The 217,364-nt window shown below is 38.0% G+C and overlaps 1 protein-coding gene across 6 annotated transcripts, besides 8 other annotated features; it reads left to right on the top strand.

The window, feature by feature from the left end:
- Positions 4,703 to 5,902: an enhancer, noted in NCBI's record as "BRD4-independent group 4 enhancer chr5:130970824-130972023 (GRCh37/hg19 assembly coordinates)". NCBI's record gives its function as "activates an origin of replication core promoter dependent on BRD2, P300/CBP, MED14 and CDK7 cofactors, and independent of BRD4, by STARR-seq in HCT116 cells {active_cell/tissue: HCT116}" and the evidence as "EXISTENCE:reporter gene assay evidence [ECO:0000049][PMID:35650434]".
- Positions 5,235 to 5,434: an enhancer, noted in NCBI's record as "active region_23058". NCBI's record gives its function as "activates an Ori minimal core promoter by ATAC-STARR-seq in GM12878 lymphoblastoid cells {active_cell/tissue: GM12878}" and the evidence as "EXISTENCE:reporter gene assay evidence [ECO:0000049][PMID:35858748]".
- Positions 5,445 to 5,694: an enhancer, noted in NCBI's record as "active region_23057". NCBI's record gives its function as "activates an Ori minimal core promoter by ATAC-STARR-seq in GM12878 lymphoblastoid cells {active_cell/tissue: GM12878}" and the evidence as "EXISTENCE:reporter gene assay evidence [ECO:0000049][PMID:35858748]".
- Positions 5,804 to 217,112, top strand: RAPGEF6 (Rap guanine nucleotide exchange factor 6). Of its 6 annotated transcripts, none has more exons than NM_001164386.2 (29): positions 5,804 to 6,071; positions 36,340 to 36,410; positions 37,706 to 37,762; positions 48,567 to 48,650; positions 78,986 to 79,055; positions 92,843 to 92,986; positions 119,512 to 119,643; positions 130,542 to 130,719; positions 132,826 to 132,962; positions 135,511 to 135,669; positions 136,255 to 136,407; positions 142,426 to 142,590; positions 145,373 to 145,480; positions 148,248 to 148,451; positions 151,379 to 151,487; positions 161,280 to 161,520; positions 168,289 to 168,446; positions 176,752 to 176,992; positions 178,945 to 179,328; positions 185,021 to 185,232; positions 187,856 to 187,979; positions 190,987 to 191,010; positions 194,330 to 194,550; positions 198,496 to 198,684; positions 201,318 to 201,452; positions 207,375 to 207,603; positions 209,684 to 210,174; positions 211,817 to 212,131; positions 213,742 to 217,112. In NM_001164386.2, the coding sequence occupies exons 1-29, from the start codon at positions 6,003 to 6,005 to the stop codon at positions 213,765 to 213,767; spliced, it is 4,830 nt and encodes a 1,609-aa protein (NP_001157858.1). In that variant the 5' UTR covers positions 5,804 to 6,002; the 3' UTR covers positions 213,768 to 217,112. The 6 variants fall into 6 exon arrangements, with proteins under 6 accessions (NP_001157858.1, NP_001157859.1, NP_057424.3 ...); NM_001164387.2 differs by lacking the exon at positions 211,817 to 212,131 and adding an exon at positions 171,218 to 171,232; NM_016340.6 differs by lacking the exon at positions 190,987 to 191,010.
- Positions 5,995 to 6,084: an enhancer, noted in NCBI's record as "active region_23056". NCBI's record gives its function as "activates an Ori minimal core promoter by ATAC-STARR-seq in GM12878 lymphoblastoid cells {active_cell/tissue: GM12878}" and the evidence as "EXISTENCE:reporter gene assay evidence [ECO:0000049][PMID:35858748]".
- Positions 5,995 to 6,614: a biological region, named in NCBI's record as "NANOG-H3K27ac-H3K4me1 hESC enhancer GRCh37_chr5:130970112-130970694".
- Positions 6,032 to 6,614: an enhancer, noted in NCBI's record as "NANOG-H3K27ac-H3K4me1 hESC enhancer chr5:130970112-130970694 (GRCh37/hg19 assembly coordinates)". NCBI's record gives its function as "activates a minimal SCP1, AML or CMV promoter by ChIP-STARR-seq in primed H9 embryonic stem cells {active_cell/tissue: H9 hESC(primed)}" and the evidence as "EXISTENCE:reporter gene assay evidence [ECO:0000049][PMID:30033119]".
- Positions 104,243 to 104,537: a silencer, noted in NCBI's record as "tiled region #5338; HepG2 Repressive non-DNase unmatched - State 15:Elon". NCBI's record gives its function as "represses a minimal TATA promoter and a strong SV40 promoter by Sharpr-MPRA in HepG2 cells {active_cell/tissue: HepG2}" and the evidence as "EXISTENCE:reporter gene assay evidence [ECO:0000049][PMID:27701403]".
- Positions 104,258 to 104,487: an enhancer, noted in NCBI's record as "active region_23055". NCBI's record gives its function as "activates an Ori minimal core promoter by ATAC-STARR-seq in GM12878 lymphoblastoid cells {active_cell/tissue: GM12878}" and the evidence as "EXISTENCE:reporter gene assay evidence [ECO:0000049][PMID:35858748]".
- Positions 217,113 to 217,364: the final 252 nt, after the last annotated feature.

Below are 217,364 nucleotides of genomic sequence, written 5' to 3'. Positions count from 1 at the left end.
AGCTACTCCAGTGGCTGAGGCAGGAGAGTTGCTTCTCTCCTGCCTCAGCCTCTAGAGGTTGCGGTGAGCTGAGATCCTGCCACTGCACTCCAGCCTGGGCAACAAGAGCAAAACTCTATCTCAAATAAAAAAGAACATTGTATTCAATACAAATTACTATACTTTACAAAAAATTGGCTGATTAGTTTGGGTTTTAATCCTCTTTGTTCACTGATTTGCAAGTGACTGAGCAAGTCTATTGTTTTCATCTGTATTGTAGGGAAATCAGCTTTGTGCCTGCTCTATAGCAGTGATTCATCAGTGAGTAGGCTTATTGGTAAGCTGTCTTGCTCAGGCTAGGTTGATCTGGGCAGAGTTAGTCCTGGGGGCGGGACTAGACCAGGGGCTTTTTGAGGTACCTGTTTTCATATAATACTACATATTATCACTCTTACATTTAACCAAAGAGAGTAAGTGAACTGTTTCAAAGCAGAGAAGTCTCAAGTATTTGGGAAACAGCTGTCAGCTATTTTAGAGGTTTAAAATTGGTAACGTTTATGAGAAGATTTTTGCTAGTGAGAAAAGGAGATACAGAGACTTTAATGTGATTATCTGAAGTCACAGTCTTTCCTGTGTGTTCATCTTGTCTCTCAGACCAGAATGTTTTCTCAACTACTATGTGGTGACAGCTGTATTGTAAAGATATCCGGGATTTCTTCATTTGTCTTTGCCAATATGCAAGGTGGGGTAGGGTGGCAAGTAGGACCAAACCTAAACTGAAGGTGCAAGGTGGGGCTGGAAAATTGTAGCTGTGAGTGGGAACTGCTTAGGCAGATAGAAATGGGGGGGCACAGGGGAGTGTAGTGCTCCCTGTTTTTGTTCCATCCTGCAGACTGGGTTTGCCCTGTTTGCTCTAAATTTAAGATTAGTTGAGACTTCCCCTCCCCGCCCCCCCCCCAAAAATACAAGCAGTCCAAAACAGAATATGTTCCCACCCATTATTTATCGGGAGAACTTTAGTGTCCTTTTGGTCTTAAAGCATGTGCTCAGTTACCCTCTCTCTTCCAATAGTCAGGTGACTAGTTCTTCTTATCTTTCTTTTAACACTAACTTTGTTTCTGGTGAACCTGAATCTAGACTGATCCCTTCATCAGATTGCAGACACCTCTGTCTGGGTTAACGCAGTCTTCTTAGACATCCCACAAATACACCTGTATTTACTCTATGGAGAGTATTAAGTTAAAGAGGCTTGAGCTTCCTTCCTTTTCAAGTGGCTGTCTTAATAACGACAGTCCTTACATTTACCTCAGTGCACAAATTCAAATTAATGATAAAGGCAGTATTGCTTTCCTACATTGTCTCAAGGGGAAGGACGAAACTCTTGATAAATGTGTTAAGTACAGGGAAGGTATTTCCGTAAGAATCTTGTGATATCATTCTTGGGCATATTTGGTCTAGCACTCACAAGTCAATGTCCTTCTTTAGTGTGGTACAATGGCTGGGGTTAAAGATGGATCAGACTAGTTTAGAACCACAGTTATTATAGTTTAAAGTGGTTCTCAAACTTGGTTGCATATTGGAAGCACCTGGGGTAGCTTTTGAAAAATATGAGCTCCTATACTCCCACCACCAGAGATTCTGATTCAATGATAACAACTGACCTTCTGGATTTGAGTCAGTAAAAGCTCTTATTTGTCCATAGTAGTGACTCAATCTCTAGCATACTCCAAATCTCAGTTCCTTACTTCATTTCAGGTACTGTTAAAACCTGAGCTTTTTACCCCATTTTTGTTGGTTTGCAGTTATTCTGGAAAGATGGACATATGATTATGTCTGTTTATTGAGCATTCAGTTTTGTAATGCAACAGCTATGTAACCAGAGATGATCTTTGTCACTGGAGAGCAATCAAGTACCTCTGTTTAAAAAAAATTTTTTTTTCACTCTTGAGCAGCTTCATGATATTCAAGTACCTCTCTTAATAGCAAAATGCCCTCATAATAAGTTAGTCCTTAATTGCACTTGGTCATTCAGCAAATATTTATTCAACACCTATGATGTGCTAGGGATAGGTTTGGATACTAGGGATATGCCAATAATACATTATTTCTGTTTTCATAGAGTTTACATATTTTCCTTTTGGTGGAGGGGATAGACCAAAAAAAATTAAATACATATACATGTTACTCATATGTAATGTGCTGTCAGGTAGTAGTAAGTATAACAAAAATAAATAGTTAAGCAAATTAAAAAGTCCTTATTTTCCCACAATTTAATAAATTACTTGCATTGTTTCTTTCAGATACAAGTTAATGCTGGTGAATCCTGTCCTGGAGGTTGCCTTTTGTCTGAAAATAGCTATTAGAACTTTACTGTCTCTCCTCACTTTTCTCTGTATATAACAATATAATACAAGATAGTAAAGGACAAGATAGATTTTGAAAATGTATACTTAAATTTAGTTATGGATAGTCACCATGTATATTAATGTAATTTTTACTGTTGCTGCCTAATGAGAAAGCCTAATTATTTTTGCATACTTTCTCTTGTGAAATATATACAGAAAACAGAGTAAATATATACTCATATAACCATCACTAAGGCCAATAAGTAGATCATTTTCAGCATCCCAGAAGCCCCCTCCTCCATGTGCCCTATCCTGATCATAATTCTCTACCTTCTCACTTTTGTAACTACCAACCTGACTTCATTTCCTTGCTTTCTCTTTATTATTTTACCCTGTATTTGCATCCCTAAAAGACCTAATTTTGCTTGTGTTTAAACTCTGTCTGTGTAATTATACTCTGTATTTTGTTTTGCTTTTTCTCTCTCAACATTATGTTGGAGAATCATCACTATGTGCTATGGAGCTATGTGCCATTGTGGATGAATATTTTACAATTTATCCCTTCTAGTATTGATGGATATTTGGGTTATTTCCAGTTTTTGGCTTCTATGAATAAGGAACATTTTTGTCCATCTTTTCTATTAATAGGGCAGGGGTCCCCAGTCCCCAGTCCCCAGTCCCCAGGCCGGTACTGGTTCATGGCCTGTTAGGAAGCAGCCGCACAGCAGGAGGTAAGCAAGCATAACTGCCTGAGCTCCGCCTGTCAGATCAGCAGGGGCATTAGATTCTCTAGGAACAGGAACACTATCATGAACTGCACATGTGAGGGCTCTAGGCTGCATGCTCCTTATGAGAATCTAATAATGCCTGATGATGTGAGTTGGAACAGTTCCATACTGAAACCCTCCCCCTAACCCCTATAGAGAATTTGTCTTTCACAAAACCAGTCCCTGGTGCCATAAAACGTTGGGGACTGCTGCTATAGGGCATATATCAAAGAAAGGACTTGCTGTCATAAGGTGTGTTATGTTTCAACTTTATTACTTTTTTTTTTTTTTTTTGCCAAAAGTGACTTCCCAACTTGCACTTAACCAGCAGTTTGAGTTCCTCTTGCTCCACATCTTCACAAATACTTAAATGTGTTTCTGAATTGTTATAAGTGAAAAAAAACTGTATTAAAAAAATCTATTCAATTATTCAAAGTTGAATTTCTACTTTAGAGGAATCACTTCCCAGGCCGGGAGCGGGGGCTCACGCCTATAATCCCAGCACTTTGGGAGGCCAAATTGAGTGGATCACTTGAGGTCAGGAGTTCAAGACCAGCCTGGCCAATATGGTGAAACCCCATTTCTACTAAAAATACAAAAATTAGCCGGGCGTGGTGGCGGGCGCCTGTAATCCCAGCTACTCAGGAGGCTGAGACAGGAGAATCCCTTGAACTCCCGAGTAGTTCAAGGGACATTGCAGTGAGCCGAGGTCGCGCCATTGCTCTCCAGCCTGGGCAACAAGAGAAAAACTCCGTCTCAAAAAAAAAAAAAAAAAAAATCACTTCCTAGAGGCAAAATAATGGAAATAATAAGGAGTGCTCGGATTGTGCAGCATACTAAGTGCTTCATGTGAATTTTCTCATACTAAGTGCTTCATACTAAGTGCTTAAGTGCTTCACGTGAGTTTTCTCACGTAATCTTACTAAGTGCTTCATGTGACATACTAAGTGCTTCATGTGAATTTTCTCACTTAATCTTAAGAAAATTCTGAAACAATAGGTCCTTTACTATATTCCCATTTAACATAAGGAAAATGAAGGCAACATACTAAGTGCTTCATGTGAATTTTCTCGCGTAATCTTAAGAAAATTCTGAAGCAATAGGTCCTTTACTATATTCCCATTTAACATAAGGAAAATGAAGTTCAGAGATGTTAAATAACTTCAAGTCACTTAACTAGAAGAGGTCTAATATTAGAGACACAAATTCTAGGTCTGTTTGCCCCTAAAGTTCAAGTTCATGGTGATCATGCTTTATAGTTCTTTCTCCCTCTTTCAAAATATTGATGTGACTCTGAAAATTGATCCTTGAAGAATGGAAGGGTTAACTTTTGTTTGTGATCCTGGGCAGATCTTTGAGAGGTTATATTTGTACAAAAAATGAGGAAAACGGATCGTCTGCAACATCCTGTGATTTTTTCCACAATTACTTTATTTCTACAATGGCTATGCCACACTTCGCTGGTAAAGTTTTTGATCTATACCTGAAAAAGAGAAATGCTAATAGTATGTTGTAAACTCCCAGTTTGGGCAAGCCCCAGGACCAACAGAAAACAGTCCTTAAGTCATTGCCGGTCCCAGAAACGGTGTTGTAGCCTGAACTCTCATTGTTTTCAAATATAATTTTAACTCTTATTACGTCATTAAAATTACTGTGAAGCAGTCATTAATTGGAAAGCATGTCATAATCATAAATCACCTTGTTATTTAGTGAACTATGCTAACTGCTGTGAGAAATACCAAGGTGTACCTAGATGTAGTTACAGCCATCAAGGAGCTTAAAATTCAGTGGAAAGGTGGTGTCGCCAAAGTTAGTTACCTATGAACTTATGAGAAAGGGTAAGGAGTATCCTAGAACGATGGATTCTGGAATTGTCAGTGAGCTTATTGTTGAAACGGCCTCAGCAGCTCTCTGGCTGCTCCTAAGGGTGGTCTGTTTTTCTTACCAAGGGAGCAGTGAAACAAAACTGGCTTTATTCGGTCTGTTGGGAAGCAGACTAGAATGTAAAAAGTATTGCAAAAGTTGCCACTCGAGTCCCAACCCTAAACGCAGTTGCCTGAGGGAGGGCTGCCCCGGGCATTTAGTTACAAGAACGCAGTCTAAATCTAGTTTTTTGACTCAAAGGTAATCGTGAGCTGGCCGCGGCACCGGCTGCCTATCCTGGCCGTGAATGTTTGCTTTCTCTGCCCTGGTCTCAGGACGTCCGTTTCGAATAGATCAAGCACTTCTCTGTCGGCAGCTTTCACAAGAGATCTCGTTTTATTTAAAGAGATATGAGGTGTGCGTGGAATTCCTTCTTTGCCGAATGGCGGCTTCTACTTCCGCATATTCAAAGTCGGCAGTAGAAGTTGCAGAGGAGAGCGCAAAGCCGGACTTGGCCACACCCTGGGCTTCCGGATTTGGGCACAACAGTTCTCTCCAGTCAGAACGCCTCCCCACGGTTCTGCCCCAAAATGCTATTTTTGCTCAGGTCCTCAGCGCGTTTCCGGTGTCTCCAACGGATGGAGAAGACGGAACCACAACGCCAAGGCAGACCCCGTGACTGATTTAGGTGAGGTCTCGCGAGGTGTCTTTAAATCTCACGACGACAGCAGGAAACGACTTACTCGCACCGCCCCAATTTTAACGTCACAGTGGAGTTACTCCCTTGGGCGTTTCTTAGCGTGCGCGTGCGTGCTGCGCATGCGCACTTACTCTCCCCCGCCCCCGCGCAGACTTGTCTCCGGCCAGTCGCGCGTGGGTAGAGGCCTTAGGCGGGCGTTGCGAAGGGTTGTTTGCTAGAGTTCGGACCTTGTTACGGCGCGAAGTTCCCTCCTTGGGGCGGGGGAAAGGTACCGCACCCGCTACCTAGTGTGAATGAACTGTGGCGTGGGCTGCTAAGGGCAGGCTGCGGAGTACCCGGGCCGTGGCCATGAACTCACCCGTGGACCCTGGCGCTAGGCAGGCGTTGAGGAAGAAGCCACCCGAGCGGACTCCCGAGGTGAGGCTGGTTGACCTTTATGTGCGTCTCACAGTCCAGTAGACAGCATCCTCCTGTCTGTCCGAAATCCGCGGCGACTGCCCTCTTGCCAGAGTCTCGCACCTGCTACTGGGAATCTGTTCGCTTGAGTCTCTTCCCTGACCCAGGCCCTTGTCGCCAGCAGGGTGCCGACCGCCCTTCCTGCCTGTGATGCGGTCTTAACCCGCGTACCCGTCCTTGCCGGGGGCTTCTGAGTGTCGTTAAGAAAGCACCATTACTAAGTCGTATTTTCTGAGTTGGGTAATATGAGTTTCGCAGTTAGATGCCCATTCGTTTAAGTAGACTATGAAAAACGAGATGGAAATTGTAAGGGAAGTATCTCAGCCATGTAATTTAGAAATAGTTTTTCTTTAAAGGTCTCTGAAATATTGTACAGTTGCCTAAAAAAAAGATAAAGTTTTCAAAGTTAGTTTAAAAGTTTACATCCAGTCAAATGGTGAATTCTGTAGTAGATGATGCATGTTTAAAGAACACCACTGTAGGTACTTTTTCAGACTGTCACTGGGAAATTTTACAGTATTTTGTACTTGGATCCAAAATTTGCTGTGTCGAGTTAACAGTTATGGCATCAGCTTAAAAGATTTTTCATTCGACCTTCATGAAGGCTAGTTTTCAGGCATATAACTAAAACCTGTTAGCTTTGCTTATCCCGGTAGAATGCTAAGGTTTTGGGGAAGGTTTTCCTTGATTTGGAGGTTTCTATAACAAGTGGGACATATTTTCTAAACAAAACACTAAACAGTGTGAGTGGATTATTGGATTGTTTTGTTTAAAGTTGCAGTAAATGAAATGAAATGCTTTGGTTAATTCTTCACTTTGGAGTTTTTCAGATATGTAGTGTTTTGCATACTGAGTCTCAGTAACGTTGGGCTGACCTTTTGGGTCGTGACAATTATTCAGGTCACAACGGAAGCCATGATAGGTCAAATTATGTTATTGAAGATCCTGATGTTTGCATAGGAACAACACAAATTCTACCACTTTCCAGAGTTCTCTTTTTGAGATATACATTTATAATTCGATGAGTGTTTGTTTCCTTATGATGATTCTTGAAGTCAATGTGAGCTGATTTATGAATTTCAGTAGGCGAATTATCTTACAGCCTTTATAGCATTGGAAAGTATTATACAAGGCTTACGATGTGTATTGCAGGTTTCAATTTAATTTAATTTAATGTTATTTTATTTTTTATTTGAAACAGTCTCACTCTGTCACCCAGGCTGGAGTGCAATGGCGCGATATTGGCTCACTACAACCTTTACCTCCCGGGTTCAAGCGATTTTTCTGCCTCAGCCTCCGGAGTAGCTGGGATTACAGGCAGGCGCCACCACGCCCGGCTAATTTTTTGTATTTTTAGTAGAGACGGGGTTGCACCATATTGCCCAGGGTGGTCTCAAACTCATGACCTCAAGTGATCTGCCCGCGTTGGCCTCCCAAAGTGCTGGAATTACAGGTGTGAGCCAAGTTGCCCGGCTGCTTTTAATTTTCAACATTACTTGTGCTACTAAATTCACATTTTAATGGAAAAATCCTACTGCTCTTTAACAGCAGAATTATTTATTTTGAAATTGCCTATTTTATTTTTTTTGAGACAAAGTCTCCCTCTATAGCCCAGGCTGGAGTGCAGTGGCACGATCTCTGCTCACTGCAACCTCCGCCTCCTGGGTCCCGGTTCAAGTAGTTCTGCCTCACCCTCCCGAGTAGCTGAGATTACAGGCACACGCCACTATGCCCAGCTAATTTTTGTATTTTTAGTAGAGACGGGATTTCACCATGTTGGCCAGGCTTGTCTTGAACTCCTGACATCATGATCCGCTCGCCTCGGCCTCCCAAAGTGCTGGGATTATAGGTGTGAGCCCCGCGCCTGGCTGAAATTGCCTATTTTTGAGCCTTAGGAAATTTTCTAAACTGTTCATAAAGTTATGTTGGCCACTGTGTGCTGTGTTAAGTACTTTATTGTGCTTAATTGGAACAGAAGCATTGTTCAAGGGAATGCTAAACAGCTGCCCACAGTACACAGAATGTAGCCCTGACATCTAGCAGCATAAGAGGTTAACTGATGCATTGGTAGTGCTTTTGAATGAGTGTAGAATTTGTTTGGGGTAAAGAAGTATGAAGAAGGAAATCTGAATCCTAGTGATGATTTGTTTGTGATAAATAATTTGACAAAATTCTCCCAAGTTCATTTCTGTTTTCAGAAGGTCCTTTTACTGGACTCCCAAGGGTCTATTATGAATATATTAGCTCTATAGTTGCTTATTGGGAGTCTAGCAGCTGAAGGCACTAGTCTGTGCACTATGTTGTATCCATAAACAAAGCAGGTCTGCCCTAGTAAGACTTACATTCTGATAGCATGAAGAGTGGGGAAGGCAGATAATGAATATACTAAAAGGTAAGTTACATAATATGTAGCTTATAATTGCTAGAAAAGAAAAGAGCAGAGTAAGAGGGATTGAAAGCAAGGGGCAAGGGCTGGGTTGCAGTTTAAATAAGGTGGTTCGTTTAACTTGGTTGAGAAGATGATTTTTGATCAAAGACTTGATGCATGTGATGGCATTAACTATAGGGGTATATGGAGAAAGTGCTTTCCCAGCAAAGGGAGCAATCGTTGCAAAGGCCCTATGTTGAGAGCATGTTTTGATGCATTCCAGAAATAGCAAGCAGCTTTGTGTGACTGGAGAAGGGTGAACAGGTGTGAGAGTAGTAAGAGATGAAGGAGGAGTGGAGATAATGATGCATAGCATAGGGCACATCCTATTTGACTTTTCAGTGAGGGGGAGCACTGAAAGATTTTGAAGCAGAGGAGTGATATTGACCTACTTAACCTTTTTTTTTTTTTTTTTTTTTGAGACAGAGTCTTGCTCTGTCACCCAGGCTGGAGTGCAGTGGTGCAGTCTGGGCTCACTGCAATCTCTGCCACCTGAGATCAAGCGATTCTCCTGCCTCAGCCTCCTGAGTAGCTGGGACTACAGGTGTGTGCCAACACGCCCGGCTAATTTTTTGTGTTTTTAGTAGAGATGGGGTTTCACCGTGTTAGCCAGGATGGCCTCAATCTCTTGTCCTCGTGATCTGCCCGCCTTGGCCTCCCAAAGTGCTGGGATTACAGGCGTGAGCCACCACGCCTGGCCTACCTTTTTGTTTTTAAAGAGGGTCTCACTATATTGCCCAGTCTGGTCACTAATTTCTGGGCTCAACAGATTCTCCTGCTTCAACCTCCCAAGTAGCTGGAACTACAGGCATGTGCCACTACACCTGACTACCTTACTGGGTAGTCTCCTGGCTGCTGTGTTGAGAATAGACTGTAGGTGTTTAAGGGCAAAAGCAGGAGGTTAACGGCTGTTATTGCATAAAATCAGGTTAGAGATGATGGTCACTCTGACTAAAGTGATAGTGATAGTAATGGAAGTGGTGAGAAGTGGTTAAGTTTTAGAAATATTTTGTAGGGTTAGCCAACAGGATTTGCTAATAGATCAGATGTGGACCTTGAGGAAAAGAGAAGAATCAAGCATGACTTCAAGGTTTTTGGCCTAAATAACTGGAGTGTTGGAGTTATTGTCAGAGAGGTTTGAGCTGCCATCAGCGAGATGGGAAAAGCTGCAGGAGGAGTAGGTTTTAGGGGCAAGATCAGAAATTCAGTTTTGAACATGTCAAGTTTGAAATGTCTGTTAGAAATGAGTAAGAGGTTGCATATACAAATTTGTATTACTAAGAAGCCTGAGCTGGAGATAACAATTTTATAGTCATCAGTTTATAGATATTGAAAGTCATGAGACTGGGTAAAATTACCAAGTAGTGAGTGTACGTAGAGAATAGAAGAGGACCAAGGACAGTGAGTACCATGGGACATGAGATCAGTATAAGGTCGGGGAGAAGAGTAGAAATCAGCAAAGGAGAATGAGTGGAAGCAAACAGTGCAGTAGGAGAAAAACCGAGAGAGTGGTGGTGCCCTAGAAGCCAAATTAATAAGCTGTAAAATAGAAGGGGATAAAATTATTTGTTTGGCTTATTTTTCCTTGAATACCTACTGGGTGCAAAGCGTTGTGAAAAATATACAAAGGGATGAGAATTAGTATGTTGAAATCATTTGTTTGCATCGTGTAATTGATGAGTAAATAATGAGTAAAGAACTCCTTGTGTTTCTGGGACAAAATGAATGGTTCCTTTATTTTGAACCATCTGTCGTCCTTAGGTGAAACTATCAACTCAGGCATAATCCTAGTGAGCCAGACATCAAGTACAGACACATGTTGTAAAGTGTGCCATTTAGATATCTTTCTAACACAGTGTGTGTGTGAGAGATTTCTCCTACTTATAGATTCAGCTTCCACAGAACATTGTCTTTCCTGAGCTAGTTCTTTCTCAATTTGCAAAGATATTCTTATGGAAAATTTCAGACTTAAATACTCCATGGACAATTAAGTGCACTAAAACAACAAAAACTGTTAAGGTACAGACATACCTCCCAGATACTGCAGGTTTGGTTCCAGACTACTGCAGTAAAGCCAATATCCCAATAAAGTGAGTCACGTGAATTTTATTTCCTAGTGCACATAAAAGTTGTTTACACATATAGTAGTTTATTGTGTGTGATAGCCTTATGTCTAAAAAAAGATATATGCCTTAATTTAAAAATACTTTATTGCTAAAAAATACTAACCAGTCATCTGAGCCTTCAGCTAGTTGTCATCTTTTAGCTGGTGGAGGGTCTTGCCTTAGTGTTGATAGCTGCTGCTGACCAATCAGGGTGGTAGTTGCCGAAGATTGGGGTGGCTGTGACAGTTTCTTAAAATAAGACAATGAAGTTTGCCACATCAATTGACTTTCTTTCATGAAAGATTTCTCTTTAGCATGTGATGCTGTTTGATAGCATTTTACCTACAGTAACTTCTTTCAAAATTGGTGTCAGTCCTCCCAAATTCTGCTGCTGCTTTATCAACTAAGCTTAAGCTTATGTGGTATTCTAAATTCTTTGTTGTCATTTGAACAATATGTACATCATCTTCACCAGGAGCAGGTTGTCTCAAGAAACCACTTTTTTTACTAATGCATAAGAGGCAGCTTCTCATCTACTCAAGTTTTATCATGAGATTGCAGCAATTTAGTCACACCTTCAGGCTCCATCTTCATTTCTTTTTTTTTTCTTTCCTTTTTTTTTTTTTTCTTTTTCTTTGAGACAAGATCTCATTCTGTTGCCCAGGTTGGAGTGCAGTGGCGTAATCACAGCCCACTGCAGCCTCTACTTCCCAGGCTCAAGTGACCCCACCTCAGCCTCCTGAGTAGCTGGTACTACAGGTGCATGCCATCATGCGTGGCTGATTTTTTTTTTTTTTTTGTAGAGACGAGGCCTTGCTATGTTGCCCAGGTTGATCTTGAACTCCTGGGCCCAAGCAATCCTCCCACCTTAGCCTCCCAAAGTGCTGGGAGCCAGCCCAGGCTCTATTTCTAATTCTAGTTCTCTTGCTATTTCTACCACACATGCAGTTGCTTCCTTCACTGAAGTGTTGTACCCTTCAAAGTCATTCATAAAGGTTGGATTCAACCTCTTTCAAACTCCTGTTAGTGTTGATATTTTGACCTCCTCCCATGCTTCACAATTTTTTTTTTCTTTTAAGTGATAGTCTCAATACATTGCCTGGACTGGTCTTGAACTCCTAGGCTCAAGTGATCCTCCCACCTCAGCCTCCCAAAGTGTTGGGATTACAGGCGTGAGTCACCATGCCTGGCCCACAGATGGTTTTAATGGCATCTGGAATGATGAATCATTTCAAGACAGTTTTCAATTTTCTTTTCACAGATCTGTTAGGGAATCACTGTCTATGTCAGCTGTAGCTTTATGAAATGTGTTTCTTAAATAACAAGACTTGAAGGTTGAAACTTTTCCTTGATCCATGGGCCACAGAATGGATGTTGTATTAGCAGGCCTGAAAAAAATCACTAATCTCCTTGTGTACCTCCATCTGAGCTCTTGAGTGACAAGATGCATTGTCAGTGAGTAGTAGTATTTTGAAATGAATCTTTTTTTCTGAGCAGTGGGTCTCATCAGTGGACTTAAAATATTCATTAACCCATACTGTAAACAAACGTGCTGTCATTTAGGCTTTGTTGTTTATTTACTGAGCACAGGCAGAATAGATTTAACATAATTCTTAAGGGCCTTAGGGTTTTCAGAATGGTAAATGATCATTGGCTTCAACTTAAAGTCACCAGCTGCATTATCCTCTAACAGGAGTCAGCCTGTCCTTTGAAGCTTTGAAGCCAGGCATTGATTTCTCCTCTCTAGTTATGGAAGTCTTAGGTGGCATCTTCTTCTGATATAAGGCTGTTTTGTCTACATTAAAAATCTGATTTTTAGTGTAGCCACCTTCATTAATTATCTTAGCTAGATCTTCAGGATAACTTACTTTTTATGTTAGTGGAGGTGGCTTTTTTTCGTAAACTTCATGAACCAACTTCCACCAGCTTCAAACTTTTCTTCTGCAGCCATCTCATCTCTCAACCTTTTTAGAATTGAAAAGTTAGGGCCTTGCTGTGGATTAGGTTTTGGCTTAAGGGACTGTTGTGGCTGGTTTGATGGTTTATCTAGACCACTCAAACTTTCTCCATATCAGCAATAAGACTTTTTCACTTTTTTTTTTTAAATCATTTTTTTGTTCACTAAAGTAGCACTTTTAATTTTCTCCATGTGCCTTTTCTTTGCATTCACAACATGGCTAACTGTGTGGTGCAAGAGGCCTGGCTTTGGGCCGTTGTTAGCCTTCCTAAGTTTAATCATTTCTAGCTTTTGATTTAAAGTGAGAGATAGGTGACTCTTTTCACTTGAACACTTAGGGGCCATTGTAGGGTTATTAATTGGCCTAATTTCCGTATTGTTATGTCTCAGGGAATAGGGAGGCCCCAAGAGAGGGAGATAGAGAAGGTGGAACAGCCAGTGGAACAGTTGGAACACATACATCAGTTACGTTTGCCATCTTACATGGGCACAGTTTGTGGTGCCCCAAAACAATTACAGTAGTAACATGAAAGATTGCTGATCACAGGCCACCATAGCAAATATAATGAAAAAGTTTGAAATGTTGTGAGAATTACCAAAATGTGACACGGAGACATGAAGTGAGCATGTGCTGTTGAAAAAAATGGTGCTGTTGGACTTGCTTGATGCAGGGTTGTCATGAACCTTCAATTTGTATTTAAAAAAAAAGAAAACAACCCCACAATACCAGCCAAGCACAATAAAACAGAGTATGCCTGTACTTCTTTGCGTCATTATGCCAGAATTCCTTAAAGAAGCCACAGTCATAATTAGACCTTGAACTTGGCTGTTTCTCAGCTCAATCCACATTTAATACCATTCTTTATAACGTTCCTTTTTTTACTTCAGAATGAACTCCTTATATTTCCCTTAATGTTTATTTCCCTCTCAGTGCTTAATGCCATGATTTGCACATATTAAATGATGAATAAATATTTTACAAGCCAAAATTTGGAAATACATTTTGTAAAGTCATCATATGTTAAAAAGGTAGCACTTCGTATTCATTGGAACTGCTAACTTTTTGTTTCTTGGACAGTCTTACTCAGCAGCTTGGTTTCAGTTAGTTGTTATAGGCTAATGCCTCCTAGGATTATGTTTTCCAACTTATCCCCTAAATTTTATGTGCTTCAGCTTCATATATCAACCATCTTGTCCTCCAGGTTCTTCAACCACTTGTCCTAAATTGAGCCATCATTATTCCTCTTCCTTCATAATCTGTTGGCAGCTGGCCGAGTTGCTGTCTCTAGGAATTTGTATTATTTCTCTTCATTCCTCATAGATGCAACTTGCCACTAAACTTTGTCCCCTGAATCTTTTTATTTGCCCTTTTCTTACAAGTTTTACTACTCTAATTCAGTCTGTTTTATTGTTTCTACCCCCAAATTATTGCTTGAGTCATTGAGTCTTGCTGCTAGAGTGATCTTCCTCTCAGATCTGATTATGTTCTACTCTTGCTCAGAATTTTATTTCCTATATTTCCTAGGTATAGATTAACAATATGTTGTTCAAATCATTTTTGTGAATTAAAAGAGAAGCTGTTAATATTTATTTCAGAGTAACAGGTTAAAGAGGGACTGTCCCGCTTAAACTGAGATATGGTTACCTCACCCAGATGATAACATTAATTTGTACATTCATTTAAGAAATAATATATCTGATATATTAAAAACCAAGGTTGTAGAGAGGAGTTAGACATGGTCCCTATTCATCAATGACTTGGGAGACATAAGAAAACATAAATGTAATAAATGTTTTAGTTATTAGTGACAAAGGTATGAGTAGGGCTTTGGGATTGCAAGATGGGGAAGGGAACAAGCTTCATGGGGGAGCATTGAATTCCCAGTGTTAAATGTCATGAATTGATTTCTGGATGATCAAGAGAGGTCATTCCAAGCAGAGAGGCAGGAGCAAAAGTACTGATGATGGCAAGCCATGTATACTTGTAGAATAAGAAGCCAATCTGTAAGTCTAGAGCAGGCATTCCCGTTGGAAGTGATATCGCTCCCAAAGATGCAAAAATTGCCTTTTATGGGAGTGGGAAAAAAAATCACAGCTATTGGTATGGTTTGTGGCCCTCTAAAACTCAGCCCTAAACTGACAGTGTCTTATTCTTTAGTATTTAATTAGAGATGGGGCAGTGCTTACGAAAAATTGTCTGAAAGGTTCTTTGGGAGGGGATGAAAATGAAAAAAAGGTTGCAGAACACTGGGGCTAATGTCTAGGATGTTTGGGGATGATGGTACATGATGTGAGATGTTTAATGATGAAGCTGGACGTACTAGCAGGGTTTGGATAATTTCAGAAATTTGGACTCCATCTTATAAATAAAGGAGAAAGAACCGTTGCAGGGTTTAAAGCCTGGAAATAAGATCAGTTTTATAAAGACTACTATGTGAGCATTTTGGAGATGTAATTGAGTGGGGAGGAGCAGACTAGAGACAGGGAGGCTTATAGGTATACAGGTAGACTGGACATGTATTTTATCCAAACTGGGATATTTTCCATGTGAAAGGTAAGACTACTAGTGATTATACTAAGATAATATGGAAACCAAGAAGTATGGTTTTTTTTTTTTTTTTGAGACGGAGTCTCTGTCACCCAGGCTGGAGCGCAGTGGCGCTATCTCGGCTGACTGCAAGCTCCACCTCCCGGGTTCACACAATTCTCTTGTCTCAGCCTCCCGAGTAGCTGGGACTACTGCCGCTCGCCACCATGCCTGGCTAATTTTTTTGTATTTTTAGTAGAGACGGGGTTTCACCATGTTAGCCAGGATGGTCTCGATCTCCCGACCTCGTGATCCACCCACCTCGGCCTCCCAAAATGCTGGGATTACAGGTGTGAGCCACCGTGCCCAGCCACCAAGAAGTATGTTTTGTTGTTAGAAACAAATACAGTAGTTCAGGTGTGAGATAAGGTCCTGGACCCAGTGGTGGCAGCAGTTAAGTGGGATAGTGAGGTATTAAGGAGGTAGAATTGGCCCAACCTGGTCACTGGTTGGAAAGATAATTTCTCCTCCTCCCCCAGACTTTTTTGAAAAACTTTGAAATGAACTATAAAACATAAAGTCCATATGCCCTAAATATACATTGGCAGATGATTAATTTGTTTTGTTTGTTTGTTTGTTTTTTGAGACGGAGTTTCTCTCTTGTCTCCCAGGCTGGAGTGCAGTGGCACAATCTCAGCTCACCGCAACCTCTGCCTCCCGGGTTCAAGGGATTCTCCTGCCTCAGCATCCCAAGTAGCTGGGATTACAGATGCCTGCTACCACACCTGGCTGATTTTTGTATTTTTAGTAGAGACAGAGTTACACCATGTTGGCCAGGCTGGTCTCGAACTGCTGACCTCATGATCTGCCCGCCTCGGCCTCCCAAAGTGCTGGGATTACAGGTGTGAGCCACTGCACCCATGCCCGGCTACTTTTTGTATTTTTAGTAGAGACGGGGTTTCTCCTTGTTGGTCAGGCTGGTCTCGAACTCCCGACCTCAAGTGATCTGCCCGCCTCGACCTCCCAAAGTGCTGGGATTACAGGCGTGAGCAACTGCGCCCAGCCATTGCCAGATTAATTTTTACAAACATATTTTACTGTGTGTATCATGATACAGAATACAGATAAAGAATATTACCAGCACTCCAGAAATTTCCCCTTTTTCCTTCTCAGTCTCCCAAAGGAAACCACTCTTCTGGTTCTGTCATTGCAGATTTTTTTCTTTGTGCCTTTGAACTTAATTTGAGTGGAGTGTTTTTGTTTGTTTGTTTGTTTGTTTGTTTTGTTTTTAAAGACAAGGTCTTGCTGTGTTGCCCAGGTTGGCCTCCAGCCCCTGGGCTCAAGCAATTTTCCCAAGTAGCTGGGAGTACAGGTGTATACCACCATGCCCAGCTCATTGTAAGTATTCTTTCTGGCAGCCAAGAGGACTATGAAGCTACCTTGGTTCTTTGCATTTTGCCTTTGTATTGGACTTTTAACCTCCTCTCTTGGGGCTTTCCTTGCTAGTCATCTGATTATCTATCCTTTATATCCTGACACTAAAATCTCTTCTGTTTCTGTGCATTGCATAGGATGGGAACAGTATGGTAACGGTGTCACTGGCCTTTGAATTTTGCATTTGGACAAGCCTACTTCAAATCTGGACTCCAGTTCTGAGAATTTGACCATAGGCAAGTTATCTAACTTCTCTAGGATTGAATATCTTTTTGGGATTCTTGTGTGGACCAAATGAGATAATATATGTGAAATAATTAGCAAAGTATCTTGATAATAAACAGTAAATGATAGCCTACATATTAGCTGACTATTTTCTCTGTCTGGAAAACCATCCTCTGGCCTGGTACATTCTGATTCTTCACTGAAAGCTCTAGTGCTCATTTGCAGAATTGTGCATCCTTCCTTCCTCACTTTTCCACTCCTCTGTGTTCCTAGATACTTTGCGCCTTCTTCCACCGTAGTAATTACTGTGCTGTGTTATGATTACTTGCATATTTCTCTCTGATTGTAAGCTCCTTGAAGACAGTGAGTGTACCCTTATCTCCCAGTGTTCATTACACAGTACTTGGTACATAGTAGATATCTAAATATTTGTAGAGTAAGTGACTTTAAAAAGAAAATCAAGGCCGGGCGCAGTGGCTCACGCCTGTAATCCCAGCACTTTGGGAGGCCGAGGCGGGCAGATCCCCTGAGGTCAGGAGTTCGAAACCAGCCTGACCGACATGGAGAAACCTCCTCTGTACTAAAAATACAAAATTAGCCGGGCGTGGTGGTGCATGCCTGTAATCCCATCTACTTGGGAGGCCGAGGCAGAAGAGTCGCTTGAACCCTAGAGGCGGAGGTTGCGGTGAGCCAAGATTGTACCATTGTGCACTCCAGCCTGGGCAACAAGAGTGAAACTCTGTCTCACAAAAAAAAAAAAAAAAAAAAAGCAATGTGAAAAATACTGTTCCTTTACTATTCTAGTAGTGATTTCTACTGGTCTAATATTTAAAGTGTTCAGATAAAAAGGCTTGATGAAGTTTGGCAAAATGGCAAAATGTGCTATTACTATTCTCATTAAGAATAAAGTAGAGTTGCCATAAACAGTGTTTTACTTGGCAGTTCTTGAGAGACAATTCAGATGGAGGAAACTTAGTAATATCTTGAAAGAAAGATTCCTTTTCTGCATGGCTTCAAAACACATTTGCAGGGAACATCACAGAAAAATATAGATTAATGCCCATTTTAACTGTTTATGTTCTTTCACCAGATGATTCAAAACGTCTGGGCAAATTTTCATGCTCTGCTAGGTGTTAACGTAATTGCCTACTTAGAAGAAGTTTTTTTGTTTTGTTTTGTTTTGTTTTAGAACTAGGTATTTTTGGTTATTAAAAAGTTAAAGAAGGAGCTGGGAATTTAAAAAATGTAAAATTTAGTATAACCATTTATTAATCTGTTACAGAATTTAGAAAAATGGTCTTCAAATGTACACTTGCAGAGTTTTTTTCTGAATTGGCGAGAGAGCACCATTGTACTTGGAGTCATTTTTGGAGTGAGTCACTGTGCACATCCCTGGTTGGCAGAACAAAGATTCTGTTGTGCTTTCCCACAGCAGATGCACATTCAGAGGGTTCCTTGGAAAGAAAAAGAACTTATTTATACTTCTGGGGCCCCTTGACCTTCATTTGTAAATCCAGTTGGATAGAAGGGGAATGTTAGATCTGGATGAGACCTGGATTATCTGGATGAACATCTTTTCCAGGCCCATCATTTTACGTGTGTTGGAGATTCCCAACTCGATGAGCTTGACTATAGAATGAGCGATTTTATTAAAAACTTTAGATTGTGGAGGCATAAGCAACACATGTTTGAGGCATAAGCAACGCATGTTTGGCATTACATGCCAAAGGTGAGACACATTCTCCACTATTTTAATAAAATTGCTCATTCTGTTTTTATTTACAGCCAGACCTTAGTTTACCTAGGCTGGTCCAAGGTAAAGTCAAATGATAAACACAGTGTTATAGAGTTCACAGTCAGTCTGTCCCTTGCAAAGACCAAGATTTTTGTCGTGTAGTCAGGCTCATCATGCCTGCCTCCTTCTTCCCTTTGGAGAATTCTGAGGGAAATTCCTCAATCTCTCAGAATCAAAATCTTAAGTGTCTAAACTTCCAAATGACTGCAGCTTTTCTCAAGTTAAGAAGCCAAACTAAAATAGGTTACCATCCTCTTTTTTTTTTAGGAAAGAGTTTATGAGTGTCACAAGTGCCTGGTGTGGAGTTTGGATTATTTATAGGATTATTAAATGACTCTCTGAGGCACAGGTGAATACATAATTTTTTTGAGGGAGATTGCCTAATGAACATTTGTGCGGTAAATATTAAGTAAGCACTGTTTCATGTGCCAGGGATAAAAGATTAAAGATAGTTCTTCCATCTGGGGAGGAGATAGCAAAACACATGGACAATTAAAATATGGCCTAATTAAATACTGTGATAATTATAAATATCAGGTGCTCAGAAGTTTGTAGGAAGGCCTTTGGGGGAGAAGAGCAAAGGGTAGGCAGGTGCTGTTCAAGTTGTTTTAGAAAAGGGAACCCTGATGAGTTTAGGATACAGTTGGCCCTCCATATCTGTGAGTTTTGCATTTGTGGATTCAACCAACCGAGATTGGAAAATAAGTTAGGCCCATGATCGTTGTGCCTGTGCTGAACAGGTACAGACATTTTTCTTGCTAGTATTCCCTAAACAATACAGTATAGCAACTCTTTACATAGCATTTCCACTGTATTAGGTATTAATAAATAATCTAGAGTAATGATTTAAAGCATACAAGGGCCAGGTGTGGTGGCTCGTGCCTGTAATCCCAAAACATTGGGGGCTGAAGTGGATCCTCAAACTCCTGGCTGCTTGAGCCCAGGAGTTTGAGACCAGCCTGGGCAACATGGTGAAACCCTATCTCTACAAAAAAGTACAAAAATCAGCAGGGTGTGGTGGTGCATGCCAGCTACTCAGGAGGCTGAGATGAGAGGATCGCATGAGCCCAGGAGGTTGAGGCTGCAGTGAGCTGTGATCGTGCCACTGCACTTCAGCCTGGGCAACACAGTGAGACCCTGTCTGAAAAAAAAAGAAAAAGAAAATAAAGCCTACCAGAGGATGTCTGTAGGTTATATGCAAATACTACACCATTTTATATAAGGGACTCAAGTGTCTATGGGTTTTGATATCCACAAAGGCTCTTGGAATGAACCCAGTGGATACCAAGGAACAACTATATATAGAAATTTAAGTGTAGAAGGGAAGGTGTGTTTCTTGAAAGGGTAACAGCATATGCCAAGGCCACAGGATACGTATGGTATGTACATGCAAGTTGCCTAGGCAGCTGGAACACTGGGACAAGAATGAATGGTAAAGTAGATGAAGCTGGAGGAATTGTCAGGATCCAGATCATGAGGAATTGTGTTCTCCTTATTAAGGAATTTAGATTTGGCTTCCAGAAAGATCGCTTTGGCAGTATATGTGAAGAGTGGATTTTACCGTGGGCATGGTTTGTCATGCCTGTAATCTCAGCACTTTGAGAGGCCGAGGTGGGCAGATCACTTGAGGCCAGGAGTTCGAGGCCAACCTAGCCAACATGGCAAAATGCTGTCTCTACTAAAAATACAAAAAATTTGCTGGGCATGGTGATGCGTGCCTTTAGTCCCAGCTGCTTGGGAGGCTGAGGCGTGAGAATTGCTTGAACCTGGGAGGCGGAGGTTGCAGTCAGCTGAGATTCAGCCACTGCACTCCAGCCTGGGCAACAGAGTGAGACTGTGTCTCAAAAAAAAAAGAAAAGAAAAAAAAAAGAATGGATTTTAGAATCCAGTTATTTCAGTTATTCACTGGGAAATACTGAATTTCTAAATTGCCTCATTTGCAATAGTAAACGGAGATATTTCGAAAGTAGAATTGACAGATTTCTGGCCAGAGCCAATGAACCTGAGTACTGTTAACTAAATTAGGGAACCAGTAATGAATTTTGCACTTGAGTTGCTGATGGGTCAGCCAGGTTGAAAGTGTTCAGTGTCCAGTAGAACATATAGTATCTAAGTTTAGTGGAGAGCTTTGGGCTAGAAATACAAATATGGGAGTCATAGGCATATGTGATAGTTGAAGCTATGGATGTGGAAGGTATTCCTAACAGTAGAGAGTCTCTAGTGAATAAAAGGCAGCTGTTGGCAGTTCTGGTAACATAAACTTTATAAACATTTATAGGAATAAGAAAAAAATGAGAAACCTATGAAGGAGACTTAGATGGAGCAGATGGACCCAAAATAACAAAAAGTAAAAACTGAAAAAAAGCAGCCGCCGCAGAAAGCTAATAATGGAAATAAAATACTGAAGACTTGCATACTGTATGGTGGTTATTGGATGCCTGTTGCTGTTATGAAAACTTTATATACATTTAATCCTTCAAGAAACCCTGTGAAAGAAGGTATTATTATCCACATTTTACATACGGGGAAATTGAATCACAGAGAGATTAATTAGTCTAATGTCACACAGCTAGACCCAGTGTAGTCAGGATTCAAACCTAGGCAGTCTGATTTCATAGTCTGTGCTTATAATCGTTGCTTAATGTTTCTCATTAAGACGAGAATCCAGAAAGAACCATATTACAGAAGGGATAGGAGAGAGAATGACATGTCAGCAGTCAAATGCTGTAGAGAATTCGAAGAGAGATAAGGATTGAAAAGTACATGTGGAATTTAGAATTAACAAGTATTAGGTGACTTCATAATGCATGGTAGGATCAGAAAAGTGAAGTGAAAGGCTACACTTTGAACTTATAAACAATTGGATGCTCAATCTTTTGATACGTTGTAATTTCAGTGGTTAATTATTGAAGTCCTAAAGTTTAAGCATATCATTGAGACTTTCATTCTTAAAAATTAAAATTTTAGGGTGTAATTTTTTAAAATTATACTTTAAGTTCTCAGATACATGTGCAGAACGTGCAGGTTTGTTACATAGGTATACACATGCCATGGTGGTTTGCCGTACCCATCAACCTGTCATCTACATTAGGTATTATTTATCCTAATGCTATGCCCCCCCGCCCTCCAGCCCCGCCGCAACAGGCCCTGGTGTGTGATGTTCCCCTCCATGTGTCCATGTATCCTCATTGTTCAGCTGCCGCTTAAGAGTGAGAACATGCAGTGTTTGGTTTTCTGTTCCTGTGTTAGTTTGCTGAGAATGATTAGTAAATGCGTGAGCCACCATACCTGGCCATCTCACACCTCTGTTTCATTTTTCAATCCAGGGTCTAGTCAAGGTATGTTACGTTACATTTGGTTACCATAGTCTCCTTTAATCTAGAACAGTCCTGTTTTTTTTTTTTTTCCTTTCATGAACATTGCACTTTTGAAGAGCCTGGCCGGCTGCCTTATAGAATGTATCATGATCTGGATTCATCTGGTTGTTTTCTCATGATTAGATTAAGGTGAAATGATTTTGTTGAGAAACTGCATAGGTGGTGGTCTGTACTTCCCGTATTGTCCCATCACTGACACACATTGTCAGTTCTTTCCATTATTGGGCATACTAAATAGGATCATCTGCATCTCTTTTGTTTTAAAGGTACAATGCTATAATTTATAAGTGATCCAAAGTTATAGTTGGAGAATGTGTGAATGTCGTGTTCTCCAACAGTGGTTTTACCTTGTGATTTTAGCATTCATTGATAATCCTCACCTAAATTAACTATTACTTTGCTGTTACAAAGTGATAATTTTCTTTTTTTCTTTTTTTGAGACAGAGTCTCCCTTTGTCACTCAGGCTGCAGTGCAGTGGTGTGATCTTGGCTCACTGCAGCCTCTGCCTCCCAGGTTCAAGCGATTCTTGTGCCTCAGCTTCCTGAGTAGCTGAGTCTGCAGGCATGTGCCATCACACCCGGCTAATTTTTGTATTTTTTTTTAAAGTAGAGATGGGGTTTCCACTGTGTTGCCTGGGCTGGTCTGGAACTCCTGACCTCAAGTGATCCTCTCACCTTGACCTCCCAAAGTGCTGGGATTATAGTTGTGGACCACCATGCCTGGCCATAATTTTCTGATTCTATATTTCTTTTACATTTGTTAGTTGTTTTCTGTATAGAAGAGCTTTCCTCACCTTCCTTTCTCCTCTCTTTTTTAAATCACTATGAAGTAATGGATTATTTTTTGTGTTCAATATTGTCATCCTTTTTAATTATTAAAGTGCTCCAAATATAGCCAGTGGAAGCCCTTTCAAAGTCAGGTCCTATGTCCTTTTGATGTGACCCCATTAGTCTTTAAGTACTTTTTTGCTTTCTGGCATAAAAAGATGTTCCAGGTCCTGACTTTCTTTGCTCTAGTACTGAAGTCAGCCGTTTATCCAAAGAACTTCAGTCCCCTTTAGTGAGAAATGAATTTAGAAACCAAAGTCTGGGCTCCAGTTGTGGTAAATGTTTTATACCTCTTTACTGCCATTTTGCCGAATGTTGTTTATACCTCCATGAATGAGAAAATCAATAAGTTCTATGTTTAATATATGGTATTAACTTTGGCATATTGTTTAAATCTCCAAAATGCTTTAGTAGTCTGTGTATTTTAATCCTTATTTTGTAATTTTAGAATATATTTACCATGTGATAGCCTCTCTGCTGCACATTTAATAAACATTTAAAAATTTTGTATTTTTAGTAGAGACGGGGTTTCACTATGTTGTCCAGCCTTGTCTCGAACTCTTGACCTCAGGTGATCCACCCACTTCGGCCTCCCAAAGTACTGGAGATTACAGGCGTGAGCCACTGCTAACTGGGGGTGGTGGTGGGCGCCTGTAATCCCAGCTACTCAAGAGGCTGAGGCAGGAGAATCGCTTGAACCCGGGAGGTGGAGGTTGCAGTGGGCTGAGATCGTAACACTACACTCCAGCCTGGGCAACAAGAGTGAAACTCTGTCTCAAAAAAACAATCGTTTGTGTTCAGAGATATTTTATCTTTTCTGTGGTACAGATAATAAACGTTAAGCAGATTATCCAAGTTTACACAAGTAGTAACTAACAGAGCTGAAATAGGCATAATTTAAACACGGTTGTCTCCAGAGTCCAAATTGGGTTTTTTTTTGTGTGTGTGTGTGTGGTGCTGTTTTTTTAGAGACCAAGTATCTCCACATTGCCCAGATTGGCCTCCTACTTCTGGGCTCAAGTGATCCCTCCTGCCTCAGCCTCCTGAGTAGCTGGGACTGCAGGCATCTGCCACTGCATCCAGCTGTCTTCCACATTGTTAGACTGCCTTCCAAATGATTTGTAGAAGATTCCTCAGCATAACTTTTCATTATAGAACCATAGCTGCAGAATGTATGTATGATACAGTTGAATTTGTGCTGACCTTAGGATCTATCCTGGGACATTTTTCTTTGTTAAAATTCCTGGGATAGATTTATTTTCTAGGTTAAGAAGAGAATGAATAAAATATCTTGGTTAATGAAAGTTTTGGATAATGATGTTTTATTGAAAGTTTTGTGTGCCTGGGTGCGGTGACTCACACCTATAATCCCAGCACTTTGGAAGGCCAAGGTAGGAGGATCCTTTGAGCTTAGTTCAAGACCATCCTAGGCAACATAGACCTTGTCTCTACAAAGGAAAAAAAAAAAGCTGGGGGTGGTGGCACACTCGAGAGTCTCAGGAGGGAGGATCACTTGAGCCTGGGAGGTTGAGGCTGCAGTGAGTCGTGATTGTGCCACTGTACTCCAGCCTGGGCAACATAGCGAGAGCCTGTGTCAGAGAAAAAACGTTGTATGTGATGAATTAAGTGTATCATAGGTAAGAAATTCACTTGTTTTAAACTTTAAGAACCAGAAAAATGCAAAAATTTTTTAAGCATCCCAGTTTGAGTTTTCCAAGTTTTGGTTGATTTTCTAAACACCTGTAGAAGGACAGTGAGGAGAATTGGGAAATGGAGTTTCCGAGAGCAGCACAGTTGCTTGGCATAACATTGTAAACTAAGGAAGGGGAAAAAATTCCAACCTGCTTAATTAGAAATATATGTTTAAATTAGTAATTACTTGTTTATACAGTGCTCCAAATATGAGTTTATTTTCATTTAACAACTAAATTGAAAATCCACAGAATATACCTGCAATGAATGCTGTAAGTAAGAATTGTTTAAAGGGTATACAAGAGTTGTCTTGTTATACAATGGCAGCTGTCCACCCACCTCAGCTTATCCCACCTTCGCTATAAAAACTACTGGCTGAGAGGGTGTAGCTTATCTGTTTTAGGAAGTACCAAGTCATCACCACTTCCTCACCTTCTTCTTCTTTTTTTTTCGCCCCTAGGTAGAACCCATTATTTTATTCCCTAATCCTGAGCTGGTACTTGTTTTTCTAATACCCCTGGACAATTTCTGCAGTATTTTGTTGCAGTTACAGAACTAGTGCTGAATCAGATGTTACTGATCTGGGATGTCAGGATATGCCAGGTGGATAGTTTTCCCACCCTTCTCATGACTTCCCTCTTTTTTTTTTTAATTGAGACAGGGTTTTGCTCTGTTGCCCGGGCTGGAGTACAGTGGTGTGATCTCCGCTCACTGCAGCCTCCGTGCCCGGGTTCAAGCAATTCTCATGCCTCAGCCTCCCAAGTAGCTGGGACTACAGGTGTGCGCCACCATGCCCAGCTAATTTTTTTGTATTTTTAGTAGAGACGGGGTTTTGCCATGTTGGCCAGGCTGGTCGTGAACTCCTTACCTCAAGTAATCCGCCCACTCTGCCTCCCAAAGTGCTGGGATTATAGGTGTGAGCCACTGTACCCAGCCGACTTCCCTCTTGAAAGCTACATAGAGCAGCTTTCAAGTGCATTCAGCGTAAATGATTAGCACCTCCTTGAATCTAGCATTTAAATTTTTTACTGCCGAAGACTGTCTGTAAGACTTCCAGTCTGACTCTGTCAGGGTTCTTTCTTTTTTTATTTGTGACTTTATGCCTAATAGATAATATAGTACCTCAAGCTTATCTTGCAGATAATTGACACAAAAGCCCCAAGAAACCCTTTTCCAAGCTCAGCATTACAGACTCCACAACTCCATGCTGTCCTGTGTAAACAAAATGCCATAACCCCCACATCATATGAAAAAGAATTAATCAGCTCACCACTACAACCATTCTTTATTCTGTTTTGTGAATGCTTAGCATTCTTGTGACCCTCAAACTAGGTACACAAAGAAAGGGACTAGGATTTACTAGGCATCTTAATGCTTGTTGTCTTTCGCTATTAATAGGTCAGACAATCCAGAGTGACATAGATCCCACTTATAAACAGTGGTTCTCAAACTTTAGTGTGCAGAAGAATCACCTGTAGGACCTATTAAATCACAGACTGCTGGTCCCTACAACCCAGATATTCTGATTGACTAGATCTGGGGTGAGGCCTGATAATTTACATTTCTACAAAGTTCCTAAATGATGCTGATTGTGCTGGTTCAGGATCTCACAGGGTTATTACTTACATGCAACAGAACCCAATTTTGGCCAATCGAAAGAAATAATTTACTGAAAGGATTCTGGGTAGCTACAGAATTACTTGGAATACTGGAAAACCAGACTTGGGGCTAGGCTTGGGATACTAGAAAAACAGGCTTGGGTCTGTGACCCTTATCACAGATTTGGTAGATACTACTGCTACTAGCAGTGAATAGTGAGTGCCACAGTTTGCACTGTGGACCACCTGTACTGTCCATTGCGTATGTTGTAGACCCTTGATATGGTTTGGCTCTGTGTCCCCACCCAAATCTCACGTTGAATTGTAATCCCCAGTGATGGGGGAGGGACCTGTGGGAGGTGATTGGATTATGGGAGCAGATTTGCCCCCTTGCTGTTCTCGTGATGGTGAGAGTTCATTCTCTTGAGATCTTGAGTTGTTTAAAAGCATGTAGCACTTTTGTTCTACTTTGCTGTCTCTCTCCTGCTGGCTATGTCGAGATGTGCTTGCTTCCCTTTCACCTTCCACCATGATTTTAAGTTTCCTGAGGCCTTCCCAGGCATGCATCCTGTACAGCCTGCAGGACCATGAGCCAAACCTCTTTTCTTTATAAATTACCGCGGCTCCGGTAGTCTTTTTCTTTTTCTTTCTTTCTTTTTTTTTTTTTTTTTTTTTGAGACAGAGTCTTGCTCTGTCACCCAGGCTGAAATGAAGTGGCATGATCTTGGCTTGCTGCAACCTCCGCCCCTCAGGTTCAGGCGATTCTCCTGCCTCAGCCTCCCAAGTAGCTGGGATTACAGGCACCTGCCACCACGCTCAGCTAATCTTTGTATTTTTAGTAGAGATGGGGTTTCACCATGTTGACCAGGCTGATCTCCAACTCCTGACCTCAGGTGATCCACCCACCACAGTCTCCCAAAATGCTGGGATTACAGGTGTGAGCCACTGTGTCCAGCCGGGTAGTTCTTTATAGCAGTGTGAGAATGGACTAATACAACCCTGCTGCAGCCACTGGCTGCCCAAGCGGATTCTATGCAGTTCTTGCTTCTCGGTGTCACTAGCTTCTGATTTAAAGTCTGGGATGAATATGTCTAATTGGTAACACTTGAATAATTTGCCCCTGCCTTTGTTGTATGGGAGGTTGGAAAAATAAAAATTTGGTGTTTTCAGCTTTCATGGTGGGAGACAGAACTCCACTGAAACTTATAAGGTGGTCTGTTGTCAGAGAGGAGCTCATTCATGCTTGGCCACACTGTAGCTATTTTTGACCATATGTTTCAGGAGCTAACAAAATATGACCAGCTATTTTTGTAAGTAAAGTTTTATTGGAACAGTCACACCCATTCATTTACCTGTTGTCCATGGCTGTTTTCATATTATAAAAGCAGAGCTAAATAGTTGTGATAAAAAACCATCTGGGCCACAAATATTTACTATTTGGCCCTTTATTGAAAAAGTTTGTCAACCCCTGACAGGAATAATGCTGACATACATACATATATATATATATATGAAGAGAGAGAGAGAGTCACACACAGACAGACAGACACACGGAGTCTCGCTGTGTCGCCCAGGCTGGAGTGCAGTGGCGCAATCTCAGCTCACTGCAAGCCCTGCCTCCTGGGTTCACACTATTCTCCTGCCTCAGCCTCCCAAGAAGCTGGGACTGTAGGCGCCCGCCACCATGCCCGGCTAATTCTTTGTATGTTTAGTAGAGACGGGGTTTCACCGTGTTAGACAGGATGGTCTTGATCTCCTGACCTCATGATCTGCCTGCCTGGGCCTCCCAAAGTGCTGGGATTATAGGCGTGAGCCACCACACCTGGCCATAATGCTGATATTTTAGTTCAGGGTCATGCAGTCAACATTACAGATGTTGTGAAGGACTACATGTTCATTTGTCCAAATTGTCCCTTTAAAATAAGGAGATTACAAACAAATATTTGAAGCTCTTTGAGGAGGGGCTTTTCAGATTTAAAGTGATAAACCTTATTAGTCTCTCTTTAGGCAGAGAACTGAAGATACATGTATATCTCAAACTTGTGAGTGAAATTCTCTTTCAGACTTTAACATTGAAAAGTTAATTTCTAATTCTTTCTCATATATTCATGGCATTGTTAATGATGTGCCGAAGATGTCCTGTAACTTGAGAAAGGAGAAAATTATATGATATAAGTTTAGTTGAGAGTCTTAGAAAATTCTGGTTCCCTGTAACACTAGCCTACCCACATGGAGTAAGTCAAGTTATGGGAGTTCTGTTTGCCATAACCTAACTTTTGTGTATTACAATTTTCAGAACTTGTTTGCCACCAGAACAAGTTGTCTTGTCAAAAATTACAAGCACATTTCCACAGGATAGACATTTTGTGAGTGCCTGCCTGCCTACACCTAACTCAGTGGTTGGGGCCCAGGCAGCCGTGTTTGTAGTACAGACATTCCTTGACTTACAATGGGGTTATATCATAATACAACCATGGTAAGTTGAAAATCTTGTAAGTCAGAAATGCATTTAATATACCTTACCTACCAAAAATCATAGCTTAGCCTACCTTAAACATGCTCAGAACACTTACATTAGCCTACAGTTGGGCAAAATCATCTAACGCAAAGCCTATTTTATAATAAAGTGTTGTGTATCTGGTATGATTTATTGAATACTGTACAGAAAACGGTGAAAAACAGAATGATTGAATGGATATTCAAATTATCGTTTCCCAGGCTGTCATCACCAAAAAAAAAAAAAAAAAAAAAAAAATTAGCTGAGCATGGTGGTGCACGCCTGTAGTCCCAGCCACTTGGAAGGCCAACGTGGGAGGATTGCTTCAGTCCTGGAGATCGAGGCATCAGTGAGCTATGATTGCCGTCACTGCACTCAGCCTGGGTGACAGAGTGAGACCCCGTCTCTAAAAGCAAAACAAGACAGAAACATAATTCAGTGTCCACTGAATGCATATCGCTTTTGCATCATTGTAAAGTCAGGAAATCTTGTCGAACCATTGTAAGATGGGGACTGTCTCTATATGGCCACACTTACTCCGGCTATTGTTACATAATAAGGCATGAAAAAATGGGGGAAAGTGTATAATTTGGGAAGAAAGAAATAATACTGTATTCATAGGCAGGGCCATTGTATATGCAGAGAATCAAAAATAATCTACAAACTCTGAAAATTAAGTGAATTTATTAACAAGATGGTTGGACTCAAGTTTATTATATAGAATCAATTGATTTATGTAAACCAGCAATAAACCAAAAAGCCTCTAGTTTAAAAAATGACTCTTTTTGAGACAAGAATCTCACTCTGTCACGCAGATTGGAGTGCAGTGGCATGATCCCGGCTCACTGCAACCTCTACCTCCCAGGTTCAAGTGATTTTTGTGCCTGAGCCTCCTGAGTAGCTGGGATTGTAGGCATGCACCACCACACATAGCTAATTTTTGTATTTTTAGTAGAGACGGGGTTTCACCATATTAGCCAGGCTGGTCTCGAACTCCTGACCTGAGTTGATCTCCACTCACTTTGGCCTCCCAAAGTATTGGGATTACAGGTGTGAGCCACCACACCCAGCCAAACATGACATTATTTAAAAATACTAGAAAACTAAATATTTAAGAATAAATCCAACAAAAAGTATAGAAAATTTATTTACTGAATACTACAAAGTGTTCGTGTTAGTCTGGGTTCTGTTAGAAGCAGTTGTCACAACAATATTAGACATGCAAGGAATTTATTAGGGAAAATGCCTCTGAGCAAAAATGGAGAGAGTTGGTAGAGCATTCACACCAGAATGCTCATGTGACATTTGTGAAGGAGAGACGAAAGGAAGTTTGAGTGGAAGAGCCTTAGACTGCACTGTAACAGTGGTTTAGCAAGGTGGAAGGAGAATCCTTGAACCCATCAGAGTATTCCTGAGTCTCCCAGAACAGGCATTCCTTAGTATTTTTACCAGGCTCAGTTATTGATTGGGAGTATCGCATGGGAAGCTGGGCCCCAGTTCAAACATGTTGATAAATTACAGAGCCCCGTAATAGGGATTTTGTTCAAATACACTCCCTGTAGTTTGGAATCTGAGAGGCATATTTTCAAGGCCACCTGAGCTTACACTTTGCACCACACAAATCTACTTCTTCACATAGGTTTGAAGTTCAGGGAGCAGCTCCTCCATGGCTCTCAATGAGCTTCTTTTCCTGAGAAGAAACTTAGACAAGAGATGGTGGTGGGAAGAATTATAGCCCCTGTATGGTTGATCTCGGGGTTGCAACTGGTACTTATCCTCTCTCCTCCACTATGCATTTTGTTTTCTCCTCACATAATCAGCTCTGCAGGTCTCAGTGGCTTATATGTTGGTATGACTCAAGCCTTCTTTCCTGAAATGTCTGAACCCTTGGTAATCATTCTTCTCAGGCTAATGCTGGGATATATATCCGTTTACAGTTACAGTGAGGTAAAGGAATAACCAAGCGAGTCATGTGGATTCCACACATTCCTCTCTGTTCACATTACATAAAAGCAGCCCTGCGTCCACCTACTGCTCAGGATCAGTTATCCCTGCCAAAATGGCAACTCTTCTTACCTGCTGATTCTTGGGCCCTGGTGTTTAAAGTGCCCTGGTGGCAGCTGTAAACTTGTTCACTGAGACTCTTGTACTGTTGCCTGGCAAGAGTATAGGCCTTTGGAACCAGGACCTGCAAACATGCAGAGTCCATAGCTGTAGGAATGGGAAGTACAAAATCCCTTTGTGGCTCATTGGGAATAATGATAAATGGGTGACTCTTGCTTCTACTCATTTGTTTCTAGGCCCATCTGTTCTTCCTGCTGTATACACTGCTCCATATAGAGGTCTGTGGTTTGATGTATCTTCATATTAAAAGGTGTCATTCCATTATTTCACATTATTGCCTTTAAGCTGAAAGTTCAGCTATGCCTTTATAAGGTTATTACAGCGTTCTGTGAGGCCAGTTGCTTCTGGATTGTGTGGTATGTGATATGACTAGTGGTCCCAAGGTTGTGATCATACTCCTGTGTTTGCTTTGAATTGGGTCCACTGGTTGGACTCTGGTATGTGGGATTCTAGTCCTGTGGTTCAGGCATTCTGGAAGCCCCTGGATTATGATCCTGGCTGAACCTCTGAGGTAAGTAAGATAAACCCAAACCCAGAATATAGATATCTATCACTGTGAAATGAACTACTGGCCGTTCTGGGATGAGAGACACCATATATAGTCTACTTGTTATCAAATGACTGGTTGCTCTTCTTGAATAATAGGATCATATCAGGAACTCATACGGTTGGTCTCTGTTGCTGACAGGTTGGACATTCAGAAGTAGCAGTAGCTAGACAGACCTTGATAAGTGGAAGTTTATATTGTTGGACACATGTGTAGCCTCTATCTAGTGTCATTGTGGTCAGTCTAATCATCTATTAATTGTGCCAGTTCTGGGATATCCTTTTTTATCTTCATGGTTGTTCAGTGCCTCTTCCATGTTTAATGCCTTTTGGTGGGCATTAGTGTGGAATACAGAAAACTTTATACACTTTGTGCCCATTCCCATGTCTCCATCCTGTGTCTTTACCCTATCCCTCCTTGTCCCTGATCTTTTTGTCTTTTTCCTTCTAGACCCCTGACCAGACATCCATGCACTGGAATTTACATATATTTTCACCTTGGGCCACTGTCTTGTCTGTTTTGTGTTGCTATAACAGAATACTTGAGGCTGGGTCATTTATAAAGAAAGAGCTTTATTTGGCTCACAATTCTGGTGACTGGAAGATTCTAGATTGGCCACCTGCATCCAATGAGGGCCTCAGACTGCTTCTACTCATGGCAAAAAGTGAAAGGGGAGCAAGTGTGTGCAAGATCACATGGCAGGCTGGGCGCAGTGGCTCACGCCTGTAATCTCAGCACTTTGGGAAGCCAAGGCAGAATTGCTTGAGCCCAGGAGTTCGAGACCAGCCTGGGCAGCAAAGCAAGACCTTGTCTCTACAGAAAATAAAATAAATAAATAAATAAAACTAAATGGGCATGGTGTTGTGTGCATGTGCCTGTAGTCCCAGCTACTCAGGAATCTGAGGTGGGACGATTGCTTGAGCCCAGGAGGTTGGGGCTGCAGTGAGCCATGCTGATGCTGCGAAAAAAAAAAGAGATCACGTGGTAAGGGAGGAAGCAAGAGAGAGAAACCAAGGAAGCCAGACTTTTTTTAACAACCCTCTCTCGGGGGAACCAATTGGTTTCTGTGAGAGTGAGAACTCACTTACCCCCTCAGACAAGCATTGATCTATTTACAAGGGATCCACCCGCATGACCCAAACAGCTCTTGCTAGGTCCTACCTGCTAACACTGCTACATTGGGGATCAAATTTTAGCATGAGTTTTGGCAGGGACAAACCATATCCAAACCATAGCAGCTGCTATCCTTTGGCATGACCCATATCTACTGCTCACAACTCTACCCATTGAGGAGATTTTTCCTTTTCTCTTTCTTTTAAGGCTGTTCCTGAATGTGACTTCAACATAGCCTGTCAAAAAAAGAGTTAATAGAACAGATCTGAGACTGCTGTCCTTAGGAAGACCTATTTGTAAAGTAGTCTTTTTTGGCGGCTGGCATCTGGGAACTTGGATTTCAGGAATGTTCCCAGCATTTCATAACTGATAAGATTTAAAATATAGACATTCTTATCCAGGGTTAACAGACTTTTTCTATAAAGGGCCAAATAGTGAATGTTTTAGGTTTTGTGGCCCAGATGATTTTTCTTACAACTACTTAACTCTGCTTTTATAGCATGAAAAGAGCCATAGCCAATAGGTAAATGAATGGGCATGGCTATGTTTAGCAGTATCTCTTCTACCTACATGATGCCAGTAGCACCACTCCCTCAAAATTGTGACAGCCTAAAATAACTCCAGACGTTGCTAAATATCACCAAGATGGGAAGAATCAGTCTTAGTTCAGGACTACTACAATGATTTTTTCAGGTGGATCTTTACTTCACTTTAGATATTTCCGGATGTCCTATCTTATGAAAAACGTTTTATATATTTGTCTTTTTTGTTGTTGTTTTTAGTTGTTTTAGGTGAAGAGTAAGTCTAGTTTCTTTTATTTTATCTTGACCTAAAGCCAAAGTCACTTCGACATTGCAGGAGGTGTCCTGACGTGCCCCCAACCACTGTATCCCGAAAAACTTCACTGAAATGGCATATCTTTTGAGTCTTCATAGTGTTTATCTCCCATTTTCTGGAGCCGCATGTGTGTTACCAAGGACTCTAAGGGTACCAGTCACCTCTAGCCTATTCTTTTATTCATTCTGTCCAATCAGCATGATGTAATATATGTAAATAGATCAGGAGGTTTAGATGTCTGTCCCCCACCCAACCCCCACTGACTGTGTTATGACAGAGAGCGGAAGAGTTAAGAGTCCTAAGATAAAACTGTAAGTTAATATTGCCTTGCATGGATGCAGATTTTTTTCTGATCTTCTAATTGGAATGGAAAGTAAAGTAATGGAAAGTAACACCACATCAGTATTTGAGGCTTAATCAGCTTCAGCAGCAATATTATGGCTGAGACTGCAGGCTGTGATTAGGGCTAGAATTTGGTTCATTCTGTGGTAGTCTGCACAGTCATTTTTTAGGATCTGTCTGCTTTCTCCATAAATTAAATAGAATACAATAGAAACTATTACCTCTGCGTACTTCTGAGTCTTTACTGGTGGCACTAGTCTTTATTCTGTGCCCCTCTGGAAGAAATAGTCTTTTATTTACTGTCTTGTTCTGGGGAATGGGGCAGAGGTTTCCACTTGGCTTTTTCCATTGTGACGGCTTTTACCACACAGGTCATGGACCCATTATTTAGGGTATTCTAACTGCCAAGTATATAAATTCTAATTATAAACTGAGGGAGTGGGGAATGACCATTATTAGGTGGATCTGCAGACTCAGTGGACCCACTGTGAGCCACACTTTTGCCATGACTCTCTTTATTACCTACATTCAGCAGGTTCTGGCTGAGTGGTTGGTGCTTTTACCCCGTAGAGCCTCAATTGGGATCATTCTTTTAGTTCCATTCAATTGGTAGCTCTAAGCTGCTCTAGGAAGGCATAACTTACATATCTAGTACCTTGGTGTTATTCCATGTGGCCTTTCTGCCTCCCTAAGGCTAGCTGGAGCTTCCTCACAACATTAGTGGTCTCAGGGTGCTTGAATCTTTTATACAACCTCACTTCTATCGTATTCTTTTGGTCAGAACAAGTCACAGAGCCAACCCACATCTGTGGGGAGGGCACATAGATTCCAGGTTTTGATGGGTAACTGGCAAGACTGCATTGCAAAAGAGCATATGGGATAAGAAATACCTCTGTGGCCATCTTTGGAAATACAGTTTACCATATCAGTGCTTCATCTGCTATCTGCTAAAATTTGGTAGACCTTTCTTTTAACCTATTCAAATCTTTATTTTTATATACTTAAATATCTTTTTCACTGTTACTTTAGTAAGGATTTAGCAGAAATAAATGTGGTTGTTCAATTCACTGTGGTTAATTGACAGTTGTTATCTTTGGAATTAGAGATTATTGCCTTTTTTTTTTTTTTTTTTCCCTTGAGATGGAGTCTCAATCGCCTAGACTGGAGTGCAGTGGTGCGATCTCGGCTCACTGCAACTTCTTCCCAGGCTCAAGCCATCCCTCACACCTCAGCTTCCTAAGTAGCTGGGACTACAGATGTGTACCACAAGCCTGGCTAATTTTTTTAAATTATTTTTTGTAGAGGCAAGTTTCACCATGTTGCCCAGGCTGGTCTCTAACTCCTGGGCTCAAGTGATCCACCCACCTTGGCCTCATACAGTGCTGGGATTACAGGCGAGAGCCACTGTGCTCAGCTTGATGCTTTTCTTTTCTTTTCTTTTTCTTTTTTTTTTTTTTTTTTTTTTTTGAGATGGAGTCTCACTCTGTCACCCAGGCTAGAGTGCAGTGGCACAATCTCAGCTCACTGCAAGCTCCGCCTGCCGGGTTCACGCCATTCTCCTGCCTTAGCCTCCCGAGTAGCTGGGACTACAGGCACCTGCCACCATACCCGGCTAATTTTTTGTATTTTTAGTAGAGATGGAGTTTCACTGTGTTAGCCAGGTTGGTCTTGATCTCCTGACCTCATGTTCCGCCCGCCTCGACCTCCCAAAGTGTTGGGATTACAGGCGTGAGCCACCGTGACCAGCCTAGCTTGCTGCTTTTCTTAATGGCTCCGTGTTGTCTTATTAACCTACTAGAAAACAAGTTGTCTTTAGTTTCTCCCCCAGTACCCCCACTACTATCTGATAATTTTCTTGGCCAGTTGTATATCAGAGTGGGAAGGCAGTGTTTGGAAGTAGTTTGCCCTGGTATAAAGGCATTATTCCTCATAGGAAATAGGAAGTATGTTTTTTATAGCGAATTTAAGCTTGTCTGCTTTTTATTTTTTATTTATTTATTTTTTATTATACTTTAAGTTTTAGGGTACATATGCACAACGTGCAGGTTAGTTACATATGTATACATGTGCCATGTTGGTGTGCTGCACCCATCAGCTCGTAGCTTGTCTGCTTTTAATCTTAAATGACATCAGTGGTACAATACTATTTGCTGTTAGGGATCTATAGACTCTTTCCACTTTCTTCTGCTATGCCACTGCTCTTAGTTGAGGTTATACTATGTCATCTTGAGGTTTTTGTTGTTGTTGTTGTTTTAATGCCTAGTTATCTGGGTGAGGAATAGAGAAAGATGTTCTACCTCTTTCACAGAGTGAACAATAGGATTGTACCATTGGAAATCTTTTTTATTTAGTGGTAGATTATGTCATTTTGAGTCTCTTTAGAAAGAAATTCTTTAGAAAGTCATATTTTAAGAGGAATATTGATAAACTGGGTCATCTCTAGAGATGTCAGCCAGGATATTGGATATCAAATATTTGGAGGCCACTAAAGAAGGAAAGTTTACATCTGCTTAGAAGTGAAATAATGAATTAATATACTTTCATATAAAATAATGAATTTGGGGTTCTGGCATTGTTTGAATGAATAGAGGCCATTGGTCACGTTGAAGAGGAGTTCCTTTGAGAGCTGAGGGATCTCTTCTCTGCCTTTTCAAATCTTTTATGATTCAGAGGTTTTATGATTTTTCCATAGTTAACTGCTTTGCCATAAGTGGTTGTTTGCTTAAAATCAGAATTGTGGGGTGCCTTATATTTTAAACAGCATATTTGAAAAATAATCTAATTTTTTTCTTCTGTTCCACAGGACTTAAATACTATTTATTCTTATCTTCATGGAATGGAAATATTATCAAATCTCAGGGAACATCAGCTTAGGTAAGTGTCGTTCTGTATTTAAGAGCACACGCTGTATAGCCATTCATTCATTTATTCACCAAATATTTGTTAAGCACCTTTATATTCCTTATTGTTTTAAGCCCTTGGTATATGCATTATAGATTAGATCCCTGGTTTCCTGGAGTTTATATTTTGGTAGGGGTGATTTTGGAGTTGGGGAAAAACACTGACAATAAAAACTGAATTTGTTTTTCTTATTCAGTTTTTCTTAGCCATGGGACCTTAAGTCAGAACTAACCTTTAACTGTGGTTTTGTCTTCAATAAAATAGGGGTAATGATAGTATCTTTGTTGAAGTATTTCAAGGATTAAATGAAAATAAGTACCTAAAGCAAAACACAGTGTTGAGGTTGTGCTAGTTAGTAAAGACAAAACTCCTGTTATCTTTTTGTAGTTTGTGTTGATATTTATTATGCCAAATGCTTCAGCTGGGTATGGTATGTTGTATTATAGTGTTGTATTATACAAGTGAAAGGAGCAGGAATCTTGATTTGGCCTAAGCTCCTGTGGAGAAAACCCATAAACTTTCTGAACCTTGTTTTTTTCTTCTGAAAAATGGGCTGGCTATCTGTCCTGGTTATCATATATCATTATGATTATATTTATAAAAACACTTTCGAGTGCTATAAAACACTTAACTATATAATATTTTAATTAAACATGTGTTCCCACCACGAACAGCTTATCCAGTGACTTTTCCTGGGTTTTCATCAAGTTTCTGGTTATTGACCAGATTGATAAAATATAATTATTAGAGATTTATTATTTATTATATATTTTCTGTATAACATAATTCAGCTGTTAGTGTATGCCAAATAATTATATCAGGAAGAAAGAAAACTGAAAAATTAGCATTTTGTAATACTCAAAATATTTTTTATTGCAAACTGATTTATATATTCAGCAATTTTTTTGTATGTACATGCCTCTGCCAGTAACTGTTCTTCACACTGAGGATTCAGTAGTGAATCAGACAAATGTATATTTTTTGTAATGAAAACATTATTTGGTGTGAACTGACAGATTTTGACAGATTTTGTAATGTACATAAAGAGTATTAAGGTTGATGCCACTGAATATTACCTATATTATTGCATTATGTATATATATAAAATACACATATATTTCTAAACTCTCTGTAGTTTAGTGACAACATACTGGTAGATTTGGTCATTTTCTAACAATCAATTAGATTATAATAATTAGTTGAGGTCAAATTATAACAATTTTAAAAACAAAATGTAAGATAAAATCTTCAATTTTTTTTTTTAATAGATTAATGTCTGCAAGAGCACGCTATGAGAGATACAGTGGCAATCAGGTTCTCTTTTGGTAAGTATTTCCATAATTCACATAAACTAATGACTTTTATGTTTAAATTTTAACTCTTAGCATTGAAATTCATTTGATTCTGGGACAATTTATGTAGAGCACACTGAAAAATATTCATAGACCATGAAGTATATAACATACATAGAATCCACCAAAAGTGTACAAAGCAATGAATTTTAATAAATATATACTAAATGTGTAATGACTACTCAGATGAAAATAGAGATACCAGTTTTCCAGAAGGCTCTAATCAACTTTGAAAGGTAATGACAATTCTGACTTGTATCACTGTAGGTTAGTTTTGCCACTTATTGAACTTGGTATAGAGAGAATCTTTTGGTGATGCTTTTTTACTTAATAAATATCCAAATTTTTCTGTTTTTGTATGTGTTCTTTTTCACTGCTGTACAATATATAATTGTGTGCAAATAATGATTTGTTTGTCCCTTCCACTGTTAATAGTTGGGTTATTTCTAGTTTTCTTTTTGTTTGTTTGTTTGTTTGTTTTTGAGATGGAGTTTCGCACTTGTCGCCCAGGCTGGAGTGCAATGGCATAATCTTGGCTCACTGCAACTTCCGCCTCCCAGGTTCAAGTGATTCTGGTGCCTCAACCTCCCAAGTAGCTGGGTTTACGGGCATTAGCCGCCATGCCTGGCTACTTTTTGTATCTTTAGTAGAGATGAGGTTTTACCATGTTGGTCAGGCTGGTCTCAGACTTCTGACCTCAGGTGATCCACCTGCCTCGGCCTCCCAAAGCGCTGGAATTACAGGTGTGAGCCACCGTGCCTGGCCAATTTCTAATTTTTAGTATTATAAATAATACAGTTTCTATTAACATTCTGTTATTTTTGTGCCCTTATTGCTTACTCCTGTTGAGGATATTCCTAGGAATAAAATTATGGTCATGTGCCACATAACGTTGTTTCAGTCAGTGATGGACTATTGTGTCAAGTTGCCTGCAGTATTCAGTAGAGTAACATGCCGTGCAAGTATGTAAACTAGGAGCAATAGGCTATACCATATAACCTAGATGTATAGTAGGCTATACCATCTTCTAGGTTTGTGTTAAGTACACTCTATGATGTTAGCATGATGAAATCATCTAATGATGCATTTTTCAGAAAGTATCACCATCATTAAGCAAGGCATGACTGTAGTGGAAATGTGCATGTTCAAATTCAGGAGATTGTGACAGTTTTTTAAAATTAGTTGTACCAATTTTTTTTTTTTTTTTTTGAGACGGAGTCTCGCTCTGTCGCCCAGGCTGGAGTACACTGGCACAATCTCAGCTCACTGCAAGCTCCGCCTCCTGGGTTCGTGCCATTCTCCTGCCTCAGCCTCCTGAGTAGCTGGGACTACAGGTGCCCACCACCATGCCCAGCTAATTTTTTTTGTATTTTTAGTAGAGACGGGGTTTCACTGTGTTAGCCAGGATGGTCTCGATCTCCTGACCTCATGATCTGCCTGCCTCAGCCTCCCAAGGTGCTATGATTACAGGCGTGAGCCACTGCGCCCGGCCAATTGTGCCAATTTTAATAACCATTAGCTGTGTATAGTTAAGTTCCAGTTGCTCTACATGTTTGACAACCCTTAATGTTTGTGTTTTATTGTTTGCTTATTTTGAATTTTTGCTACTCTGCTGCTGATTACATTATGTTAGTTCATTGTGATTTTATTTTACATTTTCCTGTTACTAATGATGATGAATGACATTTATGTTTCTATCAGGTATTTGGATAGCTTCTTTTATTAATTGGGTTGTCTTTATCATTTCTGTTGATTTGTAAAAGTTATTTTTGAATTCTGAGTGGAAGTCCTTTGTTGGGTATGTCTAGTCTATTATCTATTTCCACTGTGCCACTTTTCCTTTTTTTTTTTTTTTTTTGAGACGGAGTCTCGCTCTTGTCACTGAGGCTGGAGTGCAATGGTGTGACCTTGGCTCACTGCAACCTCTGCCTCTCGGGTTCAAGGGATTCTCCTGCTTCAGCCTCCCGAGTAGCTGGGATTACAGGCGCCCGCCACCATGCCCAGCTTATTTTTTGTATTTTTAGTAGAGATGGGGTTTCACCATGTTGGTCAGGCTGGTCTTGAACTCGTGACCTCAGGTGATCCACCCGCCTCGGCCTCCCAAAGTGCTGGGATTACAGGCGTGAGCCACCGCTCCCAGCCTTCTTTTTTTTTTTTTTTGAAATGGAGTTTTCTTGCGTTGCCCAGGCCAGTCTTGAACTCCTAGGCTCAAGAGATCCTCCTGCTTCAGACTCCCGAGGATTACAGGCATACGCCACTACACCCAGCTCTTTTTGCTCTATTATTGGCATCTTTTGAGAAAGAGTAATTCCTTTCTCAACTTGTCCCCTTGTGATTAGGGCCTTTTGTGTCCTGTTTTAAAAAAAATCAAATCTTTCCTTTCTTCATGATTGCGAAGATTTTCTTTGTTTCTCCTCCAAAAGTTTGGTGTTTTCTGTCTCAAATATAGATCTACAATTCATCTTGGAATTGAGTTTTACTTTTGATGTGAGGTAGAATTCAAGATTCATTTTTCTTAATTTTAAAAATATTTATTAGTCATTTTAAATTTAATGAGAAACCCATCACGTTTCTTTTTTTCCTTCCTTCCTTCCTTCCTTCGCTCCCTCCTCCTCTCCTCTTCTCTCCTCTTCTCTCCCCTCCCTTCCCCTCCCCTCTCCTCTCCTCTCTTTTCCCTCCCTCCCTCCCTCCCTTCCTTCCTTCCTTCCTTCCTTCTCGTTAGTTCTTTTCGTCTCACCATGTCACCCAGGTTGGAGTGCAGTGGCGCGATCTCGGCTTACTACAACCTCCGCCTCCTGGGTTCATACGATTCTCCTGCCTCAGCCTCCGAAGTAGCTGAGACTACAGGCGCGTGCCACCACGTCTGGCTAATTTTTGTATTTTTAGTAGAGATGGGGTTTCACCACATTGGCCAGGCTGGTCTTGAACTCGTGACCTCAGGTGATCTGCCTGCCTCGGCCTCCCAAAGTGCTGGGATTACAGGCATGAGCCACTGCGCCCAGCCTCATTACATGTTAACACAATTAACATTTATGAGAAAGAACTATTTTCATAAAAGATTTAATTATAGTTTAGCAAATCTAATATCTTTCTGACATTAATCGGATTGTCATATCTGTTGCATTCAGTCTGTTGTGATATATTTTTTGAATGAAAGAAATCTTCATACAGAGAAGTTGTTAAAACAAAAAAAAATGCGGGAAAGTTCTTTTCAGATAAGTTGGGTATTCTTCTTTAAAACAGTACCAAAACTTGACAGGTTGCTTACAGATTAGTTTCAGTATGGGGTCTGAGACTTTATCCATGAACTTTTTACTGTGTTGCATTAGAAACAATTGGTCTATCTTGCACATTGAATAAATCATTTCTCTATGTTTGATTTTTGTAATGCCATGCGTTGGCCATTTGGAAAATATTCATGGTCCTGGTGTATGTAGTTTTTCTCATTTTGGCACTTTAAAAAAAAATTTATCAAAAATGGCATTGCTAATATCACCACCAGCCTCTTCTGAAAAGTTTAGGGAAGTGTCAAGCTCACAGTAATGGATACAAATTTTCTAAAATGTAAATTGTTGATTGAAGGCATGGATTTTATTATTGGCAAGATTCATTAGGTATCCCTATGGACATCCAGTTGATCCAGCACCATTTATTGAAAAACTATCTTTTTCTCTCTTGCGCTGCAGTGTCCACTTTGTGTTAAATTAAGTGACCCCGTGTGTGTAGGTGTGTGTGTGTGTATCTCTGTGTGGTCTCTTTATTTTGCTCAATTGTTTATTGCTCATTTGTTTATTGTTTATTTTGCTCATTTGTTTATTTTGCTCATGCCTGTGTTCATGCAAGTACTGCACTGTCAAGCTGTGTAGTTTGAGTTTTTTTGTTTGTTCGTTTTGTTGTTGTTGTTGTTTTTTGTTTTTGAGACAGAGTCTCACTCTGTCACCCAGGCTGGAGTGCAGTGGCAAAATCTCGGCTCACTGCAACCTCTGCATCCTGGGTTCAAGCGATTCTCATGCCTCAGCCTCCCGAGTAGCTGGGACCACAGGCGTGGACCACCATGCCCGGCTACTTTTTGTATTTTTAGTAGAGACAGGATTTAGTAAAGACGGGGTTTCACCACGTTGGCCAGGCTGGTCTCAAACTCCTGGCATCAAGTAATCCGCCCGTCTCTGCCTCCCAAAATGCTGAAATTACAGGCGTGAGCCCCCACGCTCGGCCTAAGCTGTGTGTTTTGATATCTGATAGCATGAGTTTGTATTCAGTAGAGTAACTCAGGCTTGTACTCAGGCTTGTTCTTCAAGATTGTCTTGGCTATCACTGTTGCTTTGCCTTTCTGTGTAAATTCTAGAATCAGCTTGTCAATTTCCACACACAGTTATACACAAGAAAGCCTTTGGGAGGCTGTGGGCTTTGGATTAGGATAGCATTAAATCCATAAATCAATTCAGAGAGAAATGACGTTGTTACAATGAATCTGTCAATCTGCAAACATGTATATTCTTCCATTTATTTAGTCTTCTTTAATTCTTCACAGCAGTGTTTTAGGAGGGTGTTTTTCCAACATAAACAGTTTGAGCAGTTTTTTCTGTAACACTTTTAAGATGTTTTATCATGTTCTTGCTTCTATTTATGTTGAAGACTCAGTAATCAGTGTTCTTGTTACTCCTTTGCAGTTAATATGTTTTTTCCTCTGACTGCTTCTGAGATTTTTCTTGCTTTTTGCTTTTCAGCAGTTTTGTCTAATGTTGCTAGGTATGGTTTTCTTTGGATTTATTCTGTTTAGGGTTTATAGATCTTCATGATACCCTGATTTGATATCTTTCATCGATTTTGGAAAATTCTTACAGAGTATTTTAAAAATTATTGCTTCTGTCCTGTTTTCTCTTTCCTCCTTCCTGCTTTATTTTGTCCCATATTTCCTTTACACTGTTTTCCATCTTCCCGTCCTTTTTTCTGTCTGTGTTTCAGTCTCCCATTTTCTACTGCCTTATTTTCTAATTTGTGAATTTCTGTCTTCTGCTGTTTCTAGTCTAAAATACCCACTCATGTGAATTTTTAAGTTTTAATTGTAGTTTTTCAATTCTAGATTTTCATTTCTGTTTCATAGATACCAGTTCTTTGGTTGAATCCATCATCTGTTTTCCTTTTTTCTTGAACGTAATAAATATAGCAGGTTTTTTTTCTGTTGGTTTTAGGTTATTTGGTCTCATTTCCAGCAATGTTGATACTTTTTTTAACTTTTTAATCGACACATTATAGTTGTGTATATTTATGGAGTACAAGTTGGTATTCCAATACAGTTATGTGTTATATAATATACAAATTAGGGTAGTTAGCATATCCATCACCTCATACATTTAATCATTTTTTGGTGGTGAAAACATTCAAAAGCCTCTCTTCTAGCTATTTTGTAATATACAGTACTTTACTGTTAACCATAATAATCCTACTGTGCAATGGAACACCAGAATTTATTTTTCTTATTTTGTTGTAACTTTGTACCCACTACCCAACCTCTCCTCATCTTTCTCTCCCACCTCCCCACTCCAGTCTCTGGTAACCACAGTTCTACTCCACTTCTATGGTATCAACTTTTTATTTTTTAGATTCCACGTATAAGTGATATTCTGCAGTATTTGCCTCTCTATGTCTGTCTTATTTCACTTAACATAATATCCTCCAGTTCCATCCATATTGCTGCAAATGACAGGATTTCATTCTTTTCATGGCTGAATGATACTCTATTGAGTATATATACCCCATTTTCTTTATCTGTTCATTCATTGTTGGACACTTGGGTTGAGTCTGTATTTTGGCTATTGTAAAATATGGGAGTGCAGATATTTCTGTAACATACTGATTTCATTTCCTTTGGATATGTATCCAGTAGTAGGATTGCAGGATTACCTAGAAGTTCCATTTTTTTTTTTTTTAGTAACCTCCATATTGTTTTCCATAATAACTACTAATTTACGTTCCCACCAACAGTGTATAAGTGTTCCCTTCTCCTGAAATCCTCGCCAACACTTGTTTTCGTCTTTTTGATGGTAGCCATTCTCACTGGAATGAAGTGGTGTCTTGTTGTGATTTGAGTTTGCATTTCCCTGATGATTAGTTTATTTGAATATTTTTTTATATACCTATTGGCTATTTTTATGTCTTTTCAGAAATGTCTGTTGAGCTATTTTGCCCATTTTTAATCAGTTTTTTTTTGCTATTAAGTTTTTTATATATTCTGGATATTAACCCATTGTCAGAGGTATAGTTTGCAATTCTCTCCTATTTCTGTAGGTTGTCTATTCATTTTGTCAGTTGTTTCCTTTGCTGCGCAAAAACTTTTTAGTTTGATGTAATCAGATTTATCTGTTTTTGTTTCTGTTGCCTGTGTTTTGAGGTCTTCGCTTTAAAAATCCTTGCCTAGCACAGTGTTGTATAGCATTTTCCCCTATTTTCTTCCAGTAGATTTCGTGGTTTCAGGTTTCACATTTAAGTCTTTAATCCATTTTGAGTTGATTTTTGTATATAGTGAGAGGTAGGAGTTTAGTCTTATTCTTCTGCAAGGAGATATACATTTTCTAAGTGTCTTTGGCACCTTTTTTGAAAATCAGTTGTCTGTTTAATTCTGGGATATCCATTCTGCTCTATTGGTCTGTTTTTATGTCAGTACCATGCTTTTTTGGTTGCAGTAGCTTTGTAGTATATTTTGAGGTCTATCGATCTGTCCATTGCTGAAAGTAGGGTATTTGCATTCCCTGCTATTACTCTATTATAGTCTGTCTCTCCCTTTATATCTAATGATATTTGCTTTACAAGCTTGGGCACTCCAGTGTTTGGGGTGTGTGTGTTAATATATACTGTAAATATATATATGAGACACAAATATATATTATATAATGATTATATAATATATATTATAAATAATGTAATTGTTATATCTTCCTGTTGAATTGATCCCTTTATCATTATATAATCACCTTTTCTGTCTCTTTTTACAGTTTTTGACTTAAAGTAAGCATGGCTACTCCTGTTTGCTTTGGCTTTCCATTTGCATGGATGTCTTTTTCTATCCTTTAACTTTTTTTTTTTTTTTTATATGATGGAGTCTCGCACTGCTCCCCAGGGTGGAGCACAGTGGTGCGACCTTGGCTCACTGCACCCTCTGCCTCCTGTGTTCAAGCGATTCTTGTGCTTCAGCCTCCCAAGTAGCTGGTATTACAGGCGCGTACCACCACACCCAGCTAATTTTTGTATTTTTTAGTAGAGACAGGGTTTCGCCATGTTGGCCAGGCTGGTCTTGAACTCCTGACCTCAAGTGATCTGCCTGTCTCAGCCTCCCAAAGTGCTAGGATTACAGGCATAAGCCACTGCACCCAACCTCTGTCCCTTAACTTTCAATCTATGTCTTTAACAGTGAGGTGAGTCTGTTATACGCAGCATACATTTGGGTTTTATTATCCATTCAGCCATTCTATATCTATTAATTGGAGGAGCTTACCCAGTTACATTCAAGGCTGTTATTTATAGGTAAGGATTTATTCCTGCCTTTGTGTTAATGGTTTTCTGGTTGTTTTATAGATTTTTTTTTCTGTAGCCTTCTTTCTCTCTTGTTCATCTCTGTGGTTTTGTGGCTCACTGTGGTGCTATACTTTGTTTCCTTTCTCTTTCTCCTTTGTGTATCTGCTGTACTTACTTTATGTTTACTATAGAGCTAGCATAAAGACTCTTGTTATAATGCACTATTTTAAGCTGATAGCAAATTAACTTTGGTCTCTGTATTACTCCATTCTCACGCTGTCATAAAGAACTACCTGAGACTGGGTAATTTGTGAAGAAAAGAGGTTTAATTTACTCACAGTTCCACAGGCTTCACAGGAAGCATGAGTGGGAGGTCTTAGGAAACTTACAATCACAGCAGAAGGTGAAGGGGAAACAAGCACTCCTTACCACGGTGAGCAGGAGACAGAGAGAGAATGCGATGGGGGGAAATGCCACACTTAAACCATCAGATCTTGTGGAACTCACTGTCATGAGAACAGCATGGGGGAAAATCTGTCCCCATGATCCAGTCGCCTCCCACCAGGTCCCTCCCCTGACACATGAGGATTACAATTCAACATGAGATTTGAGTGGGGACATAGAGCCAAACCATATTATTCCACCACTGGCCCCTCCCAAATCTCATGTCCTTCTCACATTTGAAAACCAATCATGCCTTCCCAGCAGTCCCCCAAAGTCTTAACTCAATCCAGCATTAACTTAAAAGTCCAAGTCCAAAGTCTCATCTGAGACATGGGAAGTCCCTTCCACCTATGAGCCTGTAAAATCAAAAACAAGTTACTTCCAAAATACAATGGAGATACAGGCATGGGGTAAATGCTCCTGTTCCAAATGGTAGAAATTGGCCAAAATAAAGGGGCTACAGGTCCCATGCTAGTCCGAAACCCAGCAGGGCAGTCATTAAATCTTAAAGCTTCCAAATAACCTCCGTTGACTCCATGTCTCACATCCAGGGCACCCTGAGGCAAGTGGTGGGCTCCCAAGGCCTTGAGCAGCTCTGCCCCTGTGGCTCTGCAGGGTACAGCCCCTGTGGCTACCTTCATGGGCTGGCGTTGAGTGCCTGTGGCTTTTCTAGGCTCCTAGTGCAAACTGTGGTTCTACCATTCTGGGGTCTGAAGGACAATGGCCCCCTTTTCGCAGCTCCACTAGATAGTGCCCCAGTGGGGACTCTGTGTGGGGGCTCCAACCCCACATTTTCCCTCTGCACTGCCCTAGTGGAGGTTCTCCATGAGGGCTCTGCCTCTACAGCACACTTCTTCCTGGACATCCAGGCATTTCCATACATCCTCTGAAATCTGGGCAGAGATTCCCAAACCTCAACTTTTGACCTCTGCGTACCCGCAGGCCCAACACCATGTGGAAGCCGCCAAGGCTTGAGGCTTGCAGCCTCTGATTCAATGGCTTGAGCTATACTGTTGGCCCCTTTTGGCCACACAGTTTTAAACTAGCAAATCTTGTGAGAGCTCACTATCATGAGAACAGCATGCGGTAAATCTGCCCCCAGATGGAGCTGGAGCAGCTGGGATGCAGGGTACCATGTCCTGAGGCTACACAGAGTAGCAGGGTCCTGGGCCCAGCCCATGAATCATTTTTGGTTGGCCTCTGGGCCTGTGATAGGAGAGGCTGCCTTGAAAGACTCTGAAATGCCCTGGAAACATTTTCCCCATTGTGTTGGCTATTAACATTTGGCTCCTTTTGTGCACATTTCTGCAGCGGGCTTGAATTTCTCCCCAGAGAATGGGGTTTTCTTTTCTACCACATTATCAGGCTGCAAATTTTCTAAACTTTTATGCTCTGCTTCCCTTTAAAATATAAGTTCCAGTTTCAGATAATCTCTTTGTTCATGCATATGAACGTACACTTTTAGAAACAATCAGATCACCTCTTGAATGCTTTGCTGCTTAGAAATTTCTTCTCCCAGATACCCTAAATCATGTCTCAAGTTCTAAGTTCCATAGATCTGTAGGGCAGGGGCAAAATGCCACCAGTCTAATTGCTAAAGCATAGCAAGAGTGACCTTTACTCCAGTTTCCAGTAAGTTCCTCATCTCCATCTGAGATCACCTCAGCCTGGACTTCATTGTTTATATCACTTATCAGTATTTTGGTCAAAAGCATTCAACAAGTCTCTAGGAAGTTCCAAACTTTTCCACATCTTTTCTGTCTTTTTCTGAGTCCTCCAAACCATTCCAGCCTCTGCCCGTTACCCAGTTCCAAAGTCACTTCTACATTTTCAGGTATCTTTGTAGCAGTGCCCCACTATTACTAATAATTTGTATTTCTATTATTGCACATATAATTATAGCAAAATTAGAAAACATAGGCAGTGAGAAAAACTTCATCTGAAACTTTGTTGTGAAGAATAAGAATGATTTCTCTGTGGTAAATTCCTTGGGATAACATTGTGGAGCTAAAGGTTATGACATCCTTGTGGCTTGTGCTGAAGATTCCTATATTGATTTGGAAAAAGGGTTTTGGTGATTTTGATTTGTAGTATTAGTAAGCAGTGAATAAATTTTTATCACAGCCCCTGTAAAATGGATACTATATGTGGATTTGGTTAGTATTTTAGAGTTGTTTTCATTTGCATTTTCTGTTTACTAGTGACTCTGTGTTCTGTGTAGCTGTTAAGAATTGTCTGTTTTAATCTTCTGTTCATTTACTACTTGAAATAGTAATGCATTTCTGTGAGTACTGATACCTATTACAGGTATTATCTTTAATTGTATCACATTTGAAAATTATTTTCTGTTCATCTTTTTGTTGTATTCAAGTTTTAACTTGTATGTGCTAATATACTTCAGAATTAAATGTTATTTTCTTCTACAAGTGTGATACAATTCTTCTGTTTTCTTTTTTTCTAGGAAACATGTTTCTTAATTGCTTTCTTAGCTTTAAAGCTTTAATTAAACTGAAATTTATTTCAAGGAACAGTATAAACAATGATTGTTGTTTTTTGCTAAAATGTATTTCCAAAATACTTTATTCACTTTAAGTATTGGTGTTTTATAGTATGTATCTTAAGATAGTGATTATACTTTTATTTCACATAAACGTGGTCTGTATAAAACCTTAGGCAACAGGCAAAATATTCCAAATTTCCAGGTAGTGTTACTTCATTTTTAATTATTTGTACTATTATCAGAATATATTTCTTATTGAATTCATATACATATGAACATGTGTGTTGTTTTGCTCATTTATTTACTTATTTATTTAAACAGTTCAGAAACGATTGCCAGATGTTGGTATATCCTACTTTCTGGATCTGTGCTTGTGAAAGGCTCCATGGTCTTGCCTCCTTGCAGGTACGTTTACATTTGCTATATGGCAGGCAAAGTTAATGTTAAACTATTTTGTATAGGATGTATATTTTCTTTCAGTAAGTGATACATCTTTTAAATGTCTTTGCTTGTTGGCACCATTGGAAATACTTGGCAGGAATCAGTTAATCTTTTGTTATTTCTGAGGGTATAATCTGTAAGCTTACACCATGACATGATATCTTCTTCCTGTCTGAAAATTAGTTTTATGGGGCTGGGCACGGTGGCTCACACCTGTAATCCCAGCACTTTGGGAGACTGATGCGGGCGGATCACCTGAGGTCGGGAGTTCGAGACTAGTCTGACCAATGTGGAGAAACCCCGTCTCTATTAAAATACAAAATTAGCTAGGTGTGGTGGCGCATACCTGTAATTCCAGCTACTCAGAAGGCTGAGGCAGGAGACTCGCTTGAACCTGGGAGGTGGAGGTTGCCGTGAGCTGAGACCACGCCATTACACTCCAGCCTGGGCAACAAGAGCGAAACTCCATCTCCAAAGAAAAAAAAATTAGTTTTATGTACGATTTGATCTGATTTATCTAATTGGTTTTTGATTCATTGCTGTTATTGGGTGTAGAGAGGTGATATAATAGTTAAGAAATTGGTTTTTGGAGTAAATCAACTAGATTAAAATTCTGATTCCATCACTAGTTATGTGACTTTGGACAAATTTTAGTTTTCTTGGCTGACAAATGGGAATAATAATGGTACCTACTTAAGTATTGTCATGAGGTGTTAGGAAACTACTACAAATGTTCTCAACAGAAGTCTATAAGGGTTCACACTCTGGAGCCAGACTTCATGAGTTCATATCTGCTCTACTGTTTCTTGGGCAGATTACTTAATTTCTTTGTGCCTTACTTTGCTCATTTGTAAAATGAGCATAATAATACAACCTCTTTCATAGCATAAGCTAGTTCTGAGAAATAAATGACTTACTCTACATAAAGCTCTTAGAACAGTGCCTGGCTGTTAGAAGTAATTGTTAATTATTTTAACTATTAGGTAAAAGAGAAGGGTGGTAGAAAGAAGGTCAGTTGTGGAATTCTGTTAGTAATTATTAAGATTTTAGGGCCTCAACGTATGCTTTAGTGACATAAAAATGTAATTTTTTGTGACTTTTTTCCCAAAATGTTGAGAAGAAATTTCTAGGCTTTTAAAGTAAGACTTCCAATTGTAGTTAATTTAGTGGCATAACTATTTAACATAAATATCAGGATATGGGACATCTCAATTTAAATATCATTTTAGAAGTCATGCCTTGACTCCTGAAACTTTACATCATTGGCCTTTGGTTAAATGAAATGTGCTAATTGACCAGTTGAATAACACATATAGTTGACTGTATTTATAAATATATAGTAGTTCTTGGCTTTTTTTGAGCTTTTTGGCCATTGTTCCTTTTCCCTGTATTTGTGAAACTCACATTAATGAATTTGTATTGTTAGTCCCTGAGAACTGAATATGCTGGATTGATATTGCCTATGGTTATATTTTAAGATTATTAGTATTTTTCTGTTGAACACTCCTGCTGTTCTGAATGGTCAAGATCTTTGTTATGAGGACTTTTAATAGCCCTTAATCAACTGCAATAATTCACTACTAGTTTGTGATCAAGACAATGAAGTTTATCTTTTTAAGTAAATAATCAGAATGTTTGAGATTTTAGAAAAATCATGGTATGCATTAATGTAATCATAAACTTCACAGGAAACATGATTATGGAAGTTTAATCTTTATTCTAAAGAATAATACTGATTAGGGAATTTATCTTTTGTGTGAAAGATTTATAATAGGCTATTGTAGGTTCATTTTTAGGATTTGTGAGTTACTATAACAAATAAACTACCTGGAATAATGCTTAGCATATATTAAGCATCAAGTAATTTTTGGCTTCTTCAGTCAGAATACAGAAACCATACCGTAATTGGAACAAGTGAAGTTTGATTTTTTTATTATTATGATTTTTTAAATTTGAGACAGAGTCGCTGTTGCCCAGGCTGGAGGGCAGTGGCATGATCTTGGCTCACTGCAACCTGCGCCTTCTGGGTTCAAGCAATTCTGCCTTAGCCTTCCGAATAGCTGGGATTACAGGTGTGTGCCACCACACCCAGCTAATTTTTGTATTTTTAGTAAAGACAGGGTTTCACCATGTTGGCTAGACTGGTCTCAGGCTCCTGACCTCAAGTGATCTGCCCGCCTTGGGCATTACAGTGCTGTGATTACAGACATGAGCCACTGTACCTGGCCTGAGCAGGTAAAGTTTAATTTTAAAATTAAACTAGTTCAAGGGATTAGCTACTAAGAAGGATAAAGCAGAATACCCTACAGCTGAGGGCGAGTTCCCAAAGACAAAACAAACTTGAAAGGGAGACAGACCCCTTCCTCACGACTAGAGTTGAGACTTGGTTGAAGAATGTTAGTTGCAGCCCAATAAATAGCAGAGACATTCACTGGGTTGCTCTGGGACAGAGCTGGTCCACAGTTGTCTGGTCAAGGCTGGCAGGAAGGGGAAGGGAACTGCTGACCAGGAGTGGCACTTAGGAGACCCCCCTTACCAGGATGCAGATGGCCCCTGAAGCTGGGGACAGGAAACAGAAGCCCTCCAATTGCAGAGGAAAGACTTTCTTACTGCAGTGTTACTCTAGCACCCTCTGCTGACAAAACTGTAACATTTTCAGCTAGCAAAGGAGAACATTTACACAATTCTCATCCTTATCACAAAGTATGGCAATAAAGGGTAGATTTGAAGCTGAGAGCCAGTATGTTTGGAGAGGCAGTAAATAACTGTCACAGTCCACTCCCCTGGCTGCTCAGCTTCCTTATGAATGCTTCTAAACACACTTGAAATTCCATTCAACAATCTGTGTCTACGTAACAAGACAAAACTATCCTTTATACAAATGGAGTTCTTACCCTCTCCCCCAAATAAGGAGACACACAACAACAATCATTGCTAGCTATATTTGTATGTAATCTGTCATAGTGCCTCTGAATATTCTGTTAACTAAAGACTACCTTATAAAGTTTACCTTCAATATCTTATACTATATATATAGTAAGCAAAGAGAAAATGCAAAAAGCTACTTACTACAGTCTTTGTTTCTATAATGGGACACAAGGCTATAGTTCATATCTCTGTCTTTCACTACCCATTCAGTATTTCTTGCCTTAACTAAAACTTCAGCTGTTCTGTGTCCTTTACTTTGTGATTGGAACAAAACTTTAATTTTGATGTGTCTTCAACTATCCTGCCTTTTTCTTAGTTGCTGTAGTTTTTCATTAACCTTTTTTTTTTTAAGACAGAGTCTCACTCTGTCACCCAGGTTGGAATGCAGTGATGTGATCCCAGTACACTGCAATCTCTGCCTCCCGGGTTCTGGCAATTCTCCTGTCTCAGTCTCCCAAGTAGCTGGGATTACAGGCATGCACCACCATGCCCGGCTAATTTTTATACTTTTTGTGGAGACAGGGTACCATGTTGGCCAGGCTGGTCTCAAACTCTTGACCTCAAGTGATCTGCCTCCCTTGGCCTCCCAGAGTGCTAGGATTACAGGTGTGAGCCACCTCGCCTGGCTGTTTTCCATTAATCTTTATTGTTTTTGTTGTTGTTGTTGTTGTTTTTTAAGACGGAGTCTCACTCTGTTGCCAAGGCTGGAGTGCGGTGGCTCAGTCTCGGCTCACCTCAACCTCTGCCTCCCAGGTTCAAGTGATCCCTCTGCTTCAGCATCCCAAGTAGCTAGGACTGTAGGTGTGCACCACCACACCTGGCTAATTTTTGTATTCTTAGTAGAGATGAGGTTTCACCATGTTGGCCAGGCTGGTCTCGACCTCTTGACCTCAAGTGATCCACCTGCGTTGGCCTCCCAAAGTGCTGGGATTACAGTGTGAGCCACCCTACAGTGTGAGCCACCGCACCTGGCCCCATTAATCTTTAATAGTGGGCATGGCAATACTAACAGGAGCATAAGAGAATGGCCTAAGTTCCAGATGTAGTCTTTCTTGCCTACATTTTGTGCAGTAACCCATTTTTCCTCTGCTAATTGGAATCAGTCACGTGGGCCAGTAGACTAACCTCTTTTGCTGCCTGTTGGTTTAATGACTAGGTAGAAGTCTCTAGTTCAGTGGAACCATTGTTGTGTTTACTGGTAGAAGCAATACTCTTTTGTACACTAAGCCTCCAAACCAGCAGAGCTTAGAGTTGTTGGGAGGGGAAGCAAAAATAGTGTGAATGAGTTTATGAGAGGAAAATAAATCTCAGGACCCCCAAATCACTAAGTCAAAGAGAAAAGTCAAGCTGGGAACAGCATCCAGCAAAACTGCCTCCCATTTTATTCCTAAATAAGATAGCTACAAAAATTTAAAAAAAAAAAAAAGCTACATTGCTCCCTCATGATTTGTCCATAAGGAAATACCTTGTGGACCTAAGATCTTTACTCTAAACAGACTGAGGGAGCAAACCCAGCAAGGCCTTTCCAGATTTTTCTTGGCCTATGTAGCATTCCTTCCTTCCAGGTAGGGGGCAGGACCCCTCTGGAATGAGGGTTTTCAAGGGAGAAAGGAGAGTAACATTTCTAGGTTTTATGGCTTCCTTTGGGGAAGAGGAGTTCTACTTTCTATGACTCACCTTGGGAAAGAGGTTTCTGTTACTCACTTTGAGGGAGAAAGAGGGGCAAGAGAAGGTCAGAGACTTTGCCTTTGAGTCGTTTCAATATCCTTTAAAGAACTCACCGTGCCAAAGCACCATATTTTGGAGTATTGTTTTCTGAGTTCCAACAACTCTCTAGTTTTAGCTCTTTTATTGAGAAATATAATATGGGGAAAAGTGCAGATAACATAAATCTACATGTTAGTGAGTTACTATACATTGAATGTTTGTCTAATCACTACCCATATCAAGAAATTGAACATTGTCATTACCTAGAAGCAGCTTCCATGCCTTTTCTTAAATCTACTCTCTTACTTTTCCTCAACACCAGTTTCCTGAATTTTAATCAGTCTTGTATCTCTGAAGAGTTTTGGCCTGTGGATATGTATACCTTAGTTGAGGGTTATTATAAGTAATGCAGCTGTGAACATTTTTGTATATTAGATGCACATGTGGATACATTTCTGTTGTATATACTTAACAAGGAATTGTTGGCTCACAGTGTTGTAGGACTTCCTTTTAGTTCAGCTAAGAGCCGGGTCTTGTTACACAGCCATGAAATACTAGGCTCACAGACACTTTGAAGGATGAGAATAATGGAATCTATTGGGCAAAAAGGAAAAAGGGGAAACAAGAATTCTCTGCAAAACCAATTTCTGCTAGTATGCTTCCCACCTGGCAGATTGAATCCCAGGTACCATGCAGGAAGAGGAGGGGCCAGGCTCTTCCTCACAGCAAAGGGCACAGACTTCTGTGGCTCCACCCCTGTGTGTGCTTCTCCCAGTGTGCAGGCCAGTTAGAATTTTTCTGGGAACCCCTTTACACTTGACTGTCTCAACAGGGTGTGCCTACATTAAGCTTTGTTAATTCCAAGTTGCATTCCAAATTGATGCACTAATTTACACACCCACCAGTGGTGTGTGAGAGTTCCCATTGTTCCACATTCTAACCAACACTTAGTAATACAAGTCTTTTTACTTTAAAGTTTTTGGCTGCTTAATTTCAGTCATTCTTTTCAATTTTATAGTTTTGATTTGCATTTTAATGACTGCCGATGAATACATTTTCATTAGAATGACTTTTTTTTTTTAAGATAGAGTCTTACTTTGTCACCCAGGCTGGAGTGCAGTGGCACAATTTTGGCCCACTGCAACCTCCACCTCCCAGGTTCAAGCAATTCTCCTGCCTAAGCCTCCCAAGTAGATGGGACCACAGGTGCGTGACACCACGCCCAACTAAATTTTGTATTTTTAGTAGAGACAGGGTTTCACCACTGCTGGCCTCAAGTAATCCACCTGCCTTGGCTTCCCAAAGTGCTGGGATTAGAGGCTTGAGCCTCCATACCCAGCCTAGAATGACCTTTTTTGTAAAGTGACTTCTCAGGTCTGTTCCTCATTTTCCTAATAAGTTGTCTTTTTGTTTTTGAGATGTAGAAATTTTTTATATATTCTGAATAAGAAACCTTGCTTGGTTATTTTTGTTGGAAATACTTTTCCCCACTCTGTCTTATTCATTGTCGTATTCATTCTGTTAGTAACGTCTTTGGATGAACATGAGCTCTTAATTCTAATGTAGAAAAATTTGTCTTTCCTGTTTCTGAGGTTGTGAACCCCAAAAATCTGAGACAGGTCTTAGTTCATTTAGAAAGTTTATTTTGCCAAGGCTGAGGACGTGTGCCTGTGACACAGCCTCAGGAGGTCCTCATGACATGTGCTCAAGGTGGTCAGAGCACAATTTTGTTTTATACGTTTTAGGGAGACATAAGACCTCAATCAACATATGTAAGATCAGCATTGGTTCAGTCTGGAAAGGCAGGACTACTTGAAACAGAGAGGGGGCTTCCAGGTCATAGGTAGATAAGAGACAAATGGTTGCTTTTTTTGTTTGTTTTTTGGGGACGGAGTTTCGCTCTTGCCGCCCAGGCTGGGGTGCAATGGCGCGATCTTGGCTCACTGCACCCTCCACCTCATGGGTTCAAGCTATTCTCCTGCCTCAGCCTCCCCAGTAGCTGGGATTACAGGTGCCCGCCACCACACCCAGCTAATTTTTATATTTTTAGTAGAGACGGGGTTTCACCATCTTGGCCAGGCTAGTCTCGAACTCGTGACCTCAGGTGATCCATCCACCTCGGCCTCCCAAAATGCTGGGATTACAGGTGTGAGCCACTGTGCCCAGCTGGTTGCATTTTTGTTTTTTTTTGAGTTTCTGATTAGCCCCTCCAAAGGAGGCAATCAGGTATGCATTTATCTCAGTGAGCAGAGGGGTGACTTTGAATAGAATGGGAGGCAGCTTTGCCCTAAGCAGTTTCCAGCTTGACTTTTCCCTTTAGCTTAGTGATTTGGGAGGCTCAAGATACTTTGCTTTCACAAGGCCATGGAGATATATATGTATGTATGTATGTATGTATGTATGTATGTATGTATGTATGTATAGTTTTTTTTTTTTCTTATTTTCTAGAACTTTTCTTGTTTTCCTTTCACAGTTAAATCTGTAGTCTACCTGGAATTGAGTTTTGGGTATGGTATAATGTTGCGTCGTTTTCCATAGGGATACCTAGATGTCCTTTTCTCACTCATTTAGTGCCACCTTTTATGTAAATCAAATATCCACATATGTGTGTGCCAGTTTTAATTTTCATGTTTTTGATGAATAATGATGTTGAACACTTTTCCTTATGCCCTTATGCTTATTGGCCATTGCTTTCTGTTTTTTCTTTAATAAAGTATCCCTTAAATTTTGTGTGCCTGTTGTTAAACTCCTGTTATTACTGTAACTGTCCAGTGGATTCTTCCTGCCCACCTGTACAGACAAAACCAATTCACTGAGACCATGGCATTGTAATAAAGAGTTTAATTGACACAAGGCTGGCCACGCCCTGTGGGAGATGGAGTTATTACTCAAATTCATCTCTCCCAAAATTTGGAGGTTAGGATTTTTTAAGGATAGTTTGGTGGGCCAGGGAATCTGGATTCTGGGTGAAGCCACAGGACTGGTTAGCAGGAGGTCTGTGGGTCCTGGTGGCCACTGATGAATCATCAGAAATGCTAAAAACCTGAAAAGACATCTCAATAGGCCAATCTCAAATTCTACAATAGCACTGTTACTTGCAGGAGTAATTGAGGGAGTTGCAAATCTTGTGACTTTTGGAATAATGACTGGTAATCATTTATGTCTACAGCTTAGCAGAATTCAGCTCCTCATCCTTGTAATCTGGTGGTCTTTCTTTCATTAGCTTTACAAAAGCAGTTTAGTTATCATTTAAACTATAAATGTTTCCTAAAGTTAGGGTGGCCGGGGCCAAGGAATGATTGAGGGCAGTTTAGAGGTTAAAGGAAAGCTGGGTATTGGTTAGATCAGATCTCTTTCACTGTCATAATTTTCTTATGGTTATAACTTTGCAGAGGCAGTTTCATTATTATTCTATAAGAATCTTTCTACATCCAGGATGCAAGCTGTCTGTTAACCATTTTATCCCATTAATTTGACTTGCATTTTTATTTATTTTTAAAACTTTATTGAAGTATAACTGACATACACTGAACAGCACGATTTATAGTATACAGTTTGATAAGCTTTGGCATATATAAACACATGTAAAACCACCAGTATTACAAAGATAATAAGCTCTATCACTAGAAAAAGTTTCCTCATGCCACTTTGTAAACTTTCCCTCTCATAGTTCCCTGCTCCCTTCCTTGGTCCCAGGCCATTACTCATTTTTCATCAATGTAGATTAGTTTACATGTTATAAAATTTTTGTGTAAGGTGAAACATACAGTATGTACTCTTTTCTCATTCAGCTTCTTGCACTCAGTAAAATTATTTTGAGGTTTATCCGTGTTATGTGTATCAATATTTCATTTCTTCTTAATGCAGTGTTCTCTCATGGATGTTAACAGGAAAACCAAACTCTGTAAAATATCTTAAAGAGATTTATTCTGAGCCAGTATGAATAACCATGGCCAGGGGAAAAGACAAATTCAGGAAGCCTTGAGTAAGTGGCCCTAAGGTGGTTGGGCTACAGTTTGGTTTTATATATTTCAGGGAGGCAGGAGTTAAGAGGCAAAGACACAAATCAGTATGTGGAAGGGATACAATTAGTTCAGCCCAAAAAGGCAGGATGTCTTGAAGCAGGGGGTTATAGATTATAGGTGGATCCAGAGAACCTTAATTGGTTAAAGGAGTAAGGCTCTGTCGAAAATTTGGAATCAGCAGAAAGGAATGTTTAAGTTAAGAATGCTATGTCCAAGTCAGTTACAATAAAATGACCTGTTCAGTGACATTGTTGGTCTGCAGGTGTGACTTAATCCTTGCCTTGCATGGCCTTAGGTCTTATTTATAATTTGGCATCTTATTGCCACAAAGGGTCTGTTTTGTCAGTCTTATGATCTCTGTTTTAAAAAACAATTAATACTCATAAGTTGTGTCTAAACTTCACAATGGAGGGGATATAACAAGGCATGTCTGACCTCCCTTCCCATCATGGCTGGGAACTCAGTTTTCAAGGTTTCTCTGGGGTGCCCCTGGCCAAGAGGGGGTCCATTTAGTCGATTGGGGTTTAGGATTTTATTGTTAGTTTATATGGATGTTCCACTATTTGTTTAGCATTCAACTGCTGATGGACATTTGAGTTGTTGACTGTTATTGACTATTTTGCAAAGAATGTTGTTATGGACATTTGTGTACAAGGTATATGGTCATATACTTTCATCTCTCTGCATAATATGTAGGAGTAGATGGCTAGATTTTGTACGTGTTTATGTGAATACATACTTTCATATATTTTGAAAAATACCTAGCAATAAGTTATATGGTCGATGCATGTTTAACCTTTAAGAAAGTGCCTTACTCTTCTCCAAAGCTGTATCATTTTATATTCTCACCGGCAGTCTATGAGAATTCATATCTTTTATGAAGTGTCTCTGAGCCTTTGACCCATTTTTGATAATAAAATTCTTATTTTGTGCTTCAAAAGTTCTGTATGTGCTTCAAAAGTTCTTGTATGCTATATGTAAGTCCTTTAACAGGGATATAATTTGCAAATATTTTCTCCCTATTTGTGCATTGTATTTTCCCTCTTAATTGTGTTTCAAAGAGCAGAAGTACTTAATTTTGATGTTAAGTTTATCATTTTTTTCCCTGAATGGACTATGTTTTGGGGGTCATATGTAAAATCTGCTATTAACCCAAGGTTGCAAATAATTTTCTTAATTTTTTTTTCTGGAAGTTTTACAGTTTTAGCTTTTACTATGATCTATTTAGGTGTGTGATCTATTTAAACCAATTTTTGTATATGATATGAGGTGTGGATCTAATTTTATCTTTTTGCCTGTGCATCCTCAATTGTTCCAGCACCATTTGTTGATGAAAATATTTTTTCTCTTCTGGATTGCCTTTGCACCTTTATTAGAATTTAATTGACAGTGTATTTGTGGGTATATTTCCCAACTTTTTGTTTCACTTATTTTTCTATCTTGATACCATACCACATTATCCTGATTACTGTAGCTTTATAATAAATCATGAAATCAGGTGGTATGTGTTACCTGCATCCATATAAGAGACCATCTGAGCAGGCTTAGTGTGAGCAACAAGGCTATTTATTCACTTGGATGCAGGTAGGCTGAGTCTGGGAAAGGAGTCAGTGAATGGTGGTGGGATTATCATTGGTTCTTATAGGTTTGGGATAGGTGGTGGAGTTAGGAGCAATTTTTTGCCGGCAGGGGATGGATATTACAAAGTACATTCTCAAGGGCTGGGAGGATGTTACAAAATACATTCACAAGGGTGAGGAGGATGTTACAAAGTAACATACTTTCACAAGGGCAGGGAGGGTGTATTGTCACAAGGGTTGGTGGGGAGGAATGTTACAAAGTACATTCACAAGGGCAGGGAGGAATGTTAACAAAGTACATTTGCAAGGATGGGGAATATCACCAAGTACATTATCACAAGGACTGGGGGAATGTCACCATGACTTGACCATGGTGTGCCCAGCTCAGAGGACCTTACATTCCTGTCTTTTTATGTTAATAATGAAGAAATAAAATGAAAAAGAGTAGTGAAAACTTGGGGTGAAAATTTTGGGGGCGGTATGGAGGGGTGATGGGTGAGGTTTCTCAGGGCTGCTTTGAGCTGGATTAGGGGCGGCACGGGAACCTAAGTGGGAGAGATTAGACTGAAGTAAGATGTTGGGGTAAGGGGTGATATTGTAGAGTTAAAAGCAGCATTTGTTGTGTAGAGTGATTAGTGATAGCCTGGATGCAGTTTCGTAGGAATTGAGAGATTAATCGGAAGACCCAAGGCCTGAGTAAGAAGAGAAGGAGGAAGATAGGTATTAGAGGACTAACAATTGGAAGAAGCCAGGATACTCAGTTAGAGAGTAGCCAGGTGGGTCCAGTGTAATTAGTTGCCTGATTAGTGAGTTTTTGAGCTCTGTCTTTGAGTTTTTTGATGTTATATACCAAGCCAGATTAATTTAAGTAAAAACAACACTTTTCATTAAGAAATATACAGAGTCCTCCTTTTTCAGCAGTGAGTAAATCAAGGCCTCGGCGGTTCTAGAGGACAGCTGCGGCTAAAGAGTCAACCTGAGCTTGGAGGACAGATAAAGTTTGTGATATGTCTGTAATGCTAGCAGAGAAGTCATTGGAGAGGCTGCGGAATGTTGTGACAGAGGTTGAGATGCCTGCTATTCCAGTTCCAAGTCTGGTAGTGGAGGCAGAAAGTCCTAGATCCACAAGTAAAGGGATTACTGGGATGACTCTTTTTGTCGTGTTGGTGTCATGAGGGAGACAGGCAGTTGTTCATTCCCATCTGCAAGCTGGATTTTGGGGGTAAGGAAGACTAGAGTACATGTGCCCTTCCAGTTGGCGGGTAGGCACATGTGGGTGGAAGAGGCACATAAAAAGAAGAGACCTTGTGTCAGTCAGAACTGGAAATGTAAAGTGAAAAGGTGAGAGGGTGTACTGCAAGAGGAGTCCTGCACCCCAAATCCTAGAGATCCAGCAAGGGCAGCAGCCATTAGAGGTTGTAATGGGAACTGATGTTGCAACTGCGTAGAGGGAGAGGTTCTGTTCTCATGGTGTATGAGAAAACACATAGTGTCTATGAATAACCTTTCACTGCTATTCACCGTGAGAGGTGACAACGTGCTGGCGGCCCTCTCTCGCTCTCACCGCCTCCTCGGCATCTGCTCTGGCCACGCTTGAGGAGCCCTTCAGCCCGCCGCTGCACTGTGGGAGCCCCTCTCAGGGCTGGCTGAGGCTGGAGCCAGCTTCCTCTGCTTGTAGGGAGTTGTGGAGGGAGAGGGGTGGGCAGGAACAGGGGCTGCGCTCAGCGCTCGTGCGGCCAGCACAAGTTCCGGGTGGGCGTGGGCTTGGTGGGCCCCACACTCGGAGTGACCGGCTGGTGCTGCCGGCCCTGGGCAGTAAGGGGCTTAACACCCGTGCCGGCAGCTGTGGAGGAGGCGCTGGTTCCCCCAGCACTGCCGGCCTGCCCATGCCACGCTCGAATTCTCACCAGGCCTCAGCTGCCTCTCCATGGGGCAGAGCTGGGGACCTGCAGCCCGCCATGCCCGAGCCCCCCCCCACAGTGGGCTCCCACGCGGCCCGAGCCTCCCCAATGGGTGCCACCCCCTGCTCTGCGGCGCCTGGTCCCATCGACCACCCAAGGGCTGAGGAGTGCAGGCGCGCAGCTTGGGACTGACGAGCAGCTCTGCCCGCAGCCCTGGTGCTGGGTCCACTAGGCAAAGCCAGCTGGGCTCCTGAGTCGGGTGGGGTCTTGGAGAACTTTTATGTCTAGCTACAGGATTGTAAATGTACCAATCAGCACTCTGTGTCTAGCTCAGGGATTGTATATGCGCCAATCAGCACTCTGTATCTAGCTAATCTAGTGGGGACGTGGAGAACTTTTATGTCTAGCTAAAGGATTGTAAATGCACCATTCAGCACTCTGTGTCTAGCTAAAGGTTTGTAAATGCACCAGTCAGTGCTCTGTGTCTAGCTAATCTAGTGGGGACTTGGAGAACTTTTGTTTCTAGCTAAAGGATTGTAAATGCACCAGTCAGCACCCTGTGTCTAGCTCAAGGTTTGTAAATGCACCAATCAGTGCTCTGTGTCTAGCTAATGTAGTGGGGACTTGGAGAACTTTGGTGTCTAGCTAGAGGATTGTAAATGCACCAGTCAGCACTCTGTCTAGCTCAGGGATTGTAAACGCACCAATCAGCACCCTGTCAAAACGGACCAATCAGCTCTCTGTAAAATGGACTAATCAGCTCTCTGTAAAATGGACCAATCAGCAGGATGTGGGTGGGGCCAGATAAGGGAATAAAAGCAGGCTGTGCCAGCCAGCAGGCAACCTGCTCCTGTCCCCTTCCACACTGTGGAAACTTTGTTCTTTTGCTTTTTGCAATAAATCTTGCTGCTGCTCACTCTTTGGGTCCATACTGCCTTTATGAGCTTTAACACTCACCGGGAAGGTCTGCAGCTTCACTCCTGAGGCCAGCAAGACCATGAACCCACCAGCAGGAATGAACAACTCCAGACGGGAGGAGCGAACAACTCCAGAGGTGCCGCCTTAAGAGCTGTAACACTCACCGCGAAGGCCTGCAGCTTCACTCCTGAAGCCAGCGAGACCACGAACCCGCCAGAAGAAAGAAACTCCAAACACGTCCGAACATCAGAAGGAACAAACTCTGGACACACCACCTTTAAGAACTGTAACACTCACTACGAGGGTCCGCGGCTTCATTCTTGAAGTTAGTGAGACCAAGAACCCACCAATTTCGGACACAATGGGGCTGGATATAAGCAAGCAAGAGGAGGTGCTGGGCAGAGAGTCAGATGAGCAGGGGGAGCAAAGCCAAGGATTGAGTGAGATGCAGAGTAGGTGTCTTCTTAAACAATAGTGACTGCTAATGTTTTTTAGTTTGTCAATAATGATAGAGGGCTTATCAGTAATGCGAAGTTGGAATGCTCCCATCTGTTTGTTAATGTGCGTGACTGGGTTCTGGAGATAAAGAATAAAGGAACATTTGGACGGTGGAAGTTTGCCTAAAGGGATTCCAGTAAGCTGTTGTTGGAAGATGCATAAAGGAGTGGCAACAGGGATAGTTGTTTGTGTGGTTAGGGGTCCAAATATGGGGGGATGGAATTGACATAAGGAGAAAGGTGCCATAAGTAGATGCGGAGTAGTGTGGCAGCTTGTTGGTGTGAAATGTCTGGGGAGTTCTCACCAAATCTGTCTAGAAAGTAAAGAAGTTCCTCAGGCAGGTAAAGATGGGGGCTATTAAAGGAGGTTTGGAGGTGCCGGGAGACAAGAGAGGTAGCCCAGTCAGCCTATAGAGTGGGGACATCTGTGTAAGAGCAGGAAGAAAGGGAAACACATAGCCAACAATTCTTTGCTAGAGAAGGATTGGAGGCAGTGAGGAGAGAGTGGGTGCAATTGATAGTATGCTGGAGGTAACTAGGGAGAGGTAGAGAGTGACTGGAGAATAGGGGCAGGGATAAGAGTGAGTAGAAAAGTTAAAAAAAAGGACTTCATCAGGATAGAAGAATTGGAGTGTACCTTGCCACTGAAGATCTTCTATCCACTCCAAGAGAGAGTTAAGGGTGGCGGTTTGAGGAAAAACCAGAAGATAATCAGTTACGATGGTTCGGAGGAAAAGTGTAAACCGGCAGTGTAAACAAGGGCAGGGCATTTACGAGTAGTTGAGAATGGTGAATAGGAGTATAACTAGACAGAAGATAGTAGGGATGACAAGTTTTTGGGGTGCAGTCCAAGTAGTGGGGGTGACTGCGTAAAGCCATGTTGCAAAAAGTAGGGTAAGGACGAATAGACCTAATAGGATGAAAGGATGTATTAGGCTCATAAGGGTTATTACTGTTCTTCAGAAATGCGAGTGAGTTTAAGGGAAGTAGGGGAGAGTACTTGTGACTTCCAAGAGGAAGAGGAGGGATCAGGCTGGCTGTCCAATGGACACAGCTTTATTCCAGAATGGTGAACCCAATGGGGAGGGTCCTGCAGGCGGACGGCAGTTAGGGTACTGTAGATGACTAAGTAGGGTCTGGTCCATCAAGATTATAGAGTTTGAGGGATCAGATTCTTAACAAGAACTGATCATCCAGCTAGGGTGTCTTCATATGGCTGGGAATCTGGAGTAGACAAGAGAAGATTAGCAGCCTGGCGAATTTCCTGTCTAGCCTGCTGGAGGACTGGAAGATAGTCGCCTAGAGGGCTGGTGTCTGGCACGAGATTGAGGCCCAACAAGAAGGTACATCCATATAAAAGTTCAAATGGACTATACCCTGTAGCTTCTTGAGGACAGGCTCTAATTCTAAGGAGGGCAAATGGTAAAAGTACAGTCCAGTCTTTTTTAATTTGGAGGCTGAGTTTGGTGAGGTGTTTTTAAAAGACCATTAGTTCTTTCTACCATTCCTGAAGATTTAGGATGGTAGGGGGAATGAAGGTTCCACTGGATGCCGAAGGCCTGGGAGACTGCTTGAGGGACCTGACTAATGAAGGCCGGTCCGTTATCGGACTGTATAGAGGTGGGAAGGTCAAACTGAGGAATTATGTCTGACAGGAAGAAATGACTGCGGTGGCCTTCTCAGACCCTGTGGGCCTCTACCCATCCAGTGAATGTATCTACCCAGACCAAAAGGTATCTTAGTTTTTTGAGTCGGGGCATATGGGTAAAGTCAATCTGCCAGTCTTGTGTGGGGGCAGATCCTCGAGCTTGATGTGTCGGAAAGGGAGGGGGCCTGAGATATCCCTGAGGGGTGGTAGAGTAGCAGATGGAACCCTGAGAAATAATTTCCTTGAGGATGGATTTCCATGATGGAAAAGAAATGAGAGGTTCTAAGAGATGGGCCATTGGCTTGTAACCCACATGAAAAAGGTCATGAAAGAATGATAAGATAGAATGAGCCTGTGAGGCAGGAAGGAGGAATTTTCCTTGATCCAAGAACCATTTGCCTTGAGTAGGAAGGGATTGATAAGTAATAGTTTCAGTGGGAGAATAGGTGGGAGTGATAAATGAGAAGGAAAAAAACTGGTCGTGAGGGACAGATGTGAGAATACTAGCTGCTACTTTTGCTGCATTGTCAGCATAAGCGTTGCCTCAAGCAGTGGGATCTGGTGACCTTTGATGCCCCTTGCGGTGAATGACTCCGGCTTCCTTGGGCAGTAGAGCAGCCTTAAGGAGGATTCTTATTAAGGAAGCGTTGATGATGGAGGACCCTTGTGTGGTGAGAAAACCTCTTTCTGCCCATATAACAGCATGGTGATGTAGGATGTGGAAAGCATACTTGGAATTAGTGTAGATATTGACATGTAGTCCCTTTGCAAGGGTGAGAGCCCGGGTTAAAGCAATAAGTTTGGCACGTTGAGAGGTAGTGGAAGCGGGCAGGGCAGGAAGCTTCAGTGACAGATGTGGAAGACACTACAGCATAGCCTGCCCTTGCCGATGACTAACGATTGGGCCTTGAAGAACTACCATCAGTAAACCAAGCGCAGTCTGGATTAGGAACAGGAAAGAGGGAAATATGGGGAAATGGGGAGAATGCCATATGGATTAGAGAGATACAGTCACGAGGTTCAGGTTTGGTGCTAGGTATAAGGTGAGAGGCCGGGTTGAAGTCTGTGCCAGGAATAATGGTAATTGTAGGAGTTTCAATGAATAGTGAGTACGGTTGAAGGAGTCGGGCAGAAAGTATATGCTTCAAGTGTGAGGAGAAAAATAGATTTTGAAAGTTATGAGAGTTGTAGAGAGTAAGTGGGGAATGGTTTGTGATCTTGAGGGCCTCTAGAAGTATTGAAGTGGTGGCTGCCACTGCACGTAGACATGAGGGCCAGCCTAGAACTGTGAGGTTAAGTTATTTGGATAGGAAGACTACAGGTCATGGGCCTGATTCCTGTGTAAGAGAACTCCGACCGCACAGCCTTGTTTTTCAGCCATATGTAAGAAGAAGGATTGGGATGAATTAGGGAGTGCTAATGTGGGAGCTGTTTCTAGGGCTGTCTTTAAGGAACAAAAAGAAGAATGGGGAAAGGACTTAGGGTCTGTGGGGTCAGTCAGGTTTCCCTTTGTGAGTTTATATAGTGGTTTAGTTAGGATGGCAAAACCTGGTATCCAAAGGCGAAAGTGTGCAACCACGCCTAGGAAGGAAAGGAGTTGTTGCTTTGTAGAAGGGGTTGGGGTTTCGGAGATTAGCTGGACACAGCAGGGAGAGCACTTGTGTTTTGATGAAGGACTATGCCAAGATCGGTAACGGATGGGGAAGAAATCTGGGCTTTAGAGGGGGATACGCGATACTTCTTTGAGAACAGATGTTGAAGGAGCAGGAGGATGTCCTGTTGGGAAGATTCGTAAGAGGGGCTGCAGAGGAGAAGGTCGTCCATATATTGAATAAGGTGAGAAACGGATGGAAAGAAAGTAGATCATGAGAAAGAGCTTGACTAAAGTAATGGGGGCTGTCTCTGAAGCCTTGGCAGTACAGTCCAGGTGGGTTGCTGAGATTGGTGGCTGTCAGGGTCAATCCATGTGAAAGTGAAAAGAGGTTGGAATGAGGGGTGCAAAGGAATAGTGAAGAAAGCATCTTTGAGGTCGAGGACAGAATAATGAGTTGTGGAGGGAGGTATGGAGGATAGGAGAGTGTATGGGTTTGGCACCACAGGCTGGATAGGTAAGACAATTTGGTTAATAAAGCGAAGATCCTGAACCAACCTGTAAGATTTGTCTGGTTTCTGGACAGGTAGGATAGGAGAATTGTAAGGAGAATTTGTGAGCTTTAAAAGGCCATGCTGTAACAGGTGAGTGATAACAGGCTTTAGTCCTCTTAAAGCCTGTTGTGGGATGGGGTACTGGCGTTGAGCGGGGTAAGGGTGATTAGGTTTTAATGGGATGGTAAGGGGTGCCTGATTGGTCGCCAAGGAGGGAGTAGAGGTATCCCATACTTTTGGATTAAGGTAGGGAGGGAGACACGAGAGGAGGATTCAAAGGAGGCCTTGAATCGGGTAAAAGGGCAGCAATGAGGTGTGGCTGTAGTCCAGGAATAGTCAGGGAAACAGATAATTTAGTTAAAATGTCTCGGCCTAATAAGGGAACTGGGCAGGTGGGGAGAACTAAAAAAGAGTGCATAAAAGAATGTTGTCCAAGTTGGCACCAGAGTTGGGGAGTTTTAAGGGGTCTTGAAGCCTGGCTGTCAATACCCACAACAGTTATGGAGGCAAGGAAAACAGGCCCTTGAAAAGAAGGTAATGTGGAGTGGGTAGCCCCCGTATTGATTAAACAGGGAATGGACTTACCCTCCACTGTAAGAGTTACCCGAAGCTCGGCATCCATGATGGTCCAGGGGTCTTCCAAGGCGATCGGGCAGTGTCAGTCTTCAGCCGCTAAGCCAAGATCTGGGAAGGAGTTGGCCAAGGAACATTGGGTTTGAGCTCCAGGAGCTTTAGGAGCAGCGGCGATGTGAATTGGACAATCTGACTTCCAGTGGGGTCCCGCACAGATAGGGCACAGCTTAGAAGGAATCCCGGGCTGCAGGCATTCTGAGGCCCAGTGGCCAGGCTTTTGGCATTTGAAGCAAGGTCCATGAGGAGGTTTTGATGGAGCCCATGGGAGCTGTGGCTTGGATGTTCTGAAGGTTTTGTATGCTGGAGACATGGTTGTGGGTTGTCTCACAGTGAAGGCAAGTAGCTGTAATTTAGAGATACGCTGCTGCTTGGTGGCTTCTTCTCTGTTATTGAACACCTTGAAGGTGAGATTGTTTAAATCCTGTTGTGGGGTTTAAGGGCCAGAATCCAACTTTTGGAATTTTTTCCTAATGTCAGGAGTGGATTGGGTGATAAAATGCATATTAAGGATAAGGTGGCCTTCTGGCCCCTCTGGGTCTAGGGCTGTAAAGTGTCTAAGGGTAGCTGCTAAGTGGGCCATGAACTGGGCTGGGTTTTCATCTTTACCGTGGGTAGTTTCCTTTAGCCTGTCATAATTAACAACTTTGTATGCTGCCTTTTTGAGCCACTTGACTAGGCAGGAGACTGTGTAATCTTGCCTAGCTATACCTGGGGAGTCCGTCTGGTATTGCCAATGGGAATCCTCTCGGGGAACTGCCCTGGTGCCCTCTTGGAAGCCTGGCTCATGAAGCCGGTGGGTATCTGCGTAGGACTGGGCTAGAAAGTAAACTCTTTCTTGTTCATCTGAGGAGAGGGTAGAGGTCAGGACGACCTCTCCATTTAAATGGAGTGACTCCATTTAAGTCACTCCAGGTTAGATTGTAGGACTGAGTTAGATATTGGAATTCCTGTATATGTTTAGTGGAGTCTGATGAGAAAGACCCTAAACGCTGGCTGATTTGGGAAAGGTCTGATAGAGAAAAGGGGACACGTACCCTGACTATGCCTTCAGCTCCAGCCACCTCTGTAAGAGGAAATTGTTGGGCAGGTAGGGGAGAGCTAATTGCTAAACGAAACTGTAAGCCAGACCAGGTGTGAGGAGGGGAGGTAATGGAAGGGTTATAGAGTGGGGGAGCAGAGGCTGCCGAAGAATTGGGACCTGATTCAGCCTGGCAAGGTGCGGCCAGGGGAGAAGGAGAGAGGTCAGAGTGGTCAGTGGAAAAGGAGGATTCAGAGGACTCTGAGCTTGGAGCAGAGACTGAAAGGAGCAGATGGGAGAGAAAGAAGGAAAGTCTGGGATGAGTCGCACTGGGAGCAGAGACTAGGGAGGGAGCGAAGTGTAAAAAATGCATGGATGTAAGGCACCTCAGACCATTTGCGCAATTTTTGACAAAAATTATCTAGGTTTTGTAAGAAGACAAATCGAAAGTGCCATTTCTCTGGCCACTTGGAACTATTGTCGAGTTTGTATTGGGGCCAAGTGGTATTACAGAAGAAAATAAGACATTTAGGTTTTAGGTCAGGTGTTAGTTGAAGGGGTTTTAGGTTTTTAAGAACACAGGCTAAGGGGGAAGAGGGAGGAATGGATGGCGGAAGGTTGCCCATAGTGGAGAAGGTAAATTTAAGGACGAAGGTAGAGACATGGAGAAATGGAGATGGGCAGCTACCAGGCTTCCAGTAGGCGTCCCTGACTGAGTCTTGGGCTGTAATGTGGGTGAGCAGCCAAAGCAGGCATGATCAGCCAAAGCAGGCATCTCCACAGTTGACCTGCCACCAAGGGAATGTGGGTGAATGATCAAGGCAGGCGTCCCTGTGGTGATCAGACACCAAGGGAAGATGTGTCTTCCCAAGTCAGTAACCGACGTCAGAGTTTTTAAATGCTCAGATAAAGTGTGTCTCCTTTTTGTCTCTACCTGGAAGGGAGAGAAACTGAAATTGAAAGGAGAGAGATTGAAGGGAGGCGAGAGAGGTTAGGTAGAGAGCGAAAAAACCGCTTACCCGAGTGTGAAGAACCGCTTACCGATTTGAAATTGGTGAGATGGTCCTTGGACTGGCTGGTCTGATGACCCAGGGTCATAGGTGGATCTCCTCACGGAGGGAGCGTGAGGACAGGGGACCGGTCTCCCGAAGGAGTTCCCCTGTCCTGGGTGTTCGGCACCAAATGTTACGCACGTCCATATAAGTGACCACCTGAGCAGGCTTAGTTTGAGCAACAAAGCTGTTTATTCACTTGGGTTCAAGTGGGCTGAGTCCAAGAAAGGAGTCAGTGAAAGGTGGTGGGATTATCATAGGTTCTTATAGGTTTGAGATAGGCGGTGGTGTTAGGAGCAATTTTTTGCAGGCAGGGGATGGATATTACAAAGTACATTCTCAAGGGCTGGGAGGATGTTACAAAGTAACATTCACAAGGGCGGGGAGGAATGTTACAAAGTACATTCACAAGGGTACATTATCACAGGCTGGGGGCGGTGGTGGCGGGAATGTCACGATGGCTTGACCATGGTGTGGCCAGCTCAGAGGACTTACCAGTATGGATCCTCCAACTTCGTAAAAATTGTTTTGGTTATTTGTTTTCATATGTTCTTTGCAGTTCCGTATGATTTCTAGCATCAGTTTGTTAATTAAAAACAAAAACACCTGCTGAGGTTTTGATTGGGAATGCACTGAATCTATAAACCAGTTTAGGGAGAAGTGAACATCTTAATAGTTGATTCTTTTAAACCATGAATGAGGTACATCACTCCATTTATTTAGGTCTTTAATTTCTCTCAATGATGTTTTGCAGTTTTCAGTGTAGAGATATTGTATATGCTGATCTTACATCTTGCAACCTTATTAAATCACTTATTCTAATTGCTGTTTTATATTTTTTTAGTATTTTTGTACGTAAGTGATCTTGTCATCTGTGAATAAACAGCTTCATTTCTTATTTTTGAATAAGAATTTTTGAATTCAGATCTTATTTTGATCTGAATGCCTTTTATTTCTTTTTCCTTGTTGTACTAGGGGAAAACTATAGTACATTGTTGTGACAGAGTGGAGCAAACATCCTTGTTGTCAATCTATTAATAAAAAGTAGTTGGGGGCGGGGCATGGTGGCTTACACCTGTAATCGCAGCATTTTGGGAGGCCAAGGCGGGTGGATCACCTGAAGTTGGGAGTTTGAGACCAACCTGGCCAACGTGGTGAAATCCTGGCTCTACTAAAAATACAAAAATTAACCCGGTGTGGTGGCATGTACCCAAGCCACCTACTTGGGAGGCTGAGGCACGAGAATTGCTTGAACCTGGGAGGCGGAGGTTGCAGTGAGTGGAGATTGCGCCACTGCATTCCAGCCTGGATGACAGAACCAGACTCCCTCTCAAAAAAAAAAAAAAAAAAAAGTAGTTGGGGATGAAGACGTGGGGAGTTGGAAGCGTTCATTCAGTTTTTCACCAACTGTAATCTTAGCTCTAAATTTTTCATAGATGACCTTTATCTGGTTGCCCCTCTGTAATCTCTACTTTCCACACCTTCTTCATCAGACAACCACTGTTTGGCTTTCTGGAGAGAGAGTATTTTACATATAGAGAGAGTATTTTACTTAAAATTTAATTTTCTGCTATTTTATGTAAATGGAATATGTTGTATAGTTTTTTAATCTAGTTTTTTTCATTTAGCATAATGTTTTTATAGCTCACCCATGTTTTAGCACATATCAATTCTAGCATGTCCATTTTTTAAATTGTTGATACTGCATTTTGTCTATCCATTCAGAAGATTTTAAAAATTGAAAATTTTAGTTTTAATTTGGGGCTGTCACAAAAATGCTTCTATCAAAATTTACATAAAAGTCTTTATATGGCCATGTGTTTTCACTTCTTTATTATAGATATGCAGGAGTAGAATTGCTGTGTTATGTAAGTACATGTTTAACTTCTTGGGAAAAGACCAAATTGTTTATAAAATGACTGTACCATTTTACATTCTGACCACCACTTGGTATTGACAGTCTTTTATATTATTTGCCATTCTGGTGTATATTTAACAGTGTCTTACTGTGATGTTAATTTGTAGTTCAGTAGTGATGAGTGATGTAGGGGGTCTTTTTATGTGCTTACTAGACATTCCTGTATCTTCTTTGGTGAAATGTCTATTCAGACATTTTCTCCATTTTTAAATTGTACTGTCTTATCAAATTGTAAGAATGTATCTATTTTGGATCCAAGTTCTATGTCATATATGTAGTTTTCATATAATTTCTCTCAGTCTCTGGCTTTTTTTTTTTTTTTTTTTTTTTTTTTTGAGACAGAGTCTTGCTCTGCTCCGCAGGTTGGAGTACAGTGGTGTGATCTCAGCTCACTGCAACCTCTGCCTCCCGGGGTCAAGCAATTCTCCTGCCTCAGCCTCCCAAGTAGCTGGGATTGCAAATGCCCACTACTACGCCTGGCTAATTTTTCTATTTTTAGTAGAGATGGGGGTTGCACCACGTTGGCCAGGCTGGCCTCAAACTCCTGACCTCAAGTGATCTGCCCACCTCAGCCTCCCAAAGTGCTGGGATTACAGGCGTGTGCCACCGTGCCCAGCCAGTCTGTGACTTCTTAATAGTGTCTTTTGAAGCATAAAACTTTAATATTGATGATATCTACTTTAAGGTTTATTTTTGAGAATAGAGCTTTTGGTGTCATAGCTAAGAAATCTTCAACCTCACGATTATTTCATCTTACAGTTTTTTCTAAAAGTTTTAAAATTTAGTTCTTACATTTTGGTCTGTGATCCATTGTGAGTTAATTTTTTGTTTTGTTTGTATATATATATTTTTGCATATGGATATTTGCATATTCATTTTACCTAGCATGGTTTATTGAAAAGGCTGTTTTTTTCCCCATTGAATTGCCTTGGTACCTTTGTTGAAAATCAGTTAACCATAAATATGTGTGTTTGTTTTCTGTACCATTTGTTCTGTCTCCTTTAACTATTTTTCTGTCTTGGTACCAATCCTGACTGTCTTGATTATTGTAGCTTTATTGTAACTTCAAATCCAGTAAGTCTTACAACTTTGTTCGTTTTTATAATGGCTTTGGCTATTTTAGGTTTTTGTATATTCATATACATTTAAGGATTTGCTTGTCAATTTATACCGTAAAGCCTGTTGGGGTTTTGATAGGAAATGATTTGAATCTATAGATTAATTTGGGGAGAATTGCAGTCTTAACTATATTGTGTTTCCAGCCTATGAACATGGCTTGCTTCTGCATATATTTATCTTTTATTTCTTTCAGCAATATTTTGTATTTTTCAGTGTATAAGTCTTACACTTTTGTTAAATCATTTCCAAATATTTTATTCTTCTTAATAGGATTATGAATGGAATTGTATCTTAATTTCATTTTCATATTATTCATTGCTAGTATATAGAAATACAGTTGGTTTTTGCATATTGATCTTATATCCTGTGACCTTGATATAATCTTTTATTAGATCTAGTAGTTTATATTTGTAGATTCCTTAGAATTTTCTACATGCAGGATCAGTCTACTATGTTAAACATAGTTTCATTTCTTTCTTTCCAGTCTGTATGCCTTTAATGTCTTTTCTTGCCTTATTGTACTGGTGAGAGTCTCCAGTATGGAGTAGATTGGAAGTGGTGAGAGTGGACCACCTTTGCTTGTTCCTGAAGCATATTGCAATCCCACAGATTAACCATCAAGAATATAACAAAAATCAGCCAGGTACAGTGTGGCTCATGCCTGTAATACCAGTGGTTTGAGAGGCCAAGGCCAGAGGATCACTTGAGGCCAGGAGTTTGAGATCTGCTTGTCAACATAGGGAGACCCCTGTCTCTACAAAAAAACGTGTGTGGTGGTGTACACTTGCAGTCTTTGCTACTCAAGAGGCTGAGGCGAGAGGATAGCTTGAGCCCAGGAGTTTTAGGCTGCAGTGAGCTATGATCATGCCACTTCACTCCAACTCAGCAACAGAATGAGACCCTATCTCTAAAAAAAAAAAATAACAAAAATAACATTTAAAAAATCAACAAAGGAATTAAAATGGGATACTAAACAAAAATATTTGACAGAAATGATAGTAGTACAGGAAGAACAGAGGAACAAAACAGATGAGACATTTAAAAAATAGGAAAATGGAAGACATAATCCAGACAAGTTAGTAATTTCATTACATGTGCATAGTCTAAATATTCCAATCAAAAGAGATTATCAGGTTCTGTGACAATTCAAAATCCTATTATCTGCTGTATACAGGAAACACACTTTAGCTGTAAAAGCACAAATAAGTTGAAAAGGATTGAGAGATATACCAGGCAAACTATATTCATGAGAGAACTAGAGCCTGAGTCAAAATAGATTTTAAGACAAGAAATATTACTAGAGACCAGAAGCAAAATTTCGTAGTGTTAAAAGGATTAATACATTAGGAATACATAGCAATTTTTATTGTATATTTAATAGCAGAGCTTCAAAATATATGAAGTAAAAACTGACAGAATTGAAAGGATTAGTAGGAGTTCAACTATTATAGTTTGTGATTTCAAAAGTCTTTCAATAATAGAACCACTAGACTGAAAATTAGTAAAGGTATAGCTTGAAAAGTATTACCAACCACTTTGATCTGATATATAATCTTTTTTTTCAAGATTTATGGGTCATTCTCCAGGATAGGGCGTATAATCTAGTAACATAACACAAGTCTCATTACATTGAAAGGAATGAAATCATTTGAAGTTTGTCCACTGACTACAGTGCAATTCTGTTATAAATCAATATCAGAAAGAAATAGGAGAACTTAGATAACATTTGTAAATGAATAATAGACCAAGGAAGACTTCAAGAGAAATTAGAAGAAAATATTTTGAACACAGTGGAAGTGAACACACATCAAAATTTATGGGATGCAGCTAAAGCAGTACTTTCAGGGAAATTTAGATCATATTTATGAGAAAAGAATGGTTTTGATCTAGTCATCTTAAGAATGAAAAGAACAGAGTATACTCAAAAGCAAGCTCAAGGAAGGTTCAAGTGGAAATCAATGAAATAAACACAAGAAAGATAACAGAGAAACATCATTGAAACAAAAAGTTGGCTCTTTCAAAAGTTTAACAAAACTTGATAAACTTTGAGTTAGACTGACCATGAAAAAAAAGATACAAATTTCCAGAATCAGGCATAAAAGAGGGGACATTAACATCCTAAAGAAATTTTAAATATTACAAAGGATTTTTTTTTTTTTTTTGAGACAAGAGTTTTGCTCTTGTCGCCCAGGCTGGAGTGCAATGGCATGATCTTGGCTCACTGCAAACTCCACTTCCCGGGTTCAAGTGATTCTCCTGCCTCAGCCTCCTGAGTAGCTAAGATTACAGGTGCATACCACCACGCCCAGATAAATTTTGTATTTTTAGTAGAGACAGGCCAGGCTGGTCTCGAACTCCTGACCTCAGGTGATCCACCTGCCTCGGCTTCCCAAAGTGCTGGGATTATAGGTGTCAGCCACCGCGCCCGGCCTACAAAGGAAATTTATGATCAACTTGCTATCAATAAATTGGGCAAATCTTGCAAAGACATACATTACAAAAAAAGGCTCAAAAAAAAAAAAGAAAAAGAAACTTTGAGTACAGAGAGAAGTCTAGACCCAGATAACTTTACAGCTGAATGTTTTCAAACATAAGAAGCATTATTACATACATTCCAAAAGACTTTGTATTAGGGTAATGGTAGAGAAAATGCTTTCAGCTCATTTCTGTTAGTCCAGTATTACTGCTACCAATACTAGGCAAAAATCACAAGAAAAAAAATTCCAGATTATTATTCCTCATGAATATACATGCGGAAATTGTTAACAGAATAACAGAAAACAGAATCCTGGTTTATATTTAAAGTATTTTATACCATGATCAAGTTGGGATTATCCCAGGAATGGAAGGTTGGTTTGGCATTTGTAAGTCAGTTAACACAGTATACTTTATTAATAAAATAATAGGCAAAAACCACATGATCCTTTCAATAAATGCAGAAAAAGCTTCTGGGAAAAATCTAAAACTCATTCAGCATAAAGTATTTGAACAAACTAGACATACAGAAGGGAACTTTCTGATATAGGGAATGTACAAAAATTTTATTATTATATTTTAGTTTTAATTTTTAAATTTGTATCCCTGATCCTTTTTTTTTTTTCTTTCTTTATTGAGACAGAGTCTCATTCTGTCACCCAGGCTGGAGTGCAGTGGCATGCTCATGGCTCACTGCAGCCTGGACCTCCCAGGCACAAGTGATCCTCCTGCCTCAACCTTCCGAGTAACTGGGACTACAGGCATGCACCATCATGCCTGGCTGATTTTTGTGTTTTTTTGTAGAGACGAGGTTTTGCCATGTTGGACAGGCTGGTCTTGAACTCCTGAGCTCAAGCTATTTGCTAGCCTCTGCCTCCCAAAGTGCTGGGATTACAGGCGTGAGCCACTATACCTGGTTCTGATCCACTTATAATTAATTTTTGTTTATGGTGTTATATTAAGAGCTCCATCCCCCACTGCCTTTGTTTCTTCTGTATTGATATCTGGTTGTTTCCCACCATTTATAGGAAAGATTATCTTTCTCCATTGAATTCTTTTGGTACCTTTGCCAAAAATCAGTTGAACATGTATTTATGGGTCTCCTTTTGTTCTCTCTATCCTGTTTTATTGATCTATAAGTTGATCAAATACCACATTGTCTTGAGTATTCTAGCTTTAATAGTGTGCCAGAATCTGATATTATAAATATTTCAACTTTGTTCTTATTTTCCAAAGTTGTTTTAGCTATTTTAGGCTCTTTACAATTCCATGTAAATTTTAGGGTCATTATGTCAGTCCTCCAAGGTGACTTTCTGGGATTTTTATTGTGATTGTATTGAATCTGTAGAACACTTCGGAGAGAATTGCCATTTTAATCCATAAACAAGATATATCTCTTTTTAATCAGGTCTTCAATTTTTCTCAGCAATGTTTCATAGTTTTTAAATTTGTAACTTTGTAGAAGTCTTGTGTGTATTTTGATAAATGTATCATTTTTATTCTATTTTTAATGGAGTCAAAAGATTTTATTTTCTGATTGTTGCTAATATACAATAAAACAATTGATTTTTGGGTATTGCGCTTTTATTATTCAATCTTGCTAAATTAATATATTTCTGAAGCTTTTTTGTAGGATTCACTTTATATACAGTGAATTCACTTTATATAAACAGTAGTTCTAGGAACTCAAATAGTTGAGAGTTTATATTAGTGCCCCCAGCTAATAAATTCAGAAAGGATGATCAAAATATAAAATACGTATTTTAATAGCCCTAATAATGCTTTCAGTCTACGTACTGATAAAAAAAATGCTAAAACTAATAGATGGAAAATTGAGAGGAAACTTTATAAATGGTGGGTCAAGTTGACACTGTCTGAAGCTACTCACCAATTTTAACATTACTGATAAATGGAACAAACAGACCTTATGTGTCTGCATATGTGATTTGATAGAACATTGCATTAGGTCTTTTTTATATCTCTCTGTTGTGTTCGTATTTATCGTTACTTTCTTTAACATACAAAACACACATAGCAATAGCTATTATAATATTGTTGTCTGTTGATTTCTATACTTCTGATAGTTCTGGGTCTGTTTTTATTGGTTGTTTTTTTCTCTTGGTTATGGATTATATTTTCCTGTTTCTTTGCATGCCTGGTTTGTTGTTGCTTGTTTCTTTATTGATGTCATCATGAATTTTATGTCACTGGGTTCCAGCTTTTGCATCTCTTTAGGTGGTATTGGGTTTTGTTCTAACGTATAGTCTAGCTAATTGGAATCTATTTGATTATTCTGAGCTTTATCTTTTAAATGTATTTGCGCAAGTTCAGCACTTTAGTGTGGGACTAATTTATTTTGTTACTGAGGAAATACATTCCTGAGGACCCTACCTAGTACCCCATGTATTATGTCGTCTTTCCTCTGTGACTCTTTGTTCTCACATATCCACAGTACTCACTCAAAGACTCAAGAGGACCTTTCTTCAAAGCATATATGCACACAAATGCTCATGCATACTCTTGTGCACAATGTTGTTCTCTCTCTCCCCGTATCTCTTTGCTGCTCTCCCTCTTTTCAGGAACACTGCCTTGCAAATTCTAAGTATCTTTCCCCTGTCATCCACACCCCAAAACGCTTATTAGCTTTTCAACTCAGCGAAATTGTCAGGCTGTGTTACGCTTCTCTTGCCTGTAGGTGGTAAAATGGTGTATTGCAAGAGTCATCTTAGTTTTTTGTTTCCTCCCTCAGGAATTACAGCCCTGCCCTGCCTTCTTTTTGGTGTCTTGAAATTGTTGTTTTATATATTTTGTTTTGTTTTCTGTTTTTGTCCTCAGGTGGGAGAGTAAACCCAGTCCCTGTTATTCCATCTTGCATGAAAGCAAACTTTTACAGATTTGCTTTTTTAAATGTATTAGGTGATACAAGAATTTGGGGGAAACAAAAGATAAGGATCTTCTGCTTAAGAAAAAACAAGTGAGGCCTGGTGCAGTGGCTCACGCCTGTAATCCTAGCACTTTGGGAGGCCAAGGTGGGTGGATTGCTTGAGCCCAGGAGTTCAAGACCAGCATAGTGAAAATGACAAAACCCCTGTCTCTACAAAAAATTTAAAAAATTCGCCAGGCATGGTAGTGCATGCCTGTAGTCCCAGCTACTTGGGACTGATATGGGAAGATCACCTGAGCCCAGGGATGTCGAGGCTACAGTGAGCCGTGATTGCACCACTGCACTGCAGCCTGGGTGATCACAGAGTGAGATGCTGTCTCGAAGAAAAAACATAAGTGATTTTTTGGTTATGTTCAAAAGTTATTTTGTTTGGATTTTGATTAGAATTTTGTTATTAACTGTTATTTGTATAGAACCTTATACTTTGGGAAATTGACATTTTTAAATATTTAACCTTCCCATAAAAGTATAGCTATGTTACTTTAAGCTTTGTTTCTAGCCCATCAATGAAGTTGTATAATTTTCTTTATAAATGACTTATTTATTTATTAGATGTTTTTTGGTATTTTGTTTTGTTTGAATGATTAATGTTTTTTTTCCATTTGGTTATTTTGGAGTAATATTTATATGTTTTATTTACTAACTGACACTGGCACTAAATTTTCATATATGATAATACTTTTGGTTGCTTTATCATTATTTTGAGTGAGCTCTGTATATTTCATATGTAAGTCATTTGTGTCTTAGTATAGTTGACAGGGCTTTTTTTTATTCTTCATTAAAAAAAATTCAGGTTATCTTTTAAAATGGAAACCTATCTTTTTCTCTGTGGTTGCTTTCTTTTTGATATGCTGAGAAATCTTTCTGAGACCAAGAATATAAAAATACTGTCTTTTAGTACTGGTCCAGCTTTAGTTTTTTCCAAAGAGCTGTGACTCCAACACTTTCTTTTAAGAAGTCATCTTTATATCTAACTACATTTCTTTATATATAGTTGGCACTTCATATCCGTGGGTTTCACATCCATTAATTCAAGCAACTGCTGATCCTGGAAAAAAAAATGGATGGTTGCATCTCTACTAAGCATATATAGACTTGTTTTACTTGTCATTATTCCCTAAGCAATAAAGCATAACAACTATTTATGTAGCATTTCCCGTGTATTAGGTATTATTAAAAATCTCAAGTTGATTTAAAGCATATGGAAGGATGCACATAGGTTATATGCAAATGCTACATCATTTTATGTTAGGCGCTTGAGCACTGGTAGATTTTTGTATCCTTGGGGATTCTGGAACCAATCCCAGTTGGATACCAAGAGACTACTCAAGTGTGAATATTTTTTAAGTTTTTTTATTTTTAGTATCTGTTGTCTTAACACTGCTCCCAAAAGATTATAATAATTTACTTTTATTAAATTGCCTAATCAGGTTATCACTTTTATTAGATTTTTACTAAGTGTATTTTTTTCTTTGTGCAACGTATATTGACAGATGTTAGAAATTTGAGATTAGACAGTTATCTTTTATAATTAATTTTAGGGACTAGTTAAAGGCAGAAGTTTAAAAAGAATTTTCATATAGTATTGAGATCAGTTATATCTGGACAATTAAGAGAAAGGTTTTTTTTTTTCTTTCTTTTTTAGAAAATCTTAACATAAATATTGTGACAGGATCAGAATTTCTTGGATAATATCTCAGGGCTTTTTTGTTGTTTGTTTGTTTTCTTTTCCTATATTGATATATTTTATTAATAACCTTTGCTAAAGAAATTGTTTTTCTGTTTTTATAGTTTTGGTAAGCAGTTTGGAGGAAAAAGAGGATGTGATTGTCTTGTATTAGAGCCTTCAGAAATGATTGTGGTAAGAACTTTAAAGAATGCTGAATTGTTTTTGATATGCTTCAGTTTTAACTTTAAATGTAGTAGGCTTTAAACACTTAAGGAGGTTTTATTACTATGACCTTTTAGAGATTTCATCAAGTAGCATCAGAACTATCTACCAGGTTTATCTATTTCTGTCTCTTCAGACTTTTTTTGATCCTCAAGAGAGTGTGAAACATGATACACTTACATATAATTTGCAGATTTGGTATTTTTTACCCCCTTCTACCAGAAAATTAGAAGTTTTAAAAGGGGACCATGAGTTTTCAAGTGATTTTTTTTTTTTTTTTTTTTTTTGAGACAGAGTTTCATTCTTGGTGCCCAGGCTGGAGTGCAATGGTGCAGTCTTGGCTCACTGCAACCTCCGCCTCCTAGGTTTAAGCAGTTTTCCTGCCCTAGCCTCCTGAGTAGCTGGGATTACAGGCACCTGGCACCATTCCCAGCTAGTTTTTCTATTTTTTAGCAGCCATGGGGGTTTCACCATGTTGGCCAGGCTGGTCTCGAACTCCTGACCTCAGGTGATCCATCTGCCTTGGCCTCCCAAAGTGCTGAGATTACAGGCGTGGGTCACTGCGCCCAGCCTCAGGTGATTTCTTCTTTCCCATTCAATTTTACTTTTTCAATAAACTTTGAATTCTATAGTCTGTGCCCTAGACTAGAGAGAATGAAGTAGAGAAAAGTAAAAAGACATACAATTAGATCCAAGTAAGAAATGGTGTTAGTATTTTCACTTTTTAATTATTTAAGATAAGTTTTTATTTAAGAGTGTATTTAAGGAATAATTCTTTATTTTTTCTTAAAAGAGCTAAGTAGTTGATGTAACTTTAGAATTTTTTTTTTTAAGTATTAGAAGAATCAAGAACACAGCTTGCTTTTTACGTTGTTCTAAGATGACCTGACTAGAAAACAGCATATACCGAGTGGACTCATTGTCCTACTAGGATCTCATGTAGATGACCATGTCATCTGATTAGATTTGAACTGTCAAGAAGAGAAATTGAATTCTTAATGAAGCATTTTAATGTAAGGGCTCAAAACCAAACTACTTTTCCATTTCATGGTGCTATAGTCAGATTGATACCTTCAAATAGTTTGTTTTCTCTTTCTTAAACTGGATCATCTGTATAACCATGAACTCACTATCCCTAATTTTATGTGAGCAACTGGATTTTAAGCTCTTACAGGGCAAAGATTATGTCTTATTCCACTTGTGTCTCCGAGAGTATCGCAGAGTACTGCCTGCATAGTAAGTATTCAGTGAATGTTTCTTGAATTCAAGTTTTTTCAAGGATGGAGTATGTATTGTTTCAAATTTATTTTCTTTAAGCACTGAATATATGGGATTCCTATTAGAGCCTCAGAATTCTTTCTTTTTAATGTATGTATTGAGGAACATGGCAAGAAAACTGCCCAGGCAGTATTGATTTTCTGACTTTTTAGTTGTATTTTGTATTTCTCATACTATATGCAAAAGAAATACTGCTTTTACTTCAGTGTTATACATTCTGTTTTAGTGCTTGTTTTACATACTTTATGTAATATTTTCATATGAGGAGGAAGAAAAGGAGAAATCATAGGCATAGCTATAAATGACATTGTTGGTGCAATTGATGAATTCAAAATATGCACTACAGATTGGATAATATCAAATTCCCTGAGTTTGATAACCATACTGTGGTTCTGTAAGACAAAGTCCTTATTGTTAGCAGTTACATGTTGACATATTTTGGGGTCAAGAAGCATTATATCTCCAATTTATTCTTCAGTATTTCAGAAAAACAAGTATATAAAATAAAAAGTCACATCAAGTATATGTATTTATGGCTGGTAATTTTTAAATTTCAAAAATTTAAATTTATTGATGATTGGTATAATTTTAAATGCTTTATGAGTTATAGGAGAAAACAATCCAAAATAGGTGAAATTTTTCAGAATTGTTAAAAATGCCTGGTCAAATGGTTTTGTCTATTTGTACAGATTTGATTAACTCCACTGGTGATTGGAAGTGTCTGTTACTGAACACATTCTTGATCACCTGATAAGTTAGTCATCTTAATCTGACACATTGTAAAGTAATCTCCTTGTTTTAACTTTTTTTTTTCTTTTTTTTTTTTCTTTTTTTCTTAAAGAAAAGGGGCTTACCGAGAGTAGAGTGTGCGGTGGTGCGATAGCTCAGCGCAGCCTTGGACTCCTGGGCTCAAGTGAGCCTCTCTCCTCAGTCTCTCAAGTAGCTGGGACTACAGATGCACCCCACCATACCCAGCTAATTTGTTGTTGTTGTTGTTGTTGTTATTGTTTTTGTAGAGACAGCCTTGCTATGTTTCACAGGCTGATCTCGAACTCTTGACCTCAAACAATCCTCCCACCTCAACCTCCCAAGTGTTGGACTTACAGGTGTGAGCCACCATGCCTGGCCCAAAGTATACTTTTAGGCAAGAAGCATTATTTAATGTAAGAATGGTACTGTATAGTGATAAAAGGTTAATTGTATCAAGGTTACACAATCCTGAAGCTTTACATGCCTTCAAAATACATAAAACAAAAATTGTCCTTAGTAAAATCAGAACTAGACAAACCCACAATCACAGTGGGAGATTTTTATTTTTATTTTTATTTTTATTTTCATTTTGTGATGGAGTTTTGCTCTCTCGTCTAGGCTGGGGTGCAGTGGCATAATCTCAGCTCACTGCAACCTCTGTCTCCCAGACTTAAGTGATTCTCCTGCCTCAGCCTCCCAGGTAGCTGGGATTACAGGTGTGCGCCACCACGTGCAGCTAATTTTTGTATTTTTAGTAGAGACAGTGTTTTGCCATGTTGGCCAGGCTGGTTTTGAACTCCTGACCTGAGGTGATCCTCTTGCCTCGGCCTCCCAAAGCGCTGGGATTAACAGGTGTGAGCCGCTTTGCCTGGCCAGGAGATTTTAATATACCTCTAAAGTAACTGACAAAACAACCACCATGAGTCAGTAAGGATATTGAGGATTTGAACCTCATCATGTACACATTTTACCTAAGAGACATAACAGGGAACACTACACTTATCAACAACAGAGTACGCCTACTTTTCAAGTGCACATGGAATGTTTTTTAAATTTGACCACATGCTGGGACATAAAGCAAGTCTCAAAATTTCAGTATTTAAAATTTTATAGTTTCTGACCACCATGAAATTAATTTAAAAACCAATTATAAAAACACAGCTAGAAAAAAAAATACAACTTCTGAAATTCAGGCGTATGCTCTAAATCGCTTGTCAAAGAAGAATTACTTAGAAAATTAGAAAATATTTTAAATGAATAAATATGACCTATTAAAATGTGTAGAATTCAGCGTAAGCCTTTCTTGTTGTGAAATTTAAGCCCTAGTGCTATAAGAGCAAAGGCTGACAGTAAAGTATTCATGTCAGGAAATTAAAGAGCAGCATATGAATAGTAATCACAAGCCAAGAAATAGTAAAGATCAATATAAAAATAAATATCAGTGGCATAAAAGCAAACTTAGAATAATGAGGATTGACAAAGGACAAGGTTGAGTCTCAGAAAAGACTAAGAAAATTGATAAACCCGTCAAAGATAATCAAAAATAAAACATGTCATACAATCAGTATCAGGAAGGAAAAAGGATTCACTACTACGATCTAGCAAACATTTTTAAAATGCTAATAAGGGAGATGGTATGGAAAGCTTAAAGCAAGTAAGTTTGAAGTTTTAGTCAAATTCCTTGGAAAAAAAAAAAAAAAACCAAACTGGCATATACACACACAAACAGAAGATCTGCACAAGCCAATATCTAGAAAAGAAAGTGAATCTGTAATTATAAACCTTTTCATTTAGAAATTCAGACCCATGTGGCTTCACTGGTAAATTTTTCCAAACATTTAAAGAAGAAATAATACTTAGCATCTAATAGGAAATAGAAAAACTTTAACTTCTTTGCCTTATTTTATGAGCCTATTTTAATTTTTATAACAGCCTAACAAGGGCATTATACAAAAGCAGTATTATAGGTTAGTATTTTTAAATGAAAATAAATGTAAAAATCTTAACATTTTAGGTAGTCCAATTTCAGTAATACATACAGAGGATAAAACAACATGACTACATTGAATTTAGTTCCAGAATCACAAATTGATTTAGCATTTGAATGTGTGATTCACTACATTGATATAATTAAAGAAAAAAATCAGGTAATCATTTCTATGGATGCAGAAAAAGCTCTTGATAATCAGAACCCGTTCATGATTTTAAAAGCTTTTAGCAAGCTAGGAAGGGAATGAAACTTTTATAACCTAATTGTTACCTGCAGAAACCCTATAATAAACATTGAAAACTTTCTCCCAACATTTGGGAATATATGGAGAAAGCTCACCATACCAAAACTATTGGCTAGGAGATGCATTTAGGCAGGGGAAAAAAGAGATTGGAAAAAAATATAAAACTGTGATTTACAGATGACATGATTTGTATGTAGAAAACCCCAAATTACCTAAGTGTGAACTTTTGAAATTTATGTCATTTCAACAAGGTCGTTGGATACTCGTTCATACATAAAAATCAATTGTATTTTTCCTTACAAGCAAGTAGAAAATTGAATTTTATAAACGTACCATTTATAAACATCAAAACCATCTATATACATCAGATTAAATCTGAAAAAAGTTGTAGGAGACCTTTACACAGAAAACCTTAAAAAGTTGTTTTTAGATCTTTTTAAATCAGTTGAGACAATATTTTTAAGATACAAATTATCTCAAAATTTGTCTAAAATTTAGTGCAGTCCCCATCATAATCCCAGGATATTTTAAAAATGGGGATAAAGGAATTGATCTGTAACATATGTCACATAAGGGAAGAAGAATATATTTACAAAAACTGTATGAGAAGTACTTAAGCTGGGTGTTGTGACACACGTCTGCAGTCCCAATTATTCCTGTCTGTGAATAGCCACTGCACTCCAGCCTGGGCAACATAGACTCCCGTCTATAAAACCAACAAACAAAACACTTAAGATTAAACTTAACAAATGTGCAGAAATAATGTGTTTAAATACCCCTGAAATAAAAAAATTAAACTTGAACAAAAAAAGAGATACCATGTTCTTAGGTATGGAGTTACCATAGTAAGGATATTACTTTTTGTTAGTTTACCTTATGAATATAATGAAATCCCAGTGAAATATGCCATCAAGTATAGTGTTTATTTTGTGTTTTGCATTTTGTGCCATTTAAAAGAATAAAAAAAGCAAGGAGAACTAGAAGAAACCTGAGAAAGAAGAGCAATTTTAGGGGAGCCATGTAAATCTTTTTATGTACTAAAAGCAATTCAAAAGGAGAAAAAATTTACTCTTCCCCCCAAAAAACAAAATAAGTGATTTTAATATATGTAAAATTTTGGTATAATTCCATGAAGAATTATTATTTCTGGTGACTTTAAGACACAGTATTTTAACTGTACATTCCTAATGTAGTATGTCTCATTGTTGGTGTTACTAGGAGCCAGTTGTCTCATTGTTGGTGTTACTAGTGGTCTTTTCTTCTTCTTATTATTATTTTTGAGACAGAGTCTTGATCTGTTGCCCAGGCTGGAGTGCAGTGGCATGATCTCGGCTCACTGCAACCTCAGCCTCCCGAGTAGCTGAGATTACAGGCACACACCACCACTCCCAGCTAATTTTTGTATTTTTAGTAGAGATGAGTTTCACCATGTTGGTCAGGCTAGCCTCAAACTCCTGACCTCAGGTGATCCACCCACCTCGGCCTCCCGAAGTGCTGGGATTACAGGCGTGAGCCACTGAGCCCAGCCTACTAGTGGTCTTTTTACAGTTTTCCATACAGTCCTGCACTGCTGGTTATGACTGATCACATGTATGACAATGGTTCCATAAAATTATAATACTGTATTTTTACTGTACCTTTTCTGTGTTTCGATACACAGATACTTAACATTGTGTTATAATTGCCTATGGTGTTCAGTACAGTAACATGCTTTACAGGTTGGTAGCTTACGACCAATAGGCCATACTATATAGCCTAGATAAGTAGTAGGCTATACTGTCTATGTGTAAGTGCACTCTATGATGTTCACACAATGACGAAATTGCCTAACAACTAGTTTCTCAGAACGTATCCTTATCGTTAAGTGCACATGGCTGTATATGTGTGTATATAGACGCACGTTATATGTAACTAATTATAATTAATTTAACATAACACATATACATAAATCTATACATATATAAATATTAGTATCCAAGATGATGTAACCAGGATGTTAGTGGTAATGTTGATTTTGTTAATTTAAAGCAATTATATATGTATAGGTAATATTTATGTGTATATTATGAAAAATTCTGTATGATACATTTAATTGGAAATAATTGAAATTTATAATTATAGTTAATATAACTAATAGATGCATAAATAAATGTCATTAGTAATCAAGATTTTTATTTTAGCATAAGAGTTGTGTAAAATTAAAGATGTTAAGAAAAACTCCAGTCTAAAATGTCAGTAGGAAATGTCAGCATTGACACGACTATTTTTTTCTTAAAAGTATTTACCAAATTATTTCACCTTAAGAAAAAAAATGTGTTTCCTAGGGTTGTTCATTGCAAAAGTTTAGAAGCAGCGATATCCAAGTAGTTAAAGCATTCCTAGTGGTTATAGAGCTCAGATTTTGATGATAATGAGTAGGTACCATTTCCCCTCTAAAAGGATAACAAACCTTCGTTAAGTTAATGATTTATAGCAGATGTGGATACCAAGAAATTTATTAGATTGGGATTTCCTTCACTAGGAAGCAGAGAAATATTTAAAATTATTGGGCTTCTCTCAAAAATATCAGGATTCTGTGAACCTTAATACTTGGGGTCTGTTTCTTCTTTTTCTATATTTGACATGAGATTCTTTTTTACCTGGAAAGACTTTTCTATTTGTATTCATTGTGATTGCTGATAGGTTTGAATTTACTTTCACCACATTATGTGCTTTTTATTTGTTCTTGTTTTTTCCCCTCTTTTTTTTATTTTCCCTCCTTTATTTTAAGTTCTTTTTTCCTTCCTCTCCTCCCCACCATATTCTTGTAGAAATGGTGTTTGGTCTCTTCTTTTAGTGCTAATTCTGACTATTTTTAAATTCCTACTTAGGCCAGGCACAGTGGCTCCCTCCTGTAATCCCAGCACTTCGGGAGGCCAAGGCGGGTGGATCACCTGAGATCAGGAGTGCGAGACCAGCCTGGCCAACATGGTGAAACCCCGTCTCTACTGAAAATACAAAAATTAGCCAGGTGTGGTAGGCGCCTCTAATCCCAGCTACTTGGGAGGCTGAGGCTGGAGAATCACTTGAACCCGGGAGGTGGAGGTTGCAGCGAGCCAAGATTGTGCCACTGCACTCCAGCCTGGGCAACAGGGTGAGATTATGTCTCAAAAAAAGAAAACCTATTTAAAAACACCTGAGGCTAATAAGTAGCTAAACTGATAAGAATTTAATGCTAGTATCCAGATGTAATTCCTATTGTCCAGTATTTTAGCTTTATGTATTCTGTAAATCATTATTTATTCCTATTTAACCACGTATTTAATATTTTTTGCTTTTAGTTCTTTCTTATATATGAGACCGTCCTAATAGTAACACTTGTATTATGTTTAAAGTACACCCATTAAAAATTCTTTCCTGAAGATCTTCTGTTAAGTCTCTCAGGTATTTTTTCTTTTTTGTCTGAAAATAACTTTATTTTTCTTCATTCTTGGAGGATTGTTTTGCCATTAATACAACTTTAGGAGGAGAATTATTTTTATTAACACAATTAATACATTCTATTTTTTTACATTCATCGTATTTTGAGGAGTCAGACATTAATTGCCTTCCTGATCTCTTTTTTCTTTCTGGCTGCATTAAAAGTCTTCTGTTTATATTTTCTCTGTAATTTGGTATCGTAGTTTTTCATTATCCTCTTTTGGATTTTTTGGACTGCTTTGGGCATCAAAAATTCTTTTTTTCCTTAAATATTGTCTTGTTCTATCATCTTCTTGACATTTTTTTTTTCAACCTTTCCTCTTAGCTTTCTTATTTTTTACCTCTTCATGATGACTTTGTGCTGTATGTTGAGTAAGTCTTCTGGATTTATCTTCCCAGTTTACTAACTCCCTTTTTAGTTGCATCTTAATATACCATTCAGTTCCTTCATTTTTCTTATTTAACTCTTTTCCTCTTTCTCTTTGGTAATTTTATTGTCCTATGTTTAATTTCCTTGATCTTAACTCAGTTGTGTTGAGTCTGCCAATGAGCATGTCAGAGACATTCCTCATCTCTATTACTACGTCTTTTGTTTCTAACATTTTCATTTTTATTTTATATTTTTATTTTGTCTGCTAAAATTATCAATCTGTGTGTGTTGTCTATACCTTTTCCAGTGAACCTATAACATGTTTAATCATAGTTGATTGAAGTTCTCTCTCTGGTAGTTCCAGCATCTGGATCCACTCTAATTCTTGTAGACTGCTCTGTTGATTGCTTTGTCTCTTGGTTTTTGTTTTTTGTTTTGTTTTACCTTTCCTTTTTTATGTGAGTTATAATTTTGGATTTAATGTTGGGCATTAGGTTATAGGGCTATAGCTTTTAAGCCTAGAGATGAACACATTTCTACTGGAGTTGAGCTAGGTTTGGATTCTCTTGCTGTTATGGTGCACCAGTGGTTTCAAATTTGTTTAGTGTTACTTTGTCCTTGAGTTTGCTGGAAGATTATTCTCAGTGTTCCTGCTCCACTCAGTTTTAGGCCTTCTCTGTGCTCTTGTGCTTCAGCAGGGTCTCTTCATGTTCTCATCTCTCCTCCAAATGTAGATTGCTATTGGTTGTTCCTCACTGTTTGCTAGCCTGGCAGTTGGGAGGAGGGCACTTAGGGCTTTCTTGTCCTGGTCAAGCTTCAACTGCTTGGTTACTGTTTATCATCTCTGGCTCATTTTCAAATTTTCTTTTGTTTGAAAGTTTTTAAATTTTGACTTTCTATTCTCTAATACTTTCAGTATATTGGAGTATTTGCAGGTGTCATTCCACTTTTTTAGGGGCTCATTTTTAATTATGTCTTGCTTCTTACATGATGTTGATGTAGTTGGGATTTTTTTATATTTGTCTATGAGTTCATATGTCTTGGAACTTTAGGTACAGTAATACTTTGAGGTTTATGTTAAAGTTGCATTTTTGTTGGCCTGGTGTGGTGGCTCACGCCTGTAATGTGAGCACTTTGAGAGGCTGAGGCAGGTGGATCACCTGAGATCAGGAGTTCGAGATCAGCCTGGCCAACATGGTGAAACCCCATCTCTACTAAAAATACCAAAAGTAGCCAGGCGTGGTGGTGCATGCCTGTAATCCCAGCTACTTGGGAGGCTGAGGCAGGAGAATCACTTGAACCTGGGAGGTGAAGGTTGCAGTGGGCCAAGATTGCGCCATTGCACTCCAGCCTGGGTGACACAAGAAAAACGCCATCTCAAAAAAAAAAAAAAAAGTTGCATTTTTGTAAGGAAGTTTTGCATTTGTTATTTCTGCTATTGTTTATTAATAGTGCTGAATCTCTTTTAGTTTACTTGCATGCTTGAGGTATTGTGAATTCAAACTACAGATCTGGATGAAGGATGCCTTGTGGTTTTGAATTCTCAGGGGAAGGCAATTTTTGTTCAGTTGCTCCCCCTCCTCTTATCCCAGTGCCAGGCAAGTTTTCTTCCTGTCCCCTTCTGCTTGTATCTTGCTTACCCTTGTAATGAGGGTGTAGCTGTTTGGGATGAGCTTTATGAGTAGGTTTCTATTAGATTCCTCAACTTTGGTAGAGTCTCTTGTTTCATCTCTTGTCTATTTCACTCCCTACAAACATCAGAGTGAAAAATCTTTTCTTCAGAGTTTGACAGAAACTGTCTGGTAGATCAAGGACTTTATTGGTTTCCCAAGTTCAAGTATTCTTGCTTTCACATCATTCTTGGCATTTGGATTCTGTACCTTTTGTGCCATTTCAGTTGTGTTTGTGGTTTTATTTTTTTTAAATCTTACATTGTTTTTAATGCAGGCTTTAATGTTTTAAATACCACAATTCAGTTATATTCAGTGGGAACTTTGTTAAGGGCATTTAACTCTTTATATTCCTGGAATAAAAATCATGATTAGATTTTTCTTTGCATTTGGTACTTTTCCCAAGATTTTGAAACTTAGAAAGCCTTTTCTTAAATTTATTTTACTTCCATTTTTACTCTGTAAAGCCTTTATTGTTTAAATCTCTGCATTGCTCAATAAGTGGTAGATAGTAAAAGACCTAAGAATCATGTAATATTGGACTTTTGTCTAAAGTAGATAATCTCTTTTATCTTTTGGGATAGAGCAATATGAAGTTGGACTTTTTAGTCACACTTGGGTTTTGAGTCCTGATTCACCTACTTGTGTGAATTAACTTTTTTTTTTTTTTTTTTTGAGATGGAGTCTCACTCTGTCGCCCAGACTAGAGTGCAGTGACACGATCTCTGCTCACTGCAACCTCTGCCGCCCGGTTTGAAGTAGTTCTTCTGCCTCAGCCTCCCGAGTAGCTGGGATTACAGCGCCTGCCACCGCGCCTGGCTAATTTTTGTAGTTTTTAGTAGAGATGGGGTTTCGCCATCTTGGCCAGGCTGGTCTTGAACTCCTGACCTCATGATTCACCCGCCTCAGCCTCCCAAAGTGCTGGGATTACAGGCGTGAGCCACCCTGCCCAGCCTGTGAATTAACTTTTATGAGACACTGTACCATCTATTACAATAGGAAAAGTAGCTATGTAATAGGGTTATTGTGAACCTTAAATGAGATAAGCTGCAGTTTCTGGTATATGGCCTTGTGTATACCTTTTGAGGACTTTATACATAATTCCAAGGACCTAATATATTTGAGGCAAAAGGGAAAATTTAATTAAACACCTATTTTGGCAAATGTCTTGAATATTAGGTGAACAAAGATGAATATAATATTACATAATACGGTTCCTGCCTTAGAGAACTTGTTATCTTATTAGTGAGGTTGGTATACTTAGTGCTATAGAAGGAGTAATACTTTTCTGGAGTAGAGGAGGGATTGGTTGAACTAGGTCATAAGATGTAAGTAGGAGGCCAATATGCTGGCAAAGAGGGAATGGGCTTTTAGCCAGAAGTGACAGCTGCATATGTAAAGGTCTGAAGGCAGTAGAGAACATGTCCCATTTTTGAGAAGTCTAGGTGTGTATACACAATAAGCCAATCGAGGTCTGAGGAGAGGAATGTCTTTGGTAATTATGGAAGAGATGGCCTTTGAGATAGGTAGTGTCTAAATGATAGCATGTGAAGACAGAATGGGTATGATAACACAAATTGAAGAAATAAGTTACTTGGCAGATTATAAGTTATTTATACATAGGGGCACATGAATAGTCACATTGAGTTGGCTGCTACTTATTCTTGAATTCACACCTGAACAAAGCAGATTAGACATCAACTCTTAGAAATCATTAGGAAATTTTGTGTATCTAATTAGAATTTTTGTGGGAAAGCAAATAAGGGAGCAGCTTTTCCAGGATTGTACATGTAAGATAAGGTGATAAAAGTATTTTGGGGATGGAGTTTATAATGGCTTTGAATATCAAATGTAAGAGTTTAAAATTTATTTGGTGTAAACATTAGAGGTCCGTTGTGGCATTTTGAACAGGAAACCTGAGTAATGGTGATTATCTAGGTGATTTGTTTGACCCTGCAGGATAGAATTGGAGAGGAACATGCCTAAAGCAGCAGGATCACCTATTGCTGTGGTTTGGGACTGAGGTGATTAAGACTTAAATTAAGGGGAGGTGGTAATGGGAATGAAAGAGCATTATGGGAGAGATTTATAGAGAACTGACAATCTGAGAGAGAATTGAACCAAAGATTTGGAAGACAAGCAGGGGTGCTGAGAATGTTGATATGATACAGTAGTCTCCCACACCCCCATATCTGCAGTTTCGCTTTCCACATTTTTAGGACTGTCGTACTGTGGAAAGAGAGAGGAGCTAAATGATGAGAACACATGGACACATAGAGGGGAACAACACACACTGGGGCATTTTGGTGGAGGGTGGGAGGAGGGAGAGGATCAGGAAAATTAACTAATAGGCACTAGGCTTAATACCTGAGTGCTAAAATAATCTGTATAACAAATCCCATGACACAAGTTTACCTGCGTAATAAACCTGTGCTTGTACTGCTGAACTTAAAATAAAAGTTAAAAAAAAGAGAGAGACCATATTCACATAACTTTTTTTTTTTTAAGAGACAGGGTCTTGCCGTGTTGCCCAGGCTGGACGTTAACTCCTGGGCTCAAGTGATACTCTCGCCCCAGCATCCCTGGTAGCAGGGACTACAGGCACTCGCCACTGCGCCCCCTCACCCCCACATAACTTTTATTGCAGTATATTATTATATTTTATTATTAATCTCTTCTGTGCCTAATTTATAAATTGAACTTTATCATAGGTATGTAAATACAGAAAAATACATGACATATATAGAATTTGGTACTGTCTGCAGTTTCAGGCATCTAGTGGGGATCATGGAATGTATCCCCCTCAGATAAGGGGGCACCACTGTGTTTGGGTGGGTGCCTAGGAAATTTTTGGTAATATCAAGAACTCTGACATTAGCAGAAAGAGTAGTTATGGGGGAAAACTAAAACCACCATTTATTATTTATTAGATGTGAGCTTAGTTATAAAGGTAGATTTTTAGAGCATATCAATATACCTTTATAAAAATAGTTAATTTAAAAAATTATGGTTTGTTCTGTGATTGGACAGGCAGTGCAGTCTTGTATCAGTGGCATAAGCTGTTGAGCTAGATAGGTCTATATTCCTCCTCACCTTAAAAAAAATTTTTTTTTTAATTTTTTGAGACAGGGTTTTTGTCCTGTCGCCCAGGCTGGAGTGCAGTTGTGCAGTCATAGCTAACAGCAGCTTTGAACTCCTGGGCTCAGTTGATCCTCCCACCTCAGCCTCCTAAGTAGCTGGTACTACAGGTGCACACCACCATGCCTGGCTTATTTTTTTCCCCCTGTAGAAATGGGGTCTTGCTCTGTTGCCAGGTTGCCAACTCACCTTTAATAAGTATCACTGTTGTGAGACTGGAATGTCACTAATATCTTTGGGTTTTTCTTTGTCTACAAAGTAGAGACAGTAATACCTGCTTACAGGGCTGTTGTGTGAACTAACTACTTAATATATATGCATGCTGGCCTATTTTAAACTCCTAACAAATGTTAATTTTCCATTTTATTTTCTTACTTAGAAGATGCCAGCCTTACTTGTGGCTGTTGTCATGCATTAAGTTGAAAATTAAAGAATATTGCATAAAGTTTTCTTGTTTTACTTTTTAACAATTAACTAAAACCATAACCAGGATTGTTTGCTAAGTAAAATATGTGTATAATCAGGCAGTTTGTAATTAGAGGAACTCAAGTTGTAATTATTGAATGTGTAGGTGTAGTTAACAGCCTTCATTTCTGGTAAGTGACTTTACTTAGAGGATGTATGTTTATGTGCACAAGAGAGACTGTTTCCTGGACGGAAACTGTGGTCTCCAGATCTTTATAATAACATCACCTCTAATCTTTAACTCATGAGCGTTGTGCTATACAGACTGTTTTCTTGAGGCAGTTTCTTGTAAGAAGTAAATGAAGCTTCCTTATGAGTCTGTTAAGACTCCATAGATTGTCAATAATATGGAAAAATTTGATATTTCATCAGGAATATGAACATGTGTTTCAGGTAGAGAATGCCAAAGATAATGAAGATAGTATTCTACAAAGAGAAATTCCTGCCAGACAATCCCGAAGAAGATTTCGGAAAATTAACTATAAAGGAGAGCGCCAAACCATTACTGATGATGTGGAGGTTAACAGCTATCTTTCTGTGAGTATATTTAGGAACACTTCATGAATCTTCCTTAATTTTCATATCTAGTATCTTTAATTTACATGTATCTTTGGTAATATCAACATGCTGGGCTCTGTATGTGAAAATTTGGGGCAGGTAAATATATAATCTTTTTAAATGCTTCTGTTTGGTTGAATTGGTTAGGAATGCTCTTACCAGTGGGAGTTCTGGTTTTGCTTTTTTGTTGTTGTTTAAATAGTGAAAAAAGTTATTAGGCTGGGTGCAGTGGGTCATGCCTGTAATATCAGCACTTTGGGAGACCTAGGCGGGCGGATCACAAGGTCAGGAGTTCAAGACCAGCCTGGCCAATATGGTGAAACCCCCATCTCTACTAAAAATACAAAAATTAGCCAGGTGTGGTAGTGCATGCCTGTAGTCACAGTTATTTGGGAGACTGAGGCAGGAGAATTGCTTGAACCCAGGAGGCAGAGGTTGTAGTGAGCCAGTATCACACCACTGCATTCCAGCCTGGTCGACAAGAGCAAAACTCTGTTGCCAAAAAAAAAAAAAAAAAGTAAGCTGTGTCTTCAAAAGTCTTTAATTGTGAATAGCTTCTTTTTAGACTGAAAAGTAGCTGAATCAAGAAATAAGGGTAATCTAAAAAAATCAGGTGTATTTTTGAGGGGAGAGGTTTCATAGTTACCAGTTTCCAAAGTACTCACGATTTCTAGAATATTAAAACAATTAGTACAGAGCATTTCCTCTTGTTTGCATTTGTTAAAAATAATAATAAAAAGGATGGTTGAATATAGTGAAATTCCCAAGGATGTGTTTAGTTTTTTCAGTTGTCATAAACAGATATTTATTCATTCCATGTTAGGTGTTAGGAGTAAGAAAGATTATTTCGAGAGTTGTTTGTACTGGAATAAGTGTTAGAATTAAGGCAGCTCTAATGTTTGTCACATTTGCCTAATTGCATTGATTCAATACAAGAATATGAAATAGTCCTAAAATTTATCATATCCAGAGCCACAACAAGGTTTATTTCCTGTTCTCACTATTTAACAATTTCTGTTTTTGTATTGTAAATTTCCCATCACTAATTAAGGTGACATATTTTGCTTTACTGTGTAAGTAATATGTGTCTTTTTTTGAAAAATTAGAAACAGATTGTTCCTATTACACAGTTATATAACTATTTGATGATATTTTGCAATTCTTGGATAAAGCTTTTCAACATACAGATAAATCTGTAAGGTTTTTGCTAACTATTGAAAACTTAAATATGTAAATTTTTGTTAACTTTTAAAAACAAATATATAAACTAAACATCTTTGAATGTTGTTAAATGTTTTTCCCATTATTCCTAATGACTGCACAGTACTCCATTATAATAATATGCTATAATTTATTCAGTTCTTGATATTTGATAAGTTACATTCTTTCCAGTTCTTCATTATTTATTTATTTTTTTTTTTTGAGATGGAGTGTCGCTCTCTTGCCCAGGCTGGAGTGCAGTGGCACGATCTCAGCTTACTGCAACCTCTGCCTCCTGGGTTCACGCGCTTCTCCTGCCTCAGCCTCCCTAGTAGCTGGGACTACAGGCGCCCGCCACCACGCCCAGCTAATTTTTTGTATTTTTAGTAGAGACTGGTTTTCACCATGTTAGCCAGGATGGTCTCGATCTCCTGCCTTGTGATCTGCACACCTCGGCATCCCAAAGTGCTGGGATTACAGGCATGAGCCACAGCGCCCGGCCTTTTCCTTATTTTTTAAAAATTAAGGTGCTAAGTACAATGTATGCCCACATTTTCATTTCTATAGAAAAAATGTCAAGAGGTAGAATTAATAAATGAAAGAATCTTTAACTGTAATATTTAGTTTTCCTAGTGTGAGCTAGAGTGTGTTTTGACTGCTTGCTCATTCTAGTCTCAACTTCAGTATCTTCTTTTCCCAGATTTTTTTGGTGTCCTGTCATGAATCCTAGACAGATTTCATATTTTCTCTATTAGCTGTGGATCATGCTCATGAGTCATTTGCTTTTAGCCCTCCTCTGTACTGAGAGTTGTCATCTTCTAGATATACTGATTTCCTGGGATCAGAAAGAGCAATAGGCATACTCCTTAGGGATTCTGTTTGTTTGATAACGCTAAGTATAGTGGCATTTTTGCATGTATACCTAGTGTTACATGGTGATCCTACTAAGTACTGTCAAGAGTTTGACAAATCATGAAAAGGAGAAATTGATTCATTTTAGACAAAACTGATTTATTAACTATGAGACCGGGTTAGAGAAGCTTTTTGGTCATGTTAGGTACATGTGCTGTTTCTTGAATTAATGGAGTTATTTTTTCCTAAAAAGGATATATTTCAGTTAACTTAGAAAATATGGTATTGAAGGTTTCATTTATTTTTAATTAATGCTACCAATTATGTAACACCTGTACATCTGGCCAGTGTCCTGCAATATTGGCAGTTGGTCTAGGTAAGGATGCTATGTAGCAAAAATCTTAATCATGTTTATGAGAGCAGCAAGTAGAGAATTGGTTTAATGGCCTTTATAGGGTTCTTTATGTCTTTTGTTCTATTGTCAGCAATTCAGAGAGAAAAAGATCAGGAGGAATCATTTCTTCTTTTAGACAGCAGTGGAAATTTGAGTTTGTTTTTTTTTTCCTTAATGTGTAAACCATCATCTACTTTTTCTTTCTAGAGTGCTGAAGGGTAAAAAAAATTAAAGATGTTAACTGTTGTTTATCATAATTATTCTTTAGTACCCAACTTGTACAAGGGTTTGTATTAAAGATTTTGCCTGTATTTTAGTTATTTTTTAACTAAATTCTTAGAATGACTGAAAAAGATGATTTATTCATATGAAATATTTTTATAGTTTTGTTGTACATTGCTTTGTATAAACATGAATCCTAATCTTAATGTGACTTTTTTTAATGTAGAATAAGCACTTCTGTAATGGTAATAACATTTTTGAAGCTCCGTTGAGTGTTGCTCTGAGTTTGCAACAATTTTTTTGATACAATTTCTTATCACTTTATTGAGATATTATTAAAGGTAATGTACTACTCATATTTAAAGTGCACAGTTTGGGCCAGGCGTGGTGGCTCATGCCTGAAATCCCAGCACTTTGGGGGCCGAGGCAGGCGGATCACTTGAGGTCAGGAGTTCAAGACCAGTCTGGCTAACATGGTGAAACCCCGTCTCTCCTGAAAATACAAAAATTAGCCAGACATGGTGGCGCTTGCCTGTAATCCCAGCTACTTGGGAGGCTGAGGCAGGAGAATCACTTGAACCCGGAAGGTGGAGGTTGCAGTGAGCCAAGGTCATGCCGCTGCACTCCAGCCTGGGCTATAGAGTGAGACTCCGTCTCAAAAAAAAATTTTTTTTAAATGAAATTTTGATTTTGATCAATTTTGACATATGTATAATAAACCTTTGAAACCATCACCGTATTCAAGATTATGATTACTTCCATCACCCTAAAGTTTTGTCGTCTCCCATTGTAATTCATCTTTTCTAAATACCCATCCTCAAGCAACCATTTATCTGCTTTCTGTCACTGTGGATTAGTCTTAGTTTCTAGAATTTTATGTAAATGGCATCATATATTGTGGATTTTTTTTGGGGGGGTGGGCTTCTTTCACACATTATAATGATTTTGAGACCTTTCCCTGTCGTGTGCATCAATTATATTTTTTCCCCTCTCTTGTGGGTATTATTTCATTGTATGAATGTACCACAATTTGTTTCTGTTTGCCTGTTTATGAATATTTGGATTGTTCCAGTTTTGGGCAATTGCAAATAAAGCTACTGTAAACATTTATGTACAAATCTTTGCTGATACTTATACTTCCATTTCTCTTAGGTTAATACCCAGGAGTGGGTGACTGGTCATATGGCAAATGTATGCTTAACTTTATAAGAAACTACCAAAATTGTTATTTAGTGTGGCTGTTGCATTTTACATAATTTGTGTTCTTTGAAAATGACAGTTTCCACATCCTCACCAACACTTGGTATTGTCAGATTTTATTATTATTATTTTTAAAATTTTTAATAGGTAGTGGTATCTCATTTTGATTTTATGTATCCCTGATGACTTACGGTGTTGAGCCTCTTTTCATGTACTTATTAGTCACTTGTATATTCATATTCTTTTGTAAAATATTCAAATATTTTTAAAGTTTGCAACAAATTTAAATGTCTTCATATAGTTTCAGAAATTTCAGAGCTTTGATCTTTGAGGCAGATGACTTTGGTATTTAGATAGCAGAAAGGTGATCAAGAGCAATATTTAGTGAGCAGGATAAGTAATCAAGCCAAGTATAAAAACTCCAGTATTTAGATGAGCCATCTATCTTGAATTCTTGCTTCACTAACTGAATGATGAGGACAGTTCATCTAAATCTTCGGTGCTTCACCTCTAAAAATGACGATATTGTAATACCGGGTTTGCCTGTCTTAGGGGGTGGTTGTTGAAATTTTTAGAATGTGTGTGTATTCACAGTCTAATCACTCAATAATATCTATAGATTCTTCCTTTCACATGTTTCAGAATTTGTGCTTTTCACTTAATTTGCCCATGTCGTTTCTTTAGTGTTCACTTTTTTCTTTATAGGACTGTTGTAATAGCATCTCTCAAATTCTCCCAGCCACCTTTCACTGTAAACGCAGTATTTTTTCATTTTAAGAGATTTTGAAAAATTAGAAAACGTGAAAAGTATTATTTAATTTCTTTATCAGAAGATATCTACTTAATCAGTTTATTTGATTTAAAATTTTTTATCTTCTCTCTGAACTTGTTGCCCTATCGCTAGCCCTGCTTTCTACATCCTCCCCTATACCCTTGCCACTAACTAGTCCATTTATTTTGCTTCTGTGAGTTGTAAGTGAAGCTCTAACAATGTCACTTGTTTTAAACTCTTAAATCTGTTTATGGCCTACCATCAGTTACAGAAAAATTCCAGTAATCTAGCATATAAGTACCTTCATAGTCTAGACCAGTCCTGTTTAATTGAATTTTCTGTTATGATGGAAATATTTTATGTCTGTGCCATCGAAATTGATAGCAGCTAGCTAGCCATAGTATTGAGCTATTGATCACAATGTACAAGTAAATAACCACATGTCCCTAGTTGGACAGCACAGATCTGGACTTTGTTCAGTTCTCCAACTTTCTCTTTTACCTGTTTTCTATGTATTTCCTATTTTTTGGCCATACTGAACAAATTTGCTGACCCTTGAAGAAACCATGTGTTTATGTACATCTCTTGTATATACAATTCCTTTTACTTAAGATGTACTTTTATTCTTTGTCCTCTTAACAAAAGTCTCAAGACCTACTTTCACATCATGTCATGGAGGACTCTGATTTCTTTCTTGGGAAGGATTAAGCACATATCTGCACTCCCATAATATCTTGTTTATGTGCCTGTAAGCACTCATTATGCTGAGTATAATTACAATTATTCTATATTGCAGTGTAATTGTTTATTTAAATATCTCTCTCATCAGAATGGATGCTCCTAGAAAATGTCAACCATCATAATTGTAACCTTAGAGTATATTGCCTGCCAAAGAAAATAAGAGTGCCTGTTCTGTCAGCTTGCTTAGTGTCCTGTGTAACTTTGGGCAAGTTGTATGACCTTTGTATGTCTGTCTTGATAGATAACTTATAGATTTGTAAAAGGATTAAATGAGATAATATATAAAAAAGGGCTCTGCCTAGTGTCTGGTGCTCTGAAAAATAGTAATGTTAGTAGCATCCTATTGCTGTTGTTGTTATTGTGAATATTCAAAAAACCTTTGTTCCTATTGCTTACAAATTATTTATTCCATACCTGGATATAAAAAGTGCTTACCAAAATATGTAAATATATTAAAGTAAATATAAACAAGTAAGCTAAAGAATCAGAACAAAGGGAGAATAAAGGTAAGAAAAGTTAAACCAAGTTAGCTTGAAGTTAGAACAATCAGACAATTAAAATTTACCCTCAGAATCACTCACTTTGAACAAGTAATTTCTTTGTCCAATCTTGAAAGATAAAAGTAGTTACAAAATGTGTATGAAAGTCACTGGATGAGTCACTTTATAGAATGTGTAGCTAGAAGCCAATCAAATGAGATGGAGAATGTCTGCCAAGAAATGATGAATCTGATTTTGGAATTAATCACTTGTAGGCCTATCTGATAGTAGTTAGCAAGGCCATTCGTTTAGCCCAAAACAATCTCCAGGACATGGGAAGAAAATACTATTATCTTACCCTTTAAAGTTTCTAGGGATTTTGTGTATATTTCATAATGAATACAAAATATTTTGCCAGTAACACATGTATTAGTTTTTAAATACATTACCTATGTTAGAAATGTAACTCATTCTTTTCCCCAATGCTATGTGTGATTTTTAAAAGTTTTGAGGCCAAATGCAGTGGCTCATGCCTAATTCTAGCACTTTGAGAGGCCAAGATGGAAGAATCACCTGAAGCCAGGAGTTTGAAACCAAGCTGTGCAACAAAGCAAGACCCTGTCTCTACAAAAAAAAGAAAAAAAAAAAGTAAAAAGAAAAATTAAGAATCTTGAGAGTATATGGCATATAAATCCTTTTCTTATTTAGCTCCAGTTTATCTTTCAGCTTTCTGGCCCCATTATGTTTGGAGGTCCCTAACTTTGGTCCTGTTCTCTTTCCCTGGAAGGCTCTTATTGGCTTCTTCACTTAATATAGTTCTACCCTTTGATGAGTCACTTTGAATCTTGCCACTTGCTGCTTTTATCCAGAATGGGCTTCTGTCATGCTCTTCTGACAAAGTCATGTTCAGCTCCCAAGAGTCCATTCATCCATGACCTCTTTAGAGAAGGCTTTCCTGACATTTCCTGTTCATAGAGTGCACTTCTCTTCATTGGTCCCATAGGATAGTACTTGCATGAAGTGTGCCCATATTATTCTGCAGTGTTCTGAGATAACAAAAAATGGAATTAACAGTTTACTTAAGAATGTTTTAAATGCCTGTATTTTTTATATAATGTTCGTTGTTTCATTTTAAATAGCATATAACGGTAAACATTTTGAAATGTAGTGAATTGAATTTTTTTTGAGACGGAGTCTTGCACTGTCGCCCGGGCTGGAGTGCAATGGTGCGATCTTGGCCTCCCAAAGTGCTGGAATTACAGGCATAAGCCACCACGCCCAGCCTGTGAATTGAATTTTTAATATTGGTACATATGTAGAGTTAAATGGTAAAATTAAACCAGGACCAATAAACATGAAACATCTTGGTTTCACCAAGGTCAAGCACCAAGTGTGCCTTTATTTAACTTTATTCTCTAGAATGTCAGGTCTCATTTGTGCTCATTTTTATAGAAATGTGATTGAGCCAAATATGAATCTGGACATTGTTCAAAGGTTTAAAAAACTTTGTTGGTGTTTGCATACTTTAGTTAAGAAATTATAGTCCTTCTCCTTGATTTCTCCTTCCTTTTGCTACTGTATATTTTTGTCGTTGTTGCTTTTGAGACAGGGTCTCGCTCTGTTGCCCAAGCTGTGAAATGCAGTTATGCGATCATAGTTCACCATAAGCTCAAACTCCTGGGCTCTAACGACCTGCCTTAGCCTCCTGAGTAGCTAGGACTACAGGCATGTGCCACCACACTTGACTAAGTATTTTTATTTTTTGTAGAGACAGTGTCTTGCTGTTTCCCAGGCTAGTCTTAACTCCTGGGCTCACGCAGTCTAATCACTGCAGCCTCCCAAAACACTGGGATCATAGACATGAGCTTCTGCACCCAGCAAGCTGCTGTATTTTTAAATAGCAGTGTGCCTGTATGAGTGTTGGTTATATGTTTGTTGTGTTATTAACTAGATCTCAAGTTCCTTAGTAGACTACCTCATAATTTTTTTTATTTCTTGTTCTCTGTGTTGCTTAGGATGCTTTTTATATTCTCAGGGACAAAATAAGGTGCTAGTCTTCCTCTCTTTCTTCAGCATAGCGTCTGCACAGACATGGAGCCAGCCAGCTCTTCCTAAAAGAACATCTGGAAAGAATGATTTCCATGGCAGCATTATGGATTGGGGTTTTTAATTTGAAGGGATTCCCTTTGCTGTGACATCTTTATGTATTTTCTTTCCATCTAGTCTTTTGTTCTGGGATTGTATAGTGGGTGGTAGGATGATGTGACACGCTAGAATCTACTTTTTCATTTTAGGCTCACACATTACTAATGTAGCAGGCGGTTCTTTCTCATTGCTACTTCTCTGATTATATCACGTTCTCCATTCTCTTTCAGTGCTCCATGTTTTGTTTAGATCCAGAGCATATTAGAGAGTTAATGTACATTTGTCAATGCAGCTCAATAAGAGGTGATTATTAGGACACCACATCACTTACCAACTTTGTGGTGATATACTGAAAAATGGCTGGATGCTTTTACTTGACCATGGGTGTGACCTCTTAAGGTATTATTGCAAGTGTGTTTCGCTTTTATGGAGTGTGTGTGTATGTGTGTCTTATTCATCAAGCCATTCCTGTAGTAAGAAATAGGTCCATGCCCCCACCTCCTCATGAGAAACTAGAGGACTTTGGTACAAACATGTGATTGCTTAGTTCTCTTCATGGAGCACCAGTAAACAAAAAGTTTAAATATTTATTCAAGTCAAACTAAAGGAGGTGTAAGCACTATTGTTGGATCAATCATTAGGAGAATTTAGAATTTGAACTGTTTAAGTGAAAGTCACTGTTTGATGAAGAAGCTTGTTAACATTGTGAACTTTATTTTGTATTTGTGGGCTTGATAAATCCTGATTGTTTTTAATATGGTATTTCATAAGTACTTTCAGAATGAAATAATGAATGAATAAACAGACTTTTGTTACTTCTAAACTCAGGAAGTTTGCAAATGGGATCTTTGATAATCTTATTTGTATATAAGACAGTGAATGCTGATCACACTACTACTGAGAAGTTTGGATCCCCACCTCTAAGAATCTTCAGCTTTTCAATATTGCTTCTCTTCTCTCTTTATTTACAGCCCCAAATACTCTGAACAGGTGTATATTCTTTGTGATTCTTTCTACCTTAAAAACAAAAGAAGACTTTCTGTTTTTGTTTACGAGTATCTAACATCCTTTAGGAGAATACTCCTCCTTTATCTTCTAGGAAATAATATGGAATTCTTGATAGGTTTTTGTACCTAGTTAGAAGGTATTGAGTCCACAAATAGACAAAAAGCATAGAAGTGATACAACTAAAACTAGGACAAATGCCAAGTTAGAGCAGATTTTGTTTTAATTTTGTGAAGAAATGCTTATTGTAGAAATGTAAAATATATAGAAGAGTATGAAGAAGGAAATGAATTTGCTGTCATCCTCAAAACTGGAGATAGCTACTGTCACTTAAAATTTTTTTAATGTACCATGGTCCCTCAGTATCCATGGGGGCTTGGTTTCAGGACCCCCTGCAGATACTAAAATTCGAGGATGTTCGAGTCCCTTTTATAAAATGGTGTAGTATTTTTGTGTAATCTATGCACATCCTTCCATATACAGTCATGTGTTGCGTAATGACAGACCACATAAATGACATCAGATTTTGCTGCCTGTTTTTACTGTACGTTTTCTGTGTTTAGATACACAAATACTTACCATTGTGTTACAGTTGCCTGCATTATTCAGTAGAGTAACATGCTGAGCAGGTTCATAGCCTGGGAACCATAGGCTGTACCATGTAGCCTAGGTGTATAGTAGGCTATACCGTCTAGGTTTCTGTAGCTACACTCAGTGATGTTTGCCCAAGGATGAAATTGCCTAATGACACATTCCTCAGAATGTACCCCAGTTGTTAAGCAATGCATGACTGTATTTTGAATCATTTCTAGATTACTTATAATACCTAATACAGTGTAAATGCAGTGTAGATAGTTGCTATACTGAAATTTGTAGTTTTTTTTATTGTTGTAGTGGTTTTTTGTTTTTGGTTTTTTAGGTTTTATTTGAGACGGTCTCGCTGTCAACTAGACTAGAATGCAGTGGAATGATCACAGCTCATTGCAGCTTTGACCTCCCAACTCAAGGGATCCTCTCACCTCAGCCTCCTGAGTAGCTGGGATTATAGGCACATGCCTCCACACCCAGCTAACTTTGTTTTTTTTTGTAGAGACGGAGTTTCATCATGTTTTTCAGGTTGGTCTTGAACTCGTGGGCTCCAGCAATAGCCTGCCTCGGCCTCCCAAACTGTTGGGATTACAGATGTAATCACCACCACCCCCAGCCTCTACTGTTATTTTTAATGGGATTTTCCCAAAATATTTTCTGTCTGCAGTTTCTTCAATCTGCAGGTACAGAACCCATGGACACAGAGGGCTGACTGTATATATCTTTTGATTAATTTAAATATTTTAATTAATTTAGATGATGCTGAATGTTTAGTTATGTATCCTTGTGTTTGTGTTTCTCATGCAGTTAAATTTTTTCCAAAACATTACTTTCAATATTAATATAATGCTGTATGAGTGTAACGAAGTATTCTCACGTGGCTTCCAATTTTTCTCCTATTACAAACAACTTTTAGGGAAAAATCTGTACATGACTGATTATTTCCTTAGGATTGAGTTACAGAAATTACTGGGTTAAAGGTATGAAAATTATTTTAAGTTTCTACATGAATATTGGTAACTTCTCAATAGGCATTTTAAAATTGTCTTTATTATTCACTATGTATAAAATGCTTGAGTACTGAGAGGACCAGAGCAGGGCATGCCCCTCTGGTTGTCTGGGGCAGTTCTTCCTCCCTTAATGGTGTGACACTAATTCAGACAGATTTGCCCAGGGAACCAGAATTAGGAAGACTTTTTATCATACTTGAAATATTTTATGGAGTAATTGCTAAAGAAGGAGCTTTTGATAATTGTTTAAAGCAACTCAGATACTAATGTATACCAGTGGTCTAAGACTGATTATGACAGTGTTCCAGTTGGAAGGGGAATAACAACTACTCAGACATAGCAAACAAATTAATGCTGACCTAACGTTATTACCTTTTAGTTTGATTTGGTATGTGTTTATTAAGTGTGCTATCTTGTGTATGTGGCTTTTACAGTGCTAGAAAATGTAGTATTTAAAAGTAGAGAAGGGACGTAATGGTCATCTTTATGAACAAGGGATATAAAGGAACCCAGGAATTCACAGATAGTTTTAAATGAGAGTTCATTTTTTATCATTTATATATGTTACTCTCTTTTTGAAGAAAATTAATACGCTGTTTGAAACTTTAGGTTTGCATATACTTGAGTAACTATATACAAAATGTATCCTTTTGTGCAGGTATGAAGATGCTTGATACGCAGTGTAGACGGAAAGCAGAAGCATAGTGGTGCCTTTTATTGTTCTTTCAATTTCACTGATTCTAATTATAGAAGCTTACATCACCTTGGTTGATGATGACGGTTTCTCTCTCCTTCTTGGTTTTTCTTCCTCTATTACTCCCTAAGGGTGGATCATATTTCATAGTGCATGTGTGTCCAGCTGGTGGCTGTGACAGATTTTCAACAAAAATGGGGGTGATCAGTTAGTGGATATATATGACAGTATGCTGAAGCACACTGTTTCTTACAAGAGAATAAAAGAGCGTTGGTACTCTTGCCTCCCCTCCTTCATGAAGGCTGAGGAATAGGTATGCAGTTTGAAAGCAGAAGTCCTAAGGGGCACCAGTAATTAGAGTTAACTGTGTCTGATAACTGCAAAGATGCATTTCAGATGTTCATGTTAAACATGGGGGAAAACGGGTGGAAAAGATTGTTATGATCCTTTGAAAGGGCTTGTATGTTACCTATGATCATTTCAGTCATTTATTCATTTATTTTCCAAAAGACTTAAAGTGTTTTCACTATGTAAATCAGTACAATTTAAGTTTATATTTCAAAAACCAAATATAACTAAAATACAGAAATGAATATCCTCTTTATTTTGTAAAACTACAGAATTTTTCTTTTGTTCTTTAACTTCTTTGGCGTTTGACTTCTCTAAATTATGATTATAATATTTCATTGCAGATTGGGAATAAATTCCATTTAAAAATATAATAAGTAAATAAAATGCCTGGGTTAGTATAAATCCAGTTTTTGTTATCATTAGTTTTGTTTGTTTTTCATAATGCCTAGAATGTTTATCCTCTTATGGCTTACCTTCATCTATGGTAACCTTTCTCTGTCCTTCTTTTCAGTGTTGTCACATATTAACATAAAAGATGTGTTTACAGTTAGTTTAGTAACTATCAGAACCTTATCTTTGGCTTTCTAAACAATATGATTTTAAGTATTTCAGTTTGTATTTTTGTTTATAAATAATATACACAGTTAACATAAATTTTAATAACTACATGGCATTTACACTTTTATAAAAGTATTTTGTCATGATTTGAATCTTTGCAAAGTCAACATACATTGCTCTATTTTATAGTAGTGCAAAAGACCTTTCTAAAGCTAAAGATTTCATTAATAAGGGTTAGCATCATGGCATTTCATATGCAGGGGAAACGTGTTCATAAGTGGCTGTCCTGTAGTGATTCCTAGACAATAGGTAGATCAGGACATTCTCCTTTGCTGCACTTAATTCATTTGAATTGATAAGATAATGAGATGAGATCGTGATAAAATTCTAAAAGTGATGCAAGGGAAAAATAGGTTATTCACCTAGTCATTTATTTTAGTTATTTGATAAATTACTATTCTCTTCAAAGGATGTTTATTTCTTCATTCAGTAGTTAAAAGGTGAAGTCATTATTTCCTCAGAATGCTGGTGGATCCCCGTGTTGAGTATGGAATTTGGCCTGTTTCTTTTCTTAGTATTGTTACACAGGGAGATTTAGCATGATAGGTTCACTATACAGTTCCCTGGAATCGAAGATACTATGAGATGATTGGTAGAAAAGGAAAAGGATGATGTCATCTTCACTTACAAGCCAAACTAAAGGAAAAGAGAATTTTGTTCCTTTACTGAGTTGGTGTTTACTACAGTAGGTCTAACATATGGCACTAGTGGATTGCATTTCTCACACTGGGCAGCAGTTTTTTAAAGCAGCTAAGAGATGGCTGTCTCCCTTGCCCAGCTTGAGGTCCTTCTTTGTGTGTTGATCAGCATGATTTATAAAAAGGGGGAAAGGTGTGCATTAAAATTTTGCTTTTTGATTCGGCTATAATATATTCTGTTGGTACTATACATGAATATAATTACTGTCTGGTGTTGAAATTCTTGGTATTCTTGAATCTTGCTACTGATATTTATGTGTAAAATACTCATCTTTTAGAAATTTTATCTTAAGTGAAAGTTTGTCTTCATGTACATACAAAGTACCTACTATCATTTTTCTGTTTTAAAGAATGATTAACATTAGATTTTAATTAATGTACAATATTAAGTATCAAGTGGAATTCCAACTCACGTATGATTGATTTAAATTAAACTGAAAAAAAAAAAAACACATTGGTGCTTGAAAACCAACCTGTATAAATATTGCATGTTTTATGTTTAGAAAACTAGTCATGCTTGTTTGCATTTGTGAGATTTAATTTTATATTTAAATGCGGGTATTGTGTATTTTGGTATTGTGTCTTTTGGAATTTTGGCAGAAAAACATTCTTAAAAGCTTTATGAAAATCTAAATAATTACATATTTTGAAAGCATAACTTGTCTTTGTTCAAAATTATACTTAGTTTAACTTAAATTCTAGTTTTATAAGTAGCAGTGTAATTCAGATTGGCAGCATAGTGTTGTTCAGAAAGTGACTCAGACTTTTCTCAAAGATATTGAAGAACTTATTTTTTTTGTGCTTAACAACAAGATGTTTCTTCTGCAGTCAGTGGAGTCCTTTGTTAAAAGACCTGTCTCCCAGGTAACATCTCCTCTTATGTTGCACACCCCATTTTCCCCAAAATAAAAGTGTTAGGTAAATAAAGCAAAATAATTATATTGCTTTGATTTGTTCAGTGATTGTTTTTCTCATAATTTTGCCGCCTGGAGGTATAACTAACTATATTTTACTATTGGGAACTGTCTTTCTTTGGCCACTAGGAGCAACCATTGCAAGCTTAGTTGGAGTATCTAATGCCTTGTAGCAGAAGCATGAAGAACAAGGATGGGTACTAGTGGTATTGTGTTTCAGATGGAAGAGGGTGTGGCAAAATTAAAATCTTTTTCTGTAATTTCTATAGAAAAATGGGGCAATTTTTTTTAGTCCACACTCACTCTGGAAGCAGGTTTAATCCTTTTCTTTGATTTCTTCTGAGTGAGTTTTGCTGGCTTCTTGTCTTTTTCTAGGAATTCAGCATTGGGCTACAGGAAAGTACCATGTTGTGTAGATTATTCTTTCTCAAAGAAGTAGGTGCATGCTGCAACTATTGGTGTACATCTGATTTTTTTCCAGCTTCCCTTTGCAAAATGAAATTCTATTGTTTCCATTTAAATTTACTATCTACCTACAAATCTTAGTACTAGTTTGTATATTCTTAATGTTAATTTAGAGTGATCCTGAAGGTTATATCTTTCAGAACAGTTATTTGATAAATAGCAAATTTTGCAAGCAGAAACCCCTTGTTAACAAATACATGTGACATCTGAGAACCTAGGCTGCCTTGTTTATTTGGAATGCAATGGTATCTTATCAGAGCTTATAATTTTACCTTGGGAGGACAATACTGTATTACATTTGAATAATAATAGGAAATATGGCTTCCCAAATATAGCTGTGTATCAATGTACAGAATTAAAAATCAAAATGGATTTTTAAAACTGTGAAGTAGAAAGGGTGCTCAAGCCAATTTTTTTCTTAAAGAATTTAGCTTGCTGACGTGTCTCATGGAAAGGAGGATGGGGTGTGTGTGTGTGTGTGTGTGTGTGTGTGTGTGTGTGTGTGTGTATGTTTTCAATAAATTGCTCTTGGGGCTACATCTGCAGATACAGTAGCCAATTGATCTAATGCAGTTTCTGGAGGCTTTCTGTACAGGTGATGTCATCCTTTTAGCTCTATTCTCCTCCCACTCTCTTTCCTTCTTATTAGATATTTCATCTTACTGCAGAGCATAGAATCAATAGGAGCTTCTCCTTAGGGAGCTGCTTTGAAACAGGCAAGGACAGTAGAAATTAAGACACTAACATTCAGTCTTGCTTTAGCAGAAGATATAATGGTTTTGTACCATATTATATAAAAATGTTTAACCAGAAAAGCTAGACTTAAATCAACAGTGCTGTTTTACTGATACATTAGAATAAGGAACAGTGCTGCAGAGCTGTAAACAGTGCATGTGAATAGAGAAAATAATTACAATTTTGGAGATTCTTAGACATTCTACAGGACAAACCTGTTACGGCATATATCATCTAACTGCCATTTGCTCAACTTTTTTTTTTTTTAAACCTCTGGAGGTTAAGAATATAAAGAAGAAACTTTAATCTTCAGGATACAATGTTTGCTTTTGATGCAGAAGAATCACTGCAGTGCTTGTTCTACAGAATGAAATAAGTTGAAGAAAAGACAAAGCTATATTACAGAGAGGAAAGGTTTCACGGAATCCAGGAACACAGATTTGGTGCATGTTGCCTGATTTGCTTTGACTGATACCGTATTAACTGTTGTGCTACCACTCTGCATGTCTGTGCCAGGTGCCTGAGGCCGCATGTATATGTCTGTATATTCTGAGCCAGAATTGTAAACATCTTCATTTACTGTGATTTGCTTGTTAAAGTGAACGTTTTAATTTAGAACAATACTGAAAGCTCCTGATTTCAGTTTTAAAAGGGGTTTGGAGAGGCTGCCTTTATATAAACACTGCAGTGGTGTATGATTTGTAAAAAGAAACTTAACAGAATTTTATCACCGTACTCATCACTGTAGCTCTGGTTTGAAAAGGAAACTACCCTTTCCAGCCTAGGAAATGGCTTTTCTTGTTCGCTGTTATGCCAATTGTCTTCAGCCATGGGCCTCCAAAGTAAGTAATTGTTATTTTCTTAGCAATTGATTTAATCCAGTTATTAAATTTTATTTTGAACTGTAAATGAGCTTTATTGCGCTCTTTTCTAAACTTTAAAAATAAGAACTACAAAGTAGTCTTTCTCATTGCCATTTTTTTTTAATTTAAATATCTAAAACATTCTAACGTGACCTCTAAGAGATTTGAAAGGTGCGTTTTAAATCTGTAGACTTAAAATGCAGTGCATTTGAGATGTACTCTCTTCAGACTGAATTATTTTTTGATTATGGCTATTGCTGTACTTATCAGTGATCATACTCTAACTTGCTTCATTTTCTTAAATGGTTGATATATTTAGGTATGTTAGTCTAATTGCCAGATTATATGACATTTTTCATTAATATGATGCTGTCATAAATTATGATTGAATTGTGCTATTTTACAATTGAATTGTGCTATTTTACAAAGATTAGTTGATAATTCTTGAGCAGTGAAATAATATGAAGAAAATACTCATGAAAATCAATTATATGAAAATATTTAAATAATGATTCTAAGTATTTTCAAGATAGTAAACCATTAGCAGCTGGAGACTATTTAAGGTCATCTATCATACTTGTCATTTTTAAATAAACATAATAACTCACAAAAAAGCAAAGTGCTATACAACCTTCCAGGCTAGGTTGTAGGAAAATATATACTCTAATTCAGTGAGTTTTATTATACACAGTGGCTATTTATATAGTCTGTAATTTGATGCCACTCAAGTTATCTTTCCTGTCTCATGTATGTATTATAAAACAGTGTTTTTTCAAAACATTTAAATTGTAACATTTATTAAGATTTTTTATGGTTCTCTTGCATACAGACAGGCACAATAGAGGCACTTCTTAGTATGGTCTGAAATCATGTCTTTGTTTCAAGGTTGTCCTGTTGATGGTGACTAAGGAAGAAATCCTATGATAGCATCGTGGTGTTTTTCTGTTTTATCTGGCCTAGCTCACTGCATGTCTTTCTTAAAGGCAGCTTCTGGAAAGACATTTAAATTCACTGTCCATTTGGCAAACAGCTGATTGAAATGTAAATAGATGAAAAGAAGCCTAGGTACACAATGTATTTGTGCTATTATCTGGCTAAGGCTTAAATGGCCTTTTTAGTGAAAATGACACCTATATGGCCCAAGCATTGCTGATGCTTGATAGCTGCACTATACTACAAAGGTTTAAACCACTTGTAGAAAGGAAGTGAGTGAGACCGTGTAAAAAAAACTTTAAAGAAAATTAAGAATGAGATATAGGGGTTGTTTTTTAAGGTAACCAGCAAAATAAAATAGCCTTTGGAATGCTGATAGCCAACTTTTGATCCCAGATTTAACAAATATGGAAGAGTCAAAATTTCAAAATCAGCTTCTAAGGTTTCATGAAATGCCAGCAAACATTATATGAGCAGGATTCTGGATTGGTACTCTACTGTGTAAATCAAGTATTTGTAAGAGTACATGTCTCCATCCCCCTTCCCTCATGTTACTGTTGATGAAATTTTGACTCTGGATTGCAATTAAACACATAAAACTTAGAATTTTGTTATACTTCTTTTCATTTTCCAGTACATTTTACTGGTTTTATTTTTGTTCATGTATTTTTGCCTATGCTACTATGTACTTGCATTTTACTACTTCTGAATTCATTAATTTTCTTGCTAAAATAAATAGTCGTATTAGCATGGTTCTACTGGGGGTTGGGGAAGAATGAATCATAAATGCCTTCCTTTATATTTACTCTTAAGATAATTGTTTAGTTCAATATAAAATAATAAATCCAAAGTCTTTTTTCTTTAGCAGTTTGAAAAAGTTACTACACTGTCTTCTGGCCTCCAGTGTTGCTGATGAGAAGTCTGAGCTCATGCTTTTTTTTTCCTTTGTTAATTACTTTTATTAGTAGTTAGTTATGTTTTTGTTATTTTACTTTTTTTTTTTTTCTTAAGAGATGTGGTCCTCAAGCTTGGCCAACATGGTGAAACCCCGTGTCTATTAAAAATATAAAAATTAGCCAGGTGTGGTGCCACATATCTGTAGTCCCAGCTACTCGGGAGGTTGAGGTGGGAGAATCGCTTGAATCCGGGAGGCAGAGGTTGCAGTGAGCTGAAATCGTGACACTACACTCTAGCCTGGGTGGACAGGGTGAGACCCTGTCTCAAAAAAAAAAAAAAAAAAAAAAAGAGGGAGACAAGGCCCTGCTCTGTTGCCCAGGCTGGAGTGCAGTGGTGTAATCATGGCTCACTGCAGCCTTGAACTCCTGGGCTCAAGGGATCCTCCCACACAGCTGGGACCACAGATGCACACCACATCCCTGGCCAATTTTCTAATTTTTTTGTAGAGACAAGGTCTCTCCATCTTGCCCAAGCTGGTCTCAAACTCCTGGACTCAAGCAGTCCTCATGCCTTGGCCTCCCAAAGTGCTGGGATTACAGGCATGAGCCACTGTGTCCAGCCTTTGTTTTATTTATTTTTTTTAATCCTTGATGCCATGAAGTTTTGCCCTGGATTGCCTAATGTTTTGTTCCCCTATTGACACTTTTGGAGTAGTACTCTCGCAAGCTGAAAATTCTCTTTCGTCTTCAGTTGTGAGATTATTATTTTTTTTTTTTGACAGAGTCTCGCTCTGTCGCCCAGGCTGGAGTGCAGTGGTGCAATCTCCGCTCACTGCAACCTCCACCTCCCGGGTCAAAGCGAGTCTCCTGTTTCAGCCTCCTGAGTAGCTGAGACTACAGGCATCTGCCACCACTCCCGGCTAATTTTTGTGTTTTTAGTGGAGGTGGAGTTTCACCATGTTGGCCAGGCTGGTCTTAAACTCCTGACCTCAAATGATCCACCCACCTCAGCCTCCCAAAGTGCTGGGATTACAGGCATGAGCCACAGTGCCCTGCCTGTTGTTGTTTTTTAATTGCAACTCTTTTTTTTTTTTTTTCCGTGGTCTCTCTAGAGAGAAATCAAATTGAGTTTTTTGGGTTTCTTTCAGGAGGTTGACTTAAGTGGTTCTTAGTTGGGAGCTCATCTTCCTGATCTGTTAGAGTTGCTTGTTTGAGGTGACTGTTTACTGGGTGGAGGAAGCATTACCACTTTGGGTTCTATTTCCTTCTTTGAGGTGCTCCTCCAGTCACTGGTCACTGATTGATTTATCCACAGCTAAAGCTGCAGGTCATTTCTTTGCCCTTATCTTACTGTACCTATCTGCAGCACTTGACACAGCTGATCACTTCCTCCTTGACAGACTTTCTTCAAAGTCCAAGTCCTCACCATGACCTACCAAACAGTTTATGCTCCCTCCTCCACTTATCTCCTACTACACTCCTCCTCATTCACTGTCACTGCCCTGATTTCCTTGCCTGTTCTCAGACTTGCCAAGCATTCTTATACTGATTTTCTCCTAAATTGTAGTAATTTACTTTTAGTAAACTCACCATTAAAAAATGAATATTGATTGAAAGCTTCTCTGTGGTTTCAAAAATATTAAAGTGGGGAGATTACTTTGTCTTAGAATTGAAAAACTTTTTAATACTTATTAGTTACATCATTTAGAAACATCCTTCCAACTCTCAACTTTTGGTAAAAATAATGAGTTAGGAATGTTCCATGTTTCTCTTGTAGTTTCACATACCTCAGGCACAGTGCTGTGATCTCTTGGTGTATATACCCAAGGTTCTCCTTTGGGGCTTTTGGGAAATGGTAAATTCCATAAAACAGGCTCCATACTGCCATATATATATATGTGTGTGTGTGTGTATATATATATATATATATATATATAATATAAATATATTATTTTATTTTATTTATATATATATAATATAAATATATTATTTTATTTTATTTATATATATGATATATAAATATATTATTTTATTTTATTTATATATAATATATATAATTATAATATAATATAAATTTATATGTAATATATATTTTATATTATATATAGTATATATTATATAATATATATTTTATATGATATATAATATATAAATTTATATTACATATAATATAAATTATAAATTTATATATTATATTATATATAATTATATATAATAATAATTATTATTATTTTTTGACACGGAGTCTCACTCTGTCCCCCAGGCTGGAGTGCAGTGGCGCAGTTTCGGCTCACTGCAAGCTCTGCCTCCCAGGTTCATGCCATTCTCCTGCCTCAGCCTCCCGAGTAGCTGGGACTACAGGCACCCGCCACCATGCCCGGCTAATTTTTTGTATTTTTAGTAGAGACAGGGTTTCACCGTGTTAGCCAGGATGGTCTCGATCTCCTGACCTTGTGATCCGCCCGCCTCGGCCTCCCAAAGTGCTGGGATTACAGGCGTGAGCCATCGCGCCTGGCCCCTAGAAGCATCTTATAATTCTGGTGGCTTACTTTTAATTTTGTAAGGCCTCCATTGTCTTGTGCTTCAACTAGTGTCTCCTATCTCTTGTGTGTATCATTTTCTTCTATTTCACCTTCTGTGCTTCCAGAGTGATCTTAACAGTAGGTACCCTAAGAGGAATATTGAGTCATAAGGTATATACATTTTAAATGTAGCCTTACATTTGCTCCCCAAAGTGGCTACTCCTCAAATTGTTGTCCAAAATGTTTATACCAGTTCATACTCCCATTAGCAGTTTATGAGAATATTGTTTTCCTCCATAATTTTTCCTGCATTTTGTATTATCATACTTGTTTTTTGCCAATTTGATGGGGAAAAGGTATTTGTTTTAGTTTTTATTTCCCTGATTACTTGCAAGGTTAACATTCTCTTCCAGCTGTTTTTTTTTGTTGTTGTTGTTGTTTTGTTTTTTTCCTGCTGTTGTGACCTAAGTGGCCTTATGTTGAGATGGCAGAGCCAAAAATACCTAAACAGTTTGGATATCTGAGTCTCTGTATACTAAGGCAGTTGCCCCAAAAGTTGCCTGTACACTTCACTAGGGTAAGCCTTAGTGATCTGAGGGCCCCCTATTGTTGTAACAAAATCTAGTCTAACTGAGAAATATAGTAGCTCTTATATCACTGCCCTTCCCAGAAACCTATAGTAGCTCTATATTGTCTATAGGAACCAAATTCAAAATGCCTAGCTTGGCATTGCTGATTATATTCTACCTCTAGCCTTTTCTCAATACCTCTCTTTCCCCACCCCCCTCTATATATACAAAGTATTCAGCAGACTTTGTAACTTCATAATGTCTGTATTCAAGTTGTTAGCTAAAAAACTTTCTTGCTGCTTCAAATAAAACTAACAGTAGGCCTTGTGGACATGTGATCTCCAGCAGAGCACAGAAGTTCAGATATAGGAAATGGATGAAGGATGCTGTGGAAAATGGGAAGTTTTGTCAGACCTGGTGGGCTGGAAGGACAATGGGGTAAATGAATTGAGTTTGCTGATGAAAGATCAGCTGTTGAGTCCAGGTAGATCAGGAAGAGAAAGAGAAAGGGCAGGTAAGCTGAGAGATAGTGGAGAAGATTTAGGGAACCAAGAACTTCTCTTGGAGGAAAAGCCTTTCCTTTTTGCTTCATTTGATACAAAGAAAAGATAAACTACTGGGTGTTGTGAACTCCCAACCAAGTATCAGGAAACAACTTAGTAGGAAAGAGTAACGGATTTAGTCAGGCTGCCTGGGTTTCAGATCCCAGGACCCCAGTTTCCTAGCCATGTGACCCTGGGAAACCTTTATAACATCTCTAAGATTAGGTTTCCTACTCTATAAACTGGGTATAATCATAGTATTACCTCATCTTGTTGTTTGAATGTTAGGTTAGATAATTATGTGAAAGGCATGTAGAAGTGTATGTTTGGTACAAATGGTGGGCACTCAAATGTTCATTGCAGTCAGCATCATTATTCCCATTGTGTAAGGAGGTTGAGGGAATTCCTGTATGAAGTTTTCTTCATGAAGTAGAAAACAGATGCTATTTGCTTATAAATCTGTCTCCACTGTCCAGTATTAGACTGAGCTCCTTGAAGGCAGGGCCCATATGTTTTCATTTTTATGTCATCAGCAGAGTTCCTGGCACAAAGTAGAATATAACAGAAAAATGCTAGAGTCAGACCTGGGTTTGATTCCCAACTCTACTGCTTACTTGAGTGTATGATCTGGGATAAGTTGCTTAATCGTACTTCCTCTGTTTCCTCATCAGTAAAATAGAGATAATAATAACACTTCCTTTTTAGGGTTTAGTGAGGGTGAAGATTGCTCAGTACATTGTCAGTACTATGAAGCCACTTGGGAGACTTCTGGCTTTGGTTCATTGTGTTACTTTTATGAATGACATTCTTCTCCTTGGTCTTCTTACCTCTGTAGGAATTTGCAATATATACTATCTCCTACCCCTGACACCCCAACCAAACACCACACATTTTGAAACTATTTTCAGTGTTTGCCTTTCCAACTACTTCATTCCCAGATGAGGTTTTTTTTTTTCATATCTAAATGATAGAAACTAAGTGGGAGGAAGGTCTTTGAACTGTATCATACCCTCATCAATATTCTGTATTGTAAGCAATTATGACTTTGTTAAATTTTTTGCTGCCTTTTCTGATATACATAGTAGAGCTATAAATGGCCTCTAAGCATGACTTTAACTTATCCCACAGGTTTTCATATATAGCATCTTAATTTTCTGTTTTAATATTTTCTAATTTCCAATGTGACTTCATGGATTTATGGGCTATTTCAATAGAGGATTGTTTACAATTTTCTAACATGATAGTTTTCTATTTATCTTTTTGTTATGTATTTCTACCTTATTTGCGTGTTATTGCTGAATATTCCCTGGTTTCAGTCTTTTGTAATTTGTTGAGACTTGCCTTAATTGTAAATTTTTACAAATGTTTTTATTTGTGCCCTAAAAGAAAATGCATTCTGGAGTTTTTGGTTCCATTATTCTATGTCTATACTCTTTAGGTCGTTTGTTAATTATGTTCGTATCTTTTATATCTTTACTTGTTCTGTTTTCGTGTATTTTGCTTATTCAGACTGCTACTGAAATCTGTATTAAAAATTTATGGCATAATTGTAGATGACATTTTTGCCTTATAAATTTTTTTAATTTTAATTTATTTGTAATTCACAAATAATAATTGCATGTATTTATGGGGTACAGTGTGATGTTTTGATACATGTTCACATTGTGAAACAAATCAAGGTAATTAATATATCCATCACCTTGGCCAGGCAAGGTGGCTTACGCCTGTAATCCCAGCACTTTGGGAGGCTGAGGCAGGCAGATTACATGAGGTCAAGAGCTGGAGACCAGCCTGGCCAATGTGGTGAAACCCCTTCTGTACTAAAAATACAGAAATTAGCTGGGCATGGTGGTATACATCTGTAATCCCAGCTATTCAGGAGGCTGAGGCAAAAGGAACACTCAAACCCAGGAGGCAGAGGTTGCAGTGAGCCGAGATTGCGCCGCTGCACTCCAGCGTAGGTGACAGAGCAAGTCTCTCTCTCTCTCTCTCTCTCTCTCTCTCTCTCAATCTCTCTCTCCCCCCTCCCTCTCCCTCTCTCTCCTCCTCTCCCTCTCCCTCTCCCATCTATAAGCTATATCAGCTTTCTTTTGGTTGTGTTTGCATGGTCTATATTTTTCCATTCTTTGATTATTTAATATTTTCCCCTCTGTTAGCTTTATAGTTATACACTTTTTTACTATGCTTTTCTTAAATCAGAAATTACAAAACACATTCTTCACCTATCAAGTCTGCTACTACAGCTTCATGGACAGTGCAAGGAACTGAGAGCACTCTAATAGCTTCATTTACCCTTCTCCAGACTTACATTCTGTAGTTGTATTTTAATTACTGTATTTTAAACTTCATGGGATATTAATGTTACTATTTTATATAGTAAGCATTCATGTAGATTTACCCACACATTTCCCATTTTCCTTGGTTTTTCTTCTTTCTTGTTCCTGAAAGCTTCCATCTGGAGTCATTTTTCTTCTCCCAGTGGATTTTATTCATTGTAGGACTGCTAAGGAATTATTTCCTTCAGTTTTCTTTATTTGAAAATTATTTTTTCCCTTTTTTGAGGACTGTTTTTGCTAGGTATAGAATTTTAGCTCTTGGAGATATCACTCAATTGTCTTCTGGCTTCCAGAATTTATGTTGAGAAGCCAGCTGTCAGTTTAATTGCTTCTGCCAAAGTAATCTAATCACTCTGGTTTTTTTTCCTGGCTACTTTAAAACTTTTCTCTTGATACTCCACCTCACCCCCTGCCACATGTACCCTGGTGTGCATAGGTATGGGGGGATTGTTTGTTTTGGGGTGGGTTTTTTGTTTGTTTGTTTGTTTTTTTATCTTGCTGGGAGTTTTTAAACCTCCTTGATCTGTGACTTTAGATCTTTTGTCACTTTTGGAAAATGCTTAGCTATCATCTTGCTTCTGTGTACTTGCTCTTCTCAGGCTCTGGTTTTTCAGATGTCACATTCTCTCACTGAATCTCCTGTGGCTCTTACCCCTTCTCTCCCACCTTCACCTTTTTTCCTCTCCATGCTTCATTCTGGATATTTTTCAGACTAGTCTTTACTTTTCAAATTCTCTTCTTAGCTCTGTCAAATCTTTAATTAAGCCCACTTGTTGGCTTTTTAATTTCCATAATTGTATATTTTAGTTCTAGATTTTTCATTTAATTATTTTTCTTTCTTTGCTGATATTGTTAGTCTTGTATTTTTCTCTATATATATGATAGATCACTAACTGGACCAATTCTGACCAGTGAGCTATATGACCTGTGAGCTAAGAATGATTTTTACATTTTTAAGGAGTTGTTAAAAAGATGTAAAAAAAAAAAAAAAAAAAAAAAAAAGCATACAACAGAAACTGTATGTGGCCTGTGAAACCTAAAATATATATTCTTTGGCTCTTAACGAAGATGTTTGCCAACCCCTGGTATATATTAAAGACAGTTATTTTAGAGACTGTGTCTGGTAACCCTATTATTTGAAACTTCTTTGTTAGTTTCTGGAGTTTATTCCATACTTTTTATCAGTGCCATCCTGTCTCGTCATATGTGCCTGGTTTTATTGGGCTGAGCAATGGATGTTGTATATGTGAAAAAAAATTTTTTTAATTGAGACCTAGGATGACTTTCTTCCTATAGTGAGGATTTGTGTTTGCTTCCAACAGTTGATTGGAAATGCTAGTAATCCTGTATAACCTTATTTTAGCATCAGGCATTGAGGTCATTCTAAAATTAGCATCAGTTTACTTTTGGGTGACATTTACTCTAGAGTCTAATTTACTCTCCAGGGTCCCAGTGCAAAGATGGCCCTTCCATCCTAGGCCTTGGAATTTAACTTTTGTCCCTTTAGCCAGTGGCTGTCACAGGTACTTCTTGGCCTTTTAGCCTTTTCTTTAGGAATCAGAAAATATTCTTAGGAGAAAAAGTAACGTCAGAGGCCAGATACTGTGTGTGTGTGTATGTATGTATGTACTTCAGGTTTTCTGTTTGTCTTAGTACTAGGATTCGTCTGAATTATCTAACATACCATTATCAGCAGGGGAAGTTCGTGATGTACTTTATGTGTAATTTTTATAATTACATTAACTCCTCTTGAGATAACATAATTCAGACTCAGTCATTCCCTCAGAATACATTTAATATACACTATGTGTGTGTTTCTTTAATGTTTTTCATTAGTAAAGCAATGAGGAACCCTATTTTAAAAATTAAATTGATTTTGATAGCCCTGAATAGCAAGTTGCAGAGAAATCATTTGGAAAATAAATTAGCATACTTCTTATGCAAAACTTTTACTACTCTGGAATGCAGTGGTTTGTTTATTGTCTTAATTTCTGTAGCTTGTATTTTGTGAGATGTCTCTTTTACGGCATGAAATATATTGTACAGCCTGCATACCTGGTAAGAATGCGACCATATTAAAGATGAGGTGGTGGAGTCATTTACTTTTTGTGTTTCTTGTATACCTGTGCCTAGTACAGACATTCATTAAATCATGTTGATTACTAAGAAATCTCTCAGGGGCCAACTAGAAGCTAATTCAATATTAAGTGTAAAGATGCTCACAGAATTTTTGGAATATTTAATGTAATCAACTTGTTACTGGTCTTAAGTCTTGCTGCCAGTAGCTGAACTTGATTCCAAGATATTGCTGTTTTATTCTTGTATCAGTCACCATTTTTTATTAGGAGGGAGGGAGGGAGAGTGAGTGTGTGTGTGAGAGAGAGAGAGAGTGTGTGTGTGTGTGTGTGTGTGTGTGTGTGTGTGTGTGTGTGTGTGTGTGTAGGGTAACATTCCTACCCTTAAATGGACAGGTCTGATATTTTTATTTGGGAGGATAGAAGGGCCAAGTTTTTCCTCTGAAATATCATTAGTAATGGCTTTTGAAAACTGTTCAGTGAGCTTACCATTGTAGGATTGTCTAATAGTTTCAGAGAGTACCATATGGTTCTTATTTCAAAAGATCTTTTTGCTGAAAGTAGAGAACTTGGGTTAAAAAAGAGATTGCACAGTAATGTACATAAAAATTTGTTGAACATGTCGAAACCGCTTAAAAAGGTAAAGCTTGACATTTAGAATAACTTAAATTATTTTTTTTTTCAGCTTCCAGCTGATCTTACCAAGATGCATCTCACAGAAAACCCTCATCCACAGGTGACTCATGTGTCTTCTAGTCAGTCTGGTTGTAGCATTGCCAGTGACTCTGGAAGCAGCAGTTTATCTGATATCTATCAGGTAATACCTTAGGAATTTGTATGCTGCGTATATGGTTTTTTTATTTGCCAGATATTCTGTGATTGTGCCTTAGATGGTTAACATATCTTTTAGAGTATGAAATTCAAGCGTAAGGTCTTTAGAAAAATAAGCTTTATATACTGTGTCAAATTTGTAAGCATGATTAAAGACGTGATCTGTCTTTTGAGAATGATTAAGTATGGTTCAGCAGAGTATGAATCTAGTGTTCTCTTTCATTTATCCAGGTGAATCCATATTAATATCTAATGCTTGTTTTGGTTAAAAAATTAGTTCTTGGAATAACTGAACTTAAACTTATAAAAAGGCTGATTTTTGTTATAATTGACTGTATATGTCTTCTGTAGTTAGAAGTCATGAAGAAAATTAGAGCTGCTTTTCTACCATAAAGCCTCTGTTGTAGTCTAGCGTGAATTAAATAGCAAATTAGTGAGAATATTGATGGACTTTTCCATTTTCTAAAACCCAAGAGGAACAATTTCAAACCTACTGAGCTTTTCAGTGATCATTGTAATATTGGGGAGAAGGTTCTAGGAAGACCCATAAACTGAGAGAATCCTCACATGATCCTGCTGAGATTGAACCCAAGTTAGGTTCAAGCCAGGGTAATAAGTATTTCAGGATCCAGATAGTGGAACTTCTATGATGTCTTCTTTAATGCAAGTTGTAAGGAGCAGTTCCCTGGGTGTGGAGCCCAGTGGTTGATTTTGTCAGAGATCATGAGTATAGAACATAAAACAGTTTAAATAAAATAACAAGAGGATGCATGATATTGAGGGTTGGTTTGTTAAGGAATTCAAATATATTACCTATTTCAGAACTGTCAAATAGAAATTTAATGTGAGCCACGTATTTAATTTTAAATTTTCTAGTAGCCACATTAAAAAATATAAAAGGAAACAGGTAAAATTCATTTTAGTAATATATTTTATTTAGTGCAGTATAACCAAATACTATAATTACAACATGTATTTAATGTTTTAACATTATGCATGAGTTACCTTACATTACTTTTGCATATTAAGTCATCAAAAAACAGAGTTTAATTTAAAGTTACAGCACATCTCAATTTGGACTAGCCATGTTTTAAGTGCCTAATAACCACATACGGCTAGTGGCTACCATATACTAAGAATTGTAGAAATAGTATCATTGTCTGAGGAAAGCATTTTAGACTGGTTCTACAAAGTTACCCAGATTGAGATATTTTAGGAAAATAGCCTTCTTCTATTCAGGGAAGTTTGTAGGCAGATGCAAAATGGAACAAAGACAATACCCATTTTTTGGTTTATATGTGGCTTTTCTCAACAAAGGTAATTGCTGTGGTCATCTATATCTCCCTGTTTGCTTTTTACAGTATACAGAACAAGGAATTTTTCCCTGTTCTCCATTTTATAGTAGAGAGAACAAAGAATTAAAAGAGAGATGAAACAAGTTAATACAATAGCTCTGGCACCACTTAGTACTTGTGTACCTATTGGGCTTCATGCTTTCTGCCCCTCCCCAAAAGAATTATCTTGTGAAAGAAGAATTGTTGCACACCTAAAAATCAAAGTAGACTGTGTTTTTCCAGAAGAAAACACTGAGGAAGATTGACCCTGGATCAGTGAAATTCAGGGATGTGGCTGTAGATTTCTCTCAGGACATGTGAGAATATCTGGACTTTTCTAAGACTATACACAGAGGTTTAGTGTTGAAAAACTATAGGATGGGAGGCCTAGGCGGGCGGATTACCTGAGGTTAGGAGTTCAAGACCAGCATGACCAACATGGTGAAACCCTGTCTCTACGAAAAATTCAAAAATTAGCTGGGCGTGGTGGCACACATCTGTAATCTCAGCTACTTGGGAGGCTGAGTAAGGAGAATTGCTTGAGCCCAGGAGGCGGAGGTTGCAGCAAGCCAAGAGCATGCCACTGCACTCCAGCCTGGCCGACAGAGCAAGACTCTGTCTCAAAAAAGAAGAAAAGACAAGAAAAACTATAAGAACCTGGTATCACTGGGATATCCACATCTCTAAGCCAGGATAGTGCACAGATTAAGATTCAAGGTCACTTGGAAAGACCAATGCTTTATTGTGAACTAGAAGATGGACTGTACACAGTTGGTCCCTACATCTTTGCAAAGATACTACAGGAGCTCCTATAGGAGCATTGCACTTATATTAGCACCTGCAGATTACTCCCCTTTTAGCTGGACAACCTGAGGATGAGACTGGAGTACACCTGCTGGTGTTGGTTGGAGGTGTTCTATTGCAGGACCATGGCATAGCCTATATCAATATGTAGAATATTTCCATCACCTCAGAAAGTATCCATATGACCCTTTGCAGTCAAGTACCTTCTCCTGACCCCTATCCTATGCCCTGGCAACCACCAATCTCTTTTCTGACCTTATAGTTTTGCCTTTTCCAGAAGGTCATATAAATGGAATCATATAGTTTAAAAAAATATGATGCAATGAAACTTATAAATTAACCAATAAAAGTGGGAATGAATTTAGAGAGCATGAAAAGATAAAAGGAATAAAGATAAAATAAATAAGATAAAACTCTAGAACCAAAATAGGAATGAAGAAATTTAAAGAAGAAACTTATAATAATGTTAACATCAAATATATAAAACCTAAGATAAAATTTTTTAAGAGTAGTCAAAGAAGATAAAAATTTTCAAACTCTGCTGCTGGGCACAGTGGCTCAAGCCTGCAGTCCCAGCACTTTGGGAGGCAGAGGTGGGCGGATCACCTGAGGTCGGGAGTTCAAGACCAGCCTGATCAACATGGAGAAACCCTCTCTCTACTAAAAATAAAAAATTAGCTGGGGTGATGGAGCATGCCTGTAATCCCAGCTACTCAGGAGGCTGAGGCAGGAGAATCACTTGAACCCAGGAGGCGGAGGTTGCGGTGACCCAAGATCACGCCATTGCACTCCAGCCTGGGCAACAAGAGTGAAACTCCGTCTCCAAAAAAAAAAAAAATTTCAAACTCTGACATAACAGTTAACTTTAGGACCATAGCCAAAAGATAGAAACAGCATAAACGCCAAAATAAAAAGAAGCCAATAAAGATAAACACAAAAGGAAAAAAATCAAAATCATAAAAATATACACCTACATACTTATATATTTTTTATATCTCATATGTATAAAATCTTATATATCATATCTATGAGATAAGTAGGTATTTTTAACATTTTATTTATATTTCGTTAAATAAATATATATACCTGTATACTTAAATATGTTATACTTGTAGATACAGAATGTAAATCCGAGTTCAAGAACACCAGTTAGTAACAGTGTTTTTCTACTAGTGGTGGGTTTGTGGGTAGTTTTTATTATGTTTCTTAAACGAACATTTTTATTTATTTAACAAATATTAAGGAGGACGTAAATAGATTGTATAGTTAAAAGTTGAAAAAAAAATTGGAAAATATTTAAAGGAGAGTAAAAGGAATAAACACAGAATTATAATAGATTGATAAGATATACCCTCCAAAGTACAAGATTTCTATAATTTTAATCCATGGGTAAGAGAAATGTCTAACTAAATTTTGTGTGTGTGTGTGTGTGTGTGTGTGTGTGTGTGTGTGTGTGTACATGCGCGAATGTTTCCAATCAGATCCTCGGGAATAAACAAGGAGAAGAATTAAATATCAGTACTGGACCCTTGATCTTTCCTTTCACCTTAGGCTGCCTTTAGATTCCCTTTTGGAGCTATGAATATACCCCTTAGTTACAGGTGTACATTGCCAATGTATGTATCTTAGCCTGGGATAGCTGAAGTGATTTGTCTAGTTATTTGAATTTTAGCATTTGAGAGATTTTTTAAGTGAACACCTAGCCTTTAACACCATAAGAAAAGCCTTGTGAAATGATAGAAGTATTTTTAATTTGGACAGTTGAGGGGAAGATATCCTAACAGCAATTTTTTTTTAGTGTTTCTGCTTTTATTCTTCTAGAAATTTAGAAACGTTTCAAGTGAAATCCAGCTTTTTTTGTGGGGCAGAAGACTATATATAGATTAATTTGGGCATTTTTTTCTAACGTGGAGTCTTCTTATCCAGAAAAATGGATGTCTCCCCAATTTTTAAAAATAATTTCAACTTTTATTTTAGATGCAGGGGGGTACATGTGCAGATTTCTTACATAGTATATTGCGTGGTGCTGAGTGTTTGGGGTTCGAATGATCCCATCACCCAGATAGTGAGCATAATACCCATTCGGTGGTTTTTCAGCCCTTGCCCCTCTCTCCCTGCCCTAATAGACCCCAGTGTCTGGTGTTCCTATCTTTAGGTCCATGTGTACCCAATTGTTAGCGCCCACTTATAAGTAAGAACATGCGGGATTTGGTTTTCCTGACAGCAGTTCTTAACAGGAAAACTGTTTACACTGTTTTATATGGCCAAATGTGTGGCTACACTTCTATGCATTTCCTTCTTGAGAGTTTTCATGTCTTCTGGTCTAAAAATAAAAGCCCTTGGCCCTCAAAGAAACTTCAAAATATAGCATGTACTATAGTGTGGAGGGAAAAAAAGGCAAATCAATGATTCCAGTGTGAATGTGTTTCTAATCAGCATAGATTAAAATTTTAAAGTATACATTAAGGTGTAAGAGTGTTCTTAGATAGAATATTTTCTGCATCTTCAAAGAGTATTCAAGAGAATAAGGAGTACTTCTTTCTAGATTCCTTTTTCTATTTATTTCAGTCTTTTCCATGAGCTGGAAAACTGTGAAATATTGACTCTTGAACAAAAGCATGTTGTCTTTTTGTTAACTCATTCTTAAACAACTCCAGACACACATTTATCCACCACCTACCTTTTCAGTTTCTATATAGGCAGTAAGCGTGTTCTTAAAAATCCCAAGACTTCAGTTACCACCTCTATGGCAACATGATTTCCTAATGCACAGCTCGGAGTGCCAATCTCTTCAGAACTCTGGTGCCACGTTTTCACCAGTATGTTCTTTTGTCAACTCAAGTCACCACATGTTCTCTTACACCTTTCTTTAATATTTCTGTTAAGAATATCATCTGAGGCTGGGTTCGGTGGATCACTTGAGGTCAGGAGTTTGAGACCAGCCTGGCTAACATAGCAAAACCCCATCTCTACTAAAAATACAAAAAAAAGTAGCCACGTGCGGTGGCGCATGCACCAGCTACTCAGGAGGCTGAGGCAAGAGAATCGCTTGAACCCAGGAGGCAGAGGTGCAGTGAGCCAAGATCGCACCACTGCACTCCAGCCTGGGTGACAGAGAAAGACTCCGTCACAGAAAAAAAAAAAAAAAAAAAAAAAAAAAAAAAAAAAAAAAAAAAAAAAAAAAAAAAAAAGGATATCATCTGAGTCCTAGTCAAAATCTGTTATCATCTTTTGACTATCATTTTTAAACTCCCACTTGAAATAAATTGCTCTGATTTTTAATTACTCTTGTATTTAAAAAGCTTTAATTCTTCACTGTTATCTAAATTACACTCTTAATTTTAAATTCCAAGCCTTTTACCTCTAACTACAATGTAGTTTTATATTTTACTGTTCCCCCACTTACACATTCTAGATTCTGCCCCATCACATATGTACGTTATTCCCTGAACATGTCTGCCTTTTCCTAGTCTTGTGTTTTAATCATGCTCTTCTACCCGTAGCTTCATGAAGATGACATTTTCATGTTATCTCCCATGTCTTTCCAACAAGAAGAAATGTCTCCTTCCTTGGAATCCCTCAGCAGTTTTTCTCTCGGACATGTCACTTTTTCTCTCTGCTTTTTTTGGTAGTTACTTGTAAACTTGACATTTTTCATCACCAGAGTAAATTTATGGAGTGCAGAGTTGATGTCTTAAATTTGTATCCCATGGTGAGTCAGGCACAGTGTTGGCATTTAGGAAGTACTCTAGAAATTCTTTTTTTGCACTGAATTATATTTGAAAGTAGAAACCAATATTGGCTTCAAGGAAAATGCAGATCTCTGCTAACTAAAACTTTATTATCCAGGGCAAAAGAGACTTGATTTTGCCTGCCTGCCGTGTTGTAGAGGTTATGAAATGGGTCAACCTGGACTGAAAGATTAACTTCATAGAGTTCTAACCCTGACCAGGAAGACCTAAGAACTAAATGGTCCATGAAAAGGTTAAATGAAATACTAAAGATGGGAATACAGAAAAGAGAGGCACTGAAAGTCTAAGGCTTAACACTTGCCCTAAATTTGAAAATGTGGTTTTTGTAAGTTTGTATAACTCTTAGTTCCAACCTATAGTTCTCTTCATTGTAGCTTCATGTTTATCTAGATGGAAACAGGAAAAGGATATCCTCTGGTGGTTTATTTGGGGAAGGCCGAGTCATCAGAAAATCACCTCAGACTGTCTGCCTCACCAAATTATATTTATGTATACAGAGACACATTCATATGTCAGGAAAAGAAAAAAGTTTCATGCTGTCTTAATCCTATCACCAATATATATATTTTTCCTGGACTTAACTCATTTATCATAATTAAGGGTCTGATATGTCCCAGGTGCTAGGATAAATTAATTGAAAGGCTGGGGATGAGTCTTCTGTGTACCCTACCTTCACGAATACGGAGTGTCTTTTGACCCACATATTTCCACTCGTGGTATTATGATATGAGTCTCTAAGGCTTTATTAATTTTTTTTTGGCTTTTTTCTCATCTCTACTTCAGATTGGGTAGCTTTTGTTGCCCTTTCTTCAAATTTATTCTTCTTACAGTTTATATCTCCTTACTGAGATTATCCATTTTTCCTCTAATTGTTTTTCTTCTAAATTCTTGAACTTATTTGTAGTAAATGTTGAAAGTTCTTGTCTCTTACTTTCATTATCTCTATCATTATCGAGTCTCTTTATAGTGGTTTGTTTCCTGTTTATAGGTCACATTTCCCTGCTTCACTTATGTAGTAAGTTTTTATTGTATGCTGAACATTGTGGATATTACGTTGAAAAAAATTCTTACCTAATTATTATAGAATTAAACTTTCTGCCCAGGAACTGCATCTTCAGAAGTATCATGCAGTGACTTCTTGTCCTGTGGTCATAATCATATCTACCTTTCTCTTAAGGACCTGACTTTCCTTTGTTTAATCAAGGAGTTGGTCTTTACATTTTTAAAAATTCATTTTAAGTTTAAAAAAATCCCTTTAAATTTCTTAGCATGTTTTTGAACAGTCTTATTTTTTATTCTTAATTCCTGTTTTATCACCTTATGCTCATGTATACTCTTAATATTTTAATAGTTTAATGTATTTTCTTAACTAATTTTATTCTTTTTATACTACTATGTAAAAAGTAGAGGTATAAGAAAGGTAGTTGTGGTTTTTGGGGGGTTTTGGTTTTGGTTTTTGAGACACGTTCTCACACTGTCACCCAGGCTGGAGTGCAGCAGCAAGATCTCGGCTCACTGCAGCCTCTGCCTCCAAGGCTTAAGCAATCCTCCCACCTCAGCCTCCTGAGTAGCTGGGAGTGCAGGCATGTGCCACCACACCCGGCTAATGCCACCACACCCGGCTAATTTTTGTATTTTTTTGTAGAGACAGGGTTTCTCCGTGTTGCCCAGGCTGGCCTCAAACTCCTAGGCTCAAGCGATCTGCATGCCTCAGCCTCCCAAAGTGCTGAGATTACAGGCAGGAGCCATTGTGCCTGGCTTAGAAAGACAAATTGTAAGGGTAGATTATATTCTTTCCTTTGCAGTTGGTATTAAAAGGTTCCTAAAAAAGTTCTTTTAGTAGCCTTCTCTCAGTCCCAACCCATGACTTCCATTCTTCCTAAAGAGCTATCTCCTTAATTGTCTTTGCTTCTCATGCAGATGATAATTAGCCTTCTCTACTGTCCATATAACTAAATTCCATCTTGCCTTTTTATGTTGTGAGCCATCTATCTTTTTATCCAACATAATCTAAAATATGGGAATGAGACCAGATTGAAATAATCTGGGTCAGGGGATGAAAACCTTAGATTAAGATGAAGACAGAGTGATTTAAAAACCTGAATTTTTAATGCAGATTACACTTAAAAATTGATAAAATAGAAAAGGGATATACTAGGAGTGAGCTCTCCTGCATATTGAGAAATTAAATTGTGTAGAAAATACTGCTTTAGGTTTTTTCCCAGTCGTTTCTTAGATTAAATCAGTGTATATAAATAAGGTTTTTGGAAAGTCTTTTTAGCATGTACACATATTTAAATTTAAAACTACTTGTCTTTAAAAAAGGATTATAACCTGCAAACAAGTTTGTGGTTCTATGTATTATTCAGAAATATACTCCGTTTAAACCCTGTAATTTCATAGCCAGTAAACAACTCAGAGCGTACTAGTCAGTCATGAGATACAGTTGCCCCTATATGATCCTGTCTTAGTCCATTCAGGCTGCTGTAACAAAATACTGTAGACTGGGGGGTAGCTTATAAACACCAGAAATTTATTTCTCACTATTCTTGAGGCTGGAAAGTTTAAAGATCAAGGCACCAGCAAGCAGATTTGGTGTCTGGTAAAAGACCTCTTTCTGATTGTTAGAGGTACCTTCTAACTGTAGCTTCACAGAGTAGAAGGGGAGAATGAGCTCCCTCAGGCTTCTTATATACTAATCCCATTCGTGAGAGTTCTCATGACCTAATCACTTCCCAAAGGCCCCACTTCATAATTCCATCACTCAAAATAAGAATTTTGAGGAGGTACAAACATTCAGACAATCGCAGACCCTTAAGAACTAGCTTGTCTAATTTAAAGATCACAATTTGAGTATTTAGTCTAGATTGTTAAATGACTATTACTTAAAGCTGTGCAGAAATCCAAAGGAAGTATAAGACATGGTCTTAGGAAACAGATCCAGACTCTTCTAGTTGTAGGTGTCAGAGCCTTAACTTGAATTAACAAAAGCCAAAAGGCCAGTGCCTGTGGTCCTAGCTACTAGGGAGGCTGAGGCTACAGTGAGCTGTGATCATACCACTGCACAACTTGGGTGACAGAGTGAAACCCTGTCTTTAAAAAAAAAAAAAAGAAGAAAAAAAATGTAAAGCCAAAAGGTTAGTTTATTGACCACCAGAGAAAGCAGAGGCAACTCTAGCCTCAGGGTACCTGGATGCTTGCAGGTACGTCTGCCCCGTCTGCCTGTTTCTGGTCTTTTGGCTCCGTACGGCTTGCTTATTTTTCCTTGCTTGCTTGCTTTGTGACACTTTCTGTCACAAATGCTCTTTGCAGCACATGCTGTGCTCTTTCTTTCTCTGCCCTGCATGCTCTGTTTCTGTTGCTTTGTTGCTCTGAGTCTTTGTTTGACTCTCTTGTTCAGTGTCCTCCTCCCCATTCCCTTTCCTATTTCCCTGCCTATTGGTTTCATTTTCTTCTGCCACAGGAAGGCGTTTCCATGAGGCTATAGGCTGCCTACTCTCATATTCTTCCAATTTAGCAACCAGTTAAGAAAGGATGCTCTGCTTCCAGATCTAATTGTGTACAGAAATCTAGAGAAAAGCTCTTTCTAACTTAGTTTACATAGCTAGGGAACAGGGCACTGTTTCCCACTGTAATCTCTGGGTTTAAGATGGAGAGGAAAGGTAGTCCTCAAAAGAAGGAAGATCAGCTGGGCATGGTGGCTCACCCTGTAATCCCAGCATTTTGGGAGGCCAAGGTGGGTGGATCACATGAGCCCAGGAGTTCAAGACTAGCCTGGGCAGCATAGCAACCTCCCCCGAGTCTCTACAAATATTTAAAAAATTAGTTGGGTAGGGTGGTGCATACCTGTGTTCCCAGGTATTCAGGGCGTTCAGGAGAGAGGATTTCTTGAGTCCAGGAGGACAAGGTTGCAGTGAGCCGAGATCTGCAGTGCACACCACTACACTCCAGTCTGGGTGACAGTGGGAGAACCTGTCTCAAAAAAAAGAAAAAAAAAAAAAAAAGATGATCTTTTTGGCAGTAAAAAAGGGTAAATGTTCAAAACATGAGATACTTAATGAATTAAGATTCTGTAGTCTTCACTAATATTCATATTTGAGTGCTTTCTACTTATTAGGGAATTCTTGTGTGTTCACTCATTTTTTCTATAATGCCTTTAATACCCATGCTTTTTCATTAACAAGATGACTCAAGTGAGTATAATATTTAGAAATATTTTTTAAGAATCTACTTAGTACCATTTTATCTTCTAAAAGACATTTTCATTATTTTCTATGAATGACTTTTTAATATATGGTTTTTAAAAATTTTATAGTTTCTTTAAAATATGTAAGACTAATATGTTTCCAAATTGTAGTTGTAAGTATAAGGTCATTTTATAGAGTTCAAAAATCACAGCTCTTTGCACACTTTTAGATCCTACAGTAAAGTATTGGGAAATGAAGAGTATTTGTTCAGTCCTTTACGATGGGTCTATTTTAGTGCATTTTAGTACTGTTCTTTACCTTACTTTAAACTTCTGTTCTTAATTTATATGATTACCTACCCTACTAAGCCTAAGTCTCTGTGATGAAAGAACAGTATCTTCTTCACAATACCCAGCATAGACTAATAGGTACTCATAAGGTGATTGTTGGTAAACTTTTTCTTTCCTGTACTTCATGTTTTAGTAAACTTAGTACTTTTAGGAAATACAAGTGTTGGGTGGAAAACAGATATTAATACATTTAGTGATGTTTGAGTCTCCTGACCATTTTACATTTACTGATTCTGATTTATCACCTAGTTGTCACACTGTGGAAAGATGAGCCTCTAAATTTGGGGCAGAAAGAACCTTTTATAAATAAGTATCATTTTATTGTATTCTTGATGCAGCATCCAGCGTTGCCCAAGTCTTTTATATTTTGTAGGGATGGGTAGTTTTGATTAATTCAGACTGTGACTTATAATATTTTTTACATGAAATGGTAAGTGATCAAGATTTCTTTTCATAGGCTACGGAGAGTGAGGTAGGAGATGTAGATTTGACACGTCTTCCAGAAGGACCTGTTGATTCTGAGGATGACGAAGAGGAAGATGAAGAGATTGATCGAACAGATCCATTGCAGGGGCGAGATCTTGTTCGAGAATGTCTTGAAAAAGAACCTGCAGACAAAACTGATGATGACATTGGTAAGAAATATATGTGTTCACAATAAGAATTTGTAACTTAATTTATATGGTTACCTATTTCTGCATAACAAATTATTCTAAAACTTAATAAATGTGTGTTGTGTTAAGCCATTATCTTAGAGTTTTTGTGAGTCAAATTTAGGAGCACCTTAGCTGAGTGGTTCTGGCTTGGTATCTCCCATGAGGTTGTTGTCAGAATTGACACAGGGCTGCAGCCATCCAGGTCTTCCCTGGGCTGAGCTGTAGAATCTGTGTCCAAGATAGCTATTCAAATGGCCTTTGGTGCATGACCTTCAGTTCCTCATGTGGGCCTCTGATAGGCTGCTTAATTGTCCTTACAACATACTTAAGGGGAACTTAGGCTTCCCCCTAAGTAAGTAATCCAAAGGAGAATAAGGCAAATGCCACAGTTTTTTATTATCTGTATTCAAGAGTAATGCATCATCACTTCTGCTAAATTCTGTTTGTTATACCAGGTAACTCTGATACAGTATAGAATGGGTCTGTACAAGGACATGACTATCAGGAGGCAGGGATCACTGTGAGCCATCTTTGAGGTTGGCTGCCACAATATATAAAATAAAAGCTTTGATTGCATTAAACTGATTTTTCCCTTCATGTCTATAAGACATTTAAAGCACAAGCATAGTACAATGTTCAGTGTCTGTGAATTTGCTTTTTGAAAAACTTGCAGATTTTTTAAAACCTTATATTTTTATTTCCCTAGCTTAAATATATGTATGTTTTGTGTGTACTCTTATTTTTTTTTTTGAGACGGTGTCTCACTCTGTCGCCCAGGCTGGAGTGCAGTGGCGCAATCTTGGCTCACTGCAAGCTCCGCCTCCCGGGTTCACGCCATTCTCCTGCCTCAGCCTCCTGAGTAGCTGGGACTACAGGCGCCCGCCACCACGCCTGGCTAATTTTTTGTATTTTTAGTAGCAATGGGGTTTCAACGTGTTAGCCAGGATGGTCTCGATCTCCTGACCTTGTGATCCGCCCACCTCGGCCTCCCTAAGTGCTGGGATTACAGGTGTGAGCCACCACGCCTGACCATGTGTACTCTTAAAACATTATAAATTTTTTTATGTAATATTTTACAGAACTAGTTACCATACTTTAGTTGGGAAGTTGAATGATACTAAAGATGTTAATGTTATCTTTAAGATGCAAAGATCACTTAGTGTCAAACATATATTGTTAGGATTTAATTAAGATTTTTTTCTTAGATTGCATTTTTATAATAGCTACCCTTCCAATTAGAAGATGCTGCTACTATTAAAAATCATTTATGTGAGTAAAGATCAATGTATTTGAACATTCCTTGCCATTCTAAAGATATAATACAGTTAAATAACCTGCAGTGTGGATTTATGTTATGAACGTTATCTCGACAGAAACTGAAAGTGCAATTTTACTGATAAAGAATTGTATACTATACTATTTTCATAAAACTTTTTAAAAATTGAAATATAGCTAATTCCTATGTCCTATGGATATATAGCACCTTATAGTTATTCTTAATCTCTTTGCTGACTGCTTATATGTGTTTCTTATATTTATACCTTCCTTACACATATATCCATACCAGGGAGTGGCCTGAGGCACTCATAAACATTTGTTAGTTAAAGAGAGTTACCTAGTTAGTTAGACAAATCTTGAGCTAGAATTCACATTTATTATCCCTGTTTTAATTACTTTTTGGATTTTATTAATGGCATTTTTAAATACTTTTGTTTAGTAAGAACTAGACAAAAGACTTTTTCACTAACCTATTAGATCAAAGGCCATAACTAAACCCATGGAGTGGCTAGGAATATTAGATAAACGCTCCGCTTTCATCTGAACCTGTATGGTCCTTGTTCTCTCTGGAGGTTGTGAATTCTGTTATCTTCCAATATGCCCAGGTTTATATGTGAGTCTGAATATACATATTAATCAAATAATTGATTTTAAAAATCAACGGTCAAATAGTACCTTAGTTTCTCTACTTTAGCAACATAAATTTATAAGTTGATTGTGAAATTGGGAATTGAATTCTAGATTTCGTTGTATTTTTAAGGTATAGTCCTCGATGGTCTTTATACCAGAATTTCTGTTTTCTTATAGAACAATTGCTGGAGTTTATGCACCAGCTCCCTGCATTTGCAAACATGACCATGTCTGTAAGGAGAGAACTCTGCTCAGTGATGATTTTTGAAGTGGTAGAGCAGGCTGGAGCTATTATTCTTGAAGATGGGCAAGAGGTAGGTCAATAAATAAATTACATACATTTATTATGGATACTAACTTTTAAAATAACTTAATTTCCATAAATTTGTCCTGATTTTTGAGTACTGATTTTTGAAATTTATACAGATTTCTTAAATAAATGCCAAGTTTGAGTTAGTTACAATTTCTGAAGAGGTAAGTTTTTGTTTTTGCTTTGCCCTAATTTTAAATTTATTCGCAGTAGACTCTGCACAAAGTCAGTGCTCCATAAATAATATTCAATGAACCAAATGTTTTTACTTCTCAGATTACATTAAATTTAAATAGATGAAATAGATTTAAAAGATTCTTGAATATTTTTCTATTTGTATAATTATATCATTATTGTTTAAAATGTTTATCAAGAATTTTTCTTATTCCTTATTTCTATTATACATTTAAAAGAAAAAGAATGAGGAACATGTGTTGGTACCAGTGCATCCTAGGGAACTGCTGACAGTTGAAGCGTTTAGGTGACAATTCTATGTTCAAAAATGCTCGGATGACAGCTTGTGGATGGGTGGAGGAAGGATGCAAAGGGATTGGAAGGTATTATTGCCATCAGGAAGTGCTTCATTATTTTTCCTATCAAATGTACTCATTTGATTAATGCTGAGATATCAGTAAATGAACATTGTCTTCTAGTGGAAATGTAAATTGGTACAGCATTTCCAGATAATTATTTTAAAATTCTTAACATGGTCCTCCAAGTATTCACAGCTGCTAGCCTGTTATTCCACTTCTGAGTGTCTAACCTGAGGAGACGTGTAGAACTCAAAGAGTTATTTCAAAAGGTGTTCATTGCAGTACATTTATAATATAAATTATATACTTATATAATCTATAAGTAAGTTATATATAATTACATAATTTCATACTATATATATAATATATAATATTACATATATTATATATATAAGTAAAAATTGGACATAACCAAAACATCCAGTGATAAGCGATGGTTAAGTAAATTATTATATAGCTGTAGGTTATAATATATAGGTATCCAAATTATTTTTAAAATTATTTGATAGAATATCTTTGAGGATCCCTGTCTCTAGGCTCTGTTTACATATTTTCTCCCCGTATCCTAGAAAACATCTGTCATAGAGGATGGACTCCCCCCAAAAGTTTGATGAACAAATGAATATAGTATTAATTTTTTTAAACAGGATATTCTAAATATTTCAATAATATAAAATATATACATAAGAGAGAAATAAGCTTTAAACAACTGAATGGAGTGGGATTTTAAGTAACTTCTATTTTATACAAGTTTTTGCATTCTCTTAATTTCCAGTTGTATCAGCAAAAATTTGTTGTATGCCTACTTTGTGCCAGGTACTGTTCTAGATACGGGGATATAGTGGTGAAAAAGCCAGATACACTCCCTGTCTTCCAGTAGCTTAATCCACAAGTTGTGTAGTGAGTATATCTTATTTTTAAAATAATAAAGGTATACTTTTGAAAAAAAATACCTTATTGCCATTGATTACCCTTCAGAACTAACCATCTTGATTTCCCTTAAATCACATTAAAACTATTGAAGGTTCAGGCTTATAAGAGGGTTTGATATTAAAGGAGAATAAGTGGTCTTTCACTGATATATAGTAGATCTTTAAAATACATCTTCTTTGGGCCAGGTGCAGTGGCTCATGCTTGTAGTCCCAGCACCTCAAGAGGCCTAGGTGGAAGGATCACCAGGAATTCAAGACCAGCCTGGGGAACATAGCAAGACCTGTCTCTATTAAAAAATAAATTGACCAAGCATGGTGGTGGACACCTGTAGTCCCAGCTATTCAGAAGGCTGAGGCAGGAGGATCACTTGAGTGCAAGACTTTGAAGCTACAGTGAGCTATAATCATACCACTGCACTCCAGCTTGGGCAACAGAGCAAGACCCCATCTCTCAAATAAATAAATAAATAACTTCTTAGAGCATTAAATATTTCCATATAAATGAAGGCATTATTTTCTTAACGTAGGAGAAATTTTGAATCTTTTGTTAGATATGCCTTAAAATTCAGGCTTTTAACTAGTCTTTCTGAAATAATCATTAGCTATCTATTTTTTTTCTTAAATGTTTGCTTTTTGCCAGGCACTATTCTAAGCACAGTGTATGTGTTAACTCATTTAATTAACATAATAGTTCTATGATAGATACTTTCCATATGACCATTGTAGCAGTAGAGAAACTGAGGCCCAGAGAGGTTAAATAATTTACCCAAAGTCATTCAGCTAGTTGGTGGCATGGTATGGATTAATATTCCAAGAGTTTGTGCTCTTGAACATTACACTATTTTGTCTCAGAATCTGGTCAGTTATGACAGTTCTTGTTTGGTGACTAAAAGAAGAAAGAGTAAAAATAAACTTTAGTAGTTTGCATAGACTCAAAGCATAGGGTGTTACAGAGTGTTTGGTAATATAACCAGATCCTCCTTTTTCCTTTTTATTCAAGTTATATATATTGATAGATTCTTTTTCAAAGTTAACATGTAACTACCTTTTTTAAAAAGATTCATAAAACCTTTGTTTTTCTCTATAGCTTGACTCATGGTATGTTATTTTAAACGGCACTGTGGAAATCAGTCATCCAGATGGAAAAGTTGAAAATTTGTTTATGGGAAATAGTTTTGGAATTACTCCCACTCTGGATAAGCAGTACATGCATGGAATTGTCAGGACTAAAGTAGATGATTGTCAGGTAAGATTATCTCTTTGGTCAAGTCTTCTTGTCTGTTGGTTTAAAGTAGCTGAGCCTGTTTTGTCTTCCTCAAAAGAAAATAGCTTTATTTGAGAATTAGGAGTTTCAATAGCTCACAGTTAATAAAGGAAAGTAGATTTTGTATCTGCCTCAAATATTTGTGGCATTTAACAAGCTATAAGTTTTCAAAAGAGATTATACCAAATAAATGCTGGTTTGTTACATTTCTATTTGATATTAGCCAGCTCAGAGTCCTTTATTTAAAAAAAAAAAAGGAAAGAAATAGGAACTTCTGAGTTGTTTGTTTCTAACTTACTCCTGCTTCATATGTTCTTTACATAGTGTCAGTTTTGAGAGAAGTGGAAGTTCACTTCTCCTTTTAAAGAGCAAAATTCAAACAGATTAGACTTCTTTAGTCTCTTCATACGTGAATTGTTTCACCTTGATTTTTGTTAAAGATTAAAGGAATTAAGTGAAAAAGAACTAATGCCGCTAGATTTCTTACCTTTGTGCTCTGCATTGGTACATAGTGATATATTTATGTACTATAGGTTCATTAACTGTCCCCATGTTGTTCTTGGACAGTTTGTCTGCATAGCCCAGCAAGATTATTGGAGAATTTTAAACCATGTGGAAAAAAATACCCATAAAGTTGAGGAAGAGGGAGAAATTGTTATGGTACATGAGCATCGGGAACTAGACCGGAGTGGAACCAGGAAAGGACACATTGTGATCAAGGTGGGTGTTTTTACTTATTTTTCTAGTCACTGATTTTATTCTATCATCAAAGCTTTCATCTTGTTTTAAACCATTTTTTAAGTAATGCAAGATAATTCATTAACACTTTGGCATCTAACTTAAATGTTGACTCTTTGTCTTTCTCTAAAATTTTTTTTTTTTTTGTGATGGAGTCTCACTCTGTTGCCCAGGCTGGAGTGCAATAGCACAATCTCAGCTCACTGCAACCTCCGCCTCCCAGGTTCAAGCGATTCTCCTGCCTCAGCCTCCTGAGTAGCTGAGATTACAGGCATGCACCACCATGCCTGGCTAATTTTTGTACTTTTAGTAGAGGCGAGGTTTCACCATCTTGGCCAGGCTGGTCTTGAACTCCTGACCCTGTGATCCTCCCACCTCGGCCTCCCAAAGTGCTGGGATTACAGGTTTGAGCCACCATGCCTGATCTCTAAGATGGTTTTTACACATTTTAATGATGAAGGATGACTTATTGCCATTTAATATCAGAGTAGGTAGGGTATTATTTTAGAATATACTGGTCAGAGTTTTCCTTTTCAAACTTAATATTGTATGCCACTGAGAGCGGGAGTCAGTTTCATCAAAGACTGCAATATTTAGAAACAAAACAGAAAATTTAAGGACCAGTCATAAAAGCATAAGTAATCCTAGATTAAGATGCAGAGTGCTTCTGGATCTCTGTGGCACTGAAATATGCATTGACTTCTCTGAACCTCACTTTTCTTATCTGGATATGGAGGTAATTCAAGACTTTATTAGGGCTAAATGAGGTAAATCAAAAGCCTTAGCACAATTGTAGAGTCTGAGTATTAACCCCCATACTGTTTTCCCTTCTGTAAGTTCTGCCCTCTCCTAATACTTGCCTTCTCACCTCCTTTTCTCTTTAAAGACTTGGATATAAACTGAACAATTATAGTTGAAAGAGGGGAAATAAACACATAACTGTTTCTCTTTTCAAGCTAGTCTTGGCGAAATTATTGCCACTATTAATTGCAGATGAAGCAGTTTACTTAATAATATGAGGGAGTTAAATCAGAGAGATAATTTGAAGTCTGATGTCATACTTCTTCTTCCCTTAGAGTCAGGCTATTCCTCAGAGATCTTTCTTTTCCTAAACAGATGAGTGTAAGCTTTGTGTGTAGAAATGATTAACATACTGGTGGAATGCCATAGGCTTACACATATACTTTTTCATTTTAATTCATTTTTATCTTTTTGTGAGGACTCATGTGTTTTAGTAATTTATTTCTAAATAATTTCAAACTTTATAGAAAAGTTGCAAGAACAGTAGAGAGATCTGTCACTGATTCCTCAACTGTTAATATTTTCACTGCATTTGCTCTATTAGTCTTTTTTCTGAACGATTTGAGAGCAGTCTGCAAATGTGATGCCTCATCACTCCTAAATATCTTATTGTGTATTTCCTAAAAACAAGGACACTCTCTGACATAAACACCATAGAATCCTTCAAGTTAGGAAGTGAACATTGCTAAAATAAAACCATTCAGGGCCGGGCATGGTGGCTCATGCCTGTAATCCCAGCACTTTGGGAGGCCAAGGTAGACAGATCATTTGAGGTCAGGAGTTCGAGACCAGCCTGGCCAACATGGTGAAACCCTATTTCTACTAAAAATACAAAAATTAGCTAGGCATGGTGGTGGCCGCCTGTAATCAATCCCAGCTACTCGGGAGGCTGAAGCAGGAGAATTGCCTGGACCCAGGAGGCGGAGGTTGCAGTGAGCCGAGATCACACCATTGCACTCCAGCCTGGGCGACAGAGTGAGACTCCGTCTCAAAAACAAACAAACAAAAACAGATTCAGTCCAGAAACCCTATTTAGATTTTCACCAGCTATCCCAATAATAACTTACTTCTGGTCTAGAGTGTTGTCCAAGAACACAGTTGCATTTAGTTGTCATGTCACTTCAGTCTGTACCAGTTCCTCAGTCCTTCACTGTTGTTAATATCCTTAGCAGTTTTAAAGAATACAGATCATACATCCTGTAGTATTACCCTCCACCTGGATCTTTCCAGTATTTCCTCATGACCAGATAGATTCAAGTCATGCTTTCCTGGCAGGAGTTCACAAAACTCAGAGGGCACACAATGTCAACCTGTTGTCCTACCAATGGTGAAGTTAGCCATGATTACTGATCATGTTGGTGTCTGTCTGCCCAGTTTCTTCAGTGTAAAGTCATCATTTTACCCTTTGTAACTGATAAATATTTGGTGGAGAGATGTTCTGACAGTATCAAAATACTATCCTCAGACTTTTAGTTTATGTATAGTATGCACTGAATACAAACTTCTATTCGGCACTTTTTACTTCCATTACTATTCTTGTCTGAAATGGTGATTTTAAAAATAATTTCTCATGCATTTATTAACTCATTGTATTGAAGGAATGAACTGTCTTGTCTTCATTAATTTATTTATATTGGTATAAACTTATGTTACCATCATTCTTATTCTGATCCTCAAATTGTCCCAGGTTTTAGGTAGTGGGACTCTTAAACTGACACCTGTATTTTTTGACATATCCCCATCATTTGAGCACATCCGTATAATCTGGCAAATAATAAGGCTCATCGTGAACTTAACTGTACCAGCTCTGGAATTAGCCATTTCTCAAGAAGACCCTGAATCTTTATTCATTGTTACTGAAGTGTCATTGCTTTTAGAGTCTTTCATCAGAGCTAGGAAATATATGTATGTATTTGTTATAAACACATACACATCTATAACTTTATATATATATTAAACAACCATGAGTTACAATTCCACTACTACCTGTACCTCCAGTTCCAGTACCAGCACCACAGTTTTCCCTAGTCTATTCCCTTCTATATTTGTAAATACCTTCTCCAACAATGCCTCTTGTTATACTCTGTATATTATTTGCTCATTGTAAGCAGTTTCTACCATGCCAGTATAACAACACCAGCCATCTCTTCTGCTTGCTACCTCTGTGCACCCTGTCTCCCAGCATCCCACCTTCTAATATATTTTACAATAGATTTTAAACACTGTGTTGATTTTTTTAAGTGAAAGTTCAGAACATCAAAAATACTTGAACATAAATTTGCCGTGAGTTTATACACACCTTAAAATGTTTCCAGATTCTGATTGCATGCTGATGGGTTGCTTTTGTGACATAAATATTGAAAATATGTTATTTTTACTGTACTACAATCTTCACATTGAGATTTAATTGCAAATCATAACCATCTTTTGCTCATAGAAGGATTGATCATTTGATTTTTTTTTTTTTTTTGGAGACAAAGTCTCACTCTGTCACCCAGGCTGGAGTGCAGTGGCACGATCTTGGCTCACTGCAACCTCTGCCTCCTGGGTTCAGGCAACTCTTGTGCCTCAGCCTCCTAGGTAGCTGTGACTACAGGTGCATGCCATCACTCACAGCTTTTTTTGTTTGTTTGTTTGTTTGTTTTTGTATTTTTAGTAGAGGTGGGGTTTTGCCATTTTGGCCATTTGGCCGGGCTGATCTCTAACTCCTGACCTCAAGTGATCCTCAGGTCAAGGCCAAGCATGGTGCCTCAGACATGTAATCCCAGCACTTTGGGAGGCCAAGGTGGGCTCCAGAAGTGCTGGGATTACAGGTGTGAGCCACCGCACCTGGCCTTGACTTTCTGTTTACACATAATCACACAGAAAGCAGTTACTACTTTTCATTTCATTCATTTCTTCATTCAGTTCATTTCTTCATTTATTCAACAACACTGACTTTATGGTACTCTATGCCAGGCCCTGTGTGAGATCTGGGAGATACTAATATATACTTAGATTCTGCTATCAGTGAACTCACAGTCTTTTGAGAAAGACAAGGCGATAGTTTCAGCATGACTTGATAAATCTTAAGATGGAAGAGCAAGAGAGACATAAAAAGAGGGATCTAAATTAGGCTAGAAGAAATAGCAAGAAGATATAGGGAGGAAGGGTGGCCAGACAGAGACATATGCATGTGCTATATAAAATTGCATAATATATTTAAGAAAAAGCAGGAAATTTGTGTGGCTGGGATCAAGGGCATTTTGAGGTAAGATAGATTTTAGTCTAAAGAGGTAAGGGCTCATCTTTAAATAAAATTTAGAATGCATGACCTAGTCTCTATAGGGACCCTGCCTCTGTGATTTTGCCAGTCAGAATAATGGCCTAACATGTTGAACAGTTCCCATCCCTCACTCAGCTATTCTAGGAAATGGAATTAAGTGAACCTAAATGACCCTAAACCAGGATTGGCCTGAGTAATAAAACAATTTGGTACTCTTAGGCTTAGAATGTTTTGGAGGATAGGAGAATAGGAATGACCTATGATTTTCTTATCTCTTAAGGAGGTTGTTTCTGAGTTCCTTCTAGAGAAACGATTTTCGTACCTTATTTTTAATTAATAAAATAGGGCCAGGCACAGTGGCTCACGCCTGTAATCCCAGTACTTTGGGAGGCCATGGAGGATGGATCACGAGGTCAAGAGTTCGAGACCAGCCTGACCAACATGGTGAAACCCCGTCTCTACTAAAAATACAAAAATTAGCTGGGCATAGTGGTGCATGCCTGTAATTGCAGCTACTCAGGAGGCTGAGGCAGGAGAATTGCTTGAACCCAGGAGGCGGAAGTTGCAGTGAGCTGAGATCGCGCAGCGGCACTCCAGCCTGGGCGACAGAGCCAGACTCCGTCTCAAAAATAAATAAATAAAAATAAAGTACCTTTTAATAAATAAAGTACCTTTTTATTTTTAATAGATTCTTAGATAAAGAACATTGTTAGTATTAATGTATGTTTACCACACAGTTATTCTAAACAATGAAATTGTTTGGATGACTGCAACAAATTGAAGGTTGGGTGTTATGGATAACAGTTTTTATATCAGGCTTAACATCTTGTTTGTTTCTGTATTTGTTCTTGTACCAACCTTTGAAAAAGCTACAAAGGGTAATAAACATTGGTTCAGAAGCTCAAAGAAGAGCAGTATGGAAATTTTTGTTTATATTCTTTTTTTTTTTTTTTTTTTTTTGAGACAAAGTCTCGCTCTTGTCGCCCCAGCTGGAGTGCAGTGGCATGATCTCCGCTCTCTGCAACCTCCACCTCCCGGGTTCAAGCAATTCTGCTGCCTCACCCTCCTGAGTAGCTGGGATTATAGGCGCCGGCCACCACACCCAGCCAATTTTTGTATTTTTAGTAGAGACGGGGTTTCACCATGTTGGCCAGGCTGGTCTTGAACTGTGGACCTCAGGTGTTCTGCTCTCCTTGGCCTCCCAAAGTGCTGGGATTACAGGCATGAGCCACACCACGCCCAGCCTGTTTATATTCTTTTATAAAGTTGGAAACAAGCATTTAAAACTCTGAATTAATTTCAAAACTGTCTGTAGAACTTCTGGTTCCTCTCAATATGGTGACCTAGCATGGAGAGGAAACTGTATGAGAGGAACTGTAGAAAAGGAAATATTTATTCTGGGAAGTAACAATAATGAAACAGGCTCTCTTGAACTGGTGTGTTCTTCCTACAGCCTGGTCAGAAAAGATTTTTGAGGTGGATTAAATTTGGAGAAAAGCTTTCTTTTTTCTTTCTTCCCTTTCATTCCTTTCTTTTTCTTTCTTTCTTTAGTTTAACTTTCACCTCTTTTGTTGCCTTGAGACAATAAATACATGCCCTGGTTGTAGGAGAAGTGGCAGTAACAGCCCACACCAGGGCTAAGTTAGTGAAGTTCAAAGGTCCTGCTATGATGAAATGCCAGTGAAAACAGCTTCAGCTGAGTGAGTGCTGTTGGCTATTTATTTCTCTGCCTTTTCTGTCTCTCAACCTCTGGGTGCTGGTGGATTACAATTAAGTTTGCATTCCAATTCTCCCAGCGCTAAGGATTTAAAGGCGAAACTGTACTTTGACGATTTGTCTAATGGAGTAGCTACAAAGCGGAGTAATCAACAATAGTTCTTTGGTTCTTGGGTCATTTGTTTATTTTCTAATCCTTCCTATCCTTGGATTTTTAGGCAACACCTGAGCGTCTCATAATGCATTTAATAGAAGAACATTCCATCGTGGATCCAACTTATATAGAAGATTTTCTATTAACTTACAGGACATTTCTTGAAAGTCCTTTGGATGTTGGGATCAAACTATTGGAATGGTTTAAGATCGACAGCTTAAGAGATAAGGTTGGTTTTATAAGGGGCATGAAAGTGATTTTAACCCAAAATTTTATTCATGAAACTTTTATAGTTGATAGATTACCTGTTTATTATGATAATAAGATTCAGTACACCTAAAAAAATTAATGAACCTGAACCATCAGTATAAACATTCTCTGCTTACTTTTATGACAGAATAGCATGCTAAAAGTGGACGAGAGCCTTAAAAGGCAAAAACTGAAATAAAGCTCTGGTATAGCTATAGGTTCAGGAAACATAATAGTTACATGAGAGTATTTTAGAATTTTACTGAAATACTTGATTGTTTCTGGAGATCAATAAAACATTTTAAAACGGATTTAATATTTTAGAAAGAATATTCATCAAATACATTTTTTTAAGAGGGCAGATTGCTTTTAAGCTTCAAAATGGGAATATTTTTATTTTCTTGAGTTACAGACTTCACAATCATTTGAAAACAATTTATCAAACCTTAATATGTCTCTCCTGTGACTTATTTAAATCTACCTTTTGAGTATTTTTTTGTATTAAATGTTGTTCACTATTTTAAATAAATTAGCTTATTTCATGGGATATGTTTGCACATTTAATGGAAAGACTAGTAATACTTCCACAAATTGGTAAGAAATAAGTTGTTTCAAGAAAATAAAAGTAGGATCATAATTGTCTGGTGTGTCTTTTTGAGTTATATTTTAAAGGAAATAAACTAGTTGCAGGTAAACTGCAGAATTCTTTTATTTAGGAGACTAACATCTAAAACTACAGGCTTGCACACCTCTCACCCTTTTTCTTAGAATTAAATATATTTACCTTGGTTGCCAAGAAAATAAAGGCATGCTTTGGAAATGAACAAGAATATGATTTAGTGATAATTATCCATATGCAAAAGAATGAAAATGGATTACCACCTTATACTATAAACAAAAATGTACCCAAAATGGGTCAGAGACAGAAGAGCTAAAACTATAATGCCTTAAAGATAGGGGTAGATTATCATGGCCTTGGATTTGGCGTTGGTTTCTCAAATATGAAAATATGATACCCAAGCACAAGCAACAAAAGAAAAAAGAGATAATTGGACCTCATCAAAATTAAAATTATTTTTGCATCAAAGGACACTGTCCAGAAAGTTAAGACAATGCACAGAATAAGAGAAAATTATATATCTGATAAAGGTTTAATATCCAAAATACATAAAGAACTTTTACAACTCAACAACGAAAAGACAGCACAGTTTAAACATGGACCAAGGACTTGTATAGACATTTCTCCAAAGAAGATATGTAAATGGCCAACAGGCACATGACAAAGATGTTCAGCATCATTAATCATAGAGATATGCAGTCATAACCTCAATGAGATACCACTTTACACCCACTAGGATGGCTTTTAAAAAGGGGGAAAAAAGAAAAAGTAACAAACATTGCCAACGGTATGGAGACATTGAACCCTCCTCCCCACCCCCACCCTACACACATTGATGGTGGGAATGTAAAATGGTATTACCTCTGTGGAAAAAACAGTTTGAGCAGTTCTTCAAAAAGTTAAACATAGGGTTACCATATAGCCCAGCAATTCTAATCCTAGGTAAATACCCAGAGAATTAAAAACAGGTGTGCAAACGAAAACTTGACGTAAATATTCGTAGCAGCACTATTGACAATAGCCAAAAGGAAGAAATGACCCAAATGCCCATCATGGATAAACAAAATGTGGTATAGCCGTACAATAAAATATTATTCAGCCATAAGAAGAAAAGAAGTACTAATACTTACTACACCATGATGAACCTTGAAAACATTAAGCTAAGTAAAAGAAGCCAATCACAAAAGGCTAGGTATTGTATGATTCTATTTATGTGGAATAGCCAGAACAGACAAATAGACAGAAAAGCAGACTAGTGGCCGCCAGGGGCTGGAGAGAGGGCAGAATGGGAAGTGAAAGCTTAATGAGTTTGAGGTTTACTTTTGGAGTGATGAAAATGTTCCAGAACTCAGAACTAGACAGTGGTGATGGTTACACAGTATTGTTAAGGTACTAAATTATGAACTTTAAAATCATTAAAATGATGAATTTTATGTGGATTCTACCACGATTTAAAAAAAATGACTCATTTCTTACATTGTTAGGCATGTTATTCAAATCAGCTTACATTCGTTAATTTTTAACTTTTCTGAAGCAAAGTAAACGATTCTGCAGTTTGAAAATTTACAGTGTTTATAATGAAAGAAGTTTCAGATTTGTAAGGGTTTTTGTTTTGTTTTTTAATTTTTATAGAGACAGGGTTTTGCTATGCCCAGGCTGGTCTCAAACTCCTGGACTCAAGGGATCCTCCTTGCTTCAGCCACCTGAGTTGCTGGCATTGCAGGTGTGAGCCACTGCACCAGACTCAGATTTGTTTTTGTTACCGTTTTGGTTAAACATGTTCTTGACCATGGAAACGCTTTCGGTATGGATTTTTGATTGATAGGATTGCCTGCTTTATGACATGAAGTTTGCATTTTAAGGTGCTACCTGAAATAGACATTCTGTGTACTTCTTTTATCTTAACAAACAGGCTTGTGTCTTCTCACTGAGTGGACAGTGTCCTGGCTCTGTTACTTCTGTGCACAGGGAAGCAAAAGCTCAAATTAAACCATGCCTTTCTGTTAGAATGAGCCTTTTTTACACAAGGGAGGGAACAAGAGGGTTGTCAGTTCTTCATGAGTTTTAGACATGCTTTTGGAATCCACTTGTGCAGAAGGAATGCCTCTTATAACCATATGCTGCCTCTTTTATGTTTCCACAGGTGACACGGATTGTATTATTATGGGTAAATAATCATTTTAATGATTTTGAAGGTGACCCTGCTATGACTCGATTTCTAGAGGAATTTGAAAAAAATCTGGAAGATACAGTAAGGCTCAAAATAATTTCTATTCTTCAGAGTGTAGTGGTCCCCCCTCAACACTAGCAAACTCAGAACAGCAATAGCTTTCATTCTTTCCTGTGTCTTAAATGTCCATTCTTAGAACTTCCGAATCTGTATTCTAGACTTTTGTTCATTTATTCTCTGCCACCTCAATTAAAACAACATTTACACTCCTTCCTGACTCTTCCATTTATTTTTTATTTATATTTATTTATTTATTTATTGTATTTATTTGTTTTTTTTTTGAGACGGAGTCTCGCTGTCGCCCAGGCTGGAGTGCAGTGGTGCAATCTTGGCTCACTGCGACCTCCGCTTTCCAGGTTCAAGCAATTCTCTCCTACCTCAACCTCCTGAGTAGATGGGACTTCAGACGCGCACCACCACGCCCAGCTAGGTTTTGTATTTTTAGCAGAGACAGGGTTTCACCAGATTGCCCAGGCTGGTCTCAAACTCCTGACCTCGTGATCCGCCCGCCTCGGCCTTCCAGAGTGCTGAGATTACAGGCGTCTGAGCCACGGCGCCTGGCCCAAATCTTCCATTTCTGTATTGACATTCTTATCTCTTAGTTACTCAGGCTTATAAACCTGGTGTTATATGTGTACCCTCAGTCTCTTTTTCTTGAATTCCCTGGCCAGGATTTCCAGTCAGTTGCTAAAGTCACCTAGGTCACTGATTTAGTCATACACATGTATGTTCACATATTTTCTTATGGTCTCTCTCAGCCATTTCTTTTTTACTCCCTAGTTTAGGACTTAATATATCTGATCTATTATAATCTGCTCACTGACCCTAGTTCTAGTTTCTCTTCTAGTTCATTCTGTGTGGCCAAAAGATTGCTTTTAAAACACACATGTGATGACTATTATTTTCTTTGTCAGTAATCTATACTTCCTACCAAAGCAGTTCCTCACCCATATATTCAGGTCCCTTGCCTACCTTTTTGCCCTTTTTCCTGTGTACCCTAGATTATAGCCAAATCAGACTATTTTATTTTCCAGTTCTGCATCCAGACCATGCTAGAATTTTCTTTTCCTCACCTATTGAAACTCTGTTTCACTATCAGTGCATATCCTAAATATCAAATCTATATTGACTTTCTAGGTTTCCTTTCTATATAGGATTCATCTGTTCTAAATGTACAGCACCTAAGATAATTCCCTCCAAGTCCACAGTAGCTGTTCGTGAATTCATTTTAAACTCCCTGTCAGATATAAAACTTTGAGCTGTGACTTGGTTGCCTCCTTCAAGCAACTTGAAATTTTAGGAAATAAGTAGTAATGCAGCATAGTGTTTTAGGAGTACAGCTCAAGCTCCACCATTTGCTAGATTTGTAAACTCAGACATTGCCTGATCTTATGCCTTAGTTGTGTTATTTGTAAAGATAGTAGTTCCTAGTTCATTGAGATTGTTGTAAGGATTATAATGAGCTGAGAGGCATAACAGTCTGTACACAAAACCTGTGACATAGCAAATGCTCAAGAGCTGTAATTAATTACTTACAGAGCATAAGTGGATTGAGTTGAATGAAGTGGGAAAAATTGGCAAATTTGGTCCCTTTCATTACCCCTTGGTTCCTATTGACTTCTCGGCAGCACATGTGCTCTATACAAAATGGGGAGAGTGAACAACACTGGGAACTTGATTAAAAGGTTATAGAGGTACTCCACTATCATTTGAGTCATCCTGTGTTGGCTTTGTAAATATTCAAGGGACATCAGAATGTGGGAAAAAAAGTCATGGGATTTTTTTTTCCAGTAATCAGTTAGCCATCAGGTATTCATTGCATTCTACTTTATACTCAAAGACATCAATGTAGGATCAGAACAGATGTAAGACTTGGTGTCTGCTTTAAAAAAAAAAAACTTTAGCTTTTTGTTATGGACATGAGATTTGCACATATTAACACTATTTGAGATAATTGAAACTGGAATTAGAACTGGTAGACTATTACTGAGTTTAAGGAAGAGCTAAAATAATACAAGAAGGAAGTCTTTTCTGGACGAGATGAAAACTTGAATGTTTCTTTGAACATTGGACAATATTTAAAAAGGTGGTTCAAGTTGTTCAAGGTTTTGAATAAAGGTTTTAAAAGATTCTGGTTTTATATAACAGCCAGGAGATAAGCAAGGTGGGAGTAGAGTGTGTATTAGGAAAAGTTTAAGAAATGATAAGTAGGTCGGGCGCGGTGGCTCATGCCTGTAATCCCAGCACTTTGGGAGGCCGAGACAGGCGGATCACGAGGTCAAGAGATCAAGACCATCGTGGCTAACATGGTGAAACCCTGTCTCTACCAAAAATACAAAAAATTAGCCGGGCATGGTGGCGGGCGCCTGTAGTCCCAGCTACTCGGGAGGCTGAGGCAGGAGAATGGCATGAACCCGGGAGGTGGAGCCTGCAGTGAGTCGAGATCGCGCCACTGTGCTCCAGCCTGGGCGACAGAGCGAGGCTCCGTCTCAAAAAAATAAATAAATAAATAAATAAATAAATAAATAAATGATAGGTAATTTTTTGTCATGTCTCTGTAAATGAGACATCACTTGGAAATCTACCTATGATAATTTAAAAGTCTTATAATCATATTTAGAAATCTTGTTGAGAGTGCTTTGGCGTGGGAGTGCCCCCTTCTTCAATTTTGTTTACCTCAGCTTATACATGTATATTTATAACTCTAATTCTAATAATTTTCGTTGACTTTTTAAAAACCTATAGGAATAGATACATTTATATACATTTATCCTTTTCTGCTTAACAGAAGATGAATGGTCATCTCCGGTTATTGAATATTGCCTGTGCTGCAAAGGCTAAGTGGAGACAGGTTGTGCTGCAAAAGGCTTCCCGCGAGTCCCCTCTACAATTCAGCCTTAATGGAGGGAGTGAGAAGGGATTTGGTATTTTTGTTGAAGGAGTAGAACCTGGTAGCAAAGCTGCTGATTCAGGACTGAAACGTGGTGATCAGGTAAGGAAATAACCAACCACTTATATTCAAGCCTTCTTAAAAGTATTATGCCTGCTGCTTTTGTTCTCATCTTCCAGAAAGCATGATCAGTTTAAGGAAATATTTTTCTGAGCCTTTTTTTAGAGGTAGTATCTGCATATGGTTTATTTTTAAAAGTATTTGTCATATATTTATTACTTTTAATGGAAAATTTGGTGTAGTATGGCCAGAAATAACATGGTCTACTGAGCTCTATCAACATGACCTCCTTTGAATGGGCCTGCCTATCCTTCATGGATTAGGAAACTGTATAAGCTGGCAACTTGAGAATACTCCAGAACGATCAATATATGAATTAGCACCCTTGCAGGTTTTGAAGAAGACAGCACTTCTACCTCATAGTACTCTCAAATGTAAGTGGCTGCAGATTACTGAAGGTTATGGTAATCATTAAATTATGTTCATATGGTAACATAACTATATCCATAAGCAAAGTGAGCCAAATGGGGGACTAGGAAAAAAGACACTCTTAGGAATTTGATGGTGATTTTTATTTTTTGGTATAGGCATTAGGTAAGTATAGAGCAGCCTATTCCAAATGTGATCTGCTGGCAACTTTGTTACATAAAAAATGTAATTCTCAGGCTTCTCTCAATCCTGTTAGTCATATTGCCCACATTCTTAAGCAATGATGTCTGAACATCTGTATTTTTAACAAAGCTCTCTAGATCAGTGGTCCCCAACCTTTTTGGCACCAGGGACCAGTTTTATGGAAGACAGTTTTTCCACGGACCAGGGAGTTGGGGCTGGGGTGATGGAGATGGTTTTTGGATGAAACTGATCCACCTCAGGTCATCAGGCATTCAGACATTAAATTTTCATAAGGAGTGCCCTAGATCCCTTGCATTTGCAGTTCTCAACAGGGTTCACACTCCTATGAGAATCTAATGTCACTGCTGATTTAACAGGAGGTGGAGGTCAGGCGGTAATGCTCACTGGCCCACTGCTCACCTCCTGCTGTGTGGCCCAGTTCCTAACAGGCCATGGGTCTGTGTCCTGGTGGTTGGGGACCCCTGCTCTAGATGATTCTCATGTACTTCAAAGGGTGGTTTCCCAAATCTGCCTGATCATCAGAATCATTTAGGAAACTTGCTTTCTCCCCATTTAAAATTTTGTTCTTTCATTTTAGAATGTGGCTTTATTTTAACGGAGCCATGTTATCATTTTTTAAAAATTATGAGCTCATTCATATTATGAAAGGTTCTACACTCTAGAACAGTGGTTCTCAACTAGTGGCAATGTCTGCAGATATTTTTTATTATTATGACTTGGGGATTATTACTGGCATGTTGGTGGACAGAGGCCGAGGATGCTGCTAAACAGCCTACAATTCCCAGGACAGCTTCCACAATAGAGTTTTCTGGGCCTGACCCCAGACTACTCATTAGGAATGTCTAATAGCTAGAATCCTGTAATCAGTATATTTATTGTTCAGTTATTTGTATCACAGACACATTTAATAATCTAATTCACACACACACACACACGTGAAATCATTCTTGAGAATGAAATTTATCATGCTTTTACTTCTTCCTTCAATCTTCCCAACTACTGTTGAAATGATCTGAGATTTTAGATCTACATTATTGTTACTTTTTAACATTATGTATCTTCTGTTTCAAGAAGGCTTTTGATGTTTGAGTTAAGTTTCATAAGCTTTTAAACAAGCATTTAGACATTTACACCTGCTTAACTGATTTCATTGATCACTTTTATTTCATTTGCACTGTATATCCCCATTATTTCAACTCATTTCACAGTTGTCTTTGGTACTTCTTTTAGTACTTTTTTAAGGAACAGATGGGTGATACAGTATTATATGTTCTTGCCTTCCTGAAGATACTTGTGTTCAATAGAGCGTAACATTTTTTTCCCACAGTGACTTTTCCCTCAGAATACTAAAGTCACAGAAAGTTATCACATCAACTTAATGTTGCCCAAGAGAAGTCCAAACTCTTTGCGCTTCTTTTGTAGGTACCTTTGGGTTATCTTCCCACAATGATGTTTATAGATTCTTTATTCTTTCTTCTTGGAACAAAGAAATTTCATTGGGATATGTTTTTAAAAATAGATCTCTTTTTATTATTTTTGCATGGTACTAGATGAGACATTTTAGTGCATAGATGCAAGTCTTTTTTCAACTCTGGGAATTTTACTTCTATGGAATTTTTTTTTCTTTCCCTAATATTTTTTCACTCTTTTTCTTATCCTTTAGAAATTTTTATGTTGATCCCCTAGATCTGCTCTCTGTTCTGACTAGTTTTTGCTCATTATATCTTTTTATCCTTTTCCCTTAGAATCAGTACTTCTTGAAATAAACTGCTTCTATGATTCTGAGGTATAGCCAAATTGGGGAAGCCCTCTTGTGAAGGGTCAGCAGTGTTTACCTGGAAGAAGAACCCATTTCAGTTGTGCTTCTTGCTGTTTGGCTGCCTGATTCAATCAGTGGCAGAAAATCATATTAAATATATTTAGAGTACTCCCTTTAAAAGAATTACCTCTCTTTGAAATTCAGTAAATTTACATTGAGAATATTTGACAAATTTGTATATACATTTGCAGGCAATAATTTTTATGAGCTGATCTGCCATGATTAAATGTTTTCCTTTGTAAACCATCTGGTGTGGGTATTTTTTAAATTTCCTCAGTATGATCCCAGAGGGCATTAACTGTCAAAAAAAAAAAAGTTTATAGTAAAGAATTTGGAAAATACAACAATATAGAGAAAAAGAAAAACAGTAGTCCAGCTTCTCACAGAGATAACTGTTGTTCACATAGGAGTACATTTTATTCAAGTTTCATTTTATTTATTCACTATTAAACTTTTAAGGTTGTAGGAGTAACTAATACTGTTCTGTATTAATTTGTATTTTTTAAATACTTTTAAGATTATGGAAGTAAATGGACAAAACTTTGAGAATATTACATTTATGAAAGCCGTTGAAATTTTGAGGAATAATACTCATCTTGCACTTACTGTGAAGACCAACATTTTTGGTGAGTTTTGTTGTAAAAATTGCCTGAACTCTTTCTTCTTAATTTGGTAATAGAAAAGTCATTACAGTGGAAGAAAAGATAGTAAAATATAAACATGTTTTTGTCTAAGCTCTTCAGCTAGTTTCAGAATCTTTAGTTTTGAACTATTATGTATTCTAGAATTTTCATTTTTCATTATGTTTTTAATTATTTTGATAGTAAGTTTTAAAATAGGTGTACAGCTACCTTCAGTTATTTATGAAATTCCTATGGAGCGTGTATTATGTACTCTGCTGGAGGGATACTGAATGAAATATAGAATGTCCGGAATAAAACTAAGAAGTCATAATCAGGCATTTTTTCCCCCAGCTAGTGTGCAAATTAGTCTACTTCTAATCTTTAAGCCAGCTTTCTGAAGTAATATGAATGCCAGATTAGCTGTTTTATGGAAATAAACTGAGTAAAGCATTGACTTAAGTACTTAGTGAATTACAGATTTCTAATAAGAGCATACTCTACCTTTGTGTGGAAAAATGATTACAGTGCCTCTGTTGTGTTTTTATCATGTTTATATTTAAATAAAACCAGTGACTAAGCTCATACTTTTAACCAAATCTACTGTGTGTTTTTTTAAACTTTTAGGAAAGATTTAATGTGATTTGATTGCCTTAGACACTTTAGGATTTTTCAGAAATTCTGAAAAGAGTAACAGTAAAAATCATACAGCAATTGAAATAACAAAGAAACTTTAAGAGTCCTTATGAAGTAGGGAGGAAAACAAATCTCTCTAGGTTTTTTAGGTTACAATTTGAGAAGTAAGAGTTGGCTTTAAAAGCTATGCCTACGGAAGGGAAGTGTGAGTTTTATTTTTTTCACTTTGGCTTTTTATATTGTGCTTAGTCATAATGAAAAATGAAACGTGGGGTTTTTCCTCTTTTTGAGTCCCTTTGACTGAATTACATCATGTTAAATCTGGTAAACTGTCAATTGGCAATTTAGTATTATATTACTTTAGCATAGAATAAGTAAGTAAGCCTTCAGAATTTTTTGATTTCCTGGAGTTTCGACTAATATCTAGAAATGCCAACTTTTAGGTTAAATGAAAGAGATTTCCAGTTTCGAAAAATAAGAAAGCAGGACTTGCTCTCTTACTTTGAGCAAATTATTTAGTCTTTCCAAGCTTCAGTTTCTCTAGCACTATTTCCTAGGTTTCTTCTAAGTATCTAATACCTTTAAACCTTTTGTACCCGTCACATAAAGATTACTAACTGGTATTAAATATTCTGAATAAAAATACAGAGATAGTGTGAACCCCCATGAACTCTGGGACACAGAAAAGTAGATCTGAAGGATGCAAAAGACAGAAGCCATACCCTCAGAACCCTTTGAGTAGTGGGAAAACAGTTGGCCAACAGAACCCTAGGTTGGATATAGCAGAGGGTAGAAGTTACATGGAGCTGCAAAGGGGGAACATAGCAGTCACCTCTTTCTTCCTTACCCTAGGAGGAAAGCAAAACACCAAGGAGAAAGCTAAATACCTCATGTTTAGATTTAGAAAATGCACCCAGAGAAGAAAACAGCTGGCAATCTCAGTTTACTCTCTTTCTATTCTGGAATTTTAATTTATCTATTAAATTACAAAGGAATATTTGTAAAATATTTGTAGAAATGGAGCATTTTACTCTAGATGTGGTGATGCCCCTAATAAAGCCCTAATAACTCTGGCATTACCATGAAATAGAGTTGAGCAGTTAGGTTGTCCTGTATCAAACTTACAGTGAGGACACCTACAAAAAGGAAACCTGTGACCAGAAGACATTGGTTCAGTGATACTGAGAGGTGAAGCCAGCTGGACTTCCTGGGTCAAGTAGGGACTCGGAGAACATTTCTGTCTAGCTAGAGATTGTAAACGCACCAATCAGCACTCTGTAAAAACACACCAATCAGCGCTCTGGGTCTAGGTAAAGGATTGTAAATGCACCAATCAGCACTCTGTGTCTAGCTAAAGGATTGTAAATGCACAATCAGCACTCTGTAAAAACGCACCAATCAGTGCTCTGTGTCTAGCTAAAGGATTGTAAATGCACCAATCAGCACTCTGTAAAATGGACCAATTAGCACTCTGTAAAATGGACCAATCAAGCACTCTGTAAAATGGACCAATCAGCAGGATGTGGGCAGGGACAAATAAGGGAATAAAAGCTGGCCACCCCAGCCAGCAGGGGCAAGCTGCCAGGGTCCCCTTCCACCCTCTGGAAGCTTTGTTCTTTCATTCTTCACAATAAATCTTGCTGCTGCTCACTCTTTGGGTCTGCACCACCTTTAAGAGCTGTAACACTCGCCGCGAAGGTCCGCGGCTTCATTCTTGAAGTCAGCAAGACCATGAACCCACCGGAAGGAAGAAACTCCGGACACATCTGAAGGAACAAACTCCAGACACACCATCTTTAAGAGCTGTAACACTCAACCGTGAAGGTCTGCATCTTCATTCTTGAAGTCAGCGAGACCAGGAACCCACCGGAAGGAACCAACTCTGGACACAATACTAGAACAAACCATTCTCAGTCCTTTTATTACTTAAAACTGACGATCAGGGATCACCAAGCATAAGGAGAATCAGGATCATTGAGAGGGTGTGGTAGAGACCTAATGAGTGATCTTATAGATTCTGGAGAAAATATTTAAAGGAGAGAAGAAAAACATTTCTAGGACGCTGCACAGAGCAATTTAAAAATTTATCCCTTGAGAGGCAGAGCTTGCAGTGAGCCGAGATTGCGCCACTGCACTCCCGCCTGGGGGACAGAGCGAGACTCTATCTCAAAAAAAAAAAAAAAAAAAAATTTATCCCTTGAAACAAGAACAGGATATTAGGAAAGAATAAACAACAATCATTGAGAAAGAAGTAACTCTTACAGACAAAAACATTTGTTTGAAAGAATAGATAATAAAGTTGAGAAAAATCTCCCATACTATGGAACAAAAAGACAAAGTAAAATTAAGCTCTATTCCAGGATATCTAAAAGAAAATGTAAGGAAGAAGATGTTTAGGAAATAATAGCAGAGAATATCCCAGAGTAAAAGAAGGATGTGACTCTCGTATTTCAAAGGCCTCACTATGAGCTGAGGAAAATGTATTAAACAAAACTTGTGTCAACTTTCTACTTCCAGTATTGACTGAAGACAACTTAAAAGAGCTAGACTAAATATGAAAAACTATAAACAAACATAACAATCCAAAAAGATAGTGAAAAACTCTGGATGTGTCAAAGCCTTTTCCCACTCCTGGGACCATATCCCAAAGTGATGTCTCTTTTTCCAGGGCCATTTTCCCATCCGTAGAATAAAACTGAGAGGAGCTCCTTGATAAACTTACAGGTTTGTAGTTTAGTGCCCACCAAAGGATAAAATAGTAGCATTACAACCTTTGTTAGGATTGAGACTTTGAAAACCTCTCTCTGAAGTGGATGTGCGCTGTACCTAACTGACCATCTAGGTGACCAAGAAAAACTTACAGTTTTGGCCCTGGACTTAGATTATAGGTGCCTGACAAAAGAAAATAAATATGTTCTTTAGAGGATACTAACAGCAACTTGTTATTTCTAAAAATAATTTTTTAAAAACAGAGTCAAGCAAAGATTATGAGGCACTCTTAAAAGTCAGTATGAGCCAGAACCAACAGAAACAGAAGCACAGTTGCTCCAGAATATCAGACACAGATTTTAAGTTTGCTATCTTTTATGTCCATGAAGATAAAAATCAAATTAAGTGTTCCATTTCCAGATAAGATGGAGTAAACACACACCACCCTTCATCTCTCACTGAACTTAATAGTAAACCTGGACAGAATCATGACCCACTTAGCTGAGAACTCTGAAAAGCAAATAGCAACAGGCAATTCGCAGAAGAATACCATAATTCAAAGTACCACTACCAGCAATGAATTCACTATTATTTTAATTCTAGTATGCCCTAGGTTGGACTCAAGGCAACCTAAAACCTGGATGTGAGTACTGTGGTACAGACAGAGATCCAGGAGAAGCCTGGCTTGAGGAATGAGAAAAGGGAACTCCTACTAATAGCAGTTGTCCTGTGGAGAAAAGTGACACTGCTTTTAGGCTTCATTGAATTCTAGTTTTCATGCAAGTGCTCACAGCCATCTAAAGTTCTCTCTCTCCTCGAAGAGTCCCTCTACCTGACCCACACCTCATGTTTAGATTTAGCAAATGCACCCAGAGAAGAAAACAGCTGGCAGTCTCAGTTTACTCTCTTCCTATCCTGGAATTTTAACTTATTCCTCTTGGCTTCCACAGCTTTCTAAAATCTTTAAAAATCCCACTTCTAGCCAAGCATGGTGGCTCATGCCTGTAATCCTAGCAATTTAGGAGGCTGAGGCGGGAGGATCACTTGAGGCTAGGAGTTCCAAGACCAGCCTGGGCAACATAGTGAGACCTGGTCTCTACAAAACACTAAAATTTAGCTGGGCATGGTAGCATGCACCTGTAGTCCCAGCTACTTGGGAGGCTGAAGCAGGAAGATCACTTGAACCCAGGAGTTCAAGACTATAATGAGCTGTGATTGTGTCCCTGCACTCCATCCTGGGCAACGAGCAAGACTCTGTCTCTAAACCCAAAAATCCCATTTTTCAGATAACTTGTCTTTTTAAGTTTTAATAAAAGTAGTAAGTGCATATATTTTGAAAACTAAAATACTAAAAATAGATATACAATGGAACCATACTGTGTACAATATTCTGTGCTTTTTCACATCAGTTCATACAGACCTACTTGTTATATAATTTTTATTATTACATAGAATTCTATTATTACCATAATCTGTTGAGTTAATGTCATATTGATAGATATTTTAGATTGTTTATAGTTTTTGCTATTAACAGAGATATAATAAAAATTCTTTGTACTTTTATGCTCATATAGATCCACCTATATGATACATTTCTCAAAGTGGAATTACTTTTGACAGACACTGCAGGGTTTTACTTTCTGAAAGTTTATCACGATCTATGCTTCATTCATCAGTGTATAAGAATGTCTTGGCCAGGCACAGTGGCTCACGCCTGTAATCCCAGCGCTTTGGGAGGCCCAGGCAGGCAGATCATGAGGTCAAGAGATTGAGACCATCCTAGCTAACTCTGTCTCTACTAAAAATACAAAAATTAGCTGGGTGTGGTGGCATGCACCTGTAGTCCCAGCTACTCGGGAGGCTGAGGCAGGAGAATCACTTGAACCTTGGGGGCGGAGGTTGCAGTGAGCCAAGATCGCACCACTGCACTCCAGCCTGGCAACAGAGCAAGACTCTGTCTCAAAAAAAAAAAAAAAAAAAAAAAGCCTCTGCAGTGGGTATAATCAGTCTTTTAAATTTTGATATACATTATTTAATAACAAGTAAGGTTGAGCACCTTTTTTGTGTGTTTTGGCATTTCTTTTCTATAAAGTCTTTTTTTTTTTTTTTTTGAGATGGAGTCTCGCTCTGTTGCCCAGGCTGGAGTGCAGTAGCACGATCTCCACTCGCTGCAAGCTCCGCCTCCTGGGTTCATGCCATTCTCCTGCCTCAGCTTCCCGAGTAGCTGGGACTACAGGTGCCTGCCACCATGCTAATTTTTTGTATTCTTTAGTAGAGACGGGGTTTCACTGTGTTAGCCAGGATGGTCTCAATCTCCTGACCTCATGATCCACCTGCCTCGGCCTCCCAGAGTGCTGGGATTACAGGTGTGAGCCACCACGCCCGGCCTCTGTAAAGTCTTGACTTCATCTGCCCCTTTTTATATTGTTACTCATCTTTTATTGACTTGTTTGACCACTTTATAAATTAAAATAGTATCTTTCAACTCTTTTTAAAGAGTTGAAAAGTTGAAAGTATTTTCCCTAAGTGGTTTGTGTTTTGACTTTTGTTTCGTGTGTTTGTGAACGCATATATACATATGTGGGAAGAGACATTTTTAATTTTTATGTAGTCAGTTTTATTAAGCTTTTATAGATTCTTTGGCACTTTTACTTTTGATTCATGTACAATGTCTGATATTGCTGTTTAATAGCATTGTAGTTATGTGTACTCACTATCCTTTCATTTTTGTCCCTATTTTTTTTAATTTAACGCAATCATTTCTCTTCTTTAAAACAAGCTACAAGCTCCACAAATTTTTGCTTATAATTACATACTCATGTCCAGTGGAGAAATTTAACATTTTTTTTTTTTTTTTTGAGACAGAGTCTTACTCTGTTGCCCAGGTTGGAGTGCAGTGGCTCGATCTCGGCTCACTGCAACCTCCGCCTCCCAGGTTCAAGCGATTCTACTGTCTCAGCCTCTGGAGTAACTGGGATTACAGGCATGCGCCACCGTGCCCCGCTCATTTTTGTATTTTCAGTAGAGATGGAGTTTCACCATTTTGGCCAAGCTGGTCCCGAACTCCTGACCTCAGGTGATCCACCCTCCTCAGCCTCCCAAAGTGCTAGGATTACAGGCATGAGCCACCACACCCAGCCAAATTTAACAATTTTAAAAAATAATTCAGTTACCTTATATACACACTACTAAGGAAATCGCCCCTTCAAAGTTTTCCTTTTGCTCTAACAGAAAATTTCAATACTTTAGCATAGCATTAACTGGCCTCATCTCTAGCTTGTTCTCTAGTCATTTTAATTTTCTTGAACTTTCCTTCTACCACAGGGACTTTGAACTTGAGATTTTCTCTACCTAAGATTACTCATCCTTTGCCTAGTTAAAATCTTCTCATCTTTCTGATTTCTTTTTACAAGATGACTTGCTTAAGGAAGATTGCCCTTTCCTACTGTTTTAAGTAGTTCCTCTGGTTATGTTTTATGCGTCTTAGACTGACTGTAAGTTCCACAACAGTAGTAATATACAAACATCAAGTGAAGTGCCTGACCTATATTTACAGGTTGACATTTTTTGAATGAATGTCTGAATTTTAGATTTAAAAAGTATTGGCCAGTCGTGGTGGCTCACCCCTGTAATCCCATCACTTTGGGAGGGCGAGGCAGAAGGATCATTTGAGCCCAGGAGTTCAAGACTAGCCTAGGAAACATAGTGAGACCACATCTCTACAAAAATAGAAAAAATGAGCTGGGTGCAGTAGCACATGCCTGTCATCCCAGCTACCCAGGAGGCAGAAGTGGGAGGATCAGATGAGCCCATAAAGTCAAGGCTGCAGTGAGCTATGGTCTCCAGCCTGGATGACAGAGTGAGACCTGACCCTGTTTCCAAAAAATGCATATATAAATGTACATATATACATGTATACACACACACACATACACACACGTGTGTGTATATATTACCATATGGCTTAAAATCAAGTGAAATTTGTTAAATATTTTATTTTAATCATGCAGACTTTATGGAAGGTAACTTCTAAAAAGTCTCCATCATTTTGATAGCAGAAAAATGTGCTTTTCATAAACTTGCGCTGTGCTTTGGTAATGTGGTATCATCCTTCTGTTGAAACCCTCAAATCAGTCCAGATTTACAAGTGAATACCAAGTTGTAAGTATTTTAATCCATTCTTAAGGCTTTATCCATTTCTATCTTACTTGTAAGTTCTTTGATTTTGTGGGAAACTCTTACTTTCCTTTTCTGTCGTTTTCCAAAAAAATTCTCTGTGATTGGATTTTTCAGTGGGCATATTTACACAATTTACAACTTAAAAAATAAAAAAAGGTGCAGCATATACTGCTCAAAGCTGTATGTAATGATAAGCTGAGTGTTTGCTTCCACAGCTCATGCAGCTGAAGCCATTTAAGTCTATTCTAAGAATATGCAACCACTGTTTCTCTGTAATTCAGACTTCTTCAGGCACCATGACTCATCATTTCTAGATATTTAACCTTATACAGATTTATCTTTGCTTTATCCCAAGGAGATGTAGCCATCCTCACAAGGCAAAAATTTGGTGTAGGCAAATAGATTGCTAAACAGGTAATTTCCCAAATGTACCTGCACCCTCATTAAGGATGAAATAATTCACCAGACTTAGTTAGACTTGATAGAAAGATATCTGAGGCCGGGCACGGTGGCTTAACGCCTGTAATCCCAGCACTTTGGAAGGCTGAGACGGGCAGATCTCTTGAGCCTAGAAGTTCGAGGTCATTCCTGGGCAACATGTCGAAACCCCATCTCTACAAAAAAATACAAAAATTAACCCAGCATGGTGGCACACTCCTGTAATCCCAACTGCTCCAAGAGGCTGAGGTGGGAGGATCACCTGAGCTTAGGGAGGTCCAGGCTGCAGTGAGCCCTGATCACACCACTGAACTCCAGCCTGGGCAACAGAGTGAGACCCTTTCTCAAAAAAAGGAAAAAAAAAGGGCCAGGCATGGTGGCTCACGCCTGTAATCCCAGCACTTTGGGAGGCCGAGGCAGGTGGATCACCTGAAGTTGGGACTTCGAGACCAGCCTGACCAACATGGAGAAACCCCATCTCTACTAAAAATACAAAATTAGCCTGGTGTGGTGATGCATGTCTGTAATCCCAGCTACTTGGGAGGCAGGATAACCTCTTGAACCCAGGAGGTGAAGGTTGTGGTGAGCCAAGATTGCGCCATTGCACTCCAGCCTGGACAACAAGAGCGAAACTCTGTCTCAAAATTAAAAAAAAAAAAAAGCAGTATCTAAGATATGATTGGTTGTTACTTGTTTTTACTTCAGACCACTGAAGTGGATATTTTTTTAGCAGCTTTACTGAATGACATAGCCTCATAAATGTGACCGTGAGGAATCGATATATATTACCAAATTAAAATTACCAAAATTAGGCCGGGCATGGTGGCTCATGCCTGTAATCCCAGCACTTTGGGAGGCCGAGGTGGGCGAATCACCTGAGGTCAGGAGTTCGAGACCAGTCTGGCCAACATGGGGAAACCGTATTTCTACTGAAGATACAAAAATTAGCCGGGTGTGGTGATACATGCCTGTAATCCTAGCTACTCTGGAAGCCGAGGCAAGAGAATCGCTTGAACCCGGGAGATGGAGGTTGCAGTGAGCTGAGATTGTGCCACTGCACTCCAGCCTGGGCGACAGAGTGAGACTCTGTCTCAAAATCAGTCAATCAATCAATAACCAAAATTACTGCTTTTGGTAAAAGTAAAAATAAAGTCCAGCAAAGCTTTTCTCATCTAAATTTTACAATCTGAACCTGACTACAGTAGTGAGGTCTCATCTCAAGTGACATATGTAGTTATCCCTCGGTATATGCATAGGGTTGGTTACAGGACCTCCACCCCATGTACACCCAAATTTGTGCATATTCAAGACCCACAGTTGGTTCTTCAGAGCCATACGCAGGTTTTTGCATCCCAAGAATACTGTATTTTCAATCCACGTTTGGTTGAAAAAAATTCAAGTATAAATGGACCCACATAGTTCAAACTGGTGTTGTTCAAGGGTCAGCTGTATTATAAGAAATAACATAAAATAGAACCTAAGTATCTGTTTCTATAAAATTAGTTGATTAGCAGTTATGTTACTTATTACCTAAATAGGAACCTCTGTTTTTTTTCAAACTTGCCTGCAGCCTGCCCACTTCCTTTCCCTTTCCCCCCACTGACTTTCCTTTTATTAGTGTTGGGCAACATCAGAAGTATAATCAGGTATAAAAACTAAAGAAAGAAGAAGATATAGCTGCTAAAGGACGGGTAAATACTTGACAGTGTTTAGTTGAATGAGACTGAGAAAGTTCAAATAATGGAAAGTCACTGTGTTTATCCTTAAAATTTGTTGTTGGTATAAAAATTTTCTGAAGAGAAGAAATAAAATGACGCATTTGTTTTATTTCCACAGTGTTCAAAGAGTTACTTTTTAGGACTGAACAAGAGAAATCTGGTGTTCCTCATATTCCCAAAATTGCTGAAAAAAAAAGTAATCGCCATTCTATCCAGCATGTGCCAGGAGATATTGAACAGACATCACAGGAGAAAGGAAGTAAGAAAGTTAAAGCAAATACTGTTTCAGGTGGAAGAAACAAAATCAGGAAGATTTTGGATAAAACACGATTTAGTATCTTGCCTCCAAAGCTATTTAGGTAGGTAATGCCGATCTTAGCTATGCAGGAATTTTCATCTTCACTGTAAAGTTTTTATTTGGGGTGGGGGGAGGCTTGGGTAAGTTTTGCTTTGTTATATAACTAATGTATCATAAAGTCTTCAAACAGTACTCAAATAAGAATACATTTGAACTTCTCCCTATCACTTTCATGAAGTTACTACTTTCAGATTATATAATAGCATTATTTTGAATTTTGGGAAAGACTGTCCATTTTATTTTATGAAATCCATTTTTAAATATTTTTGGTCCACTTTTAGTCTCCTGATCTCTACAAATTGTACACCTTAAATCTTGGGACTTATTCACCAGTTTTTTTTTTTTAATCATTTTTCCTTTGCAGCACCATTTATTCCTTCTTGAATTCTAAAGTTGAACTTTTTAATCAGACCTATTTCTATTTCCAAAATGGGATATCACCAAAACTTAGTAATACTTGAAGATTTTAAATGTAAATTAAGGTCTGTAAAATACTGATGGAATTAGTCCACTAAAGTGTCATGATTGGCGATGACTCTAGTATATATTACATTAGCAGCTTCCTGAAGCAATTACAAAAGTTCTAATCAAGAGCAGTACAATACTTAGCACATAGTAGGCACTCAGTTTATATTTATTGAATAAGTTAAGACAGTGAATAATCAGTGAATGAAATAAAGCAAGTTCAAAAAATACATTAAAAGAAAATACTTACTTGCCTCCTGAAAGTTCCTGGTAATTGTGCCAGATTATAGTTATAGGAACAAAAAGGGATGGTCCTTACCTCTGAGAAATTCACATCAGGAACCCTTACTCTGTACACATTTATTATATACTAAGCCAGAGACAGGAAGATAAATAGATCAAGGTTCTTATCCTCCAAGAGTTGATAATCTAAGCAAATTGCAAAGTTCTCATGTTACAGGTTGATAAGTGGAGGCAGGAACAAACTTGTTAGGTTTGAATAGATTGTGTTTCTGTATATGTAACTAGAGCCAGAGCAAGAGAAGTAGGTTATGAGGGACCTTGAATATTATGCTAAAGATAATAGACTTCATCATGTCATGACAGGGAGCCATAAGAAGACATGGGATTTGATAAGATCTGTTCTTTTAGGAAGACCTCTCTGATGGCTGTGTTAGTGATTTGGGGTTGTGGATACAGCATAATATAGCAGTGATAGCAGAGAGAACAATTGGGAGGCAACTTGGAATTGTGTCAACTCTCATCTTTAATGATAGCTATTTTTAAATATTTTTTCAATAATTAAAAATCTCGAAGTTTTTCCAATCAGATATCCTCATCTTCCTGAGTTCTTATTTCCAGTCAGGGAAACACATTTTCTCCTCATTTAATTTGGAACTCAGAGGATTAAAATACCCTGAGTTTTTTCTAAAAGTTCATTACTCATTCTATCCTTGAGGTGAGTGGCTTATAAAAATCATTACTTTAAAATACCAAAATTTTGAATGTCAAGTGTACTGTAGCAAACACTGTAAGAAAAGGCATGGTCTCACAAATGGGGATCGAGTAAGGAGAATGTTAGAGGGGCCAGCCCACACTGAAGAGGTCAGGGATGGTTGGGGATGACTGGAAGTCACTGTGAAAAAGGGACAAAACCGAGGATCCAGAAGGCAGAAAAGAATGCATGAGGAGAATTCCTCAGGGGGTAATGCCCTGAGTTCCACTTCCAGAAGCCTTAATGGGTTTTGTCTGGAATAGATCTTTCTTCCATTAACTGCGTCTCATTTTGACCAGCGACACAGTTGTGACATGTATCATCTAAAGACAGACAAGACTGTAATTACAACTCTCTTCAACTTGTTACTATCACATTCTCACCAGCTGTACTCAAGTTTTAGGCAGCTAAATCAGTATCTCATCTCCACATTATCCTTTGGTGAGGGTGTGGGAATTAGTTACTGTACCTGAATTCTGTCTTTGGTTACAGCAAGAGGTGTAAAACTGAGGTCGCCAGGAACAGTCAGTTGAGTATTTTCAAGCATTATAACTTTATATTGGTACCCAAAAAAGAGGACTATCTGGTAAAAATAGTTTTGCTTAAACTCAGAAGGGATTATTGGGTCTCTTGCTTTGTGCCAACAAGAAAATGCTTGGTTATGAATATAAATATGAATAAAATGCTGCACTGCAGAAGTTTATATTAACCTGTCTGTCCCTTCCAAACATGTTTCCAAGGAGTAAAATGCTAATTATTTCAGCCACATAAATACAGAAAAAATAGTTTATCTTGGAAGTCAAAGGTTTCTGGAGCCTATTTTGTTGGGAGAGCTGTCTTACCTATCAGACTGGCCTTTTTGCATTTCGGAGAATGTATCTTATATTTCTTGACAGTCATCTGAAGTGAATTCAGACAATTCCTTCTGCTACACAAAGGTATACTACCCTTTATATATAAAGAGCTCTCAGAAATCAAATAGGAAAAAAAAATCACTAAAACTTCAATGGAAAAATAGGCAGAAAACATGACTCAGATGATCTATATTGATATTGATCCAGGATATACAGTTTAATACTGGATACCATTTGTTTCCTCACAGATTGACAAAAAGAATGGTCAGGGACAGAATTGAAAATGTTATAAGTTTATAAAAGTTTAGACTGGTGTGCTAATATAAAGTGATGCCTTTCTATTAAAAGCTTTAAAAGTGGCAAAATTCTGGCTGGGCACGGTGCCTCACGCCTGTTATCCCAGCACTTTGGGAGGCCGAGGTGGACAGATCACTTGAGGCCAGGAGGTTGAGACCAGCCTGACCAACATTGTGAAAGTCCATCTCTACCAAAAATAAAAAAACTAGCTGGACATGGTGGCGTACACCTGTAATCCCAGCTGCTTGGGAGGCTGAGGCAAGAGAACTACAAAAATTAGCTGGGCATGGTGGCACATGCCTGTAATCCCAGTTACTCGGGAGGCTGAGGCAGGAGAATCACTTGAACCCAGGGAGATGGAGGTTGTGGCGAGCCAAGCTCGTGCCACTGCACTGCAGCCTGGGTGACAGAGTGAAACTCCGACTCAAAAAAATAATAAATAAATAAATAAATAAATTTTATTTTTAGTAGCGACAGGGTTTCACCATGTTGGCCAGGCTGGTCTGGAACTCCTGACTTGGAACTCCTGACCTCAGGTGATCCACGCGCCTCAGCCTCACAGAGTGCTGGGATTACAGGTTTGAGCTACCGCACTAGCCAATAAATATTTTAAAATGACAAAATTATTTGATTCAGTAGTTCTGTTTCTAATAGTAATTAGATGAAGATTTATATATAGATGCTCCAAGTTGTTTTATCTACACTAAAAGTTGGAGCACCCTAAATGTCCAACTACAAGGATTGGTTAAATAAATTCTACTACACATCAGAAAAATGACTAGAAGGAAAAATATCAAAATGTTGATTGTGGTTTTTGGAAGGCATAGTTTCATAGGTAATTTTTCCCTTCCTTCTCTGCTTTCTTTCTGTATTTTACAAGTTTTCTTCTTGAACATTTGTTATTTTTTAATTGAAAAAAATGTTTAATGAGTTCAGTTTCACAATTTCTGAGCATCTCCTGTGTGCCAGACCTCTTTGGAAGAGGCACCAAGAACAGAAACTTGTTCTCTGCCTTTAGCAGCACTCAGTTCTGTAAGAGTAGAGGATGAGTTGTCATAGAAAAGAAAGAATGTAAGGAAAGAACAAATACTTGAGATAAGAATAGATAATTCCAAAATCCCAAACAAACCATGATATAATTTTAAAAGAATGTTCCTAAAAATTAAAGTGAAAAATGTTACTAGTTTGAATTACATCTGTAAGTTAAGACGGAAGTATGGTTTTTATTGACCTAAGAATTCTTCACATTTCAGGAAATCTGTTTTTCTTTTTTAAAAATCACATAGCTTTTATTTTGTTTTTAAAATCACAGTTGCCTAAGTAACATCTCTGTGTTATTCATTGTAACAATCCCAGAAATAAACTGCCTTGCTTGCTTAACTGGAATTATATTTTTCCTCCCCATTTCTTGTCAACGTATTTTTGTTTGCTTTTTAAATATTGGGATTCTATTTTATTTACATATTGGCGATATTTATGTAGCCTTTTTAGTTTCATAATATGAAACCAAGTACTTTTATCCTAAGTAAATTTAGTGTTGGGGAAGTATTGAGGAATATTTTTAAACGATTTTTCTTCTGTTACTGCATCACCTTCTCAGGAGACTGTTTTGGTAAGAATGATACAATTACTTGCCAAATGGGCTTTATCAACTCAGCTTTCAAATAAGCATGGATATTTTGCCAACTAAATACTGTTTCATTCATGGCATAGCATGGATTGTACATAGCAGTATAGTTTTCATTTATGCACCTCACACTTTAATTACTACGAATTTGTAACCAGCTTTACATATTTATAGCTATACAGTGTTTTCTCTATTGAGCATTCAAAAGCAGAAGCGATGTTAAATAGCATCAGCAAGAGATATAAGGACTTTTCGTATTTTCTGTACATCTTAATTTGTATAGTGATTCAGCTTGCTGCAGTTGATGCAGTTAATTCCCTTTAATAGAAAATTGTAACTTTTTAACATTGTTAAAGTTGCTTCTACTTAATTATTAGTAGGACTGGACAACCTCTTTAATGGTTTGCTTCCTTGGATTGTTGTCGCACCCTCTGTGTCCAAAAATTGATGTGTTTGTTTTCAAAAGTCAATTAAAGAAAGACTGTTTTTTTAAAAAATCTTTATTTTCTGTATACTTTAAATACCTTTGAAAGCCCTTTTTCCTCTTATTTTCTCTTACCTAACCTTAGAACATTTAACTCTAACCTTTAGGAATACAAACCAAATTATAAGGAGTCAATTTAGAGTAAATGCAAATTATTTATCAAATGAGATATCTCCTTTGCTTTATCTGTCAAATTAGACTGCCTTCTCTCCCCAGGAAAGCACTTCCTGTTTCTCTAGTACCTTTACTCGGACCTGCCTCTACTTTTTAATATAAACTGAGTAAAATAAATAATTCTCCCTTCTGTGTTTGTACAATTCTCATTTTATTTTTATTTATTTATTGTTTTGATACGGAGTCTTGCTCTGTCACCCAGGCTGCTCTCTGCAACCTCTGCCTCCTGGGTTCAAGCGATTCTCCTGCCTCAGCCTCCAGAGTAGGTGGGATTACAGGCACGAGCCACCCGACTTCTGGCTAATTTTAGTATTTTTAGTAGAGACGGGGTTTCGCCATGTTGGCCAGGCTGGTCTTAAACTCCTGACTCAGGTGATTCACCCACCTCTGCCACCCAAAGTGCTGGGATTGCAGGGGTGAGCCAATGTGCCCCGCCCTATTCTCATTTTAATTTTTGTAAAAGTAAGTCCATTCTTAAGAATTAAAGTCCTGTTTTCCTTTACACCACAACATTCGCCTATATTACCTGATTTTTCAGTATTCCTGGGGGAGATAGTGTTGCTCACATTTACAGATGAGAAAACCAAAGTTTATAAAGAGAACGAAATTTGCCTGAAGTCAAGCAGCTAGTAGCTCAGGTCTGTCTGACATCAAAGCTTGCCCTTGAAACACTAATCTTTGCTTTCTTCCATGTCTCTTTGCTTTTCTCTGACTCTTCAGCTCTGTCATATCCTGGCCTTCTCTTTCATGTCTGACTATTAACAGTCCTTTAGCAGTTTATTTAACAGTCTAACTCTCCATCTTGCATAGTTTTCTAATCTACGTAAAATCCTATATTTTACATCTAGTGTAATTTAAATGTATTTCATATTATTCATTTATAATACTATACTTTAATCTTTTTCATGATAATAGGTAAGTATTCTGTGATACTTCTGTTGGTATGTATAGCAAGTACTAGGCAGAATGCTGCATTTGATAAAATATAGACAAGAATTAATAGTAACAGAGCATTGGTTTTAATGTAAGTACAACCCTTAGAAGTAGTTTTTGGTTATTGATGTTGATGGAAATTTTTTTCACTGCTATCTTATGTTTTTATAGGACTGTTTTGCTTAAAAGTAAGCTAAAATTTGGGGGTATCTAAAACCTAAGTGACAGTGTTTGTTTCTTTGTTTTTATTTTTTCTCTAGGTGGATTTAGAAGTTGCCTATGTCACATTTCTAAAATATTTTAAAGGAAGAATATTTTGTTTGCTTAAATAATTAGACTTGAGAGATTAAATAAGAAATAATGTACCCTTAGAATGAACTTTAGAGACTGTAATTTTCATAATTCTATTTTTTTTCTGGTCCAGTGTTTAAAGACCACTCTTACTTTGTCACTTGACCTTGGCCCCATTGTTATCTATTACCTGCCATAGTTTTTGGTTTGAATGTAGACTCTTTTTCCTAGAGGATCACCAAGATTTTCTGGAGAAAGGGAAAGAGAAAGAGAACACCTTGCTATGGTGTGGCTGTGCATATTTGGATACATGTATTAGTGTCCACTAAAACTGGCAAATTTGAAGGGTTCCCTAAATACTCAGGTTCAGTTTCTTCACCCAAACTGGTAGACACTAAATAAGACAATTTAATTAGGATGTAGTAGAATTACTTAGATGTATAAGTTAGATTTTATTTTAATGTAATTGTTAAAAATTTTAGTGCCATTTTCATCATTACAATTGTCTTTTAAAAATTGCTGTAGTATTTCAGTTGTTTAAATCACCTCTTTGAATTGGTTCTTTTATGCCTTAGTGCACAGGGAACAGAAACGTTTACTACTTAAGTACTCTCAAATACTTTAAAGTGATATATGACATTCTTTTGAAGTGATGGAGGCCTAAGCCAATCACAAGATGACAGCATTGTGGGAACAAGGCACTGTAGGCATAGTCTGGCTATAATGCCCATCCCTGGAACACTCTCATCCAGCAGCCCTGATCTCCTGCAGCCTACCACCAGTATGTTGGATTTTTCCAATCCTTCAGGTAATTTTCATATGTGATTTTATATTGCCGTATTGGTACCAAATGAACAAATAGATGGTTAAGCCTTGTGCAGCAAGTGCTAGAGTTACTTGCAGCCCTCTTAACTCTAGATTATGACTTGATGCAAAAAACTAAAGGGAGATTGACTTGTTCTGTTAATTTGAATGGTACTTCCTCTAAAGTGAAACAGAAGTACATAAAAAAGAGACTACCTCTGGCCAGGCGCAGTGGCTCACGCCTGTAATCCCAGCACTTTGGGAGGCCGAGGCGGGCGGATCATGAGGTCAGGAGATTGAGACCATCCTGGCTAACATGGTGAAACACCATCTCTACTAAAAATACAAAAAATTAGCCAGACGTGATGGTGGGTGCCTGTAGTCCCAGCTACTTGGGAGGCTGAGGCAGGAGAATGGCGTGAACCCGGGAGGCAGAGCTTGCAGTGAGCCGAGATCGGACCACTGCACTCCAGCCTGGGCGACAGAGCAAGACTCCGTCTCAAAAAAAAAAAAAAAGAAAAGAAAAAAGAGACTACCTCTAACCACAGAATTAGGTATCTTTTAGTAATCCTAATCTAAGCAGTAGAATGAAAACAGAGACACTTCTCAGGCAAGATATATCTTACCCAGGGTGTGGAAAAGAATAAGGGAGATTATTTTAATCTAAGTGGCCTCACTTACCTTTTTCTATAATACACAGAAAAGTGTTAGTAATTTTGTAAAAGCAGATTTTTCCTCAGACACTTGAAGCTGAAGTTGTATTTGTCATGTATTGTTATCAGAGCGTTATAGCATAATTTTCATTGTTGTTTGGACTTCCAGTGTGGGATGTCAAGTTATTTTTTTTTTGCGTCTATTCATGTCTTGAGGCAAAAATTGTCACAGTTATATAATCTAAAGTTTTGTTACAAAGAAGAAAACTTTCGACTTTGAATAATTATATATCCATCACTTAACGGATTTGAGATGGTTTTCAATAAAAGGCATATACAATTAAGCACTGAAACATATAATTGGGTCCAAGGAAAGGTGGGAGAAAAAATGCTTCTACAAAGATAAGCATAGTTCTGATTCACCTTCAATTTTGACTCTAAAGTTCCTAGCAGCTAGTGTAGAAAGGGAGGAAACTTAGTTCCATCTCGGTATTAGAAGGAAATATAAGTACAGTAGTAAAGTTCATGTTTTATTATAGCAACTTAAATAAAAACCTCAGGACATAACCTAATAACAGTTTAGTGAAGGTCATTCTGCACATGGTTTCTTCCTTTATATTTCAGTTGCCACTTAACCACTAGAGCGATTATTAAACCCAGTAACCTGTTCTGGCACATCACACTCTCTACATGGCTACCAGTGTTCTTTTTAGAACAAAGATTTAATGAGTCATTACTTTCCTAAGACATTTGTAGTGATTTTTATATTAGTGAAATGTCATTCATGAGACAGAAGACACTCCAGTTATTTGATCCGAAGTTAATGTGAAGATTGTTACCAAAGTATAAAGTTAATTAAACTATTTACCGGAAAGGGTAAAGGAAGCACTAAGATATCACAGAGGTAAGAAAACTGCAAACTGGATTCAGTTCTTGGCACGTAAAAGAAATGTCACTACCAGGGTGAAGAAGAAGTGTTGCTGACCTGAACCCCCTTTCTAGCCTCTTGTTCTGTCATTCTCTCCCCACTATTACTTCAACCCTCCTTCCTGAGTATGGAATGAACTTTCAGAATGCCCTTTCTTTGCCCATGTTTGCCACCCATGGCCCTCTCCTTGCATGTCCAGTAAGCTTTTTTATTTGTCAGTGCTGAACTCCAGTGTTACCTCATCTGGGAAACCCACCTCCCTCTGCCACAGAGTCAGTCTCTCCTATTGTTTGCTATGTGGCAGGATGGGAATTTATTTCTTTGTCTCTGTGTGTGTGTTTTACAGCAGTGCTTTTCACACTACGTAGAACATTCAAAAATAAAGTGTCTTCACACTTCCAAAGCACAAATTAAATATATGCTTTCATGAGACAAGTATTAGGGATCTTATGATTTGTAGTTTTAATAATTTATATGGCTGTATGTTTGCCATAGGTATATGTAGGATGTGGGGCTGAGGGAATAAGGGATAGGGTTGTAGGAGGAGGCAAGAGAGAAGTAAGTTGGAGATTTAGCTGGAGGAACAAAGAGAAGAGGTTGAAATTATTAAGTTTTAGAAACTAAGTCCCCATGGAGCTGAAATTCAGACCTATAAAGAAAAGGTGTGTTACTTAACTTGATTTCAAGTTGATTACATAATTCTCTCCTTGAGAACATGTTTAAAGGACTAAAGATAAAGATGCCTTTTTAAAATCTGTTCAGAGAACATCTGATATGTCTCAGTCTGCAACATGTGCTTATACCAGTAATGTGAACACATATATGATAGGTATTTAACTTATATTTTTAAACCCCCAAATGTGTAATTTTGTGAAAGGCTTTTTATCTAGTGATGGATATTATTTATATTTGGATTGAAAAAAACATCAATTCCCAGTTAATTCCAAATTCAGCTTCTTATGTAATTTATACAACACAAAAATTTAAATGAGCCATGTACATCACATATGTATATTATAGGACATGTGTAACAGCCAAGTTTGATTAATGTTTATTGGTCTTGAGCTTACCTATATTTATCCTTCATTTTCAAAGTTATTACTAGATCAAAATGAAAGTGGGGGCAAAGCTACAGAACTGTAAGTTTGTTTTTGATTGCTTACTTTGATTTTGCTTTATTTTTGCTGCATACAGCTGTTGGTTTTTATTGTAAGTATCTTAAAGACTGTAGTATTCTATTGCCCTTGTTTGTATGTATTATTTTGTTATTTTTTAAAAGTCCAATGATACAGAATTGAATGAAGTAGTAAGCACAACTTTTCTTTCCACTTAGAAGGTAGCCAGTATTAACTGGCATGTGTCTTTTTAGTCATTTTTTTGAATATATATATGTTTTTAAGTTTGGATGGAATCAGTATACATGCTATTCTGTAACTTCTGAAATGTTCTTTGGGATTTCTGACTCAATACAAAATGAGTCCTAAAAAAAATTAGGAGTGTGGCTAAGAGAAATTTGAAAAGGAATTTTTTTCTATATCTGCATGTAGAACTTACAGCTTACTTCTTTTCACTTAATAGCCCAAACCCTTAATTGATTTATTTCATATAGTAAACTTAATTTTTTCTTCATTGAAAATTTTTTATTATTAGTTTTTAATTATAAAGGAACACAGTCATAGCTTTAAAAAAATTAAACTGCCAGAATAAGATAGAATATAAAAGTTTCCACTCCTCAGAATTTAGTTATTATTTACTTGTATATCCTTCCAGAAATTTCATTGCACATAAAATGTGTCTGCTGTTGCTTTCACCCCAAATGAGATGTTTTACTTTTCTTCCACTTAACTGTTTCACTTTAGCAATATACCTTTGAATACTTTTCTGTTTCAAGGTGTGTTGTTCTACCACAAATTTTTAAACAGCTAACAGAATTTTTTTAAGCAGTCCCCATTAGTAGACATTTACAGTATTGCCTAATCTTTGTGTTCACGTATCTTTACCTGTTTTATGTATGCATTATTATATTTTGAGTTTTGAAAAACTATTTTGTGAGAATTTGTTTTCTCATTATATAAGTGCCTAAAAAATATGTGTTTTGCCATTTGACCTGCAAAACTTAAAATGTTTACTATCTGGCTCTTTGCAGAACAATTTTTTCAATCCTTAATATACCACTACCCTTTGTTTTTTTGTGTGGCGCTTTTTGCTGTATGAATTCTCTTCCTTACTCAATGTCTTGTCTTTCGTCGAGCTCGTGTTTACTCACTTGAATGTAAGTAAATTCCCTGAGAGTGGAGGCTTAATCTGTCTCACTTAGCACTGTAGCTTCATCACCTGGAACCCTGTTGACACATAACAGGCACTTCATAAATATTTATTCAACAATTAACAATTTAAAGCAGAATGAAAAGTCAGTCTTTTTTTTTAAAGATCATCTTAAATACCTAAAAGTTCTCCCATTTTTAGTGTAATCTCAGGGTCAGTACATACATCCTTCAAGTATTCATTTTTTAATTTTACCGCTGTAAGATTTATAAATTAGCTCTCTAGAAACTTCATCTCTGATTGAAAGTCTAGATATCAGGTTTCTATTTAATTTATTTACCTATTACATAAGATTTCTACATATGAAATACAAACCTTGATCCTCCAAGATTTTTTTTTTTTTTTTTTTTTTTGAGATGGAGTCTCGCTTTGTCACCCAGGCTGGAGTGCAGTGGCGCGATCTTGGCTCACTGCAAGCTACGCCTCCCGGGTTCATGCCATTCTCCTGCCTCAGCCTCCCGAGTAGCTGGGATTATAGGTGCCCGCCACCACGCCCAGCTAATTTTTTTGTATTTTTTTTTAGTAGAGATGGGGTTTCACGGTGTTAGCCAGGATGGTCTCATTCTCCTGACCTCGTGATCCGCCCACCTCGGCCTCCCAAAGTGCTGGAATTACTGGCATAAGCCACTGCGCCCGACCCCAAGATTTTTTTTTTTGACAGAGCCTCACTCTGTCACCCAGGCTGGACTGCAGTAGTATGATCTCGGCTCACTGCAGCCTCTACTTCCTGGGCCCAAGTGATCCTCCCACCTCAAACTCCCGAGTAGCTGGGCCTATAGGCACACACCACCACGCCCAGATAATATTTGTAATTTTTGTGGAGGCGGGCTTCTCCATGTTCCCCAGGCTGGTTTTGATCTCCTGGGCTCAAGTGGTCTGCCCACCTCAGCCCCCTAAAGTGCTAGAATTATAAGCATGAACTACCGCCCCTGGCTTCCAAGATTCTTTTTAAATGTCTGTTTTGCCTTTAAAATTGTACTGTATTTTTGTCTGCATTTTAGATTTGTGCCTAAAATTTGAAATGATTGGATCATTTTTTCCCTTTTGATTCAACTTTATTCGAACATATTGACCATTCATCTAAGCGATTAACATTTGAGTGTCTGCTGCATGCCAAATATTGTGCTTGGCATGTATGTGGTTTTCCTACTAACAAGAAACATGTTTGTAAAGAATAGTATGTAATATATACGTAATAATTCTAAAATAGAGGTTTACACTGTCATTAATATTAACGCAGAGAAAGATTTTCCTCTGATGGCTCTCCATTGCTTTTCCAAGTTGACATTTGTTACCTTGGCAGATTCATCAGAGTTTGGATTAAGGGATACCCTTTAGATAATCCCATTTATGAATCTGTTCTAAAGGCACCCATGTGTGATACCTGAATCAATCTTATGTGATCATATAACAATTTGTCCTTCACATGGACAAATCACTTTAACAACGTATGACTTTGTAACACTATGCAGCAAGATATACAATTGTGTGCTCCTTCCCAGAAGATGTTACAGTATATTGGCAGCAAGGGAAGAGAACATGAAATGTGTACAAATTCCCACCCTGTCTTTGTGAATAAATTTCTCTGAAGAAAGTAATAAAAGGTATCAGAACATCTCCCCATTCCCTCAAGGTCAGTCAGTACCACTGGCTAAGGCTCAGCCCCCAAAGATCTAGTAAAATGATTCAATTCTGGAGCCCAGGACAGCTAGGACCTACTTTTATGAAGAGGGTAGCAACAGTACAGGTAATAACAGTATATTGTTGGTTCCTTTTTTATGGACTTAAAAAGATAGTGGAAACCCATTTGTTCAGTATATTTCTCTTGGCAAATTGAAATTTCCATTTGTTTGCAATAATCTTCTAGCACAGGGTAGAGAGGTATATTAGTCCGTTTTCATGCTGCTGATAAAGACATACCCAAGACTGGACAATTTACAAAGGAAAGAGGTTTAATGCACTCGCAGTTCCACGTGGCTGGGGAAGCCTCACAATCATGGCAGAAAGCAAGGAGGAGCAAGTCACATCTTGGATGACAGCAGGCAAAGAGAGTTTGTGCAGGGGAACTCCTCTGTTTAAAACCATCAGATCTCGTGAGACTTGTTCACTATTGTGAGAACAGCATGAGAAAGACTCACCCCCATGATTCAGTTACCTCCCACTGGCTCCCTCCCATGACATGTGGGAATTGTGGGAGTTACAATTCAAGATGAGATTTGGTTGGGGACACAGCCAAACCTTTCAAGAAGTATGTCTGATTTTGATGGATCTTGAAACAGTCTGACCTTAAGTCTTGTAGGTTTAAAAACCTGATGATGTCAGCAGCCCACTAAGTATTGGCTCATCAGAATGAAATCTGAACAAGATGCATTTGATGACTCAGATTTCTTAATACATTGAGGAAAGAGAGTTTGATGCATCCTTCTTACAGAAGGAACCAGAGTAGATGAAGTATTCTACTTTCAACTTGAGAGGACCCAGAACATTCAACATATGTTGGCTAAGACTCCTTGTCCCTGGAATTATATTCATGTATATTCAGTTGAATCTTTCAGTCCTCAGAGCAAGTCTTTTTTTTTTTTTTTTTTTGGTCCTCAGTCTCAAGAGGACCAAAAAATTTATTTTATGAAAATATTTCCTGCCATATCTGTATCTGTTCCATTTCTCCCTTTTAACCAGGGATTATACCTCAGGACATTTTGAGATAAATTTGTAATTTGTTTTGTTTTGTTTTGTTTTCCTCTAAAGGCTAACAGTGTCCATAATGCTAAGAAGGTGATGCTGGACAAACAGTATAATTACTTGAGCCCCCAAAATCTTCCATCCTGCCCCCACTGCAGTCATCACACACATACAAAAAAGCCACAGTAATATATATTCCCTAATTCTTTTTTTCTTTTTTGAGACTGGGTCTTACTCTGTTGCCCAGAGTGGAGTGCAGTGGCATGATCTCAGCTCACTGCAGCTTCAACCTCCCAGGCTCAAGTGATGCTCCCACTTCCACCTCCCGAGTAGCTGGAACTACAAGAATGTGCCACCACACCCAGCTAATTTTTAAAAATTTTTTGTAGAGATGGGGTCTTGCTATATATCCAGGCTGGTCTCGAACTCCTGGGCTCAAGTGATCTTCCAGCCTTGGCCTCCCAAAGTCCTGGGATTACAGGTGTGAGTCATACCCAGCCTGTATTCCTAATTTTTTTAAAAAGGAAACTTTTGCAACAGTAATTTATTGTCATAGGGAAAATTTTTAGCATTTGTTCATGCTATAAAGTCACTTTTCACTTAAATTTAATTATATTAAATATTAGCTTATCATGTTGAACATTGGTCCAGAGTTCTATAATGACAAAAAGAAATAAGATAGAACAAGGGGGGGTGGAATATTATTATTTACATGTGCTTATCATATAAACATTGTCTCAAATTAGAATTTTTCTACTAATAGCAGAAATCACAAGGGCAAAGACTAAGATTTCACCAGGTGAACATTTAAAATGTTCTTGTGTTACAAATAAATAAAATATGGAAACTAACATTTTCCACTTCATAGTTGGACTAAGTGTTGTTATCTACTACAATACAGCAGGAAAAAAACATAAGGGATACCAAAAAATATTTTTAAAAAGACATAATGGTTCATTAAACCATTATCAGTTACTGAGTCTTACCAGTAACCAAAGAAATGAAAAAATAATGATATTTTTTTGGAGGGAGGAAAAGAATAGGGCTTATGAAATGGGAAAGCAAAACAAAACATTAATATACAATTTTTGTAAGGATGTGACCAAATTTGTTCCCTTACACTCTAGGATTATAAAATATTATAACGTCTCTGGAGAACAGTTTGGCAGTATATTTCAAAAACCTTAAAAGTATGCGTGCCTTCTAATTCAGCAATTCTGTTTTTGAGAATTTTCACGGAGGAAGTAGATTGCCTGCAGAGGCTTACTTACTTTTGACAGGGGGTAACGGGGCATATCATAATGTCATTTATAATAATAGAAAGTGGTAAGCAATCTAAATGTCATTAGGGGTTTGGATAATTGAAATATATAAAATACATATCATGGAGTACTATGTCTTCATTAAAAATAGTTTTGTAGAAGAATATAATGGCATTAAAATGTTTTATAAGATATTAAATGAAAAAATTCTGGCTTCCAAACCATATATATAGTATGAGCCCAAGTTTTGTTTTTGGGTTTTTCTATCAATGATTTGTTATCTGAAAAAAAAAAAAGGATATATTTATCAATAAATGCAACAGTGACTTCTGTTAATATTGTGAAATAGAAATGTATATTTCAGTGTTCAGAGGGATCACTGTGTTTCACGTTGCTTTTTGAAGGGTTTAAAAGTGATTTTTTTAAAAAATAACAAAGCATATCTTTCTATTTATGTAGATATCCCTGATCAAGTTATAAGAGTTTTCAAAGTGGATCAGCAAAGTTGCTACATTATCATCAGTAAAGACACCACAGCTAAAGAAGTAGTTTTTCATGCTGTTCATGAATTTGGTTTGACCGGTGCATCCGACACATATTCTCTCTGTGAAGTTTCTGTTACTCCTGAGGGTGTCATAAAACAGAGAAGACTTCCAGATCAGTTCTCCAAATTAGCTGATAGAATTCAACTCAATGGAAGGTGAATAAGCTTATTAGTGGATGTGCTTATTTGTAGATGTGCTTTTGAAGATTTCCTGTTAAAACAGCTATTGTAAGTAGAAACATTATCATGTTTTAGTGCTCCTAAATTCACTCCAGAAGACGCTTGATAAAATATCTTGTCACTCCTGCTAAAATAAACTCTTAGAACCACTGATATAATCTAGTTCCTGTTTTTTTATAGAGGAAGCTGAATGATACAAATCTTCATATATATCTGAATGACTGTATCTACTAATTTATAAATTTGTTTTTAATATGGCCAGTATGTACTTTGGCAAAAGAAGCCATGGTTTTCACAGTTCTTTTTCTAAGTAGTTTTCCTTTAATGAATATGCAGGAAAATTTTAAAAATTTTAAAATGTGTTCTGAAAATTATTTAATAAACTAGATTATTTCTGTAGTACATTTGTTCCTTACTCTGGTTTTTTTTTTTTTTTTTGAGATGGAGTCTCCCTCTGTCGCCCAGGCTGGAGTGCAGTGGCGCGATCTCAGCTCACTGCAACCTCCACCTCCCAGGTTCAAGCGGTTCTCCTGCCTCAGCCTTCTGAGTAGCTGGGACTACAGGCACATGCCACCATGCCTGGCGAATTTTTGTATTTTTAGTAGAGACGAGGTTTCACCGTGTTGGCCAGGCTGGTCTCAAACTCCTTACCTCAAGTGATCTGCCTGCCTCAGCCTCCCAAAGTGCTGGCATTACGAGTGTGAGCTACCACACTCAACCACTCTGAGAATAATCTTTTTGGTAACCCAGTTTCATATGTAGAACAAGATCCCTAGAAAGCTTACAGTGACTGCATGCCATGGTTGCTGTGAAATGAGAATGAGTTAACTCTGTTTTGCTGGCTGTACATAGTGGTTAAGAGCATAGACCCTGGATTCAGATTGCCCACATTCAAATCCCAGCTCTGGCTATGTGACCTTGAGCAAGTCATATGTAGCTTCTCTACCTGAATTTCCTCACCCATAAAATGAGGATAGTAATAGTAGAATATACCTCATGGGAATGTTGTAAGGATTAAATGAGTTACTAAGTATACCATACCTTATAATGTTAAACATTATTATATATAGCATAATGAGTTTCAGCACTATTATTTATGGCATTGTCTTAGGCATATGAACAGTCTAAAAGCAGAAAAAAGAGTTTCTTGACAGTAAAAAATAGATGGATAGATGGATACAAACTTAGGCTTAAATCAAGTTGGATTATTAGAAAAGAACGAAGTAAAAGCAGGTGATACATTACCTCGTTTCCTTAGTAACATCCCTGCACAAGATGTTTCCTGTCTCTTACTTTTAAGTGCTGTAGAATTGTTGATTTAAGAGAAGAAAGCAAAATATAGGTCTTAATGTGTGGTAACTGATAAGTGCCACTTGCTGGAATGAGGTTTTGTATTTAACAAGGGAGAAACCATTAGTGGAAGTGTTTCCCCTCCTCTGTAGATTTCATTCCTCTTGCTTCACTTGGAAATTTATTTAAAAAGGAAGTGAGTGGAGTAACTTCTGAATAGAGATTTTTAACCGTCTTGATTCAGGAATTTATTTTGCCTTAATTAGAATTCATGCTATTCATAAACAAATATTTACATAGTACCAATCCTCTGTCAGATAAAACAGTAAGATAAAAGCTTTACGAGGGCAAGGCCAGTACCTAAAATAGTATCTGACAGATAGTTTCATAAAATAATTAAGTTCATGACATAACAACATTATTTTTACTCTTTAATAGATGCCAGTTGGTAGAATAAGAGACAGACTTCTCAAAAATCTTTTCATTTAAAATGTTAACTTTTCATTTTATCTGTAAATTAATATTTTTGGCTAAAAGTTATTAACAGTAAAATGATATTTTACAACGACAAAAAGGAAAAGTGCTCTTATTTAATCATATTTATGAATACATTTATTTAAAAAAATTTTTCCATTTAGGTATTACTTAAAAAATAACATGGAAACAGAAACCTTATGTTCAGATGAAGATGCTCAAGAACTAGTTAAGGAAAGCCAGCTATCCATGCTGCAGCTCAGTACCATTGAGGTGGCCACCCAGCTGTCAATGAGGGACTTTGATTTGTTTCGTAATATTGAACCGACTGAGTACATCGATGACCTTTTTAAGTTAAATTCCAAAACAGGAAATACTCATTTGAAGAGGTTTGAGGACATTGTAAACCAAGAGACATTCTGGGTTGCCTCAGAAATTTTAACTGAAGCAAATCAGCTCAAACGAATGAAGATTATTAAGCATTTTATTAAAATTGCACTTCATTGTCGAGAATGTAAGAACTTCAATTCCATGTTTGCAATAATAAGGTAAGTTGGTACAAATAGGTACAAATGTCTGTATGGTTTTGTCATTACATGCAGCTGATTTTCTACTTAGGTATTCAATGCCTATGAAAAGAAATGTTCAATTAATATGCCTTTATTGAAGTGTTGTTAGATTTAATGTATTTTCCATTTTGGTGGTATTGGCTTTTTCTATTTTTGTTTCTTCCATCTTTCTTTTACTTCTTTTTTGTAAATGAAAGTGGGTGATTGCCTTCTAATTTTTCTTTCTCTCCCTTCATCTCCAACCCCCCGCCTTGAGTGATTATATCATCTTTGGATATGTGCCCAGTGGCTGGTCTTTATCATTAGACTTCTGTACTGTGCTTTTTTAAGTACCTGCCTCACTATGATTTGACTCTGAAAAATCACAGTATGGTATCAGTACTTTGACCTAAAGTTGCTATTTTGAAACAACAACATTGATAATAATGGCAACCATTTGGTAAGCTCTTCCTGTTTGCCAGGCACTACATGAGGTTCACTGGATGTGGTGTTCCTCAAGCAAGTTAGGCTGTTAGAATAATAAAAATGTTTTGACATTCATAAGCCCAGGAAGTGTAGATAATTACGTGAGCTCTCCCACTCCCTTCTTCCCACTTATTATGAAAAGTTAATTGTAGGTAATTTATTTTCTGATCTTTATTTAGCACACTGTAGATCAACAAAGGGATTCTTCTTAAAACAAGTTTAATTTTAAAAGGGAGAGGAGTTGTAGTTAGCTCCATTTTTAAGGCCATGATGTGCTTATAAATCGCAGCATAATTCCACTTGAACTAATCCTACCTATACACATCCCCCACAGAATTCATAATGATTTGTTTCTACTCCTCATGTAGATTAAGATTAAAAAGTAGAATCTTTATAGGGACTCTTTATTCATGACCCTGTCATGGTAATAGGATGTGCCTTTATTAAATTAACCAGTGTCTACAACTGAACTGAACACTCTAGGAGTATTGAATAGAGATTAACAGAGTGGTCTTTAGAATCAGCTGCACCTGTATTTGAATCCTGCCTCTCCCATATAGTAGCAATGTGTCAGTGGAAAACTGAAGATAGGTTTTCTTATCTGTAAAATACCACCTATATCACAGTTTTTAAACAGCTAAGTCTAAAACAGAGGAATAAAGATGCCACTGATAAACACTTGGAAGGCTAGAAATGGAACCTGTTTGTAAAGGAAGCATCAAGTAAAGAATTTGAAAATTACGGGCTCAGTTTTAGAGTCCACTATGAAGAAAATTGATTGACACTGAGAGAATAGATCTCTGTATAAAAAAGAGGGTAGAAAGAAAGTGGTAGAGGTCTAAAAACCATACCTTAGTATGATGACTCAGTGTGAGGGTAAGGAAAAAGAGTCTAGCCAAAGAGATGGAGGATCAGTACAAGAAACAGAGTAGCACAGTTATGATAGTGTCATCAAAGCCAATGAAAGAGAGTGATTTGAGAGAAGATGTGATGGACAGTAGCCCAAAGAAGGGAGTGGATAGGAAAGGGCTGAGATTTGGTTAAGAGGCTTTGTTTGGTTAAAAGATTTGTTTTGTTACAAAGAATATTTGTTCTGCACATTTTCATAGCTCATGTAAAGATCATTGCTTTGTTTCTTTTGTATTCTTTTTAAGATAATTGTTTTGTATTCTTGTACTTCATGTTCAGGTAGATCAAAGAATATACTCTTTTCAGCAGAGATGGCAAAGGTGAATCATTCTGTTCTGGCTATAATTAACAACTTTTTATAATTATAAAATAATTTTAACTTTTTGAATAGACATGACATGTACATGGAAAAAATTTTAAAGATAAAGAGTACACAGCGAAAGTAACTTTGTCTCACCCAGTCCCTAATCCACCCAAATTCCTCTCCCCAGAGATACTGTTACCTTTTTTCATTCAAGAAATACTCTATCCATATAGCAAGCATATAAATATATATTTAAAACCACCTTGGCTAATTTTTTTAATTTATCTTGGAGATTATTTAAAATCAGTTCTTATAAAGTTGTCTCATATTTTTTAAACAACTATGAAGTACTCCTTTGTATTGTGGAGTGCACATTATGGATATTTCTAAATTTCCAGACTTTGGCTATTTAAAACAGTGTGTGGTGTTTACTTTTGCCATGTAGAAATTTTTTTATTTTTATGTAGATGTATTATTTTTTTTCCTGCTGGAGTTTCTGCATTTTGTGGTTAGTTAAGAACAAAGAATTGCCTAGGTTTGAATCCAGTGTTGGCACTTGTTGTCTATGTGAACTAAGTTTCCTCATTTGTCAAATGGGAAATCCTGGTAGTTCCTACCTAATAAGGTTAAGAGTATTCAATGAGCTAATACAATGAGAGCTCTTAGAACACCCTAGACAACATTTTTTATTAATCTTGAATTCATTTTTATGTAAACAGTGAGATAAAGAAATATATCTTTCTTTGTTCCAAATGACTTCTTCACCCAACATCATTAATCAATCTTTTTTTCTAAAATATGCAATGCCATCTATTATGTACTGAAATCTAACACATATTTGGGTTTATGTCTGCACTCATTGCTTCATTGATTTGTCTATTCATTTACTGTTTTAGTTGCTGAAGTGGTAAAATAGGTTTTAAGGTCTGATAGGGCTAGTCAAACCCCTTATGACTCTCTTCATACTTTTCTTTGGCTATTTCTGGCATGTTTATTTGTTTCATATCAACTTTAGAATCAATTTATGTAGTTCTTTTAAAAAGTTTTGTTGATGTCTGGGCGCGGTGGCTCACGCCTGTGATCCTGGCACTTTGGAGGCCAATGCAGGTGGATCACAAGTTCAGGAGTTCTAGACCAGCCTGACCAACATGGTGAAACCCCATCTCTACTAAAAATACAAAAAAATTAGCCAGGTATGGTGGCACATGCTTGTAATCCCAGCTACTCAGGAGGCTGAGGCAGGAGAATCACTTGAACCCAGGAGGTGGAGGTTGCAGTAAGCCAAGATCATGCCACTGCACTCCAGCCTGGGTGACAGAGCAAGACTCTGTCTCAAAAAAGAAAAGAAAAAGTTCTGTTGATGTTTTCATTGAGATTACATTAAATACCTAGATTACTTTAGTGGACATTTGATAGCTTTGTAACAATGGCTCTTGCCATCCAAGAACACTTATTCCACTTGTTTCAGTTTTCTTTTATTTCCTCTGTGGAGTTGTTTTATTAGTCTGTTTTCACACTGCTGTATAGAAATACCTGAGACTGTGTAATTTATAAAGAAAAGAGGTTTAATTAACTCACAGTTCCCCATGTCTGGGGAGGCCTTAGGAAACTTACTATCATAGTGGAAGGCGAAGGGCAAACATGGCGTGTCTTACATGGCAGCAGAGAGAGAGAGAGTGAGGGGGGAAGTGCCACACTTTTAAACCATCAGATCTCTTGAGAACTCACTGATTATCATGAGAACAGCGTAGGGGAAATCTGCCTCCATGACCCAGTCACCTCCCACTGCGTCCTTCCCCTGACATGTGGGGATTACAATTCCACGTGAAATTTGGGTGGGGACACAGAACCAAACCATATCAGTTTTTATAGTGGTGTTCATGTAAATCTTGAACATTTGTTTGAATGTTTAATATCTTTTATTGCTGTTGTGAATGGGATCCTTATATTATGAATGGGATCCTTAAGTTTTCTAATGGTTTCTGCCTAAGTATTCTAATGCATATGAATATCAGTGTTGTACCTAGTACCTTACTGCATTCTTCATGCTTCTAATAATTTTCAGTTAATATTTTGGGAGTTTTGAGTTAAACAATCTAATTTTCTTCAACTGATGATAACTTTACATCTCTCATTCCATTTATTAATAACTATTTCTCTATTTTGTCTATTTTCATCTGCTGGTGCTTCATATTAAATGATACCATTGTCCCTCAGTATCTGTGGGGCATTCGTTCCATGGCTCCTCACAGATAGCAAAATCCTCACATACTCAAGTCCTGCAGTTGACCCTGAGGAACTTGTGGATACATAAAGTCAGCATTAGCAGGTTTCACATCCAAGGAAACTGTATTTTTGATCCACATTTGGTTGTGAATGTGGAACACTCAGATACGGAGGGGTGACTGAATTTATTGAAAAAAATCTGCATATAAGTGGATCCATGCAGCAGTATTCCACGGTAGCAGGAGTTAGCCTTGTATGTGAATTGTTTTATCCTTTACTTTTTCTTAGTAAATGGAGATTGTGGCAGCATTAGGGCTGCTTACAACTCAGAGTGTCTCCCTTCTCTCCTGTCTCAAACAGATTTGTACCAAAGTGTATCACTGTGTGCTATGCCAAATAAAGGATTGTTGGCTTGGCATGGTGGCTCATGCCTGTAATCTCAGCACTTTGGGAAGCCAAGGCAGGCAGATTACTTGAGCTCAGGAATTCAAGACCAGCCTGGCCAACATGGTGAAACCCTGTCTGTACTAAAAATATAAAAATTAGCCAGGCATTGTGGTACACACCTGTAATTCCTGTAATCCCAGCTACTCAGGAGGTTGATGCACAAGAATCACTTGACCCTGGGAGGCAGAGGTTGCAGTGAGCTGAGATCGCACCACCGCACTCCAGCCTGGGCAACAGAGCAAGACTGTGTCTCAAATAAATAAATAAAATAAAGGATTGTTGTTTTTAACCTCAGGGCAGAAAGAGTTCTGCTTTGGAGAACTGTTTGTCAGCTTTCATTGGTATCTTCAGCTGCAGACATTATTTGTCATCAGCTTTGCTTACTCCTGTTTGACCTCGACTATTTTTTGACAACCTTTCTAGTGTGTTGAGGAGTTTGTTATCTTAGTTTTGGTGGATATGAAATTTGTATTGGTTACTCATCCTTCTTACAGTGGTTTGGGGAAATTTCTGAGAAGCAAAAGGGAACAAAGATACCTAACTCCATGCCTTAAAGTCAGAAATCAGGAGAACATTTTACAGTGGTGTTGGTAAAAGTCAGATGGCTGAGAAACAGGATTTGCTGATAAGAAAATTGAGGCATTGTATATACACTATTCATTTGGCAACCTACCTATGTGATGGTACTGTAGAGGTAAAGGATTCATAAAGACTTGCAGCCTAACTGGCATGAATTATGTTTTCAAGTTAGGGAATATCTGAGCCTATTTAAAATCCTGTGGAAGGGAGACATTGAATATCTGGAGGCTTAGTGAACAGGATTAGAACCTAGGAATATGGATGTATTGGAATCAGGGATGTGAGTGAACAAAATCGCAGGAAAAAAAAGGCTTCCTAAGGTGCAGAATTAGCTCCAGTTATTATTTAACAGTTGTTCTCAGCATTACTTAAACCGCTTTAAAATAGGTAATGTCTCCATAAAGTTATTTCTAAGTAAAACAAGCAACATTGTGATGCTTGAAGTTTTTTTTAATTTAAATGTATATTTTATGGAATTATTCTGTCACTTAAATGAAACTGTAAAATAAATGCTATGTAGGTATAGAACTATAGGCAAGCATTATAGTTTGAAAGAAGTTCTTGTAAGATCAGGGAGTCTCTTATTTATTTTTTTCTCAGTTTTTCTCTTGTTTATTTCAATGTGTTAAAATATGTCCCTGCTTATTTTTACTTTTATTAGAGAAAATGGTGTATATGCTGACCTGAGTCCACCCCTTTCCCCAAGTTTCTTTTTAATGTTTCTATTCTCATCTTTGGCAGTGGCTTGAACCTGGCATCTGTAGCAAGACTCAGAGGAACTTGGGAAAAGTTACCAAGCAAATACGAGAAACATCTTCAAGATCTACAAGACATTTTTGATCCATCTAGAAACATGGCAAAGTATAGAAATATTCTTAGTAGTCAAAGTATGCAGCCTCCAATTATTCCACTCTTCCCTGTTGTCAAGAAAGATATGACATTTCTACATGAAGGTATGAAAACATTATTTATTGATGTTTTACCACATGGTTTATCTAAAGTCTACCTGAATTGATTTTTGTGTATGGTATATTTCCTATTCTATTAATTTGGTAACTATACACTATTTTACCATTTTTCTAGTGTTGAATTAGATGTCATACCATACATATTTGTTAATTAGTTTAATATTTATTAGTACTTTTTTCTGTGTCAGATAATGCAAGGAACTTAGACCACTTAAATTCCATTTGCTCAGCTGGACGCGGTGGCTCACGCCTGTAATCCCAGAACTTTGGAAGGCCTAGGCAGGTGGATCATGAGGTTGGGAGATCAAGACCATCCTGGCTAACATGGTGAAACCCATCTCTACTAAAAATAACAAAAGATTAGCCGGGGGTGGTGGCGGCCGCCTGTAGTTCCAGCTACTTGGGAGGCTGAGGCAGGAGAATGGCAGGAGCCCGGGAGGCGGAGCTTACAGTGAGCCTAGATGGCGCCACTGCACTCCAGCCTGGGCGACAGAGCGAGACTCTGTCTCAAAAATAAAAAACAATTCCATTTGCTCATCTCCTGATTTTCATGCAGTTGTTGCTGTGCTTTTAACACAAGATATTGTTGCTTAATAAAGTCAGTATTTAACCTTGCCTGTATATTTACTTTTGTTGTTGTTACTACTATTTTTTATTCATTCTTGCATTTCAGAGCTTCCGTATTGCTGGGCATAGTTTTTCGGCCTTATAGAACACTGTTTAGTATTCTCCTTAAGTGCAGGTTTGCTGGTGATGAATATCTCTTAATTTTTGTTTATCTGAAAATGCCTTTACTTCATTTTCAGAGGATTTTTGGTTGGCAGCTATCTTCTTCAAACACTTTGAAATGACATTCCATTGTTCTGTGCCTTCCACTGTTAATGTTGAGAAGTTAGCTTACAGTTTTATTTGCTGTTGCTTTAACTGTAATCTGCCTTTGTTTGATACTGGCTGTTAAGATTTTGTTTTTTCTTAATTTCTTTCTAGTTTTGCTTAATATGACTAAGTGTGGGGTTTTGTTTTTGTTTCTTATTCCGATTGGTGTCTGTAGGACACCTTGAAACCTATGGTTTTGTACTTTTCATCAGTTTGGGAAAATTCTCAGTAATTTTATCTTTTATTCTCTCTCCAACTATGTCTCATTTCTGGTAAGTTCATTACTGATGTCCTAATTCCAGTTATTATTTTTGTTTGTTTTACAGCTTCCTTTTTCTTTTTTTAGTTTAATGTTCTTTTCCAGAGTTCTCATTGTTTTTTCTTGTCTTTGAACATATTCAACATCGTTATTTCAAAGTCTGCCTCTAATAATTCCATAATCTGGATCCCCTTTGGGTCTTAATCTGTTTTCTCCTTTTTACTCTTTCATTTCTGTCATGTTATGTTTTCTCCTGATGTGCCTGGTTATTATTGAAAAGTGAGATTACAGAAATAATCTCGCTTTTTGAATGATGTTCCATATCTCCAGAGAGGATTAAAGTTTGCTTCTGGCAGGCAGTTAGGGGTGCTAGAATTCCAAAATCACTTTAATCCGTTTTGATGTAATTTAACAAAAGACTTTTATCCCAGTCTACATTCAGTTTATCCTTGGTCTCAGGATATAGCTCTTCAGAGTTTCAACCAAGCATTGGAGGTTTACAAGGACTTAAGTTGCTTTTCCTTTTACCTCAAAAGACAGGGTGTCTGTACTCGGTTTTTCAGCTCATTATCCCTTTCTGAAATCAGATACACCTAGGGGCAAGCACTGGGAAATGCAAAACTTGCTTCTCTGCATTTTTTTGTACTTTTGTCCAGCTTTTCTGATCTCACCAGAAGTGTTGTTCTAATTATGTAGTCTTACTGCCTCTTCTTTCATTATCACTCAGTTTTCATAAGGAAATGTTACAGGCTTCAGATATGTTTTTCTGACATGTTCCTTGAAATATGTTTATATAACTTGAGAGTATTCGTCATGATTACTTTGTTTCCAGCTTGTGTTGAGACCCTGAACAATTCATGTGTCCAATCTATACGTGCTGTTTACCGTATGTTCCTCAGTCTTGCCTTCAGGGCCTTGGACTTTGACAGACCTCAGGGTCTACCTCGGGGGATAAATGGGGTCATGCTATGTTATAGACAAGTGTGAAAAAACAATGCTATAAACAGGTTGCCCTTTGTTTGGGATTTTTGTTTTGTTTTGTTTTTTTGTGGATTTTTTTGAGTTGAGATCTCACTCTGTTGCCCAGGCTGAAGTGTAGTGGCACAGTCATGGCTCATTGCAGCCTCAAACTCCTGAGCTCAGGCAATCCTCCTGCCTCGGCCTTCCAAAGTGCTGGGATTACAAGTGGGAGCCATTGTGCCCCGAGCCCATGAAACTGGTTTTAGAAGCCATGCACAGTTTATCATTTGACTTTATTCATAACCATCACTCCTATATGGAACACAGTTCCTAGTGGCTCATTCCCTAAGAGCAGGGTTGAACCATGTATGGGTATACCAGTTCTTAAAAGCAAAATTGGCACTGTGATAAAGAAGGTCCTTCTTTGTGCCCCTCAAGATTACCAGCTTGACTTTTGCTACTTTTATGTAGATAATTTAATTTTGAACTTAAACATTTATTTTCATTCTATAGGAAATGACTCCAAAGTAGATGGTTTAGTAAACTTTGAGAAGTTAAGAATGATTTCCAAGGAAATCCGCCAAGTTGTTCGAATGACTTCTGCTAACATGGACCCAGCTATGATGTTTCGACAGAGGTAGGACATTGAAATATGTAAAAGTGTTAGAGTGGTATCAAGGGTGATGTAATAATTAAAATATTTATCATTTATTGATCATATTTATTCTACCATGTGTGCTGTACAAAGTGCTTTATATGTGTCCGTTTCATGTAATCATTTATCATTAATAACCATAACAGGTAGGTGATATTAGCCTTCGTTATACATATTAAGAAACTGAATGAAGCTCAGAGCAGTTTTTACATAATTTGCAAATATTTGTATGTGGATAGTTCTGTATTATTGTTCTTTAAAACATCAGCAGGCCGGGCGCAGTGGCTCACGCCTGTAATCCCAGCACTTTGGGAGGCCGAGGCAGGCGGATCACAAGGTCAGGAGATCGAGACCATCCTAGCTAACAAGGTGAAACCCTGTCTCTACTAAAAAAAAAAAAAAAAATCAGCAAACAAATACAATAAAATTGCTGATATTCATCTTGTTTTCATCTCGTTTCTAAGCTAATTTGTAAAGTATTAGTCTATGTCTTTTATTTTTACTGAATATTTTTAATGTTCTGTTTCTGTTTAATTCATACTTCATTCCTGTAAACCATTTTTCTTTTTCTCAAATTATACTGTGTTTCATTTGTATATAAGTTTTTATTACATACAAATGAACAGAATTTAGAAAGTGCAAATTTAATCATACTTTACTAAAAATGAAAAATTTTATTGTGTTCTGTATTAACCTGATATTTTAAGAATGCTTTTTAAGGTTCATTTTTAATGTAATAACAAAGGCTTCCTCAGCTTACATAAAATTGAAACAAAGTATGTTGTTAAGTATTCCTAGTAATTTTTTTTTTTTTTTGAGACGGAGTCTCGCTCTGTCGCCCAGGCTGGAGTGCAGAGGCGCAATCTCGGCTCACTGCAAGCTCCGCCTCCCGGGTTCACGCCATTCTCCTGCCTCAGCCTCCTGAGTAGCTGGAACAACAGGCGCCTGCCACTACGCCCGGCTAATTTTTTGTATTTTTAGTAGAGACAAGGTTTCACCGTGGTCTCGATCTCCTGACCTCGTGATCCGCCCGCCTCGGCCTCCCAAAGTGCTGGGATTATAGGCGTGAGCCACCGCGCCTGGCCTATTCCTAGTAATTTTTATAATTTTCAGGGTGTAAATAAGACATTGTGGTTTTAATTTTTGATCTGATTTCCTTTTGGGCCTATGTGTATAGCTTCAGTTCACAGGGACATTAAAAATGAAATCATGTACAGGGGCCGACACAATTTCTATGGCTTAAAAAAATATACTGTGCTAAGGAAACAAAAATACTTGGTATTAGGTTGGTGCAAAAGTATTTGTGATTTTTGCCATTACTTTTACACCAACACAATATTTTAAAAGCCAGAGTTGGAATTTTCGTAACCCAATAGAACCAGTGATACACTGGGTTTTTTTTTATTTGTTTTCTTTAAATTGTTGTTTAGGGATCTTTGTTTTTGAGACAGGGTCTCTCACTCTGGTTGCCCAGGCCGAAGTGCAGTGGTGGTGTCTTGGCTCACTGCAGCCTCAACCTCCCGGGTTCAGGTGATCCTCCCACCTCAGCCTCCCAAGTAACTGGGGCTACAGGTGCATGCCACCATGTCCAGCTAATTTTTTTTTTTTTTTTCCAGTAGAGATAGGGTTTCACCATGTTGCCCAGGCTGGTCTTGAACTCCTGGACTCAAGCAATTCACATGCCTCAGCCTGCCAAAGTGCTGGGATTACAGGCGTGAGCCACTGCACCCGGCCTAGGTGTCTTTGTTTTTGCAAGTAGTTGATCTGATGGTTTCTCTGGTTTAGAGATCCACAAAGCATGGAAGGAAGGGAGAGTGTGCCAGATCTCCTCTTTCCTGCACATCCCACTTCTGCACCTTGAAAATCACTACATGTAATGAATGATGTCATTGCTTAACAGTGTGGAAGCAGAAAATAGTAAGAACTAGGTACCAAAGCAAAGAAGGGTTTGTTTGGTTTTTTGTTGTATGTCCTTGTACAATGACCCTAACACTCTCTATTGGCTTATGTGGACCTCTATTTACTTACACATGTTAACATCCTGATTCCTGAAGACATGATGAATTTGTGACCCTGCCAGACCAGTTTATAATATACTAAGTACTAGCCATACTTCAGTAATGAGCAAAGGAGAAAAACTGATGAGGAAATTAATAAACATGGCTGTTTTCTTGGGAATGGCCTGGATTGAATACAATAAGGTATTGGGGGAAAATAAAAAACATCTTTTTTAAAGATTGGACTGAATTTTTCCTGAATCAGTTTTGTCAGCCAGTGCTAAAATGTAATACCTTTCTTTAAGCAAACAATGTCCATTTTGGTGGTGTATGAGTATCTAGTTTGGACAAAGTAACCCCTTTTAACAGTAATCAATTTGCAGACTTAAAAAATAGAATCTTTAGTCAATCAAACAGGAATGTAAAGATATATAGTATTATGAAGATTTTAATGATATGTTTTTTCTTACATTTTAAGTTGGATTTGCTGGTCAACATTTCTTACAAGACATCTTGTCAGAAATTTCTGCACTTAAAAATGAAATTTTATGTTTTTATGTCCCTTGTAATTTCATTCTGTCACTTAAATGAGTGGCCCAAAAATCTTGCCAGCAAGATGTTCAGAAATTCTATTCCTTTAAGGTCTTTTCCCTTAAAAACTTTGAATTCAAAATTTATATTATAGTAAGTAAATGTTTTTCCTTAAGCTTCTTATTTATATAAGCTTCCTGATGAATTAGGTATTTAAAATATAATTGGTCTAAAGCATATTTTTATAAAGTATTTTGGAGCTTTTTTGACCTTCAGTATATACTCATCTTACCCTCCTGCCTTCCATTTAAAGTCATTTTACTGTTAAGCTGTAATTTTTTCCTGATAAAATGTTTCTGTTCTTTTCTGTCTGCATAGTTTCTCTGACTCTCAACTGTTGTCTTTTTTCTGTGCTTTCCTATTCAAACACATGCTTCAATGTTTGTGGCTCTTGCTTACAGGAAGAAGAGGTGGCGGAGTCTGGGGTAAGTGTAGAGATGAACGCAACTGGAATGAAGGTTGTGCGACTCTTAACATATATTGCATCCTTTTCATTAATGCACGCACATAAAATAGCATGAATTCTATTAACCCTGTCAGCCTACATTCCTGACAAATGCCTTCTGCTAACAAGGTGAAAGTAGTGATAGAACTAGCTATTTTTCCTTTATTTTTCCACTATTGATGCCCTATAAGTCCTTTTTAGATTTTGATTTAGCTAGGTCAGTTAGATGATGATAATGATAGTGAATATTTGTTGTGTGCTTGCTATGTGCCATACATTGTTCTAAGCACTCTAAACGAATTATCTTACTTAATTCTACTACTACCCTATAAAGGAGATACTTTTCTTTCCATAGTATGGATGGGAAAGGTTGAGTTGCCTAAAGTTTTAGTTCATTAATGGTGGATCCAAAACTAGGTAGTCTAGTTCTAGAGTTCACACCACTTTCTTTTATTCAAATGCCACATTTTATAAAAGTAAATATATCATATAAATATATAAAAATGAATGAAAGATGTTTGTGAAGGTTGCATTTTCCATCAGTTTTCTAAAAAGAGGCAGCCCTTATCCAAGCTGTACTATAAAATTGAACTAGAAGATGATTTTATTTCCTCAGACCCACTAATGCCACTTACTTGTAGCATTGACTGAATTTTATTTGAAATTTTTACCAGCTTTAATTGAAGATTCCCTTATCTTTAAAGTTGTGATAGAATCAGCAACTGACACTATTTGTTATAGAGTTAGGTCTCTACTTCTACATAGCTAAGTGTCTATTTAGAATCATAGAATGTTAAAGATCTTATATATCATCTATCTAGTCCTTTCATTTTTAGATGAAGAAAGAGATGACTTTTGTGGATGAAGGGATTGCATAAGAAGAATTTTGTTATTTTAAGACTTGTAGTGAACCATGAAGTTAGAAGCTTTTATTACATGTAAGAAGAATTTTTTGTGAGCCACCTTCTTTATTCGAGTCTTGCCTCATTTGTGGTCTTATTTTCTGTTAATGCTTGGTGAACTTGACTTTCCTTCTATTTTCTTTCTCCCTTCTCTGTGTGTTTCCCATGTGTTTTCTTCTGGATCGCAAATTTATGTCTTGGTCTCTTTTGGCTCTTCTCACTGAAAATAGAAATTGATACCTGGCATTACTATTATAAAGAAGAATACTTGGACAATATCTTTTAGTGGGCATTGGGTGTGTTTGAATGACTTATGTTAACATGTTTCACGTTCATTCAGCTTTAGGGTTACACTGTATGATGCTTACAAACATTAGGTATATTTATTTTATATCAGCAATTTTCTGTTTTCAAAGTAGTTTAGAAAACATTTTATCGACGTTTATCACAGTGTTTTTATTTGTTAGAATTTTGTGTCTCCTAGATTTGTCAACACCTACTTTTTTATATTAACTAAGATAAAAATCATTAAATATTTGTGTTAAAATTTGCTCCTAAATAGCTGCAACTTGATTTTACTGCATTTCTTTGAATTCAAGACAACGTCAATTGTTGGACATATTGTTATTTTATCTACTACTAAGGAAAATCACTGCAGTATCCTGTTACCACTGAGAATTTCTACTTTATGCTTATTGAAGGAGCTCTTATGGACTTGGCTATGGATTTTTATCACAGTGTGAAAACTGAATTTTTAAAAATCAATATTTTTATTCACATAAAAAGGAAAATATAAGCAAAGTAAATTGGTTTAGGTTTTCCTAAAATTTCTTTATATTCAAAATATGAATCTTCTGAAACGTTTTCTTTTAGAGTCATTAGCTTCTGGATTTTGTTTTCCAGAACCCTCCTTCCCCATACAGTATTGCCCTCTGTGCCATCCAGTGTGTTGGTAATGCACCATTTCTTTGAAAAACCACAAAAGAACCAAAAGCTGCTGGTGCTGGGCTCTCAGGCTAGCTTTGGAAATAATTAGAATTAGTTTTCTCTTGTCACTTGCTTTGGGAATGTTCTTGAACTTGTCAGATTTACTACTTCCTTATAATCATTTGGTCCCTGGAGGTTAAAAGACTAATTCACTAATGGCTTTGGATTTTCTTTCAAGCCATTCTGCAAGTTTTGAGGTCTCTGCAGATGTAAATAATGTCTTGTCATAGTTTCTGCCTGGCCAATAGCAATTGAAAGTTGCCATTCAGTGTAAGATATACCCCTATTGGAAAGATCTTAAAATGTGAAAGAAAAAAATGCCATAACACTTTTTCAACTATATTTCACTTAATTTACAATGAAAGCATTAGGATTTTAGTGTCTATTTTAAAGTAGATATATGAGCACTGTGGTCTTTGTATTTAGAATACTTTTATATAAAAATGGAGCTTAATTTAGAAAATCCATAGATAACCTTATTATTTTGGAATGGCAAAATAAAATACCATCTAAATAAAAATTATATAAGAATTTTGTATTTGTTAGCCTTGTTAGAAAGGACAAACATCATTGCAGTTGCTGTTTTCCATTGGTTCTAGATGTGCAGTCGTTGTAGGATGTTTGCCAAAAAGAGTAGAGTCGGGTGAAGCTGTAGTTTGTTTGAATTGTGGTTATTTCCACCCAGCTTGCAATTCTGTCACATTCACAGGCATTACAAAAGTGATGTCCCAGATCCTCAGTTCTAGAACCCAAATATTGCCTAACCATTCCATATTTGAGGGAAGCATTGAGTTTTTACTGCATTCTGATGTCCGACTGTATTGAATTGCATATAAATGCTGTAAATTTTCAGCTAACGTGTTATTGGTAGTTCTGTTTGAGTTTTGGCCAAAATAATGGTTACTAGTAAAATTGGTTAACATGCTCACAGTGGGCCTGCTATAATGGTAGTGGCAATAGCATGTCCAAAGCAGAACAACAAGCAAAACTACTTTAGAACCCTCATTGCTAAAGAACCCTGGTTCAGAGATTCGGCTGAGGATGGACTTGTCGTGGTCCAGACTCTTGCCATATCTTCAAAGCGTGGGTGGCCTCCAGGACCAGAGGAATGCTTTTTCTTGTTACTGTTGTGCCATAGGTTGCATAGGCACAAACACAGGCCTGATGGAATATGCCACTCAGGGGGCCATTGTTATCCTATTCTTTTGAATTCTGTACTTTGCCAAATCCTGTTCTTAATTCAGAACGTCACCATATGTGCCAAATTACTTTGCATTAATGCTCTTCATCTTTTAACTCATTTACATCAGCATGCAATAGCATTAACAGAACAAAATCTTTTAATCTTCAATCTGCTATGCTTAGTTCTCATCTCTATAGCCCCTTATTGTGATTTTCATCTTCTTATAGGTCACTGAGTCAAGGAAGCACAAATTCAAACATGCTGGATGTTCAGGGAGGTGCTCACAAAAAAAGGGCACGCCGCAGCTCTCTGCTTAATGCCAAGAAGCTATATGAGGATGCCCAAATGGCAAGGAAGGTGAAGCAGTATCTTTCCAGTCTCGATGTAGAGACAGATGAGGAGAAGTTCCAGATGATGTCATTACAGTGGGAGCCTGCATATGGTACCTGTGAGTACAAGTTTTCATTTATGTGACGCTAAAGAGCACAACAAAATAAAAACTTATTTCTCTAGAATTATACCTAAGTCCCAAGAAAATTAACTTTCACTCACAAAAGATTGCTGGCATACCTTAAGCATCATGTGATCCAATTAATCACAGACTGAATCCCATCCATTCCTGATGGCTACACTATCCAAAAAATAGAGGGATAAGTAGATCTTTAAAAAGCTTTTTAATTCTTTTAAAAACTGGATCATTATAGAGGAGGCTTTCTGTTTGAGAACATTTTTATATTCATCCCTAAAGAGTAAACATAAGTGGAATTTTTACCTCTTTTTATTTCATGGATAATATTTACCAACTAGAAAATATAAGAAATTTGATTAAAACACCAGTGATAATAGGTAGCTTACAGGTGCCAGTAGTAAGGTAAAACAAAAAAAAATCAGACACATTCCAATATTAGTAATCTCTAGAAAATGTGATGGAAAAGATCGTGTTCTCAATATGGATTTTTTTTAATTAAATACAAGCAAGAGAATGCATATATATTTGGATCAAGGAAATTATGAATTCTAAGAGCAGAAATCAAAGATAATGAAATATATACTGTTATAACAAAATAATTGTACATCTTAAATTGTAGGTTAAGGCCAGGCGTGGTGGGTCACACCTAGAAACCTAGGCAGGAGGATCACTTGAGGCCAGCCTTGGCAACTCAAAGAGACCCCATCTCTACAAAAAAAAATTAAAATTATCCAAGTGGTAGTGCTAGCAACTTGGGAGGCTGAGGCAGGCAGGTCACTTGAGCCCAAGAGTTTGAAGCTGCAGTGAGCTAGGACCATGCCAGTGCTCTCCACCCTGGGCAACAAAGTGAGACTCAGTCTCTCAAAAATAAATACGCGCGCACACACAGACACACGCAGTGGGTTAAATTTACAAAGTGAGACTCAGTCTCTAAAAAATAAATACACACACACACACACACACACACAGAGAGTGAGTTAAATTTGCCCATAAAAATTGAAATAGAATTTTATTTCAAAGTTCCTAGTTGACAAGGGGTAGTAGTCATCATGGATTGACCCTAAGATTGATAAATGATATGGTATTTGCATAGTAATTTTTTAAAGTATGTCAAAAGAAAGAATAGAAAACAGGAAGTGGAAATAGAACCAAATACTGATTTTTAAAAATTCAGTTTTGACAATTTTTAAATAAGGGTAAGGAGCCTTTTAATAAGTGCTATAATCAAAACAATATCTTGAATGCTTCTGCATATAAGAAAAGATTTGGAGTATGATGGAAAGAATACCTACGAAAGGATAGAGGCAGAATTTGAGTTTCATTTATTACATTTGAGTAAGGTTTTCTTCATCTTTAGTCCCTGTTTTCTCAAATGTAAAACTTGGGCAAGGGTTGGGAGTACATTTTATTTCTGTGATTCTTTGTACGTCGAAGTTATTAAATTTGGAAAAAGACATTTTTAAAAGCTAACAGTTATTGAGAGCTTTCTACATTCTGGCTGCCACATGTTAAATGGTACATGTTAAAGGTAAAAGCTGAAAGAGTATATAGAACCTTTAACATTTATTCATGCTTTAAAGTTCAAAGCCATGTACATATTTATTAAAGCTTTCTGGCCCTGCTTTGAGTCATCATCAAAGTTATTTTTTCCCAGGTAATTTGATGTAGACTTAATCATCTTATGGTTATGAAACACAGTTTATATACACCCTCATGGCTTCCTCTTCTTACACCCACCCCAGACTTGTGTCTGTCTTTTCTCATAGCACTAAATGATGTCCCATGCTACATATTTAATAAAATGAGAAAATCTTTAGGCCTTTCTTTCTTAAACTGGATTTGAACATTTAGTTAAATGCATGTTCCTTTAATTTGGTTTGAGCATCTTTATAATGCATAATTGATTTTTAAATGTTTAAATAGTCACTATCCGAAGCCCAAACAATAGTTGATTTCTGAGCATTATAGAATTTGATTCTTCCCAATTAATTAGAATATATGTGGTTTTTGTCATTCATCTGTAAACTTATTTTTGAAGTAGTCTCAGGTTTTTTTCTTTGTACTGTAGCAATTATTAAAATAAGATGTCATTGATTAGCATTTACCAATCAATGAGAGAAGGATGAAAGTATTTCATGGCTCTAACCAAAGATGATAACCTCTTGGATTCAATTAGTTGGTGAGCCATTGCAATTTTCTCTTGGGGTCCCTGTATTTGAACTTTCTAAGACATTCTCTGATTCTTATCACCCCAAATATTGTCTAGTCTGTCTTAATAAAAGCATAATAGCTATTATAGCTGTGTTGAGACAGTTTAGACATCTATTTTTGCTTTTATCTTGATGTTTAAAACAAATACTTCATGAAGTACTGAGGCTGCACCTGCATTGAAACCACCCTGGATAACCTAAGGATTAAAAGTACTCCCTGATGGAAGAATGTCTTCCCCTTGGACTATAGTATTGGTTTTATATGAAGGAGGCAGCTTTTATAAGTAAGGGTTCTCAGTTTTTTATTCTCACATTCATATTCAGAAAACCTATGGATTTATAAAAGCACTGTCTCTGGTTTTCTTGTGTTACAGCTGTTGAGATAATTTCACTTATTTATTCAACAAATACCCATTAAGCATCTGTTTTCAGTCAGTTACTGGCACATAAGGATGTAATAACGAACAAAATGCATAGTCCTTACTCTCAAGTAGGTTAAAGCCTAATGAAAGGAACAGAGAAGATAAAGCCTAATGAGAGTATAGGACTGGTGAGAGGAAAGGTAAGCAAGTCAAGTCAAGGGAGCAGGCTGATGCTAAATCATGCAGGGTCATATAGGCCTTGTTTTAAGGATTTGGGTCTTCATTCTAAAAGCAGGGGCAAGTTAAGGTTTGTGCAGAAGGAGAAGGGAAATGATATGATCAAATACTCATTTTGGCAGAGTCACTCTTCTATTCTATGAAGAATGCCTTGAAGGCATGCTAGAATTGATACAGTGAGAAAAGTATTTCAGTAGTAAAGGTGAGAGAATGTTAACTTGACCCTCAGCAGAGTGATGATGGAGCTAATTAACATGGATTCAAGAATTATTTAGGGCTGGATGAGGTAGCTCACACCTGTAATCACACCACTTTGGGTAGCTGGGGCATGTGGATCACCTGAGGTCAAGAGTTCGAGACCAGCCTGGGCAACGTGGTGAAACTCCATCTCTACTAAAAATACAAAAATAGGCCAGGCGCAGTGGCTCACGCCTGTAATCCCAGCACTTTGGGAGGCTGAGGTGGGTGGATCACCTGAGGTCGGGAGTTCGAGACCAGACTGACCAACATGGAGAAACCCCTGTCTACTAAAAATACAGAATTAGCTGGGTATGGTGGTGCATGCCTGTAATCCCAGCTACTCGGGAGGCTGAGGCAGGAGAATCACTTGAACACTTGAACCTGGGAGCCAAGATTGCACCATTGCACTCCAGCCTGGGCAACAAAAGCAAAGCTCTGTCTTAAAAAAAACAAAAAAAAAAGCCAGGTTTTGTGGCAGGTGCCTGTAATCCCAGCTACTCAGGAGGCTGAGAGAGTAGACTCCATTGAACCTGGGAGGTGGAGGTTGCAGTAAGCCAAGATTGCACCATTGCACTTCAGCCCGGGCGACAGAGCGAAACTTCATCTCAAAAAATAAAAAATAAAAAGATTTATTTAGGAGATAAAATTAACAACTTATTCTACAATAGTTTTAGAGATAACATTTTTTATCTGACTCACCAAACAATAGAGATAACATCTTATAGTACTTAACTGAAATTCCTGCTAAGAAAAATTAATCTATTTTATCTTTTGTGCTAAAAATAGATGGTTTTAAAGTAACCATTTATTATTGCCAGTGGTGATAACCTTGCCTAAAAACGTGCAGTTACTTATTTCTTACTCTCTCCTGTTAGTGACCAAGAATTTAAGTGAGAAAAGATCAGCCAAATCATCTGAAATGTCTCCAGTGCCTATGAGGTCAGCTGGCCAAACAACTAAAGCCCACTTGCATCAACCCCACAGAGTAAGCCAGGTGCTTCAGGTGCCAGCTGTTAATTTGCACCCCATCAGGAAGAAGGGACAAACAAAAGACCCTGCACTGAGTGAGTATTCACCATTAATATTACATCCGTTTACCTGAAATTTCCAGGGGAGTTAGAGTGAAAAATAATTACAGATGTTCAGGAGATAAGCTGTTGTAGGTTGTGTAATATAATCGTCACTTTATGAATCAAAAATGTTGATTTCATTTTGCCTATAGATGTTTGCTGACAGCATACGTGTTTTAAATGCCAACATTGAATTTCCTATAATACTGAAATCTGTCGATCAATAGAAAATTTACAGCAATACATTTTGGGTACCAAGGGCTTACTGCATTCAGAGGTGTATTTAATGAAATATCCAATACAGATGCAACCTACAAAAACTGTGGAAATGAAGTTGCTTATTCCAAAAATGACTATACGTTGTTTTTTGTCTTTAAAGACCCCTTCTGAAAACGTGGTTGGGAAACAAGAGAATATAACTTTTATAAAATATAGACCACACTTTTTTTTTCTGTTAGGCCATATAGTCATTATTCATATTACTTTTATTTGTTGTTTTGACAGTATCACTATTTTAGCCTTTTAGATGAGAACCTAGATTAGATTTGGTTCCTAGCATGATTACTTAGGCTGTACATTATATGTAGTATATGTTTAGTAGAACTTTGTTCATTTAATTTGTTATTGTTTGAGATACAAAGTTGAATAAGAAATTCCCCCTCCTTGACCAGATTTTCAGTCTGGTGATGTAGACACTCACACAGGTAACTTCAATATAATGTGTCTTCTTCTTATGCCAGGGGTATATGCAGAACATATAAAAGAACAAAACAAGAGCTTTTAACTTAGACAGAGGTAAGATAGGGCTTCAGAAGAAGGCTTTTTGGAAATAACATCTAAGCAGCCTAAAAGATTGGTGACGAAGAAGATAATTAGGCAAAAGTTCCAGAGAAGTTGCTTCAGGCTGAGGAAACAGCTTGGTATGTGCAAGAAACTACAAGCACTTTGCTGACGCTGAGTGGAAATTGCATGCAGTGTTGACAGACAATAATAATTAAAGCTGACACTTGGAGAGCACTTACTGGTGCCAGGCATGGTTCAAATTGTGCTTTACTAATTTTATATATCAGTCTTCATAGTAATGCCACAAGATAAGTGGTATTTTACCCTCATTCTACAAAGGAAGCATAGAGGCTAAAGGAAGGCTGACTGGCTTTAAATCTTTGCCTTTAACCACTGTACTAAACAGCTTCCAAGATGCAGAGAATGAAGACAGGTATGCTGAAATTACAATGTGCCATGCCAAAGGAAAAAGTTAACATTGAGAAGCCATTGAAGAGATTTGAACAAGAGAAGGTTACGGTTCAAATTATGTTTGAGAAGGACTGTAGTGAGGATCACAGCAGGACTGGAGATAGAGAGCTCAGATGGAAAGCTGGTCTAACAGTTAACTGGAAGTTGCCCAGGGCCTGGACTAGTTTGGTGGCTATGGAAATGAAGAGAGAATTGGGTGCAGAATTGGTGAAGTTGATAAATTTGTTGGTAGGAGTGAGAGAGGGACAAAGTTAGCTCTGGTTTTTTTACTTGAATATCACCACTTGAGAGGAAGCATTACTTATACTATGTAGCTTCCTTTCTTTCTTTTTTTTTTTTTTTTTTTTTTTTGAGACAGAGTCTCCCTCTGTCGCCCAGGCTGGAGTGCAGTGGTGCGATCTTGGCTCACTGAAACCTCCGTTTCCCAGGTTCAAGCAATTCTTATGCCTCAGCCTCCTGAGTAGCTGGGATTACAGGTGCATGCCACCACACCTGGCTAGTTTTTGTATTTTTAGTAGAGATGGGGTTTCACCATGGTGGCCAGGCTGGTCTCGAACTCCTGACTTCAGGTGATCCACCCACCTCAGCCTCCCAAAGTGCTGGGATTACAGGCGTGAGCCACCATACCTGGCCACTTACTTTATGTTTTAAGAACAGTGTCTATAGCTCTCTGACATTTCTTAGAGAAGATGAATGTAAAAACGTCAATATATTGAAAGCATTGCTAAGTTTGAGGTACACTAAACAGACCAGACATTGGACAAGGGTAATGATAGGACTGTAAGGAATCGTTCCACTGTGCTGCATACTATTTTTCTATACATTCATGATTTTTTCTGTTGTTTACTTCTCTCCTGTAGTGTGAATTTAGTGCTCTTGAAAAGGGCTGGACTGGCAGCCCTGCAGCCTCTTCCCGTATACCCACAGCACAGATGCACCACAGGTAGTGACAGTGCCAACATCCCCACACTGCCCCTGCCACATGCGTCGCCCCGACTTGGAGAGGCCACCTCTAGAGGGGAGGGAAGAGTTTGAATCCATGCCTTCTTTTTGAAGATTTCAAATCACTGTGTCAATTGTGGGAGGTGGGGCATAGCACTCAGACTGTTAAATTGATTTCCCTTATACCACAAAGTGCAGACAAACTAATATAATCTGGTCCATGCTGACCAGCTGAATTTGAATGAATAACCTAGAGGTGAGAATCTCTGTATGCCATTACCCAGTCATTTAGTCCCTGTTTGTCATTTACACATTTCAGTTGACTACACTAGCCATTGTGCATCATAGTGTTAGTTATGTAGTGATTTAGGCAACTATAGACATTTTAATTGTGAAACGATGCTTATTTGCATCTTTGGTTTTATTTTTAGATACAAGTTTACCTCAGAAAGTTTTAGGAACAACTGAAGAAATAAGTGGTAAGAAGCATACAGAAGACACTATTTCTGTGGCGTCATCTTTACATTCTAGTCCTCCTGCATCTCCTCAAGGCTCCCCTCACAAAGGTAAGACAAAACATTTCAAACTAGTTCTTGTTAAACTAAACAATACTTTATAGCACATATTTTGCTTTTCAATCTATAGCAATAATTATAAATCATTAAGAAAAGCATAACTCCTAATGCTTTTTGAACTTTGATGTTTTGTATTGCATTATTCAGATGCTTTTTAGATATTATGTGTCATGTAACTAGGACTCCAGTATTCAAAGTGTGGTCCTAAACTTCAACAGACAGCAAGCATGGATAAGAATAAAGGCAGAAGCCATAGTTTTGGTGCAAATTCTTGGTGTTATCATTCCAGTTTCCTATATTTGGACATTTCTATGAAGTGTTTACAAGTAAAAGTTTCTGTAAGAGATTCTTTTTAGGCCAGGCACAGTGGCTCATGCTTATAATACCAGCATTTTGGGAAGCTGAGGCGGGTGGATCACTTGAGCCCAGGAGTTGGAGACCAGCCAGGGCAACATGATGAGACCCCAACTCTACAAACAATTTAAAACTTAGGCATGGTGGTGTGCCTGTAGTCCCAGCTACCCGGGAGACTGAGGTGAGAGGATCGCTTGAGCCTGGGAGGCAGAGGTTGCAGTGAGCTGTGATCATGCCACTGTACTTCAACCTGGGCAACACAGCAAGACCCTGTCTCAAAAAAAAGAAAGAAACTGTTTTTAACCAACTATAAGATTTAGGAAAACAAAAATTAGGAAAACAAATATGCTTTTCCTTTTTTAGTAACAGAGTATTACCTTTTTTAAAATTAGGATTTAAAATAACCTGTACTCTTGTGGATTTTTTACTTATACAGAATCTCATGAGGTAAAAAACTGAAATTCTTGTTCATTTACGTGTTTTCATAATTCAGACTGGAGCATTTCTTTTCTTGGCTAGCCTGGGCAGTGTGCAGCAGATGCCATTTCATGTTAGCTGCACATGTAGCATTCTAAATATGGTGTGTATTTCTTATATTGACCCTTCACACTCTGTGTGTACCCTGGAAAGAAAGGGGATTTAGTCCTGGCATCTTCTTCACAGATGTAAAAGAATTACATATTTAAATAATCACACCAGAGGATGGTACATGGTCAGAGGGAAGACAAGCTTATTATAATAATTCTAACAGGAGAGAGAAGCTTCCAGAGCTTGCTTCAGCTTCCAGGCTCTAAGTTTCATCTCACTCTGCAGAGCTCTTTCTTATTTTTGCCACCTATGTGGCAATTATGTACAGTGATGTCAGACCTGAGTTTGAACCGTGATTCTGTCCTCCACTGTAGCTGTGTTACTACAAGTAATTTATTTATACGGTCAGGTTTCCTCTCTGTAAGATGGGAAAAAGACCATCTAGGCCAAAGCAGGCGGATCGCCTGAGGTCAGGAGTTCAACACTAGCCTGGCCAAGATGGTGAAACCCATCTCTATTAAAAATACAAAAAAATTAGCCAGGGGTAGTGGCACATGCCTGTAGTCCCAGCTACTCAGGAGGCCGAGGCAGGAGAATCACTTGAACCAAGGAGGCGGAGGTTGCAGTGAGCCAAGATCATGCTATTGCACCCCAACTAGTTTGGTGGCTATGGAAACGAAGAAAGAATTGGATGCAGAATTGTTGCCTAACCTGGGTGACAAGAGCAAAACTCCATCTCAAAAAAAAAAGAGGAAAAGAAAAAGACCATCTATTTTAACAGCCTCTTATGTGGTTTAAATGAAATAATATTTATAAAGCCTCATGTGTGGTAAGTGTTTAGTGAATTGGAATGTCTCTTTTCTTTCTCTGCGGCCACCTCAGGACACCATAGCTCCATTACTCACTTGCTTTTTTCATCCTCACATAGCTGAGACTGGTTAGATTTTTTTCATTCAGATTTTACTAAAGAAAGCTTAATAAAAATGAAACAGGAGATAAAAACAGTTTGTATAGTAGGTGTATTTATAAAACACAGATTTTGATCCTGTTGTAGCTCATATGTAATTTTGTGTGGCACACAGACCTATGTCATCACTTTCCTTGTCTGTATGGTCCTATCCAATGCGCCCCTTACCAGATCTTGCGATGTAGGATAAGCCGCAGTGCCTCCAGTCAGACAGATGGTCCAAATGAACAGTATCCATATGCTCCTAATGCTCGTTCAGGAACACCTTTACACTCCTTACCCCTGTTAGAGGCTGCTCAGTGGTCCATCCCATTATAGCTGATTTGGTATTTTATGCCTGAATGTGACTTCTGGAAAGTGGTATTAGAAACAGGAATTCCTCCATTGCTCTTATTCCCAACAAAATCTACACTCAACACTCGAATAGAGAAGTATTTTCTCCCTTTGTGAGAAAATTGTAGCCAACAATTGAACACCATGTTTATAGGTTTGTGAGCTTCTCGTAGTAATGTTTAGAATTCTTAGAAGCCTGAAGAAATTCTTCTCTTCAAAACTGTTTCAGCTTGTTCTTGCATGTGTACTATCAAAACCCCAACCAAGTATGATCCTTCTATTTTTGTAGACAGGTTTTTGCCAGTAACCTATGATTGAACAAAACTGTCATTATGCTCAGAGTAAATTATTAGGATCTGTTCCTGGTTCTTATTAAACTTGGAGATCTGTTCTTTGTTTTCTTATGATTAAGAAAATAAACCTGTCTTCATGTTTTGCATGAGGATAGTTTAAACAAGAACTTTAAAAAAGAAGTCAAAAGACCTTAAACATTATCTACCCTAGTGTTTAAGAAAAGCACTCTCCACCTTGGATCTACAACAGGATCAGAAAATGAACGTTATAAATATACCTATTGTATGTACTATTTATATGTCTTATTTGGTTTTTACTAAGCTTCTTCATAGTAAAATCTACCTTACAATTCTAGACCTACATAGTTACTTTACAGAAATAATTCTAGTTACCTGATATTTTTGTCATATTTTTCCTTATGATTTTACCAGCTTGGCTTCCTTTCAACAGTTTTTTTGTTTTTGTTTTTGTTTTTATTTTTATCACCAGCTTGTGCTGATAAAGGTAATCTTTCTCCTGCATTCTGTCTTGCAATAACTGATGTGTATATGTTTTATATATAAGTAGATTTTTTTCCATGCATTAAAAAATATGTTGCTAGATTTCAATTTTTCAGATATTATCAAGATGTTAGAATTTTTAAATAGTGAAATATTATGTAAACAAGGCTAATTGTGATTGACCATGTCAGGGTTTTTGCATCTCTCCCTCCAGTTGGCAGTATCATATCTGATCACAGCAGCAAGATCAGTGGCCAGAGCTGCCCCGGAATAGGTGGGGCTTACTTGCAAAAGAAAATCCTTCAGATTACCAGGAGCACAGCCAAAAGAACAGACAGTACTGAGAAGGCCACTGAGGAGAATAGAGACAGGACAAGTTGTGAGAACACAACCAGAAAAAGAATGACATCCCCGTTTAGAAGACTTAGGGAAAGAATGCTTTCAAGGGAGAGACTAGTCAACAGCCAAAAAGAGGACACAGATCACAATCAAGCTACAGAAAGCTGTGAGAAAGTGAAGGATGTTGGAAGCAACATCAAAGATGAGAAAGGGAGTGCCATCTTCAATTCAAATAGCCAAGGCAACAGTAACACTTTAAACTGCTTCTATACGCGATTCAAGTCTAAAAGGAGGAAGACACTCTGATGAAGTTCCTTATTTAATTTTAGTGTTAAGTTTGTTTTCAGTTATTAATGTATACATGGCTTAAATTAAACCATTTGTCAAAGCTTAGGCAGACAACTTAGTAAAATACTATTTATAAACACTTGAAAATGCCTCATTTGTACATAAGTTATTTTACTGATGTATTGAGTTAGTAAATTTTATACTCTTGTTTTCTGTAGTTGACTTTATTTCCTACTGTTAGCTGGATCTGTGAGTGAAATATGTAGAGGAGGCTTTTTTATCTTCTACTTTTTACGTATCTTTGATTGGGGGAGAAGGGACTAGTCTAACATAGCAATATCAGAATCATCTGGGAAACTTGTTAAAAAATGCAATTACTGTGTCCCACCCCAGACTTCATAAACTTGAATTGCCAGAAATGGGATCTGGAATGTTTATTTTAATTGGCTTGCCAGGTGGTTCTTAGTATTATTATATTTGAGAAATACTGATCAAATAGACATAAGAATGAAATTATTTTTTAAACAATGAAGCAAGATTATTGTGTAGAGCAATGACTTTTTCTTTTCAAGAAGAAGGTTTTTATTTATTTTTAATTTACTTATTACATCCACTTTCTTGGTCCTCTTAAAAATTGACTAATCAGCTCATGGACATTGACAAATAGCAGTGATCCCAAGTTCAGAGATGTATGATAGACGTCAGAAGACTGGCTTGTCTTGGCTTACCCTGTTCCTGTCCACGTAGGCCAAATATAAATCACACATTTTCTAGGCCTTTTTCTCTTTGAAATAGTTAACGAAACGACTTAATAAGATTACTGTGCAACAAATTATTCCTTAAATGACTTGAGTTATATGTGAATAACTCCAAGATCCATAAACAGAGAAAGACTTGGAACTAAGGATGTTGTCATCCTCTTTCTGCATGAAGATGAGGCCCTGAGAATTCCAGTAACATACCCAAAGCCTGTAATTCTTCCTAATGACATTTCTAGGTATTGGTCCAAAGGTCACATATCTACTAAACCCTACTTTCCTCTGTGAGCAAGAAGATATTTTTTACTTCTTTGAGACCCGTCCCTTGTTGGGATTACTAGGGCATTTTCTTTTTCTTTTATTTCTAAACAAAAATTTGGTTTCTTCCAGTTATCAAAATAGATTATTATGTACATTAGCCATTCTGTTGCAGATTTGTTTTTGGGTCCTTCACCTCAGTGCGTCCCTAGAATACAGAAGAACATCTCTCTAGTTGTCTGCTGTGCAGTAAGTCACAGAACAACATAGAACATGTAGATGCTGTTTTTTTCTATAACACATTATTAAACATGTATCCACTCAGCTGTTTAATATTCTGCAAGGTTGGTGAAGAAAAAGGAAACTAAGTATGACACTAAGTTTAAACCTAAAACAATTTAAAAAACTGAAACAGGCTGGGCATGGTGGCTCATACCTGTAATCCCAGCAATTTGGTAGGCTGAGGCGGGAGGATCGCTTGAGGCCAGGAGTTGAAGACCAGCCTCGGCAACATAATGAGACCTCATTTCTGCAAAAAGTTTAAAAATAACTGGGTGTGGTGGTGCAGACCGTAGTCCCAGCTACTTGGGGCTGAGGCAAGAGGACCACTTGAGCCCAGGAGTTCGAAGCTGCAGTGAGCTATGATCGTGCCATTGCACTATAGCCTGGCAACAGAGCAGGACCCTGTGTCTAAAAAATAAAAATAATCTAAAACAGTGACTCTCAACTCAAGACAAGACTTCTTAGGTGGGATATGCAGAATATATGGGGTAAGTATATATAGTTTGATAAAGCAAAAATGTAGTTCTTTCCCTTGAGTCCTGGACTCCCACCCCTACCCTTACTTCAAGATGGTATTTGGGATTCAGATCAGGTCAAGAAATATTCATATTAATCAAAGGAAGGAGCGTTGGGTTAAAAAGAAGTTGAGAAACCCTAAAGACATGTACTTATTAATATTTGTAATCTTCTTATTTTATTAAATGATTATAGCTGTGGGAGAGCCTGAGAAAGATATACCTTTAAACTAGTTTTCTGAGTAACACTGGACTTTGACTGTCTTTTTCTTGAATGTGTAGTTGTATTGGTGTGGTGTGGATAGTAGGCAAATGGTTATGTAGGGGAATGTGTGGAGAAAATTGGCACCATTATATCTACATAGATGGAAACTAAAATTGCTTCTACTTTGTCTTCTGTTATTTTTGTGGGGTTTTTTTTTTTCATCCTTTCCCCTACTACCCCCACCATATGTTCCCTTTTTTTGTAGTTTGATCAGTGCTCTTTTCTTGTTCAGGTTACACACTTATTCCATCAGCTAAATCTGACAACTTGTCTGACTCCAGCCATAGTGAGATTTCTTCACGGTCCAGCATCGTGAGCAATTGTTCTGTTGACTCCATGTCTGCAGCTCTACAGGATGAACGGTGTTCCTCTCAGGCCCTGGCAGTCCCTGAATCCACTGGGGCATTGGAAAAGACAGAGCACGCTTCAGGGATAGGAGATCATAGTCAACATGGCCCTGGGTAAGCATCATTGTCTGTGTTCATAACACAAAACCCAAGCCAAGTGGCCACTGCAAGGAGTGCTCCCCACCTTGACCTTGGACCTCCCATGGGGTAATTGCAGAGTTATCCATAAAAGAATATGTGGGCCAAGCACATATTCTCTATTCTGAATATGTAAATAAGCACTATGTTGAAAGATGTATGGGTGTTCATTTTTAAAGTGTTACTAAATTCAAGTAACTTTTTATCATTATGTATCTTTCCAGTCAGAACTCAAAGTGCATCTGCTACTTATATAGGGGAGATAATTTTTGAAATTCTGGCTATAGGTTAATCAAAAAGGTTGTGTTTTGGAAAGTGCCTCGAGTGCTGTGCACATTGTAGACAGGTTGGGAGAGTAGGACTAGCCCTTGATCTCTGTCCTCTGAAAGTGTAATTTGGGGAGTAAGAATAATCACCTAGCAAAGGTTAATTAAAAAAAAAAATCAACTCTAAATTTCTATTTAGAATCAAGCAACGTGGAAATCTTTGAGAAAGTTTATTCTAACTGATAAATATTGTGAAATCTGGTCTACTTTAATATGAAAAATTTAAGATAAATTATTACCACATTTATAAAGATTTCTAAACTAGGATCTCTACACCAGAGGTCAGCAAATGTTTTCTATAAAAGTTACATAGTAAACATTTTAGACTTCACAGGCCATAAGGCCTCTGTCACAACTACTCTGCTATTACACCAGAATAGCCATAGACAACACATAAACAAATGGCATGACTGTGTCCCAGTAAAACTTTTTTTTTTTTTTAAGGCGGAGTCTCGCTCTGTGAGACAGAGTGTCACTCTTGTTGCCCAGGCTGGAGTGCACTGGCGCGATCTCGGCTCACTGCAAGCTCCGCCTCCTGGGTTCACGCTGTTCTCCTGCCTCAGCCTCCCGAGTAGCTGGGACTACAGGCGCCCACCACCACGCCCGGCTAATTTTTTGTATTTTTAGTAGAGACAGGGTTTCACCATGTTAGCCAGGATGGTCTCGATCTCCTGACCTCGTGATCCGCCCGCCTCGGCCTCCCAAAGTGCTGGGATTACAGGCGTGAGCCACCACGCCCAGCCAAAACTTTATTTACAAAAACGAGCAAAGAGACCACCAGATTTGGCCCTGGGCTGTAGTTTGCTACCCCCTGCACTATACTGTAAATGAGGGGTTTACAAACTTTTTTTTGTGAAGGGCTGGGTAGTAAATATTTTCGCCTCTGCAATCTACATATAGTCTCTGTCACAAATTCTTCTGGTTTGGTTTTGTTTTCTTTTCTTTTTTAACCTTTTAAAAGGTTAAAAAACAGAACTATTCTTTGCTCCAGACCATACAAAAATAGGCTGTTGGCTAAATTTGGCCCATGAGCTTTAGTTTGGGGACCCCTGCTATAAATTATTCATTTCATGGGTAATTGGGGAAGTTGCTGTTTACTTGGCACTGTACTGGGCTAACCTCAGAGGTACGTTGAAAAATAAAACATGATTCTTCAAGTTGGGAACTCTTAATTCTGTATGCATGGACGCAGTAGTCTAATATTGTGATGACCAAAAATGAATATGTATACTTAACCTTATTCATTTCAACTCTCATCTTTACATTTTCATTTAAAATCAGTTCAAGAAAAATACTTGCCAGGCATACCTCTGGTCCATCCCAGCTGCTGGGGAGGCTGAGGCGGGAGGATCACTTGAGCCCAGGAGTTAAAAGCTGCAGTGCATCATGATCGTGCCTGTAAATAACCACTGCACTCTGGTCTGGGCAACAGAGTGACACCCTGTCTCGAAAAAAAAAAAAATATCTAACATTTTAAAATTTAAAAAGAAAAATTCTAAGGAAATTTTGCTAAGCATTAGAGTTTCTTTACTGTGTCTTCTGAGTGTTAACTAAATACTTACAAGGAATATAGTGATGAATGATGATAATATTGTTTTCCTCACGATGTTATTTGGCATGAACACTTGTGGTACGTGCTCTGTAGTTTCTCACAGGCAATAATAACTTGAAACAGAGAGAAGATAGTTTTTCTGGCAAGCCTTCTAATTGTACGTTATCTCCAATTTTAGGTGGACACTCTTGAAGCCATCTCTAATCAAGTGTTTAGCTGTCTCATCGTCTGTGAGCAATGAAGAGATTTCTCAAGAGCATATCATTATAGAAGCAGCTGACAGTGGTCGTGGAAGTTGGACTTCGTGTTCAAGCAGCTCCCATGACAACTTCCAAAGCCTTCCAAACCCAAAAAGCTGGGATTTTTTGAACTCTTACAGACATACCCATTTGGATGACCCCATTGCTGAAGTTGAACCCACTGACTCTGAGCCCTATTCCTGTTCTAAAAGCTGCTCTAGAACTTGTGGGCAGTGTAAAGGAAGCCTAGAGAGAAAGAGTTGGACCTCCTCCAGTTCTCTGTCTGACACGTATGAACCAAACTATGGGACAGTTAAACAGAGAGTATTGGAGAGCACCCCAGCTGAGTCATCTGAAGGCTTGGACCCCAAGGATGCCACTGACCCAGTTTATAAAACTGTCACTTCAAGTACAGAAAAGGGCTTGATTGGTAAGTTGTGTTTTTGTTGTCTGTGGCATTTAGAGATTAAGTAGTCAAAAAATGGCATTGGGATATCTTGGCCCTGGATTTTATCGTCGCAAAAATTCATTCTCTAACAACCTTTCTTTCCTTCACAAACAAACAAGTTATTTCCCAAAAATTCATGGTTTCTCAAAGACTTTGGAGCAGCTATTCAACCCCATTAAAATGAAAAGTCTGATGTGAAGGTATTTAATTAGAGGGACAAGTTTGTTTGTCTTTTGTTTTTAAGTTCTTTTTGGTTTTATTGAGGAATATCATCGCATTAGTGTGCAATAGTAGTAAAGGGATTATTCTCTTTATCACCTCATAAATTGTTTGGACCACAATTGGTATGCATACGTGGTAGAAACATTGAATCTGCTATTGATTTTAGGTCGTAACAGTGAGAGAAAATGCAATCAGGAAGTCCAGAACATTTTTCAGTATACTCTCTTGGTGTACATCATGAGTGTGCCAACTCCTGTTTGTGAATTCCATTCCAAGCTTTCTTAGTAAACTTTTTTTTTTAGTATTTGGCCATCAAATACTTTTTAAAAATTTCTTTCCTAAACTATATAAATACGTGGATATAAAACTGCTTTTCTACTTATATGGAATGACTCTACTTTGAATTAATATCATAATCAACTGTTAAATTTATGCAACAGTCATGGTGTCGCATTTAACTACTAAAAATGTGAAGGTGAAATGTGCTGATTTTATAGTTACTTGTCAAATTGCATTATAGGTTGGGTTTTTAGCTCATTCATTTTTTTCCAACTTTTTTTTTTTTTTTTGAGATGGACTCTTGCTGTATTGCCCAGGCTGGAGTGCAGTGGCATGACCTCGGCTCACTGCAACCTTCGCCTGCCAGGTTCAAGCAATTCTCCTCTCTCAGCCTCCCAAGTAGCTGGGATTACAGGTGCCTGCCACCATGCCCAGCTAATTTTTTTATTTTTAGTAGAGATGGGGCTTCATGTTGGCCAGGCTGGTCTCAAACTTCTCACCTCAGGTGATCCACCCACTTCGGCCTCCAAAGTGCTGGGATTACAGGCGTGAACCACCGCACCTGGCCAGAAGTAAAGTTCTTGAAGGAATTAGTTCCTCCGTACCAGCAAAGTTAAAGTTTATATGCTAGGACTGAGAACTAATCTGCCCAGGAGTGCCAGAAAACATTGGTTCATGTCTCAGAGAGAAGGTGAAACAGCCCTTAAACAGATGGCCCAAATGTCATTTCTATGTAAAGTCTCCCAGTTTACAGAGAATCGGTGTGTAGGGTGAACTTTTAAATGTTTCTGATATCTTTAGGGCTGGTGTGACTTCAGGAGTTGTCATGTACTTCTGTGATATGGGGGCTGAATTGCAGAAGGAAGCTTGTCATCAGTGTCATCTCCTTCAACTCTCTCGTTCTATTTAATGTTTACAGGACTTAATATAGTTGTTTATGTATTTTAAAAAGAGGTTTGTTTATTAAACTTTTAAAAAATGTTTTTGATCTGCCATCATTCAAGTTTATTCATTTTGTCTATTTTTAAGTTGTATTTTGTCATTGTAATAAGTTTGTGGGGTGGTTTCTTTTTTTTTCCATTTCTTTTTCATTAACATTTTCATTGCTTATTTTTCATGCCAGTGTACTGTGTCACCTCACCCAAGAAGGACGATAGGTATAGGGAGCCACCTCCCACTCCTCCAGGATATTTGGGGATTTCTTTAGCGGACCTAAAGGAAGGACCCCACACACACCTAAAACCTCCAGATTATAGTGTGGCAGTGCAGAGGTCAAAGATGATGCATAACAGCCTCTCTAGACTGCCACCAGCTTCTCTCAGTAGCAACCTCGTGGCCTGTGTTCCATCGAAGATTGTAACTCAGCCTCAGAGGCATAATTTGCAGCCATTCCATCCTAAACTAGGAGATGTGACTGATGCAGATAGCGAAGCAGATGGTATGTTGACAAGCTCTCTTAAAGGCTCTTAAATGAATTGCTGAACACATTAAATGGTCTTTACTTTGGTATTTTATGGTAATTAGTAATTGTTTCTTTAAATGCCTTGAATCTCTGTTAAAAAGTAAGAAGTTCCTGCCGGCAGGGTGCAGTGGCTCACACCTGTAATCCCAGCACTTTGGGAGGCTGAGGCGGGCGAATCACCTGAGGTCGGGAGTTCCTGACCAGCCTGTCCAACATGGAGAAACCCCGTCTCTACTAAAAAAATACAAAATCAGCCAGGCATTATGGCGCATGCCTGTAATCCCAGCTACTCGGGAGGCTGAGGCAGGAGAATTGCTTGAACCTGGGAGGCAGAGATTGCAGTGAGCCAAGATCGCACCATTGCACTCCAGCCTGGACAACAAGAACAAAACTCTGTCTCCAAAAAAAAAAAAAAAGTTCCTAAATATAGTATGGGGGAGTGTTTTGGTTTTGTTTTATTTTTCAAGATAGGGTCTAACTCTGTTGCCCAAGCTTAGAGTGCAGTGGCACAATAATGACTCACTACAGCCTCAGACTCCTGGGCTCAAGCAGTCCTCCCAACTCAGCCTCCCAAGTAGCTGGGACTACAGGTGCACACCAGCATGCCTGGCTCATTGTTAAATTTTTCCTTTGTAGAGACAGGGTCTCACTATATTGACCAGGCTGGTTTTGAACTCCTGGCCTGAAGCAGTCCTCCCACCCCAGCCTCCGAAAGTGTTGGGATTATAGGTGTGAGCCACCACACCCAGCCAATGGTGTGGGTTGTTTGTTTGTTGAGACAAGGTCTTGCTGTGTCACTCAGGCTGGAGTGCAGTGGCATGATCGTGGCTCACTGCAGCCTCAACTTCCTGGTCTCAGGTAATTCTCCCTCCTCAGCCTCCCAAGTAGGTGGGACTACAGGCACACACCACCACACCCAGCTAATTTTTTGTATTTGAGACAGCATTTTACCATGTTGCCCAGGCTGGTCTTGAACTCCTGGACTCAAGCAATCTGCCAGCCTCAGTCTCCCACAAAGTTGGGGTTATGGGTGTGAGCCACTGTACCCCGCACTGATGGTGTATTTTTTAAATGAAATGGGCAAGCTGCCTATTTCTGTGTGCCTAGTACCCTGTGGCTCAAATGGAATATTCTTATCTTTGATGAAACAGTGGCTCAATCTAATGGGATACTTTTAACATTAATGGAATTGTATTTTACCTTAATGCATGGAAACTTGAAACTGTGTTTCAAATGCCAAATTATCTGAAATGATTCTATTGATATAGTTCCTTTTATTAGCAAAAGTCTTGACTGACTTTGTACCTGTGCCAATAGTTTGAGAAATGATTGTTTTATTGAAAATAAATGAAAATTTATGCTTTTAAACAAGAGTAATAAAATGATTAAAAACCATGAAATTCCAGTTTATTGTCAACCTTCAATGTGATCAGAAATCATAGGTATTATTATAATAAAATCTGGGCCTCGATGCAATGTTTGAGAGGATTTCTTTGTTGACATTGATTTTCTAAATAGATAACTAGATTATTAGGATCTCATTAATATGCTGATCTGCCAGTTAATTATATATTTTTTATTTTCAGAAAATGAACAAGTTTCAGCAGTCTAGCCTTTGGATGACCTATTTGAAAACCACTGAAAGTCGTGGAGGAATGGGCAAGAACCACCTCATGATTCTGCAGGCCATTGCTAACGAACAGCTCATTGCTACAACCAGTCCAGAGGTTTTATTCCCTCTACTCCGAGCAATGAAATAGACCTGAGTTATGCTTCCTTTCATTTAATTTCTGCAGATAAATAGTTTCCTGAGCAATGGATGCTATGCCTGGATACCAGTCTCCACTTTGCACGCCGGAACTGCCTTGGGACCACAGTTACAGAAAAAATGTAAACTCAGAGTGATCCTTGTGTATATTGCTATAGATTTTTCTTTAACAAGCTATTTTAAAGATAATGGCATTATTATTTCCAAGCCATAGCTTGGGCTGAAGGACAAATTGAAATTGTCTGCCAATACCAAGGATATTCTTGTATATTTGAAAAATAACTTATTATTTGAATTGTTGTGGTTTTGTTTGTATTTGAGAGCTCTTGTTAGCTGATATTCATGTTTGAGGTCATAAAATTGTCTCTGGTCTGACCAAACAGAAGTCATCTTTACAGAGGTGATATGCTTGATCTACACAGAGATGTGACTTGATCTGTAGCACCAATGCAATGTAGGTCTCAGTTTGAGAGAAATAGGAAGCCCTTTGCAGTTGAGGTGTTAGGAACCTGCTGGTCATGGTGTGGAAGGCCAAATGAAGCTGCCACAGGGTTTCTTGTCAGTCCTTTGGGAAATGGGAGGGAGTAGTTTGGGGAGGAGGGTGGGAACCCTAATTTCCACAGAATGAAATTTTGATGTTAAATGACATGTATACAAATTCTTCCTTAAGTGAAAGTTATGCTGCATCGAATTGTAACTGAAAGTATAGATCCAACAAATAGAGACTGGGTTCTAGAGAGTTCTGGTCTATAGAAACCCAAAACTAAAATCTCTCATAACTCAAGTATGGAATACTTTTTTTAAAGAAATTCTTATCATGGGTGTTGTAATAATGAAGACGAATTTGACTTTATGCAGTGTTCTGCAGCATGCCTCCCCCACATCTCATAGCACCAGGTTGTGTCTGACCTGACATACCCTGCAGCTCTCAGCTGGCTGCAGTAACATTTTGTGGGAGAAAGAGGAGCTGGAGTTACAGAAATGATTGTCTCTTGGTTCTCAGTTTTTAGCCCTTGAGAGGACATACTTTTCCAGCCTCATGGGTATGGCACTCTTAATTAAAATTTCAGTGACTGTTTACTGGATGAGGCAGATTTTTCACATTTTTGCAAATTAAATATATTTTATATATATTAAGTTTAATTTTTTCAGTTTTTTTAATGTAAAAGCAAGTGAAATTTTAATAAACTTCTGTAATTACCAAAAAAAAAAAAAAAAAAAAAGCCAAAGCCATTAACGTGCACTACCCAGATCAACTTGGAGCCAAAAGGGGTTTACTTCTGAATGGCTGTCCGTATGTGTCCACATAGGATTTAGTTGGTTTGTGGCCTCCTTTATAGAAATGTGTTGTCTTTCCCTAGCTGTCTCTGCTGTCTGTCTTCCTGCATATCCCCCTTCATTTTAAAATCATGAATCAGTTGTAAGTGGTAAATGGTAGTAGTTCATCTTTCCCATCAACATGATTGTCTCTTTATTTTAGGAATAATAGCATTTCAAAAATTCCTGTGGTAAAGAAACATTAATCTGAAACTTAAGCCTTAGAAATTAATCGCAGGTATGATAGAATGAGGCTTGGTGGTTCCATAGCTTTCTTGGTCCTTTGAAATGGGAAATAACCTGAACCAAAAATCCTAGTTTGAAAGTTACACTTCAGTGATTTGGCCTATAAACAGTGGTCCTATGATTATACATTTTTTCCTTCACTGATTTGCATAATTTTGTTTTCATGGCCACAGCAAAACAATGTGAAATATATTTTTGCTATACCCACTTTTTTTATCAAATTCAGATGTCTACTCTCACCATTTTATATTCATTTCCCCAGAAAAATGTGCTGTTTTCATAATGTCTTTATTTAGCAGGTCTTTCAAACCAAATGGAAGCCTTACCTGTCTTTGTCCTTAATAGTGTAAATATCTTGCACAGAGTGTTGAGGCCTATGGTTTTGGACTTGCACCTTACAGCTGCCTTTGTTTTATCTATCTAGCTTTAACTGTGAGTGTTCAGATCAGCTGATCACATTGATCAGGAGCCAAAGCCAAATGCTTTGTAGTTTGTTATGTATGTATCCCTTAAAAAATCATGAGGTTTTGATTTTTATATTTTAACTAAGGGTACATTCCTGCCTTCTCTTAGTTTGTCATATGACTAGAACAAGAGAAGTCTTAAGCTGCATTTACTCCAATTCCAGATCTCCATTTGTTTTTGTTTTATAAATTTATAATCTTAATGAAGAGACTAGTGCCCTCTCTTCCTGCCACAACTCTCAATCTGCCAAGACTGTTGAAGCAGTTAACGCTCAGTGCAAACTTTTGCCAAATAGTAAGTTTCAACAAAATATCTTTATAGTGAAAGATTTTGAGAATTAGTAAATCCAGTACATGATTCCATAAAAGCTTATTAAAGTTAATAATTCTAATTTACTCCAAATGATTACTTTCAATATGATCTTTGGGGAGAAAAAGCCTTTAGTGAATTTTCTTGAGGGTGATAAATCACATCATTGCGATCTATATCACCTCCTTGAGAATCTCTCCCAGGCTGAAAATGTGATGGTAATCATGGGTGTTTTTAAGAACAAATCTAATTTTTATCAAGTGTTCTTTCCTCTACAAAAAAGGAAGGAGGAGAAAAAGCTTCCTTAAAACTGATTATTTTGATTCAATTTTAAGTTTCTAAAAAAGGTGATATTAAAGTATATGTATTCCTTCAGCATTACCTTAAAGGCTAGAAAAACGGGATAAATCTTCAGAAAAGTGTCAAAAGTGTCACAGTACATGTTCAAATTTAAACTTGAATCCTGGTTCATCTTTGACTTTTGTTGTGCATTTTTAATGCTTCTTTATTTTTGATACACAGAATGCAGTTGAACTTGATCTTTTAAAATTGAGACATGTAAGCTAATCAGCAAAAGACAGAAACAAAACTGCACATCTGTAATAATCAGATAGCAATTCTACTGCACAATTCATTGATTGTAAGGTATCCTGTAACAAGCAATGTTTGTCTCCTATTTTTTGATACCTCTTAAACTTATGTCTTTTAGAAAGACAGTGCCTCTGTATGCTTTTTGTATTTTTACTGAGTGTAAATATTTGTTATATTTTTGGTTAAGAGAATGTAAAAATACCATTTATTATTATCATATCTACTAATACATTGGTGGAATCAATAAAGAATCTACATTAATCTTCTCTGTACTTAATTATAAATGTATGGAACTGATGAAATAATTACAAACTTAGTCATTCGAGAGTGCCAGTCTGGGACCTGTGTTGGTGTGAAGGCCTTATTTTTTAACTATCCAGAAAAATTGGAGTGGTCCATTTGTTGTTGGTTATGTCAAATCTGTGAAACACCATAGCTATTGTTTAGGTTTAAAAAATTGTGTTTGATGGCATACCAAGTTAACAGTGGCTTAAACTCAATTGGGGCTTGTCT

This window comes from Homo sapiens, chromosome 5, assembly GCF_000001405.40.
Source record: "Homo sapiens chromosome 5, GRCh38.p14 Primary Assembly".
In the NCBI taxonomy this organism is placed as follows: Eukaryota; Metazoa; Chordata; class Mammalia; order Primates; family Hominidae; genus Homo; species Homo sapiens.
The sequence above is the reverse complement of the archived record's forward strand: the minus strand, read 5'-3'. Positions and strand labels throughout refer to the sequence as shown.

Excerpts from the sequence above, each read along its gene's own strand:
- RAPGEF6 (NM_001164386.2), top strand. The coding sequence starts at position 6,003 with ATGAACTCACCCGTGGACCCTGGCGCTAGGCAGGCGTTGAGGAAGAAG. Across the intron at positions 142,591-145,372 it reads TCGACAGCTTAAGAGATAAG|GTGACACGGATTGTATTATT; the intron begins GTTGGTTTTATA and ends ATGTTTCCACAG. Across the intron at positions 151,488-161,279 it reads TGTGAAGACCAACATTTTTG|TGTTCAAAGAGTTACTTTTT; the intron begins GTGAGTTTTGTT and ends TTATTTCCACAG.